General features: G+C 45.3%; 47 protein-coding genes, 1 long non-coding RNA gene, 2 other non-coding genes and 2 pseudogenes across 62 annotated transcripts in view; 31 read left to right on the top strand and 21 right to left on the bottom strand.

The window, feature by feature from the left end:
• LOC112885997 (glutamate-rich WD repeat-containing protein 1-like) overlaps positions 1–2,872 on the top strand; it is a 4,124-nt gene extending 1,252 nt beyond the window's left edge. The window contains exons 5-13 of the mRNA XM_025951728.1: positions 110–283; positions 415–513; positions 691–865; positions 1,031–1,134; positions 1,219–1,358; positions 1,445–1,517; positions 1,979–2,091; positions 2,197–2,314; positions 2,467–2,872. Coding sequence (XP_025807513.1) covers positions 110–283; positions 415–513; positions 691–865; positions 1,031–1,134; positions 1,219–1,358; positions 1,445–1,517; positions 1,979–2,091; positions 2,197–2,314; positions 2,467–2,622 — 1,152 coding nt within the window. The 3' untranslated portion in view covers positions 2,623–2,872. The remainder of the gene's footprint in view (positions 1–109; positions 284–414; positions 514–690; positions 866–1,030; positions 1,135–1,218; positions 1,359–1,444; positions 1,518–1,978; positions 2,092–2,196; positions 2,315–2,466) is intronic.
• A 549-nt stretch (positions 2,873–3,421) lies between these two features.
• LOC112886002 (neo-calmodulin-like) lies at positions 3,422–4,968 on the top strand. 2 transcript variants are annotated; one of them, XM_025951734.1, is made up of 4 exons: positions 3,422–3,722; positions 3,807–4,182; positions 4,370–4,489; positions 4,682–4,968. In XM_025951734.1, exons 1-4 carry the CDS (start codon positions 3,638–3,640, stop codon positions 4,761–4,763), a joined length of 663 nt encoding a protein of 220 aa, XP_025807519.1. In that variant the 5' UTR covers positions 3,422–3,637; the 3' UTR covers positions 4,764–4,968. The 2 variants fall into 2 exon arrangements, with proteins under 2 accessions (XP_025807519.1, XP_025807520.1); XM_025951735.1 differs by lacking the exon at positions 4,370–4,489 and having other exon boundaries at positions 4,682–4,878.
• LOC112886000 (CBL-interacting protein kinase 32-like) lies at positions 4,960–10,133 on the bottom strand. Its single transcript, XM_025951733.1, has 15 exons — positions 9,841–10,133; positions 8,657–8,893; positions 8,374–8,436; positions 8,160–8,231; positions 7,912–8,019; positions 7,755–7,835; positions 7,533–7,586; positions 7,302–7,427; positions 7,131–7,220; positions 6,533–6,655; positions 6,327–6,437; positions 5,918–6,031; positions 5,738–5,794; positions 5,571–5,645; positions 4,960–5,362 (listed from the first exon to the last, which is right to left on the bottom strand). The coding sequence occupies exons 2-15, from the start codon at positions 8,825–8,827 to the stop codon at positions 5,285–5,287; spliced, it is 1,323 nt and encodes a 440-aa protein (XP_025807518.1). The 5' UTR covers positions 8,828–8,893; positions 9,841–10,133; the 3' UTR covers positions 4,960–5,284.
• Positions 10,134–13,666: 3,533 nt separating this feature from the next.
• Positions 13,667–17,810, top strand: LOC112885993 (probable rhamnogalacturonate lyase B). The gene is made up of 12 exons (XM_025951722.1): positions 13,667–13,846; positions 14,101–14,222; positions 14,350–14,409; positions 15,233–15,349; positions 15,472–15,591; positions 15,698–15,839; positions 15,940–16,116; positions 16,223–16,579; positions 16,678–16,973; positions 17,067–17,183; positions 17,283–17,406; positions 17,528–17,810. Exons 1-12 carry the CDS (start codon positions 13,667–13,669, stop codon positions 17,786–17,788), a joined length of 2,073 nt encoding a protein of 690 aa, XP_025807507.1. The 3' UTR covers positions 17,789–17,810.
• Positions 17,811–23,995: 6,185 nt separating this feature from the next.
• On the top strand, positions 23,996–27,104 carry LOC112884297 (rhamnogalacturonate lyase B-like). The gene is made up of 9 exons (XM_025949676.1): positions 23,996–24,130; positions 24,409–24,596; positions 24,667–24,783; positions 24,896–25,015; positions 25,128–25,446; positions 25,550–25,903; positions 26,010–26,305; positions 26,400–26,519; positions 26,646–27,104. The coding sequence occupies exons 1-9, from the start codon at positions 23,996–23,998 to the stop codon at positions 27,067–27,069; spliced, it is 2,073 nt and encodes a 690-aa protein (XP_025805461.1). The 3' UTR covers positions 27,070–27,104.
• Positions 27,105–30,593: 3,489 nt separating this feature from the next.
• Positions 30,594–35,184, top strand: LOC112885867. The gene is made up of 3 exons (XM_025951545.1): positions 30,594–30,665; positions 30,897–31,074; positions 32,387–35,184. The coding sequence occupies exons 2-3, from the start codon at positions 31,068–31,070 to the stop codon at positions 34,495–34,497; spliced, it is 2,118 nt and encodes a 705-aa protein (XP_025807330.1). The 5' UTR covers positions 30,594–30,665; positions 30,897–31,067; the 3' UTR covers positions 34,498–35,184.
• Positions 35,185–36,337: 1,153 nt separating this feature from the next.
• On the bottom strand, positions 36,338–39,343 carry LOC112884651 (phosphoglucan phosphatase LSF2, chloroplastic-like). Its single transcript, XM_025950113.1, has 5 exons — positions 39,073–39,343; positions 38,780–39,038; positions 37,565–37,770; positions 36,868–37,038; positions 36,338–36,795 (listed from the first exon to the last, which is right to left on the bottom strand). The coding sequence occupies exons 2-5, from the start codon at positions 39,033–39,035 to the stop codon at positions 36,589–36,591; spliced, it is 840 nt and encodes a 279-aa protein (XP_025805898.1). The 5' UTR covers positions 39,036–39,038; positions 39,073–39,343; the 3' UTR covers positions 36,338–36,588.
• LOC112884652 lies at positions 39,198–40,274 on the top strand. Its single transcript, XM_025950114.1, has 2 exons — positions 39,198–39,470; positions 40,023–40,274. The coding sequence occupies exons 1-2, from the start codon at positions 39,270–39,272 to the stop codon at positions 40,134–40,136; spliced, it is 315 nt and encodes a 104-aa protein (XP_025805899.1). The 5' UTR covers positions 39,198–39,269; the 3' UTR covers positions 40,137–40,274.
• On the bottom strand, positions 40,170–43,584 carry LOC112884649 (probable protein S-acyltransferase 1). 2 transcript variants are annotated; one of them, XM_025950110.1, is made up of 6 exons: positions 43,445–43,584; positions 43,050–43,241; positions 42,591–42,905; positions 41,769–42,002; positions 40,794–41,295; positions 40,170–40,399 (listed from the first exon to the last, which is right to left on the bottom strand). In XM_025950110.1, the coding sequence occupies exons 1-6, from the start codon at positions 43,532–43,534 to the stop codon at positions 40,338–40,340; spliced, it is 1,395 nt and encodes a 464-aa protein (XP_025805895.1). In that variant the 5' UTR covers positions 43,535–43,584; the 3' UTR covers positions 40,170–40,337. The 2 variants fall into 2 exon arrangements, with proteins under 2 accessions (XP_025805895.1, XP_025805894.1); XM_025950109.1 differs by lacking the exon at positions 40,170–40,399 and having other exon boundaries at positions 40,481–41,295.
• Positions 43,585–45,818: 2,234 nt separating this feature from the next.
• On the top strand, positions 45,819–50,869 carry LOC112884648 (glutamine--fructose-6-phosphate aminotransferase [isomerizing] 2-like). Its single transcript, XM_025950108.1, has 11 exons — positions 45,819–46,248; positions 46,769–46,941; positions 47,484–47,595; positions 47,926–48,065; positions 48,618–48,779; positions 48,995–49,316; positions 49,441–49,691; positions 49,785–49,899; positions 50,003–50,258; positions 50,328–50,496; positions 50,585–50,869. Exons 1-11 carry the CDS (start codon positions 45,999–46,001, stop codon positions 50,666–50,668), a joined length of 2,034 nt encoding a protein of 677 aa, XP_025805893.1. The 5' UTR covers positions 45,819–45,998; the 3' UTR covers positions 50,669–50,869.
• A 3,375-nt stretch (positions 50,870–54,244) lies between these two features.
• Positions 54,245–57,478, bottom strand: LOC112884650. Its single transcript, XM_025950111.1, has 6 exons — positions 57,093–57,478; positions 56,889–57,008; positions 55,265–56,430; positions 55,118–55,193; positions 54,782–55,038; positions 54,245–54,594 (listed from the first exon to the last, which is right to left on the bottom strand). The coding sequence occupies exons 3-6, from the start codon at positions 55,655–55,657 to the stop codon at positions 54,415–54,417; spliced, it is 906 nt and encodes a 301-aa protein (XP_025805896.1). The 5' UTR covers positions 55,658–56,430; positions 56,889–57,008; positions 57,093–57,478; the 3' UTR covers positions 54,245–54,414.
• Positions 57,479–58,454: 976 nt separating this feature from the next.
• Positions 58,455–60,474, bottom strand: LOC112887671 (protein ROOT PRIMORDIUM DEFECTIVE 1-like). The gene is made up of 3 exons (XM_025953915.1): positions 60,136–60,474; positions 59,973–60,042; positions 58,455–59,889 (listed from the first exon to the last, which is right to left on the bottom strand). The coding sequence occupies exons 1-3, from the start codon at positions 60,168–60,170 to the stop codon at positions 58,588–58,590; spliced, it is 1,407 nt and encodes a 468-aa protein (XP_025809700.1). The 5' UTR covers positions 60,171–60,474; the 3' UTR covers positions 58,455–58,587.
• A 24-nt stretch (positions 60,475–60,498) lies between these two features.
• LOC112887672 (aladin-like) lies at positions 60,499–64,969 on the top strand. 2 transcript variants are annotated; one of them, XM_025953916.1, is made up of 15 exons: positions 60,499–60,798; positions 60,900–60,955; positions 61,042–61,203; positions 61,425–61,539; positions 61,640–61,739; positions 61,857–62,039; positions 62,280–62,338; positions 62,433–62,520; positions 62,596–62,671; positions 63,439–63,538; positions 63,644–63,695; positions 64,109–64,246; positions 64,350–64,437; positions 64,532–64,592; positions 64,701–64,969. In XM_025953916.1, exons 1-14 carry the CDS (start codon positions 60,741–60,743, stop codon positions 64,583–64,585), a joined length of 1,329 nt encoding a protein of 442 aa, XP_025809701.1. In that variant the 5' UTR covers positions 60,499–60,740; the 3' UTR covers positions 64,586–64,592; positions 64,701–64,969. The 2 variants fall into 2 exon arrangements, with proteins under 2 accessions (XP_025809701.1, XP_025809702.1); XM_025953917.1 differs by having other exon boundaries at positions 60,515–60,809.
• A 1,430-nt stretch (positions 64,970–66,399) lies between these two features.
• Positions 66,400–71,201, bottom strand: LOC112886332 (protein sym-1-like). 3 transcript variants are annotated; one of them, XM_025952202.1, is made up of 9 exons: positions 71,121–71,201; positions 70,490–70,815; positions 70,300–70,387; positions 68,655–68,749; positions 68,480–68,552; positions 68,246–68,338; positions 68,067–68,153; positions 67,899–67,979; positions 66,400–66,740 (listed from the first exon to the last, which is right to left on the bottom strand). In XM_025952202.1, exons 2-8 carry the CDS (start codon positions 70,756–70,758, stop codon positions 67,899–67,901), a joined length of 786 nt encoding a protein of 261 aa, XP_025807987.1. In that variant the 5' UTR covers positions 70,759–70,815; positions 71,121–71,201; the 3' UTR covers positions 66,400–66,740. The 3 variants fall into 3 exon arrangements, with proteins under 3 accessions (XP_025807987.1, XP_025807985.1, XP_025807986.1); XM_025952200.1 differs by having other exon boundaries at positions 66,400–66,737; XM_025952201.1 differs by having other exon boundaries at positions 66,400–66,737; positions 70,490–70,781; positions 71,121–71,197.
• A 16,233-nt stretch (positions 71,202–87,434) lies between these two features.
• On the top strand, positions 87,435–88,826 carry LOC112884295 (protein ALP1-like). Its single transcript, XM_025949673.1, has 2 exons — positions 87,435–87,541; positions 87,764–88,826. Exons 1-2 carry the CDS (start codon positions 87,435–87,437, stop codon positions 88,824–88,826), a joined length of 1,170 nt encoding a protein of 389 aa, XP_025805458.1.
• A 2,545-nt stretch (positions 88,827–91,371) lies between these two features.
• Positions 91,372–95,775, bottom strand: LOC112885891 (glutathione S-transferase T3-like). Its single transcript, XM_025951585.1, has 3 exons — positions 95,425–95,775; positions 92,201–92,740; positions 91,372–92,069 (listed from the first exon to the last, which is right to left on the bottom strand). Exons 2-3 carry the CDS (start codon positions 92,639–92,641, stop codon positions 91,425–91,427), a joined length of 1,086 nt encoding a protein of 361 aa, XP_025807370.1. The 5' UTR covers positions 92,642–92,740; positions 95,425–95,775; the 3' UTR covers positions 91,372–91,424.
• Positions 95,433–96,124, top strand: LOC112885892 (annotated as a pseudogene).
• A 95-nt stretch (positions 96,125–96,219) lies between these two features.
• Positions 96,220–102,814, bottom strand: LOC112885890 (alpha-L-arabinofuranosidase 1-like). The gene is made up of 18 exons (XM_025951583.1): positions 102,611–102,814; positions 101,864–102,059; positions 101,699–101,753; positions 101,152–101,348; positions 100,674–100,795; positions 100,440–100,587; positions 99,737–99,806; positions 99,476–99,621; positions 99,347–99,392; positions 99,215–99,267; positions 98,566–98,710; positions 98,208–98,326; positions 98,013–98,084; positions 97,426–97,529; positions 97,179–97,235; positions 96,895–97,087; positions 96,672–96,815; positions 96,220–96,540 (listed from the first exon to the last, which is right to left on the bottom strand). The coding sequence occupies exons 1-18, from the start codon at positions 102,622–102,624 to the stop codon at positions 96,418–96,420; spliced, it is 2,004 nt and encodes a 667-aa protein (XP_025807368.1). The 5' UTR covers positions 102,625–102,814; the 3' UTR covers positions 96,220–96,417.
• A 1,118-nt stretch (positions 102,815–103,932) lies between these two features.
• On the top strand, positions 103,933–105,935 carry LOC112886495 (mitochondrial import inner membrane translocase subunit TIM8-like). Its single transcript, XM_025952404.1, has 2 exons — positions 103,933–104,110; positions 105,492–105,935. The coding sequence occupies exons 1-2, from the start codon at positions 104,063–104,065 to the stop codon at positions 105,675–105,677; spliced, it is 234 nt and encodes a 77-aa protein (XP_025808189.1). The 5' UTR covers positions 103,933–104,062; the 3' UTR covers positions 105,678–105,935.
• Positions 105,936–107,256: 1,321 nt separating this feature from the next.
• Positions 107,257–110,000, top strand: LOC112887291 (histone-lysine N-methyltransferase, H3 lysine-9 specific SUVH1-like). The gene is made up of 2 exons (XM_025953430.1): positions 107,257–109,309; positions 109,849–110,000. The coding sequence occupies exon 1, from the start codon at positions 107,257–107,259 to the stop codon at positions 109,258–109,260; it is 2,004 nt and encodes a 667-aa protein (XP_025809215.1). The 3' UTR covers positions 109,261–109,309; positions 109,849–110,000.
• A 245-nt stretch (positions 110,001–110,245) lies between these two features.
• TRNAV-CAC lies at positions 110,246–110,319 on the bottom strand. The gene has a single exon. It is a non-coding gene; the product is annotated as a tRNA-Val (tRNA).
• An 8,027-nt stretch (positions 110,320–118,346) lies between these two features.
• LOC112884291 (putative wall-associated receptor kinase-like 16) lies at positions 118,347–120,972 on the top strand. Its single transcript, XM_025949670.1, has 3 exons — positions 118,347–119,019; positions 119,496–119,639; positions 119,801–120,972. Exons 1-3 carry the CDS (start codon positions 118,347–118,349, stop codon positions 120,970–120,972), a joined length of 1,989 nt encoding a protein of 662 aa, XP_025805455.1.
• A 1,170-nt stretch (positions 120,973–122,142) lies between these two features.
• On the bottom strand, positions 122,143–122,715 carry LOC112884290 (calmodulin-binding protein 25-like). Its single transcript, XM_025949669.1, has one exon. The coding sequence runs from the start codon at positions 122,713–122,715 to the stop codon at positions 122,143–122,145; it is 573 nt and encodes a 190-aa protein (XP_025805454.1).
• A 1,710-nt stretch (positions 122,716–124,425) lies between these two features.
• Positions 124,426–127,913, top strand: LOC112884050. Of its 2 annotated transcripts, none has more exons than XR_003227010.1 (6): positions 124,426–124,880; positions 125,235–125,441; positions 125,724–125,904; positions 126,441–126,595; positions 126,804–127,030; positions 127,384–127,525. XR_003227010.1 is itself a non-coding variant. In XM_025949363.1 (6 exons), the coding sequence occupies exons 1-6, from the start codon at positions 124,644–124,646 to the stop codon at positions 127,501–127,503; spliced, it is 1,131 nt and encodes a 376-aa protein (XP_025805148.1). In that variant the 5' UTR covers positions 124,426–124,643; the 3' UTR covers positions 127,504–127,913. The 2 variants fall into 2 exon arrangements, 1 of the variants encoding a protein (XP_025805148.1); XM_025949363.1 differs by having other exon boundaries at positions 126,800–127,030; positions 127,384–127,913.
• An 868-nt stretch (positions 127,914–128,781) lies between these two features.
• On the top strand, positions 128,782–132,637 carry LOC112884179. Its single transcript, XM_025949535.1, has 3 exons — positions 128,782–129,224; positions 129,742–131,405; positions 131,493–132,637. The coding sequence occupies exons 2-3, from the start codon at positions 129,782–129,784 to the stop codon at positions 132,326–132,328; spliced, it is 2,460 nt and encodes an 819-aa protein (XP_025805320.1). The 5' UTR covers positions 128,782–129,224; positions 129,742–129,781; the 3' UTR covers positions 132,329–132,637.
• A 2,288-nt stretch (positions 132,638–134,925) lies between these two features.
• On the top strand, positions 134,926–136,375 carry LOC112887749 (NDR1/HIN1-like protein 13). Its single transcript, XM_025954009.1, has one exon. It carries the CDS (start codon positions 135,186–135,188, stop codon positions 136,044–136,046), a length of 861 nt encoding a protein of 286 aa, XP_025809794.1. The 5' UTR covers positions 134,926–135,185; the 3' UTR covers positions 136,047–136,375.
• Positions 136,376–136,513: 138 nt separating this feature from the next.
• Positions 136,514–139,187, bottom strand: LOC112887748. The gene is made up of 6 exons (XM_025954008.1): positions 138,968–139,187; positions 138,059–138,255; positions 137,894–137,974; positions 137,339–137,572; positions 137,149–137,226; positions 136,514–137,069 (listed from the first exon to the last, which is right to left on the bottom strand). Exons 1-6 carry the CDS (start codon positions 139,080–139,082, stop codon positions 136,767–136,769), a joined length of 1,008 nt encoding a protein of 335 aa, XP_025809793.1. The 5' UTR covers positions 139,083–139,187; the 3' UTR covers positions 136,514–136,766.
• A 178-nt stretch (positions 139,188–139,365) lies between these two features.
• Positions 139,366–140,618, top strand: LOC112887750. The gene is made up of 3 exons (XM_025954012.1): positions 139,366–139,833; positions 139,974–140,124; positions 140,214–140,618. The coding sequence occupies exons 1-3, from the start codon at positions 139,432–139,434 to the stop codon at positions 140,459–140,461; spliced, it is 801 nt and encodes a 266-aa protein (XP_025809797.1). The 5' UTR covers positions 139,366–139,431; the 3' UTR covers positions 140,462–140,618.
• A 1,234-nt stretch (positions 140,619–141,852) lies between these two features.
• LOC112887746 (protein enabled homolog) lies at positions 141,853–149,185 on the top strand. Of its 2 annotated transcripts, none has more exons than XM_025954007.1 (8): positions 141,853–142,011; positions 142,112–142,360; positions 144,027–144,274; positions 145,054–145,227; positions 145,311–145,467; positions 145,578–145,717; positions 145,806–145,841; positions 148,060–149,185. In XM_025954007.1, exons 2-8 carry the CDS (start codon positions 142,201–142,203, stop codon positions 148,924–148,926), a joined length of 1,782 nt encoding a protein of 593 aa, XP_025809792.1. In that variant the 5' UTR covers positions 141,853–142,011; positions 142,112–142,200; the 3' UTR covers positions 148,927–149,185. The 2 variants fall into 2 exon arrangements, with proteins under 2 accessions (XP_025809792.1, XP_025809791.1); XM_025954006.1 differs by having other exon boundaries at positions 141,855–142,011; positions 142,154–142,360.
• Positions 149,186–153,963: 4,778 nt separating this feature from the next.
• Positions 153,964–154,036, top strand: TRNAA-UGC. The gene has a single exon. It is a non-coding gene; the product is annotated as a tRNA-Ala (tRNA).
• LOC112884191 lies at positions 154,018–157,316 on the top strand. Its single transcript, XM_025949554.1, has 6 exons — positions 154,018–154,695; positions 154,835–154,912; positions 155,341–155,730; positions 155,820–155,957; positions 156,073–156,306; positions 156,757–157,316. Exons 1-6 carry the CDS (start codon positions 154,225–154,227, stop codon positions 157,144–157,146), a joined length of 1,701 nt encoding a protein of 566 aa, XP_025805339.1. The 5' UTR covers positions 154,018–154,224; the 3' UTR covers positions 157,147–157,316.
• A 2,131-nt stretch (positions 157,317–159,447) lies between these two features.
• LOC112886281 (AP2-like ethylene-responsive transcription factor At1g16060) lies at positions 159,448–164,260 on the top strand. Its single transcript, XM_025952129.1, has 7 exons — positions 159,448–159,800; positions 160,397–160,482; positions 160,920–160,928; positions 161,058–161,146; positions 161,542–161,666; positions 162,167–162,243; positions 163,454–164,260. Exons 1-7 carry the CDS (start codon positions 159,535–159,537, stop codon positions 164,053–164,055), a joined length of 1,254 nt encoding a protein of 417 aa, XP_025807914.1. The 5' UTR covers positions 159,448–159,534; the 3' UTR covers positions 164,056–164,260.
• A 233-nt stretch (positions 164,261–164,493) lies between these two features.
• Positions 164,494–167,971, bottom strand: LOC112886664 (annotated as a pseudogene).
• A 158-nt stretch (positions 167,972–168,129) lies between these two features.
• On the top strand, positions 168,130–172,831 carry LOC112887393 (GDSL esterase/lipase At1g71250-like). 2 transcript variants are annotated; one of them, XM_025953552.1, is made up of 3 exons: positions 168,130–168,769; positions 168,872–169,136; positions 172,372–172,831. In XM_025953552.1, the coding sequence occupies exons 1-3, from the start codon at positions 168,197–168,199 to the stop codon at positions 172,644–172,646; spliced, it is 1,113 nt and encodes a 370-aa protein (XP_025809337.1). In that variant the 5' UTR covers positions 168,130–168,196; the 3' UTR covers positions 172,647–172,831. The 2 variants fall into 2 exon arrangements, with proteins under 2 accessions (XP_025809337.1, XP_025809336.1); XM_025953551.1 differs by having other exon boundaries at positions 172,369–172,831.
• A 14,180-nt stretch (positions 172,832–187,011) lies between these two features.
• Positions 187,012–190,594, top strand: LOC112886173 (protein DETOXIFICATION 21-like). The gene is made up of 8 exons (XM_025951984.1): positions 187,012–187,478; positions 188,199–188,740; positions 188,889–188,975; positions 189,168–189,224; positions 189,303–189,541; positions 189,631–189,749; positions 189,847–189,933; positions 190,052–190,594. The coding sequence occupies exons 1-8, from the start codon at positions 187,125–187,127 to the stop codon at positions 190,130–190,132; spliced, it is 1,566 nt and encodes a 521-aa protein (XP_025807769.1). The 5' UTR covers positions 187,012–187,124; the 3' UTR covers positions 190,133–190,594.
• Positions 187,581–191,045, bottom strand: LOC112886178. Its single transcript, XR_003227352.1, has 2 exons — positions 190,773–191,045; positions 187,581–188,076 (listed from the first exon to the last, which is right to left on the bottom strand). It is a non-coding gene; the product is annotated as an uncharacterized LOC112886178 (long non-coding RNA).
• A 3-nt stretch (positions 191,046–191,048) lies between these two features.
• On the top strand, positions 191,049–195,304 carry LOC112886174 (homoserine dehydrogenase-like). 2 transcript variants are annotated; one of them, XM_025951986.1, is made up of 12 exons: positions 191,049–191,379; positions 191,484–191,634; positions 191,711–191,788; positions 191,981–192,096; positions 192,216–192,269; positions 192,676–192,763; positions 192,848–192,940; positions 193,171–193,211; positions 193,679–193,732; positions 194,287–194,450; positions 194,622–194,691; positions 195,014–195,304. In XM_025951986.1, exons 1-12 carry the CDS (start codon positions 191,269–191,271, stop codon positions 195,146–195,148), a joined length of 1,155 nt encoding a protein of 384 aa, XP_025807771.1. In that variant the 5' UTR covers positions 191,049–191,268; the 3' UTR covers positions 195,149–195,304. The 2 variants fall into 2 exon arrangements, with proteins under 2 accessions (XP_025807771.1, XP_025807770.1); XM_025951985.1 differs by having other exon boundaries at positions 191,705–191,788.
• Positions 195,192–196,478, top strand: LOC112886175 (triphosphate tunel metalloenzyme 3-like). Its single transcript, XM_025951987.1, has one exon. It carries the CDS (start codon positions 195,216–195,218, stop codon positions 196,308–196,310), a length of 1,095 nt encoding a protein of 364 aa, XP_025807772.1. The 5' UTR covers positions 195,192–195,215; the 3' UTR covers positions 196,311–196,478.
• Positions 196,479–196,611: 133 nt separating this feature from the next.
• Positions 196,612–200,967, top strand: LOC112886170 (probable inactive serine/threonine-protein kinase bub1). Of its 3 annotated transcripts, XM_025951980.1 has the most exons (7): positions 196,612–196,935; positions 197,691–198,007; positions 198,098–198,242; positions 198,424–198,581; positions 199,063–199,147; positions 199,242–199,332; positions 199,575–200,967. In XM_025951980.1, the coding sequence occupies exons 2-7, from the start codon at positions 197,907–197,909 to the stop codon at positions 200,873–200,875; spliced, it is 1,881 nt and encodes a 626-aa protein (XP_025807765.1). In that variant the 5' UTR covers positions 196,612–196,935; positions 197,691–197,906; the 3' UTR covers positions 200,876–200,967. The 3 variants fall into 3 exon arrangements, with proteins under 3 accessions (XP_025807765.1, XP_025807766.1, XP_025807764.1); XM_025951981.1 differs by lacking the exon at positions 196,612–196,935 and having other exon boundaries at positions 196,980–198,007; positions 199,248–199,332; XM_025951979.1 differs by lacking the exon at positions 196,612–196,935 and having other exon boundaries at positions 196,981–198,007.
• A 1,165-nt stretch (positions 200,968–202,132) lies between these two features.
• LOC112886177 lies at positions 202,133–204,176 on the bottom strand. Its single transcript, XM_025951988.1, has one exon. It carries the CDS (start codon positions 202,773–202,775, stop codon positions 202,326–202,328), a length of 450 nt encoding a protein of 149 aa, XP_025807773.1. The 5' UTR covers positions 202,776–204,176; the 3' UTR covers positions 202,133–202,325.
• A 652-nt stretch (positions 204,177–204,828) lies between these two features.
• LOC112886172 (type I inositol polyphosphate 5-phosphatase 10-like) lies at positions 204,829–210,526 on the bottom strand. 2 transcript variants are annotated; one of them, XM_025951982.1, is made up of 11 exons: positions 210,332–210,526; positions 208,468–208,585; positions 208,306–208,384; positions 208,005–208,085; positions 207,778–207,850; positions 207,519–207,623; positions 206,362–207,010; positions 206,042–206,235; positions 205,850–205,958; positions 205,620–205,765; positions 204,829–205,494 (listed from the first exon to the last, which is right to left on the bottom strand). In XM_025951982.1, the coding sequence occupies exons 2-11, from the start codon at positions 208,495–208,497 to the stop codon at positions 205,290–205,292; spliced, it is 1,671 nt and encodes a 556-aa protein (XP_025807767.1). In that variant the 5' UTR covers positions 208,498–208,585; positions 210,332–210,526; the 3' UTR covers positions 204,829–205,289. The 2 variants fall into 2 exon arrangements, with proteins under 2 accessions (XP_025807767.1, XP_025807768.1); XM_025951983.1 differs by lacking the exons at positions 207,519–207,623; positions 207,778–207,850; positions 208,005–208,085; ... (1 more) ...; positions 208,468–208,585; positions 210,332–210,526 and adding exons at positions 207,134–207,408; positions 207,460–207,518.
• Positions 210,527–215,580: 5,054 nt separating this feature from the next.
• On the top strand, positions 215,581–217,356 carry LOC112886548 (transcription factor MYB30-like). The gene is made up of 2 exons (XM_025952483.1): positions 215,581–216,169; positions 216,257–217,356. The coding sequence occupies exons 1-2, from the start codon at positions 215,907–215,909 to the stop codon at positions 216,930–216,932; spliced, it is 939 nt and encodes a 312-aa protein (XP_025808268.1). The 5' UTR covers positions 215,581–215,906; the 3' UTR covers positions 216,933–217,356.
• Positions 217,357–222,401: 5,045 nt separating this feature from the next.
• Positions 222,402–226,116, bottom strand: LOC112886943 (cell division control protein 45 homolog). Its single transcript, XM_025952985.1, has 2 exons — positions 223,754–226,116; positions 222,402–222,512 (listed from the first exon to the last, which is right to left on the bottom strand). Exon 1 carries the CDS (start codon positions 225,899–225,901, stop codon positions 224,072–224,074), a length of 1,830 nt encoding a protein of 609 aa, XP_025808770.1. The 5' UTR covers positions 225,902–226,116; the 3' UTR covers positions 222,402–222,512; positions 223,754–224,071.
• A 5,744-nt stretch (positions 226,117–231,860) lies between these two features.
• LOC112886807 (mini zinc finger protein 1-like) lies at positions 231,861–232,627 on the bottom strand. Its single transcript, XM_025952804.1, has one exon. The coding sequence runs from the start codon at positions 232,509–232,511 to the stop codon at positions 232,239–232,241; it is 273 nt and encodes a 90-aa protein (XP_025808589.1). The 5' UTR covers positions 232,512–232,627; the 3' UTR covers positions 231,861–232,238.
• A 4,089-nt stretch (positions 232,628–236,716) lies between these two features.
• Positions 236,717–237,749, bottom strand: LOC112884511 (gibberellin-regulated protein 12-like). Its single transcript, XM_025949918.1, has 4 exons — positions 237,518–237,749; positions 237,307–237,378; positions 237,176–237,212; positions 236,717–237,078 (listed from the first exon to the last, which is right to left on the bottom strand). Exons 1-4 carry the CDS (start codon positions 237,593–237,595, stop codon positions 236,948–236,950), a joined length of 318 nt encoding a protein of 105 aa, XP_025805703.1. The 5' UTR covers positions 237,596–237,749; the 3' UTR covers positions 236,717–236,947.
• A 328-nt stretch (positions 237,750–238,077) lies between these two features.
• LOC112884508 (probable arabinosyltransferase ARAD1) lies at positions 238,078–240,798 on the top strand. The gene is made up of 2 exons (XM_025949916.1): positions 238,078–239,023; positions 239,882–240,798. The coding sequence occupies exons 1-2, from the start codon at positions 238,103–238,105 to the stop codon at positions 240,392–240,394; spliced, it is 1,434 nt and encodes a 477-aa protein (XP_025805701.1). The 5' UTR covers positions 238,078–238,102; the 3' UTR covers positions 240,395–240,798.
• Positions 240,799–242,418: 1,620 nt separating this feature from the next.
• On the top strand, positions 242,419–243,290 carry LOC112884510 (40S ribosomal protein S16). Its single transcript, XM_025949917.1, has one exon. The coding sequence runs from the start codon at positions 242,528–242,530 to the stop codon at positions 242,975–242,977; it is 450 nt and encodes a 149-aa protein (XP_025805702.1). The 5' UTR covers positions 242,419–242,527; the 3' UTR covers positions 242,978–243,290.
• A 1,489-nt stretch (positions 243,291–244,779) lies between these two features.
• LOC112884289 (disease resistance protein RGA2-like) lies at positions 244,780–250,089 on the top strand. The gene is made up of 6 exons (XM_025949668.1): positions 244,780–245,005; positions 245,162–245,246; positions 245,425–245,509; positions 245,739–249,336; positions 249,941–249,964; positions 250,084–250,089. Exons 4-6 carry the CDS (start codon positions 245,779–245,781, stop codon positions 250,087–250,089), a joined length of 3,588 nt encoding a protein of 1,195 aa, XP_025805453.1. The 5' UTR covers positions 244,780–245,005; positions 245,162–245,246; positions 245,425–245,509; positions 245,739–245,778.
• A 734-nt stretch (positions 250,090–250,823) lies between these two features.
• On the bottom strand, positions 250,824–252,642 carry LOC112886864. The gene is made up of 5 exons (XM_025952877.1): positions 252,192–252,642; positions 251,859–251,923; positions 251,682–251,742; positions 251,410–251,556; positions 250,824–251,296 (listed from the first exon to the last, which is right to left on the bottom strand). Exons 1-5 carry the CDS (start codon positions 252,454–252,456, stop codon positions 251,169–251,171), a joined length of 666 nt encoding a protein of 221 aa, XP_025808662.1. The 5' UTR covers positions 252,457–252,642; the 3' UTR covers positions 250,824–251,168.
• Positions 252,643–252,863: 221 nt separating this feature from the next.
• LOC112886863 lies at positions 252,864–256,252 on the top strand. The gene is made up of 9 exons (XM_025952876.1): positions 252,864–253,022; positions 253,138–253,244; positions 254,320–254,422; positions 254,536–254,595; positions 254,853–254,915; positions 255,009–255,209; positions 255,290–255,392; positions 255,472–255,686; positions 255,817–256,252. Exons 2-9 carry the CDS (start codon positions 253,138–253,140, stop codon positions 255,907–255,909), a joined length of 945 nt encoding a protein of 314 aa, XP_025808661.1. The 5' UTR covers positions 252,864–253,022; the 3' UTR covers positions 255,910–256,252.
• Positions 256,253–258,669: 2,417 nt separating this feature from the next.
• LOC112886425 (NAC domain-containing protein 45-like) lies at positions 258,670–260,447 on the bottom strand. The gene is made up of 3 exons (XM_025952327.1): positions 260,106–260,447; positions 259,644–259,954; positions 258,670–259,533 (listed from the first exon to the last, which is right to left on the bottom strand). Exons 1-3 carry the CDS (start codon positions 260,293–260,295, stop codon positions 258,865–258,867), a joined length of 1,170 nt encoding a protein of 389 aa, XP_025808112.1. The 5' UTR covers positions 260,296–260,447; the 3' UTR covers positions 258,670–258,864.
• A 3,458-nt stretch (positions 260,448–263,905) lies between these two features.
• Positions 263,906–265,667, bottom strand: LOC112887752 (NAC domain-containing protein 67-like). The gene is made up of 3 exons (XM_025954013.1): positions 265,321–265,667; positions 264,916–265,202; positions 263,906–264,822 (listed from the first exon to the last, which is right to left on the bottom strand). Exons 1-3 carry the CDS (start codon positions 265,490–265,492, stop codon positions 264,181–264,183), a joined length of 1,101 nt encoding a protein of 366 aa, XP_025809798.1. The 5' UTR covers positions 265,493–265,667; the 3' UTR covers positions 263,906–264,180.
• Positions 265,668–266,694: the final 1,027 nt, after the last annotated feature.

Raw genomic sequence — 266,694 nt, 5'->3', positions numbered from 1 at the left:
TGAATCTTGCTCTGGCATTCAGCTTAAAGGAATGGCTTGATTGTTTGGAATCAATAACCATTAAACTTTTAGTTTGTCTCTCTGAGTTTGGAGCTAAACTGTTCTTCAGGCTGAGAAGGCTTCATCGAATTATATTGGCATTTTCAAGCTTTCTAACATAAGTGGGAAGAAGCGGGAACCTATACCAGCTTCAACAGTTGATGGTGACACTGATGCGGATACTGACAGCAGCAGCGATGAAGAAGATGAAGAAATTAATGAGGATACCAAGCCCATTCTACATGTATGTTTTTTAATCGATATCATAACTCTACTTTGCCACAAAACTCAAGTTTTTTCAGTGTCCTACTGTCCTGCAATCTACGTTGATATACAGCTTGTGATGTGTTCTGTTGCTACATTTCAATGTATCAGCTAAAAAAGGTGGCTCATGCGGGTTGTGTAAATCGGATACGCTCAATGACTCAAAAACCACATCTATGTGCTACGTGGGGAGATACTGGTCATGTTCAGGTAATTTAGTTCTTACCTCACATTTGTTCTTTTAGTTATTTTGATTGCTGGCAACCTAGTCCTGTATATCAATTCTATATGCATCGTATGACCTTTTGAAAACAGGTCCTGAAACAGAATGCACCATATTGACTTATTTTTTATGCATTGCCAACTGTTATCCGGCTAAATATGCAGGTGTGGGACTTGAGCTCCTTCCTTAATTCCTTAGCAGAAGCAGAGTCAGGGGCACCTGCACCCAAAGAAGATGGCATAATCCACAAACACTTGCCTCTGAAAGTATTTAGTGGCCATAAAGATGAGGGATATGCAATTGATTGGAGTCCACTTGTTACTGGAAGACTTGTTTCTGGTGCGTACCTGATCTTGTGCATTTCACAATGTTTGCCATCTAAAATGTTTCCATAGTTGAGAACTCAATGCATTATCCCTCTATTCCATGTCCATGAACCATTGATACCATTTAATTTGATGTATAGATATTTTCATGGAATAATTTAATGCTTTTTCTATGCAGGCGACTGCAATAAATGCATTCACCTGTGGGAACCAACTCCAAACAACTGGAACGTAGATGCAAATCCATTTGTTGGACACACTGCAAGTGTTGAAGATCTACAGGCATGCCACTGAATGATGTATCATGTTATTAGTATGTTTCCTTGAATGTGATTGTCTCAACTATTATAACTAATATCCTTGCAGTGGAGTCCCACGGAAGCTGATGTATTTGCGTCTTGTTCTGTGGATGGTACGATAGCTATATGGGATATACGTACAGGGAAGAAACCTTGTATTTCTATAAAAGCTCATAAAGCCGATGTGAATGTTATCTCATGGAATAGGTATATCCAGCGGAAAACTCTTGAGTTTACTAGTACTACAACTTCTGCTTCATAATATTTACACACATTTTGACTTGCATTTTCAGGCTTGCTAGCTCCATGATAGCTTCAGGGTGTGATGATGGCAGTTTCTCGGTTCGTGATCTCAGATCAATTCAGGTATTCCTTCTTGATATATCACAATTTCTATGCTTGTGAGTTTCCGATGTAGCGAACTTGACATTTTCCTTAATTTCTGTTTCTATAATTTGCTTTTAAGTTGGGGTTCTGTTTGCCTCTATGCAATATGTGGAATGACAATTGCACATTAATGGGTTTTCTGAAGATATTAGGAAATGAGTACACCAACACACCATCTCAGCAATAAAAATATACAAGTTATGCTTTTGCTACTAGATTTTTGAAATAGATAGCCCACATTAGCTAGTGTTTCATTACTGCTAGTATGTAAACAGTGCACTGTGCACAAATCAGTCCAGCTCGCTACCGTGGTTGTACCCTTGTCGTATTGCCCAGTTTATCTAGACACATATTCATACTGATTATATTAATTCTAGTTTTGTACTTCTTTATTGTTGTTTGTGAATCTTTTTCCCTTATACTCTCTATCGTACTGGTAGGAGGACTCATTGGTAGCCCATTTTGAGTACCACAAGAAAGCAGTTACATCTATTGAGTGGAGTCCACATGAAGCGGCATCACTGGCTGTAACGTCTGAAGATCATCAACTCACGTAATACTCCCTCCTTCCCTTCTCATTCATGTCTTATATTCACTGGACTGTCAAAATGTTTTGCGCAGTATTTGCTGACACCTCTCATGCATTGTCTGGATATAGAATATGGGACCTTTCACTGGAAAGAGATGCAGAAGAGGAGGCTGAGTTCAGAGCGAAGATGAAGGAGCAGGCGAATGCACCTGAAGATTTACCCCCACAACTTCTCTTTGTTCATCAGGTAGTACTCTTAAATTGTTCTCTCATTTGATCATGATGGCTTTAGAAACTGACTGACTTGTGGCCTCATCTTTAGTGGCTGTATCATTTTTTTTTGCACAGTTCTATTGCTTGTAAAGAGTGATACATGACACTGGCTGTTTCTATGAGCAGGGCCAGAAAGACTTGAAAGAACTGCATTGGCACCCACAGATACCCTCGATGATTATATCTACAGCAATTGACGGCTTTAATGTGTTGATGCCCAGCAACATTGATACAACCATTCCTGGCAACACTGATGCAACCATGGCATCTGCTGAGTCATAGATGTTTTTGGTAGACCATGCAACTTATAATTCCAGGGTTATGTATCCAGTAGTGTGTATCCTTGTTTAGCTGCCAGCCATTTGTGTTGAGCAGAATGATAAATTTTGATTGGCTGACATTCTATGCTATATAGATAAGATTTAATACGCACAGTTTTTGCTAAGTAGTCTGTAATGTTGGCACAGCATATATCAGCCGATACTGTGGCGTTGAAGCAAAAAGTGCTTCCTTTTCACAGCTAGCAGAGCAACCTAAGGTGCTATTGGTGCTGAGGCTACAAAGACAATTTTTATAGATTGTCATCATGCATGATTTGTTAGATGTTATTCCACAGAAATGTTTGTGAAAGTAGGAATCTGAATTATTGCAGTATCTACAGGCTGTGGTTATGGCTCACTGGTAGGCAGAGTGGCAGGCTGGAAGGACCTTTGTAGAGCGCGGTCGGCGGTCTGATGCCGGCTTTGTTCGTTTTTGAAAATTTGGCAGCTGCCCATTTAGATATGCTCCATTGCTGCTGCGTATGTTCTCTCTCTTTGCAGAAAATTAAATATATCAGGTATGCACATATTCTTTCAATTAAATAATATACAAAACATAATGAAAAGGTTGAAAAAAATGTATGGTGAGATTTCAGGTAATTATTTTTCCAGGCAATGATTTGGAACTAAATATTTTAGAAGCCACTGAGAATCAAAGTAGTTTAACAAGATAAAATAAAAAAGTATTTCTGAGCAGGTATATAATTCGCCCAGACTCCTTATTTTGGCCAACGCAAGAGCAGAAGAACAGAGGACAAAAACAGGGCACGAACTAGATAGGGTACCATTCCGTGATTCAGAGACGATCGATCAGCAATCCATTGTTGAATCGATCATGTGGTACCCGTCCATCGTGGCTTGTGAATTTGTGATCGAGGGCACATAATGCGTCGTGCATCGGTCATGTGGTATCTCCAACGTCATTAAGAGACGATCGATCAGCAATCCATTGTTGAATCGATCGAGAGAAGAAGAGAATGGACGTGGTGGAGCAGCAGCTGTCCAAGCAGCAGATCGAGGAGTTCCGGGAGGCCTTCAGCCTGTTCGACAAAGATGGCGACGGTATGCATCTAGGGCCATTGCTGAATTGCATTTGCATTGTTCATCGATCAATTGCAATTGACAGTGGCAAATTGATCAACGCAGGGACGATCACGACCAAGGAGCTGGGCACGGTGATGGGTTCGCTGGGGCAGAGCCCGACGGAGGAGGAGCTGCAGGAGATGGTGAAGGAGGTGGACGCCGACGGCAGCGGCGCCATCGACTTCCAGGAGTTCCTGACCCTCCTGGCGCGCCAGATGCGCGAGTCCAGCGGCGCCGACGAGGAAGAGCTCCGCGAGGCCTTCCGCGTCTTCGACCAGGACCAGAACGGCTTCATCTCCCGCGACGAGCTCCGCCACGTCCTCCAGAACCTCGGCGAGCGCCTCTCCGACGAGGAGCTCGCCGAGATGCTCCGCGAGGCCGACGTCGACGGCGACGGCCAGATCAACTACACCGAGTTCGCAAAGGTCATGCTGGCCAAGTGAGTGACGATCCAAATTCAAAGATCTCTCTTTCTTTTCTTCTTCTTCTTTGCATCACTGACTTATACTTTCTTCCATTGCATTGCGTCCCTCGCATTCTTCTCGCCTAGATTAGCATAAAGATTCATCGTTTGATTGATCAATCGAACTAGGTATTGATAGGTGCCTGCTCAATTAATCGATTAGGCTCGAATTGGAGACAGCGGAACCGGCCATGCCGTCGCTCCTGAAAAACGGATACCGCGTCTGTCGCTGGGTTCTTGCATTTCGGATCTTGCAAGTCGGCCGCCAAGTTAAACGCCGACGGTACTCAGCAAATACACATACTGCACATACACTTACTTGCATTGCATTGGGCCTTGAAAGTTCAGCAGTGTAGTTTGCAAGTAGCAGCAGTACACTCATGGATCAAACTTCAGCTGAAAGAATTACTCATGCATGATTTGCATCTGAAGCCTGAACCTGACACTTATGTTGGGTTCTTGGGTCATTGTGCAGGCGAAGGCACCAGGAGATGGAAGGCCATGGGAGTGACTCAGATCACGCTAAGACCACCTGCCCCTCATGTACTATCCTCTGAAACTCACTCTGCCACCCTCATTTCTTGCTGACAGCTGAGTGAAATGTAACAAAATCCACTGTGTAAATGAAAAAAAATGAAATGGTGACTAACACGAGTTCCAATTAACTTGCCAGTTTTTTCTTGAAACAATGAAAACCTGCTTAAGCTCTTCTGTTCAGTACCAGAAAATGGGGCAACATAGCAAGGGCAAGGGTGCAAAAACCATACTTGGCTTCATTTCACAGATTTTGTGCATGGTGTTTCAACATGATTCATAGGCATACATGGATTTACAAAGCTCATATACTGACAAAATCTACTGAACGAGCTTCTCTCCAACTACAGTCTACAGCAAGCAATGCGACCTCTCAAAATGCAGCATTTACAAAAGTGGTGGAGGACCAGCACAATTTGCTGTGCCACACACCAGTACATATATAATTCGGAGAACAGATTTTCTGATCCAGGCTACCAAAATGGAATCTGCTTGAAAGAATGAGACACAAATTGTTTTCCATCCTTCCTCTCCTCAGGTTCTGCTAAGCAGCAGGTTGCATTTGCAGATCCTCGGATTTCCAGACAACGTCCTTTAAGGTCTTGGAAAGGTTCTTGTAGAACTGCAGAAAGTTACAGTTTACACACATAAGTACCATATATTGTTGAAGAGCAAAGCTAAGTTATGAATCTCTAACTTAGTGAATCCAAACTACTGGTGACTGAAGAAGCCTAAGTATAGGAATTAATCCACTTCTCCAACCAATGGCTCAGCTTGATGAATAGATATGTTTCTTTTACAAGCATGATCTTTGCGTGTATGATAGTTACTTTATGGAATTCCAGAGTGTCGCCTTTTGCTTTTCGGACTTCTACCATATGAAGAGACGGTGCGACTTGTAGTATCTGAACCAAAATGCATAATATATGTTAGGCAGACGAAGTTTACTTAAAAAAAGATTGCAGTTCAGGAATTTTTTTTTGTTTTCTCGCATTACCTCAGTAGCAACATTGAGGTTTCCTTTCCTCCCTGCTTTCACCTTTTCGAGCCTCAACTGGTTACACAATAAGACAGAATGCATAAAGATCTATCTAAAGTTTGTATACATTATTGAGAAGTTTAAAAACTTAAGGAAAATATTCAGATAATCAGTTATCATAGAGTTGTGGGAAGGAACCTTGTAATTTTTCTTCTGAACATCGAATCCTAGAGGTTTTGCAGCTTCCTCAATCTTGCGAACAATTTCCTTGGGTGGACATTTTGAGGTGAACCTTGTTTCTCTTTTGAATTCCTGCAAGTACAAATTATTACAAATATAAGTAGAAAGTATAGAAGAATGATGATCCTAAATTGAGAAAAAAAATGTAAAATTTCCAAAACCAATGTTCTAATCACAGTCATATAGAGTATTAGCTTGTAAAATGCATTATAATTGTGTAATTGATTTGACCTTTACTAGCTGTTAGAAAGGAAATGCATGTCAAGAGTCTTGAGGCAATGTCCTTGGAAAAATCATGATGATTTAAGCAACCACACACTGCATTTTCAATTACTACAGCGGAATCAGGAACATCCAGATCCAGTACCTGTTCTGCGTCGAATAAGTTTCCAAGATTTAGGCCTGCTGACATTGAAATCAGTTCAAATGCATTCAGAGCTACTGGCTCTTCTTCTTTCTTTTCTGTCACGTGGTGCTCCTGAACGATGGCAGATAACATTAGTAAAACTAGTTGGTAACTAAAATCCGTGACATTATGCATAAGACAGAAATAGAAATGCACCAATTACTTACTTCTGAATCGTTGAAGACAGCATCCACATCATCCAATGTGGTGTCATATTTTTCGTCAAATTCCGGGCGCTTGTAGCCCTTTTTGAACCACTCATCCTCTAATATTTCAGATATTGTTATTCTCTGCCATGGTTTACCAAAAGATGAGCCTAATGTTATGGAGCAAGAGAGAATTATGAAGCCCATTCATTTTGAAATCAGAGTTGGCACACACTCAAGTTGAAGATGAACCACAATCCAGTTTTTTCTTTCTTTTTGACTGGAAGTTGCAATTCTTTACACACACACAAAGGGTATCATTTTGAAATATGGTTATATGAATTGCCTATACCTTTTCCTAAATTAATTTTTTTCCTCAACTGCATCTCATAGTAGCCATGTGCGTACTAGTAAGTACATTTGTGTCAATCTGACTTACATGACAAACCCTGGATCGGTGGGAATATCATTTGGTTGATGTTTATCAATGATATCAGTGATCTATCATCCCACTAGGCGATATGTTTGTATGATGAGTATAGATTTGTTCTATTCCATTAACTTAAGATTATTTCACTAGTATTTTTCTTTTCAAGCAGCTTTTTGTGATCTGGCATACCGTCATTGGATTCGGATCAAGGATTCTTGTTAACAACCTCTTCGCAGGAAAAGACGTCCACGGTGGAAATGTAAATTCTGCATTTGATATCTGCAAGGAATATCAGGTAATGTAAAATAAGCTTGAATAAACAAGACCACTGCAGTAATCTAAAACCCTTGAAATGCTCACTTTCTTATACAACGTCATAAGATTAGAGTCCTCAAAAGGCAAATACCCTGCTAGCAGAACAAACAGGATAACTCCACATGACCACAAATCAGCCATTGCACCGTCATAGCCTTGATCTTCAAGGACCTACAATGAAGTTGGTAGAAATATTTATACCATTGCATTCCTAATGAATTGGTAATTGCCATGGCATCCATTATTGGTTCAGTCTGTGCAGTTTTTTGGCATTACCTCTGGTGCAACATAGTTCGGAGTTCCACAAGTTGTGTGCAGCAATCCATCATCCTGAACAAGATAGAAGAGAAAAGAAACAAGCTTAAAAACATGTTGAGGGACTCAATTTTCAAACATAAACGGGTATGATTAATTGCTGGTGCAAAAAGTGTCGATTTTACCCTCTCATACTCAAGTACTCATTGGTAACTTAGATGCATATAGGCGAGAAGCCATTACCTTGATCTGCTGAGATAGCGCGCTCAGCCCAAAGTCAGAGACCTTCAGGTTTCCATATGAATCGAGCAGTAAATTTTCAGGCTGCGAGTATCTTAGTTTAGATTCTGAAATAGATTTCTTGATTACAGAAAAAATCACACAAAGAAAATGAGCTCACTTTTAGATCCCGGTGGTACACACCCCTGCTATGACAATAATCAACTGCATTGATTAATTGTTGGAAGTACCTCCTTGCCTCATCTTCCCTCATTCGACCATGGTTAGCCTTTATGATAGGAACGCAAAAAGTTCAACGTTAATGAAATTTGTCAGTGATAAATTGAACTTTGTGGGCACAAACAGTAAAGTAAGACAGTGGGTATAGCAGAAACTGCATAAACTGGAATGGACGTGCATGTCACTTACAATTATGTCAAAGAGCTCGCCACCGGTAGCATATTCTAACACAATGTAGATCTTTGTTTTACTTCCCATCACCTAAAGATTAATGAAACATTGATTTTTCAAATATCAGCAATTGACTGCTCCCAGTGAAAAGAAAATAGGCGTGCTAAATGATTATGTTAGGAATTTATTAACTTGGCTCTTTTCTGATGTCTTGTAATATCAAGAAAGGTACCTCGTATATGCGAACAACATTAGGATGCTTGATCAACTTCATTGTCGAAATTTCCCGCTTAATCTGCATTCGACCATGTAGGTTTTTCATCAACAACAAATTACTTCCACAAGGAGCTATTATGCAACGCTGAACTAAGTTGCCAAGCTCATAGACCATTCAAAAATAATAAATACAATAAAAGGGGGCAGAATCTGATGGGAGAGGCCACAATCTTCGAGATGTGAAATATCACCAAACATTAAAAAATGCAGCGATAATTCAAAGTGGTATCGAAAGTGACCTGCTCAACCATCTTGTGCTTGAGGACCTTCTCCTTATCTAGGATCTTGATAGCTACCGGTTCGCCTGTCTCAGTGTTCTTTGCGAACCTGACCTTAGCAAATGTGCCTTCACCTATGGTCCGACCGAGCTCATACTTCCCCACACGTCTCTTCACCTTGGTTGTACTCATTCCCTGCCTTATAGCCCCTTAGAAATATCAGGAAGTTTCTACGCGAAGTCCAATGGTTTCACTGTCCTGTGTGGAAAATTTTATCCAGATTGTTACAGCTCAAGATGAAAATTGAAACAAATGACATGCTGATACTTGTCTTAACTGCAAAAATTTCTGAAACAAAAACCAACTAAGCGCCAGTCATTATACAGGTTCAGTTAGGACGTGTGATAGATTCACGTCTCATTTCTTATCTCCAATCAATCATCACTGATCTGTAAATTTTATGGCCATGGCCAAATGCAAATCCACGACTGGTGAACAGCCACTGGTTCAGTTTGTTTGTTATTCCCCACCACAAGCTAAGTCAAAAAAAAAAAAATGGTGAACGGCTCAATCAGTGGGGTTGGCAGAAAAGATCCTCTGAGATCCAAAAAATATTTTTTTCCCCTCTCTCGCCTAGAACAGGATTATTGAATTGGGAGTCAAAGAGAAGTTAGAGCATCCTTGGGATCTGGACAGAATAAATGTCAATCAGCCACGAGGGGACTGCAGAAAAGATAGGAATTGAATATTCAGTCATCCATTCAGAAAAGCATAACACAACATGTGAGGGGCTGCTCATGGGCATATTCCATCCAGCAATCGGGCAGGCCAAGAACATGAAACTTGCAGCCAGCGCTCTCATCTCAAACAGGGAAGAAAGTGATTTCCTTTAAGGTAGGGGAAAGAGATTTTTTTTATATAAAAAGAAAAACAGCAGGAACAATGGAGGTTGAAGAAGCTCGGCAAATAGCCCCCGATAAAAACTTGCATGCTAGAAATACAAGGTTGAAAGGAGTCCCCAGTTAAAAGAGGGGAAATCAAGATTGCTGGAACGAATGCATGAAGCAACTGTAGCCGGGACATTCGCTTCAGCAAACCACCAAACAAGCTGGACCGAAAAGGAGCAGATCACATCGCTGCATACTAGAAACAGGAAGAAAAGGGAAACAGGGAAGCGAAGAGGCAGGCAGAGGAGCTCTTCTTACACTCTCTCCGGTTGGATTGGATCAGGCGAAGAAATGCAGAGTAGATGCCCTTGCTGTGCCCTGCTGGAGTGCTGGTGCTGAAAAAGAACTGGGAAACGGCTGTTGGGGCGAGGAAGAGCTGCTATGCTTCTGAGAGGCCGCTGCTGAGCAGGGGAGGGAGCTTGGTGGCCGTGGTGATACCAACCAACCAAGCCGGCTGGCTATTATAGCGGCGGGCAGCAGAAGATAAAAGTTCGAGGTAGGGAAGAGGAAGACGGAAGGGAAGGAAGACATGTTGTGTTGTCTTGTTTTGTTTGGGATAATCCAATTCCAAGTTCCAACTGCATCCACATGGGACATCCTTTCCCTGGAGAAACTGAAGAGAGAGTTTCTTCCAAAAAAAAAAAACTGAAGAGAGAAATGGACAAGCTGCCAGCCAAGCCTCGCCTCGCCTCGGCGGCTGCTGTCAGTGGTGGGTCCCACAGCGGGGTGCGGGGACGAGAGGTACTGATTCCCACACCGGATGCCATGCCACCACGCCGCCGTACTGCCTGCCCGGCACTGTGCCGGCGCGCAGCATTTCCGATTGATGATTCGCTTCGCTCCGTCGATGGCGAGCTCATTGAATTCACTAGTGACCATGACGGTACGGATCCTCTGTGCGTGCCCACATGGTTGCTCTGGACATGCATGTTTGGCAAAACGCCAACCAACGGGGAATCACCAATGCCATCGGCCATCGGGGTTGCATACTGTGCGGTGCAAGCCGGTGAGACTCCTGCCAACGAAGCAATTGCGTGGGTTGTCGATGGAGATGGGTGTCTCGTGATGAACAGTGGTCAATGCAAATCCAACGTCCAACGCAGTTCAAAGTTCCATGGTTGAACTAGCTAGTGCACCAGTTCAAAGTTTATCCGTCTTATAGAAAAAATAGTAAAAAGATTATCTTAGTTGTTTGCAGATTTTGGGTTTTGAGACCAAATAAAAGCAGGCGTAGTGAAGACAAATTTTGAATCAGGTAGCGATAAATTAATATATAAGGGCTTGTTCGTTCATCAGTCTAGTCTCGTATGTAGGTACGTGAGCCTAATACAATTCGTGGAGTCCAATAATTGCATGCGCGCGCAGGAACGATTACGAGAATCACACCCTACTGGCCAGTAGCTAGCTGCTAGGAGTAACAATATAATTCTTTTATTGCTTTCAAGATGAGCAGTTCGTGTTGGTGGCTTGATGTCTACGTACGTTTGTTATTAGATTAGCTCTATATATATATATATATATATATATATATACTCCCCTCCTTCGTTTTGGCTTCTTTTTCTATACATCTAAGTACGTGTGGATGGACATGTATGCTTGTGTCATTATTTGCCTAGCTAGCTCGTTGATTGCGCTAACATAACGGTACGTACGGTCTTTAATTTGCTGCTAGCTATCAACGCATGCATGCAATCAGGCTAGCTGAACCGAACGAAATCAATTAAGAAAGGACGACGACCCATCCAACTACAGTAATAAGTATGCATGCATGCACAAGAAGATCGATGACCAACGCCAACGACCTGCAACTTGTCGATGATGGTCAGTAGGCCAGGTCCTCAACCTGCCCGAGATAGAGATAAGCTAGCTCGTGATGGTGACCCAACGTTACGTTTTTGTTTAATTTTTAGCTGACAGTTTTAATTTCGTCAGTGTAGTTGCATTGTCATTATTCGATCAACGTGTGTGGAATAATGCATGTCCAAGGGGCGATCGGACGGAGCAGGTAATTAATTAGTGATCGATCGAACTAGGAGCGACGGAGATTTTCGTCTTCGTCGTCGTTACGTCCATCGCTGATGATAGCTTTTCTTTTCTTTTCTGACAACAATGATGATTGATGATGCACGCAGGAAGCAGCGGCACCAGCCAAAAAAACGTCATGGCCGGAGCAGTGCGGGAGGGCTAATGGGCCTCCACGAGCTGTCCCGGTTAGTTTGGGCTCTAGTCGATACAGTCCTTGTTTTCTTTTCTAATTTTGGGCTGACATTGGCATTCCTGGCCAAATAGTGCACCTAGAAGCAAATGAATAGATAGAGTGGTTTGAATATTGTATTTTCACAAAATAATCATGAGGAAGAACAATTTTGGACATGATTGAGCAACTATGTAATTTTAGGTAGACAACATCACAAGAAAGAAAGGGACAATTCAAGTGGCAAATAATCAACCCGGTTAAAACGTAGCTAGGTTACCGGGGGGAATTCAATAAGCAAATAATCATAACGTAACTTCAAATGAAAAAATTCAAATCTGCAAAGTTGTAGATCTCGTCGAGGGCTACAATTTTCATATAAAAGTTATCTTCATTCGAGTTCGTATGAAAAAGATATAATTTTTCTAAGATCAGACCTTATCACGCAGGCGGGCTGGCGTGACAAGACTGTATGTCACGCCGGTGGGAGTGGCGTGACAAGGTTGACACGTGGAATATACGCTGACAGATCTGTGCGCTCCAACGTGGCATATCTTATCACGCCAAAGCATGTGGCGCGACAACCTATTTTAATCACGTCACGGGACCGGTGCGACTAAAAGCGTTAGATCTGCAAATATATGTTCTCACGTAGGTTATTTTTAAAATAAAATTTTAAAACACGTTAAAAATAAAAAAAAATCCATGTTAGTTGCATGCCTATGATATGGAGGAGAGCATACATACTAGCCACTAGCACATTGGTGGAGCAACACATCATCATCTGATGACAAGATATGTATGGCAAAAGAAAGGTAGAGTGCCCGGCGGCACTATCACGCACCCATATATAAAAGCTAAATTCGGTAGAGACAACGTTTGAACTAGTAAGTAAGTCAATACCGTCATTGACATGCCACGGTCTCCCCTTGTGCATGTCATCAAGCAACAAGAAGGAATGTGGATTTCTCATGGAATCTTGCACACACCAAAGTTTTAAACTATCACTAGTTGCTTTGACCACTATTTTTTTCAAATTATTTTTGGTTATTTATTTGGGTACCTATATGGTTAATTCAAATAAAAATTTTGATTTTTTTTCATATTTTTATGTCTCCATCCGATTGAGTCAATTATAAAGCTATGAAATTAAAAACAGAACTGGAGGGAAAGGTTCAGACTGCACCCTCGCTTTGATTTAAGAAGATGGAGACTCGAAAAAGCTACGAAATTTTCAACGATCTGTGTAGTCCGGATCAGATATTGGCCAGAGCACTCATCGATGGAATAGTCCGGCGGCGGCTCAACTTGTTTCAACGGCGAGGTCGTAACCGATCGAGTCCTCTATATATGTGCACCGCCGCCGCGGGGTTTATAAAACGCCGAAAGGTGTGTGGCTGTGTGCCAGGCGTGTGGCATCGATCTTTGGAGGAGTACGTTGTGGGCGTGCAATGCAAGTTGAGCCGCCGCGCGCGGGGCGCCTAACGAACCCGCCTCCGCCGCCGTACCTGCTGCTTCTTTCGTCACCGGCCGCCGTACCTGCTCTGCTCTGTCATCGTGCTCCTCAACTCCTCTCTCGCTCATTGGCTCATATATATATAGTCAGCTCAGGCAGGCGGCTCCGGTCCATCAACTCCTTGGAACAAGCTAGTAGCTTGCTAGGGGACCTGCTGCTGGCTGGCTATACTAGCTAGGGGGTGTTCCCGCCGTGCCCATCGTCTTGGTCCAAGTCTCGTCTGTTCAGGGCGCACTAAGCTAGCAGCAGCTAGTGCAAGCGTCTGCGTGCCGGCAGGGCCGCCGCCCTGCTGGCTGCTGCATGTACAAATACAAATCTAGAGATCAATCCTTCAATCCACGACGGATCGGGCGAGCGAGCGACGTCGAGGCCCCATGGCCGCTTCCGCGGCAGGTGCGACAAGGTCATTACTGGTGGTGGTCACCCTGCTTATCGCCGTCGCCGGAGCGCCCTCGTCGTCGTCGTCCCTGCTGCGCATCGCCGCCGCCGCTGCCACGCCGTTGAACGCCGCCGCAGCCCATGGCGGCGTTACGTTGCGCGTCGACCGCCGCCAGGTGCGTCCTAGGCCTGCAGGGCAGCGAATCACCGTATATATTTACTGTCCATATATACATATACACTGGGGTTTCTTTTTAATTAGTACTATTCCCATTTATTTGTGCAAGGGTTAGTAGTAATTAAGTAATTATTAATTACTGTCCATATATGACTTGTTTCACCTTATGAATTACCTCATCATCACTGGGCTAGTGTTTCTCGCATGTTTTCTTCTTCTTCCTCTCGATCACCATTGTTTGTGCACGTGCAGGTGCTTGTGGACAACGGCGTGGTGCAGGTGACGCTGTCCAAGCCCCAGGGCCACATCACCGGCGTCCGCTACAACGGCGAGCGCAACCTCCTGCACTACGCCGGCGAGGAGAACTCGGGAGGGTAAATTCCTATTGTATTGAAGTGTATGATTCATCTGTTGCATTCGAAAATGGCGGCAAAAAGCATGGGTTGACATGTCTAGCTCTGTAAATTAAACTAATAAAGAAATTATATATGTATGATGCAGGTACTGGGATGTGGTGTGGAACTATCCGGGCTCCGATCACCCAAGAGGGATGATCGACATGTGAGTACTGCTCGCTCGATCATCATCAACCCCCCACAATATAATCCTTTTCTTTACTAGCCCACCTCCTTGGTGTGTGTGTGTGTGTGTTCATCACCGGCATTAATTGTCTGAACAATTCAAGAGGATGTTGCATGATGCATGCTCTCTGAGTTAGCTTCGTTTGCAACAAAAAATAACAATAATACTGTTACTTAATCGGCGCCATTAGTTGTTGTATTGCTAGTTGCTACATTTACCATTGCAGCAAGAACATGAGTGTTAGTTGCATGTTGGAGGTCACCATTACATCTCACGACACATATCACAATCTTTTTCTGTCATTTGAAAGCTCTTTACCGGACACACCATACCTGCTCCTAGCTAGCAACAGCTTGGGTTTATGGAAACGCCGTCAGACATATATAGAAGATGATGAGGCGGCGATATCCTCGATCTAGCTAGGCATTGTGTGACGCTGCATTTCCTGACAGCAGCAAATCAGCAAGGTACCTATGAATGTGCACCGAAAGGATGAGGACTTGGCTGATTTGCTGTAAAGCGTCGCTCCATCTTAACTAGCCTGACTGAAAATCAACGATAGCTCGTCTTAAACGCCGTCAGGGATCATTGCCCAGCTGCAAGCAGAGGACCAATCAGGAAGCAATGATTTTCGAAAGTACTAATCTCCAAGGCAAAGGGCGCCTTGCGATGTATTCGAACTCACGGTCCTAGTACAGCTGACGAAAGTATTTGTGCATGTGCAGCAACTGTTTGGGCCCTTCATTTTCGATGCAACTAACTGTGCTTTTTCCGTTAGCAACTAACTGCATTTGATGTACAGGTTAGAGAGTACTGAGTTCAAGATCGTGTCCTCAAGCCAAGAGCAAGTGGAGCTTTCTTTCAGGAGTACATATAATCCATCACGTCAAGATAATGTTCGCCTCAACGTTGACAAGAGGTGACACATTCGTTATTCAGATTACACGAGCAACAGACTTGACTATTTTAATCTTTTTCCATCCTCTGAAATAGTACCAAAACTATCACTGAAATCTGCTCCAAAAAAAAATGTTTCTTCAGACTTGTGATGCTGAAAGGCAGCTCCGGGTTCTATTGCTACGCCATCTTTGAGCACACCGGCAACTGGCCCGCCATGAACATCTCAGAGGCTCGGCTCGCTTTCAAACTTAACACGGACAAGTGAGTACCCGTTTTTTCTTCAGACATTGATGATCAGGAATTTATTTGAACTTGCCACAGAATTCTCTTGACCAAGCTGATTTCTTGCCAACAAAAATCTTGTTAGGTTCAACTACATGGCGATTTCAGACAACATACAGAGATACATGCCCAGCGCGGCAGACAGAGACGAACCTCATGGTACTCCACTGGCCTACAAGGAGGCAGTCCTGCTCACTAACCCCAAGGAGCCACAGTTCAAGGGAGAGGTAATAAATTAACCAAGCATACATGACATACTACTAGAACAAGTAAAAATTTCACACAAAGACAGAGCCATGATCCTGCAAATCTCTGAATTTTGTTCAGGTGGATGACAAGTATGAGTACTCACTGGACAACAAGGACAATGTCGTCCACGGATGGATCAGTAGCTGCCACCCCAACCCCATGGGCTTCTGGGTGATCACTCCAAGCAACGAGTTCAAGAGCGGCAGCCCCATGAAGCGGGAGCTCACCTCCCACGTCGGACCCACCTCCCTCACCGTAAGAAAAACTTCCGCCATTCCCTTGAACCCCCAATCCAGTTTGAAATTTTCAATCAAGATAGATTCAGCGTGAGAACTTTGTAATCTCTGCGCTGGTATATCAGATGTTCCTGGGAACGCATTACATTGGGGACGACATCGTCCTCAGCATCGGCGACGGCGAGTACTGGAAGAAGGTGTTGGGGCCAGTCTTCATCTACCTCAACTCCAGCCCGAAGCGAGGCGACCTCCGTGCCCTCTGGGACGACGCCAAAGCGCAAGCGCAAAACGAAGTCAGCAAGTGGCCGTACAGCTTCCCCAAATCACCGGACTTCCCCAAGGCCGGGGAGAGAGGCTCGGTCACCGGCAGGCTATTGGTCAGAGACAGGTTCATGAGCAACGACGACATGCCAACCGGGAGATTGGCGTACGTCGGGCTCGCCGCGCCCGGGCAGCCCGGCTCCTGGGCGACGGAGTGCAAGGTACGTATGGTTGTCTGCTCTGTAACTGCAAGCAGCAAGATGATGGAACTGGTTCTGAATCCTGATTCTCTGATGCTGTGATGTGTGCTATTGCGCAGGGCTACCAGTTCTGGACGACGGCCGATTCCTGCGGCAGCTTCACCATCGGCAATGTCCGGGCGGGAGTGTACGATCTCTACGCATGGGTCCCGGGGGTTCTTGGAGACTACATGTACACTTCTCATGTCACCGTGACGCCAGGTTGCCCCATCAACCTCGGCGATCTCGTGTTCTTGCCCCCGAGGTCAGGCCCGACGCTGTGGGAGATCGGAGTCCCGGACCGGACCGCGGCGGAGTTCTTCGTCCCCGACGTCGACCCCAGATACGCCAACCGGCTGTTTCTGCACAAGGACAAGTAAGCTCTTGATCTTGATCGGTTACGGTTACGGAAGCATATAGCATGAGGCTTTGATCAGCAGGTCTGATCTGAGTATATCTGTTTGCACAGATACAGGCAGTACGGTCTGTGGGAAAGGTACGCCGAGCTGTACCCTGACTGCGATCCTGTCTTCACGGTCGGCCAGAGCAATCACTCCAAGGACTGGTTCTTTGCGCACGTCACGAGGTACTGATGCTGCAGAGCTCTGTCTGTTCCGTCTGTGCTGCTCGCCTCTCCGTTTCTGCATGCTTCAGAGTACTAGCTGCATCTTCTTCGGTTTTGCAGGAAGGTAGGCGATGGCTACGTGCCAACGACGCGTGAGATCCGGTTCAGCCTGGACCGCGTCGTGGCAGACGGCACCTACACGCTGCGCATCGCCCTTGCAGCTGCTCAGATGTCCAGACTGCAGGTACAAATCCTTGCAGCAGACTGAAGAATCGTGCACATAATGTAATACAGTTCTGAACTTCTGATCCGTGATGGTGAACGTACTGAACTCGGATGTGTTTGCGTTCTGGTTCTGAATTAAGGTGCACGTGAACGGCGCGAGGAGCGGCGGGGTGTTCACGACGCCGGAGTTCGGCGGCGGCAACGCGATCGCGCGGCACGGCATCCACGGCGTGCAGTGGAGCTTCGAGTTCCCGATCAGGGGGTACCTGCTGCAGGAAGGCGAGAACAGCATCAGCATCACGCAGACGAGGGCATTCGGCGAGTTCTTGGGGGTCATGTACGACTACGTCCGGCTGGAAGGGCCTCCCGGATCCTGGCGAGACCCCACGCGGCGGGCGTGATCAGATCAACATCGTCGAATTGGCTAGGAATTATTTGCTTATTTTGTATAGCAGTTGTAGGAGTAAACTGAAGTTTGTACTCACAGGATGGATTTTCTGAATCTTACTACTAATTAATTGGAGGCTCCTACTAATTAATTGAAGGCTCTTTTTTAAAGCCTCCACGTGAAGCCACCTAAGATTCTAAGTGGACAATCTAAAAAATAAAGAAACCCTAAAGATTCTCATAAAAATCAGAAATATCCGGCCATCATTCCGACAACTCTAACCATAATAACCATAATAGTTATTGGATTTGTTATCTTTCCTAATAAATTACTCACCTCTATCATTATCATTATGAAAATAGACTAAAGTAATTCCCTAAACATGTATCTAAATTACCCACTTCTACCATTATAAAAAAATCTAAAGCAACCCCCAATGTTCACGTAAATTACCCACCTATACCATTATAAAAATAATATAAATAAACCCCCTAAATTTGCATATAAATTATCCAATTATATCATTATTAAAAGTTAAAGTAACCCCAAAACTAAATCTAAATTATATAATTATAATAAAACTAGCACAGTACCCATGCGTTGCTAAGGGTAATATAAATTGGGCTCCGATTGCGATGCAATCGGCTCTCCCGTGCAATCGTGCAAGCAGCAGATCGGCGCCTCCCGTTTTGCATCGAACGATAGCTGTGTTTTGGCACTTAAACCCCTCCGCCAGGCGAAGCAACGTTTCAAAGAAGTCCCTGCCCCTCGTCTTCTCCAGTGTATTGGCGGCAAACCAAAACATCAGAAGCAGATTGTCGCCGCCACCATCGGACTTCGCCGGCGTCGGCCGCCGTCCCTGACTCCCTAGCCCTCCCTCGTGCCCTAAACGAAGTCCTCGCTACCGCTCCTCTTCCCCCACGCGAACGGAAGCGCGCCACTTCTCACCTCACTCCGCGCGCTCGCACAGCCCCGAACGCGGCGGCGCAACCACGGAACCCTAACCTACATGAGACCATCAACTTTTTACTCAATCAATCCATGTACAGACTGTGTTGTGACCGCGTGAGGTATTGATTGTCCGGGTTCGGATTGGAATTCTGATTGATTTGTCCATATTCGGATTAGGATTTTGAATGATTTGTCCGGGTTTGTAACACTCTAAGGTAATTTCCTTAAATTTTAATGAATTTATTTTGGCTCAAATGAAATTTCCGGGTTTTTCTTTAATTTTTGTGGCATTTAAAGCAATTTATAACACAAGAAAATAAAATTTATCATAGGATTAAATTGTTTGTGCATTCATGCTGCAGCATTGTTTTCTTTGTGTTGAATTTATAGGGTTTGAATTCAAACTTATTTGAATTCAAATAGATTGTTTGAATAGTTTAGGAGTGGGAAAAGAAAAGAAAAAGAAGAGGAAAGGAAAACAGCCCAACCCTCTTGGGCCGGCTCTCTCCCCGCGGCCCAGCTCCCCTCCCCCTCTCTCTTCTTCCCCTCGGGCTTTTCCCCCTCCCTCCTTTCCTCTCCCCGCGTGGGCCAAGCCGGCCCACTTTCCTTCCCACGCCCGAGCTCAGCGCACCCTCAGCCCAGCTCCCTCAGCGCCGGCCCTTCCCTCTCTGTCTGACTACCCGGGCCCGCGCGTCAGCGCCTTCCTCTTCTCTCTTCCCCTTTCTTCCCCGGCGCAACGGTCCCCGATATCCCCGGCGAGCTCCTTCCCCTGGGCCCGCACGTCGAGGCCTCGATCCCCGCCCTTAAGTGGCCCCGCAGACCCTCCCCGCACCCCCCTGCCTTACCCCGCCGCCACCCAAAACCCTAGCGCCGCCGTTCCCTCACTCCGCCGCGCCAACCCCTCGGCCTCACCGTGGTCCGGGCGCTCCGCCGTGCCTCAGACCGCCACGACCTCCGTGCCCGTTTTCCCTCGCCATCCCGAAGCTCCCCGAGCCTAGAAATTGGACCCGACGCCTTCGTATCGACGGGAATTCATCACGAAGCCGCCGCCGGTGAGCCGCTCCGCTGTTCCAGTTCGTCGCCGCCGGCGTTCGTGGGTCCCCCTTAACCCCTTGAGCACCTCCACAGGAGTCCCCGGAGCCGATCTACGCAAGCCAAGAACCCCGGCCATCTCGGCGTCACCTTCCTCCGCAAGAGCCCGACCTCTCCTCCGCCGGTCGTCGTCGTCCTCCTCCTTCCGCTGTAGCTCCGGCCTCCACAGCCCCTCGGTGAGTTTCGCCTCCTTCCCCTGGTCCTTTTGCACCAGAAGTTGTAGCCTTAAGCTACCCGTAGAGCCCGGAACGCGCGCACGCCGGCGTGTCCGCCACCCCAAGCCGCCTCTCGTCGCTGAGAGCCCTGGCCGTGCCCTAATTCACCACCACAAGTGCCCAGTTGGATTCGTCGTGCCAAGCCCTAGCTCCCAGGCCTGACCCCGTCCAAATCCGAGCCCGGACGGCCAAGATAGGCCAAGTCCGGCGTGTTTCCCCTGAGCGCCGCCGCGGGAGACCCATCGCCGGCGAGCAATCGCCGCCGGCCGAGCCCCAATCCCCACGGGCCGTCGGATCGATAGCCAGTGTTCCAGATTAGATCGGGGCCTCATTGAATCGTGACCTTTGGATCCAGATCTAGCGGATCAAAACCAACGATACCGGTTCGGGGTGAGATGGAGTCAGAGCCGTCCGATTTAGATCGGGTGGCCGTGGTGAGCGCGTACCGCTTCGCGATGAGGATTAGATCTGGGTCGTTAGTCTTTGATCCGAGCGTCCAGAATAGAAGATACCGGTTCGGCCTGCCCTTTTTGCTAAAGAGACCTCGGGTTTTCGGGAAATCAACCCGCAGTCCTAGTTAGTTGAGAAATAATTCCAGAATGACCCAGAATCTTGCACGGACCCCCCTGAGCTTCCTGGAATTAGTGCCCGCAGTCCAAGCCTCGGGTTTTCACATGCTAGCCCTGTATCTACCCTTTAATTACATTTAGGTTCCTGGTTTTTGTCCAGAACCCCCCTGTGGCTCAGTTTTTCTCGCAAATAGGTCCCTGGATCTTGTTTCAAGCGTAGATTTTGCGTCTTAGCTCCGTTTTAGGTGTTCTTTATGTCCACGCGATCGTTGTAACGCGTAGAATAGCTTTAGAATAGTTTTGTATGCTGTTTCTATGTAATGTTGTACTGTTTCTTATAGTTTGCTATTGTTTGTGCATGTGTGTATGTCGGGACCATGCTTGATGATCGTGAGTAGACGCGGAGCCTTTGGACCAGAACCAGGAGCCACCATCTTCTGAAGATTTTGAGCAGCAGCAGGAGAACTTTGAGGAAGGCAAGTATAACATGAACCTCCTATCATCTTTAAGTACAATGTCATACTGCATTTTAATTCTGTATGCCTATAAGGACTTTCCTAGCCACTTTATATCCTATATATATATCCTTTGGGTTGCATTTTGGTTAGTTGTGCTAGGTTGCTGCGCTATAACACACTTGGTCCTTTTAAATTAAATTTGATTAATGGTATATGCAACTTGATTCTGAGAGTGGCCCTCTGTGCTGTGTGCTTGAGTGGCTCACGTCTCCTTAAAAGATGTTTTTGATAGAAACATGGTTTAGGAGGCCAACACGGTGCTTAGTGCTTGGTTGGCCACTCTCCATAAGGACCGGTTCATAGAGCGACAACCTGGGACAACCGCGCAACCACAAGACTGGAATGGGACGGTCTTGACTTACTAATTAGGTCGTGTTGGTTCGGGAGTAACTTACCTGCGTGGGCAAGAGGGGTGGTAGGCTTCAATGGTCCCTGCTCCTCCGGCTTGGTCTGTGCTGTGTGTCTTGTACCCTTGGAGGTGGGCCCCATCGTCGCTGATCCAGAATCCTTAGCGGTTACACCTTACCAACGTGATCCTTTGTTACGGTCTCGTAGTGTGCTTGCTAGCCATCTCACCTAAGGAAGTGTGATGAATAACTAGCGTAGCTCACGACTTGTGGGTAAAGTTGTGCAACCTCTCGAGAGTGTAAAACTGATATATCAGCTCTGCTCACAGTCATGAGCGGGCCAGATCCTCCTTTTGATTAGTGGGGTTATCAACCTTTGATTAGGGAGATTCCCCGGGTGGTTTCGGTTTGAATGGTTCTTAGTAGTTCCTAATTAATACTGATTAATTTATTATGCAATTGGGTTTATGGTAATTCACCTACTTATAGTAATTAGCTTTAATAAAATATGCCAATATTAAAAGCTAATGCAGTTGAGTCAGCTAACCCTAGAGCCTCATACTCGTGTAATACTTGTTGAGTACGAGTTTGTACTCACACTTGCCTCTTCCTCTTTTCTGTTCTCGTTGGGACATCTTCGACTGCTGTTCAGTACCAGGCGACGTGGAGGACTACATCAGCGGACTCGACGATTTCTAGGCGTTGTCTCCCAGTTGACGTCCCTGTGGCGCCCTGCTCTTCATGTATTTATTTACGCTTCCGCATTGCCTGAACTGATCCTTGATTCAGTTGTAATAAAGATATTCATTTTATAGTTTATATGCTTTTTATTCGTGACATGTGTTGTGATATCTTGATAATCTGTTGTATATATGCGTGACTTGATCCTGACGCATATATGATTGCTCGATTTATGTTCTTATAAATCAGGTGTGACAGGGTTCCAATTAGGATTCCGATTGACGGACCAAGTAATCATTGCTTACTTTAGAAATAGTAGAGAAGATATATTAAAGTGCACCAACATAATATTCTAAATTATTATTTCTATCATTATTAATATACTATTTATGTTATTGTTTATATAAAAATACTGCCCATGATATGTGTTACCATGTATTCATGCATAATGGAAGGGATAAGAATACCAATTCACGAACAAATGGTTCAATTAAATATATATCAAACACACATGGAGGTGTGATGTAAAATAAAATATATTGCAACTAGATAATGATAAATATATATATTAGAGTATATGAGAATATGTAATAGATGAAAGAGGGCGTGAGATAGATAATTATAATTATTAGCTATAAACCTTATTCTTATATTAATTCTAATTAGTTCATGCGGGAGCACAAGTTGATAGGCTAGTGTATAACACTAATAGGGAAGCTCAAATACTAGAGTGAAATGGGCTACAATTTTTGGAATTTTTTTTCTCATGTCATTTTGTATTGGTTTCTACCACTTGGTCTCAGTGACCATTACATACATGTCCATTAGTCCTTGTGTATGTGTTGGCTTGTGCCACCTGGCCTCGCGATTATAACGTGTCCGAATGTCCACATGTCCATTAGTCCTTGCTGATCTGCACGTACGCATCTATCCTTGTATGAAAAAAGTTTTCCCAGACACATATACCTTTTATTTTATTTTTGTGGGGTGGGGGAGGGGCAAAACTTCACCAAATTCTTCTGAATTTTTTTTCAATGACCTCCTCATAGAACATTTTTAGAAAAAAAATCTTCAGAAAAGGTTTTTGAAAATCATGATTTTTTTTTCACGAACGTTTGAGGGGGAAAAACAGTTCTTTTACTTAAAACATCTACATGTGGTCTATGCATGGCACTAGTTATTAATTTTCTAGTATGATGACATCACATCATACTACAGTACTCTTTGATGATGGTTATATGCATGAGTCCTCTCCATTGATATGCATAGTTTAGATGCATGAAAGATCATGCACGAAAAAGTGATCATGTGTATAATGGTCGGTATATAAGCCATATATATGGCCAAATCCCAATCCAATGCAAGATCATGTGTCATTCTTGAAAAAGCTATTAATTAAGATGTACTACCAATTATAACTAAAAATCTACCAAAAAGTAGACACTGACAACTATGTAAACTAAGAATGGATACCCTAAAAATTCATGCTATGATTTTGGTATCTTTTCAAGATTGGCAAAAGTAAGAAACCTTTGCCGGAAGCTGCTGACTTACGACGACTTGCAAGTTGCAACTGATAAATAGTTGCTGCCGGATCGGATGTTGGAGCATCAATCGGTCGAGTCCGGCAGCAGGCAGACGCAACTCGATCTACCAAAGGTGTGACGGGTGTTCAGTCGTCTCTATATGCCCATGCTGCATACCTCAACGACTGACTTCAGGCCAACAACAAGAACAAGTTGAACCGCCGCCGGCCGATCGATCGATCCATCAGCTCGTGTACCTGCATATATATAAAATAGGCAAGAGCCTCAAGCTTGTAGCTACTGCTTTGCTGGGCATCGGCCATGACTGCCGCGCCTGCTGTTGCGATCATCCTGCTCGTCGCCGTTGGAGCATCCCTACTACTGCAGCTCGCCGCCGCAGCCCCGACGCCGGGCCACGCAGCCCAAGGTGTTACGTTAAGCGTCCACCAAGGCCAGGTGCGTAATAATATCATCTTTAAATTGTTTCCAGTACGTATCTGTTGATGTAATTTTTATGAACTAACCACCGACTACTATAATTATGTCGGTCAAAAGTTGCAAAGTTTGACCTACCCAAATCTAAGGTTTAGGGACATGATCAAGTTGTTGTCGTGCTCTGGTAGTGCTGGCAGATTCCTAGCTAGCATCTCGTGCTCTGATAGCCGCAGGTTCGATCCTGCACGCTGAACGTCGTAGTAAGCACATGACGATATGTGATGATGTGTTAGTTGCAGGTAGTTGTGGACAACGGCGTGGCGCAGGTGACGCTGTCCAAACCCCAGGGACACATCACCGGCGTCCGCTACAACGGCGAGCAAAATCTGCTCGACTACGGCACCCGCAACGACAACTCGGGAGGGTACTGGGACGTGGTCTGGAACTATCCCGGATCAGCTGCTCATCCAACTGGAATGATCGATATGTAGTAACCAAGAGCCTATAGCCTGAAGAAACTAACAAATTACACTAGCTGAATTATATTTGTACTGCAGGTTGGATGGAACAGAGTTCAGGGTGGTATCCTCAACCGACCAACAGGTGGAGCTCTCTTTCAGGAGTGCGTATGATCCATCAAGCCCAAACAGCGTTCGGCTAAACATCGACAAGAGGTGCGCAGCAGCTAGCGAGATCGAGCTAGTACTAACCTTTTTTTTTGCCCCTCCAGTAGTAGAAATAGCCACTGACGAATTTTGTGAAAAATTAAAACTGCTGCTGCTTCAGGCTTGTGATGCTGAAAGGCAGCTCTGGTTTCTACTGCTACGCCATCCTCGAGCACGCCAGCGGCTGGCCTGCTCTCAGCATCGCCGAGGCCCGGCTAGCCTTCAAGCTCAACACGGCAAAGTACATGATTCATCAACATCTACTCGATTATCGAGCTGACATTGTTAGGGAATTTTCTTCATCACTAAACTGATGACCAAGCTGATCGATCGAGTTTTTAACTTGTGGTTAGGTTCAACTACATGGCGATTTCTGACGACATACAGAGGCACATGCCCAGCGCCGCAGACAGAGATGCGCCTCGAGCTGCCCCACTGGCCTACAAGGAGGCCGTCCTGCTGGTCCACCCCATCGAGCCACAGTTCAAGGGAGAGGTGGATGACAAGTACGAGTACTCGCTGGACAACAAGGACAACGTTGTCCACGGGTGGATCAGCAGCAGCCACCCCAACCCCATGGGCTTCTGGGTCATCACCCCCAGCAACGAGTTCAAGAGCGGCGGCCCCATGAAGAGGGAGCTCACCTCCCACGTCGGACCCACCTCCCTCACCGTAAGAAAAACTTCTGCCATTCCCACTCGAAATTAATCAGAAGATATCAGCATGAACGATGATGAACCCAGACTAAAACTTTGTGATGAATTCCATCTGCCAGATGTTCCTTGGGACGCATTACATTGGGAACGACATAGTGCTCAACCTCGGCGACGGCGAGTACTGGAAGAAAGTGCTCGGTCCCGTCTTCATCTACCTCAACTCCAACCCCAAGAACGGCAACCTCCGGGCTCTCTGGGACGACGCCAAAGCGCAGGCGCAAGCCGAAGCCGGCAAATGGCCGTACAGCTTCCCTGGGTCACCGGACTTCGCCAAGGCCGGGGACAGAGGGTCGGTCGCCGGCAGGCTCTTGGTCAGAGACAGGTACGTGAGCAAGGCCGACATGCCTGCTGGAACGGCGTTCGTCGGGCTCGCCGCGCCCGGGCAGCCTGGCTCATGGGCGACAGAGTGCAAGGTACTGCAAGTTGGTAGAGATGATTGTGATGAACTTCTGAGTTCTGACACACACTGTCAGCAGACATCCTGATGTTCCCATGACGATGTATTATTACTATGCTCAGGGCTATCAGTTCTGGACAAGGGCCACAACCTCCGGCAGGTTCACCGTCGGCAATGTCCGGGCAGGGGTGTACAACCTCTACGCGTGGGTGCCCGGGTTCCTTGGAGACTTCATGCGCGCTTCTCCTGTCACTGTAACTTCAGGTGGTGACATTGACCTTGGCGATCTTGTGTTCGAGCCCCCGAGATCAGGCCCGACGCTGTGGGAGATCGGCGTTCCGGACCGGACTGCGGCGGAGTTCTTCGTCCCTGACGCCGACCCCAAATACGCCAACAAGCTATATCTGAACATGGACAAGTTATTAGCCCTTGATCATCATTTCATATTGATTCATGTGGATTCGATTGGTTCAGCTCCCATCTGATTGGCCTGGTTTGGTTGGATTGGACAGGTACAGGCAGTACGGTCTCTGGGAGAGGTACGCCGAGCTGTACCCTGGGGGAAAGGATCTTGTTTTCACAGTTGGTCAGAGCAACCACTCCAAGGACTGGTTCTTTGCGCATGTCACAAGGTAACTCTATATTATTCTGTACTTCATCATCTCTGCTTAATCATGTACTACTGATTAACAGATCGTCTAAAGCCTAAAGGAAGTGTACAAATTAAATAAACAGACATCTTTGAAAAAAAATTGCAGGCAGGTTGGCAACGGCAGTATACCAACGACGCGGCAGATACGGTTCGAGCTGGACCATGTCGTTGCAGACGGCACCTACACTCTACGCATCGCCCTTGCAGCCGCTCACATGTCCAGATTGCGGGTACAAGTGAACGGGGGCGGCGCGAGGCGAGGCCGAGGCGGCGTGTTCACGACGGCGGAGATCGGCGACGGCAACGCGATCGCGCGGCACGGCATCCACGGCGTGCAGCGGAGCTTCGAGTTCCCGATCAGGGGGCGCCTGCTGCAGGAAGGCGAGAACAGCATCAGCATCACGCAGACGAGAGCTCTAGAGGGCCTGTTCTTGGGAGTCATGTACGACTACATCAGACTGGAAGGGCCTGCCGATCCCCCACGGCCACGCCAGGTGCATGATGGTCGTCAGTTTGCCGGAATTCGGTAGGTTATTGGCTACACTCGAGAAACAACATATAGCCGGCGATAGTATTAGTAGTGGTGAAATCAAAGATTTCCAGTGCAGTAACAGAGTGAATTACTCTTCCTACATGAATGATGAATCCCTACTTCTATGCTAGCAGTGGGACAAAACCAAAATGTAGTTGAGTTAGGATAAACCTGCAGAAACTGGCCCAGTCAGATGAGATCAGTATACTCTTGGAAGTTCAAATGAATAAATTAGTCTGAATAATCGGATGCAAATTGTGTGTATGTGAGTATCTGTACGACTGTACTGTGTTTCTGAAAAACGTAAGCTTGATGCTGCAGTACCACAGAACGAAGAGAACTGCAGGTTATTATCATATCCAACCGGCACCGATCATTGAGCAGATTTTTGGCAGCCCCGTATTTTGGAAAAGAAATCTCTCGTACTTTTTCATTGAACAACCAGGCAGGAGAGCTGCTGATTATATTAAAAAAGATAAGTTTACACTGGGCACCACAATAAATAATAACAACACCACCATCGGCCAACACAACCGTACAACTCTGGAACTCAAACAACAATCAGTTGGATTGGACATCAACACGGTTGCGCAACTTAATTTAACTCCATACAAAACAAACCACCACACCGTGCCACCACTACCTAAGAAGAAGCCCACAAACAGCCCACCTCGCGAGCGCCGTCGTCCCCGATGATGTCCCATGCCATCCAGCCGCTGCCATGCAGAACTAGCCGCTGCAGTCCGCTGCAAGCCAAGTAGCCACCACGACTCCTCCATCATACCGCCGTCGTCTTCAGATCACGCACACACGATCATCAATCTCCCAACTCCGGCTTTACGTTGGCAGAAGTCAGCAGAGGAGCCCACCGTACCACACCGAAAGAGCCACCACCATGCAGGACCCCTCGCCGAAGTGCCGCTGCCGTACCATGCACACCAAATATCTGAAACACCGCGCCGGATCCTGGAACTCCGAGACAACTTCTCGTCCAGGTCGGATTAGGATATCGACCCAGACCTCAACTCAAACGCGGGGGGCCTCGCCACATCCACCGCCGCACACCACTCCTCGGACGCCACCTTAAAGCACGCGGGAGTCTTGCCACTCTAGCCGCTGGACTCTCCAAGGATCCGGGCTTGCTTCGCCGTCAAAGGTGATATAGTACCACCGAGCCACTCCAAAACCTCACTTCGTTGTGCCGCCGCTGGAATCTCCACAGCACCACCTGCACGGAAAAAAAGCCTCCAGAGACACGACCTGCACGGAAAGAAAACCTCCAGAGACACGACTCATCCCCCCTGTCTAGATCGGATTGGGATATCGACCCAGACCTCAACTCACTCTGCCCGGTCGGATTGGATCGTCAACCGAAGCCTTTGCACACCCTGCCCGGTCGGATTGGGTTCTTGATGCGAGCCGCACCAACACAAGCAACATTTTTTTATTTATATGAGGAAAGGAAGAGAAGAGGTAGCACACCCTGTCAATGGCTATCACCGCCATCCGAATTAGCCTGGCATCGCCTTCAAGAAGGTCACGTCACCGAAGGCGCCGTCGACGCCAGCCCAAGATGGGTTGAGTTTTCACCCGCAACATCCGGCACCGGGGCGGAGAGATGCAAAAGGATGCCTCCAACGAGGGAGCGGCGTTAGACGTCGCCATCCAAGCTTTCGGTGTGGTGCAGGTGACCAAAGTGGGCATTCCCGTCGTCACCTGGCACCGCCGTGCACAACACGGGCGTCACGCGCGCCGCCGCCGTGTGTGCCGTTGCTGCCGGGCCGCTGCTCCACCGCCACAGCCGCCGTCGCAGCAGCCGAGCCGAGCGCCTCCGTGCCGCATGCCGTCGCCGCCGCGGCTGCTGTGGCCGTGGGCGCCACCGCCGTGGCACCGACGCAGTGGCCAAGACGGGCGTAGAGGTGCCGCACGCCGCCGCCGTGGCCACCTTCGAATGAGGCCGCCGCAACCAGGCCATGGGCCCGCCTGCCGTCGCCGAGGCTGAAGGCGGCCAACGCCGGAAGCAGCCCGGAACGGCCGGTGGAGCGTGGGGCCGACCCACCAGTGCGCGGATCCGGCCTCCACAAGAGCAGATCTGGCCGACGGCCATGCTGAGGGCGCAAGGAGGAAGGAAGACTGGAGGGGATGAAAGAACGAAGAGAGAGATGGGGAATGAGGGAGGGAGAAGACGACGGCTCCGCCACCGCCCTCCTTGCTGCTCGCCAGACTTTCGACAGGTAGCTCCGGCGGCGGCGGAGGCAGAGAGCGGCGGTGGGGTGAGGGTAGGGCGGCGTGACGGGGGAGCCACCCCGGAAGACGACGCGGGCCTTTTGTTTCAGTATCGTTGGTACTGCATTAAAGAGCCTAAACTGGGCTGTCAAGCAGGCCCTCTTCTTAGGTGTGCTCTGTACATGGGCCTTCGTATAGGCTTAGCCCAGTTAGTAATGTCTGTTGTAAAGCTGAGAGAGAGAGAGAGAGATAAGGCCCAGTTAATTAGCGACCGATCCAGACACAGCAGGCCCGAATTAAAATAACAGCAGAAAGTACACAGTACACAGTACACAGATGCAAAGCCGCCAGCAAGCGGCAGTTTGCAAGAGCTAGGTAGCGTTGCCTCCAAGTGATCTTGATCGATGTGTCTCTATCTGTCCCTCCCAACATAATGCAAGGCTTCGTGCATGACTTGCAGGTAACATCCATAATGATGGGCATGCATCCATGATGGATCATGACACTCTCACAATGCAACCCAATGGTCCCGTGACAATACATGTCGATCTTCCAACCCAATGCTATCACCGCAGAGATCGATCACTAGCTTTTCGTTAGCATGCAACGCAACTGTCGCAACAATGGTAGCTAGCGTGCGTGCCCTCTCTCTTTTACCATTATCATGCTGTCTTCAAATGGAACGGCATGCTTGTCGCTACATCATCGATTCCATCGCCAGTCGCACTACTTTAGTCAGCTCGATCTACTGCCGCCGGCCCCGTGAAGGAGTTCCACTTCATCACCTGTAAGATAATTTCCTTTAGCATTTGATCAGGTCCGGTATCAGTCGTGTACCTTAGAGTGTACTGCCTCCGTAAAAAAAAAAATACAACTCTCGCTTTCCGAGTAGCCAAATAATCTAAAATTTAACAAAATTTATACTAAAGTTTTACCAACATTTATATCTCCAAATAGATTTAGTATAAAAATATATTATATGATTAATTTAAATATATTTAGTTTATAATATAAATATTAATACTATTTTATATAAATTTGGTTGAATTTGAAATAGTTTGATTTCTCGGAAAGAAAAAGTTACATTCTTTTTGAAAAACGGATGAACTACTAATAATTAATGAGCTCCACGACGGAGGTTGTCCCCATCACATCTCATGAGAACAGGCCTGATGCCTGCATCATTCATCTAGTAGTGTGCGCAAAAGCTAATCCCCAGGCCAATAATCCATGTCATCTTGGCTGCCAACAAACAGAGTCCACCAAATCGGAGACGAGAAAGAGCAAAAGCCCAAAACAGCACAGCGCAACTACAGCAGAGCATCGCACACCACTGACCCTGAACTGCACGGCTGCACGCACAAAAAGGTGAGCTCCCCTCCCAGTAAAAAAAAAGTCCACTGGGGCCTCGGCTTGGGGGCGGCAGCCGGCAGCCAGGTAGGAAAGGAACGGGCAATCATCAGTCGGTTCCGACTCAAGCTCCCTCTGCTCTGTTGTGCTGGGCTCGCCACCGGATTTCGGGGATCAGTAGAAACTGAAGAAGAATTCTGCTGATTTATTTCGCAATAAAAATTCCAGCTTTTCTGTCTCCTTCCATAGTTTCTTCTGGTGCCGGAGGGAGACGGATGTCTTTTCTCGGGGCGGCCGTCCAGCGACCACGGAGAGCGGAGGCAGTTGGGAGTAGTCGTCCTACCGGCCGAGCAGCTGCGCCAATCTAGCGCCCGCGCAGCCGCCGGCCCTGGGGGACGACGACGGCGACCCGGCCGCCTCATGGAAGGTAGGGGCGCTCTTTCTTGCTCCAGGACTCGGTTTCCTTTTGAGGACGGATAGCTTCTGTTCTAGATCTGCGCAGGGTTTCCTGAGGACTAGGATTCAGGTGGCTTTGTTTTGCCTATATTTTATTTTATATTTTTGCCCCCGATTCTTGGCTAGTTCTTCGTCGAAGCAGTAGAATACATGTACAAAATCTTGGTCTATTGTCTGTGTGGATTCTTATTTTTTGGTCGATCTTGTGCGGATATGTTGGTAAGCATTTGGGGCACAGAGGCAAGGGAGGCAAAGGTTCAATTTTTCCTCTGGAAGTGTGTGACTTCTGACCTTTAGGATGCCACTGTTGGATTTTAGCATTGAATCCCTTGTCCATGGATTTCATGGTCCCAGGAGAGTGCTTTCATGGATTTCCCCATATTGACTTCTAACACTAGCATTTGCTTCATATAGGACGAAATTAAACTCTTTTGCATAATTAGGATGGCTGTGATTTTTTTTTTGTTTCATGTTTTGTTGGTGGTCTGTGCTTTTAGATAGGATTGCCTTTTTTTTTTTAATGTAGGGCTGATTCGCTTTTAGCATTATGCCACTCAGCTAGATTTTAGGATTGCCTGTGCAATTAGTGAATGCAATTGGGATGATATTCTGCAATGCAGAAAGGAAAGCAGTCCAATCCCATGGGTTTGTTTCGAAATGGTATTACAGGAATTACCATGCACACATCTCTCAAGTGCAGTTGAATATGCCTCATTTTTGTTACCAGATAGAAATCAATGCACATTTTTGGTCATCTGTGTTTCTGAGTTTTGTGATGTTTAAGTGTACATGCCATATATAATTTTGTCAACTGCAATGCCCTTGTGACAGAATGTAAAAGAAGGTTTCAAAATGTAGGGATGCCAATTCTTCATTTAGATTTTAGAATCTCAATCTTTTGAGCTCTATAAAAGATCAGAAAAGGTGGTGGCTACTGTTTATTTTGAAACATAAACATCTAAGTTTCACTTGCATTGCTAGTCATGCAGTGGCTACTGTGCTAAAATTTGTCGCTCTGAAAACTACCAAGTTCCTCCTCTTCTTCTTTTTTTCAATATGTAGACTAAAGTTTTGATACGTGTTTGGACTGTTTTGCCAATTTCTTGTCATATGCCTCCTTTCATGCTACACTTGCTATCTTCACTACTCTAGTGTTTATCTGTTACTTCCGGTTTGTTTACTCACCTTGAATCCTAGAATTTCTCAAAGCTTTCATATTCAATTATATCCTTTGTTTACAAAAGTTACACTTAGCACCTAAGGAATTCAACATTATTTTGCAGACCAATCGCCTGACCATATATCAGTTGGTTCAGCACCAAAAAAGTCTAGTACTTCATCACGAGGTCGACAGCGTAACTTCTCATCATCGACATGCAAAGATTTTCTCCGGAAGTTTGTGGACAATGAACTTTTAACTTCAAGTCTAGAGGATTGGTTCTCTGGTCACAGTGAAGATTTCGATTTCAGGAAGCCAGCTTTTGATGTTCCTTTTGACCTTACTGAACTACAGAATTTCGATTATGCACTGGAGGGTGTTACGTTTCAGCAGCTAGTACGGATGCCAAATGCTCTATACGCATCAACATCAGATGTTTTTGAAGCTACTGCATATCTTGCCCTGGAGGATTTCCTTCATGCAGGCATTAAGGGGTTGTGGGAAACTTTCTGGGGTCCTGATGAAGCAATGCCTTTCTCAGTTGCCTGTATACACAGCACAAGCTCCAAGTTTTATCCTGCTGAGAAGGCTATTAGCAGCGGAAAGCTTGATGGTGTTTGTGCAACAGCTGTACTGCTGAAGAATTTGAAGCATTCACAAGGAAGATGGGATCATATCGTGGTTTTAGCTTTGTTGAGACCTGATATTGGAATGGTTTCCGCACAGGGGGACCAGGAACCATCTTCTGCTGGCTTAGGGGAGGCATTGTTCTTTGCTTTGCGCGTTCTACTGTCTCGAAGCCTCAGCAGATCCTCCACCGTTCTCCGCAATTCCGATTGTGTTTACTTGCTTCTTGTTGATTCACAGTTTGGAGGAGTGGTAAAGGTCCAAGGTGATCTGAACAAGCTGGATTTTGATCTGAATAATGTTTATGACTGTGCTGCTGAATGGATAAAGAAGCATGCTAAAATTTCAGTTTCTTCCATAGATCGGGTATGGAACAAACTTGGGAATGCTAACTGGGGAGATATTGGGACCCTTCAAGTTCTCAGTGCATTATTTCAGTCAATGGTCCAATTTTATGGAGAACCGAAGTATTCTCTTGATGAACTAGCAACAGAACATAGTTCGCGGCTACAAAGTCGAAGATCAGAAAGACATTTGGTCGACAGACAAGCTAATGGTAATGGTTTATTTCGATTCCAGCAGCGAAGTCATTCTCCTGAAATTGTTGAAGTTCAGGAGGAAGCAGCTGTTGATTTGAGACCACAGGAAACTTTGAAGCTTGAAATAGGATCTGTTGTACTGATGGATGATGCTTACAGCCAGAAAGGTTTTCAAATCAATGACATTCTAACAGACAGTGATCCTCCTATTTATACTTCTACTCCTGTAGAAGAGCCTACCAAAACCTATTTGTTATATGTTGGCTCCAGCCCTTCTCATTTGGAGCCAGCATGGGAGGATATGAATTCCTGGTACCAAGTACAAAGGCAGACCAAAGTACTGACATTGATGAAGCAAAGAGGCATTTCTAGTAGGTATATACCACAGATGGTATCTTCTGGACGGGTTGTGCATCCAGGCCCTTGTAACAAGCCTAACTCAAGTGGAAGTTGTGGTCATCCATGGTGCAGTACTCCGATCCTTGTCACCTCACCAGTTGGTGAGACCATTTCAAATCTGATACGGAACGGATTGTTCGGTGTTGAGGAGGCTCTGAGATGTTGCCATGACTGTTTATCTGCTCTTGCTGCTGCAGCATCTTCAGGAATCCGTCATGGTGATATCCGGACAGAGAATGTGATCCGTGTTAATAATGGTTCAAGGCATCCATATTTTGTGCTTATTGGATGGGGTCATGCTATCCTAGAAGATAGGGATCGGCCTGTAATGAATCTGTTCTTCTCATCTACATTTGCGCTCCAGGAAGGCAAGCTATGCGCAGCATCTGATGCAGAAAGTTTAATTTATCTTTTATATTTCTGTTGTGGTGGAGTTTGCCCAGAGCTTGACTCGGTTGAAAGTGCACTTCAGTGGAGGGAGACATCATGGTCGAGGAGAGTTATACAGCAGAGGTTGGGTGACGTCTCAGCAGTGTTAAAAGCGTTTGCGGATTATGTTGACAGCCTTTGTGGGACCCCATACCCAATGGACTATGATATATGGTTGAAAAGATTGCGAAGAACAATAAATGAAGATCATGGGAAGGAGGTCGATACATCATCAAGTTAATACCACAGCACATCTTGCAAATCCAAAAATGTGGAAGATCAAGAGTGATCAACCATTTCCTTTTGTTGTTGTTGTAGATAATTTATTTGTGAAAGGTCCATAGCTCACAGTATTGTCCTTCTTGCACCATTTCTTCGATAAAGGTATTTCCAAAATAGTAATCTGCTGCTGCTATCCTCAATCGGATCACTGTCACTGTTTACTGTTCCATGGTTTTGTCTTCAACCCTCCACACAAGAGTGCAGTATATAGATCCTTGAGGATATTAGCAACATGATGTATTTTATGAATGGTCATGGGTAAATTGGTGAGCTGTGCTCTGCTCTAGCTGGTTCCCCTCCGAGATTCTGGGCCCAGTATGTGGGTGAATTCTTTTTCTCATGGTTAGTGTTTAAATGGTTAAATCAGTAGGCAAACGTGGACCTCTAGTGTGTGGTATAGTCGATCAATTTTTGGCCCTTCCTTTTTGTAATTGCTCCAGGATAGACTTGTGATTAGAGGTGTCGTGGCATAGTATCATGTTGAAACTCTGACTACATTATTTGTTGGGTGCATCAAGGTCCTCTAAATGATGTTCTATTCAGTTGCTCAAACTCCTATCCTGCTACTTGTGTGCTAGACTGTCTGTTAGTGAGGGGGACTACCAATTTGCCCCATACATCAAGAAATGCTTTTCTGATTGTGATATGTTGTTTGCAAGGAGAAACACGTGATGACTGCTAATATGATTCTGTTGTAACGAATGTCTTGTTTCCCAGTAGTTTGTCCAGTTTCGTTCTCAGACAGCTTGTCCAGTTTTTGAGCTTGTTGCAAATTGCTTCAAGTAGCAGAACTGAAGTCCTTCAAAGAGATGCAAACAGACATGACTGGCTACTGCAACGCTACATCATGATTCATGATGAGCTATATGGATGTGACCGCATTTAGTCGTTATCTACAGTTGAGACCGTAAGATGAGACTGAATTCTGTGATACAGATAGCGTCTGCGTTTGTATTTTGTTTCGGAAAAAGAAATATGTCTATAGTTTGTTTCGAAAAAAGAAAGAGAAAAGTTCGGTTTACACCCTTGAACTATAATAATGATTTTCAACCTTAAACTACAAAATCGGATAAGAGTTGACATCCAACTATCAAAAATGGATAAATTTGACCCTAAGGTGGTTTCGAAGGTGGTTTTCCATTTTGTGAAAATTTAAATATTCAAAATTAAACTAAAAATTTTATAAGTAATTCATTTCAAATTCAAAAAATACAAAATAAGTATTAAAAATTTTCTAAAAATGTAAAACTATCTATTGACACTATACTTATCAGTTATTCGGATCTATTTTTTATGTTAATACTATTTAATTGCTTGTAGTTATGCCTATTATTTTTGAATAAATAAGATTCAAACAGAGCAATAATAGATAGGTTACAGTTTTAGAAAAATTTTGGTACTAGTTTCATATTTTTTATGATTTAAAATGAATTAGTTTTAATTTTTTAATTTAATTAGAATTTTTTTATTTTTTTTTTTAAAAATACAAAACCACCTTTGGAACCACCTTAAAGGCCAAATTTGCCCGGTCTCAAACAGTTTGATGGCTCCTCTTATCCGGTTTTGTAGTTTAAGGTTGAAAATCGGATTTTTGCTATAGTTCAAGAGTGTAAATCAGACTCTTCCAAAAAGAAATGCTGATTCTTGTTTAATGTCCACGCCTAAGTTGTAATCCACAGCGATCATAACAGTGAATCAAACTATCACGTTCTTTCGTTTTACAATAAATCAGATAATTGGGGTCCTTTCTACAAAACACCATGCCCTCCCACCACAAAGGTGCCGTGGCTTGCAACAAATCTCGTGTGATGACTACCTATGAGCGCCTCTTTATTTCTTTATATTACCAACAGTCAACTGATGAATAAGACCATGCATATGATTTATTTTGATAGTAGCTGCATCACACCTCTCATCATATGCGTACACTATTTTCCTACCCTGAGAAGGGGGGATCAGTGTAGGAAAGTTACATAGATTGTAATGCAGCATGTGTGAACAACTGAACACACACCTGAAAGAGGCTATAGTTAAGGTTTCCTTTTTCAACTCATGCTTCACGAAGAGCACGTATCCGGTCATGAATTATCTTCTTCTCCCAGTCCGCAATGCCCTCGAAAGCGTTCTCTGGTAGATTCTCAAAAGGCTCTTTCCATGGATCATCCTTCTTAGCTAGATCATAGGTGGCAGCACGAATAGCTCTCTTATTGGGTCCACAGGGCCTTATGGAGGTCAGCTTTTTGTAGGCTGTGTTAAGCTGCATGTGACAGATAAATGAGCACCTAATTTTCTACCGCCGTATGTATACGAGGAGATGAAACAAACTTACATCCATATCCTCGAACCAAAACATGTAAGCAATTGCAACTGCTGGAGCCCTCCCAAGTCCAGCAGTGCAATGGACATAAACCCGCCCTTTGCGCTGTGATATAGCCCATTCTAATGCGGAAACTGCCTTTGGCAATTGTGACCTCAAGGAATCTGGGTCAAAGTCAACTGCCTGCAAACCAAGCAATTGTAAGCGTGCGCAAGAGGGCAAATGATACGAGGGTGTGTTTGTTTTCTACCCTTTAAATTTTAGACCCATCACATCAAAGAGAATCTTGTCATTTAGAAGTATTAAATAAAGTTTAATTATAAAACTTTTTGCACAGATGGATGCTAATTCACGAGACAAATTTAATGAGCCTAATTAATCCATAATTTGCCACAGTGATGCTACAGTAATTATCAGCTAATCATGGACTAATATACCTCATTAGATTCATCTCGCGAATTAGCCCTGGGGTCTGCAATTAGTTTTGTAATTAGACTTTATTTAATACTTCTAAATGATAAGATTCTCTTTGATGTGACCCCTCTAAACTTTAGACCCCCAGAAAACGAACACACTCTGAATGTATGCCACACTTCACATATAGAAAGAACACTAAAAGACACCGATTTAGTTTTCTTTACAATATTAGGAATTCAAAAGAAAATTAAACAGATAAAATGGTATAGGCTCAATGGTTAAATAAGCTCACCGGTCTTCTGATATGCTGAATGCCAAGTTCTTTGCACCTGCTGAGAATAGCTGGGAAATCAATACCCCAGTATTCGATATCCTTGTCCTGCTGCAAACAAAGAATGTAGGCAACATTCTCTTCATTTTTCAAATGATCGATATCTCCAGGAGTTTGAGGTTGTGACCCCACAATCAGGCTATCACTGATGACAGCATAATTCATACCTAAGTTCCATGTGTAAGAATTAATTTTCCATGAAAAAGCACATTTCTTCTTCTTTTTAGATGAAATTGCACGTCTTTGGTCATAGTAAATTATTGTGTCTAGAACAGCGACTTACTAAAATATCTAAATCTAGAGAACAAAAACTTATTGACTCAATGGCAAAAGAGGAATCAGATGATTATGCAAAGTAGTTATCTTGCTACCATTTTCAGTAGTATGCATGTCACAAAATATTTTTGGCAAAATAACAAGTAATTGTTCAAAAGGAGGCATTTCTTTAATGGCCTGACATAGATCTGAGTTATTCTGAACTACCACAAAATAATGAGTTAGTAGTTTTTAAGAAATCGCCATGAAACTGATACACAGGCTATGGCGTTTTGCCAAACAAAAAAAAATACTGCAATTCCCCGTTAGAGTGTCTCACTAACAGTAATGCAGTGTTGCTCTGTTATTACTTCCTTCAAGTCATAGAAGCAATAATTTGCTAATTAAGATGTTTCTTAAATGTCAATTTCCTGGCTTCTTTATGCATCCTCTTGTCATGAAAGGGCAAATCCAAATCAATTCAATTTGCAATGACTAGCACACTTATCACAGGAATATAGATGGACCATATGGCCATACCCCCAAAATGCTACTAACTGCCAAGGTACCAACAACTCAGGATAACCAAGCAGCAATTGCCCAAACGCCCTGTGAGCGAAGCAATACAACATTCTCTCTTGAGATGATCACCAATTGTAATCTCTAAGAGAAAGATTATACTATAAAATAAATTTGGCTGAGAAAAGCAAACCCAGCGCAATTTCACCTAGTGCGGCATCAATCGGGTGGCATCGCTGACATGACATCAGACTAGTATCATTACCATCCATCCAAACTATGAGCACAGAATGGTATAAATCGTTTTGGATAAGAAATCAACAGCCGACATTTCATTTCAAACATCAGTTGCTATTAGAGCGAGCAGGGGCCATCGCAAGAGGAGTGATAATGGGACCATACCAAGATCGTGGTGGTACTCGTAGGGGTTGCGCATCATCCGCTTCATGGCGGTGTTGTAATCCTCCATCTTCCTGCCCCCTCCAGCTCCGGCCGTGGAGGAGGAGCGGCAAAGGAAAAGGCCCATACGCCTCCGGTGGGTGTTGCTGCCACCGGGAGCGCATCCAATGGCGGCCATGGTTGCCCTCCTGCTCCTGGTGGTGATGCTGCCGGTGGCCAGACTGCACGAGGAGGCGGGGAGACGGGCGGTGTTCGCCATGGCCGCCGTGATCGCAGGATCTCAGAAGTCTGGAGGCTGGAGCGAAATGAATGGGACGGAGGAAAGAGGGGAATGTGCGGGCCTGATTGCTAATTGGCCCACCAGCGCCACCAGGACTCCAGGTGGGAGCCCTTCACGGCGTCACCCCCGTTTTGGAGTGAGCGAACCAGGCCATCAGACTGTCAGAGACACCAACGCTCGCCCCGCCCCCTCCTGTCCTGCCCAAGCTGACCGATGGCGGCCGCGGCGCCGGTGTACCGGCGGGTGCTCAAGGCGGTGCAGAAGCACGTCGGCGGGGGCGCCTCCAAGCAGCACTTCCGGGACTTCGTCGCCGCCGAGTTCCGCGCCCCCGCTGGCACGGAGGCCGACGCCAGGGCGAGGCTGCGGCTCGCCGGGGACTACGCCTACCTTCTCACCAGCGTCCATCACCACAAGGTAGGGGATAAAAGCGCGTTGTTTTCGATTTCGTTGGTGCTTCTGGAAAAACAAAATGTGATATGGACCCTGTTCTTCGGGGGAGATCAATCGTATGTTCGATGATATGCCAAAGAAGAGTCCTTTCGCTCTCTGCACTTAATTTGAATGTCATTCTTCCCATGTGCTATGGGTCTCTTATAGAGAATGGGTTGCTACTCTACGAGAGCTCATTATTGTAGGAAATTTGGATAAGAGTTTTCAGAGATCATTTGCTATCCACTGATTGGCTGATTGCTAGTTGTTTTCTGGCTCAATCCCCAATCACTGCTTTTTAATAATTAGTGGTGTATTTTGGTTCATACTCATGCAACAGAAAAGATAACAGATTGCACTGTGTATCTGTTCATTTTAGTCACAATTTGGACGCATGGCTGTTTTATTTCTGGTTTCCATGATTGGATACCTCTTTTTACTTCACACCAAGCAAGTTCTTCATATCGAGTCAATGTTTGTATGATACCGTAGGCTTATCATGTACCCCATTAACTCTAGCTCATTGTTCATTGTCAGGACCTGCTATTCTCATACAACATTGCTGTGGACCGATCTGATGAAATGAAGAAGATTTTGAACAAATCTGCTGCCAGTGTAGGCCTTCAGCTTCCAGATGTCTACCAGCCTTGAAGGCTTCTGTTGTGCACGTATGAGTGACCCATGACACTGTCTTTAGTCATGAGATGTTGCTTTGAGTTGCATATTAGTTGTCTTCAGCTTGTCAAATGTACTCTTTTCCAATAAGGAGCGCCTGCTTTGGATTGTTAATGATGTCTTGTTCCATGCCGTATGAGAGAGATCATTGCTTTACTTCTGCAACTGACTAAGCATCTAGATTGTGTTACTTCTTTGGTTCTTCCTTTCCAATGTCTCCTCCATTTTATCAGTCTGACCTGGAATTACAAAGGCATGAAACCCAGTCAGTGCACCTACTCTTTTCTTTTTGGTACGCCCACTTTTCTCATCCAAGGTCAACATGCTTGTAAATAATGAAATTGATTTTTTATTTTGAACAATACATGGGAGATACAAAAATTAATTCACCTTAGTACTCTCTTGTTGAAAACATGTTTTGAGCTATAGATAAGAATAGTACTACATTTTCCATTTTTTATTTATCATGTATGTTATAAAGAATCATGTCAACCACAAATCACAATGGCCGTATATAGTTATCTACAAACAAGTTTCCAGATATACACAGCTAAAGTAAGCTGTTTGATCATATCTTCTGGAGATTGGTCAGTTCTGTTTGAACTATCACTTTCTTTATAGCATCACCCTCACCTGGTGGCTCTGTGTTAGCTTCTGCAGATGCTTGGGTGGAAGTTATATTCGGACTATCAATTTCATTAAGATCATCCTCGCTTGTTTCATCGTTGCATGCTGCGGTAGCTGTTGCAGATGTTCCAGCACCTTCATTTCCCTGTGCCCAAGCTGAAGGAAAATGCACTGTTTTTTCACCCCCAATCCTGTTCTTGTCCTCTGAGCTATCTTCAAAGGAACCATAGTCTATGTTCTGAAGTACTGTTGGGATCTGCACGCCCCCAAGAAGTACTTCTTTGTTTTCCCTGTCTAGATCAATCTTCTCCCTTGGGCTTGTCACATCCAGCCCAATGTATGGAGTGTAGAATCCAGCTTCAAGTGCACCCTCACCTACCCACGACCGGAAATTGGTCATTGGAGGAGGTATCTTGGTAAAGAACACTTCCGCAAAGTTTGCTGCAATTCTCTTTCGGTAGGGATTGTCTTTCTTGTCGTAATGGTATCTGAAGTTCTCATATGTTGTCTGTAAGATACACAGTTAGTGTCGCTAAAACTGTGGGATTTAACAAGTGCTAATATGATTACTATAGGCATTGCAATTGTTGGAAACTTTACGCTATTTTTCAGATCAATAATGATACTTCAATTTGGACAATATATTGTTCACAACCTTCATCTGTATGTTTCTACATTGTAATACATGTTATGTCAAAACCCATAATTGTTTCTTTCTGTATGTAGCTTGTAGTGTACAGTCTTTGCATTTTAATGAAATTTTTAGTAGCAATCTCCCATTCAAAAAGAAAAGAGAAACAAATTAAAATAGCAGAGCAAGAAATTGATTAATTTCCTGACTGAGCCACTAGTTCAAGATATCGAAACCATCTCAGTGTATCATATAGTCCTGTTAAATGCATTACTTGAAGTTTGGTATAAGAGAATCAGGATTTGTAACGATATTCTAAAAAATATATGCAGCAAAAGGAAGTAAACCACCTGATTAGTGCCGATCAGATATAGATGGAATATGGTGAGGCCACCGACAAACCAAACAACAATGGAAGTATATATGATTAGCGCAAAAGAGTATGCTTCCTTGCGCAAGGCCATCCACATGGAGCCACCATTGTCTTCCATTTGGCTGTAGACACTCAGCCATGCAAAAATAAAGGCGAATATGCACAGGAAAGTTGATGTCGCTATGAAAAGGAAGAAGTAGCGGTAATTCCTCTGCAAGGAACATGAAAACAAATGGTGATTATTCTAGACCAAGGAAACTATTTAAGAATGCAAATATTGATGCAACTTACTTAGGCAGTGTTTATTTGTATGATATCGTATTTCAAAAACACCACTTAGGATTATGTTTGACTAATCAGTTTTTAGTGCTAACTATGCTCTGTCCTTGATATTAAAAGTCAGCTACTGAGACATATGTTAGGTGTGGTTCTTTACTTCTTTTGAAATTTTGGAAGTTCACTTCCTAGTTAGGTCTAATCTGATGAACAAACCTAGCTGGAGTTAACAGCTTTCCCTGTTGATTTTGTGATAATCTGGCACTAACTGTTTGGTCTAACACAACTAAGTGGATCTTTTTTTGGTTAATAGTATTATAGTACAACTAGAGCTGTATGCAACTATGCATAAGTACAGATTGCTTGTTGATCACTGCAGATTCAGGAACAGCTTAAAATGAGATAAATACAAGGTGCTGTAATGAAGACTAGGCTAGGTTTGGGCCCTTGCAGTCTCTTACTACAGCAAAATTCATTCCACGGCTTACAACAGTCTCTTAATAATAACGAGTTTCTTACTTACAAGTCCAATGCACTGACCAACCCATGGGCAGTGGTGGTCAAACTTGTGGACACAGTTGTTGCAGATGGAGCAGTGTGAGGATCGTGGCGGGCGGTACCGCAGGCAGGTCTTGCAAAACTTCACCTTCACCATGAAGCCATTCACAACGACGTCCTTGGTCCGGCGAAACCTCATCCGTGGGGTTCTCCCATCGCTCCAGTCCATGGATGGTGTGTTAGAGCCAAGCAGTAATTCATCAGCTTCAGGTGGTGCTCTTGTGTTCCTTGGTACTATTCCTGGGTCTCTTGCAGATGTCATGAAGAGGAAGACCAGGTCCTGCATGAGGCCAAGGTGACCTGGATTATTTCTGCTTTAAGCTCTTGTGGAAATTGGTATGTTTAATACTTTAATCTTGAAGAACTGTTGATCACAGATTCAGATGTCAAGTAGTAGCAACTTGTTGGCAGCATGAATACTGACCACAATCGTGGTGATGATGACTATCAACACCGCTGCTTGATGCATATGCTGTTGGCCAGTACTACTAGAGTGGTGGAATTTGGCTTTCATCTGGTAGCAGAAGATGATGCTTGGGCTGATGATGAGGAACGTCGTGAGCAGCAGGGATGCGGCATCTGGTCCGAATATCAGCCGGCCACCACACAGGAATATCTGCAGATTGAGGAAGCTGGTTCGTCAGTAAATTCTGCTCCATTGGTGGCAACGTTTGAAGAACTCTCAAATCATCTGAAGTTTGTAGGGCAGGCATCCATCTGAAGTTGTACAGTTGCCTCATGGGCGCAGGCTTTGCCTCTGAAGAACAAACTACTGGAAAAGGAGAGAAGAGGAGGAGGAGGAGGAGAATCGAGCCGTACGTTGTTCCCCTTCCAGGCTTGGTAGAGCCTCCTGGGCTTGGCCTCCAGCTGCTGCTGCTGCGGTGGTTCATCTTCGGGCTCTGGCTTCATGATAATGCCCTCTGCTCGCTACTGCTGCGTGAAGTTCGGATTCTCTCACGAGTCATGACATGGTGACGAGAAGGAAATGTGTGTCTGCTTTGCTTTCAACGGATGGCCGGAGCAGAAGCATTGTTGTTGCCGTAGGAAGGAGTACGGATCATTGGCACGTTTGCTCACACGCTGTACTGCAGGCCAATAACTGGATTACACTTTTTAATTTAAGGAGTCCCCCAAGGACGAGACAAGGGATGCCCTGTGCTGTGAGCATACAAGCATAGGAGTTAGGCTGCTTGATTTTGTCCTGTCCCGTCCAGCTCTCTTGTGTTTGGTAAGGTAAGTGTAACTTGGTTGACAAACGAAATGGGACGGGCAGGGCGGCGATGCCAGTCTTGTCCCCGTTGGAAATGGAAGCTGCTTTGCCAATTCACACAGCCTTATCCTCCGGCAAGAGCACGCCGGCCAAAAGGTAAGAACTGAGGCAGGGCTCCGTCTGCTCTCTCTCGAGTGGCAGTTGGTAACTGTAAACTAAATGTACACTTGTTTGATTCGCTGGAATTATCCTGGAATCGTATAGTACAATGTTAATTGTGCTTCCTTGTGTAACAGCAATGATCATGCACATACGTTGTGCCATTGGTTCTTGCTTGTCGTGTCATTCTGTTGTCACTAGCTGTTGCATCACAGCTATAGCTGTAGTATGTTGTTGCTGCATGTTGACTGGATATATAATTAATTGTAGGCATGACGAATCATCCTGGAATCGCATGAGGATGCTGGGTTAGCGGCAAGGGTTTTGGCTGCTTGTGCTGTTTGGTGTTTTGGGATGCAGTTTTAATTATTTTTGTGGTCAATGATGATGGGCGTATCGGTGTGTGTGTGGTGAGAAACCAGTCCAGCTAGCAGTAGAGGTCATCCATCCATCCATCCGACGGAGGATAAATTATGAATGAAAAATTGAGAGTGGAAATCATCGAAAAGGATAATAGAGATAGGGTATTCCAAATTACCAGCGCTACTTAGGCCGGTCTAAGTGGAGATTTCATGAGAAGTTTTATGAGCATTAAATATTATATCGTATCAGCAAATTTACTGATATAATAGGGTCATTGCAAGAGAATTACAAGAAGTGAGAAAGGAAATTTTTTAATGTAAATGGAGTTTTATTCCTATTACAGTTATTCGGCTCGATTATCAAGTCCACGGTCTTAATAAAAGTGCAATGAAACCATACACTGGGACTTGCCTTATCGAGTCCACTAGGCTCCGTATCTTCCGCTTTTGTATTGTATGAAAAAAAGATAAATAATACATTGTAACTTGGGTGTCGTTAAGAGATATGGAATACTCTTAGTCTCTGAGAGAGGTGAGTCGCTGTCGTGGCTGGATCACATCGCTATTGCTGGATTTCCGGCGACGCATCACCCCTCGGCTACGATTGCGACCGGTATAATTACGCACGTTGGTTCGTTCACAGAATCGCAAAGAGAGGACACGAGAAAACGACCGCACAAGTGTGAAAGGGTGATAGCTTTGCCAACGTGCTCGGACCAATCGAATCGCTCAACTCCAACCTGGTTACGGTGACAACCAACGGAGTGCTCTTGACGCTCTGGCAGATCAAAGGGAAGACAGTACCAATCAATCTTGGAGTTTCAAGATAAATAAACCTTTAGTCTTTAAAGTAGGGATATGATAGCCGAAAGCAGCTGCAAAGTCAGTGTAAAATTTTGTAACATTTTCTATCTTTATGGGTCTCAAAGGAGTGTATGCGACTGAAAGTAGCTGCAAGATATATATTTGGATTGGTTCCAAATTAAAGGAGTATATGAGACTGAAATAATGCAGTAAATTTCGTCACAAAAATGCAGAACTAAGACTTGGTTTGGTTACTACGAGATTTATTATAAATCCCATCATATCGAATATTTGGATGCTAATTACAATTATAAGTATTAAACATAGATTAATGACAAAACAAATTCTATAATCTCTAGGCTTTTTTACGAGATGAATCTATTAAACCTAATTAGTCCATAATTAGCCCATGTGATGCTATAGTAAACATGTGCTAATTATGAATTAAGTAGATTTAATATATTCGTTTCGCGAATAAGCGCTAGACTTATATATTTGATTTTATAATTAATTTATATTTAATTTTTATAATTGGTATTGAAATATTCAATATCATAGTTGTTAGCACTCGAATCCGAACAGCCCAAAACCGGAAAAAATGGTGCCCATTGCAAACGTGGCGCGAGTCGTAGCACGAGTCCACCCCGTCGGCCATCGAAACGACGCGGCGGCTTCTTCTTCTCTTCTTCCTCGATCTTCCGCTCTCATCTTCTCCGGCCGGCGGACGGCAACTACATAACCGCTTCTCTTCTCGTACGGCCTGGCCTGTACACAAGAAATTCACTACTAGCCCAACGATTCTTTATCCCTCCCAGAGTGCCTAGAACCCCCGGCCAGGATGTGCGGGATCTTCGCCTACCTCAACTACAATGTGTCGCGGGAGCGCCGCTACATCCTCGAGGTCCTCTTCAACGGCCTCCGCCGCCTCGAGTACCGCGGCTACGACTCCTCCGGGATCGCGCTCGACGCGGACCGCACAGCGCCCTCCTCCTCTGCTTCTCCTTCTGATGCGCCGTACACCGGCGCGCCGCCGCTTGTCTTCCGCGAGGAGGGCAAGATCGAGAACCTCGTGCGATCCGTCTACTCCGGTCAGTTCTCTTTTGATCTTTGCTTTTGTCCTTTTCAACCTTCGGTTCCTGAATGCTTCCTGGCGCAAAGCAGATTTTTGGCTGCTTCACGCGGTAAAAGCTTCGATTTTGACCGGGTTTCAGGTCACAATTCCAGGGAAATTTCGTTACTTGGTATTGTAAGTTTGGATAATTCTGCTTTGCTTGTTTCGGATTTTGACATTGGAATAGCGTACTCCCAAAAATTTAGGATCTCTTTTCTCCATATCTCGAACTTCACATGGCCTTATATAACAAAAAAGGAAAGTTGGACCCATTCGGATCAAGCTTGTTTCTTAGTTTATGCCACCTTTCAAATTTCAATATGTTATGCAATTCGGCACTTCAACACCCCTTTATTTTCGATTTCCATGCAACTCCATGCTACCCAAAGTTACCATTGCAGTTTTGGTGCTCCTGTAATTCGTGCTATAGGATAGGAGTTGGCGAGTAGCACAGAAGCTAAATCTTACTCCAGATTTCGTGTTTATATATTTCGCAGAGGTTGATGAGAAGGATGTGAACCTGGATGCTGCATTCAGCGTGCATGCCGGGATTGCCCACACCAGATGGGCCACACATGGTGTGCCTGCCCCGAGGAACAGCCACCCTCAATCTTCCGGTGCCGGTGATGAGTTCTTGGTCGTCCACAATGGCATCATCACGAACTATGAGGTCTGCTTACTTTGTCGATGTGTTATTACGTAATACAATTCTTGTGTATTGTTTGTTTTCTTCTATATAATCTTTACAGTTGTGAGTGCACATGGATCATTGAAACCACATGCCTGTACCTACTTGCACTCCATGTGAAAGTCTATGCTTTGAGCCCCTCCACATGGGATGTCTCATTATCTTCCTTCCTATTTTTTTAAAGAGGGAATCTGCCCATTAGTTTAAAAACTCATAAAATTACTGGTACTAGGAAAAGTTACTGCGGTACATTATTTACTATATAACAAATGGAATATCTAGTTCTGAAGAGTATTTCACCCATTTTTTTTGTCTAATTATGTAAATGATGATTCACAATTCTCAATATTAGATTTCAATGTTGATTTTGTATTTATTGGACATCTATGACAAGCCTCAACCATTTGAAACTTGAATGTATATTAGTATTTTCATCCTCCTTGTACCGTAGTACACTAATGTGGCACTGTATGATAACATGGTAAATTACAACTATAACCTGATTTTTTGACATATTTGTGCAGGTCCTGAAAGAGACACTAACTAGGCATGGTTTCACCTTTGAGTCTGATACAGATACAGAAGTCATACCTAAACTAGCAAAATTTGTTTTTGATAAATCTCATGATGAAGAAGGTAATGCGTTTTTATCTTGAAATTGCAATATTGCTGTCATAACCATAAAGCAGAAAAGATAACCTTCTGATATTTATCTGGGCCATTGAGCCTGTAGTTTCTCTTAAATTATTTCCTTGGAGCATTGCACTATGGCTAAACATATGCTATTTGTGCTTAACACTTTCTAGTAGAATGTAGATACTTCTTAGGCACGACTCTAAACTTGGCAGAAGAGTTCCTTCAGCATGGAAGAATACTTACTATTGCATTACAAAATATATAATTGCCGACTGAACCCATCTGACTTATCTTTATAGCAATTCTTTACATTGTTTATCATTTCCTCAGGTGATGTGACATTTAGCCAAGTTGTTATGGAAGTTATGAGGCAGCTGGAAGGAGCTTATGCACTTATCTTTAAAAGTCCACACTATCCAAACGAATTGATTGCATGCAAACGAGGCAGCACACTGATACTTGGTGTTAATGTAAGCGAAATAACATCCTTATACCCTTGGGTTATTGAGTAGGTTTAATATGAGGAAAATAAACTAATCTTCTTTTTTCTTTTGCTTTGTGTGTTCTTATCTTCATTTTATGTTACAATAAGGCACTAAAGTTAAGCTGTTCTTGTCGTCATCTGCTTCAAAAATATGTGAAAGGGGAAAACAGCATAATAGTAAGCATAAAGCATTAAATAAGATGTTAATTCCATTATTTCCATGGAATAGTATCCTATAACTGAGTTCATTATCTAACCTTCTCTCATCTAGAAAATTATTAGCAAGCTCCACCATCACATAGTCAACATAGTAATGAACTTGTTAATTGCCACATTTCTACACTGTTCAACCTTAAGAACCATGCATTTATGTAGTTCAAGATTGATTCTATTAACGGACAACCTTTTCAGTAATACGACACTGTACTGTACATTTTGTTACTGCACTTGTATATATCTTATAATAGTATTAATGAATTTGAATTCTTTCCTATATAATATAATATACAAATCATGACCACTGTCTCTTGTCTTCCAGGAATTGAGTGGTCAACAAAATGGGAAACAATTTCATGATGTCAAAACCTTGACAACAAATGGAAAGCCCAAAGAATTATTTTTCTCCAGTGATCTGTGTGCTATTGTAGAGCATACGAAGAACTACTTAGCTCTTGAAGATAATGAAATTGTGCATATTAAGGTATTGTTTAAGGGCTTGTTTGTTAGTTTACATGCATTTTCTGGTCTTTAAGTTGCCAGTAATTTTTGTTTATGAAGGTTTCTCTATTTTAATTTGAGATTTTCTAGACCTTGATAATCATCAATGCAATCCTTGATTCCCTGCCACCATGATGTTATATCCAAGAAATATAATTCCCTACCTTCTACTATTCCTGATTGGTTTAAGCATTGCAGGATGGCAGTGTGTCTATCCTCAAGTTTGACCCTCACAAAGAGAAGCCAGCATTTGTGCAACGAGCATTGTCTGTTCTTGAGATGGAAGTTGAGCAAATAAAGAAAGGAAGTTATGATCACTTCATGCAAAAAGAAATCCATGAACAACCACATTCGTTAACAACAACAATGAGGGGCAGGCTAAAGGATGGTGGGGTTCTTTTAGGTGGACTGAAGGAGCATCTCAAAACAATTAGGCGTTGTAGAAGGGTGGTTTTTATTGGATGTGGTACAAGTTACAATGCTGCCTTATCTGCAAGACCTTTTGTGGAAGAACTGACCGGTAAGTCCAATCAATTACCCAAGCTGTATTGCCTTTATGATGAAAATTTTGGAATTCATCAATGCAATTAGAATTTAGATTCCTGTAGTTTAAGTCCTTTTTCCTTGCTTTATTTGGATCATAGGTATTCCTGTGACTATGGAGGTTGCAAGTGACTTGCTGGACAGACAAGGTCCCATCTATAGGGAAGACACTGCAGTTTTTGTTAGTCAGTCAGGGGAGACAGCAGATACCCTCCTTGCTCTTGATTATGCACTAGAAAACGGTGCCCTTTGTGTTGGCATAACAAATACTGTTGGAAGCACACTGTCGAGAAAAACACACTGTGGAGTTCATATCAATGCTGGTTGTGAGATTGGTGTTGCCAGTACCAAGGTTGGTCTATTTAAATTTTCTTTCTGTAATGAGTATCCTCATTTTTCCATCTCATATTGTATATCCTAACAAACATATCTGCCAATCTTGCAGGCATATACAAGTCAGATAGTAGCCATGGCGATGATGGCTTTGGCTATTGGATCTGATCAAATATCCACTCAAGCTAGAAGGAATGCTATCATCAGTGGACTTACCAGTCTTCCAAGTATGTTGCGTTGGATACAAAAGTTTATTATGCTGCCAAGCAAAATACGCCTTTTTTTTTACTGATGCTCCTGAGTCCTGAATGCATGTACTGTACGATGCAGACTGTGTCAGTGAAGTTCTCAAACTTGATGCTGAGATGAAGGAGCTTGCCTCTTCCTTGATCGATTCAGAGTCCCTCCTCGTGTTCGGAAGAGGTTATAACTATGCCACTGCATTAGAGGGCGCCCTCAAAGTTAAGGAGGTCGCGCTGATGCACAGCGAAGGCATGCTTGCTGGTGAGATGAAGCATGGGCCACTGGCACTGGTGGATGAAAACCTTCCCATCATTGTCATTGCGACACGTGATGCATGCTTCAGGTAATCAAGTGCTTTGGTTTTATTATTAGTTACAGGTCTTTGCTTAACAAGTTTTCCCCCCTGTTGCAGCAAGCAACAATCGGTCATCCAGCAGCTACTTTCACGCAAGGGGCGCCTGATAGTGATGTGCTCAAAGAGAGACGCGTCTGCCGTATGCCCTACTGGGTCCTGCAGGGTTATTGAAGTTCCAGGAGTTGCAGATTGTCTCCAACCTGTGATTAACATAATTCCACTACAGGTTTTTCTAAGCTTGTTTTCTTATTTTTCGTGTTTGCCTTTTCACTACAATTGTGTTGACTGGACTGTTGTCGTTGTTTTTGGTTCAGTTGCTTGCATACCATCTGACTGTTCTCCGTGGATTCGATGTGGACCAACCAAGGAATCTGGCGAAGAGCGTGACCACACAGTAGGTAGGGGTAGAGGAGATGGGTGGCGTGTATCCATCCCTATGTTGTATCGAGCAGGGTTTTAGGTTAGCGCCATTTTGCTTACTGTAATTATTTATTATTATTCTTGGGGTGGGTAAGTATTACAGAATGTTAAACAAGTGACTGAAATGCATGGTGCAAATGGTAGTATTTGAGAAAGAAATGTGCAGGAGTTTGTGTGCCGATCGGTTTGGGACGTGTCTTTCTTTTTTTTTCTTTTTCTGAGAGAGAAGAAAGGAGATGAAACCGAGACCGAGATGATGTTGTATTTGTGAGTCCGGCTGGGACACCAGACGATACGATCGACGTTGCCTCCTATATAAATGCTATCCCTGTGCTTGTCGATTAGCTGATCAATTCCGTCCGATCGGCACCAGGGATTCAAAGCTCTCCGCAGCGGAAGGTACCAAGCTACTCCACCTTCTTGTCGCGACACACCTCCTTACTTCGTTATGCATGCATCGAGACAAAGAAAACATGATAGTTCCGACTAGATTTGAGCATGTAGAGCCCGCTTGGTATGCATGCGAAAATATCTGTCCATATCCTAGTAATTTTAATTTCCCTAAACAACTTATGAATATATAAATACAAATACTCACCGTGAAAATATCTTTCCATATCTTAGTAATTTTGTTTCCTCAGTTGTGTGCTTGTTTTTATGGTTTTGTTTCTGGGTCAAATTTCCATCTTGCTCAGCTTGTAATCACTTCTTTATGATATGTAAGTCTTATGTTAGTGCTTTTATGGTGACTGTCCACCTACCTCAGCTCACTTGATGCTGACCTCTGTATACAAACTTGTTTAGGGAATTAAAAATTTTAGTAGAAAGAAGTTAAACCCTATTGGCATGTGTAGCCTTTTTGCTGTGTTATGTCCACTGGTAGAAATCAAGGACCACCAAGTTATAAATCACTATAAGGTCATATTACAGGAATGCTGGATAGAAAAAGCCTGCTGTGTGTATCATTATTTTATTTTACTTACAGCTGGTTAAAAGTATAGCTTCATGACATATTGTCATTTTATTTATTGCATATAACAATTACTTACAACTTTACAAGGAAGTGAGGTTTGTTCTGTGCAGTGTGCTATTCTTTTGCACAAAAACTACAATTGCAAGCTGAACTCATGTTGCTCTGCCAATGTTTTTGCATTGAGAACGTAGTAAAATTTTGAGTTGCGATGATTCACGTTGCCTTTTTGCTTCCATGATTCACTTTCACATACTATTATCTACTCATATCCTATGATGCTGACTAACTAGCATTCTTATTTTATCAGCAGCCATCAAATATGGGCAGCTTGGACATGTATGCGGAAACAAAGATCTTGTGAGTGGTTCTCGGGAAGGATGATCAAGCTTTGTTTGTTGCTACCTGAGTGTGTTGTTCAGCCTGCTACTGAAACCGCCCCTGTTTGATCTGAAGAGCCGATCCAAATGCTGGCGCAGAGGGGTCCGACCCCTCGTCCTCACGTAGCAAGAGGGGTCCGACCCCTCATCCTCACGTAGCCAATATTGGCTACGTGACGACAATATCCTAATTCAGTAATGCTGATCCAAATGACCACTAGAGGAACTTATGTTTGGCTTTCGTGCCAAAATAACCAGACCTAATTCTGTATGGAGTTGGACTAATGTTATTTACAGTCCAGGGCATTATGCTTGCCAAGGTGGTATCTTTTGAGATGTGTTTCTCTTTTGAGAGCCAAGTTTATGTCCTTTGCTGTGGTGAAAAACTGCAGGTAGTAGCTAGACCAATTCATTCATGCCATCAAGACTACAACTTATTTGTGCTTAAAGATTTCTTTTGCCGTTAGACTGAAATCAGTTGAAAACCGGAAATGTTTGACAAGTTGGGAACTATATATAGCCTGCAGCATTACCTGGCAAAATGATCTGGCTCTGGAAAGAATAATAATAAAAAACAAAAAAAAAACGGTATGGCAGTAACCCGCCGTTGACTTCTGTTAGGTAGGCGAGATCGAGAATGTTTGCAAGCGAGACCATAGCAGGACATGGTACGCTCTTTTATTTGCAGGAGGCGGCTCTGCTTAGGTGTGCCAGGAGTCCCAGTCTTATTTGTGCAGGTAGGAAAATGCTCTCTCCGATCTCCAAATCTCTTACTACGATTCATGGGCCAAAAGATTCATGGACCAAAAGATGGCTAGTGAAACAGGCCACGTCGTCTGCTTTTCCAGGCCGTCGGATCGACCGGCTGGATGGTTCAGATCGTGCAAATCTCGGATTTTTGCAAAATAGTACTTCTATTTACTGAAAATCAACCCGCAGTTATGTGTAGTTCATATCTATTTTTTACAAACCCCTCGAGCTTTACTTAAATCAATCCGCAGTCCGAGGGCCCCTCTTAGTACTGTTTGCAAAAACCCCCTCAGATTGTTTTTAATCAACCCGCAGTCCATCTTTTGGAAATGAACCCGCAAACCACCTATTCCTTCGTTAATTTACAAAATAGACCATATTTACTCATGAAATGAATCCACAGTCCATTTTTCTTCACTGCTTCACAAAAGTAATCTCATTTTTGCATAAGATCAACCAATGCTCCACCGCATGGCACTTATTTTTTGAAAAGGAACCTTCATATTTTATAGAACCAACCCACATCAATCTGAGACTCTATTTAATTCTTGAGTTTTAAAAAAATCATTAGAAGGTACAACGGCACTAAAATTCAAAAAAGTAATTTTACGCTACAACAGTTGGTAAATCAAAATATTTAATTTGTATTAGCGTAACTGATCCTCATGAACTGAAACAGATTTATACGAAGAACTAGAAAATGACCAAGATTTTTCCCTCTGGCTGTGGAGTCAGTCTTGTCCGGTTAAACACAACTGGACTACTTTATTTGGTATATTTGTCTGAGGTACTTGAGAGAGGATAATAAGAATATTTGATTATCATTTATCCAAATTTCCTAAAGCTGAATATTTTTTCCATACTGAATCAGGCACACTTCTTCCTTTGGTGGATCATTGAATAAAAAGTTCAAAAGAAGAACTGGAAAATGTGGAAGTGAGGTTTTCAGCCTACAACCAATCAAGTATATATGCAGAGGAACTTATGCAGAAGAATAATTGTACAGATACATCACCGTCAACAGGAAATTTCATCCCTAAAGCAGCAGGTTATCAAATTTCTTCCATTTCATTATAGCAGGATGCTATACTGTCTGCCTCCAAATTTGGATCGAGCTTATCATTAGTAATTTAAGATTTGTGTGTCATCTTGAGGATGTCCTCTCCCAACAGTGTTTCTTCAATATTTCTGCCTTATAAGGTGTTTTCAATGCATAGATTAATGCCATTTCTTTCATACTGAACAGGAGTTAATGTGTGAAGGCATGCTGATTTTCAGACATTAGTGTGTTCAAGTTGTCATATAACTACTGTTATTTCTAGGAGAATAATTAGAAGTAAACATGCATTCTTGTAGAGTGAGCTTTTCAATCTGCACATATTGAAAACTTGAATTATACGTACCTAAACTATTGATAGGTAGAACAATTTGACTGAGGAAGATTCCACCACCCCAAATCCATTGTCTCCAAATAGTTTCCCATAACTGTTTTGGTACACAATCTCTCTGTGCTCCTTCATTTTTCTGCCTCCACATTCAGCTGATTTCTCATCCTTTGATGGCTCAATAGGTACAAGTCCAATCAACATAACAGAATGTGAACATGTTAATATGGTCTTTGTACTTATGATTGGTTCTTCAGGATTGTACTTGTATGCTTGCCTTGGGTCCAAGGTGAAGTAGTTTCTTGATATATGGAAGGGTCCAACCATAACTCTTCCCTCCTCCAAAAGCCTACAGATTTTGTCCAAATCCTTGCTAGTGTATTCTTCGAATGATGATATATTCGAAATGCGACCGGTACCTATTTATGCAAGAACATGTTAGACACTAAGCAAGTTATTGATTTTGAGCTGACAACATGCTTTCATATGCTAAATTTTGTTTGTGTGCCGGTTTACTTTAGAAGCTTGTAAAGGAGCCATTTTTTCATAAATTACGAGCAAAAAGTGTAGCATGCGACATATGAAAGGAGATTAATAGGGTCTTACCATTTCTTTGCTGCATTTTCCTTTTCCTAGGACCCCCGTTTTCTTCAAGGCTTTCAATGCATTTTCTACTCTAGATATTCCCATCTGGCCATCAGATGTCTCTGACCCAAGTTCATTTCCAGTGAGTGCTTTGTACTGCCTCTCCATATCTTCTACACAAAATTTGATGGTAAATTTTCTCGGTGGTTCATCAATCGCTGCTTCCAATCTGTAATGGGTCTCTGTAGCAGCTAAGCAAGCATGTAGCGCACACTTTTCTGAACCAAGGGAAGAGATCAGCAAATTAACTTCGAGTTGTTAAAAGAGACAGGAAATTAGATTGTGTAACACATTTACCTGTGTTTCCCTGGTTTCTCATAGGAGCCAACAAGTGCTCTGGGATTCCAACCCAAATGAAGGGTGTGGATGATTTCTGGTAAAAACATATTTCCAAGAATTAATTCCTATACAGAAATACAACACTTGTTAGTGATCATAAGTTACCTGCACATTAGTATCGGCAATGAAATTCGTTCTTTTGAGCTGGTATTGCTGTGTCAATCGGTGCATTTTGGTGTTCATAGAAGATAACTCTGTGTATACAGATTGTAGCTGAGGCATCATATGACAGGCTAATACAATGTTTTTAATTCCAAAACTACATATTTTTGTTAGCAGATCACTTGATATTCTAGAAGCATCATCAGCAACAACCAAATCAACCACATGTCCATTTTTCTTATTCTGGAGGGAGAGAATGGTAGAGCAACTCAAGGGAGTGCAGATAACAATATTACTTGTGTCTAACAGATACTTCTTGATTTCTTCTCGTGTTTCAAATGCCTTCAACTTCAATGAGGATTTTATGAACTCCACTGTTTCAAGGCAGAGAGACATTTTTTTTCTCTCAGCCTACTAGCTGCAGCAGCTCCATCATGATAATAAGCTGATTCCTTGTGAGGAGGGGAAACACTGAAAACAAATTCCAGGGTATCGCTGTCAATGTTTTGATCTGTCAACCCCATTTGCATATCTGATAGTTGCTGCAGTAACCTGGTTATGTCATCAAGGTTGATGCCACTGAATGTCCATTCTGGAAGTCTTCTGATGAAATAGAAACATTGTCGCAAGTCCTTAATTGCTGAAGAGGCTTTCTTCTTGAAGAAACTTGGGAATGTAAGACTCTGACTACCTTTGCTGCTCACATGATGCTCATATAGGATCTTGCACTTCGTGATAGATTTTATCAGTTCTGTTGCCAACGGTCTCCAGAATAGGTACACATTACTGTACAAAATTGATTGTACATCAACATCCAACTGTAAAGTTCTCTTGTTCATACTAACTTCTTCAGCAAGAATGCACATCCTTCCAAAACTCACTAGTCCTGGACTGTTAGTTGTCAACTGGTCCACTGTATCAACTAACTGTGCAGCATCTCAAGTGGTAGGCACAACAACAATTGATTTGCTATCTTTATGAAGCTGCAGCAACATATAGCCAACCACTGTTGTCTTTCCACTTCCAGATGGACCCAATATTACATCATAGTGTCTTTCCTTGCTATTGACACCATGTATGATGGATTTAAGAGCACTAATCTGTTCCTGGTTTAGATTGTACTCTTCAAACTTAAAATCATGAATAGATTTTGTGGAACCTTCTTTTGCCTGCAACCAGACAGGGCAAAGCAAATATTTGTTACTACATCTGTGGACTGTGGTGGGCGTAGGGTTAAGCAAGGGCCGATTTCATAGGTGTAAAAGTTCGAAGTAAAGATATTAATGGCGGGATTAAAAAAAAGTAACATGGAAGCATCATCTTTCTGCAATGCATCTACAATCTGCATTGGAGGAGAAAAAAAACATGCGGGTGCTACAATGTAACCCAAAATCTCCCCCATATAAGAGTAAAAGATGCATGTGCAGCACAAAACCAAGATAAAATCTTTCTGCCCTCCCATCTACAATCTGCATTTGGAAGAGGAAATCACATGTGGGTGCTACAATGTAACCAAATGCTCCCTCCAGCAGTAAAAGATACATTGCAGATTTGCAGCACGATACCAAAGGTAGCATCTTTCTCTCATACCATATACGATCTGCATTGGGAAGGCTATAGTCAGTACCTTGAAGATTTCCTTCAGGTCCTCTTTGCCAGGCGGGGGTCCTGATTCCATCGCTTCCATCAATTCTCTAGTTGTATAGTTGTTGAACCGGAGTTAAATAATGAGTCAAATAATGAGTACCTGGATCCAGACAAAACTCCAAACATGTAAGAATAATTCCGAAAGAGAGAGCGCGGCTCACTTCAAAAACTTCTTTTTATTTACCAATGTCGCTAGAAATCGGAGCGAGAATTTCTTCTGGAAAGGTAATTCTTCGACTGGATGGAAATTCGTGTTGGTAGATTCGGACTCGCTCCTTACTTAAGAGTGCTTTACCCGTGACCTTTCTTGTTGCTCGCCGCCCTCCGATCGCGAGAAATACAAACTTGACACGAGAAATTGAAACGTGAGCAGAAGTTAGGGGCGGGTAGGGGAAATGGAGAAAAGGAGATCTGTGGATCATCTGGAGTCCTCTTTCCCGCTAGTATGGAGCAGTTATGATCAGGAATCTGTGAGGAGGGAGATCTTGGATCAAGCGATGCAAAACCCCATCTCTAAAGCCCAAACCCCAGGAGCAGCAGGGACAGAGAGAGCTCTCGGCTCTGCTTTCCCCAGTGAGTTACGCACGCCTCGTGGGACGGGTAAACGGGGGCGCGAGTTGCTTGGACGATCTATTATTATCTTAGTATGTTATAAATGAAGTCCTCAGGTTCGCCAATTGGGTTCAGAATAATAATAATAAAAAAGAATACAATATACTTATATACACCGTGTTATAAATGAAGTCATCATAGGACGGTTGCATCCCATGCATGGTTGGTTAACACACTAATAAAGAGGATCAAAGTAAAAGAACTGCTCAAACTATTTAGTAATATATAATTATCACCTTTCCAAGCTAATTCTCGTCATATCTTTAAACTAAAGGGTTTTTGGAGGATCTAAAAGGCTTAGAGGCCATAGTAGGTGCTGATAGGTGCCATTCAAATTTGAGTAGCAAGAGAGAGGCAGAGGTAAGAGTTAGCAAGTTATCATACCCTATGTATATAACCTTGGAGCATCGCTCTTGTGTGTTAGCATGCATGCATGTCTTTTATAGTAATAAACTCTGGAATTCTGGACCGTCTAAAGATCTGTTGACCCTACCTAAGCAGAGTGACCTTGTTTCCCTATTGTCTCCGGGCAATTTTGACACAGCTTCCCTGTAACTTGGGAGCCGAGGGAAACACAAGCACATATATATGACATACATCCACAAAATACAGAGATGAGCCGTATATAGATATAAAAAGACCACTATATCACACATCCGCAGAGACCCATCCAGATTAAACCACATAGCTTGTTACATATCACAAATGGTGCCACGAAGGACACCATAGAATTCACTAATAACCATTACATAGCCCATTACAAGGGACGGCACAAGTCCAAATCCTGACAAGAACATCAGGTCTACAGCAAGTACATTCCAGAGCCATGGCAGACATGTGAAGCATCAACACAGTCCTGAACTGTGGTGATGCTTCACATGTCTGCCACGAATTTGAACAGATCCATTCCAGAGCAAGATCAAATGATGATACTGTGAGAACGGTGCCTGTTGATACCATCTGCGTCTAGTAACCAAGAGGCCCAAACTACACCTACATGTTGAAGTCTGCTTAATTGCTTATTCACTCTTTTCTTGTGAGTCACAGAAATGTTGGTACCGGAGCTCTTACATAGACCGTAATACACTTCTTTCTGTAGAGTCACTATCAGTGTCAAGTTCAAGTATGGTATTTGCAGTATCCACCTGGCACATGTTGTTCTGCAACTCATGGCAGCTTCCCTGATCATACTCCTCAGCAAGCCAAGCTGCACTTTCTAGTTCACCAATGTTACGACATCCAGACAAAATCAGATCTAGCATTTTCCTTCGCACATCGTATACAGGATTGGGCTCAACCAGGCAGCCTTTACTGTAACTCTCCCTCAGAATGACTGTCTGGGCACTTCCCTTGGTCGAGATGTAGAAAATTCCCGGGTACTTAAGAAGAAGCTCCCGCAAGTTCACTTCCGTAGCAAAAACTCGTCTAAAGTGCGACAGTCTCTCAAGTGGTATCATCTTTTCTACTGTAAGGCTCAACAGTTCATGAAGAATACCAACAATACGTTTCTCAATCCGCTCCACATTGTGGATTGGATGCAAATCATTCTTCTCATAAGGCTTGGTATAGGGAAGCCTCTGCCAGTTCTTCAGTTTTTCCCTAAAGCCTTTCTCAATCTTAAATCCAGTAGGGAAGTTGATTGGAAAAGTGTATTTTGTCTCCGATTCAGCTAGCCATTTTTCAGTGTACTCTTTCTTCCTCCATTCTTCAATCTTAGCTACAGCTAATTCATCATCCCTAGAGACAAGTGACAGAGTATCAGGGGTTTCAAGATATAAATCATGTGGATACTTTGGTAGCATGGAAGACCTGTAATCATCAGGCAGCCCAAGTTCCTTTCTTACTAGCCATAATGCGTGCATATTCAGAGTTCCATTTGTAGAGAGCATGAGAAGTTTCTTCAGCCGCTGAACTATGTTGGTCTCATTCTCCCTGATCACTGCCTCTTCCTCTGCAATCAAGTCAGTCATCTTTTGTGTGATCTTGCAGCAATGGTTTCTCTTCACAGGGTGCATGTAAATCTGGAAAATGTGGGGATATTTCTTGAGGAAAGCGCCAATCTCAATGTTCAACCCGACCTCATGTCTCCACTTTGAAAGAAGTTGGAGAGAAGCATATTCATTCCTCTGCTGAGATATCAACTCACGTACAGCCAAGGCCAGCTTCAAGTTTCTCAGTTGAACCATTAGCTTGTCCAGCCTATGATCCCTTGTTCTGCCCTCCAGACGGGTTCTTGCTGAATCTACTGGCTTCTTCCATCTCCGCTGCACACCACACATAAAGGGACCATACTGAAATGTCCCACTCCCAGACAATATTCTCAGACCACGGGCATGCATGTTTCCTGGACCGAATATGATTGATGCCATCTGTTTGTATGTTAGAAATCCAATCCTTAGAATATACGAAGCTGCATCAAGAGCCACAAGTGCATCTGTAGGGCAATGACAACCTGCCAAAAGCTCAACACGTCTTCAGTTTTGCAAAGCATGTGATTGGCATGAGCGCACAGAGGAGGATTTCTGTATATGATTTCATCACAAACACAAGTAAGAAAGTGAGAACAAACCATGACACCATGTAGCATAGGAAACACAAGAAACCTAAAATTTTACCTTGCTAGGCACTTCATCGAACACGACATGTGCATACCCCGAGCCTGATGGACGAAGCCAGCTCAAGGCTGCGGCAAGCCTCAGTGACCTGATGGGGGACGAGAGGGCGCCGGCAGGGCTTCAAGATGGCTGTTGGAAAGAGCTAGGACGAAGCAGCGTGGGAGGATTCGGCCGGCGGGAAGTGGGCGGCCGGTGGCGTTGGGCTCTCGGAGTCGGAGGCGAGCAATGCAGGGAGCTCCTCTGTATCCGAGCGTTGCGTGCCTCTTGGGCCGTTGGATTCCGTAATCAGCAGCCATCGGGCCCGTCCGTTGCTGTTTCGGTCGGGGTTCCCTCCCCTCTCTGTCCCTCCCTCCCGCACCAGGGTTTAAGCAAGAGAGCAGCCAGCAGAGTCTCCTCGCCTCGCCGCCGACCAGCAGCCACCCAACGCCGCCCTCTCTCTCACCGGTTGCTTCCGCCGCCACCGTCTGCGCCGCTCCGCTTCTAGCCCCGACGTTGCCTCCTCTGCTGTGTCAAGCTCGAGCCCCATTCCGGGCTGGGATTGGGATTTGGGAACCCCGACTTCCCAACCCTAGTGAGGCGCGAGGGAACGAACAATCGGATCGACGATGCCGAGCTTCCCTCCGCCCGGCGCCGTCACCGTCTGCGAGATCAACCGCGACCTCGGTACCATCCTCGTATAATCGATTCCTACCCCCTTGACGACCTCTGAATCACTTGGTATCGGCGATTTGTGCTCATCCTGACCTGCCTTCTTCGCCGCGCAGTTGCGGCGGAGGCACTGTCCGACGACCGCGCCAAGGACGCATACGGCGATGTCCTCGTCAGTTTGCCCCGCTAAATGATTTCGCCTCTTTTATCTACGAGAAGCGAATTTGCTTATCTGAATTTGGGATTTGGCATTTGCAGGGAATGGTCTTCAGTCCTATCCCTTTCCAGCCAGACACTCTTCCCCCCATCCTCGAGCCCCCTGCTGCAGAGCAACCAGAGTCTACTGAGAACGTGCCCACAGCTAGTGTGACTTCCACCATATCCGAGTTCTTCAAACGGATGATCTTCCCTCCATTAAATGTGAGTTGGATTACTGCATCTGAAATACTTCCTCCAGCATACATTCTAATTTTTTTTGTCATTACCAAGTTATCTCAAAATTAAAGCCTCAAGTTTTTATCCTTGTGAAAAGTACCCTGTATTTGCCTCCTGATTGCTGAATTAGCTAGGTCCTTCCATGTGTTCTTTTTAGAAGAAAATCATTATACTCATGCTCATGAACAGTCATTCTGTTTTACCAGCCAAATCTGCTACAAGAATTTGACATCCAGAAAATAAGTTGGAATCCGCACAAGCATTGTCTAGCATTTGTGTCTGGGAAGAACCAGGTTATTGTACATGACTTTGAGGATTCAGGTGGGATCTGCCTACCTTGTTATGTTGTATTAATTTTATGAATTGAACTATATCCATCAACTTAGTTGCAGCCCATAATAATGACCGGCCCTTTTAACAGATGCTAAAGAGCCGTTCATTTTGACAAGTGACCAGCACACCAATGTTAAGGCTGTTGAGTGGAGACCAAATAGTGGCAAGATGATTGCAGTCGCCTGCAAGTGTGTATTACTACTGCCTGATCCTATAGCTCTTCAATCTGGCTCCTCACTCTTTTCATGTCTTAATAATTGCTGGCATATGTTACTTTTTGATTGAGGTGATCATTTTCTTTTTAGGGGAGGGATATGCCTCTGGTCAGCATCATATCTTGGCGATGTTCCATTCATGAAAGCTGGGGTCACCCCTTATTCCTTTAGTGCCTTCCCTAGAGGTTATGGTGGTCGGTGGATACTGGTGGATGTTCTTCGTGACTCTTCTGCTGAGCAAGTTACCGCGCTTTGTTGGAAGCCTGATGGAAGATATCCTTCATATAAATTTTCATAAGCATCTGGCAAAGGCTCTCGTTTGTTTTCATATATCTTGTTTTAGGACTACAATAACTTCAATGTCAGTGTGGGCTAACTGCATAAAATTAAATTTTTGCCAAATTCCTTATATCTACTATCCATTGTGGATACAGAAAAGTTTAAAATAGGAGTAGTTGTTGTTTGTGGGAAGAACCAACAGCTGTATATATTGTTTCCTTGACAAGTCTCCACATACTTGGCATCTGCCTCCTGTAATAGTCCATCTTTCACGATTTGGGATGTGTCTCAAGGTAGGCATAACTATCTTTTTCTAAATTCTGATGACCAATCCCATTTGATACAGAAATGTCTACTTATATCTGGAGACATTTTCTTTTGCTACAGGGTTGGGTACTCCTATACGGCGTGGATTAAGTAATATATCACTACTGCGGTGGTCACCTAGTGGAGATTATCTTCTAGCTGCTAAATTGTATGGTCAATTTTCATTTTTACATTTCTAGTTACTAATATTTCCAAAGATTTACAAAATTCATTATTATATTAGTGATGGAACTTTTCACTTCTGGGAGACAAACACATGGACTTCAGAACCTTGGTCTTCATCTAATGGATATGTGTCTGTACGTAACATCCTCAGTCCTAAATAGCTTTTTTTTTTAACATTTTCTACATTGGAGCACAATACTCAATTTAGTGCATTTTATAGATTTCTTCTTACTTTCGAGGTTATATGGGATCTGCTGGAAACAGATCATTTCCTTCATAGCTTTATTCATGAATCTGTTAGTTATCATATAAGTTATCTTGAACGTTGATATGTTTAGCATCTAACTGATGCATATGGAACATACCAATTTTCTCATTGCATATTGGATTTCAATACAAATACTTTAAGTTATGACAACGTTGTATTTTAGTTTTTATTAATTCTGAATGATTTGTAGTCCCAACAGCTGAAAATAGTTTGATTTTTAAAGAACAAATGATATGAGACTTACTTATTTGGTGGATAAATTCTTTTGGAAACAAATATAGATGCTTGTTTGGCAGTTAATAGTGACTAACTCTAATTTTGTAACTTGAATATTGTGAATATTGCATAAAGTTTAGTTTGATTTGATTGTATCTATGCTATAGCAACACATAAATATTAACATAGATGCTTGACCCGCATTTGACTCTAGTTTGGTTATTTGAATATTGTAAATATTGCATAAAGCTTAGCTTGATTTGATTGATATCTAAGCTATAGCAATACATAATCCTGCTTTATGGCAAATCTACTTGGCAGCAACACATGATGTGTCCAGTGTACCCTTACACATTGGATGGTATCTGTTCCACAACTGTTTACATGTTTGCTTATTTCTACTTTGGTTCCTGACAGGGAGCGAATTGGGACCCAGAAGGTCGTGTTGCATTGGTATCCTTTTCTAACTCTACTACACTTGGCTCAATTCACTTCTCATCTAAGCCACCATGTTTAGGTATATACAGATATCCCTGCAAATTTTTCTTTTTTGCTAAAACTATGCTGCTGTACTATTTGTGTGATGAATCCTTATAATTTGTCCTGTGTTCCTTTTCTTTAGATGCTCATCTTCTACCAGTTGAACTTCCAGAAATTTCCTCCCTGATTGTCAGGTACGAACATAGATATTAGAATAAGCTCTTGATCTTATGTGCACCTCATGCTACACAATTTTGCCATCTTGCATCCTCATTTAAGATTATGATATTTCAACTGCCTCATTTGCTATTAATTGGTAATTCATTTCCCATGTATGCAGTGAATCGACTCATCTAGCTCAGAAGCCGGTCTTAGTGTATCTAGCATAGGTTGTAGGATCACAAGGAAAGACAAGCACTTGTTAACTAACAGAAGCATGCAAACCATTTATTTCCGTAAATTATCTTCAAAATCTGCCTTTTACTACCACTGCCTGCACATTTTTTGTTCAGTAGTATACTTTGTATTTAGGAAGTTCACCCATTATATAGCCTAGACTAGAATCTTACTTTGATTCACATACTTATGCTTTAATTGCTTCATCAAGCCGAGGCATAGAAAAATTATCATGGGATGCTTCAGGGGAGCGTCTGGCATTGTCGTTCAAAGATGGAAATGAAATGTACCGTGGTCTTGTTGCTGTATATGACGTGAGGAGATCTCCACTTGTCTCAGTATCTCTAGTGTAAGAGCAAATTTTCTTTATACTGCATCATGTTAATCATGAACTTGTATTTCCATGTTATACCTTAACCATTCTTTGTTGATATTCCTTTGTGCACATCCAGTGGGTTCATTAGAGGACCTGGAGAAGGAGTGAAACCACTTGCTTTTGCTTTTCATAATAAATTTAAGCAAGGACCCTTGCTTTCTGTGGTAAGATATCTGTGAATCCTTCATATATGGTTAGACAACAATGGCTTGTGCTTCCAACTTGTTTTGCTCACATATGGTTCCACTGCACATGCAGTGCTGGAGCAGTGGCTGGTGCTGTACATATCCACTGATACTCCGTTCTCATTAACTCCAATGTAAGTTTCTTCAGAAGGCTTGATCTTTCAGTTACCTATGATGATGACTTGATATTTGTGTTGCCTACTGTTTTGATAATTTCACGTTTGTTTTCTTTTGCTGCCTAGCGTGGCGTCTCGCCAGTTCAGGACTGATTGTTTCAACTACTGCTGTCAACCTGGAATATCGAACGTTTCACATAGAGGTTGGAAAACAATTTTCGAAGTACTGTTGATGTCTTGTATAGATGTATTGCAAAGCCCTGCTTTTGTTAAGCAGGTGCAATTTCTATGCGCCTAGGAGAAATGCAAAGCATGAATTGCATCCCATATATGTAATGTAACATTGTAGCTTGAGAAAGGATGTCTGTCTATTAGCGGATTCGTCTCCAGATGTATTTGACCTGTATGTACATTTGCGCTGTCAATTTACTTTGGTGTAGAGGCATGCAAGAGCTGACGACATGTGTGGACGGAAGTTTTGGTCTAGAGTTCCTGCGCATTGGACAAGCTCGCTCACGTCGGGCGTCGTGGACGTGAGAAGCGGTCATGCCATAGCCGTCTAGCTATGGATTGGAGGAAAGGATGTTCATGCGAGCTAGTACTAGCAGCGAGCTGCCAAATCCTAGAAGGAAGCGTGAGCTGTGAGGTTGCCTGACATGATGATTAAACTAAGCCCGCCATCCTTTGCTAGCGTACTCAAGTAGAGGCCACGATGGTTTGCATAGACATCTGATGGCAGCGGAACCTCTATCACAGCTATGTTCTGGCTACCCAGGTCAAATTCAAGGATGTGAAGCTGACTGCTAAATAGAATCCAGTAAACCGAATTCCCAACCAGGACATTACGAGAGCAAACAACAAACCAAGATTCAGACTGGACCGCTGCGGAGACGACAGCACCCCATAAACGCAGACATGTGCACTGCGGCTGCCGTTCCACGCCAAAGCCACCTTGAAGGGGCCCTTGTCGCCGGAGGCACAGATTACCGCCCCGGGTACCTGTCCCAGTTAGGATCCGAGACGTGCGGAGTGCCTAGGAGGTGGTGCTCGCCTGCGACGGGGTTCCACACCAGGACCTGGCGGAGGCCGTAGCCGCAGCGAGTGCTACTGGTGAGGAGCACGCGCCCGTTCATTGGCGCAGCCAGCTGCGCCTTCGCAGCGCACGGGCACGGAGAAGCGCTCGGCAGCGCGGGGAGGCGGAGGAGGATCTCGGCGAGGAGGTCGTCGACGTCGATCGGGGACGGCCGGGTGTGGCTTGGGAAGGGCGGAGAGGATGTGGTCAGACACCGAGGCTGGCTAATCTCGAGTGGACTTGGCTCGGGAGGGCTCGGGCCGCAGGATTGTTCCAGTCGAGTCCATCTTACTATTTCTTGAGTTCATCAACAAACAATCTCTCTTAATTTCTTTCTTTTCTGAGAGTGGCTTTGTCAAATTATACTACGTTGTAATTTGGCACCACCAATGTAACAATGAACCAAGCGAGCACCAAAGGGATTGATTATAGTGGATCCGGAAATTGACAATAGTATAGTATAGTACAGTACAGTGGATCCAAAGCCAACGGCTACGCAAGCAAATTCAATCATGCAGAGCAAAGACATGAAACCTTTGGGCTAAAGCTAGAGATCATGGCTTACTTCCTAGACCATGGCACTGATTGACATCGCTGCATAGAGCAGATAGAGCATCTTGCCAACTAGGCACACATATAGGTACTGATGGGTACTCCACTAAACAGAAACCAAACTAGCACATAAACAGTCCGCAACCTTCCCTTGCAACATGCTTCAACAAAAGACACCAAGATCAATCAACTAGTGAAGAATTGGGAACAAGCTCTTCCAAGGCTTGCCGTCCACGTTTGCCACCAGCTCCTTCTTTCCATTTCTTTCCTGTTATCAGAGTCACCACCTAATCTCAAGACACTGTCTCTTGCAGTCGCTAATCCTGACTCTAAAGTAGTGATTCTCTTCACAAGAGAGTTGTTCTCATCATCAAGTAAGAAGGCATCCATCTCCATAAAATTCACCTTGTCATCAACTCATCATCAATCAAAGTTTCTTTGAATGAATGCAACGCGGCCAAAAGGACAGGGGAAACTTCTTCTGTGCCCATAGGACCATCATCTTCAGAAATGCCTCCTGTCACTCCAGTTTCCGAATCCTGCTGTGACATAAAGGGGATTCATATAAGTAATCATCTAAAATTTTGCGTAGGAAAATTTCAGCAGGGCAATAGAACCTAATAGACAGACCGATTTATTTAGCTTGTACAGAAGCAATGAAACCGAAATAAGAACAGTTGCATAACCACTGTCACCTCGGTTAGCATTATAAAGTAAGTGGACAAAGAACCAGCCTCAAATAACAGCAATATAGCCCTTTACATCCTTACGGTATCATACAATATGAGATGGAACTGGACAGCCACAGACGCTTCTGTCTAGATTCTAAGGTTAGCCACAAGATGCTAAAAAACCAAAAACATCTTTAGCATCGATCAACATCATGTTGAACTGCGAAAGACATAGGAAGCTATCATGGTCTGACTGCAAAAAACAATGACTTCAGAACAAGTCCACAAGGTTGCTTTCGGGTGGCAGAAAAGTTAAGCCCATGAACAATAACCATTGGAAAAGGGGATTAGTATGCGAACCCTATCCCCCTATTTGATTTGAAAGGCACAAAAAATAAGAAAAATCTTTTTGCTACAAAGTCGCAGTTCAAATACATCTTAGTGGAGTCCAGGATGGAAGGACAGTAAATTCCTCAACCTATAAAACACTTTGGTGGATGCTGGTCCACTATATCATCTACTTCGATGATGCATAGTATGATGTAAGGCACATCAGATTCAATATGTCTGAGAGAAAACACCTGACACACTCAATTTTGATGAACTGGCACATAGGTCATATCTGGGTTTGAGAAAGTCACACGCAACACATATGCCTCATCATAAAAAAAAATCAAATATCATAGACCATAAGTTCCTAACAGTATGGCATCATTAGTGCAAATTGAAGTACAGGAGATTTCAATTATTCTTTACTCCCTGAACAGAAACATCAAATTGAGATGCAGCACCTACCATAAAGTAACCAGGAAAGAGAAATATGTGCATGCACGATCACAGATATACTGTTCTAGGAAAATTGCTTGCATGAATGCCATCAGCAGGAAATGATGAATAACCACATTCAAGCGCCAATAGGGAAAGACATGTCATACCAATTTTATGTTTACTAACTACTTCTTTGTTATAAACAACAGTAAGTCAATCTAAGAGCCTAAAGCCAGGGTAAGATAGACCAGCTAATAGTACCTATTTCGCAATAACCTCCTTGTGAGCCTTAAATGACAAAATCACATTCCATGCAAGGGCTACAAAATTAGCAGCAAGCACCTGAAAAAAAAATGGCAGTAAGTTGGTGAGGGCAAGACACAAAGCATGCTAATATGACAACTTGTGAACATGAGTATCTTCAAAGACCTGAAACTTCTGAGGAACAAAGTAAAAATTCAGAAACTGAAACGGTATCCATAATTGCCAATTTGCCAACACTGATGATAACCACTCCTGTAGATGTCAGAAATTAAAATTAGATAGCCAGAAAAGTGTATGCGCACGTCGTGCCAAGGGGTGAAAGAGTATGGTATGTTTCGGCTCACCTGCTTAAGCTTTGGCACTACAAGAGAAGGCTTTCCCTCCAAGGTGACTAGTAAGCTCATAAAAATGCCGATGAAAATGGGAGAGAAAATGAACTGAGAAGGAGAAGATTAAGACAACATCAAAAGCAAATACAATAATTGTAGAAACAAAGAAACTGAAGGACACGCAAGAAAATGTCATGACTACAGTATATTTCCTCAGGGTTGCAAGGGAGAGAGGAAAAGAATGCAAACCTGATCAAGTATAAGGCGAGCAATGGCACCTGATGCTCCGCTGATTGTCACTAATTTACTCAAATAAAGGTACCTGCATATGAAGACTAACTATCAAACAAAGAGCAGTGCCGGAGAATGCTGGCTACACTATGTACCGATAAAGTGATAATTACTTCAGCTCAGAAAAGATTACCAGACATGTAAAGTTGGCCCCACAAGGGCAAGCCCCAAAAATGTGAACACAAATGTTCTCCTTAAATCAAGCTCTGGAACTCGATCAATCACAAGCTGGAATAGAAAGAAAAGTGGATTTAGAACTACACATTTAAGTGTTTGAGCAGCAAACAACAGCGACTGCCATAAATATAGGATAAAAACACTTCAATGAGAGGCAAGCTTTCAACCTTAACAATTTCATAAAATGAAATCAGCATGTTTTCCAATCATTGCTGCGATACGCTTCTTGCTGCAGTCTCCTATAGTGTCAAACTGTCAATGGATTGGATTTCTTAGGTTGATTTCGTTTTCTTGCTTGTTAGTTGTTCGATTAAACTCTATATTTCAATTTTGACCTGCATACATTTATAGTTGATTTCACAAAGTTGGTAACAATACCATTTTTGTCATACAGTAGAATAGGAGTCTGTATTACTTTGCTTGTCTGAGAATTTTGGTTCTTTTTTTGAAAGACAGAATTTTGGTCTTTCAAGTTCCATAAGTACCTACCCCAGCAAAGGCCAGTGGAAATTATATATTACTGTTGTAAACAAAAATAACTCCACATAATCTAAAGAACGTCATGGTTGGCAACAAAATTTCAGTGGGATTATATTTCGGACACCAAGATTCATGGAGGATCCATACAACTGATTTGCACTGGGAAAAAAATCTGAACACAATTAGGTTTGTAGATAGTGCTTTGATTATATGAAATCATAAAACTTGACAGTTTTGTGGTCTACAAAACAAACAGAAACATAGACGTACTAGGCTGCCTGAAAGTCACTACGAAATCCATGCTGCATTGCATCAGACTGAAGCCAAATGCTGCAAATGTACCTGGCAGATGAGGTCCCCGGCCAGAGTTAGCACAGCAGAAGTGACCGCCTTAGTTGCAATCGGATTCTTATATAAACTTGTGCTAAAATCTTGAAAATAAGGATTCACTGTTAGTAGCTTTTTGGCAAAACAAACCCACCAGCCAAAAACCTTGCATACTAGGAGTCGGCTAAGTATATACCACTAGTCGGGTAAGTCTTGCTGAGTATTAGTTGCTCAGGGTTTGTTGCCCAAATTATTTTAGGTCTTACTGATGTAGATTTCTGTCCTTGTTGTGCTAAGTTCATTCACCTTGATGTGGATGGTTTTGAAGCCGTCGAACCAGATGCATAGTCGTTTGATGATCTCGGGTCGCACACGCGGAGGCTGAGTGTGCAATCCATCGTTCACGCCTTAATTACCGTAGTTGTCGGGTTTCCTTTATATCAGACTTTTATTCCAATTTCAGTTGGACTTGTGAATTATTTATGTATTCAAACTTGGCTTGTAAAACTAAATGTACCGTACTCGGTATTGTATTTGTAAGAACTCTGGCATATTTGTACTATCTGTGCTCACCTTCGAGTGAGAGTTCTGATGTTTGTTTCGATCGATGAAATCAGAGGTTAAATCGGGATGCTACCCGACAGACTGTCGAATTACAACGTTTTAAGCGCGCGTTGACCGAATTAAATATTCAAATGATGGTTGGCGCACTTAAGCCAGTTTAATTTGGATGGTTCTGCCACAGAAGTCCATGCTGCATTGCATCAGACTGAAGCCAAATGCTGCAAATGTACCTGGCAGATGAGGTCCCCGGCCAGAGTTAGCACAGCAGAAGTGACTGCCTTAGTTGCAATCGGATTCTTATCAAGAGACATCAAATACCTGTAGCATTGCAAAAATACAGTTTGAAGATGTAGCATTGCATAAATACCTGTAGCAGCTGCAGGCAGAGCATAAGACATACTGAGCGCAGAATCGAATTACCATGCCAAGTAGAACCGCCAATCCTTCGCGCTGGTAGCGCTTCCTCCACTGGTTCCTGCAGCCGGAGCGGAATTGTTGCAACAGGAGGCGGCATGGAGCTGCTGGAGATGCCTGGCCCTGCGCGGGTGGGTGGCGGCTTGGGCGGAGAGGGTGGCGGGTCGGGGAGGAGGAAGAGCGAGGCGGCGGGAGTGGAGATGAGGCGAGGTGGGCCTCGTGGACACAGGCCGGGGTGCGAGGAGGAGCGCAAGGGCGGACACCATGGCCATCATGGCAGGATGGCACCTGCAGCTGCCTGCTATGGAGGACGGGGTTTTAACCAGGCGGGCCTAGGATTTGGGAGGCGGGTATTCAAAACTCTAAATGGTGTACAAAATTTCTTTGACAGCTCAAAGTACACATTAATAGCACATAATTGAGTACCGATAATATAAATGGTTCATAACTTGAAATTGTTCAACATATAGATAATAGATGTACTAAATGATCAAAATATCAAAATACGGTTACAAGCAATCGAGTTTCAGAAATATTTTCCTCATTATGACACTACATCGGCATTGTTGTGAATTGTCCATTAATTTTGTAAATTACAATTACAGTTTTTACAAAATACGGACGAATTATCACTAACCTTTCAAGGTTAAGGGCTCGGTTGCCCTTGCCGGCTTGGCCCCGCCCCCCAGGTGCTTGCGTCTGGTTGCTGCCTTGCTGGAGCCGTCCCCTGTGCGCCTGCGCGGGCAGCGCTCCCTGGTCCTGGTCGCCGGCTCGCCGCCCTCGCCGCCGGCCGCATGTCGTGGTGCCGCCTGCCGCCGCTGCTCGTGGAGCGCTCCTGCCGCCGCCGCACCAGGGAAGAGATGGAGATGGCACGGCAGCCGTGGGCTTGGTGAAATGGATGACGCGTGAAGGGAGTGATGGGCTCGTCGTGCAAAGGCCCGCAGGTGCACAGGCCGGCCCATGCTTTAGGGCCCATCTACTACACCATCTTGTTACGTTTCTTTTATGTGTATGGAGAATTAATTGCACCTTGCCCATTATTGCAGAAACTAGCGCAAATACTACTCTCTCACACTCTCTCTCTCTCCTTAACTCTCATGCCACATAAGCAAAAAGATCCAATTTATCTAAGTATTCCATGTTGTACCTATAACAATGTGTCTAAACATAATTTTCTAATTTTGGGTACATATTAAGGTCAAACTATTATAGTATCACCACGCCGCGCATCGGCCTGGGTCAAAGCGCAAAGGACGCGCTTAATAGCTCTCCGATAATGCAAAAGACGTTAGTTTCTGCTCCGGCGCGTGTCCATCGATCCATCTATCTAGCTCTCATCGTCATCGTCATGTTACTGCTTTCTCCGTTTCAAATTGTAGATCGTTTTAGCAAATTAAAATATATATAGATTTTTTTATATATCTGTATGCCGCGGCTCACCAAATCAGGATGCCAGGGCCGGAGATTGCTTTGACGGTGTTTCCCTCCGTCCCTCTCCTCTCTTAATTATGAGAAACTCCATGGGACAGCTCGCCGTGGCTCTTCTTCCCCGTCGCCGGCCGGCCTCGGCATCCTGATTTGGTGAGCCGCGGCATGGCTGATGAGAGCTGTTTACAAGACCTTCAAGCCTATACGATGCGCCAGCTCGCTTTCCTCTAGTCGATCCGACCCGCTTGTTTCCGATCCGACGGCACGCACGACCCTAGGGGTGGACGGTAAATGAAATACCGTCCACCCACGGTCGGCGAACGTGCCACACCGTCCACCCCCCTGCCGCCCGTCAGCGCCTCACGAGCCACGAGCCACGGCTCACGGTGAACTAACACTGGGCTGCTTCGTGGGCTTTCAAGCCCATGCGACACACCACTTGCCTTCCTCCGCTCATTGCTGATCGGACGGCTACCATAACCTCAGCATCGATCAACGGTGTATGGTAGCCGTGGCGGGCGAAGCCGGCGCGTGCTGAATCGCTGCACGCAGAGACAGCTTCCCCAAAGCGAGCTCTGGTGCCCACCGACCTCACCGAAATCGTCGGGCATCAATGCCGTTCCCTTTCCCTGGCATCTGGATCAAACTGCAGAGGCACCTTACCATATTCCACGGAACGAGATTCTAGACCCACTTGCAGTTGTACAGAAAGAAGCAGAACAGAAACAGTTGCGCTACGCAACAGCTTGCATCTTGCAGAGTTGCAGTGAGAGTGGAGCACACACATGACGCAACTTCCATGGAGTGGGATGATAGATGGTCATAGAACATCACCGAGAAATTTGCTTGAAAGTCTAGTGGTGCGACTATCTGTTACCGAATTACTGTGAAACTGTTACCGACATCTACTCAAAGGAAAACCAAGGACGTTAGCTCCACAGCATGCATGTTTCATCTCTCAACTAATTTCTACCACACCAATCGCATGATTCCAGCTCGGTACATAATTGCTGGTGAGACAGACGGATCAGAGCTGAGTTCGTCAGGCGTCGATCCATGCACAGGCCGGACGTGGATCAGCCGAAGCCAACATCAGAGGCTGAAAGCTTTGTCCCGGAAAACAACGGAGAGCGCGCAGCGGCTGGGCTGGCATGCAGGCTGACAGCTGAGAACAGTGAACTGTAATAACGATGCATCTTTGGAGCATGAAGCACCTCATAGGTCGTGCGGCAGTTTGTCGAAGCTGGCCGGGGGAAGAATGAAGAGCCCTGGAAAGCCGTCCGCAGGAGTGGTTTCAGATTTCAGGAGGGGAGAGGAGGAACCCCGTTGAAGGAAGCAGTTTCAATTCGATCGTGGGAAGGGCGTGAGGCCTCCGGTCGCGCAGCCGCGGCCGTCGTGGTCAAGGCCGCCGACAGTGAGGAAGCCGCCGGCGCCGGCGACCACCTGGGCCCTGTCCCTTGTCCTTTGATTTTTTTAAAAAAAGTTAAAAAAATTAAATTCGAAAAAGGGTACTGACTTAGAAAATTTTTAAAAAGGGTACCTCCCACCCGACCAACAGGCGGGAGGCGTGGGGCCGGACACCTCCCGCCCATCCATCGGGCGGGAGGTGCCAAATCTTTTTCTAGACCCCTCCCGAGGGCCTCTTCACGAATAAGAAACTTTTTTTATTCGCCAAGAGACCCCTAATATGGCCATGGGGGCATCCCGCCCGCCCAACGGGCGGGAGATGCGGAGCCCCTACAGTGCAGAGGGGCATCCCGCCCGTTGGGCAGGCGGGAGGTTCCCCTTCCCCTGTATAAGCCCCCACCTGCCCCCTGAATTCTCATTTTATTCAGCAAAAACCAGGAAAAAAAGAAAGGGAGGAGAGGAAGAGAGGAGAGGAAGCGGCGAAGCCCTGTTCACACGTCGGTTTGGAGGTATATTCTCGTTCTAGTCGTATAATTACTTGAAAATAACTATAATCTAGGAAATATTTGTTAAGTTAGTTATATTTTGAATAGTTTTTAGTATTTTCAATTGTTTTTAGTATAATTTATATTCTGAATAATTTATAATCTGGAAAATATAATCTAGGAATCGCTGAAACTTAGGGTCGTTGTGTATTAATATGTAGTATAACTAGTTTATTAATAATTGACAGATATGTCTTCCGAGAAGGGTACTTTTAGTATATATTACGGAGAAGTAAATGTGATTTATGGGCCGAATGGGGTACATTTAAGTGAATTCAATAGTGCGGTTAGAGGAATTACCAGACCGCACGAGAGGACATTTGAATCCCTATGCAACTGGTTAATGAGCGGATTAAGGATTAATCAGGAGACATACACTGTGAGTGTTCAGTGCGTCATAAATCGTACCACTCACGCTTTAATCTGGGAGCTGATGCCACTTGCAAGCAACAATGACTGGTTAAGTTATCTGCAAAATGCAACTCATTGGCAATGGTCACTGGTACTCCTTGTCAGTGTGTACCAGAAGCCTTTGATAAACATCGAAACTGCTGTGGGGGATGAAGATGTTGATGAAGAAGTTGAGGAGCCAAATATTGAGACAGGTGGCACCGCAGCACCTTAATGCGTGGCTGATGAGGGGGGGAGAACATACCCCGTATTGTTGAACAGCTGCGAGACGAAGATCGTGAGTTGGATGAAGCAATGAATGCCGATTCGTCTGATGATGATGAGGATGTGCCTGAAGAATGGGTGAGCAGCGACTTCAGTCATCTTGTCATAGATGAGGGACCTAGCGTGCCTTGGGATTGCAGGAAGAACGAAGTTGTCCAGGGTGCGAGGTTCCAGTCAATTGATGAGGTGAAGAAAGCTGTTAAGTGTTGGTCTCTCTCTTATGCGAAAGTTCAAAACAGTCAAGTACAAGTCTTATAAGTACGATGTGGTATGTGTGAAGGAGAGCTGTTCGTGGCGGGTGCATGCCTATAAGGGCAAATGGAAAGATTATTGGGAATGCTCAATTGTCACTCAGCACACTTGTCATTTGCCGGGCGTGCAGAAGTCCCATCGCAACCTTACATCGCAATACATTGCAAACGAGATGTACGGGATGATAGTAGCCAACCTGTCATTTGAACCAAAGTCAATTATCAGGCATATTCAGGAGAAGTACAAGTATACCATCTTGTACGGGAAGGCCTGGAGTGCAAAACAGAAGGTGTTAGAGATGAGGTTTGGCACGTTCGAGGCTGCATATGATAATATTTCTCGATTGTTGGCCGTTATTTGTCAGAGAAATTCTGGAAGCTATTATGACCTGCAAAGTCTAGACAGATGACAAGGTCCGCCCATCATATTGCAGCAGGGCCTTTTTCAGCTTGGGTCCATGCATTAACGCATTCCAACACTGTGGGCCTATCCTGTGCATCGATGGGATCTTTCTCACAGCAAAGTATAGAGGGCAAATGCTGATAGCCATTGCAGCAGATGGAAACAATCAATTACTTCTGGTTGCTTTTACTTTTGTTGAAAGCGAGAACACAGGCAGTTGGTACTGGTTCTTGCAACGGGTTAAGCTTGCAGTCGTTCGGGACAGGGAAGATGTGTGCCTGCTACATGATCATCACGCCGGCATACTAAGGGCAATACTAGATTAGCAGAAGGGGTGTGTGGAGACCGGAGCCCCGTCCAAGTGGCGTGACATTCGCAGTAGGTGGTGCATGAGACACATAGGTGGTTAAGAGAGGGCGCCGTCAGACATGGCGTATTCGTAATGACATGGATGAGTTAGAGCTCCATACGAGGATACAGCGCTGCAGTGCATGTAACCAGAGTGGACACACATATAAACGTTATCCGAACAATGATGCTGGGCCTAGTTCTGCTGAAGCTGGCGCTACAGGTGATGCTACAGATGGAAGACCTCCGGTTGCATCAAGGAGTGGGAGACGTTGCCGATTGAGTGCTACTATGACATGAGGCATCGTTTAGTTGTAATTTTATTTGAACATTGTTTGCTCATATGTAATATTTGCCGCGTTGAGTTTGTATCAGATCTGGATGTGTATTTGTAATTTTAACAGACCATTATATGTATTTGTAATATTTGCCGTAGTGACTTTTAACAGATCATTATGTGTGTTTGTAATTGTAACTGTGACTTGGCATTTGTATACTCTCTGTTGTATTCGTTAAGTATATTTCTAATATATGTATCGTACTTAATTTTTCATGCAGATATGGCACAGACACCGGAGCTCATGACGCGAGCACCGACGTACGGCACAGGTCGTACCTGGCAGCGGTGGAGGAGCCTTATCCGCCCGAGATGAATGGGCTGTGGCATGAGGACAGACCCACGATGGGTTCTCTTTGAACCGATCGACGGGTAAACTCTTTAATTTACTGTTGTACATTTCTGTATATGCAAAGTACCGACACAGTTGTGTAATTTTGTAGATGAGCTGGGCACATCGGCAGGTCCGAAAAGCATACCCGCAGTTCGTGTCCGAATTTGATCGGTTGCGGCCACATGATGTCATCTGGACCCCGTACACAGCTGCGGCTGTCCAGACACTTGCGCCGTACGGGTTATCCTCCCTGTGCACGCGTGACGCGGTGTACTGGCTCACAAAGGCGAATCTAGTGTTCGATATTGTCGTGGAGCCGTACTGCATCGAGCGAGTGATGAGGCAGTTCGGGCGACGACAGCACTTCCCTGTCCTACCCCGAGCATTCCAGGCCGTGCCGCGCAGCGTACACGAGTAAGTTTGTGATAACTCATTTTCTATTAATTATATAACCGTTATCATGAAATAATATTGTCTTCCAAATATTTGCAACAGATATTCGCGCAAGGGATATCATGGCAACGGAGTCAACTGAGTTGTCAAGCTGCAGGAGTACGTACGAGTGTGGCTAGACGCTCCTGACGATGTGTGGGACGAGCCGCAGCCACACACAGAGGCGTCTTACGACGCATACCTCCGCTGGTACCTCACTCACACACGTCCGTACGTCACTCTTTTACGTATTGATGACGCGGAGCATCAGCACCCGCCGACCATCTCGGACACATATCCCTTGTACCGTGATCAGGCGCAGCGTGGCGCGGTACGTCTTTCGCAACTTCAATTATTAAATCTTTTTAAAAAAATCGATAACAATATTACTCTGCTTCCCATTAACTCATGCAGATCGATCTGATCCACTGCGCGGAGGTCGAAACTGCATCTCAGATCACGTTGTTTGACCGTGGAGTACGTGTACCGGAGGCACAGTACAAAGAGAACTTTCATCGGATTCATGACAACTTGACGCGAGCGTTACGTGCACTGACGTGTTACAGCAGAGACGACATGGGGGCCTCCAGCACATCTCATACGTCTGCCCACGTGTACACAGCTGGCCCATCGACCTCTGCAGCACCGCACACAGCGTCCAGCGGTACTGCCACCAGTTCGAGCTGTAAGTCCTTTATAATTGCTATTTTGATCAATTTTGATTTACACAACTAATTTCGTTTGTTTTTATAGTGATGCACTCGACAGCAATGGGGCCTCCTCCTGCAAGAATGGAGCCTCAGACGTTTGGCGCCTATGCTCCACGAACATCTCTCCCGCCGGGTTCGATGCCAGCTGCTCTGTATTCTCAGGGCTTTACTCAGCATGCGTGGTTGATGGGTGCTCCTGCACACGGTGGTCTGTTCGGTGTGCTGGACAGACCTGGCGGCTGCGTCAGTTTGTCATAGCTGGAGGGCGGCGGCGCCGGGCCAAGCATCATTGGCCCCTCCCAGACGTATGACGCTCCACCTCTACAGACCCAGAATGACGCGTTCATGCCGGTGCTTCCTCCACCTCGTCCTCACCGTGCTCCAGATGCACTCACGTACTTGGAGGGGCACATACGCCGATGGCCTAGGACTAGGGGGAGGAACAAGAGAGCGCGAGGACCGAGACAGGCGGAGTAGATACTCCTGATTCGGTGGACTCTGTATATTTAAACTATTTTTTGTATCATACTACTTTATTTTTAATGGCTTGATGTATCGTACTACCGTAATATTTGGATTCTACGTTGCAAAATGTTATCACTTAACCATCTTCATACGAGTTTTAGATACCGTAGTCTTCTTCGTAAAATTGAACTAAAATTTTATATATATACAAAAGAGTATGGCGAATAAATCTTGTGTGGCAGAACCGCCTGAATTATTCCGATTCAAGTGCGCAGACCATCGCTGTACGGGCGACATGATCTCAACGCACTTCAAACGAAACAACTCATTGGTCTGTCGGGTCATCGCTCGATTCAACCACGATTACACAGGATCGATGTAGGTTTACCTCGCACAAAGGCGAGTCCAGCATTACAACAGCTCGCAACTTTTACACCACAGGATAATTAAACATTATTACACAGAGATTTTGTTTTTACCCTAACTAATACAAATTTATACAAGTATTGTTTGAAACTTTAGGTTTTTCAGACAGTACTTAGAGTTAGCAGCGGAAAAACAATGCGACTACATACATCGCAGCGGTTGGACCATACTTAGCCCCAAGCATGGCGTTACATCGAAGGGTCATTGCCGGTCGGGGACGGATCCCATTCCACGGACCAGCCAAACAGAACAGAACAGGTCCAAGGAGAACTAGCCACTGAGTCCTCGAATGGCATACCTGATAATAGCATTACTAGCAAGGCTGAGCATACTAATACTCAACAAGGCTTACCCGATCTTTGGGTATACTTAGCCCATAACTAGACCATGATAGGTTGAACGGCTCTAGTTTTCTTTTGTTGAAAAGCAACAGAGTATGTCCTTACTTTCATATTTTAGCTTTCAGATTCTAGTTTCTTTAGCCATTCTAGATAAGCACCTGTACAAGTCAAGTAAGGTAGATGTTAAGCATTCATCAAATTATTCCATTACTGTTTCTGTTCTTACTCTATGTGGCAGAAGTATCAAGTAGTCTCAATCTTCGCGAGAAACGGACGATTCCTGAATCGAATTTCATAACCTTGCAAGGGATCCTAACTCACATGCTCGGAAACTTTCCTTTCCAGGCAACCATTCCCCTCATATATATTCTGGGGCGTGGATCAGGGCCACCACAAGCGACTACAGTGCAGGACGTACGTCTACAGCGTGACTGTATGACCGTACTCCTATCTGCTATGCAGAACGTACTCCCACACGTCGGTGCGTGTGTGTAACAAAACCATAATTCGAGTGGTGGGGTAAGTCCACTTGCCGGGCCAATCAGGTACTAGGCTTACCGCGTACCATATTTATGGTATGTGGCTAGTACTTTTAAACACTTGACCACCACTACCACACACTACGGCCTTATCAAATTGATCAAAACAGACGGTACCATTCCAAGTCATGGTACTGCATATAATTCCGTCTGTGATCCTTATAGTGATTGCAAAATAGTAAACAATCAATTCCTATATCGCGCGAGTGACCGGAAATCACTAGACTTCCGCCGGTCTTATTAGCAGAGCATCTACTCATCCAGGACTTGGAAACATTACATAGGTGTCACACCCGATTTATAAGAACATAAACTGAGCAATCATATATGCGCCAGGATCAAGTCACGCATATATAAAACAGAATCATCAAGATATCACAACGTGTATCTCGAAATAAAAGCGTATAAATCGTAAATGAATATCTTTATTACAACTGAATCAAGAATCAATTCAAGGAATGCAGAAGCGTAAAATAAATACATGAAGAATAGGGCGCCACAGGGACGTCGGCTGGGAGACAACGCCTAGAAATCGTCGAGTCCGCTGCTGTAGTCCTCCATGTTGCCTGGTACTGAACAGCAGTCGAAGATATCCCAAAGAGAGCAGAAGAGTAGAGAAGGCAAGTGTGAGTACACAACTTGTACTCAACAAGTATAACACGAATTATGAGGCTCTAAGGTTAGCTGACTCAACTGCATTAGTTTTTAATCTTGGCAAATTTTTATTAGAGCTATTTACTACAAGTGGAAGAATTACCATGACCCAAGTTGCATAATAATTAATCAAAATTAACCACGAGTCTACTGAGAACCAAGCCAAACCACCAAAGGTAAACCCCACTAATCCGACGGAGGATCTGGGCCGCTCATAACCGTGAGCACGGCTAGTATACCAATTTTACACTCTCGAGAGGTTGCACAACTTTACCCACAAGTCGTGAGCTACACTAGTTGTTCATCACACTTCCTTAGGTGAGATGACTAGCAAGCGCACTACGAGACCGTTACAAAGGATCATGTTAGTAAGGTATAACCGCTAAGGTTTCTGGATCAGCAACGATGGGGCCCACCTCACGGGGGTACAAGACACACAGCACAGACCAAGTCGGAGGAGCAGGGACCATTGAAGCTTACCACCCCTCTTGCCCTGCAGGTAAGTTACTCCCAAACCAAAATGACCTAATTAGTAAGTCAAGACCGTCCCATTCTAATCTTGTGGTTGCGCGGTTGTCCCAGGTTGTCGCTCTATGAACCGGTCCTTATGGAGAGTGGCCAACCAAGCACTAAGCACCGTGCTAGCCCCCTAAACCATGTTTCTAACAAAAACACCTTTTATTGAGACGTGAGCCGCTCAAGCACACAGCATAGAGGGCCACTCTCATAATTAAGTTGCATATACCATTAATCAAATTTAATTAAAAGGACCATAATGTGTGAGAGGGCAGCACCTAGCACAACTAACCAAAATGCAACCCAAGGTATTTATATAAAGGATAAAAGTGGCTAGGAAATCCTTATAGGCGTACAATATTAAAATGCAGTATGAAATTATATTTAAAAGTGATAGGATGCTCATGTTATACTTGCCTTCCTCAAAGTTCTCCTGCTGCTGCTCAAAAGGGCTCTGAAGAAGGTGGCTCCTGGTACTCCTCCGATGGCTCAACGTCTACTCACGATCGCAACGCCAAAACATGGTCCACACAGGCACATACATGCAAAAAATGGTAAAAGATAAGAAACAGTACAACAATACAGCAAAAAAATACAAAACTGATCTAAAACTATTCTACGCGTTACAACGATCGCGTGAGCACAAAAACCATCTAAAACGGAGCTAAGACGCGAAACCTAGGGCTAAAACAAGGTCAAGGGGCTTAACTGTAAGGAAACAGAAGCTTCTAGGGGCTTCTGCTGAAAAACCGAGGGCCTAAACCTAATTAAACTATAGGCTCAGGGTCTAACGCACGAAAACACAGGGGCGGGACTGCGGACCCAAAAACCAGAAAGCTCAGGGGCTCCGGCACTAAAAACAGGACCTAAAAGGAATTTCTTTTGAACGGCGCCGGACTGCGGGTTGATTTCGGGAAAACATAGGGGTTCTTTAACAAAAACGCCAGGCCAAACCGATACCTTCCAATCTGAGCCATCGGATCTAGATCTAATGGCTCGGACCTAATCTGATCTGGATCTAATCGTAGGCGTTCACTTCGGATCGGACGGTTCATGATGGATCGGCTGCGGGGCGGCGGCGTTGGTCGCCGGAGACCAATTCCCGCGGCGGCGCGCGGCTCGGCTCACCAGACTTCGCCCTAAACGTCGCTCCGGGGGTCAAATCGACCGAGCTTTGGGTCGGGCATGATCAGCGCGTCATGCGTGATCCACCCGGGGCTAAGGCGGGGCTCGGGGATGCTCTGGGCTGCACGCACGGCGGCGGAGGCGGTCCTGCACGGCGGCGCACGTCGGCGTGTGCTGTTCTGGCCTAGGGACAAGCTAAGATTTACAACATCTAGCGCCAAAAGGATCAAGGGGGATGTGCTGATGCTCACCGAGGGCTTGAATCGACCGGAGCGATAGCGCAGGGTGATCGGCGGCGAGGTCCGAACGGTGGGGACGGGTGGCGTTCGTGGGGAGGGTCGGTGCAGGCCTGCCCCAAGCTTCTGATCCCCTCGGATCGGCTCGTGGTGTTCCTGCGGAGGTGCTACGGGGGTTAAGACAATCGGGGAAACACCGGCGGCAAGGAATTGAGGCGGCAGAACTTCTCACCGGCGGCGGTCCTCGGTGCGATTCCGGCCGTCGCACGGGCCGGGGTCACGGGTGAAGGCCTCGGGAAGCTTCCTGGCGCCGAGGTTGAGTTGATGCGGGGCTTGGTAAGGACGGAGATGCAGCGGGGCGACTGGGCCACGGCGGGGCAGAGAGCTCGGTGTGGCGGAGCAAGGCGGTGACGGCGCTGGAGCTCAGTGGCGGCTGCAGGTCTTAGGGTTAGGGTTCCAGGGGTGGGGGAAACCCTTTTGTAGGGCGGCGGGGCAGCCTCGGCGTGAGGGCCCAGGAAGGGGGCTTGCCGGGGATCTCGACGGCCGGTGCGCGTTGGGGAGAAGGGAAGAAGAGGGAAGACGGGGGAGCTGACGGGTGGGGCCAAAGAGCCAGAAAGAGAGAGGAGGAGGCACGGCTCGGGCTGGCCGATGGAAAGCGGGGAGCGGCCGATGGAAGCGAGCTGGGCGGCCGATGCGGGGCGGGGGGCGGCCGATGGACCGAGCGAGGGGGATCGGGCCGCAGGGGAAAGGAGGTCGGGTGCAAGGGGGAGAAAGAGAAGTGGGCCGGGGACTGGCTGTTGGGCCGCGGGAAGAAGAGAGAGAAGGGCCGAGCGGGAGAAGAAGCAGGCCCACGAGGGAGGAGGGGGAGAAGGACAGGCCGAACTTCGGTTGGGCTGGCTTCTCTTCTCGTTTTCCTTTCCCTTTTCTATTTCTTTTTCAAACAACTCAATTCTATTTGATTTCAAATGAGATTTGAATTCAAACTTAACCATTCAAACAAACAAAAGAGATGCACCAGCATGAATGCACAAACATGTAGACCCTAAAATAAATTTTAATTACTTGTGGTATCAAATTAGTTTAAATGTAGGATAAATCAAGAAAAACCTTAGAAATTTTATTTAAGCCAAATTAAATTTATTAAAATTTAGGAAATTTACATTAGGGTGTTACAATAGGTTCCTAAGTTTCATGCAACTAGGGTTTCATAACAACTCCTAACACTCAATGCACAAGATAGATATATAGTAACATAAGCGTATAATTTAAAATACTGGGTTATGCACTGGGGCTTGCCTTCTTGGGTGGGGCTGGAGTCAGGGATGTCAATAACTTCCGAACTTTGGTTCGGGGCTTCAGTTAAGTCCTCGGCGACGTCCACCTGGTCTTTAGACAAACCCTACTCGGTTTCTGGGACCAGTTTATAGATTCCGTCGTCGAGTGTCGTTGACTCTACATGATATGCAGTAATTTGAATTAGGTGATTATTGATTTAAGAACTTTACTTCACGATAAAGTTGCAATCCAACAATTCACTGTCAAAGCATCGCAAGACAAGAATTTGAATTCCAAGAATTCAAATCTACTTCTTATAAATTAAACCTATGATAGCAAGTTTTATTTTTAGTTTGAAATTTATAGAGGTTCTAGCCTTGAATTTTGACAAGTGTGTTTACCTCTATCAGACGAGCTTTCCATAAATTTTTCATAAATTTTTGAAAACAGAAACTAAGTCATTTGAATTTAATTCAAATTTCAAGTTTAAATCAAAACCTAAGGCAAAACAGTGCTATAAAATTATTCAAATACTAATATGCCTTACTCAACATTAGATCAACATATGGTAAAAAGATCTAAGCAGGAAAGCATTAGCATCATGCTTGAATAAATTGATTTCATTTTAAACTTGATTTGCACAAAATTTAAATGAGTTCAAGTTATGGTGTAGTATTGAAGGTGAAATTTGCACACAAGTTCACTTACACCTTAAACAGGTTGCATACCAAAAATCACATGAAATAAAGCTAGCATGCAAAAGTTATACACAAGATACCCTTTTGCTAAACTTTAAAATAACTCTAAAAGAATTTAGTTTAAAACTAAACTCTAGTAACAAAAGTTGTAGATCTAGACTCCTAGAGTACAATAAAACTAGTTTGACAATTTTTGGATTTTTGTACAAATTCCTATAGATTTTCAAATTTGACAGCTTTGAATTGGGGAAGGATACTGATATTTCACAGAAAAGACCCTAGAAAGATTTAAGAGGTTGCAATTGGGTCCTTGGCCGGGTTTTATAGAGAAGCCGATCGACGACGATCAAATTCTGGCGAGGGGGCTCACCGGCGGCAAGGGAAAAGTGGGGAAAAGGTTCAGGAGCTCACGGCGATTACGGGGGTGGCCGGAATCGAGGAAGAAAGGGGCTGAGGCGGTGGGTCGACGGTGAACCGAGCCGGTGCAGTGGGGCTACGAGGACGGCGGCGGCGTTCCGACGGTTGAAGTGTGGGAAGGCGACGAAGAAGTGGCTAGGAAGCTTCTTCGGGTAGATGTAGTGGTGGTGGTGAGCTCGGTGAGGGCTGAGAGGTGGCGGAGCGTCGGAACGGCGGCGAGCAAAAGCGGCGGCGGTGGAAGAGCTCACCGGCGCCATTGTCCGGGCAGCGTGGGTGCGAGGGAATGGAATTGAGCTGGTCAGGAAGCTTCAGTGGGAGGTGGGGGTGCTGGCGGAGCACTGGGTTGAGCGTGTGGGGCGACAGAGGCATCTGACGATGGCGGGCAGGAGCAACGGCGGAGTGGTGGCGACGGTGGTCAAGTGGAGAAGAAGTCGAGGAGGTGAAATGCAGCCGCGCAAGCGTGTAATTGAAGTCGTGGAAGACTCCTGGATGTGCTGCGAGAACAAGGAGGCACTGGCGAGCTGGAGCAGCGGCTGGCAGTCCGGCGACGTGCGTGGCGGCCTCGGGTGCCGGCGGCGCGACGTGAAGGGGCGGGAAGAGGCCAGCGGGGGTTGCACGGGCGGCGGGCGGGCGAGCTGAGCGCCATGTGGTGCGGGAAGGGCGGCGCGGGGGCAGCTGGCGGCTCGGGGAAGCGGCCGGCGGGCGGCGGGTGAGCACAGACGCGAAACAGAGGAGGAGGGGCTGGAGTTAGATGATGTGGACCTAGTTGGAATTTTTTAAAAGTGCAAGGACTCCACTGTAAAGTAAAATTATCTTTCAAACCATAGTTCAAATGCAAATATGCCCAAAAGCAAAAGTATAGAGTTTAAAGAGATCTACAACTTTGCTTTAAGGGTCAGCTTCAAAAGAGTTAGGTTTTTGAAATTATTTTGAAATCCGATAAACTATCAATTTTCGCATAAAACCTATTTAAAAATCACATTCCAATTGAAACCTTATGGTAGTTCCACTTCTTACAGTGGTTTAAAAGTAAATTCTTGCCTTTGCAAAACTATCCTTCATATATTTTGAAATTACCCTACCCTCAAACACATTTAGCAAAAGAACCCTAATTTTTCCATAATTACAAAAACACCCTTTAGCCTGTATTTAGGTTTGAAAAGCTTTTATCAAAGCAACACACACTTCATTCTAACAAGCACAACATATACTAAAATTTAATATGCCCATCTCCTAAGTACCTGAATGTCACATTTTGTATTTCAAAAAGTATGAATTTTAAATAGTTTGTAAAAACATAAATTCGAACAAAAAATAAGAAAGAAATAAATCCGCATTGTAGGGCACCTCCCGCCCGTTGGGCGGGCGGGATGCCTTTGCCGCCGCGGGAGGGGCCTCTTCACGAATAAGAAAAATTTCTTATTCGCGAAGAGGCCCTCGGAAGGGGACTGAAAAAAAGATTGGGCACCTCCCGCCCGTTGGATGGGCGGGAGGTGTCCAGCCGCACGCCTCCCGTCCGTTGATCAGGCAGGAGGTACCCATTTTTGAAAATTTTTCAAATCAGCACCCTTTTTCAAATTTAATTTTTTTAACCCCTTTTTTAAAAAGAATTCTTGTCCTCTCCTAGTTCGCCAGCGCCGAGCCGTCCCGGTGGAGTCGGTCGCAGGAATTCTGGCCCGTGCGCGCGCGCGGGTTCAGCCCAGTGCATCACAAGTCACGGCCCACGCCGATCACTGGGCTGCTTTCAAGCCCACGCGACGCACCCGCTCGCCTTGCTCCGCTCGGATTCCGCCGCTCGTTTCCGATCCGACGGCTCTCGTAACCCAATGGCAATGGTCAGGGGCCAAGCCACCGTCCGCCCCCTCGCCGCGGTCACCGCCGCTCCCGCCGCCGTGCGCCGGCCATTGGAGCGCGGCGCATGTCAGAGGACGCAGTTGCTTCGCCGCGCGTAGTTTCGTGTGGGAGACGCGGCTGGAACGGCATCGCCTCGCCGCCCTCGCACGGACGGCGGTCCGCAGACACACCGCGCCGGGCGTCAGCCAGCCTGCGCCACGGCGGTGAAGCGCTCCGGACAACGAAGCAGGAGCCTCTGTTCCTCGGACGCGTCTCCTGCTCCGGCAGGTGGGCGTTCAGCGCGTAGCACGAACTGACCGACCGCGCTGAGTCGCCGCTGATCGAGGATGCAGCAAGACCGACTTCCAGGAAGTGAACAGAGACCGGCGTCGAGCAAGTTACAGACAGAGAGCCAGCTTCCCAAAAAAACAAGATTGGGGCAAGCGACCTCTGATGCTCAGTGCTATTCTCGCAGAGCCTAAATATAGTAGTAACAGTACAAGGGGTAAGCACTAAGCAGCGACATGGTTAAACCTTAGAGGGGACAGGGGAAAACAATTAATGGGTTTCATTTATGTAAAATCATATCTAGTACACACTATTTTCAAGATAGTTTGTCTCTTACATGTATTGCCTACAAAACAATGTATTGTATGAGCCATTTCATCAATCAACTCAACGCCTTATTGCTGATGTGGAAATTATGGAAAAATATATAAGCCATCCTATACATACATACATGCATTGTGAATAATCTTAATGCCACAGATATACATTTGCGAATTATTATTTTTAAACGAACAGGCAGGAGATCTGAGCAAGCTCGGACTGAGCAAACAATAAAAAAAATAATACCGGCCGATTAGATTGGGATATCAACATCTGCCTACCACGCCAAGCACAGATCCAACACGTGCTGGTCTCCCTTCATTGTACGGTGAGCAAGTGGTCAACACCTTGTGCCACCTGTTGTGGCTTTTTTTTCCTTTTGCAATTATTTAGTCTCTATTAAAATGTGTGCACAATAAATGATGACCAGTAGTACATTGCATCATTAATTCGAGTGACATAAAGTCAAACCAGTCTTTCTGTATAGGGCTATCTCCGGCGATATCCTCCAAATCCCATCCCCTTTCTTTTTCCTCCATATCAACTTCATTCTCTATACCAAACTTAACTCCAACGACATCCTCTATTTCCATCTTTTATACCCCACAATCTTACTTTTCTATCATTTCTTCCAACCTCCGTTTCCCCCGAGCGCAATGCCCCGCAGCGCCGCCCCGCCCGCGCCGCCCCGCAGCGCCGCCCCTCCCGCGCCGCCCCGCACGCCGCCCCTCCCGCGCCGCAGCGCAGCCCCGCCGCCCGCGCCGCCCCGCCGCCCCTCCCGCGCCCTGCCGCCCCGTGCGCGGGAGCCGCCTCGAGCGCCCAGCCAGCCACCTCCCTCGTCGTGCGCTGTTCGGGCGCCCATTGCTGCCGGCGCCCCTCCTCCCGCGCTGCTACAGCCGCCCATCGTCCCGCGTTTGTCGGCCTGGTGCCGCCCCTCCTCCCGCACTATGGACTTCGAGGACTGGTTACAGCAAACCGAGATGGAGCAAGATGAACATCAGCGACAAATGGAGATGGAGCTAGATGATCTGGAGGACTTCACCCTCCTGACGATGTCCATGGGGGGTCCCTAGGTGCCTCGCGAAAGGGTGCCTCGCCAAATCGTGCCTCGTGATCACCATGAAGGATATCGTCGGATATGGGCAGACTACTTCGCTCCCCAGCCGGTGTATGGCGACCGGCTGTTTCGACAACGGTGCGTCGCATGCATGTGTAGCATAATGTGTCTGCGGTTTCATGGCGAGTGAACTAATACTTCCTGTCTTTGACTCCGCAGCTTCCGTATGCGACGGCATGTGTTCCTTCGGCTTGTCGACGCGGTGCAGAGGGTGGATCCTTATTTCATCCAGCGTCCGGACTGCATAGGCCTTATGGGAATATCTGCCTTGCAGAAGTGCGTGGCCGCCATTCGCATCCTGGCTTACGGATTACCAGCCAATGCGGTCGACGAGTATGTGCGTATCGGTCCCTCGACAGCTCAAGAGGCCTTGAAGCATTTCTGTCGAGCAGTCATCGATGCATTTGGTGGATACTATCTGCGAGCGCCAACTGAAGAGGATGTCCACCGCCTCGTCGAGGAAGGTGAACAACAGGGATTCCCGGGAATGCTTGGCAGCATAGACTGCATGCATTGGACGTGGCGTAATTGCCCATCATCGTGGAAGGGCATGTTCACCGGCCGTGGGAAGTCACCTTCTATGATTCTAGAGGCTGTTGCGTCCAGGAACCTATGGATTTGGCATGCTTACTTTGGAATGCCAGGTAGCTGCAACGACATCAACGTTCTTCATAGATCGAGTCTCTTTGACCGCTTCATGCAGGGGACCTCGACGCCAGTGAACTTCACAGTCAATGGGCATTCATACAACTTGGGATATTACCTTGCAGATGGAATCTACCCAGACTGGCCCGCATTTGTTAAGACGGTCCGTCAGCCGATGGAGATGAAGACTCGCCTCTTCGCCGCAAAACAAGAGGGTGCTCGGAAGGATATTGAGAGAGCATTTGGTGTGCTTCAGGCCCGGTGGGCAGTGATTCGTGGGCCGGCCTATCCATGGTACAGGGACGATGTGCGGGATATGATGACCGCATGCATAATTATGCATAACATGATCATCGAGGACGAGGGTGACAGGGCAACGAACACCATCTTTGAAAATCCCAGGCAGCATGTCGACCTATCAACGGGGAACTTGGGGGACCGACATGCTTTTGTTCGAGCACATCACCGGCTACGAGATCGTGATGTCCATTTTCGCCTGCAGTCGGACCTAATTGTGCATAATTGGAACCTACATGGGTCGAGAGTTACCAGTGCGACGGATGTGCCACATGTGTGACCCCATGCACGGCACACCCAATTACATGAGCTAAGAAGGTATGCAGTTGCTTTTCCATCTTTTGTTGGGGCTATGATCGTAATGTGCTAGTATAGAAGTATGGTCTAGCTAGTAATAATTGGTAGTGACATCATGTATCTTGAGAGTTAATTAAGACATAATTTCAATCTGAACAGTTGACTGAGAAAGGGCAACCAAATGAAACAGCATTAGTAAGCAAACGAACAGTCAATTCAACTTATGCATGTAAAGTGATAATGGGCATGGATCTGTTTATAGAAAACAGCCACAAACCATTGTTTAAAGGATGTGCAATGCTCAAACTTCTCATGGCCATATCATAGCTATTCAGATAATTGGATCTGGATCATGCACATATTAGTTGAAATATATTTCAAACAAAAATACTGGTGACACATACTTTTTGTAAAAGTTTGAGAAACATGTTATGCATTAGTTCTGAATCGTTCTTTTGAAAGAAAGTAATTGTCCAGAAAATGTTACATTTTATCCTTGACATTATAGGTTCTGGTTGACCACGCCGACTTCCTCAAGGAACTCCAGTGAAGCCCAGACACCCAGGTGCCATGCTAGATGTAGTAATGCTTGTCCGTGATGTAATAAATGGTGGTTGGTGCTTGGGTTTGTTCCTGCCATGATGAACTGAAAATAAAATGCTGCAGAGTTGTGCTTTTGCTAGTGAGGATTGGGGTTGGCTATGTGGTTCTGCCTGTTACTAGTATGCAATTGCTACCTGTAGCAATCTGTCTATTACACTGGATCAGTTTGCATGGTTGAATGGTGTTGGTTCACTGATATGTGCTGTTGCCTGCTGCTGTTTTGTCGTGAATTTGCTTCTGTAGGTACCAGGATATGCTGTTGCTGATCTTGCACTTATTCGTAGTTAATAATACATCATGTCCTAACTGAATCTTCATTGGCAATTTATGCAACTTTGCATGAGCCATCTGATCATGTTAATATTTCAGTGTCACTCTGATCGTGTTAATTTTTCGATGTTGCCTGATTTCCTTGTGAATACCCATTTTATTGGAGGTGGTGAACCTATCTACATTACCAGCTTATCGATACTGAACAAGGTGATTTCAAAGCTCTGAATGGCAATTCATGAATTGGTTATTTGGCTACTCTTCTTATTGAAACCCAAGGGTGTAGGTGTTTCATGCACCCATTCAGATACCATGAGCAGGCTCAACACTGTAATTTAGTAGCTATGGGATTGCAAATGGTCTCTCTTTTCTGTTGCGTCTTACATTCACGCATGCATACAAAACAGATCTCTTTGCTGGATCTCAGTTTTCCTTTTTGCCTCAAAACATTGCTCTTAACCACCATCTGATCCCCAGACACATTGTCTCGATGCATTGTGGTAAATTTTATCCTTTCAAGATTATTCCCTGATGACACTCCCTATATGTGTCGTGCAATCCTTGTACCGACACATTTTACCTTGTATTTGTTCCCTGCATATGTTCCCCACTGATGGATGATGAATCATGTGCTCATTCACTGTAGCTCTGGTTGAACATGTTATTCAGTTTGGGATTTCTGGAAATTGCCTGACTAGTCCCTTTGGTTCTAGAAGACGGTGTGGCTATTCAATACCACTTTTTTCAACCGAACAATATGCGACGTCTTCAGATGACATCAACTGTGTCATTTGGCTGCTGTTCTGTTGAACGCTGCCCAAACAAGTTTCACTGATTTATGGCGATGCAGAATAAACTGAATCGATGAATCAGTTGATGAATTTGTTACCTAGGCCACAGTAAACACAGGGTCAGGGTGTTGTACGCAAATATTTGTGGGGAAAAAGAGCCTGTTCAAGGTTCACTTGCACTAGACCAACAGCAACAGTTTTCTGTTGCCAGACGTTCCAAAAATGCATACAGGAGAAACAAAACTAAGCTCCAGTGAGAAGTGAAAACCTATAGAGCTTCCGGTGATGTATCCTTTCTGTGATTCTCATTGTTATCTTATCTGTTAACTTCCTCTCAATATGTTACCCTTGATTAATAGCCACAAACCATGTGACAAAAAATGACATGTCCCAACTAGCACTGAATGTGTATTCCTGAAGACCATTTTTCTACTATGGTTTATGGTTTTTGCCAATTCTTGAAGAACGGGTGCATGAACAAGCATTGACACTCCTGTCTCTGTCTATCTGAACAAGCATGAACAATCAGAGAAACACTGTTGCTTGCTGGGACTTACAGGAGCTTCTCAACCTTCCACAAAAATAGAGTGCCAGCAGCAACAACCATCGCTTTGCTGATGAAGAGAGCACTCTTTTTCATCAAACTAAATGGAGTACAACACACAGTTCATTTAAACAATAATTCTCGCAGTTCATAGAACACTCAGCACTAAAAGTTCTCAAACATGTAACAATATCTCTCGCAGTTCATACAACACTCAGCACTAAAAGTTCTCAAACATGAAACGATAGTTCTAAGATCAGGAATACACGCAAAGTTCCGCAATCGTACACAAAGTTCTCAAATAATACAGACAACGCAGAGTTGGTAAGGCCGATACCAGTCAGGGAGGAGGCAACGAGTACTTTGCAAGGATCTACTCCTGCTGTTGCTTGTAGAACAGTCGTAGCGCTGGCGAGCACCTGTCGAGATCTATACTAAGAATACGTTCCTCTTCCGCGCGTTCTTCCTTGGCGGCCCGAGACCGCTCCATCTCCATCCGACTCTCCCTGTCATTCATCTCCATCTCCAGCCGCCTCTCCTCAAGCGCCAGACGACGTTCCTCCAGCTCCCTTTCCGTAGACATCTTCTTCTCCTGCAGCTCCCTGTCCGTAGTGATCTTCTTCTCCTGCAGCACAGCCATCGTGGTGTGGTGGCTGGCCATCTCAGCATGACTCTCCTTTATTAATGACAGCTTGTTGCCCCACATATCATTCATTTGTGAAATGTATTCCGACGAGGACGACGATGTGGCGGCCTTTTTCCTCGTTGCTTTAGTGGCATCCCTCCCAATCGGCCTCTTGCTCCCGCTGGAGGCCGGGGCATCAGACTCGGCTGGACCGCCCACTCCGTTGGCACCACCAGCTGCTGCATCGGAGGAGTCGTCGTCGAGCACAAGTACCTTGGAGTGAGCCCCAATGCACGCCTCCCACTTTGGCTCATCCTTCAATGACTTCCAGGAGTGCATCTGGGTGAAAGGCTTCTGCAATGCCGCAGCATACCGAGCCATTGCCTCCGTCGTCTGCAGATGCTCAGAATAGACAAAAATGAGGTGTATCAATTGTATAAATTGGATATCTGTATATAAGTAAAATCCAGGTCCATGTTGTCCATGAATGCAACAGTACAGAAGTTGAGAAGCATGTCAAGTACCTTGTCCGCGTTCGACATGCCGCTGGGATTCAAACGCAGAACGCTACTGTAAAACTCGGAAAACTTGGTGCAGCACTCTTTGATGTAGTCCCAACGAGTCGTGAGCGACTTCTGAGATCTCTCCGGGTAAACCCCTCGAGATGAGTTGTAGCCTTTCATGATCCGTAACCAAAACCCTTCTTTCCGCTGCCCGGTATTGACAACCGGGTCAGTACTTATGTTTAGCCACCACTTTGTCAGGTTTACGCCTTCTTCGGGATTGAAATTGGGAAGCTTGACCTTCGGACCACTTTTCCTAGCATCGGGGTCGCCCCCTCGGACCCTTGGACCTTCACTGACCTGCTGCATTGGGGGTCCTGCTGGAGCCGGCATGGTTGGTGGAGCAGGGTAAAAATAAGGAGGTACTGGTGGCGGCATTCCGTATGGATGGAAGGATCCCATCCAATGCTGCCGGCAGCATTGGCAGCAGCTTCAACCTCCTCTCTCTCGTCATTGTTGCTGCATCCTTGCATGGCATAATTTGTCACGCGGTCCATGACCCTACAAATCACAAAGCACAAAAAGTTGTGTGACTTACAATACAAAAGAGATATATATGAAATGTTCAGTTGAAATTGCCTATTTAAATACATTGTTCTGCTTATTCATTACAATATAATTGTATGACCCATAGCCATATTATTACATACTGAATTCTTGTTTTGCAAAAATTCACACCGCATACAACTGCTTACTCTTGTCCTCGTATTATTACCTAACAAAGGATCATATTATTGTCTAATGCAGTACCAAAAGATCCAAGAGAAGTGCTATGCTGCTAAAGGATGGCTATGACTTCAGGACTGATGACAAGGAAACAGAGACGATGGTCCAAGTAACTAGTCAAGAAGAATGTTGTTACTGTATGCACTCAGAATCTATTCTTTATATTCTCAAAAAAGAAGTAGAAAATAAAACACAAGGGTATGATGCGAAGCGTGAAGGGTAGCACATTTGAGATGATGCACTCTGAAATTAATGAAATAAAGAAGAGGGGGAAAAATATGCAAAGAAAAGGCAACAGGACAGCGGCTACGGCAATATCCAACACTGTCAGACTCTAATCTGCCTGTTGCTACAGGTGCATCAACTATCCATAATGCAGTATTATTGCTTATCTAAAAAAGTACCTATTGCGAACCATATTATTGTCTATCTAGAACAATATTATTGCATGATCCCTACCTATATTATTGCCTAAATCAGGTCCATGTTATTTGCCTGATGGCATGATCCTTTAAGCTGAATACATAAAAAAGACAGCAAAACTAAAAGATACAATAAGCTGAACACAAGTATTGTTAAAAGAGTGCCAAGATACAACTGCAAAATTGCTAATGCATAATAAATAATCAGCTTAACCATTACGTAAAAATGCTAGTAGATAATAGAAAAATTGCTTAACTGAAAGGGAAAGGAATGCTTGATAACTCAATCATCAGAAAACAATCAGGTAACCCCACAGTGTAAAACTTACTGCTCATCCTATTCAAAATAAATACTACTCCAACAAGCAAACGATCAGAAAACCTATGAGATAAATTGCTACTTGAACAACAAACAATCAGGTAACTTGCAGTCTAAAAATTCAACGCATTTTCGATTAGATGATGTGTGTATAACTGAAATTACAGCCATCACAAAGATCATGGCAGGAAGGATGTTGCTCAACCTTGGGTCAAATGCACAAAAGAACCTGCACATGATCACTCAGCAATGTCAGGAATGTCAAAACCAACAACAAATCGCTCATGCTTCAGAACCAAGATGTGCACATGCTTCAGCTAGCACCTCTCAAATGTTATACCAAACATCCCATGTCTACAGTTTGTGGACTGTAAGTTTAAGATCAATATCAGAAATTCCATAATAAAAAATAGTTCAGAACCAAGCCGTTCATCAAATATAGCTGTCACACAATCTCAACTACCAATATTTTCCCCAATAATGTCAGTTGAACTATTGCTAAAAAAATGACCAAAATGTATGTGGCAACTGGATCACTTGCATCACTGGTTTTGTATGAGCCCGCTCTAGCACAAAAACAACAAGCGCAAATTGATCATTAGAACCAACATTCCAATCATCCAACATGAAACAAATGGTAAAATAAAAACTGGTGAGGCTCTCCATGCCTAACCCCTAGCCCCAAATCCCCGAGCTGTAAGGGAGGTGCAAGAGGCAACCGTATTTCAGTATGAATCTTCTAGCAAATGCAGAACATGCTAGCACAAAGAGAAAGCTAACTTAAATTCCCATTACCATCAACACTATTACCATAGCAGCTACTTTAATCTACAAACCAAATTTGCCAATTCCAGCTTCACTAGCAAATCTTCTGTTCTATCACTAGAAACAACCCGCCATTGAATATCAGTTGTGCACAGCATAGATTATCCTTCTCCCATGGCCTAACCTCACCATCCAAGTTCAGAAAAGTACGAGAGGTATACCTTCCCCTCCGGCGCCGCTTCGAGGAAGACGGGATGTCGGGGGATCTGGAGATGAACCGCGGTCGAGGGCGTGCCGACCGTGGCCTCTTTCGTCTCCCTTCGCCGCTGCCCCCTCCCTTTGCAGATGACGGCCGAGAGTCACTCTCGCCTTCCCCTCGGCCGGCCCCGAAGGAGGAACTGCCGCAGTCCTCCAGATCCGCCGCGCGCCGGGACCCTGCTCGGCTGCTTCCTCCTGCGCCCGCGCGGAAGGGGATGGAGGACGCCGGCCGGGACTTCCTTCTCCCCGTGCGTAGGCCCCAGCCGCCCCCCGGCGGCCCTCGAGCGCAACGCCGCTGCCGACCGAGACGCGTCCGCCGCTCCTGCGCCTCCCACCGATCTGGCCCCGCCGCCCCTCTTCCAGATCTACTCGCCCGCGGCCCGCCGCACCCGCCAGGCCCTCCCCCACCGGCGACCCAACGGCGGCCGTCGCTTTCCCCTCCCCGGCAGTTTCCTCCCGCGGCCACGCGGAAGGGGTTGGTGGAGATGCGCTGGAGGGCGAGAGCGATGGAGGACGCCGGTCCTGCCTCCCTCTGTGCGGGACGCAGACCGCTTCCTCCATTTTACCGCACGCGTTGGAGAATATTGCCGGAGCGTTACGTTGCTACAGTAGCCTCGCCGCACCCTTTACAGCATATCGCTGGAGACAGCCTAAAATCCTTGCGCCACTCATCCTCATCTGACGACACAACATACCTTGCCAAGTAGAAAAGGAATCCGCCACGAAAATGGCCATGGCAGACGCCTCCTGCTTGAGCAGTGCGAGTGCCATCTTGCTCTACGCCGCTCTCTTCTTTGCCGGCGCTCACGCCGAGGCCGAGCCGACCGAGGTGGTAACCTCCGAATCCGAAGTCCCAAGCACACTCCCCCTCTGCAAGACGGTCGGCAGTGGCAGCACGGTCTTCGACGTCCAGTTCTGTCTGGAGGCGCTCGGCTCCGATTGGCCGGAGCGCCAACGCCGGCACGAACTACGGCACCTACTCCGTCATCGCCGCCGACCTCCTCACGGCCAACGCCACCAGCACGGCGACCAAGATCGACGGCCTGCTCCGGGAGCGCGGCGGCAAAGACGAGGAGGCCACGACGACGCGCTGCCTCCGGTCGTGCCGAGCGCTGTACGGAGGCGTGGTGCGAAGGCAGCCCGGCTGCGCGGCCGCCGTCAGGGGCAGGAGGGGCGGCGAGGCCACGAGTTGCCTGGAGACAGCTGCGAGCGCGGCGGAGGAGTGTGAGGAGGGGTTCGGGAAGAGCAAGGTAGCGTCGCCGATGACGATGGAGAACGACGACGCCTTCAAACTTGCCAAGCTCGCCGTCGCGCTGCTCAGCTGGGCTCGTTAGTTACTGAAGCAGCTTCTTGATGTGTCTACTGTCTAGTAGGGCGAACATGCTTCATTTTCTTTTCTGAAGAATGCGAACAAGGATGTGGCTCTCGTTTCAAATAAATAAAATGATGAGTAAAACATGCAAGCAAAGAAAACACATGGAGAAAGCAGCAAATCAGTCAACACCAAACCAACCTGATGTGATTTTTATTTAGTACTGTATCTCTGCATCGTGTTACACTATACAAAGCTTTATCAAGATGCTAACAGCAGCAACTCCCTGGTTGCTGCTATTTGCGTATCACACCATGCGTAGGGTATTTCCTCGTGTATCTGTCACCAGCCTTGTATGGGGGGTTACCAAGCCACTTCACATCTCCGCAACAAGCTTGGACGGCGCCAGCGCGAGATCGAACGTACTGAAGGAGTGAGGAGCCAGCGTGACCTGCATCTGCTCTGCGGCATTGCTCAGCTCGCTCTTCACCGGCGCAACCTGCACAATAGTTACAAACAGGCTTTGGATTCAGATGGGCCATAGGACAGCCGAAAACAGAGCGCAAACATGCATCGAGACAAATGGTCATTTTCAGACAAATGCAAGCGAAAGCAAGGGGCCAAAATTACCTTGTTTGGGTTACTGAAAGAATTTTCATCCATAACATTCCAGGATGTGAGAACAGTGGTGGTTGATCCCAGAGCATTAACACTAGCCTGAAGTCCAGTTGTGGAGATTGTGAGGCTAACAGCATCTGACCCAAAGTTTACAACCTGGACAAAAGCTTCTTGAGATCACGTGTTTGTAATCCTTCAGGTACAGGCTAAGATGGATGTGATAAATTTTACTTGCCTTTACTCTTAGGAAGCTATTCTCTGAATCTTGCCACGTAATTGCAGATGCTGCCAGAGAACCAGAGTAGCTGGAACTGATTGTGATTGGATGAAGCATAGCACCACTGGACTCACGGAAAAGTGTCTGCATCCAGTAGCTAGGAGTTCCATAATGTTGCCACGAGTTGAAGACAATAGCATCTGGGTTCCACCTGACAGTTTTATTCAAGCACAATTTACTCAATTTTAAATCAAAAATTAAAACAGAAGAAACAAAGAAAGCATCAACCCATAAATACTAACGTTCTGTCGTTGTCATTTACGAATAGTGGAGCGTAACTTGCCATCTGAACAATGTCACTGCAAAGAAACAACAAGAGGTCAAATAACTCACAGTAAAAACTTTCTTAGTAGTAAAACTAGAGCAGATGGAAGTCCATCAGGTTATGGTGGCCAAAGTGAAGAGACGTCATCTAAAATTTATCCATGAAAACTCAGGTCTGGTCATCATGGAACCAACAACCGACAATTTCAGTAATAGAGAGAGCACCTGTTCTTCTCCAGCCCAGTAAGGAAAGCAGCTTCCGCCAATGAAGCAAGAAGACTTCCTCTACCTGCGTCACTTCTCCAAACGGCGTACTCACTCACAAAAGCCTGCATTTGAATCGTATTCAGAAAGATGTTTGCTGTCTGAACAGGAGATAGTGATGCCAATAGGCACGAATGATGGTGTAAGAAAGGAAGAAAGTCAATGAATTGAGAGTCTTGAACATGAAAATAACATCACACACGGCAGTACTCGCGACTATGGCTCCACATATATATATATTTCTCGTAGTCCATTAGAATAACAATGGCCCCTAAGAATTTGTGACCTTATTCTTCCTCCTATCTCAAGAATTTGCGACCTTATTCTTCCTCCTATCTTTTTTTTGGGCTAGGATTTGCCTACGGAGTTGTAAGTTGTAACATTTCCAGGGCAGTGATTATATAAGAAACGCAGGACCCTTTTTAATTTTATACTATCCTAAGAACACCCCAAGAGAAATGTGTCAGGATGTCCTGAATCAGTGTAAATGATAGGTCATGAAAGAGAGTTATTTCTCAAGAATTTTCCTTGCGAAAGTTGAGACTTACCTTCGGTCCACTACGAGATGTTCTGTCAAACGTGCTCTTCATGTTAAACAAAGTCTTAGAATCGGTATATACCTAGCAAAAGAAGGATTTTTGAGATTTAAGAGGCGGCAAATTGACAACAAATTGTTAAACAGAACCACAAGAATCAAGACACGGAAAAACTGGGACAAATAGACTTGGCAACAAGAACTTTACATGGAAGTCGTATAAATCAGTAGGATGATCAAGTGGTTTAGATGAACCATCACAGTTTGAAATCATTTGAATATCTGGATATGCCTGCCTTATAGCATTGTAGAACTTGATGTAATTACCTGTTACAGAAATTGAGAATATCACGCCATGCAACTAAAAGTATGTTTCATTTATACTTATGTTTCATTTATACAAACAGATTGTAGGTGAAGTTATTTCCCTTGTCGACTACCACTAAGAATTTTGTTCTGCTTAATTTTCTTTTCCTAGTAAAGGGATATCGTGTAGCCCTTGTGCACAAGACCTTCTTGACTTGAACTCTACTAAGGATGCAATAAAGATGTAATTGAAAATTTACCGCGGTAAAATTTCTTCCCACAGTCTTCATTTCCAATTGCAACATATTTCACTGGGAATGGTTCAGGGTGTCCCATCGCAGCCCTAACAGAGCCCCATGTCGAATCTGCACTCCCCCTAGCAAATTCTAGACTGTCCAATACATCCTGTAGAAAAACAAACAGTTCCACAGCAATTAACCTACAATCAAGAATACAAAAACTACCTAAGTCTAGGAGATATAAGGTATCTTATTGAGTTAGCCACCATTCATATAAAGGAAGAAGCTAGTTCATGGACAATCTTTGTAATACGAGTGTACAACTCAAGTCAAGCATCATCTCTGCATATGAACTGCCTGAGTAGAAAGGAAAGGACTAAACCCATCACAATATCTTTTTCATCACTCAAGATTAAGAGAATAACTTCAGTATTATTCAAAACTGATCACATGTTATTATTCTCGTAATCTGAGTAATAAATTTTTCATCTTGAGATATGTTTCCTTGCTCACAAAAAAAATGAAATGCTATTATTCTGATATACAATGGTGATTTGCACCCATTGCTGAGAAAGTACAGTGCATTAAAGAAGTTGAAGACTCTTATATTTCTATAACAAAAAATGTTTAGTCTGCTAGAGAAATAACTATGGAGCTCATAGAAACATACCTTTACAAATGGAGCAATAGCAGCAGTATCAACTTCATCATTGTGGCTAACTCCTGAGTTTTATGGGTGGACTTTCAATCAGTTCAGAAGGCCAACAGTGATCAATGATTTAACAAGTCTGAAAACAATTACCATTGTTGAATACCCAGATTGGGGCAGCACCCAGGTCCTCCGCAAGCTTTGATGTACATTTCAAAGTTAATTGTTAAGAGGGACAATGATAGGAAAGGACAGGTGAATTGAAGCAGTGTGAACTTGTACCTGAAGAAATTCATAATATCCGAGTCCATCATCAGTCCAGTAATGCCAAACATCCCCAAAGTGTCCAGGCCTCTCTTCCCATGGACCAATAGATTCTCTCCACCTGAATGCATTTCTTAACCAATCACCTTCTACAAAGCAGCCTCCTGCAATAGTTGTATGGAATCTAGTCAATTACCAGCATGTATGAACATATATCAATCTATCATATATGTCCAAAAATCAAGAACCTGATTTCCAATCAGAAACGGTGGCGCATACCAGGAAATCTCAAGAATCGCGGTTTCAAATCCAAAAGCATGGATATAAGTTCTGTGCGAAAACCATGTCCCTGTGTGTAACGAGAAGCATTGTTGATAAATACTCATATAAACTTTTGCATGGTAATTATGACCTTATGCCGATACAGATCAATTTCATTTTCAAGATTTGACAAGATTAATAAATCTGGAGATATTGAGTACATGAAAAAAGACGAACCGACATATAAATTCAGCCAAACAGGGTATCCATTAGAAATATTTATTTGGTGATTTCATTCATCAAGCAAACCAAAGCAGTGAACTGGGTGCTACAGTACACTACTCTTCTCTTGAGATAAAGGGTTATAAGTGGTCAGTAGTATGGTTTGCAGGATGATGAAGTGCAGATCATAATAAAAATGTTGCAGCCAAGTGGGTGTCACAGAGTACACTGGCACATCATTGAGGTACCCAGCCCAATAGTCAATGGAAATGGGACATAATTATTGGATAACTGAAGGGGGGAGTCACAACCCCCTGACCTTTTTTTGGTTTAAAGGGGCAATGTTTTGTTGCTAGTCGGAAGTGAACGAGTGGTGCTTCATACTGAGAGGTTCACTACTAATCTATATTTATTATTCATATTTTATAAGGTTTTTTCTTGGCTTTAGTTGTGTCTTTCACTATAAGATCTAGAATAATACATTAATACTATAATATACCTTGTATGTGTCTTCAGGCATGAGTGAGACCTGATCAAACCAAACAACTCCTTTCTTGTTAGTTGTTATCTGAAGCCTTGAGGTTCTATTGGTTCCTTTAGCAACCAACTTCTGCTCCAGTTTTGTCCAATTTGATGTACCAGAAACTCTGCAACAAAGCAATCCTTTCAGCTATTGTGAACAACCAAATACTTTCCTTGATCCCGTCCCAATATTGAGAGAAAAGATACTAACGTTATAGTAGTTGAAGCCAGGTTTTGCAACCCATCAGAGCTTGTTAGTGAAACTGTCAAGTCCATTGTTTCTGGTGACTTAACGTACATAACAAGATTGTACGCCTTTCCATCTTCTATGTTCTGTAAGTTTAAATGATAGCATTATAGAAAGGAAAATAGTTGGAAAGGTTGGAAAAACAGAACATGTACTGAATATCATCCTAAGATCAGAACATGAAAGGTAACACTAGTAAACAGTATAAAGAAAATGCCTGGAGCTCTGATGGTCGTAATTCCTAACACTAATCCTTCAGCTATTGCTATCGTTACTGCAATTCGGAATTGGCGAAGTATGGAAAAAAATCACATAGCATAACTACATAAAGCTACAACAGTATCATACAAATTATTGATATCAACTAAATAGTCCTGATGAAACTATCCATTTCTCATACTGATATGATCATATGAACATGCAATATAATGTAAAGTCATACCATGCCCCAGAACCCTGGGTTGTAAATACCGACACCAGCAGTAGGACAGTCATCACAGAGGGCCTCCATCCTCAGAGCAACATTGTTTCGACTGAAACATGATGTACGATCAGTCGCCACAAATACGGAAGAGTCATCTCCAATAATGGACCATGGGTCGATATTTGAGGGAGTATGTGGGCCTCCAGCTTCAAAACCTGAAGCATAAATCCAGAAGCTGTTTATGCTAAACCATGCACTTGAACATCAACAGTTGACAGCAGCTCTGGCAAAAATGAGTTATTATGTTTTTCCAGCTCATGATCAAAATAAATTTGGTATTATTGCTTTAGAGAATGAATCATAGTATGCTCAGCAAATCATAGTTTGAAAAAAAAATGTTCAGGGAGAATGGATTTGAGTTAAACAATGTGCCAAATTATCACCTTAAAGCTATTAAATGGGAACTATTATTTTGCATCTCATTCACAGCAAAATAAGCAGGTCCAGTCTCTTGAAAGAAAGTTCATTCCAAAAGGCACAGTACAATCAAGAATAACCGGAGTACCTCTGTTACTAACAAGCTCTGCCCAAATTCCACCAGCTCCTGCATGATTGATCTCCTACAGTATAGCCAAATCATTCATGGGGTATATTTGGATTGTTCAGATCATATGTGGCAAAACATGAGAAGCCCAACAAACTGGCATGTATGAATAAATTACTGTCTCACCTCAAAAAATATCCCAAATAGTGTTTCAGGGATCTTTCGGGCTGACTGCGGTGAGGCGTCAACCTTGAGAGTTGCTGCCTGTGTGGCCACTAGTTCTGATGCTAGGCATCTGCAGCCCAGGCAGAATAGAAGCAAGAGGCAGAAGATTGTAGTAGAGGATGCTTCCTTGAAACCCATAGGCTTCCACTTGTAAGAACTAATGCAATGAGTGTGTCTATTAGACAAACAGAGAAGAAAGTCACTTGAGCTAGACTGAAACTGAATCTACAACAAAATAGCATCTCCATTTTAGAGAGAACAGAAGCATCAATAGAACAATCAAAAGGCAAACACATAGTAATGGTACATATAGAAAAGAACAGATGAACATCTAAAACAATGTATATGTAAGCTAGAGTAGTTTATATTCTTCTGTACACTGGAAATCTAAAACTGAAAAGCTGTGATAAAGAATAGGGCTAAATCATTATAAATGGGCAAAGACCAAAGAAGGGCCACGAAATTATCTATCACTTCGTTCATCAGACAAAAGCACATAGAGATTCGCCTTCAACTAACGCCGGACGCTCCTGTCTTTAAAGGTAAAAAAACGCACACGCAGAGATTAACCAGTTCTTCCCTCTTGGGCATTCCATCAAACAACTTCCCCACACAATCTAGAGCTCAAATTGGAACCAAAAGAACAGGAAACTAAATATCACAGAGCAAGTAGGTGAGAAAAGATGGTGTCTTTAGCGAGGCGCTCACCATGCATCCACCATCCAACACCTCCTCAGGAAGAAGAGGCGAGCTCCCGGTCCCGGATGCGAGTACAGGGCAGGGGCCCCGGAGGGGCGTGCGCTTAAGTAGAGGAAGACGAAGCCGTGGCTTTGAAGGGAAGTGTGCCTACGGACTACGGAAGCCACGCAAGGAGTGTGGTGGAGCCCTCCGCGGTCTAGACGCCCATCCTGTGCCGGAGACGGCGGACGTCAGGGGGCGCGCCGCGGCCAGTTGCTTGCCGGAGCGCGGCTCGTTCGGCGGCGGTTGGCTGCGCGCGGCTGCCGTCATGTGGGCCCGATGAGCGGCACTATCGCCTTATCCGCCTCATTTGGATTTTTATTCTTTTTCTTAATTAACAATCATTTCTGCCGGCGTACTAATCATGGAGCGAGCGAAGGCCCTTGATCTGGCTGTGGCAGTACGTGTGTGCTTCCACCCTAACCACTCACACTGTCACAAGCTACAAATTAGCCGGTTCATGATTTTTTCATGTGTTTCATGTCTTCTAGTTTCCACCCGCTCTGCTCCAAATAAATCTAAAAATACGAAAACAACTAATAATGTGCAGGCAAAATTCTACGGCCTAGCAAATCAATGCTTTGACGTGGCGCGCGTCATCACACTTGATGAAGCACTCAACAGCTAGCAAGCAAAGAGTGTCGCCTTGTTTAACTCCGGCCGTATCTTGCAATGAAGTTCAAACTGATGAGACTGTAAATATATAAGAGATGCATGGAGCAATTAAGAAAAGACACTAGTCACTCCTCACGTCCTTGCTACCATCCATCCATCATCACCATGTCAGTAAGGATGATGATTGATGAGGTCACATATATAAGTTGGCTACCACTAGCACTCTAGCAGTCTACTACGGAAATATTCCAGATCGCGCGCACGACCTGAAGCCAATCCGTTAAATAACACGTAACATTTTTTGATTATTATTCCGTATTAAAAAAAATGTCCCTTAAAAAACCATCCAAATATATTTGAATGTGATCTTATTTTGAAGATTTCGTTGCTGGTGCAGTCATATTTTAATTTAGGTATACAGTTTTAAAAATATATTTGGTTTCTTTTTTAAACCACGTGCCCAACCTATTATTATCCAAACATGTGACTACCATGATCCCTGGACAGAGGGCCGGGCACTCGCAGCTGCTTGTCTGGTTGGGCTGGCCACTACTGATGTATATAAATTGGCCCGGCCCAAACTGTTACTAGGCCGTACAGCGGAACTAATTTAGGTGAGTGGGCCGATCCAGCGCGTCAAATGCAGGCCCAACTACCAACATCTCCTCTAGCAGCCTCCCTCCGCTCCTCGCCGTCACTCTTCTCCAGTTCTCCGTTCCCGTTCTTGAAGAAAAATCGAGCAGCAGACGCGGCGAGGGCATCCCAGCACCACCGCCATCGAGCTCCAGAGAGGAAGGCCAGCCAGCCATGGATGCTTCGGTCCTCAACAACCCGCGGCTCAAGGCTCTCATAGAGGTATTCCACTCCAACCTAGACGTAAAGAACATCCGATTCCCCCCCTCCGGGTGGACGCTATTGCTCGATATACACCTAGGGCCTAGGCAGGCACCTATGATGCAAAGCTTAGTAAATCTTGGCTTGAATGTACTGGTTCTTCTTGCTGTGTGAACTATCAACCCCCCACGTGGATTTCGTATTTACCCCTTTTCCGTTGTTTAGACTTATTGTCTTATCATTATTATTCGTCGGTGTGCGCTGCTATAGTTCCTGGATAATAATAGAGCTAAGAGAATCTTTAATATGCTGAGAGCGATAGTGCCCCTGGATTCGGGGTTTAGAGGTGTGGCAGGGGTTCGTATCGAGATGTAACTGCTCTCAGATCCATTCTATAACTGGAGGTAGTACCAGATTTTTCTCCGTGCATAAACCATGCATAGCACTGACTGTATACTGATTTACTGAACTGTCTCTCTGCTAATTCTGGCTAAGCCTGAATTGACTCACACAGTTTTTCCTAAAAAAAATAGAAAATGTTTCCATCTGACCTAAACTAACTGGACTTCCTAACTGATTTTCTTGTAACCTGTACTTAACCACCATGTTAGTTCAGAAATGGAGGTAAAAGTGATTTTATGGATCCATATAATAATAAAAAAGAGTCTGGCCTCATGGTAACACAGAAACAGTTTAGTTTATAAGCTAGTTGCTTGAATTTAAACACTCTTGAATTCCCAAGTCTATGTGTGATTTATACAAGGAGCTGGCATGTTGCGTTCCTGTGAATTTAACTGAACCTAATGTCTGTACAGGATCTAAATATTGTTACTGCACACCGTTTCTATGAATGAGATTAACTACTTTTGGACAGCATCTATGATGGTTCTGTAGTGAAATTTGTGAGCTGTGAGGTTGTGAGTAGCATAAAAATTAGCATGTTTATACTTACAGATGTGTTGTGGTAATTTGCAAGGTCCTTTGTCTCGTATAACGTGCATGAGGAGTTATTAAAATATAAAAAGCACAAAAGTCTGCGTTTTGTAGTTAAGTAGTCGAACCTGAGGGGGGAAATGATGGTTAGTGATGTCAAGTTTCAAATTTGAAAAGAATAATTACAAGAGGCAATGATGCTTTCCTTCTAGTATGCTTCACAGAAACATGGCATTTTTTGTATTACCTTTGGTACTCAAGGAACTGATTTCTGTCTCAGTTTGATTTCATATCTGCATACTGGAGAGTTAACTAGTATCACCCTGGACCCTTCGAATCTTTAGTAGCATTTACAATTAGCATACGCGCGTCCAGTATCTCTTTGGAAAAAAGAGCCTGCGCAACTGAACTAGCACAATAATGGTTGCTCTGGCAGAAATAAAATTACTAAAAATTTCATGTGTTGCAGGAGGAGAGAACGAAGGCCTTGACAAATGAGCTCGTGGCAAAGTTGACTCATATTTGCTGGGACAAATGCGTAACTGGGAGCATCGGGAGCAGCTTCAGCAGGAGTGAGGCCTCGTGCTTGTCTAACTGCGCGAAACGCTTCGCAGAAGTGAAGATGATGACCATGCAACGCTTCACCGAGCGGTAGCTCAAGTCACATAGGCGTTTCTCTACAGCTAAAAATGTTGTACCCTCCGGACTGTCCAAATGGAGTACCTGTGTTATGCTGTAGCACGAGTTCTGCTATCTTTTTGCTAGCATACTTTGTTGGTGAGATTGATAGGAAGGCACCCAATGTACAATGTTCTTTTAGTACTTCTCTATGTTTTAACCTGGAGTGAAGCAGAGGCTAAAAAATGCTCCTACATGCGTTCTAAGGTGATGTGATGTTGGATTGAAATGATCATGAGCTGTTGTGCAACAAGGCCTACAAATTTACCATTCTATCCTGGCTACGTCAACTACACCGCTGATTCATCAGTTTAGTTGGCAACTACGGCGGTGTTTGGCACGGCTTCACTGCTGTTTCAGTTGTACCAAACGGCTCCGATTCCGGCTCCAGCTCCTCCAAAGAAAAGGAGTTGTACCAAACAGCTCCGATTCTGGCTCCAGCTCCTTCCGGCTCCAGCTCCAGCTTCTTCAAAGAAACCTCCTAAGGAGCTCCAGCTCCAGCTTCTCCGAACAAACCTCCTAAGGGAGCCATGCTAAATACCCCCTACAATTTTACACTCTTTTTAGTTGTTTCCAGCCAACTCCAGAGGTACGTATCTCAAGGTTTAACCAAGTCCAACGGTGGAGAGTGGATGTGGATTCACTGTTCTGCTTGGTGAGAGCCAGAGATTAATGAGCGGTGACACGACTGCCTGCTGTCCCGTGTTCGTATACGTGTATATATCTTCAGAGAAGCGACCTGAACGAGGAGCAACTCCACCACTGTGCCAGCACCCGGCGCCTTTTTCTTCCTACCTTTGTGAGCTCTGAAGAGTCCGTGCACTGTTTGCTCCAACGACATCCCCAAGGTTCCAGCTCTCATCTCATATTTCCTAGCTAATCTGCTACTCTGAAAGTTTTAGTTTCAACACCCAACTCTTGATTTTGCTAGTGTTCTTTAGGTGCGTGTAAGTGGTTGCCTAGAATAACCTAAGATTAGATTTGACTCTGAAAGAAATGGCCCTCTTTTTTCTGGTTGCTTGGGTTGGGCGATCTCCTCAATGTTGCAGAAATATATCATATTTCCCCCCATGTTTCTTTATTCGTACCTGCATTTTATTTTATTAATGTCTAAGGGTGGAAGAAGTAGCTCGCTGAAGCATTTGTGCTTTATGTGAATCCATCCACTTGAATCTGTAAGCATACTAGATACATATATCTAATGTGACTTCTCTGCGCTCAGCAACACATGTAGTGATCAATGGATATGCATTTTCTTAGATTTATTATTGTTGGACTTGAGAAGATATTATGCTCCTGTTATTTTCTTTTAGAAGTTGTTATTTGTCGTTGTTTGCTCGTCATCTCTGTTATCTCTTATATTTTATTTTGTGTCTATCATTTCTGTTTCTTATTTCTTATACATCCATCTCACTTGTTTAGTATACAATTTTGCATACATTTTGCACACGGTAATCACAGTTTGTTGGTTATTTTTACCACTGCTACCATCACAAATACAGACTGTTCGGTGACCTTTATTGACCATTGTTCAGTGCAACTACCAGGAGTTCACCATGAAGAACCTGCAAGATGAATCAGAAAATGATGATCAAGGGCAACCATTGGACATGAAGCCTTTGCGGTCATTAGCGCCAATGTTCCCGACTCCTCTGGGATATGATGTGACAACCCAGTCAACTGATCCAATGCTAGTTTTTGTCACGCCATTCAGGCCGCGCGCCTCGCCAGAACAATCTGCAGCATCATTTGGTCAACCGTTACCAAAGTCACCAATTCCTCTGAAGGCTACTCCAATCTCAGCAGCATTTCCCATTCCGCGACCTGAATATGAATCATCGGATGAAGACTGCAAGCTCTTTTCTGATCATAAAAAACCAACATCAACGTCACGGAAGACAACCAAGAGGACTCAGCAGGTTGGGTACTCCGATGCAGCTAACATCAAGCGCAGGTCAACAAAGAGAAGCCTCAACATAGAGCTCGCCTCCTGTCCATCCTCGTCAAGTGACCCAAATGAATCAGTTGAAGAAATCATGATGATGTTTGATTCACTTCGGCGCCGTATACTGCAACTAGATGAAAAGGAGGACGCAGGCAGGAGGGCTGACTTGAAAGCTGGTACTCTCATGATGCAGAATGGCCTGAGGATCAATAACCTGAAGACCATAGGACCTGTACCTGGTGTTGAAATTGGAGACATTTTCTTCTTCAGGATTGAAATGTGCATTGTAGGTTTACATGCACCTGCAATGGCTGGCATTGATTACATTTCCGCTAAGCATGTTGGAAACAATGATACTCTGGCTGTCAGCATCATCTCATCTGGTGGTTATGAGAATGATGACAATGACATGGACATTTTGGTGTACACAGGCCAGGGAGGCAATAGTCGGCACAAGGAGAAGCATGACCAGAAGCTTGAAAGAGGTAACCTCGCTCTCATGAACAGCATGAAAAGGAAAAACCTGATCAGGGTTGTGCGCAGTGCACAAGACCCTTTCTTTAGCTCGGGCAAAATTTACATCTATGATGGACTTTATCGGGTCGAAGATTCCTGGATGGACAAAGCAAAGAATGGCTTTAGTGTGTTCAAGTACAAGCTGAGAAGAGAGCTAGGACAGCCTGATGGAATTGCAGTTTGGAAGATGACTGAGAAGTGGAAAGCAAATCCTGCGACAAGAGACAAGGCTATACTACTGGATTTATCATCAAAAGTGGAGAACATACCTGTATGCCTTGTTAATGATGTTGATGATGAGAAAGGGCCAAGCTACTTCAACTATGTAACTGGAGTGGAGTATTTGAGGCCAGTTAGCAAGACAAAACCATTACAGAGCTGCAAGTGTCCTAGTGTGTGCTTGCCTGGTGATCCTAATTGTTCATGTTCACAACTGAACGGTGGTGATCTTCCTTACACCTCCTCTGGATTGCTTGTGAAGCATATTCCAATGCTTTATGAGTGCTCTTCCAGATGCCAGTGTTCTCAAAATTGTCGAAACAGGATCACACAGAAGGGTGTTTATCTGAACTTTGAGGTCTTTTGGACTGGCGATTGTGGATGGGGTGTCAGGTCTTGGGATCCCATTCGTGCTGGTACATTCATCTGTGAGTATGCTGGTAAAGTCATTGATGAAACAAATCTGAACATGGATGGCGAGGAAGATGAATATACCTTTTGCGCATCATGGCCTATTGATAAGGTTTTAAGATGGAACCTGGGAGCAGAATTGCTTGAAGACGCAAGTGCTAATGTCACAACTGAGAGACTAAAAAGATTACCTATTGTCATAAGTGCAAAAAGTTCAGGCAATGTGGCTCGCTTTCTGAACCATAGCTGTTCTCCAAATCTCATTTGGCAGCCTGTACAGTACGACCATGGCGACAACAGTTACCCACATATCATGTTTTTTGCAATGAAACATATTCCTCCCATGACTGAATTGACCTACGATTACGGAACAAGAGGAGCTCCTCCTGGAATTAAGGGAAAGTTTCCAAATGCTCCCAAACTCAAGCCGTGCCTCTGTGGCTCTACCAATTGCCGAGGTTCTTTCTGATAAAACTGAAAGACATGCTGGGAATGCACGAACTAATGTACTAAAGCAGGTAAACAAATCTTGTCATTTCTGATTGCTGTCCAACAAATTATTCTTACAAGTTACAACGTAAATTAGTATTGATCCATTCTGCTGAACTCTTTACTATTCTGTATATTTTTTTATGATGATTATTTCCTGTTTAGTGAATGTATCAATCACCACTATTAATATAATCATTCTGAACTTGAATACATCTTGCTCCGATGCTCAGTGGTTACTGGTTAGTAGATTACAGTCTTGTTTACATATTGAACAAAGTCTTATATGAGTAGCTGTTATTCTTTTATTTCTGCCCCCAGAAAAAGCACAAGAGAAGAAAACTTTTTATCAGGAGTGCAGGTCATTCCACACATAATGATAAGGCAGTTGACCACCCTATGTTTTGCTAAAATCTGGAAAAAAAATCGCTGACAACTAGAGTTAAAAATGCATTTCATTGCTCATGCATTTGTCAATGTGTGAAATTGTGGTAAAATTGAACAGTAAATTTTGGCAAGCTCAATATGGCCATGGTTGCCTAATGATGCTTCTGTCTTGTCTTTTCAGGTTGCACTGTTCCTTTGCACTGCTGCTGGCAACGGGGGATTGGTAGTAGGTTGAAATGCGCCAGGAGTCAGTGAGGCGCTTAGCTTTTGTGGCAGTGGGTATTTTGTGTAATGCATGTCTGGAATGCTCTAGTTTAGGAAAATTGTGTTGCCTCAGACTCTGGAATGCCAGTATGCGGTGGCATGTACATCTTGCGCTACCAACTGTTCTGTAATATAAGAAAAATGGTCTCTAGATGGCTCACAAGCATGATAATGTTTGTGATAAAATGTGAGCAAAGCTGCATAGTTGCCAGAGTAATGTCGTTACGTTTCTGCTATATCTTCCAGCATGGATAGACGGGGAAAACACACACAAAAATACAGTGGGAACTGAAGAAACCAAAAAAAAAGAATCATGTCTGAGCCCAGGTTCGAACTGGGGACCTTTAGTGTGTGAGACTAACGTGATAACCAACTACACCACCCAGACAGTCTGGCTGAAGGCCTGTAGAATACTCTTTTATCGTGGAACATGTAGGGACAGACAGACCTGAAAATGGGAATAACATGAGCATGATATCAATAGTTTTATGTGACCCAAACCATCATCTACATCAGAACAAGATGCAATAAAAAGGTTAGCTAATCCATCCTCATAACAATTAAAGGTGAGCCGGAGATCGGTCTTCTCTACCAAATCAAATTCTTAGGTAATTGGGGATTTATTGGCAAAATAAAAAATAAAATAAAATAAAACAATATGTGGAACTACAACTCTACAAACTGGTCAGAAGCTATTGAATATTCACCAGAAATCTCCACAGGAACACACCCCACACCTGAAATTCTGAAGTGATGGAACCGGGTCTGATCCCTCGTGATGATCTCTCTTCCATACACCTGCGAGATCATCATGATCCTGACGGGAGTGGAAGCGATTTGCGCAACGGCAATTGCAAACCTCTCACTCTGGTAGGACAGGACATTCTCTTTCAAAAAGGACAGGACATCAGCCTTGTCCTCATCCTTGGTATCAAACAGCATGGCTTCGGTACTCGGGTGATGACCGAGTTAATTCACTCCATCTGGCTTCAGTCTCTTCAACCATGGTGTATATATACCTCCATGTGTATTGCAGTTGTCACCCCATCATCCATCAACAACTCATGGAGATCGCTGTCTGTGTCCAGAACGCTCGAGCCAAGGCTCTTGTTGATGCCCCTGGACTTCATCTCCTTCCTCATCTTCTTCGCATCCTCTTGCCGCGTTCCAGCTTGCCATGAATCCCAGAGGCCTGGATAACTGACCTGTACGTTGCAGCATTAGGTGCGACATCATATCCATGCTCTGCATCATCAAGCCGACCTGCCCGGCTCAGCATATCAGCCATGCCGGCAGGTCGTGCTGGGGATCCTGTCGGACACCGGGCGGCACGCGGCGATCCTTCCGCACGGGGCGAAGACGTCGAGCAGCGCGGACCCTAGGACGCGGTCGCGGGCGGCGGGCTTCGGCGCCGAGGAATTTGAGCGAATATAATGGGTGGCGAGCGCGAGCGCGTCACCCGGGGCGCGCGGCGCGGAGAAGAGGCATGTAGGTGAACGCGTTGGGGCGGAGCGGGGAGAAGCCGGGCGTGAGGAGGAAGAGCACGGAACCGCGTCGATGTCCGATGTTCAGCAAGTTTGAAGCGTCCCCACGTCAGCGAAAACTTAAAAGTGATACTTTATCACTTTTATTACATCAGATGGTACATCACCGTACAACTCTACGCGGTAATGGGCAGTGAAGCGCCACTATCGCGAGGATTACAACTAAAACCCACACTACTACACTAGCTACGAAAACAGGGTCATCAGAGTCTCGTGCCATGCGGAACTCCAGCGGTGGCCCTAACCACAGGCAAGACTGGGTGCAGGACGAAACCCTACTCGACGTCTTCGGGGAGATAGTCTGGGTCTTCTGCTGTAAAAAGTAAGAATGGGGTGAGTACAAACGTACTCAGCAAGTCCAATCACACCCAGGGGGGCATAACAGAAATTAATGCACAGGACAGTCCAAGGATAAAGTTAGGGTTCATTTGCGGAAAACTCGGTTGTATGCAAATGTTAGTTTAAAAACATTTTTCAAAACCAGTTTTTAAGTACCAGGGAGCACATGATGTTGATCCACACGGAATCCAAGTTTTAAGCTGCTACCGGACTCCCCGTCCGCCGTAGCACACGGCACAACTGCCGGACACTCTCCAAACAACCCACACCAGTTCCACCATTCCCCAGAGAGAAACACTAGTTATGTGACCACACCATAACTTGCCCAATACCGTGGGCACGGCTATTCGAATAGATTTTAACTCTGCAGAGGTGTGCAACTTTACCCACAGGTGGGGTACCACAACACGATCACCTTAGTGTCGATGCAGATCCCAACAAAGCCATTACCCACCTTAGCTAGACCTGACTAGCCACCACGGGATCCATCAAGGGGTCATTCGACCTATCTTCGAGGTTTAACCGGGTCATAAGTCACACAAGGCTTATCCCTTCTCCTTGATCACCCGTTGCTCCCAGCTCTCTTGATGGCTATCAGACTAACTAGTGGGGTTTATGCTAAGCCGTTGCCCATACAACGGTCAAGTAGTGGTTTGCACGACAGGAAGCTAGGTGAGATGACACATCAACTCGGTCCTTAGGGGTGACAAGATGGCTATCTCCCTTCCTTGCTCAACCACGTAGGTACGAGCACACCAACGGCAATTCGCACGGAAATGCCATTCATCCCGTCTAACTCATCTTTCAAAACCACATTTTATCTCTTCCCACACACACACACATTTTTATTTATAAAACAGGTGGTCAAGGAATAGTCATCACAAATCAAGGGGTGGTTATCACAAAACAAGGGTGGCTATCCTACCATGTTTTCTCAAGCAAAACCATGCATTTTTATAAAACAGGCCAACGGGTTGTGTTCATAAAAACTAGAACAGAAACATGCATCAAAGGGCGGGATTGAACTTGCCATCTTCAAATCCTTGCGGGAGATCCTGATCGAAGCACTGTCCCTCGGGTTCGGGGTCGCCAAACTGGTCCTCGTTTGCTTGATCACAGTCGGGACCTTCTTCGTTCACTCCGTGTCCTACGACGCAAACAAACAGACACCCAATCAATCGAACGAACTAAAAGCCTTTATCGTTGAGCTCGAATCGGAAACAATTTAGTTATGGGGATAGGAGCAATATCTCTAGGTGGTTTCCTAATGACACGACCAAAACTATGCTAGAAAGGGTGTGGTAAAGTTTCAGGTCAATTCGGAGGTCGTTTGACGCATGAAATGACGAGGTGAAGAGGGGTTCAGGGGTTAAATAAGGGTCCAGGGGCTCATTTGAAAATAGTTATGAAATGGAAAAGGACTTAGTTATGATTTTTAGAAACATTTGGGGCATAGTAGAAAGGTGTAGGGGTTTATTTAGAATTGAATTTCTATAGTGAAGGGTCTATTTTGGATTATCGTAAAGAACTGGGATCCTTTTGCAAATAAAAGCAAAGAGTGGAAGGGTTCTTAAAAGAATAGGGGGAAAGGGGAGGGCCTAGGGGCAAGTTTGCCCTTTCTTCTTCCTCCCGTTGGCAGAGAACAGAGGAGGGGAGGGGGTCCTGCGCCTGGCCGATTACGGCGGTCCAGGGCTCGATGGTGGCCCGGGATGGGGGAAAAGGGAGGGGAGAAGGAGGGGGCTTGATTCCTGGCCTCACCTCGGGCCGGGGCGGCGTGAGGAGGCCGGACGACGGGAGCGGGCGGCAGCGGCTTTGGTGGCTCGGCGAGGCGGCGCTGGGGGCTTGGGGAGGGAGCTGGGAGTAGTGGTGGAGGCCGTGGGGGAGACGAGCTGCGCGGGGGCCTACTTATAGGCAGGTAAGGCGGTGGAAAGGAGGGGGCCGAACGGTGGCCGGCGGGCAGTGCGGGGCACCATTAATGGCGCTCCGGCTGCTTGCGGCCGTCGTGGAGCGGCGTGCGGGCGGCGAGCACGGGGTGAGGTGACGGCACGGGCAGGTGTGAGCGGGGCAGGCGGCTTTGTGCCGACGGCGGAGGACGCGGCGCTGCTGCTTGGCAGTGGCTTCGCGGTGGTGCACGTGGGAGGGGCCGGGCGCGGTGCGGGCACAGGAGCAACGGCGCGAGCGGCGAGGGCGGGGCGCCAGCGGCGGGCAGCACGGCGTGCAGCGTGGCCACGCGGTGCGCGCGCGGAGGAGGAAGGCAGCTGGTGCTTGGCGCGGCGGGGTGCGGGCCAGGGGCGTGCGAGCGTGCCGGAGCGCGCGCGCGTGCGCGACGCTGGTGGGGTCGGCCAGGAGCAGGCGTGCGCGTGCGCGAGGGAAGGGGGCGGCGTGGCTCGGAAGCCGGAGGCCGGGTGGTGCTCGGGAGCAGGGGAAGGAGGGAGGAGAAGGGAGGAGGGGGAAAGAGAGAAAAAAAGAGAGTGACGCGTGCCGGCGATATTCGCGGCGGCGACCGCGGCTGGTCGGCCATGCGCGCGTGACGTTCGCACGCTGCACGAGACGGGACAGTGGTCGGATTCGGTGTCGGCTCGGGGATTCGGGGAATTAGGGCTTCGGCGAAAGGATTCTAAAAAATATATTTTTAGCGTGTGATTTTTTGGTAAATTTTTGGGGTGTTACAAAGTTGAAGGCCTTTTTGCTTGATGACTACGTACTACTGGTGTGTGCCTGATGACTTGCGTGCACTGGTTTGTTGTATCCTTGAACGCTCGCCAGTTACTAGTTTAGAGAAGCTCCCTCTACGTAAGTTAGCTTCTGTATTTCTGAGATTCACCGCAACCTTTATTTCTGTGAAAGCAAGCAAGCAACTGCTCAGTTCATCATCCCATTCTGCCATGCATGCGCATTTACTTGGTGACCTGGATCAACTAATTGTCCTAATCATACTTTGATTCAGCATTTGATTCATACATGACCTGCTTTTTGTGACGGGATCCTGTATGTTTAGCTACCCCTTTGCTACTGCTATAGATGGGCTCATTTGGGTTTGGCCGCCGCTCATGGTCAGCAGGTCACCCCGCATCTCCCTCCTTAGTTCTTACGAGAGGACCTCCTCGTCGGAGGTCAATCAATTGGGTAATGCGCACATAAATGGGCCTCAAGGAAAGGGTCCAAATGAGCCCACTAGCTCCTGCAATTACGCTTTCTCTTGTTCCCGCTTTCTATGGAAGGGAAACGTAAACCGGCCGGCGTCTTAAACCTAGTGAGGAAACGCCTGGCTAAAACCCCATCTCTTGTTTCCCAGGCCCGTCTCCGCGAGCCTTCAATGGGGTAGGTTCAGATAAGCAGACTATTATAGACACCTACTCTACTTTGTAGTAACACCGATATCGTGTGAAATTACCTATTAATGTGTATGCATGCCGAAAATGAAATTGAAATGAAAACAAACAACCCAATTAAGAAGTTCAATCCATTGACTGCATAGGGGATGGCAGCAAGAAGTGTACGGAAGCAGTGATTGGGAAATGTGCTTCACAATTTCAGTTCTGTGTCATTGGTCAGGTTGAAAACTTGCCTTGATGGTGAAGTATTTTTGTCCTATATTTTTGGCTATTGCTGTTGCTTGCTACTTAAACACCTAAACTATAGTCCTAAATTTATTTTTTCTTTCTATTCCAGCTTGCGATGGATCAAGTTCCAAAGCTTGATTTGAGGAGAACATTCGTATTCACATTTTTGGGCCAACTTTACATGTATGGTAATCTCTTCTGAGCTGCAAAAGTAATTATCACTATGTAGTGTGTGTAGCATCATTTTCCACCACTATTGTCTGTTTGATAGTTAGTCGACATTTGCAGGTACTTGTATTTGAGTAAATTAGTGACAGTCAGCGGAGCGTCAGATGCCATTGCCTGCCTTATACTTGATCAGGTTTGCATTTTTTTTTTTGCATGTCCTGCGATTTCTTTGTTTCTACTATTATTTATTTTCTTTTGATGTTTTTAATCTCTTCTCATCCTGCTCAGTTCATTTTTTTTTCTCCCATTTTCATCGGAGTTTTATGAGCTTACGAGTCACCTTTGAGGGGAAACCCTCTCTTATAGTGCCAAAGCTGAAGCAGGTGAGGTGAACCTTTCCATACTCTTTGGTACGATATGCATGCACCCTGTTTCTTGCTATCTAGTTTTCATCTCTGACATCTACAAGAGTGGTTATCATCAGTGTTGGCAAATTGGCAATTATGGATACCTTTTCGGTTTTTGAATTTCTACTTTGTCCCTCGGAAGTTTCAGGTATTTTAAGATGCTCATGTCCACAAGGGGAAAACCATTTGTAATGGGGGAATCTCTCATATGGCCTGAGTTACTGAACATGCTACCAACAACAATGCGTGAGTTGCATGAATGGTACATGAGGGTCACTGCAGATGCAGACGTAATGTTCGCAGCTCGGTTAAACATAGTGATTTACATCAGGGGCTAGCTAACATATGGATCGAGTTTTAGAGTCTTTGTTTTCTATACCATCAAGACGCCGTGGACAAGTCCCTCATCTATGTAAATATTTTCTCTCATTTCTATATTATATTTCTATATTATAGCTCAACTACTTATGTGCTTTCTCATCCCCTCCCTTTTTTGTATCGTGTAGAATGAAGGTAAAATAATGCCAAAGAAGGGGGTACTATCACATCGGCTTCATGGATCCGGATGTTACAAAAGAGAATAGTGTAAACAGATGGCCAAATCGGATCGAGAACAATGTATTCGAAGCCTTGGATAGGCAGCATACTTGTGCATTCATTCTATTGCCGTACAACCTCAAGTGAGTACTTCGACTTTTTATTCATCCCTTCAATTTGATAATAAGTATATCCAACATTTAATCTATATATATGTATCAACAGCTTTCACTGGATCTTACTCAGTATCGAGATTGATCGAGCCCGAGTTGTGGTGTTCGACGGAAAGAGGACGCCAGTAACACAATATCAAAACTTCATAGACATTATCCAGAAGGTATGGGCTCGCTTCATCAAAAAGCACATAGGAGTTGCAGACACGTCGTGCGATCTTTACATCAATACAAACTTTCTAGTATGAATACAATTTGCAATTCGCACATCTAGTGTCATTTCTTTAAACACCATGAATATTTCATAACCCATCTACATATAGTGTATGAGATAAGCGGGAGGAAACAACTTATGTGGCTATTACGTATGTGAGTGGATCCACGACTTTACCGGCCCAAACAAAATGACGCAAAAAGATTTCGATATACGTCAATAACAATTTCTTGCATTTAATTACGTACATGTATGAACTTAAAATAATGATGTTTGTATGTGACAGTTTTGGAAAATGAAAGAAGGCACCATCGAACCGGAAAGTGTCAGGGCAATTCAAGAATCACTATGTGGATTCCTGATCGATGAGGTGATAAATCCCGCCGGCATAGGATAAGCGCAGGTCAATTGAATGAAAACAAGGAAGATGATGAACAAGAGTAATATTTAAAGTACTTGTAATGAAACTTGTGGCTATTTGTAATATTTGTAATATTTGATCCCAAATGTAATATTTGAAGTGTATATAAACTGTATATATATAATTAATATATATGCAGTCTTTGCTATACGAGATATGAATACGAATATAAATGCTAGCTATACGCAGAGGGATACGGATAGAATACGAATACAAATATGAATATGAATTAAAACTAAAAGGAAAAGAAAAGAAAAAAAGCAAACAATAAAACAAAAAAGAACTTAGTACCGGCAGCCGGTACTAAACTGCCGCCCCAACTGCTCTGCATGGCGAGTAGTTTAGTCCTGTTTGGTGTTACCAGCCGGTACTAAATACGGCATTTAATACCGGGCATTCGCATGCCACTTTAGTGCAATACTAACTGTGGGTTCCCGCCCGGTACTAAATACTCCCGGTACTAATACTCCGATACCTAGCAGTGAGGATCATGTATGGATTTGTAGGTTTCTCGGTGTGCATGATGTTGATCTATGTACTTCTGTTTTTTAGCATGAGTATGTCCGCTATTCTGCTATGATGGGTTAAATGAGCCACGAATGGGCAGGCCTGCCTCCTTTTAAGAGTTAAGGTCTTTCTGTCGTTCTCAGGAGAGACAGATTGTTGGGCATTGGCCTTGTGTTGGTTGGGTAACATTTCTTTACTAGATGAGCTGCGCTCGTGGTACTACCCGCCACTAGTTTGGATTTTGGAAAAGGAATGTTGGGTCCTTCGGCGGCACCTATGGCTATGGATGCCTGCCATCCTAACTGCATGGCATGGGTGACCCCGTCACTTCACTTAGGACGTGCGTTACACGCCGATCAACTGACGTGCCTAGCTAGTTCCTGGAACACTGCAATATATATATATATATATATATATATATATATATATATATATATATATATATATATATATATATATATATATGCGCATATGCATTGCCGGTCCAGCACCATCGATCACAAAGCCACTGCACCGCCGGAAAAGGAGCTGATCTGAGGGCCATGCGCCGCCGCTACCATCAATGTCGTTCAGGTATTGTGGCAGTGCGATCCCTGCTTGCAGCGGCTTCGGCGCTGCTCCTCTTGGTGGTGGCTGACGCAGCTGGTGGCGCCCATGGTGGCCAGCTGATCGGGCTGCCCAACTGCACCACCACCTGCGGCCGCGTGAGCGTGCCCTACCCCTTCGGCATCGAGCCCGGCTGCCAGCTGCCGGGGTTCAACCTCACCTGCAGCATCACCGGCTACAGCAAGCCGCGGCTGCTCTTCTGGCTCGCCGGTGACCACTACGTCATCACCAACATCTCGCTCGACAACTCCACCATGCGCTTCTGGCCGCGGCAGGAAATCAAGGTGCCGTCCCTGGTGCCGGAGCCGGAGGAGAAGGTGGTGCTCAACGAGACCACCGACCGCCCGGGCTGCCACCTCTTCTCCAAGCAGCTGGTCATGGACTGGGAGGTGGGGTCCAGAACGCTGCGCCCGCACGAGGCGCGCCCTGGGGACGCCACGTGCCCTCGGGATCTTAACAGCACGGCGTGCCACAGCAGCCACAGCACCTGCAGGGCCACCACCGGTCCATACAAGTTCAAGAGGAACGGCCTCAACCACACCACCGGCTACGTCTGCAAGTGCGACAAAGGTTACCAAGGCAACCCTTACCTCGCCCAAGGATGCCAAGGTAATTAAATGTGTGTGCCCATATTTTTGGCATCCTGATCACATGCGATGCTAATATAGCGGCATGGTTGTATTATTGTCTAAAAGCATATTACATTTCTAGTGTTTATTTTTAGCTTTTGGACATGCAAGATTTAACTGCATGTATGTGCATTTAATTACCTTTTTTCTTCTCTCTTTTTCGAGGTGCATAGGCATTTTAACTGTTTATTTTATTTTTCCAACTTTCTATGGTGCATGAGATGCACTTGATTAATTAACAGATTTAACTAAGGGTGACTAGATATTTTTCTGCGTGAGAAATCCAAGGAATGTACTTATTTTGGGAAAGATGTAGTATACAATGTATGTATACTTAAGGATTAAATTGCCCTTTACTACGCAACATGCACTAATATATGCTTGTGAGAAGGATGAAATTACTAACTTTTTTTGTGAGAAGGATGAAATTAATTTGTTTGTTTGTGCTTGATTTAGATGTCAACGAGTGCGAGCTTTCCGATACATGCTTTGGTAATTGCACAAATCTACCTGGCACATTTTTATGCCAGTGCCCCACGGGAACCGTCGGTGACCCATCTATTCGAAATGGCTGCATACCACCACATGATCTCGATACAGGTAACAATTACTTAACCCACACAAAACCAACCATATATAGGATTAACAAATTTTATTTCGTAAGTCTCTCAAAGATACACCTATGAAAAACAACATTTCTTCCAAATCCTTTCCAAAATCTTATATTCTAAATATATAACAATTTGGTGTGCGTCTCTCAGGGCTAATCATTGGGCTAATCATTGGCCTAGGAGCTGGGAGTGGCGAGATTATCCTGGTTCTATTTATAGGCGGCAGATTTATAATACGTATAATCCAGAGACGAAGAGAGAAAAGGATGAGACTATGGTTTTTCAAGCGAAACCGAGGGCAACTGCTACAGCAACTAGTATGCCAGAGAGCAGACATAGCAGAAAGAATGATCCTTCCTTTAGAAGAGCTAGAAAAAGCCACCAACAACTTTGATAAAGCTCGTGAGCTTGGTGGTGGAGGACATGGCACAGTGTACAAGGGAATTTTATCGAGTCTACATGTGGTGGCAATTAAGAAGTCAAAGATAGTCATACAAAGAGAAATCGATGAGTTCATCAACGAGGTTGCTATTCTTTCTCAAATAAACCATATAAATATTGTGAAGCTTCTTGGGTGTTGCCTTGAGACAGAAGTTCCTTTACTTGTTTATGAGTTTATTTCCAATGGTACTCTTCACAATCATCTTCATGTCGAAGCTTCGGTATCACTATCATGGAAAGATAGATTGAGGATTGCGGTTGAAATTGCCAAGGCTCTGTCATATCTTCATTCGCTTACTTCAACGCCAATAATACATAGAGATGTCAAGACTCCTAATATACTTCTTGATGATAACTTAACAGTAAAGTTATCGGACTTTGGAGCTTCAAGGTACGCTCCAATTGATCAGACCGGGTTGGATACTACAGTACAAGGAACATTTGGATACCTTGACCCTATGTACCATAGCACGGGGCATCTTACTGAGAAAAGTGACGTCTACAGTTTCGGTGTGATCCTGATAGAGATGCTTACCAGAAAGAAGCCCGTTTCATATAGATCCCCTCAAGGTCATAGTCTTGTATACCATTTCATGACTCTACTGTCTGAAGGCAACTTATCTCGCATATTGGATCCACAAGTGTCGAAGGAGGGAGATGGGGAAGTTGTTGACATTGCTTTGTTAGCGAAGATGTGTGTGAAGTTTGTAAGCAAGGACCGGCCGACGATGAGACAAGTGGAGATCATGCTCGAAAGTATTCATGCGGCAAAGGAGTATGCCTCGAGCGACAATATGACGGATGAATCGGAAGAGAGTTACGTTGGACCGAATGACTTGTCTGTTGGAGGGAAAAGCGTGGGTGCTGCAAGGCAGGATTGATTAAGAGGAAGAACTGATGTGCGAAATGAAGCAAGCAATCGGTGCTTCCTCCCCCTTGAGGCAGCTGCAGCCATCCAGGTAAGCTGCCATACATTGAGCTTATTACACCGATAGATTATTTGTTGCTTAATTTGCCTTCTCATGCAGTTGCATTGATACATGAACTATATATTAATTTGTAATTTCAGAAAAAGGAAAGGGCCAACTTGGCAATAATCAAGCAGGTGGTCGATGACACGAGCATGGCGAGATGATGGCGTATGTGGGCGGGTACCCATCGAAGAGTGATGAGACGGCGGGGTGGGCGGGCGGCAGGTTGGCCGCGAGGAAGCACGTGCCCGGACAAAAGCATCGTCTTCTACCTCGTCGCGCTCCGTGGGCGGTGGACTGGACTGTAGAGAGGTGGGTGGACCCGGAATTCTATTCTTATCCGACGAGCAGGCAGTGCCAAGGACGGGGCAGCGGTCAACGGAGCTGCTAGCTGAGATCGATCTCCATCCATTCCATTTCCATGGCGATAGATACTGGTCCTGCACTGCACATCGATGGCAATAGCAGGGCAGTCCTGCAGTTCATTTCGTTTGAAACTCGTGGTGCTCTGTCGCTGTCCAATTCCGTCACTTTGGCTGGCTTCATCTCAACGTATCGTGTGGTCTAAGCAGCCTGTTTAACGTGCTATATATTCATAACAACAATTCACGCTTTACTACTTTATTTTAGTACTGATCGAGCCACCTGACACAATCCTCCTAATAACCACAGAAAATGAGACATGCATGACGATCTCTTGCTGCTCGTTCATTCCAAGGAAAAGCAACAGCAAGTGAGGATGGAAATGGAAGCAGGCAACCAAACGAGAGCTGCTCATCCTCGTGTTTTCTTCTTCCCATTTTGAGGCAGAGAGAAAGGATTCGGAGAAGTGCCAAGCAGCACATACTAGCTGAGGAGAATCGATCACCAAATTAATGAGCAATTGCCAACTACACACTGATGATGCTTACTTCTGCAACAAGCTCATGTTAACAAGCGAGACTGATCAAAGAAATTGCATGCTTGTCGGTGGATGTCATCACCATGACATCATCGTCTCCGTTTCGCCTCTAGCTCACGCTGGCAGAAACACCACCGCGCGTTCAGGGAAGAGAGAGATGGATGGACGGTAACGACTAGCTAGAAGAGAGCATCCCAGGAATCCAAGGTCGGGAAGCCACCGCAGCTGCTGCTGTAGTTGCAAGCCACTCCAGCTGGTCCACCGGCCTCCGCCCGATCCACTGCTGGCGCGGCCACTCCGGGCGCGCCGAGCAGGAACGCCGACGTGTCGAGCGTGGGCAGCATCAGCGCGCCGGCCGGGCCGGCGGCACCAGCGCGGTAGGGCGCCGGGCGGCAGAGGGCTTCCGGAGGCACAGGCAGCAGGTCGTCGGCTCCGGTGACCTGGTGCACCATGCGGCGGAAGCTGGCGGGGTCGGCGGTGATGTAGGTGGTGGGCAGCTTCCGCGACGGGCGCGGGCGGCGCTTGGCCACGCGCCGGGTTGCAGTAGCGGCGGTGCGGAGGTGGTGGTGGTTCGGCGGCGCGGCGGTGGCGGGCGTCGTGGAGGGAGCGGAGGAGGCCGTGAATCCACGGAGGAGCTGGTGACGGTCGGCAAGGACGGGGAGCCATGGCGGCGGCGGCGAGGTGGAGGAGGAGGGTAGCGGCCCGTGACCGTGGGCGGAGTCCATGTGGACGGCGGCGGCGGTCATGAGCATCCTGGTGGGTGGTCGGGTCTGGTGGGTGCAGGATTTGGCGAGCGGAGGGGGATGAGATGACGAGCAGAGTAGCGCTGCGCCGCGGTTTATATGGGCGCAGGTGGTGGGTTGAAAGAGTCAAGGCACGGCAGCAGGGCCAGCCGCGTCAGCACAGCGCGCTGCTGGTCCCACGCGGACAGCGAGGGCATAGCTTGAGCTTCAGCTTCCGGTGGCGGATGTAATTGCTCCCTCTGACCTGTAATATAGTTATTTTTAGACAAATTAAGGATGGAGAGTAAAACTCTATATTACTCTTGTTTAGTTACGATGCACTAATTAAGAGAATAATTATAGCTTTCATATTTAGCTTGTATGCAGATATGCATGCCATAATTAATTTGCATATAAGAAAGAGTATTTTAGACCTCTCATAGAAAAAACAATCCAAAATTCATTTGGAAACTTAAAAGTAGCTATATTATGAGATAGAATTTGAATGCTAGAAGTAGGTATATATTTTGAGACTGAGCGAGTAGTAAATTTGAAATGGAATATACACTAGCTGAGTTGTTACCGATTTTTAAAACAGAGAATGTATACAAACATATAAAAGAAAAAAATATTTGAATCTCTTTATTTTGACCACCGGTAGTAGGTACCCAAAAGAAATTGAACCAGATGCTTGAAGTATCGACCATGCCGGCCACGCAGGAGAATGGATCGACTGTGTGCTGCCAAAGTATCGACCGATAGACTAATAATAATCGGCATCTGCCATGCCATACGCATACACACACACACACAGTCCACGCGCACGCGCACAAGCTCCATGCTCTTAATAATTAATTAGTTTGTCCTTTTCCGCATAGCACGTACGTACATGCTGACAAGTTTTTGCCAAATAAACCTATAATAATATCTTTCTGAGTTGACGCGAGGGAAATATAAGATCAAAGAGACGTACCACTTGTAGTTGAACGCATGCATTCTGACGGCCCAAAGAACGTACTAGCTAGCTAGCATACTATGTACCCTAGCCTTCGACTTGGGTCAAACTAACTGTCAAAGTACATACGCGCACACGTACCAGATAGCTAGCATAGCATAGTATGTATAACACCCGTTCGAATCCAAGTGCTAATAGCTGAAAATGCTAAATTTTATTTAGCACCAGCTCATCCAAACAGAAGTGCTAATAGGATGGGCTACGATTTAAAAATTTTAGCATATGTATGAGTGCTAATATATGCTAAAATTTAGCAGCTCCTCCAAATAGATCCTAAAAACGCAACTGCCGCTTTCACTGACTCTACAAAATCAGAGAATGCATGAAAGCACCATCATCAACTCGATCGTCAGGGCAAAGTAGCTAGTAACTATGCATGCATGCATGTCTCATCTATCGTGGTCAAACACGTCAGCTACTAGTATGAGTCCATTGATTGATCCCGCCCCATTTGCTTTGAGCTTTACGTATCCCTTTATTAATTACTTTGCAGTGTGTGTGTGAAAATGGTTTGTGTCTTGGTGAGGCGAGGGGCTCGAGTCAAAATGCCGTCGTCTCTCTAGACTCTAGGTGGGTCACCGACGCAAAAAAAAAAACATACGGAAATTTTTTGGCCCAACCCAACCTAGTAAGCAAACTCTCCGGCCCAAACTAGATAATGGGCCATGGGCCTTCTTCCTATATGAGATTGGAACCCAAATCGCCTCTCCCCACTAACGACGACACCTTTTTTTTTTCCTCTTTTTTCCAGAAACAAAAAAGCAGTCGCCGGAGAAGGAGCACGCCGCGCCGGCGAAGCATCTCCGGCTCCCCCTCATCCGACGACGACGGCCGGGCCAACGCCTGCCACCAATCCCTACTACAGAACCACGAGCCCCCGCCGCCCACCATGCCGTGCTCGCTTCTCCCCCCGAACCCCCACCCGCGGACATGATCCCCCGCGATGGAGGATCCGGGCCCGTCGTCCGCCGCCCCTGAGCCTCCCCCGCCCCCGCCGGAGGAGGGGGCCGGCTGGGTGCTCCTTCCGCCCAGCGAGGTCGAGGGCATCGACGATCCCAAGGTCATCCACTGGGAGGACCTGCAGCAGGAGCTCGCCCGCCTCTGGAGCCTCTCCGCCGCGCTCCAATCCGTCAGGGACCGCAAGGCGCAACTCGCCGCGCGACTCGAGTCCTCCATTGAGGTAATAATCACTGAGGTTGGGAGTCGATTGGTGTCCCTCCTTGCTCGATCCCTAGTGAAACTGTCGGATCCTGTAAGCTCTACTCAACCATTTGATTCTCCAATGGGCGGGTGCTCGGATCTGGTGCTTCCCTTTCAGCTCTGAATTATTCCTGGGAAAGGTTGAATTCGTCTCCATACCTTTGGTTGTGCTTGGAATGTCAAAAGGAGGGAAACCCACATTCCCAATTCTTCACTATGCAGCGTGTCCTGAAAGGCTGAAACTAATTGAATAGCACCCGTGGAGTAATTACCGTCTTTGATTTTGGAAACCAAGAATACAACAGATTTGTAACATCATTGTGCTTGTGGGCAGGCTAGACGGGCATTTCTCCAGCAGGATAATGAGTTGGCTGAAATGAGGCAGAGACTGCAAGAGCATACTCATCATCTGGGGGATTTGAAAGTGCGCACAAAGAAATCCTCAGATGATGTTGAGGGTAAAAGGGAACAGCTTTGTGTCAAAATTAGAACATTGTCCGTGGCAAACAAAACTCTTGGCACTGCACGCAATAAGCTTGAGGTATTCCATGTTTACATTTCTTTTCCCTCATGAGCTCTAAGAGCACTGCCAGTACCAATACCAAAATGCTACAGAAACATGATGTCTACTGTAGCAAGTAGTTTTCTTGAGATACTTTTGAGTGCAAACAAAATGTGATCGTGTAAGTAATAATCATTTTGATAAAATATTTGTCTAAACTTGTGTATTATGCATTTGCCCCTTACATGTGTTGTTTGTTGCATTTAACAAGGATGTTCTTTTCCACAAATCTTAACTGAATATTTTATTTGATGGTTATAGGAAGCTAATAAATTGCTGTCAGGCAAAAATGGTCATGGGCGCCTTAAAAATATGGAACAGAAGTTACGGAAAAGACAGCAATATATGGTAACTCAAGTTGCGCAGATATATCCTGTGAGGCCTTTCGATGAACAATCTCCAGATCACAAGCCTGGAATTACCACTAGCATCATCAAAACAAGTATGTCTTTTTCTGTGTTGCATCTTTCGTGGGTTTTCAGTTCTGTGTTCACACTATACAATTTTATGGATAACTTCTTTTTTTCCAAAAAAAAATTGTACCGTAATACTGGTGAATTGTACCGTATTACTGGTGTTCTGTGGCAGACCTTAACTGAAAATTAAGGGAGGGCCAGATGATAGCCAAATAATAACTGTAATTATGGGCTTATCAGCACATGATTTACAGTTGCTAACAAAGAAAGTCATGAAATGTTTATTGTAAAACACATGATCATTCAGTGTCGTACAAAGTGTAGCTTTGTGTCTGGCAGTGATTTCCTAGTTGCAAGAATTGATTCTTTTTTGTGGACAGTTATTATTCTATTTCACTGGGTTGCTTGTAAATTTTTGTAAGATATAGGAAGAGGTATACAGAACATGAAACCTTAATATGTTTGTCAGACTTAATGGATAGAGAACTGCTTCTCTGTCCTAAGACTCTTTATTCTAAAATTGTGTCTTTCAAAAACTTAAATGCTACAGAAAATTTTTCAGGCACTGCTGAATCAATGTTGCCAAATGGCTCTCAGAAAAGACCTCTGGCCATATTGGGTCTACAGTTATCGAAGCCTACTGCCAAAAAGACTGGCTACTTCAGTGACAAGACTGATTTTCAGAAATCTTCTACTGTTCTGGGATATGTTGCACATGTATGTATGTTTCAAATGGAAATCAAATTCACCATTTATTTGTTAATTTTAATTTCTTTGCTAGAGCATTTTGAACTATTATCAGTTTATAATTTCATTCTGTTCTAGAAAAGAGGTATTCAGATTGGGTGGACATGTTACTGAACATTGTTCTCCAGTTTGTACCATTTTATGGATCTCACTGTTTACTATTATGAATCATAGGCAGTCTCCCTCATTGCATCATATCTCAATGTTCCTCTTCGATATCCTTTGCGCTTTGGAGGTTCACGGTCATATGTTCTTGATCATGCGCCTTCAGTTGAGCCATCATCTATGACCTCAGTTGTGAGTTCTGTCCCGCCGAACACAAGCATGAGGACAATGCAATTCCCTCTGTTTTTTGATGGCCAGGAGACAACAAGATCATCATATGCAATATTCTTGTTGAACAAGGTTGGTTTCCTTGCTATTGGGGTATTTATTTAATGCAAAGTGTGCGGTTAACATCCATAGCTACTTTTAGCACTGTTGTTAATATAAGAATCTAGATGATGTTAACTGCACTGTGGAAGAATACATAACACATGTTTTCTCTTCTTGCCTTGTTCACTAAATCTGGAAATTTGTCCCCATGGAAATTTGTTCGCTAACTGTGTTCTTTTCTCTAGAGTTGCTCTATATTTTGAAGCCAAAATATTCATATGATTACTGCAACCACCTCGATGATTACTGCAGCTAACCGGGTTATCAGCACTTGGCATTGTTTCACTTTAGACATTAATAACCTCCGGCGTGCTTCCTGGCAGGATATCGAACAACTCCTGAACTACATTGGCGCAGAAAGTCTTGGGCCGAGACATGTATTAGCTAACTTGAAGCAGCTGACAACGATCATCCAGTCACAACAGTATATCTCTACTGATTAGTTTGACCCAGATACAGTTTTGGAGTTCTGGGCATGTAGTCCAGACGTGGTGGGTGCTATTTTTAACAGGCACCCTTTTTTCATCGCCTATTGACTCTCAAGAGCCAGTTTCTGTGCTGATATGTTCATTGTAAATGAGCAACTCATTAAAGTTGGTGTAAAACGTTGTCACTTCCAGGTGTACAGGATAGATATGGGTAAGAAACGAGATACTGTATTAGGAATGGAGGAAGCAGTGGTGCTTGTTCATGCCATAGCCATAGTTACTATTGTTTTAGCCTGTTCTGTTCTAGTAGTATTAACAAAATGCACCCCCTGGTTTACGTGTACACGTTTGACTGCTGCAAGATCGAGCAATATTTCTTGTATCTTGCACTGCATGTCAGTAAAATGATGAGCTGATTTGTTCAATTCTCTCTTCTTTCCTCCATGAGAAGCTTTGTGTGATCCAGTAGCCATGGTTCATCCGGAGAACAGCAACTTCAATCTGTCCTGTCCTTGTGTACATCTCGTTGTTCAAGTGAAAGGAGGTGAGAAAAAAAAAAGCAAATGCCTCGTGCCAGTTGTGTTCTCTGCTACTCGTGCAATCCAATTGGGTCCCGGATTGTTTCTGTTGCAGCAGTTTCGACGGAGAGGGTGGGTTCAGGCTTATACTCCACCAAGCATCCATTAAGCTGGAGGCACTCTTGGTGCTTTACCCCTGTGTGGCATTGTTTATCATCTATTCTAGCGCAGTCGTTTGATCTAGGGCCAGCAGAGCAGGCACTGATTCATTCATTGCTGCACGCTCCACCGTTACCCTACCCCACAAGAAAAGAAGGCGAGCACATGCTGCAGTACCATCTGGGAACTTGTTATCAGGAAAAAAAAGTTTTTTCGCTTTATATGTAGACTAGAAAATTAGCAAGGCGCGCACATTACCGTACTGTACCACCATGACGAAGCCCATCTCAGTAACACCTCCACGCAGACAGCAAAGAGTTTATGGTGTGAGCTCAAAATCAAACCGCAAGCTTGTAGCCCATCTCGGTCACACCTGAAAGAATGCCTCAGCTTGGCTCTGCTGAAGGTCAGAGGTCTGTCTTCATGCCATTTAATTTAATCAGTGCTAGTGTGCTACACAATGACAATGGCGAAACCTTCTCGTCTTTAGCTTGGGAGCTGTACGGTATGGTCCTCGCTCTTAAGTCTTAACTACCAGTACAATCCGCAGAGATGCACGAGCAGCCAGGTCAGACTGGTTGGATGGTCCTACTCTTATTTTTTTGAAGAAAGATGGTCCTACTCTTAAAGGGAGACTGTTCCAGTGTTCCGTTTGGAAGAAATGCGGAGAGGTGAGCACGACAGCTAATGGTACTATGATGGCCTTGCACTTTCCCTTTCGCTTTCCCCCGCAGCAGGCTCGCTCGCAGGACGGACATTGCCGTCGGGTCATGGTCGCCTTTCCGTGCCGGCCAAAGCATTCTTACCGGCGCAGCTGCTTCTTCCATCTCCCTCCAGGCAAGGAATCCCTAAGCTACACCAAAAGGGAGACACTGCGCTGTAGCTTCGTGCCTCCCTCCTCTGCTTGCCTTGCTTGCTTTATTCCCTCCCTCACTGCACTTTTCCCTGCCACTCCATCCCCCCATCCCCCTTGCTTTCCCCATCCACCCACCCCGTCAGGGCGTCAACTGTGTGAGGGATTCTTGGCTCTCGACGCTGTCCGTCGTCTCGTCGAAGCAGGTGAGTCTTGCGCGTTGAATTACGGTTCTTGCACCGTGCATACTGCTCTTTTCCTTGAGAGCCATTGTTGGATTCTTCGTCTGTGAAAGCCAGTAAGCCACATGCTTCATGTCTTCATACAGCATTATTTTGTTCCCCATAATCTTAATACAGTTTAGTTGATCTGCAAATTTTCTCAACTTTCACTTCTCTTATCATAGCATCTCGTTCTTAGTGCCATCATCATCTTGTTGAAGGTTCCTTTCCTCGTTCACGCATAATGTTAGACCCTTGAGATCAAGCATTTTTCACAATCTATTTTCAATGTTATTAGACAGCAGACCTGCAAAGATGAAATGATCTCCGGCTAGAAAGACCAGATAGCTGCCACTTCTCCTATTTCTCTTGATCTGTAACTCTAATGATGCTGACTTGACCATCTCCCATCATGTGGTTGATTTTCCTTCACAAGTTTAGATGCTACATTTTTTTTTCCAACTGCTACTATACTAATCTGCTTCCTCCTTTCTATTTCCAGGTTATATTTGTATCTCAGGGCTGAATTCAAGGAGACCAAAATGCCATTTGATACCAACAACCTTATGTTGCAAATCAAGAGAATAGTCTATCCTTATGTCAGATTTGGCTATCAATCTGCTTGTGACTATCCTGTAGTACTCAGCATTGGAGTTTTGTTGCTGTTCCTACACAAAGCTTGCCCCTCTCTGTTTATTTTCCTTCTGTCTTCGTCTCCAGTGTTCCTGTTAACTGCACTTCTCCTTGGAGCGCTATTGAGTTATGGGGAACCAAGTGCTCTGGTGATTGGAGAGGAAACATTGGAGAACCTGAAAAAATCGCCCCCCAAAGCCAAAGTCTCTGTTATTGAATCTTCAGTTGAGGAGGTTCAGAATGTTGCTGTCACCTGTGCGGCAAAGAGTTTTGAAAGTCCAGTTGTTTGCATTCAGGAAAGAACTTCCGACATCTTTGTGCATGATACTCATCGTGATGAGGAGAATGTGATATCTATGTCAGCCGATACTGTTCTTCCTGCAGAGACTTCTGAGCCTACCAAGAATGAAGTTATTGTGGAAAGAGAAGAAGAGCAGCATGTCAAGGAAATTTGTGAGAAGGTTGAGCACCAGCATTTTGAGAGCGCCAATACTGAAAGGTGTCACTATGAAGTGAACAATCAGTACCAGTTTGGTGAACTCATGAGCTCATGTTGGCAACCTGTTATGAGGCAGGAACCTTGTTCTGATTCTGAATCTGATCTTAGCGAGAGTTCTTCTGATGCATCAATAACCGACATTATTCCAATGCTTGATGAGTTAAACCCTCCTGTAAACTTCGGAACTGATCACCCTTCCTCAACCTTCAGAGACAACCTGAATTCCTCATCAGATGATGAAGAAGATGAATTAGAGGAGGATGGTGACCTTAGCTCAGATGAAGATAGGGCAGAAGAGAAGAAAGACGACGGAAATAACTGGAGGGACTTTATGGATTCGAACTCTTCAGATATGGAAAACAATGGGAACATGGAGAGCTTAATGGAGCGGCGAAAAGCAAAGAATATTCTGAAGTTTGAACTCAACAGGAAGTTAATGGACATGCAAGCCGCTGATGCAATTCAGAAAATGGAGGAGGCATCACGCTTCCGTGTTCAGGTTCCCTCCATTTCTACACCAAGGCCTTCAGAGGAAATGGTAGAGTTACCACAAATTCCTGATTCAGCACCATCTGTTATACTTCCCTGGAGAAAACCATTTGATGTTCCATTTGACCAAATTGTGGACCGTAACAGTCATTTGCAGGAAACATGGACTCCTCGCTTGTGCTTTCCATCAACACAGCGTAGGAAACATGAGAACTTGTATTTGAGGCAGTCTACTTATCTGCGACATCACAACAGCATAAAGCCGGAGAAGCCTGAAGTCAGTGAAAAAGATGCGGGTGACTATCACTCAGACAGCGATTCTGAGCCAGCATTGAACAATGGCAAGTTATTTGGCTCACTGGAACCACATGTTGGTGACGAAATTAAAATACTAAGTGCAGCGATTTCAGAAGTATGCGTGTTAGAAGTAAATCATGGAATTAAGGAAGGCACTGAAAGTACCGTGTCCATCAATGGCACAGATTCATTTTATATCCAAAAATATATATCCAGCACGTCAGAAGCGAATGGTTCGGTTTCTGCAGGTAATATGGGACATTCTCAGATTATTACAAATGCTATTCAAACAATGTATTTACAATATTTACTCAACCAGGGCTGATATGGTGCAGGTTGTGAGCAGCTGCTAATGTGTACTCTATCAGAAGAATATAATACCGAGAAACATACCATTGAAGCCAACTCCATCAGTGAAGTTAACTCATTGTTTAAGTGCCGCATGGAGGAAGTACTAGTGCAGTCCATTTCAGAGTCAGGTATTGATCAACCCTTGACAGTTAAACTTGAACACGATTTGAATGATACTTCATCCGCAGAATCTGTAATGCCTGTAATTGAAGCAAGATCAGTAGAAGACTTGAGTTCACTATTTGCACAGCTCAATGGAGAAGCATTAGAATGTGCTGCTTCTGACTCCAGTTATGATAATGAGCCGATACAAGAGAGATCAAGTGAACCATTGCCTGTGGAAAATGGGCATACTCCAGAACTACCAACCAAAGATGGCAATTCATGTTTGACTCTTGACAATCTGGTGGCTGAGAAGGTCGAATGTAAATCAAAGGAGCTGTTAACTGAAGATGGTGAGCTTCCTGTTTTAGAGGCAAGCTCAGTTGAAGAGATGAACTCACTGTTCAGGCAACTGCAAGATGAAGCGCGGGCACAGATGCCTCATAGCTCAGAGCTCATTTTTGGTGAACGTAATGGGAAGGCTGATTCTGGTGTGCCAGTTCCTGGTGCAAATTCTAATGAAGGTATCAGTTCTGCTTTTGTGCACTTAAGGAACGATGATGATAAAATTCCTGGAGATGGTGAAGTAATCCTGGATTCTGTGGAGCGAAACTCAGGACTGCATGCCATGGATACCAATATTCTGAATGGCGATGGGACATCTGTATCCGATAGTACCAAAGCAATTGAGGTCAAAGAATCACTTGAAAGGGCTTAACCTTCTGCTATTTTACTCAAGGGCAGCCAGCTGAAGAGACGTACGTGGGAGTAAATATTTGATCACAGCGTGCAGCTACATCATCTCCTCAGAAATATTTTTGGCCTTTGGAGAACAATTGATGAAGATGTCCATGTCCATAATATTCCCTCCCTCTCTTGGTTACTCCGTTCATACTGTTTTATTTTTCCTTTCTGACAAAATATGGTGATATTCGGAGCCGCAGTTTTCTAGTAGCATGAATCACTAGTTTATCTGTCAAAGTGCGAGATTTTGTAATGGAAATCTGTTTGTTTGTTTCATATATTCTACCGATGGATTAATTAGTTATGTAAATCCAAGAGTTACTGTTACCACACCGGTAGGAGGACCTTTACGGCGCACAATACATCATGAAATCGTCAACGACAAGAAAGTTCTGGCTTTCTGGAAGCCTGGCACTCGAGATTTGACTGCAGGATGACGAATCTGCAGCAAAGATGTTAAGATGGGATAAAACCATAACCAAAACAAGAATTCTGAGTGCTTTGTTTTTTCTTGAACCCACACAAGATATTTTGCATAAAATAAGGAGGAAGAGAGGGTGAAAATCTATTCAAATAGAGTATCTATTAATCTCAAGTTTCAGTAACTGACCACTGTCGTCCGTAGCAAATAGATCAGCAAAAGCATCACACTTGGCTTCTAACCGGGCTTCGACCTCCCTAGTCAAAGTTCTCTGATAATCAGCCATGTCCTGCAATCCATACCAAAGCAGATGCTCTCAAAGCTCAGATGACCTTTTTTAACTCTTTGACAGGAAAAGGATAAAAGTAAAACTCATCATAATTAATAAGTAATGACAAAATATGTTCACATTTTGCAAGGTGCATATTGGAATCACATTCACCAAATCAAACAAGTCACCGCAGACATGGCTGGCTGCTCTTGTTGCACTTGGTAGAGATAATCGGCTGAATTCTGATGTGTCGCAACGGGTTTCTGATCTTCTGATTTCTGAACACCGTCGAATTCTACGCACGGCTGTAGGCTGCCTCAGAATTGCAACATTCTTTCAATTCGTTTCACATGCGGAATCTGACCTGAAGCTGGCATACCTGTCCAATCCTCTACATTCAGACTGAATACACAACTGAATATCTGGAAGGACTCGAAGTCTGGTGCCCTTTTGATAGGGAAGGTTTCATCCTTGGCTATGAATAGCTAGCTTTGTCCCTAAGCACGATGATTGATGCATGTCTCCGTTTGGACGTGCTTGCAGGTGGTATGTAGTGCAAAGATTTTATTGCTCTTTTTATTTAAACATTGTTACACACAGATTTCCGTATGATGGATGGATGGATGGAGCTCCAAAACTAAAAGGAGCGCACATGACATGCGAATTCGATACCCTTTTCTTTTGTGTCGGTGAAGTTTGCGACCAGTTCGTTCAATTCGTACAAACACGACAAGGTACATGAGCTGCTACGGCTGCTGGTGGTTTCTTTGATCGCGTTTGGTCAATTCAATTATATTGGCCTACTTTTCTTTTCTTTTGTGCTGGTGAAGTTTGTGACCGTTTCGTGCGGTACAAAACTTTAACATACAGCTCATAGATTATTAGCATCGATCCTGCACGGTTTAGCTAGGATGACACACAAGAGAACATCATGTCAAAACACAGCAGACTAACCTTCGATTATATATTGGAGCTGTACTGTATGGGCGAATTTCCTAAAAACTTGAACCTCGCATAGCCTTTTGTTCTACACAAATGAGTACAGTTATAATTTTGGGAGACTCCTGAGTTAATAAACTTGGCTCTAAAGTTAAAGTCCCGAATGAAAAGTACAGAGGTTTCAGGAAGAAAAGACAAAAGAAAAGGTACAGAGCCGGTCATGCTACAGAGAAGTTGCTTCCAAATGGACTCAACACAAGCATAGATGTGATGAAAGGGACATTGCCAACTTGATCACACTTGGATTCTTTCTTTTCCTTGATGAGCCCCACCAACTACTTCTGAAATAGTACCCTGATCGTCTTTGAATAGCACCCTAATAATCAGATGGTTTTGTATGATGTGTCGGCTGGAAAAGCTCCAGTATATCATAAGATGCTCTTTTCTCCCTCTGACTAGCTGGTTTTAGATGATTTTCTTTTACCCAGCAGGTCATGTTGCACCTTCTTTTTAAGAGTTTGAAGTTGAACAACAATATGGAATTCTTGCTAGATTGTTTATATGTGGATGTCACTTGCTGAATGGTGCTATCTTGTTAATTACAGACATCAATTCTGGATGCCCTGGTTTATCGAAGAATAAACTGATATAGCAGTAATACCGTGAAGGCTACAGGGCAGCAGTGTCTGCCATCTCATCTGGTGTGAATAGAAAAGATGCCTCCCAAATTGAAGGAAAGGTGCACGCGTCGACGACCAAAGAGGAAGGTGCAGAAAGTAGAGAGCAGGCATGTTTCACAATAGACAAATAAACAAAGCTCTAGCAGAATTGTTTTTTTCTCTGACTCTGCCTTCCTTCATCCTCGAGCCCCAAACTTTATTATCACGCAACAACTCCTGCATAAAAATAAAAATAAAATAATACCATGTCACCTGGTCTGGGCTCAAGGAGAAGCAGTGAAGTATGAAGAGCGTGAGATGACCGTTTCTTCTTCTTCATCCCACGCGCAAGCCGCAAGCTGCTCTCTTTTCATTTCTACGCGGCTTCGTCGCTCTCACGCACGCATACATAAACGCAGCCAACGTTCACTCCCGTGCTCTGTTCTCCATTTCGTCGCCTTGCCTGCTCAACAACTCTGCCTCCACCGGCTCAGTCAGCTCGCAACAACCCTGCAGCTTGCTTCACCATCACCCTCCCTCCATGGCCGACCGCGTCCACCCCGTGCCGGCGCCTCCGCCTCGACGACCCGATCAACCACCCGCCGACGCCGACGCCCCTGCCACCGGTACCGCCGGCGCGGCGGCCACGGAGACCACGCCGCTGCACCCGTCCTTCAACCGCCCGCCCTCGCCGCCGCCCGGCACCTACATCGTCCAGGTGCCCAAGGACCAGGTCCTCCGCGTCCCGCCCCCGGACCGCGCGCGCCGCTACAAGAAGCTCGCCGCGCGCCCGGCCCGGCGCCGCCTCCTCCGCCGCGCCTGCTGCTGCTCCTGCGCCGCGCTCCTCCTCCTGCTCCTCCTCGCCGCGGCCTTCGCCGGCGCCGCCTACCTCGTCTTCCGCCCCCGCGCGCCCACCTTCTCCGTCGCCTCCCTCTCCATCCGCGGCCTCGACGGCGCCCTCTCGTCGTCCGCGCTGTCCCCCGAGCTCGACGCCGCCGTGCGCGCGGACAACGGCGCGAACAGGAAGGTCGGCGTGGACTACCGCGGCGGCGGGAGCGTCACGGTCTCCTACGCCGGGCAGCGGCTCGCCGCGGGGCCGTGGCCCGCGTTCCGGCAGGCGCCGCGGAACGCGACGGTGTTCGCGGCGGCGATGAGGGGCCGGGGCGTGCGGCTGAGCGAGGAGCAGGCGAGGCGGCTCGCCGCGGAGCGGGCCGCGGGCGCCGTGCCGCTGGCGGTGGAGGCGAGGGTGCCCGTGCGGCTGCGCTTCGGGAAGGTGCTGCGGACGTGGACGGTGGACGTGAAGGTGCGGTGCGACGTGGCCGTGGACAGGCTGGACGGGGACGCGGCGGCGGTGAACAGGGGGTGCAGGGTCAGGGTCAGGCCGCTCTGGTGGTGGTGGTGATCGCCGGCGGCGGCGCTCGGGTCCACAACCACATGCATGGCGAGTGATGAAATGGTGCATTGAACACGGAGATTACTAGTAGCAGGTTGCCTGCGGAGCATTCTCTTCTAATTTCTAGAGAAAAAGGTGCAGATGTGTACAATATCTGGAGACTATGTGAGGGAAGGATGGCGTCAGTTATTCAGTACATATACAGAATGCTCAGCTCTATAGATAAGTTTTAAGTAAATTACTGGATCATTTTACCGTGGCATGGCTAATGACGAGGCCATTTGTCACCAATGCAAACAAGTCGTCATTTTTCTGGGGCGGCTGGTTGACTTTGTCAACTTCTCCATGCATTAGCAGGTACTGTAATTTAGCAGCACCGCCGGCTTGTCCTGATGTTTGATTTTCCTGTACTTGATCTGTTCGGATATGATATGTTCCCTTCCCAGCTATAGTCTACGTGGCATAGAGAAGCAACCTTTAATCCAAACGTAAAGATATTTTGCAACCGTCCTGCACTGCAGCTGTTCTTTCAATTGGGATTGCCAATCTAATCCTGTGTGCCTGTCACCAGAATACTAAGCTTAATTTAAGGTCCATCAGTGTCGTCTTTGTGTTTCTTCCAGCTAGCTAGTTGCATCAGCAAAGCAGAGTGCGTCAAGCAAGCAAGCCCTGGGAGGCAAGGGGTTCAGATGGGTCAGGCTCCTGCATATCATTCGTTAGACAGCATCATCACTTCTTCCTTCTTTTGGAAGTCCTGGTTGCCTGCGAAGCTCCTGCAGAAGACGCCTCTTGAGCAGCCTCAACCACCTCGGCTTTAGCGCTTCTAAGGGTCCTACTCCTAGGCACTGCCGTTGATGGGCCTGCGTTGTTATTTTCTTCCACCAGCTCGGCCTTCACTTGCTTGCGCCGCTTCCTTGATGAATGGTTAGCTGAAGGGGCTTCATCCTCACCAGGCTCATTCACACCATTGCCACCAGCTTCACCATCCTGGCAGGGCCATTCGGTACTGCAACCGGGACAAGCTCTTGAAGCCTGCATATGCAGATGAATTAGCAAGCCATATCTTAAAAATCAACAATGGTAACAGTGTCGACTAGAATTAGGTGGCTACCTTTCGTTGTGAAAATTTCTTCCTCAGACAGTACTCGTGAATTCTTACATTGCATTCCTCATTGGGACAACTTGATGCCTGTTGCAGAACAAAAACAATAGAAAAATAATCACAACTTTTGCAGGTCAGATGGTAAACTAAAAACAAGGCCAAGGCAACTGAAAATCATAAAATCATCACTTATGAGTACCTTTATACAAGCTTCGTTACAGACCACACATGATGGGATGTCGTTACCACGGAACCAGCTTCGGAGATCAAGAAACGATCTGGTGCCCAGACCAATCTTGCCTGTGGAGGTGTATGACAACCAACAGTCCCGTATCAATTCATCCAGAGTTTTCTCTTTCTGGGTCAGTGAGAAGTTCGTTATGGAACTAGGAAGACGAGATTGGCTATCCTGTGAACCGTCTACAATTATGACCTGGGAACAGAACAGTCAACAACTCATCACACCATATTGCAATCAAGATTAAGGCCTAACAATCAGTATATATTGTAGTGCTGCTATGCCATGCCATTTCAGTATTTCACAGAAAATACTAAAGGTACTACTGCTATCATTGATGACATGGCAACTGCAAAAAGTATATGAAACTATTATATGCTTAATTGCTTGTAAATTTGTAACCATTATGAGCTAAACCAAGCGCATGGCCATATACATGTTTATATAAGACAACCACGTGGTGAATAAATACATGAAAACCAACAAATCATGTTCCCAGAATACTGTACAACAAACCTGGTTGTCCAGCCGGACATTGAGAGCGTCAATACTGGTTATGCTCCCATCATTTCCAGCTTCCTGAACAATTGCTTCTAACTGCCACATGAATCATTAGTTACATCAATAATCAACAGCATATGTAATATCAGATTGAGCTATACAAAGCAAGCCAACACATACCAATCCCTTGTAGAATGCAATCTGAGGCACAGAATATTTTGTTCCAAGCTTTGATTCTTCGTCAGCAATGTTATTAACCACTCCGTAGTACACAATTCCATCATACTGGTTTATGCATGCTCGCAACTCAAACTGCAAATATGCGAGGTCCTTGTTGATCTTGAGAAGTGTATCATTGAACAGTTGTTGATGAGTTGCTGCAAGCCAGGATATGAAATAAGTGACTGGAGACTAGACAGTTGGCAGAATGAATTAGAAGCTTGCAACTCATAGGCTATATACTCTTCTATATCTGGTACTAGATGTATGATTCAGCCAAGTAACCAGCCAGGCATCAGTTGAACTGAAAATGATTACAATCCCACATGCGAAGGCTATTAGAGACAGCAAGCGGCGTGGTATAGGAATCGGTACCGGGGTCCCTGTCAGAGGCAGCAGCGAAGACTGCGTGGAAGTCGGGCTCGGCAAGGGGGCTGCGGGAGAGCAGCGCCTGCATCAGGGTGTGATGCGGCTGGCGCTAAGGCAAGGGTGCCATGCTCTGGCTGCTCCCCGCCGCTTGGAAGATAGCCTAGCACTAGCAGATGATTTCGAGAACTAAGAACCTAGAGAGTAACTTGAACCCCGCTGAATATATGCAGTGAAGGATGGGTTGGCCGTTGCGTACTCTGGAAGGAGAAGGGGGCGGAGTGGCTTGCACTGTAAGCTGCTGCTTGCCCCTGCACCCTGTTCAGCAGTAACAAAGGCCCCCATTTCCACGACTCTTTTACCCCACCCCAGGGCTCAGGCCACCCTTTCATCCACACATGGTGCTCCAGGGGGGCAGCCCCCTGGCCGCCTAACCGGGCATGGCGCAGGAGCATTTCGTCGAGCACTTGTCGGGCAATGACGCGTAAAGGGAAGATGGCTTACCGGGGTTCTTGCCGGAGAGGGCGGCGAAGACGGCGTGGAATTCGCGCTCGGAGAGGGGGCCGCGGGAGAGCAGCGCCTGCAGCAGGGTGTGGTGCCGCCACGACAGCGGCGCCATCGCGAGCTCCTGCTTGCTCCCGCTCTCGCTCGGGAACCGGGTGCTGCTAGGTTTCGCCCCGATTGGGGAACGAATTCCTCCGCCCGGGGATTGGGAGGATCAGACTAGAGGACGGAGGGAAATCGATTGATGTTTTGGGCTGGCAACTGCGGCTGCAACTGAATGGGCTGGGCTTCCTGGTCAGGTCTGGGCTCGCCTCGCCTCGGCTAGGTGTGTGCTCTTGGGCCGGCTTGGCTTGCTAGATATTTTGCCAGGCAGGCTCTCAGCCAATGATGGCCACACACGACGCGACGACTCGCAGCGGCGCGCGACCCACCCACCGAGCCAGCGATCCTTTGGCTTGCCTTCCATGGCGCTCGCGTCCACCACCATGCTGGCCGCGACGACTCTCCCGCGGCTCCTGCCCGGCTCTTCTTATCCCTACGCATCGCTCTACCTGCAGCCCCGTGGCAGCAGCTACTGCGGTAATGGTTGCGGGGCGCGCAACGCCGACCTCCGCTGCCGCCGCCGGCTCCTCACGGCGCGAGGCGAGCGCCCGCCTCCCGACGACGAGGACGAGCAAGATCAGCAGGATCCGTCGTCGGCACCTGCTGGGGGGTTCGACGCGGCGGTGGCGCTGTTCAACCGCGGCGAGTACCACGCGTGCCACGACGTGGTGGAGGAGCTCTGGTACGGCGCCGAGGATCCCGCGCGGACGCTCCTCCACGGCGTCCTCCAGTGCGCCGTCGGGTTCCACCACCTCTTCAACCAGGTCCTCGGTCCTACCCATCCATCGACCGATGAATTGTTGGATTTGGTGAACTGCATATGCATGCCAGCAATCGATCGATGGATTCTGAATTTGACGCCAACAATATATCCATTGCTCGATGGATCGGCCTGTTCGTGCAGAACCACCGCGGCGCGATGATGGAGCTCGGTGAGGGCCTCTGCAAGCTCCGCAAGCTCAACCTCGACGACGACGACCCCTTCTCCCGGTTCCGGGAAGAGGTCGCCGACGTGCTGCAGTTCCTCTACCGCACCCAAAAGGAGCTCGCCGCGTGTACGTGCAAACTTTCTTTCTCTCCGTTCTCGATCGAATGATAATCGATCAACACAGTCGAATCAGAATCCACTGTTCCATTGATTCAGGCACCGATTACCTTTGTTTAACCATGGATGGCTCGCCGAGCTCGTACCAGCTGCTCGGCAACTTCGCCGCCGGCCAGCAACTCTACCGGTTTGAAGCTGATGATACAGACAACGGCGCTTCTAGCATCATCTTTTCCGTATCTGACGATCGCACTGCACAGGAAGCTCATCATAGAGTGAAACTTCCGACATTACATGCCACGGAGCAAAATCTGACAGATCTTCAATGTGCCTACCAACATATATAGCTAGCTCATCAAGTTGCGTGTTTCAGCTGAGGTTCGGTCGAGTGCCGTGGCTGGACCATTTATCTACCAATGTATATATATGTAGCCTAGCACATCAATTTACGTTTTTCAATATGTGTTACCTATCTCACTGAGTTACGGTTTTGAACGAGATCTAGTTAAGTGGTTGAGCATTTACTTATAACAAAGTAGTTAATATAATAAGACCATTTCATTCAAAAGAATTATAAAACATTATTTTAATAAAAAATTGCTTTGGGGTCTTAAATTTGATCTAATTATAGTCAATCCAATAAAATATCTGCCCACATGTTACCTCAACAAGAAAAAAATAACTTATACCAATAAATTATTTTTAAAAATATAAAATACATTTAGCATTTCCTATCCTAAGTTTTACAATTACACGACACATGAATGTTTGGGTTTTTCTTTGCAGCTACAACTGCTCAGACCTATAACTGAACGCTTGGGCTGTACAGCTGCAGCCAGTCCAAGAATTTGAAGTGAACAGCCAAATAACATGCAATCTGGTGGCTTATTTCTAAACTCGCAACACAAGCATTTCTTCCCTAACGATCCATTTATCTTTGACTTTATAGATCCGATGGCAATTGTGGTAGAATATGCTTTTTTCTAAACTCATAGCATGTATGTTTCTTCAGTAGCAGTATTTTCTTCATAACTTTAACACTTATACGTCATTAAGCTAACACTAAGCAAGGATGCAGTCAGACAATATTTTTCTAATCTCAGCACACATATCTTTTTCTATAAGTTTTTCTTTGAATTTTGACATGATACTGACACAATAACAATCTCGCTATCGTGGGTCATGATATACGTATTTTTCTTTCATTACCATCCATTTGCTTTCTCAACGGCGGCGTCTGTGTCAGACCTGGTCCTATAGGACTGTGCATATCGTATAGACTTTCTAGATAGGGGATGAGGTATAGTCCACATCTTACACTTGTTGTAACTATTCGGGCACGAGTTGAACTAGTCGGAACAGAAGAAAACTACTTGAGTACTACTCGGCTGGAACTCATAAGCTAGTATCAGGTTAGGATTTTCCATGTAACCGTGTTCCCCAGATTATATAAGGGCGGACAGGGACCCCTGCAACCAGAACATGAGAGATAGCTCGTGGGTTATGCTCATCAGCATCTAAGACAATACAAACCACCACACAAGACGTAGGTATTACGCTCTCGGCGGTCCAAACCTATCTAAATTTTATGTTACATTCTACCGCATCAGGATATGCTCGGTACCGTAGCGTTGGAGGTTAAATACCGACACTGTATACCTCAGTTTTTTTACACCTACTATCCTAGTTGACGCACAAAATAAGCTGCATCAACATTCGCACAAAAAAGAAAGAAAGAAGAAAGAAAACCCCAGAAACACACGCCCAAGGGTAGGAGAAAGAAAGGGTGGAAAGCCACCGCAGCAAAACCAAACCCTCTCGGCTTCGCCCCCCTCCCCGCTCCCCTTCCCCTTCTCATCCGCGGCGGCACGCTCAAGCTCAGGGACTCGCTACCGAGGTATGCATCTCTAGCCCCCTAGAACTCCGAGCTCCAATCTCTCACCATAATCCCAAAATTTCTGATTTTCTGGGATTTTTTTCTGAATTTTTCGCGCAAGATTGGTTCGATCTTGCTTCACAAGGAGTACACATTTGTCTAGGTTTTTGGGGTTTCCGCGAGGGAGCTGAATTAGTTGGAGCCTTCGTGATGGCGGGCGCGAAGGCGAATGTAGACGCGGAAACGAGGGACGGCGGCGGCGGCGGCGGCGGCGCAGGTGGCGCGGGCGGCGGGGGAGTCGGTTCCTTCAGCGAGCAGAGGCTGGTCGAGAAGCTCAACAAGCTTAACAGCACAGCGGCGAGTATTCAGAGTATCCTTTTTTCCCTGGTTACTTTCCTGCACGCTCGCAAATTCCGAAGCCTAGGTGTTGCTGCCCGTTTCATATTCTTTTGATTAAGTAGCCCTAACTTGCAAATTGCAATGTCTATGAATAGAACTGCTCAGGGGATTTCATTGGGCATACTAAGTGTGCCTGTTCCGTGCAGTGCTTATTGTCTTGTTGTTAGTTTTCTGGTGCACATGGATAGAAGTTAAAAATACTCTTTGTGTATGAATTTATCGTATCTGTATGACAATGTGATTTATGGTTACTGTACTGTCAGACATTTTTCTTGATTTTAGTGTCTTTCTCAGGCAGTTTATTTGAGAAAAATAGTATTGTAAATGTAAATACATCATGGTAAAAGTTTTGGATATCTAATGAGCTTGATTTTTAGGTGTTTTTATCCTTGGATATAAAGGTGTAGAAATCAGGACTCCATGTATTTCACTAGGGGTGCAAATTGGTGACCCTTAGGTGCACCTCCAACCCTCTTTAGTTCAAATATTTGTACTACTTCTTCAAAATGGGATCTCATTTTGGAAAATTAGCACAAAAATTTGAACTAAAGAGGGTTGGAGGTGCACCTAATGGTCACTAATTTACACCCCTATGTTTCACTTCCATTAGCTAAAAGGTGACCTAGGCTACCATCATCTTGCTAATAGCACTATTACCATCATCTTACTGTCACTGCTACCCTTTTCTCTTTTACTTCATTGTCCCTTTTATTGCTGGCTCCTGTTTGGTTTCAGCTCTAGCCTACACCAACTTTCTGGTGACTAAAAGGCTTTGTTATCATTGTTGTTACTGCCAACGCCTGGTTACCATCTCTCTATAAATATGATTTTCATATCTTTCGAGGCCTTTCCCTTTGTGAAATGGAAATGATAACAGGAACTCCTAGGGCTCTACATTGCATATATTAATAATCACTGTCTCTTCAGGACATATGTTTCTGCTATCCTGTTCAGTTTGCCAATTAAGTGAGGAAAATAATTATATGACATATCCTTCAATAAGGAGCTAAATATTGGTGAGGTTGTTCTAAGTTTTTACTGCCAAACTAGCTTTCTCTGGTTGCTGTTATTTATGTACTAATATGATAGTAACTAGTAAGCCGTTTTTACTCTTGGTTCGCTGATTGAGCTTTATGGTATTCTGATCATAACCTTATGTTATCTATGCCATGTCCAAAATAAATTGTGGCAGCATATTATTGCACTGAAAATGTATTGTGAAAACTACTTCACCTTATATTATGGCTGTATATCTTCATTTTGAGCCAACTACCCAGTGAAATGAAGACACATCCTACACCCGTAACCCTCTATTGATTAAGCAAATTCTGTAAGGCATATGTTTGGAGTTTGAAGTAAAGTTGCAGTCTGCAGTATTAGCATGCTGCATGCCCTTCTTTATTGACCATAGAAAAAGAGAATCCTATGATTTCAATATTATTGTGCTGCTTCTTTGTGAGGAATTTCATGCCATATGTTGCATATGCCACTCCATATCTAAGCGAGGAACTGTGAGAGATACTGCATATGTTTTTATTTTGTCCTTTTTAATTAGAATTTTCCTTTTTTCCTATATAAGTTTGCATTTAGAGATTGTATTAGTAGTTCTTTTTTTGTATCCCTTAATTCTTATGCAGCACTTTCACAATGGTGCATTTTTCACCGCAAGAAGGCCAAAAGGGTTGTAGACACATGGGAAAGGCGGTTTAGTAGTGCAACAAAAGATAAGAAAGTATCATTCCTGTATCTATCGAATGATATCCTGCAAAATAGCAAACGCAAGGGAGGAGACTTTGTGAATGAGTTCTGGAGGGTTCTACCTAGATCACTGAAACATGTATATGAAAATGGGGGAGAAGATGGAAAGAAAGTGGTGGCAAGATTAGTAAGTTTCATCATTTTTCACTGTTACGTAATTAATTCTTCGCATTCCACCAGCTCCTTTTATTCTAGAGTTATCCGAGAGCATTGTCCAAGAATTCAGGAGGATCTAAATGTGTCAGTACCATTGGATTTACCGTCATTGGTTTAGTTGTTATAGAAAATTATTTGAGCCATATGCTATTGCTGCTCTATATTATTTAACTATCCTTATTACTCCCTTGGTACACTTATCTGGATTCCAGATAGCACTTTTGTTTGCTCTGGTGTATTTTGATGATGTGATCATAGTCACCTGCATCAGGGCATGGTGCATTATATTTTGGTTTATATAATCATGTATAGAGAAAATGTGAGCTAATGGTAATGCTACAGCTGCATCAGTTAGTAAAACAATTAGCCTTTTTGATACGCAGCTTTCCTGCGTGTTCGGGAAAAGCAGATAGCCTTCTTAGTTTCTAGCCTAATTTCTCTATTTCTAGGAGTGTTGGGTATAATGAGTACATTATTTCTCAAATGGGTGTCTTGCTTGGTATGTTGCTAGTCAGCTGCCAGAAACATCGATTCAGACTCTTACACTAGTATTATATGTATAAAATATTTGCATAGGGTTTGTGAGTCATAGTTTGCTTGGACCTTCATCAGTACTCTGTAAAGAAAGTTGCTATTCATAGCATGACTAGATTGATTATGGAATTACTTATGGTAAATTTAATCATTTACTTATCTTTTATTGCAAGTAAAAAAACTAAGTCTATCTTGCTATTTTTTTTGGAACTACAGATAGGAATTTGGGATGAACGTAAGGTTTTTGGGACCCGTATTGAAAGTCTGAAAGATGACATTCTTGGTGACAACCCTCCTATATTGGATAACAATGGGAATAGTTCAAATCCTAGCTCAAATCCCCCTTCAAATTCCAAAGTTTCACGGAAGGATTCTGGTACAATAGTAAAAGTAAGTTGCTTATTCTCCTGTGTGAATCTAACATATTGGATTGGATATTAGAGCACCTTCTTATTTGTTGGCTTTTACTGTAGAAACTTACTGTTGGTGGGATGCCTGAAAAGATTGTGACTGCATACCAATCGGTCCTTGATCAACATTTTGATGAAGACACAGCTTTAAACAAATGTAAGAGTACTGTTTGTGTTTTGGAGAGGATAAATAAAGATATAGACGATGCTAGCACCAATGGTAAGGATTTTTCTTGCTCATATTTAATGTTGTGAATATTTGCTGTTGAAGAAAGTTTGACAGCACTCTTATGTGCTCTGCTTTTTTTGTCCTGTATTTTTTTTCATAAGGTAATCAGCCAACATCGACATTGATTTCCGACCTTCAAGAACAAGAAATGACCCTAAAGCAGTGCATCGAACAACTCGAAAGTGTAGATACAGCGAGGATATCCCTGATCAATCAATTAAAACAAGCTCTCAGCGAACAGGTCTTGATGCTTTCATTATCTCTCCAATGTTCCATTTTAATTACATGCCTTGTGCTGTTCAGAACTTTATGTTTTTCCTATATGACAGGAGTCAAAGTCAGTGGTTCTTCGCAGTCAGTTGCAAGTAAGAGTTATTCTTTATCTTATTGCATGCTGTTGTCCTTTTCGTTTGTTGATATTTCCTTGCAAAATCATGTCCTAGGTCATTCTGTCCTATGATGCCTTTACTCTTAATACCCAATTAAATGGGGTTTATTAGGTCATAAATGCTGAGCATGTTCTAGATCTGCAAGTATTCTCATTATGATGCTTATATATCTTGTCCTGTCTATTCTTTTAATCTATTTTGGAGTTTCTGGACAATATTCTTTTATCTTGGTACTGGCTAAGATGCCCCATGATATGTTGCCATAAGTAGAATGTTTCATCTATCTTTGGCATCCTGTTGATGAATGCATCCACATGTTCAGGATGAATAGTGTGATAAAATAATTAGAAATAGAGGCAGGACATGCACAGATTCCTAGGGAGGCGCAAACATTATTAAACCAATTGAGGTTTGCTTGGTATGTGTTTGTTGCATGTATATGTCATCTATCATAATTCATAACGACTTGGTGCACCTTATGTTATAGACAGTATTTTGTGGTACTTTTTACATGCATTTGGGCTTGGACCATTCTGTGAATTCAGATGTTTTCTGTTTTGGTAGGTATGGGGAACCCGATTAACATCCATATCCATCAGAATCTTACCTATCCATCCATAGCCTTAATAGAGCGTCTATAAGTGGATATGTGCAGACCTACAAGTAGATAATATTATCCATTACCCCTGCATTGCAAGTGGACTCACCTGTGCAGTTGGTCTTGCCAGCTCCAAATTATCCCCCCAAGTTTCAGTTGAGCTATTAAAATTATGTTGTCCACACTAGGTTGAATTCCAATACTAAACTTTTGGTATTTAAGGCTTCATTCATTTTCTTCATGCCTATGGAATCTGCTTGTGCATTTAATTTCCCAATCTGTGCAAAGCAGATTCTTTATAGTATTAAATCACGCCCAACACATTTAATCGATCTCGTTAGAATTCTATGGTGTCAACGAGAGATGAGTATAGTGAAATTTTGCTCAATTTAATAGAGTGGGGAGTATTGAAGTTCTAATGATCTGTACAGGCATGGGTAGGGGAGGTAGGTATTATCCTCCTCATACCCTATATTCGAGTGAATTGGTAGATTGGTGGAAAGGATTCTACTGCAGAAGATAGCTATGGTGTGTTTGAGTGTGTTAGAAGACTTGGCCTTGTAATTCATTGGCGCGACTGGATAGCCGCGCCCCCAGCAGTGCTCAGCTACCAGACAGCCCCAGGGAGGCAGGGTTGAGAAGGCACTGGGAAAGGCAGATTGCTAATTCTTACTTGACTAATCTTTGGAGTCATTTACAGTACTGTTCCTGACTATGGTAATCTTTATCCAATGGCATCCCCATCGAGATTGATGGAAATTGTAGAAGATCAAATCACCACCCTGTCTAACTACTTACTGTATGTCTTCACATAGATCTTGAACACTCTTGCCTCTTTCTCCTTTTGTTTCATTTTTCAAGTCTGAGCCCTGAGGTTTCAAGAAACGCCACCCCCCCCCCAACCCACCTCCCTCCCTATTTTTTGTGGAGTGGACATATCAGAAAACGTGGTTTCAGTTTCACGTTAGCCAGCTCCCAATTCTAAATTCATGCAGGTCAGTTAAGAAAAAAAAAATCAAGACTTCATGAATTATTTGTTTGCTGAATGCACTTGGGATAGTGAGCAGTGAGCACATGTGTCAAGCCATCTAGTGTTCCTCTAGCGCAATTATGCGTCTTACCAACTCCTATTGCTACCTGGCTACCCCACAGGCTTAGTTAAATCCCACGGTTCACTTGAACTGCTTCCTGATTCATTTATATTTGTGAAAGAACCACATCTAGACTACTTCCCTAGCACCTTGATAGTCCCTGTGCATCACCTTCCATATAGGTCTGTGGTCTTGACATCCACCCAGTCTGGCTGTTGCATTCCTCTGTCTGATTGGGAATGAGCTGATAACAAAATGCCTGAGGTCTTATTTTGAAATAGAGATTTGTATCCCAAGGTTATGGAGTAATGCGCGTCTTGTTGCCTATCACTGCCTCAATTAACTTTCTTGCTGGAATTTATCTATGATGTCACAATTAACTTTCTTTAATATTGGTAATATCATTGTATATGATATTTGTATCTGTTCTGCAATTGTAATTAGGCTTTTTTTATGCATTATTAAAGTGATACCTTGCTAATCTTTGATCTCATTATCAAAACAGGTTGCTCGAGCAGAGGCTGAACGTGTCATTCAGCTTAGACAACAAATGGGTGGTGCCCTTGCCACTAGCGCGACACAATCTAGTCCTACTCCGCTCATGATTACTCCACCAGAGCAAACAGCTGGTATGGTGCAAGGTTCAGGAGTAAGGACAGCACCTCCACAGTCACAGCCACTGACTTCAGCAACCTCACTTCCCCCTACAGTCAGTACAGTGGGTGACGAGTCCAAGAGGTCAGCAGCAGCTATGGCAGATAAGCTTGCATCTTTGTCAGCACCTGTGCTGAGCTCCATTCTCTCATCTCTTGCCGCTGAGCAAGCTGCTTCCATAAATGGTGGATCGCCTTCTGGAGAATTCTCTGGAGGACCACCAGGCTTCCAGATTGAAAAGAGGCCTAGGCTTGAGAAGCAGGCCGGTGATATGGGTGCTCCCTTTTTTGGGCAGGCGCCACAGGTGCAACAACAGATTGGAGCAGTGCCTACTACTCTTGGAGGCACGCAACCACCAACGCCAGTTCCATTTCCACCACCTCCACCGCCATTGCCATCTCTATTGCCACCGCTTCTACAACAATTTGGTCAAAATACTGGAGGAATGATCGGAATGGGAGGACCTTTCGGGATGATGGCAGGCTCTATGCCACCTCCACCTCCTTTGTCCAACATTCTGCCGGCAGGTTTCCCGGGACCAAGTGGGCCACCTCCTCCACCTCCACTTCCACCCGCTCAGAGCCAGCCCCAGCAGCAGCAGCAGTCTACTCAGGCACCACAGCAATCACCGACATCAACTGGATTCTTTCTATCATCAGGCATGAGCTTCTTTCCTCCGGTGCAGGTGCAGCAATCTCCATCTGCCCAACGACAGTGATTTAACGGTGGCATAGCATTCATCGGGCTATAAAGGCAGCACCTTGTGCTAACTTTGTACATTAAAAAAATAATCTCTGAGTATCGAGCTTATATGTGACTGGTCCTGCAAGCGAAGCAGGACCAATGGTCACGGATTAGAAAGATTTGTAGAATAGGCATGCGGCTTTTGTGATGTATAACTTAGTTGTTCCTTTTGGTCCGAGGAGTTGTTTGACTCTTCATGGTCATATGTAGTAGTTAGACTTCGCCTTTTCCTTTGCATTGATCTTCTGAGGCAAAAGAAACCGACGTTGGCATTGATGCTTAAGAATTGCCCACTGTTAGAACAGGTTTAGGGCTGAAACATCTGTAGAACTTACTGGTCATAGTCCCATAGATATGACGTGAACTGCAAATATTTGCGATGACGTTGTTTTAATTTAACTATTATTATTATTATTATTGTTATTATTTTTAGATCATAACCTCCTTTTTGGGTGCATAATCATGGCTCTCTTATCACTTGCTCTCAGACGAGGGCTAGTTTGGAGCAAGGAACAGTGATTTAGATGAGTTGAAATGAACAGGACAGGATTTGGGGAAAAGAGTCGGTGCCTGTATGGTCAAGTTTGTTGGGGCAGAGATCCCGCGTGGGGTCATGTGTTGATGCAGTAAGCTATGTACGCATACCCATGACGGCCAAGCTTCCCTTATGTTGCTTCCAAAGATAAGGGCAACGCTGTTGAGTGCCTGAACATGGCAACAACGAAAGAAGAGGAGTATCATGCACAGATGGATATCAAGTTACCAACATAGAGTGCAGAGAAACAGACACATTTGTTTTCCCCAATTCCAACTTCTGGATGAATGCCAACAAAATGAGCCCTCCAATGAAAAAAACAACATTATGATGATGATTGTTTCTATTATAACACAAGACTTGTGATTCTATGCTTAATTATGATCCAGCACTATTCTTAACTGAAATTACTTTCTTTGCTCGTAGTAGTCCTACCAGGTTAGTTGTGTCTACTACAAGCTGACCAAGGAAAAGAAGAGAGAAAAAAAAAATGCAAGCTAGTTACAAGCCTACAAAAGAGGATCGTCAGAGGAGGAACTAACAAGCTGTCAGACCCAAAGGGCGCTTGTAGATTCCGGCCAATCGGCCGTGACCTTCACTAAGATGGATTGGCTAATTAATTAATTCTGCCTGGGGTTGAATTTGCTCCCCGGCGCCGACTTCGTGCTGGCGTTGAACTCCACGCGGGGCTTGGCGCCTCTGGCCGCCGCCGTTGCGGTCGTCTTCGCTGGTTGATGGGCGGTGCCCTTGACATGGAAGGTGTTGGTGGCCGTGTCCATGGCCGCCGTCGGTTGCAGTAGCAGCAACCTCCTGGCAGCCGCCCAACCTTGGCCGTCCGGAGGCAGGGTCGTCGTTGGCGATGCTGCGGCTGAAGTCGCACTGGCGAGGAGGAGGAGATGGAGCAAGATCACGGTGCTCATGGCCGCGCTGCAGCATACAGCCTGCTTCATCGACCGATCTGCAGATCGAGAGACTTGAGCTGCGACTAGCTTCACTTCACTCGTGAGCAGGAGTAGGAGAGTAGTAGAGAATGTAAGAATGTTGGTTAGTGTTTGGACTTGCTCTGTGTTATTAGTAACCGTGGCCAGACATAATATATTGTGGCCGGGCAGGTAACATGCTACTTCCAAGTCCACCACCACCAGACCGCTAGTGGGAACATGCAGAGAACATGGATGCTTCTCTATTGTTGGAGTGGAGCAAAAGGGCATCAGGCATATGGCCGACCTGTTGTGTACTGAACATGCATGCATGTCACCGTGAGATCTGGGAAGAAACATTGTGTGCTCTTTGGTTCTCTTGTTTGACTAGAACACACATTTCTTTGAGCTGGTCGGATCTCAAGCATGCGGACGCCTAAATGTTCGATAATTTAGACATCCGCGTACTATTTCCGTCCTGCACTCTCTCGCTCTCTCAAATCACACAGTATTGCCGTCAGGTTAGGTTATCTGGTCAAATGCTTAGTATGGTCAGCTCAGACGGAGTTCTCTGAATGCCGACCATCAGATCATGCAAAGTTCATCTTACTCTGACTAATATTTGTGCATATCCGGCGGCGGCGCGGTATAAACTGAAGGAGTTTGTAGCTATCACTCAATTCAGTTAGGATATCTGAGAATCTTGTTTGGTTGTGCGTACAGGTACAATAATACCGAAGCTTTAGATTCAGATCGGCAATGCGAGTGATGTACGGCCAGTAGGTCACAATCGAATCATACGCAGATAGCATCATGCTCGCTCCTTAATTTGTAACGCCAACAGCAGTTGTGTGTTCTGGGACTCCGGAGCAAATTTGGCCAACAGCATAGATATCAAATATTCCATTATAGTTAAGTTCGTAATGATAATAATTAAGTTCTACTTATAATGTCTGTCTCAGCTCTGAAGTTGGTTATTGCAACATGCATACTGGTCTGACGACAGTTCATGCATGTGAACTAATTAAACTAGTTGCACATATAGTGAAAATGCCAACAATTCGAGTAAACAATGCATTGCCAAATGCCAACTAACCAACTACAACTCTACAAGTGCGTCTCCACATGGAGGAGGTGCTGGCCAAGGACCATCTGTCTCTCTACTTCACAGATTTGACCCTGCCGAGCTCCTTGTTCCTTTTGCTCCTTGATCTGCAATCATTCAAACATTCGTTCTTGGCCCGTTTCCTCTTGGACCACAGTGGTATAGTAGATGGCATACTCAACTAGTCTACATTTCTATCTAATCGATGCTGCCACATGCTGTTCTTTAGCATATACTGGACGGCTGCAAATGAGATGACACTTTCTTATTTATAGGATCTTGACTAGAATAGTAGAATCAAATCCCTTAATCTAGACCGTATATGTGAAATCATACTCCTTCCATCCCATGTAAAATGCAATCCCGCGTTTAAAAAAATACCATAAAGAGTGCAATTCTAGAAATTGGATCTCAACCACCTGCCCGATTAAGTGTTCATATTTGATTTGCATGCCAAAACTATATGCGAACAAATGAGGGCATGTGAGTCTTTTCACGCCACCACTAATCTATCTAAAAAAATTAAAATTGTACTCTTCACGGGACGAAAGGAGTACGACATAACCGAGATTTTGACAGCCATGTGTGCAAATAATAAGAAAAAGGACGAAGATAAACAAAAACTGGGGACGTAGATAAATTTTGGTAGAGCACCAATCAATGCATCTACTATCTTTTAGCATTGCACGTTAATCTCCGGTTAGTTGGTTAAGAAAAACCCATATCTTCTTCCACGCAGCTGAAAACCCTGCCCAGGCTTTGCAGGTGTTTTGAAAGTTTGATAGGATGGCCCGGCTCGTCGTGGAGGGTCCAAGCCTGGATTGATGATTGAACCTGCTTCTCGTCCAATTGTCCTCGAGAACTAACGTACTCGAACCTAAGGATCGAGGAAAGAAACAGGTTTCAGCACAAGGCAAATCTGTTTGTTGGCTGTTGCCCGTCCTGCACGTCAACACCGTGCACGAGGCCATCTGATCTGATCGAGCCTGTCTCTCTCTTTCCTGATACGCGCGGTTTCCATAAATCAAGGAGGGTATAGTTTAATTTAGCTCGCGTACTTGAATAATCTTGATTATTGGTTAAATCAATCAATCAATGAATCTACTACGCCTGAACATCTGACGCTATCATCCATGCAGATCAACATGTAGAGGTTGATCTATGCAAAATAAAGCTACAGGATTCGACCCACCCCGAGCATCTCCAAAGAAATACGTAGTGTTTTTCTTTAATTTCTCTTCCATGCAAAAAACATATAAAATCTTTATATTATGAAAACCAATGGAAAGTTTGGGATGTAGCTCAACTGGTAGAGCGTTAATCTATGCATGATAAAGGTACGGGGTTCAACTCCTCGCATCTCCAACAAAAACTTAATTTTATTTTATTTATCTTCCATATATCTATAGAAAAGATATAACATGTTCATTCTGCAAAACCAATGGAAAGTTGGGGATGTAGCTCAACTGGTAGAGCGTTAATCTATGGATGATAAAGGTATGGGGTTCAACTCCTCGCATCTCCAAGAGTTCTTTTTTTCTAATTCCTCTTCTATGCATGATAAAGGTACAAGTTTTTTTCTTTAATTTGTTTTCCAAAGAAGGTGGTGAGAATTTGTGATTTCCACCTATTCTTAGGACGTGCAACCGTTTTGTAGTGAACCTTGTAAATCACTACTCCTGACTCATGTGCTGGTGTTTTTTCTAAAAGAAAAAGGTTCTACTATATGTCTTTTGTGAAACTACATCGGCGTAAGCAGATTAAGAGTAGATATTATTGATTGGATCTGCATCTTTGTCCTTCATGGATGTTGTCGGACAAATCGGTGTTAGGAAAGCAACAGTTTGGGTGTGATCCCAAATGTCTCATACTATAAAAAAATTCATTACGCGCTGTATGAGGAACAATTGAAAAACAAATTTAAAAAGGTCGTGATGAGCAGCGGACGTCAATGTCCTTAGTTTTCCATTTCTTCCATGATACTAACAGAGGCAAGAAAAAATCATTCGATCCTAAACTTAAACTATCATTTGGTCCTATTTTATCAGCAAGAAAACACTACGTACTCCGCAACAACAAGAACAAAATGTTATAAATCTCGGCAGGAACACGGCCACGATCCGAAGAAGAACCCTGACGAGGAATTCCAACGAGATCACACCAGACGGTCTAATCCTTTTCACGAAGTTCAGCACATGTACACACATCCAAGATGGGACATCTATCGGAGTGCATCCCAGCTTCCAAATTGAAGTAGTGGATTTTCCTTTTTGTTCCATTGTCGATGCATATGAGTTGTGGGTGCAAGTAATTAAGTTAGATTTAAAATGCGAAGATAACTAAAAGGTAGGGGATGTAGCTCAATTGGTAGAGCACCGTGCACAAAGCATGGCAAGACGACGGGTATTGGTGGAACGAACATTCAAGTAAATTATTGGAATGAGGGGCAAAGGGGATGTAGCTCAAATGGTAGAGCGCTCGCTTTGCATGCGAGAGGCACGGGGTTCGATCCCCCGCATCTCCATTTATTTTTATTTTTATCCGTCTCTCTCCTCCCCGGTGGCCGCCCCCACCGTTCATCCTCAGGTGAATGCCACCCACCCCGCCATTACCAGCAGCTTCCCGCCGCTCCACTCCATCCTGCGTTTCCCAACACCCTCGCCGTTTCGTTTCCTCCGCCCGTCGCACCAATCCAGTCAACCACCGTACCCGATGGCGTCGTCGGCGTTCAAGTCCACCACGCGCCGCGACCTCCACGCCTCCTCCTCCTCCACTTCCCGCTCCGACCCGCCCCCGTGCCCACGCCGCTCCCGCTCCCGCAGCGTCAGCGCCGCGCCCCGCGCCCGCGGCCACGACAGCCTCCAGCTCCAGGAGGACTACGCCAACACCCGCACCAACCCGCTCTTCGACTCCGCGGCCTCTCCCTCCGCCTCCCCATCTCCGCCGCCGGGGACTACTACTAGCGCCGGCGGCGGGGATGTGCCCAGGCGGGGCAGAGGGCGTGAGCCGCTCAAGGATGGGGGACGCGGCGGCTGTGGGAGAGCGCGGTCTGTGTCCGTCGCGCCGCAGCGGCGGCACGCTGTCTCTGTGCCGTCGGCGGACGGTGCTGGTGCTGTCGGTGCGAGGAGGGCTTCGCGGCCGCGGTCGGTAGCCGACGACGCACGCCCGTACAGGGGCTCTGAGGTCAGTCTCTGCTTCACATTTCACCCCAAAATTTTATCTCCAGAAAAGCTCCCCGCTTTTTCATGACTACGGTTTGCAAAATTTTCTTTGTAGCCAACATGAACATGCTAGTGACTAAAAGCGTGTTTATTGCACACAGGGTTCTCGACAGATGGATGAAACTACCCATTCAGAAGCTAGCACTGCTGTTTCCTCACCAGGTCAACATCTTGAACATGTAAGAACTAGCGAATCACTCGTGTGAAGCTATTGTCTGCCGCAATTCCTGCGTAGCTACGAACTTGGGAAAAGATTACTTGTGAACATTGATCTTTTCTAACTGGAAGGAGTGGCACATATGCAGCTTTCCTTTTTTTAGGGTTATTACAATGGATATTCCAACATGATGCCCACTTGTTTCTCTGAGTTCGCACCATATTCTCTTTCAATAGAATATTGCCATGTTAAAAATGTGTTTTCTAGAAATATTTTGCTAGTCCCGCTTTCTGTTTGTAAAGGAAAAAAAGTTTTGCCTTTATTTCCCGCTTTTGCTTTGAATTTGACTGTGCCGTTTCTCTCCACTATATTCTGTCTGGACCTTTCATTCATATTTTATTCTCTTGTGCTAAGTTGTTCATGATGCTACAATATTTCATTGATCGATAGGTGATTTGGCAGCAGAACAATTCAAATGTCCCAGTGGATCCAGTTCTGGAAATTCCTCCTGAGTTCGATCCAGATTCTGCTGAGTTTATCTCCGACATAAGTGATTATGCAACAGAATTCCGAAAGAAAGATGTTGTGGAAATCCCTCTCGAGTTTGATACAGATGCCTCCGAGCTGGTTTCTGATACGAGGAACAGTGCAGCAAAACAGCACTGGGAGCAAATGGAAATTCCTCTCGAGTTTGATACAGATGCTTCAGAGCTGGTTCCAGACATATGGCACCATGAAGTAAACCAGCAACTGGGTCAATTGGAAGCTTCTTTTGAGTTTGATCCTGACACCTCTGAGCTGGCTCCTGACATTACAGAATATACAATAAAACTCAAACAGGTCTGTTAACTGTTGTTTCAACTGTGTTGTGCCTTTAGTTAAATGTAGTCACTACTCATCAAGTATAACCTTTTACTGCTTGATTGCAGTCACATGAACGCGCTCGAAAGCTTCGGGCAGATTTGGCAGTTGAAGAGCAGCGGGAACAAGAACTGAGTAGAATGCTGAAGGACATAGTAACAACTCCACAATTTACTGAGACACATAAAAAACGGCCAAGAAGAAAGGTAATGCACCTGCTAATCCAAACACTAATACAATCCATTTATTCATGTAATATAGAGATTTGTGCTAATAATATGCAATCTTGATCTTACCTTTATATCTGCTTTGGGATTACAGAGTAGCATAGAAAGGCTGAAAGTTTCGAGGCATTTAGCTGAAGAGGCAATGAATTATTTCGAGGAATGTGTTTCAATTTCAACAATGGATAGCACTGATTTCTCATCACCTGAGGACCCTCAACCAAATTCAATTTTGAATGTCCAACCAAATAGAAATAGTAGATTTTTCCACAAAGGGAGATCAAGCTTTGAAGGGCCCCACACTCTAGCTGATCAACATGACCATCATGAGGTTAGTCAATTGATTTTTCTCATAGCTTGGAGTTTTGTTGTTCAAGTTGGCTTGTTGAGGTCCTTTTAATATGCTCTCATTTGTTGGAAGTGCACAGTAGTATGACCCTGTACTGAGACTCAAATTTGAATTATTCTTGGAATATATCGTGCGCCCTTATTTCGTGATATTATCTCCAGCGTATTAAGTGTTCTGAATCATGGGGAGCACCGAGCACCGCAAAAAATTCATTATTCTATTTTAGAAGATACAGATATCTGGGGATCATCCTGAAAATTCTACCCTTATATAATAGATTGTCATAAATCATAATATCATTGGTAATTGTTATCCTTCTCTAGTTTATTTCTGTCTGATGTATAGATTCAGATGATATCCCCACCTTGAATTTTTCATGGTATTTCAGTAAAATGGCATTTATGGTTTTTCTTTCTCTTCACCTTCTCCCAGGAATTGGACAAGCAAACTCAGTGCTCAATTAGCATAACCGGATCTGATGTCTCTGACAATGCTATATTTAGCCATACAAACGCCCATGGTTTGAAAGTTAGAAGCAACTCAAATGATGATCTTGATGGCTTGGACACTCCACGGAGCAGAAGTTCCTGTTTCTCTTTCACCCATGAGCCAGTTAAAAATGTTGAAAACTGTAATGTTCAGCAATACCTTGGGAATTTTGGAAGGGGGAACACTAAAGAGTTAAGAGAGACGAGGTCTAGTTGCTTTGCTGATGACTATGTCTCTCAGAGAGTTAATCTGGACTTACTTAAGGATATGTCGACCTTTCAAAATCGAATGGATTATGGAGGGCTTCTTATATGTAACATTAGAACATTCTGACGGTGAACAGAGTAAATAGTGCCCACCGGCTACATAAGTAAAGTAATTATCATGATGTAATTGTAAAGAGATTAGTATTGTGCAAGTATTTGTATTGTGGGTGTAACTGTTTCTTTTCTCTTTGGTATATGTGAACTTTTGGCGGTTCTGTAACAATCCTGCATCTGTTTTTTTGTGTGTTTACTTTGGGAAATATGTACACTATTTAGCACTATAGGAAGAACGATAAGAGAATTGTTTGAGAGTTGAGAATGGCATACCCACTTTTATATTCTAAAACCAAGTCGTTAGGGCTTGTTGTCAACATTGCAAGTCAAAATATGCTATTACCGAGGTTTTGTTTGTAGTGACCGGATACCATGGTGTCATAGTTTCTCCAGAGGGGACATATGCTATCGACGCACTCATCTCCCTCATGTTGGATTGTCAGTTTTTTTCTTTTTTTTTGGTACCACTGAGTGGCCCATGTCAGTTCTAGATTTTGTTCTCGTTTTGCCCATTCCCATAAAAACCGCATGCAGGTTTGACTTCTGTTATCTATACACTATTATATTCCTATTACTTCCATCTTAATTAATCAGCCGGGTTATTATATATATATAAGTATTGGTGAGGATATTCGTTTAGGACGTGGGCAGATATGATGCAGTTGCAGGTAACTTGCAAGCAAGCATTCATGCATCATGTTGCTGCATAACGGGTGAGAGATTAGATGGAAGGTTTGGAATTCCCCTGTCTTGGTTCAGGAATCTGGCAACCTAAAAACTTTTTACTTGGCCGACTCAAATGAAAGACGACAGCCAAAAAAGTAGATGAGAAACCAGCAGCTTAACTACTGAACCGACAAAAAGTTGGCGTAACAAGCAACACGGTTTTGAGGTTTTCAGACTTGCGCAGTTCAAAATAAATACTCAAACTGCTGCACAGATTGTTTTGTCTTTACTTATGGGTTTTTGGATTCCTTGGTTTTCAGTATTTCTGGTATATATGGTTGTGTTTCTGAATGTGAGCAAGCTTGATTCCTAATTGTTTCTGCTTTGAACTAATGAACTGTTGTTGTGCAGCAATTAGGACAAGTACGGCAGCAGGTCAAGGCATCGACGAAATTGAAGTCCTGACGGAACGGAGAGCTAGCTATTGGTTTTCGTTTTTCCCATATGCTGCTGGCAGTCACATGTTGCACATGATAAATGATGAGAGGCCGTGTACATGCATCAGTGACTGACTATCTGAATTAGTATTGTTAGTGCACGCTTTGTGCCATGTCAACTTTGGATAGCCCTCTCTTTGAGGCCTTGACAAATCACAGTTGCTTAGCACATACTCCTTCCGTTCTAAAATAGAGTTATTTTAACTTTTCTAGGTTCATTACTGTATGTCGAGTTGCATAGCAAATATTATAAATCTAGAAAAACTAAGACGACCTGCATTTTTGAACGAAGCCAGTAAATTCAATCCAGTTGCAAGCTTTGGATTGATTTATGTGTGGAGATACACTTTTATTTTTTGCATTATTCTCTTCAAAGAGTAGGAAAAATAAAGGTTGAGTTGGGTGAAAGGCGTGATGCACAATGAGATCTAGCTTACAGAATTTTGGAGAGATGTCTAGTAGTAGTAATATTCCCATTTTGGGTTGGGTGACGCAATTTTATTTTGTTTGGCAAGAAAAAATGAGTGGTGCTACATCCCGAGGATACATTGCAGCGTCTCATGAGTTGCCGTGCAAGTGCGGGAGCGAGGAGGGCACAACAACACGTTTGTGGTGGATGATTGTGCCTTGGCACGAAGCAATGCTGCAGCAGACCATGACCATGGCTCTGCTGTGCTTCGACAAGTGTCGCCGACGTTGCAGAGCAGGAGACGCGTAGAGAAGAGAGAGAGAGAGAGAGAGAGAGAGGGGAAACCAACGGCTTGGGAGAAGGCAGCTGCCTGCCTGCAGGTAGAGTAGAGGTAGGCATGCCATTTGGAGTTGGAGGCCTGCAAGGGGAGCGGCGGGCGCCCAACATGCTGTGTTAGTGTTACGCAACAATCGCAACGTGATTTTCGTCTCCTTGTGGCCCTGTCCGTTTCGTCTCCCTGCATGCCTTCTCCGTTCGAGGCTCCGTTCCGGGTGCGTGCGTAAACACACAAACTGCTCATTGTTCGATGGAGTGACTGATTTTCCAGGCTACGGTGATCTGTTTGTTACCTGCACTGCACACGCAGTAGTAACGGGGCGGGGCGGAGACGGGAGATCCATCCATCTTGACCAAAACCCCACCGCGGGCGCGGCCTCTTCTCCTGCGCCCGCGCTATAAAACCTCCCATCTCGCCGGCGAGCCCAGACACAAACACGCCACCCTCCACCATCATTCGTCTAGGACCGACGGGGGAGCCAGTAGATCGATCATGGAGAGAAGATCTCCTCAGCCATCTCCGCCCCCTGTTTCCTCCCCTCCGTCGTCGTCCTCGTCCTCCTCCTCCTCCATCTCCATCGAGGAAATTCCTACCCGCAAGAGGGCCAGGACCCAGGCCAAGGGCGCCGACAAGCCCAAGAGGCCCCGCAAAGAGGCGCCCCGCCAGACCCAGAGCAAGGAGGACCCCGCCGATCCTGCTCCCAATGCCGCCGCCGCCGCCAGCGGCAAGAGGAGCTCCGTCTACAGGGGAGTCACCAGGTACGCGTCTCGCCATCGGCATGCCGCTGTCCTACCCGTCCCATCTCCTGATTACGATCGCCATCGCTGCCCCCCTCGATCCCAATCGCAATTCTCCGCGGGGCCTGCATTGCTGCCAGGTCTGTCCAACCAAAGCAATTCAGATTTCACAAATAGTGGGAGGAGTATCTTTCTGATCCCCAGCCCTCAACTGCACAGAGTTGCTTCCTTCTGTTTGCAATTGCTTCCGACGCGAAATCTCCGCTTGCATGTTTCATCCATCGATTCTGGACCGCAAGCTGTCAGTTCCTGTTTGCACTGCTCATATTTACGGAGTTCTGAGCGCCAAGTTCTCTCTTTTTTTTAGTAAAAAAAAAACTGTCTCTTTCTCTCTGTTCTTGTTACATTTCCACGCTAGGAGAGGTCGTTTTCTGATAGCTAGGAAGTAGGAAGTTAGTTCATCTGCATTACTGCCAGCCGTCTTGTGGTGCTCGGTTTCTTTGATTTCTTTTCCCCCCTCTTCTCCTTGTTGTAAGGAGAGCGCTGTAAATTTCTTTTGTAAATTAATGCTGCTGCTTCTCACCCACATACGCGTCGCGTTGCATGCGTGTAAACAGGCACAGGTGGACTGGCAGGTTCGAGGCCCATCTCTGGGACAAGCACTGCCTCACCTCCCTCCAGAACAAGAAGAAAGGCAGGCAAGGTGTGTGTGTATTGCTTTGCTTGCTCCTAGTAACACACGCGCATGTACACCCACTTGAAACTTCGAAGGGACATGGAAATGATTTTCTAAATATTCTAGTCATATTCTTTTTCCTCTGAAAATTGGTTCCTTTTCATCTTATTTACTTTTCCGAAGGAAAACAAAAATTCTAATACGAGGATTGAGCAGTGATACCAATGGAAACCCAAACAATTAAGGTCCTTTGTCCTCTGCAAGGATCCTGATGCATCTGCCAGTAGTACAAAGCTTATTTCAAAAGTGCACCGAATTTCTTAAGGCTGAAATTCTGATCAGGCTTTGTTTACCTCCTTTTCTTTCTGTTATCTTTGGTGGGGGCCCTTCCCTGGTGATCTGCATGTGACTGTGATCTACTACCGCTTGCTGCTGTATTAATATTGGGTGCCCCTACTCAATAGTCTATTTGGGTAAGTCCCACAATTTACTAAATATATCTAAGCTGCCTTTGCCAGATTCATGTTACTTGTCGCCAGATCATGGTGTGATCTGCATCCTTGTCTTGCTATGAAAACCAATTAATTGTCCACGATCTGCAGGGGCCTATGATACTGAGGAGGCAGCTGCTCGTGCATATGACCTTGCAGCTCTCAAATACTGGGGTCCTGAAACAGTCCTGAATTTCCCAGTAAGTTCCTGCATGCTCCCAGAAAACAAATTGTCTCCAATCTGTCAAGAGTTCATATTGTTAGCAATCTCCTGCATGACCAAATAACCCAGAGACAGAGGGCGAACTGAAAATGGCTTCTTTTCTGCTCAATTATTTATGAACAAGACACCGTTTAGTAATTAATTTAGATGACGTCAAATCGAGCAATGAGCTCACACCCCCCGTCGTCTTGTTACAACTAGTAGGACACATGTCATTATGCAAACACAGACAAGACTAGCTTCATTAATGTGCGGTCGTAAGCAAGCAGAGGGGTAGTAACTGGCCGTCAAAGTTGGTTTGCATTTGGTACATGCATGTTAACTATATTAGATGAAATCAATCGACTAAGATTGGTGATTTGATTGATGCAGGCGGAGGATTACTCGGGCGAGATGTCTGAGATGGAGGGGGCGTCGCGGGAGGAGTACCTGGCCTCCCTCCGCCGCCGGAGCAGCGGCTTCTCCAGAGGGGTCTCCAAGTACAGAGGCGTCGCCAGGTACTATTTAATCACCAGCATTCAAATTAAACCCCCTCACTTATTATAGATTTCTGGTTCAACTAGCACATGCAGCAGCCGGCAATGTTCATCAAACACTCCTGCAAAACTGTGCAACCCAAGTACCAAAAATGGAACTGAGAATGGGGTCCAGTCCAGAGTGCAGGCTGACTCAAAGGCAGAAACCTTTCTGCTGTAGTGTTCTCTATTCCGCTGACACGGCATGTTGTGAGAAGAGGTCCACCTGTAACGTGACTGTCATGCATCACCTGGGCCTATGACACGTCATACGCCAGCCATGTCATGCATGCATGACTCATCAGCATTGTGCACCTAGAAATGCCAGCTCTGTACTGCTCTACTGCATGCATCACTTAGTTTTGGAACCAGTGCATCACTCATTATCTCTCCTCATTGTTCAGAGATGCATGTCTTGAGATTCATCCAGTTTATAAGTTAAAATAATGAAATTTCAATATTCTTATTGTTTTGATGATCAGGCATCACCACAACGGGAGGTGGGAGGCGCGGATTGGGCGAGTCTTTGGGAACAAGTACCTCTACTTAGGAACATTCGGTATGGGCTAGTGTACTATACTCCCCAATAATGTTTATAGTTGCATGCTCTTTGCATTTCTTTTAACAAGTTAGCTTATATTATGCCAGCATTTAAGGGCTACTCTTGTTTGTTGTAGACTTGCCCTACTTACTGCCATTGCCACCTAACTCTAACCAGTTTTTATGAAGGTTCGTCGACCTAACTTCTACACAATTGAATGGCTCGTATTTCTTAGTTTCCCTTCAATGCAGACTAGCCATCCCCTTGTATACTGTCCTATTCAGATATGAGTGATCCTAACTACTATGTCGCTTTTCTAAAAGAAAAATAAAAAAAACAGTGAATCTGATCATCTATCAAATCAGATCATACTAGGGAGCATAATACTGGTGCACTTTTCCTGGGGCAAAAAAAAAAGTCCTATTCTTGATTGTCAAGATCAAGACCATAAGACCAAGATACTCTCATGTAGCAATCCCCAGAAATTTGCTCCTTCAGAAGTCCAGCTTGCCTTAAAAATTAGTAGCATAAAACGGGCAAGCTGTTGGCTAATTAGTAGCCAAAACTACATGGCTTCCAAACTCATGTGACAGGCACGTGATGCGAGTAGTCACCACTCACCTGCCAGCCACTGCCAGTTGCAGTAATAATAAGATGGTGCCTAGGGATCTTCAATTCATCAGCACTGCCGGCCTTTTTTTTTCGCTTGCCTGTGTGACTCAGCACCAGCAGCCAGTGATCTCTTCACGTGCATCAAGCATGCCCTGTGTGTCTGTGTCAAAACTAGATCAAGATTCAAGATCCAGACCACAGATTTGCTTTCACCGCTATTACCATCATAAAAGGCCAGTGATAGAGGAAAACACAGAGGTTAACTACTTGCACTGAGATTGGACATGTCCAGTGACTGGCACATGTGAAAGGAAGCGGCCACCGTCCATTCAAATTAGTGAATAGCTATTGTCTGCAATTCAGTATCTCCTATTAGGACAACAGTGCCTGAATGATCATCTCCTGCATGTTGTATTCTCAAACCAACAAAAATATACATTCACCAGAATCTGTCACCAAATATTTGTCTTGCTTTCCAGATGCACTGTACTCTAAGAACAATGACACTTGAACAAATTCACATTGTCGAATTTCTCAAGATATTAGTCAATGCATCATGTCTAAACTTGCAAAAATGCACTCATTCGGACAAACTTACATCATTCTCTTCCTGCAGACACTCAAGAGGAGGCAGCCAAGGCCTATGATCTTGCAGCCATTGAATACCGAGGTGCCAATGCTGTAACCAACTTTGACATTAGCTGCTACCTGGACCACCCGCTGTTACTGGCGCAGCTCCAGCAGGAGCCACAAGTGGTGCCAGCACTCAACCAAGAACCTCAACCTGACCAGAGTGAAACTACAGTCCAAGAGTCTGATTCAAGTGAAGCGAAGACACCTGATGACGTTGCAGAGCCTGACGATAATGCAGAGCCTGATGCTAATGCACAGCCTGGTGACAATGCAGAGCCCCTCACAGTCGACGCTGTCATCGAAGAGAGCTTATGGAGCCCTTGCATGGATTACGAGCTGGATATCATGTCAAGATCTAACTTTGGCAGCTCAATCAACCTGAGCGAGTGGTTCACTGATGCGGACTTTGGCAGCGACATTGGGTGCCTGTTCGATGGGTGTTCTGCAGTTGATGAAGGCAGCAAGGATGGTGTAGGTCTGGCAGATTTCAGCTTTTTTGAAGAAGGTGATGGTAAGCAAAAGGATGTTATTTCAGATATGGAAGAGGGAATACATCCTTCAACAATGATCAGTGTGTGCAATTGATCCTGAGTCGGATCCGAGATATCCAAGGAGGTTTTCACTTTTCAGGCGTCCTTTCTTGGGTATACTTGATTTGTCCAATGCCATAATGCCACTACTGCAAAGAAGCTGAACTTCTTGTAGAGAGCCCCATAGCATTTAGCATGGCATTAGACAAATGTGTTAATGTTCTTTGATTCTTTGAATTTGCTCCAGGCTGCTTGACTAACCTTGAGCGATTGTCTCACATAGCCTAGATTCAACTAATCGCATCCTGCTGAATCTGAAATGTGGTTTAAATGGTAGTGTAGCATCACAGTTTTGCATGGCAGTGCTGCCAATACAACATATATTTGTGCGTTTCAACAGTTACAAGGCCGGAACCCTAATAGCTCCAGCTTAAGGAATTTCCATACCCCCCCCCCCCCCCCCCAACAAGGCAATCATATATGAGGTGACGTGGAGCATACACCAATATCACATATCGATGTCAAAACTTGTTGACATGTAAATTCTTTTCAAGGCATCATACATGAATACACAGTGTACATCTTCGTCGTCCAGTAAAAGAATGGAAAGCAAATTTAAACAACCTATTCACGACGTAAAAGTATCTCTTCCTGCTAAGTACAAACATGACTACCTTTTTAGCATTCTGAATGATGGCAAGTCTTGAACGCTTAAAATGCACCCCATAGTAAGCTCTTTCTCTAATTGAACTCGTGTAGACTTCAGAACCTCCTGTAAAATGGAAATAATCATCAACTCAAACAAGGTGATGAAATGGAAAATGATTAGCATGCATAGATTATTGTCTAAGTGAACAATGCTCACATTGAATTCCATATAACTAGCTCGCCTTGCAAGCCATTGAGCATCAAGCACCTGAAATGCTACACAAAAAAGGATACCGAAGGCTGCCTCGTCATATTCAAGTAGTTGAACGAAGTGGACACCAGCTTTTGTACTAATTTTTCCTACAAAGTGATATAGCGGATAAGATTTAGTTCTTCATTGATTGCCTGCTTACGGACCAAATTCCAAAGGCAGTGGAACCATGGCGGGAAAATGAATCCGAATGAATACTAAAAATATTTAGCAGACATTGCAATAAATCACCTGATTGTAAATCCAGCATTTGAACTAACATATAAGATATGTTTACACCACCTGCTGCAAAAGGATACTCCCACTCAGCTCTCTTACCCTCGGCCTTGTGCAGTAACCTATGAAAGGAATCCTGCATGTAAACTACAGAGGTTAAACACAACAGGGTCACCCACTAATGGCCGATTTATATAGTAAGTGTTCAGGATGGATAGAAACATACTGGATAATTTCTGGCAAAGTATATTAGGTTCTCCAAGGACATGAACCCACCTGCCCTGCAAGTTCAGCATACAACTCATATTGGTTCAAGTGGTGCCAACATAATGCATGATAATTTATCATGAAATTTCATAGGAACCTAAAATCTGTTGATGGGTCAGAGTTTTGCCAGCCCATGTCCTTCCACAGATCTGATTTTAGAGGAGGAAGTTGTCGGTGAGGATAAGCTAAACTCCAAAGCTCTTTCAGAGCATCCTGTAACAGAAAAAAGATATTACCTTTTCTGATCAACACTGCCTTGTCAGTCACGAATCAGCATATCAAATCTATTGTATTTATCCCCTTCCTCTAGGTAGAAAATTAGCATTCACTTGATAGGAGAAAAGGAAACCATAAAGGTAAACTATATAGAGAACGAGAACCTGGTGCTTGACAGAGGAGCAGTCATATGGCACATCTAACCTTTGTCTCAACAATTTCAATCTTTCTACCTGCAAAGTAAGTGAAACTGTTAAATATCAGAAAACAGTAACTTAACAAAGTTGAGCAATGTAAACACTACTTTAGCAACTGAGAAGGAAGTCAAGAATAATGTGCCTAAACTTGCTCTCTAAAAGAAATTAAGATTAAGGGAAGAAGGATTGCTTTGTTTTCCTTTAGACACATGCATGCCAGCATCCAAGGAGAAAGTCAATTAAGAAAAGAAATTAACAACAGGTGTGAAATGGATACACTCATACACCAACATTTGCAATAAGGTAAAGAAATAAGGACATGTTGATGCAGGGCAAGAAAAGGTTTTACTTTAAGCACAATCAACTCATCCAAGAGCTTAAGCTTTAAGCTGTTGGGGAAATATAACTAATATCAAATTTCTACTTATACTAATAACAAAATCTCCTGATAGCATACTGCTATACAAACTCATGCTATCAATAGAAGGATTCCCTTCCCTTTCTGTTGTACATCAGTTCAAATGAAAATAGGACTTTTGTAAGCACCACTGTACCTGTAATGGACTGAGATTAAGTGGAACTGTCTGTCCATTTTGTGAACTTTGGGGAGCAGAAGATCAACCAAAAAGCCTTGCAATCAAAGATCCAAATTCAGAAAGAGCATTTACTGCATAGAGAGGAACGGCTTTTTTCAGAACAGTACTTCAGAATGGCATGAGTGACAATTGTAAGTGCAGCGTATTAATCAGAAAAGAATGGCAAAAGTGAATTTAAACCCAAATGATAAATAGATGTTTTAGATATAATCAAATCTTAAAACTAGGAGATCTTGTATATAGAATGCATTATACATTTTCTTATCAATAAATGGATCGTCTGGTGCCCAAAGCATTAAGAAATAAAAATGTGAGCTAAGTGGATATTTTCAGAAATAGAATTACCAGAAGCACCCAAGTGATAACTCGTAAATACATGGACTAGGATGAAAGAATTTATCAAGTAGGACTGTAGGAGTGTAATCTTTTATATACATGTAAGGAGGACACTATAGCATTAACATCTAGCTCTTCTTGAATTACCTATCTTTCTTGCAGATTGAGCAATAAAAATCAACAGAAGATGCGCCCAGCGAAGGCACTCCTCTCTTGTCCCATCCCAGAAATCTGACCATGTAGCAGGCTCATATCTCTGCAAATAAAAAGAAACGGCATACTAAAAAAACATGAACTAAAAAGTTGGTCGATGACCCAATCACTGGAGGAGTTACTAACCTTGTTTTTTTCTTCATGAGGACCATTTCCTAGAAGAGGTTCTGTTACAGGATCTGATACTGTTGTCTCCATTCGTTTTTCACTTGTTTTATCAGATTCAGAACTGCAAGGCCTTCGTTTCATAGCTTTTGAGGCCATACCTAGCTGGCTGTATGAATCATGCCTGCACTGAGAGAAAATGGAGCAATATCAGAAAGTATACATCGAAAACAACTATAACCAATAAGAGCAATACCAACATAACGAATATTCTTTGGTCAGCAAGAATCCCAGGAATAGTTTAGAGGTTCAGCACAAATTGAACCATAGGGAGAGCTGACATAGAAAAGTTGACAGTTCAGTAAAGAACTATTTGACGAACCAAATTCGTAGTGAAATTTTTTTACCTAAAATTACATAGAGAAACAAATCAATACCAGCAAATTTAAGCCATGGTATTGAACGAATTGGAGCACCTAGCTGCAATCGAATTTACGCCCAATTACTGAAGACGCTGGAAGCAATTTAACTAACTCGCAGCTACTTGGTCCAACAAATGGCAGCCAGCCTCCTTGACATCAAAATTCGCAAATTTAGACCCTTCTTATCATCACAAAGGAAGTTACTGGGGATCGTCTCGTTGAAATCTAGGGAAAGGCCAGAATAGGTCGCCTCCACCGACCAAGTTTGCATGAAATTTCTCCAAGAAAAAAAAAAGTAACTAGCGGCATTGCATCTGATCGCGATTCGCTTACCTTGCTAATCGCCAGTGCTCGCCGCCCAACTGAAACCCGATTCCTCAGTCCCCGTGCTTTGGCTTCCTCCCCTTTCCTCCGCGAGGTCAGAGGAGAGGAGCGTCGGTGTCAGAGATTCAGAGATCCCCACCTGCACGGCACTGCTCTGCGATTTGCACACGACGGTAATTTCCATTCATTACAGGGGTGTCTAAGAAAATATGTCATGAGGCATGCTATACTACTAGGTGCCCCCCTGGAAAAACACGAAATCACACGTGACCCCTGCACTTTCCGCTCCGAGAAGACGAGGCGTGGGGCCCACCTGTCAGTTAGCAGCACGGTTTCAACCCCGCCGCGAACGCCACCAACCGGTTCGCGCCACAACGCCCCAGGCATGGCGCTCCTCCTCTTCCTCTTCGTCCTTCTCTGCTTCGCCGCCGCCGCGGCTGAGTCATCTCGTTCTCCGGCCACCTCGCTCTTCGTCCTCGGTGACTCCACCGTCAGCTGCTCAGCCAGCATTCTCCCCCTCAACCTCACCGCACCCTCCCTCCCCGCCGGCCCGTGCCTCTTCCCCTCCGCCCGCCGCCTCCTCCCCGACCACCTCGCCGCCAAGATGGGCCTCTCACCGCCGCCCCTCATCTCCACCCTCAACGGCACCGCGGCCGCCGCGGCCAGGGGCGTCAACTTCGGCGGCCAGTACGGCGACCGCGGGATGTTCCGCATGGGCGCCGTCGGGCAGCAGCTCCGCCTGGCCGCCGAGACGCTGCAGCTGCTGCAGCTCGAGGCGGGCACTCCGCAGGACGCCTCGGCCGCCGCGGCGGGCGCGGTGTTCGTCCTGTCCTTCGGCACCGATGCGTACGCGCGCCTGCTCGCGCGCGGGCCCGCCGAGGCCGACGCCGCCGCGCCCAAGCACGGCCGCCGCGGGCTCGGGCGCCTCCTCGCCGACCGCATCGCCCGCGCCGTCTCAGTACCGTGATGGATTCCTCCCCCCCAAAAAAAATAAAACCTTTTTCAGCTGAAAAAATATTCGGAGACGAGCATTTTTACGGTGCGCGCGCGGTGTGTACAGGAGCTGTACGAGGCGGACGTGAGGAGGGTGGCGGTGATGGGGGTGGCGCCGCTGGGGTGCGCGCCGCGCGTCATGTGGGAGGGGCCGCGCGGTCTGGGCGGCGGCCGCGGCTGCGTGGAGGAGGCGAACGAGCTGATCGAGGGGTACAACGCCAGGCTCGCGGCGAGGCTGGACGACCTGCGGCCGCAGCTGCCAGGCGCCGCCGTCGTGTTCTGCGACGTGTACAAGGGGATGATGGAGATCCTCTCGAATCCCCGCAGATACGGTAACGATGACATCTTTCCGCTTTCCTCTATTCTTTTTAGCACTTTATTTCAGTGAACAGTGGTCGAATTGATACTGAATTATTCGGGATCACTGAATTGCATACTCTGCATCATGACCATGCACAATTCTCGTTATGTTTTATCTGTGCAATTAGGCAAGCCCCAAACTTGTCAGTTACCAATCCTGAATCCAACTAGCACACATAAGGACGCATGTCTCAGTGCACCTGCAGCACTGCAAATGATGCATGTCCCTTCATTTCATACTTCAGAAGAACATCATCTGAGGGTAAATGACAAAAAGAAACGCATTGCATCATCCAAACCCATACTGCTTTCCAGCTCTCCCATGTTCAGGTCCTCCTTCAGCTCCCAGGCCTGGGTCTGTTCGTAGTACCTTGGAGTGTCCACTGTCCAGGTCCAAGGGCTCTTCATAATCCTGCATATCACTCAGTTCAGGTGTAGCTGAATTCTTCTGTACATGTGCTTTCCAACTTTGGTTCTTCAGCATATTTAATACACGCCTCCATACTTGATTCATACTATTATCTCTTCCACTGGAGACTGAAACCACGTTGAATTCCTCAGTTTCCAGTCTCCACACATTGCAGCACAACTGACAACGTTTAGAACTACTAGTAAGATTCTTACCACTAATTCGAAGTTTTCACTTCCTCGTATGAACTATTTGCACAGTAACAATTGTTAGTAGCAGATAACCAATTGGACAACTACACCTTCAATACAGATAGACGCTGCTAATCTTTCTGGATCTAGGAAGTTTTTCATTCGCAGCCTTGGGTTAACCCAGCCTGCCTGCTGATATAATAGCATGCTACCGCACCAAACGTGCTCACCTCTCTACCACCGAGAATCCACCACTGGTCTCTCTTGTCCAAGAATTGAGCTTTCTCACTGAAGAAGGACATGACGACATGAACATACCGTAAAATTCAGGTGTGCGATTGCTGAAGATGGATTGTGAACCAAAGGAGTTATTTCCATCGGCGAGGTATTTGTCGCCTCCAATCCAATTGACCGGAGAGCCCATCCGTTCCCATCCTAAGAGCGGATTTGCGACGGTTCCATCCATCAGAGCACGCGAATCGGGCGTCCATGCCGCCGGAGCCGGCGCCCGGCGAGACTCCTCTGGATCGGAAGAGAAAAAAAAGCTGGTCCTAGGGTTTGGGGTTGGGAGGTGGATGTGCTGGACCTTGCGCTCGCACTGAGTGGAAGCTGCCGCCGCCGCCGTCGACGCCGGCTGATCGTCGTGAAGAGAGAAGATACGAAATGGGCTGCCCCCTAAAGGAGGACTTATACGTAAATTGCAAGGGCTTTTTTGTAAAACGTCGGATCGCGATTATTAATCGCGATCCAAATCAGGGAGTTTTATAGAACATACCGATCCGAAATAGGGGGTTTTCTAGAAAATATCGGATCGTGATTATTAATCGCGATCTGATTCAGGGGGTTTCTGCAAAGATGCGTAATGGTGTTTTTGGGAAAATGCCGGGTAGCAGCAGCAGCAGCCGCCGCCTCCGGTAACCTACGCAACCGTCGGTCGGAATCGCGTCCTTTCAACTGGAGCCACCCTCGCCGCCTGCCCGCAAGGCCACCAGCCCACCATGGACATTGGACGAGGGCAAGAAGAAGAAAGTGGCTGATGACGAGAAGCCATGGAAGGTGAGCAGTCGGCCGGCCTGCGGCGTGCTGCTCTCATCACCCTAGGTCCTGGCCGCCCTCATCTGTTTCCCACCTCCATCGCCGGCCCTCACCACACGGCCGTGGCCGGTGACATTGTTTCCCCTAGCTATCTTCTTCCACATCCATCTGTCAGGCAAATCGATCAAAGGAAGATGCAAGAGGACCAGCTGCTGGCGCTCAGCATTTCTTTAGCCTTAGCCTGAGTCACAAGTAGTAATCATACAGATCTCCAATCACGCGAAATGACACCAAGTAGGAAATCGACAGAAATCAAGATCATATTAAAAAGGATGGCTCTCTGTCACCTGATCATGGCATGAATTGTAAACCACTCGGTCAAGAAGCTCCATCTCGGACCACTGTTGTGGAGGAAGCTAAGTAAAAAGCTAGCGGCGGTGCTCTGCTCGCGTGGCCATTTGATTTGTGAATGCATACAAGTTAGTTTAATTGGAAGTATCTCTGATCTTGTGAAAATGAGAGATATCTTTGACTGATCCCCCTTTTAATTTGGCCTTTGTCCAAGTATTGTGCTTCGTTATTGGAAAGAACAACATGACATAATGGTGGCCGTCCATTTCGTTAAATCATGGAAAAGAAAGGGCAGAACATGTCCTGAATCCAACTAGCACGCATAAGGAAGCATGTCTCAGTGCACCTGCAGTACTGCAAACGATGCATATCCCTTCATTTCATACTTCAAACCCATTGCATCATCCAAACCCACACTGCTTCCAGCTCTCCCATATTCAGGTCTTCCTTCAGCTTCTTCGTCTGTTCGCTACATCGGAGTTCCAGGTCCCAGGGTTCTTCATCATCCTGCACATCAGTTCAGGTGCAGTTCAATTGGTCTGTACTTGTGCATCAGCTTTCCACTAAATTCGTCGAGTTCGTCCAGCTTGCCTTTTGGGCATTATATTTTAGCCGGTTCTTCAACATATTCAATATGTACATGCCCTCCTAGTTAATTCATAAAATCCACTCCACTGCAAACTGAAACCATACTGAATTCCTTAGTTTCCGTAGTCTCCATATGGCAGCACAGCTGACAATGTTTAAAACAGTAAACTTCTTATCACCATTCCAAAGTTTTCACTTCCTTTTGTGAACTATTTACACATTTGAAAAGTGACAATTATTAGTGACTGATAACAAATCGAACAACTTCACCGATCGAAACAAACCCCTGGTAATCTTTTTGGTGTTCTTTCACCCAACCAGCCTGCTGAAGTAGCACAATTTTCATGCTACACTGGCAAACGTGCTCACATGTGTTACCACTGGATCTAGGGGTCCACCCTGTTGCTCTCAATAAACCAGTGTTTCTGTCTTATGAACATGGTTTGTCTTAATAAAGACCTAACAATCCAAAACCACATGTTTTGTCTTATGACTGATTCGCTCTTAATTTGGCCTTTGCCCTTAATTTGACTGAAAAGGACATGATCATCATATAATACTGGTGGTTGATTGCTGAAGAGATAAAATGCATGGAATTACTGATCATGCATGGCCGGCATTATATATCAGCAGGGTTGGAGGACACGAGGGAGGCATGCTGCGGTCTGGGCCCGTTCAAGGCGACGGTGGGTTGCCTGAGCAAGGAGATGGCGTGCGCCGCGCCGGAGCGGCACCTGTGGTGGGATCTCTACAGCCCCACCGAGGCTGTCGACGCCCTCGTCGCCAACTGGTCCTGGGGGTCGTTATCGTCATCGCCGCCGCCGGATTCGGCCTCCGGCTCCGGCTCCGGCGTGACGATGATGAGCATCTGCAGTCCCATGTCGCTGCAGCAGCTGGCGTATGGTTAGTATTGTCGAGCGTACATAAACGACAGACACGAGGGTCTACATATATGGACCGATTGATCGATGGACGACATCAAAAAGATGCTTTCTTGCTTTCTCATCAACCAAAAGAATAGGAGCAGGAGGCGGCATCATCTATCATGTTTCCCGGACGCGCGCGTTGGGTTGGGCCAGGCTGCCGTCCGTGTCCCGGCTGGCCGTGTCAGTATCGATCGAGAGAGAGAGAGAGAGACTGGGCAAGTTCATAACAAGCAACTCCGATCCGATTCTGAGTATACGTGTCACTTGTCATCGTTTTTTCGCGTGCTCCATCATCATCCGTGGTGGCTGCCTTTGATTTATTTTCTTGACGATGACATTTTTATTTTACAAAAGACAAATATATAATGGAACACATAGAGATGCAATAAAAAATAATATAAAGGACACAGTTGACGTGTGATGATGGTATGGGTGGAGGATCCATCGTTGATACCATGGGGATGCATCTAGAGAGGAGCTAGAAAAGCAGGCAAAGGGCATGTTCGTTTCCCACCCTCTAAACTTTAGACCCATCACATCAAAGAGAATCTTGCTATTTAGAAGTATTAAATAAAATCTGTTTATAAATTTTTTTGCACAGCTGTGTGCTAATTCGCGAGACAAATTTAATGAGCCTAATTAATCCATAATTTGCCACAGTGATGCTACAGTAATTATTCGCTAATCATGGACTAATATACCTCATTAGATTCGTCTCGCGAATTAGCACTAGGGTTCTGCAATTAGTTTTGTAATTAGACTTTATTTAATACTTATAAATGATAAAATTCTCTTTGATGTGACCTTTCTAAAGTACCCGGAAACGAACACACCCAAAGTGAAAGAAGAGGAGCTGGATAGGTGTTCCATCTGACACATGCATGCCTGTCTCGCGTCGAGAGAGACTGAGAGAAGAATCTCTTGGCGCCATAAGGCTTCAAAAAGAAGATACCATGCATCTCGATCTTGACGTATCATGCTAAGACCTGGCCTGGCCGCTGCTGTTTCCATCATCATCAACTACGCAACGCTACTAATTAAAAACCGATTTCTCTGTGGCATCCATCTTAAATTATACAGGCAGGCAACAAGGGAACAACTGCCTCTGATAATCTTAGCGTCGGGCCTCGGGACTGGAAACCGATCGACTCCGAGAACTACTTACTATATATTTTTATTTTTATTTTTAGAGAGGGTGATCTGTAGGGTTTTATCCGGCTGCCCACCAAGGAGTATACTCAAGGTGGTAGGTTTTAGGTTGGGATGCGCCGAGATCAGGAACTCGAAGGTGCAGATAACATAAGATTTAGACAGGTTCAGGCCGCAATATGCGTAATGCCCTACGTCCTGTATGATGGTTTGTATTGCCTTGGTGTTGATCTGGTGATCTTATGTTTTGAGGGGTTGCCTGTCTGCCCTTATATATCCGGGGGGACAGGGTTACATGAATCCTAGTCTGATACTAACATAGAAATCGTACTCAAGTACAACTCGAGTAGTTTCCTTCTGTATCAACTAGTTCTACTCCGCATGCGGGTAGAATACAACATAAATGAGGTACAGGACACGTCCTATCCCCTAGTCCAATACAGACTCCTTGATGTACACAGCCCCGTGGCCCCGGGTCTGACAAGCCCCCGAGCTCTTCGTAGCTGAGTACTGCAGACTCTTCGAGTACTTCCGAAGCTGTCTTCGACTTCTTTCGAAGCTCCATCTTGATACTTCTCTTCGAGTACTCTTCTAACTGCATCGAAGCTATGAGGTGCTCATACCCCGAATTTTTTCTTTTATATGGGGTGCGATGAACAATCGCACTCCATATGGAGTAGCCCCCGAGCCTTAGGTTGAATCAAAGAATCAAGCTGAGGGTCAAACTAGCCTTAAATCTTTCCTTCATATCCTTCAAGTACTGTCGAAAAATAAGTAGTCGATGCCACGTGTCTTACAGCCCCCGAGCCTTGAGTCCAAATCTTTTGGAAAAAAGGATCCCAAATGTCGTGGCAAAAAATAAAGTCTAAAAAGAGGCAATTAGCAAAAATTGGACTCGAAACCCGAAAAACCTCTTTTTTCGGGACAACTAACCCAGAAAAAATGGTGAATCGGGTAACGGTCACAAAAATCTGCCAAAAAAAACCGCCTGTATCCAATTAATCCTTTTGCGCGACGCTTCATCTTACACACAGTAAACCACTGCCTGACCGCTGGGTATTTAACCTCGCGGTCAGTTAGGGTTTTTCCTGTGCCTTCAGATCTGACGCCGCCATCAGAGAAAAACAAAATCCCAATTAGAGTCTGACCTGCCCTAGCCCTTCCGCCACCCAGCATAGTCGAAGATCTTCGAGCCCACCGCCGCAGCCCCCGAGCCCTTGTGAAAACAAATCGTGGCTGCAAGGATTCGAAATGGCCCCGAAGAAAAACAACCAGAAGGACCTGAAAGAGGCGCAAGCAGCAACTGGAGAATGGGCAATTAGTAAGTGTTCTCGCCATAATTTAGCAAATTTGGTATTGGGGGTCTGCTTCAGGAAAGGGATCTCATCAATTGGCGCCTTCCTCTTCGCGATCCATTTCCCATGGAAAATGTCGATGAAATCGTTTCTTTCTTCTCTTTTTCTGAACGGGGATTCGCCCTCCCCACTTGCTCCTTCTTCCGTGGTCTTCTCTACTTCTATGGGATTGAGCTGCAACACCTCAACCCCAATTCGATCTGCCATATCTCCATCTTCATTCATTTCTGTGAAGCTTTCCTTGGAATTGAACCACATTGGGCTCTTTTCCGCTATCTTTTCCGTGTGAAGCCCCAGCCCACCTCGAAAAATCCTTCTGCAATAGGGGGCGCTGGAATCCAGCTTAGGCAACACGCTAGTGACAAATACATATCATACAAATTTCCATCAAATGTCCCCGGGTGGAAACAACACTGGTTCTACATTGCGAACCATGCCCCCCAACTCCCTGTGCGGTCCGGCAGGCCTCCTGTTCAGCGTAGCGAATGGACATTGGAGCCAAATGAAGCCGAGATGGACCAAGTCAAAGAACTGCTCGAGTTGATTGCCGCGCACAAAGAGACAGGGGTAACCGGGGCATCAGTGATGCTATCATTTTTCAAGTGCCCGGTCCAACCCATTCAGCAGCGCCATACTTTAGGATTCGAGTACTTGGGAACTGAAGACCCATCCCGTATGTGCGCAGAAGAGCTTGGGGACGATGCTGCACTTATGCGCGTCAGGCGAATTCTAGTAGATGTGGATGCTGTCCCGTATGTTCCAGCAGGGTTTACAGCCCAGAATCGACTACCAGCAGTAAGTGTTCGACTTCTCGACTTCTTCCCTTGATCTGAAGAGTTAATACTAACTGATTGTCTTAAGACAGGATTCATCAGCATTGTATCGGAGTTACCCGCCACACCCCGATCTGCCCCGGCCTTACCATACGCTGCCCAGCGCCGCCAAAGCACAGAAAGAACAAATTGCTGGCAGCGAATCAGCCACGGGCAGCCAGGCGGCTGGGGAGAGAGTGCAAGCCGACGACTCCTCCGGATCATCCGTGGACTGGTCGGATGACGCACCTCTCGTTCCCCGGCGACGTCGGGATATGAGGAAACGCAAAGCCAGCGCCACTGACCTTGCCGGGTAAGTGTCTGTCGAACTATAAAAACTGTCGAGTTATTTTGCTGAACACTGATGACAACCCTGTCTTGCAGCCCGTCGTCTTCCTTGCCCGGCTCCCAGCGCCAAAAGGTAGCTGAAGTGCCCCCCACCAGAAAAGGTGCACCAGAAGCCGAGCCCATAGAGGTCGATAGGGCCGATCCGTCACCTTCTGTCGCAGACGATGTAACTATCGCCGTGGCAGGCACAAGGTCGGGGCAGCTCACGCCCTCGACTGAAACAGTGCCGCCGCCGGCAATAGGTGCCCCGGACATCGCCCTGCCAGAGCTGCCAGCCCCCTCATCCTGTACACCAACTCCTCCAGCCACAAGTACCGTGACAAAGAAGCCGTTGAAGCTGGTGTGGAGGAAACCAACAATGATCCGATCCCAGAGGTAAGTAATGCCTTGGACCTTGCCCTTAGCCATGTGTAAAAATCACAGTAAAAATGTTGTGCTGTTGTCTTGAGCAGATCAACAGCTGCAGTGACACCCGAACTCGAGTTGGCTCCACCAGCCTCCGAGCCGTCGCCTGGGCAACCCAACGCGCTGGAGCCAGCAGGGGGGGCAGATGTAATCATGCGTGACTCGCCACTACCCGAGCTCCAGCACACAGAACCCGAAGCCTCCGGTAATGAGCAAGTCGAGGTCACCACTACCGTACCCATCGGCGGTGCAGGTAAATGATCCCACTGCCTTCTGCCACAATCATTGCTATATTAATACTCGTCCTTTGCAGGGACCTCGCAGCCGTCAGCCTTGGAGGGTGCGGGTGCTTCTTGCGAGGCACCCGGGTTGCCGACCCCTGTAGGGGAAAACACCGTTATACTCCAAGAGATGCACCTCCCGGGGGATGATCTGAACCGCCTGCGCCAAATGATCAAGGCGATCGACTCATTTGTTCTGGTAAATCTCAACTAGACCGCTGGTAACTGTATGATTAAGTCGATATCCTCTGACGCCCAAAAACATGTAGGACATGAACCAAAAAACTTCAACGAAGCTGGAAGAGTCCACCAGGCGTATCGACGAGCTGTTGCAGGAGCGAGCCGGCTTCGAGCAGAATATCATCGAGCTCCAAGGCCGACTCAAGGAACAGCGGAAAACCCATCAAGATATGTTGAATTCAATTCTCGGAGTCATACCCGTAGTCGATAACTTCATGATCTGAAACCTGCTTATCATCGCAGAACTTAAGCAGCTGTTAAATTATAAAGAAGAATTGCTTACTGATTTGAAGAACATGCTATATCGCCGCGCAGATGAAGTCGAGGGTCTGCGGAAGGTGATGGCCGACACAGAGAAGCAACTCATCGACTGCCTCCAGCAGATCAAGACTTTGGGCGAGGAGAAAGAGCAGCGCCAAAAGGAACTCGATGATTTGAAGGTGGCAGCTCAAGAACTCGTAGAGATGGTGGATCCCCGGGAAGACGGTGCTGAAGATGGGCAACCACTACTTGATCGTCTTCGCGGGGCGCCACAAAAGATCCTCAATTTCGTCACCGAGGCTGCCACATCTTACGTGGGCCATGCCCTAGGCCTTGTAAAGTCCTTCTGGCCAAAGGCTCGGCTAGAAGTACTCGCGGAGGGTGCAGCTGCTGATTGTACTGATGAAAGCTTCCGCGAGTATTTGCTAGAGGTCCGGCCTGTAGCTGAAAAAATTGTTGGAAACATGGTCCAGGATTGAACCGTTAGTGCTTAAGACTTTTGTAATATAAGAAACCACTTTTGTTCCTTTGTAGCCGTATGTGCAGACGAAGAGCCCCATCTGCTTTGGAGCATAGGCGTGCTACCTCTGAGTGCATCGACTCAGAGAGTAGTCGATTTAGCCCTTCACGAGAGCTCATCGGGTGAGCTAAATAAGATCCTGCCAAAAAGGATCCACTCGGACCCGGAACGCGCAGTCTGTGGCGCGACGACTAGGATGCTCATGGCAAACAGTCGAAAACTACCCTTAGGTGTAACCACCGCAGGAGTAGCCAAACGAGTTAAATAGAACCCGAGCCAGACGGGCCTAACCAGTTTGAAAGAGCACGATTAGCATCGCGACGACCCCTGTGCCACTGGCAAGTAGTCGATTTTATATAAAATTTAAGCGTGGCCAACAGCCGCCACCATTATATTCAAGAATTTACATTTCGGGTTGTGTGGCACAAAGCCGCCAAATCGATCCAGAAAAGTAAAACTTGCCATTGACGCATACAGAAATTGGACACGAGTCTGCTTAGGGGTAGAACCATCGCAGGTGCTGGATGTTCCACGAGTTGGGTACATCCTGACCATCGGGGTGCCGAAGTTGATAAGATCCCGGTCTTGTAACCCTCTTGACAATGAACGGTCCTTCCCATCTTGAGTTAAGCTTGTGCAAACCCGACTCGTCCTGAACGCGACGAAGGACAAGGTCGCCAATGCTAAACGACCTTTCCTTAATGTTGCGATCATGATATCGCCGGATTCCCTGTAGATAACGGGCTGACTGGACGAGAGCAGAGCAGCGAGCCTCTTCGACAGAGTCCAACTCCAGCTGTCGTGCTTCGTCCGCCTCGCCTTCTTTATACATCTCAACCCTTGGGGATTTCCACATGATATCTGCTGGGAGAATCGCCTCGGAGCCGTAAACAAGAAAGAACGGGGTCTGCCCTGTGGCTTTTGAAGGTTGAGTCCTGAGCCCCCAGATTACGTGTGGCAACTCGTGAATCCACTTCCCGCCCTTTTTGCTGTTGGCGTCGTAAAGTCTCTTCTTGAGACCGTCGATAATCAAACCATTCGCCCTCTCGACTTGCCCATTTGCCCTTGGGTGAGCCACTGAAACATATTTGACCTCGATGGATGAGTTTTCACAGAATTCCCAGAATTGGTTGGTCGTGAAATTGGAACCCAAGTCAGTGATAATAGTGTTGGGGAAGCCGAAACGATGTAAGATGTCGGAGATGAAGTCGACCACCCTGTCTGGGGTAAGCTTGGCGATCGGCTTGAACTCGATCCACTTGGTGAACTTATCGATAGCCACCAGAACATGAGTAAAACCTCCTGGCGCCGTTGTGAAGGGCCCAATCATGTCGAGGCTCCAGCAAGCAAACGGCCAGGAAGGCGGTATAGTAATGAGGGTGTGGGCCGGGACATGAGTTTGCTTACCGAAGAACTGGCAGTTCTAACATCGACGTACCAGATCTTCGGCGTCGGACACGGCGGTAGGCCACCAGAAACCGGCTCTGTATGCTTTGCCAACCAGTGACCTTGAGGCGGCATGGTTACCACACACGCCCTCGTGTATTTCTCGCAATATGTCCAGACCGCCTTCTGTTGTGACGCACTTCATGAGTACTCCGGATCGTGCGCCGCGCCGATAAAGTTTGTCTTCGACTAGGACAAACCCCTTGCTCCGTCGCATGAGGCGGGCGGCGGCAGCGCTTTTGGGGTCTATCCCGGTCGGTAAGACGAGATCTCGGATGAAGTCGATGAAAGGTCCTCTCCAGTCCTCACCGACCAGCAGTACCTCCCGTTCTGGCTGTACGGAGCCAGTGGCGGTGGAAACCGGTGGTGAAGGGCTGATGGACGGGTGCGTCAGCTCCTGAACGAATACCCCTGTCGGGACTTGAGCTCGGGTTGATCCCAGCTTGGATAAGGCATCGGCAGCAACATTGTGTTCCCGCAGCACATGGTGAATTTCTAGGCCAGAAAATTTGTTTTCTAGCTTGCGTATTTCTTGTACATAGGCTTCCATGGTCTCCTTGTTGCAGTCCCATTCCTTGTTGACTTGCTGAACGACCAAGAGTGAATCGTCATATACAAGTAGTCGCTTGATCACTAGTGATATCGCCAAACGGAGCCCGTGAAGCAACGCTTCATACTCGGCTTCATTGTTGGATACCTCCCAGAGAATTTGGAGGACGTATTTGAGTTGTTCGCCTCTTGGGGAAACGAATAAAACTCCAGCGCTGCCGCCATCGAGCTTGAGAGAACCATCGAAGTACATGGTCCAATGCTCTGGCTTGTCAACTGAATTTGAGACTTGATTTTCCCTCCACTCAGCCATGAAGTCGACTAGAGCTTGGGACTTGATTGCAGTGCGTGGCTTGAAGTCGATCGACAAAGCCCCCAGTTCCACTGCCCATTTTGAAATACGACCCGTGGCATCTTGGTTGTGTAGGATATCCGCCAACGGGTAGTCTGTGATCACGACGATCTGGTACTCTTCAAAGTAGTGGCGTAATTTCCTCAAAGTAATCAATATGCCATAGAGAAGCTTTTGGACCGCCGGGTAGCGCACCTTAGACTCTGAGAGTACTTCACTGACAAAGTACACGGGCCGCTGCACGCCAAAAGCATGGCCTTCCTCGGAGCGCTCGACAACAATAGCACTGCTAATAACGTGGGTAGTTGCCGCAATGTAAAGTAAAAGGGTCTCACCCGGCAATGGTGCTGTGAGGATCGGGGGCGACTGTAGGTGTTGCTTGAGATCCTGCAGAGCCCGCTCGGCTTCCTCTGTCCAGTGAAACTTGTCCTGACGCTTTAAGAGTTTGAAAAAAGGTAATCCTCTCTCCCCGAGCCGGGAGATGAATCTGTTGAGAGCTGCCATACAACCTGTAAGGTTCTGTACATCTTTGATTGTGGCAGGTGCCTCCATATCAGTGATGGCGGTAATCTTTTCAGGGTTGGCCTCGATGCCCCGGTTACTGACTATGAACCCGAGCAGTTTTCCTGACGGAACACCAAAAACGCACTTGGTCGGATTAAGCTTCCATCGGTACTTCCTTAGGCTAGCGAAAGTTTCCTCCAGATCCGTGATGAGGCCCTCGGGACTTCGAGTTTTCACGACCACGTCGTCCACGTAGGCCTCCACGTTCCGGTGTAACTGATCAGCGAAGCACATCTGAATTGCCCGCTGATAGGTGGCGCCAGCGTTCTTCAACCCGAAAGACATCGTCTTGTAGGCATAAGTCCCAAACGGGATGATGAACGCGGTCTTGATCTGATCTTCTTCCTTGAGAGCGATCTGGTGGTAACCTGAGTAACAATCAAGGAAACATAACAATACGCAACCTGCGGTCGAGTCGACTACCTGATCGATGCGAGGGAGCCCGAAGTGATCCTTTGGGCAATGCTTGTTGAGATCGGTATAGTCGACACACATTCTCCATTCTTTGTTCTTTTCTAGTACAAGGACAGGGTTAGCCACCCACTCTGGGTGGATTACTTCTTTAATGAATCCAGCCGCGAGGAGTTTAGCTATTTCCCGTTTGATAGCCTCCCGTTTATCGGGGGCAAAACGACGAAGTCGTTGCTTCTTTGGTACAGCCTGTGGGTACACATTAAAACTATGCTCGATCAGCTCCTTGGGCACCCCTGGCATATCCGATGGCTTCCATGCGAATATGTCTCAGTTAGCCCGCAGGAAACTGACGAGCGCGAGTTCCTATTTGTCACCCAAGCCCGCGCCGATGATGGCTGTCTTAGATGAATCGCCTTCTTGGAGCTGGATCGTCTTGAGAGCCATCTCGCCCGTCGACTTGACGCCCGATTGACTCGCCTTCTTCGTCGGGATGTCCAGCTCAGCTTGAGAAAGTTGCTGTGTGGCCGCGAGTACTTCAGCGGAAGCATCTGGCACGCGAGAAGTTGATGCATACTGGATGGCCTCTTGGTTACAGTCATAGGACTTCTTCAAGTCGCCTCGGAGCGTGAGCACACCGTTACGTCCTGGCATCTTGAGAAGCAAGTAAACATAATGTGGCACCGCCATGAACTTGGCGAGCGCCGGCCTCCCCAGTATGGCGTGGTAGGAAGATTCGAAGCTGGCCACCTCGAACTTGATGAACTCGGTACGATAGTTCTCCCTCGTCCCGAAAGTGACTGGAAGAACAACTGTCCCAAGCGGATGCGCGGCATTGCCAGGAACAATACCATAAAAAGGAGCTTTGCTCGGAGTAAGCTTGTTGGTGAGGTCCAGACCCATCTTCTTTAGTGTACTGGCGAAGATAAGATTGAGTCCGCTCCCGCCATCGATAAGAACCCGAGTAAGCTTGACTTCTGCGACCACGGGATCCAGCACCAGTGGGAACTTCCCAGGCTCGGAAAAGCTAGTCCATTGATCATCACGAGAAAACGATATGGGGACCTCCGACCATCGGAGTGGTCGTGGTACAGCTGGTTCAACTGATAGGATCTCTCGTAGCAGCAACTTCTGTTCCCGCTTGGAGCAAAAATCTTCGTCACCGCCAAAGATAACATTGACGGTCTTGGAGGCATCCTGGAACTTAGGCGTCTCAGATTTGTCTTCCTGTTCCTCGTCTTCGGGCTCTTTGCCCGTCGACTTGTTCTTCTTGCCGTTCCCAGGAGAGCCGAAGGCGCGCTTGAGCTGAAAACAGTCGATCGCTGCGTGTTTGGAGTTGACACACCACGGGCACTTCTTCTGCAGGAGTTTTTCAAACTGCTCCTGCATGGTCAACTTCTTGCCCCGCGAAGGACGGTCCACAGCCGCGACGAGATCGTCTGGCTTGCGTTTTCGGGAAGAACTCGAAAAATCCCGCTGGCCTTTGTCAGCCCGGTTGTCGTTGTTGCGCTTCTGGTTGAGGTCGGTACGTCTTGGAAACCTCTCGCGCATCTTTTCTTCTTGTTCAGACCAGTCGTGCATCATGTCGCGTAAACCTGCAACCGTCTTTGGCCTGTTACGCCCAAAATCACGATATATACCTGGGTCAGTGAGGCCGTTGTAGAAGCAGTCGATAATGTCCTCTTCTGAGATGTTGGCGATGGTGGCCCGCACATCGAAGAAACGGTGGGTGTAAGATCGGAGGAGTTCATTGCGCTCTTGCTTGCACTGGGCGAGGTCGTGCCGGGTTCCTGCTCGAGATATGGCCCCCTGGAAGTTGTCGATGAAGACTTTCTTGAGGCCTTCCCAGGAGTCGATGGAATCGTTGGGGAGACTTTCCAGCCAAGTCAACGGTGCAGGCTCCAAAGCCATCGGAAAGTAGACGACCTTGGTAGTATTGGAGCCGCCAGCCACCTCAATGGCAGTAGAATAACAGCGGAGCCATTGTTGGGGGGCCTGCTTGCCGTCATACTTGGTAATGCCAATTGGCTTGAAACCCTCCGGGTACTTGTAGTTGTTGAATCTCGCAGTGAACGCGGGGAAACGATCACTGCAGTCAGCATCGTCTCGCTCGACTACCTCGCGCTCCCGTCGCCTCGAGTCGAGGACTGACCGGGCATCGCGCCCCTCATTGATCTTCTGGCGAAGATCAGGTTGGTGACGTGGAGGGTTGGGCTGCCTCGGGTTGTTTGCCGGAGGTGGCTGTCGCCTCCCACCGGTGATCTGGCTTCCACCCACGCCATCATTGTTGTTGCTGCGTTGGGGTCGCGGGCGATGACCCGTTGTTCGACTTGGGGCCTGGCTTCGGCTGTCTCCGACGTGCTCGTCCCTGACGAGCGATGCCGGAGCCTGCCGGTCCAACTGGACCCACGCCCGTTGGGCGTAGATGAGTGCTTGTCGGACGTTGGGGTCGTTGCTTCGCTCGAGTAATGCTGTTACCCGAGCGATGTTGGCCACAGGAGTCCTGAAGCCACGTTCATCTGCCGCGGCGAATTCGGCGTCGAGTTCGCGCTGTGCAGAACGTATGCGCTCGTTGGCGCGCCTTCTGCGAACCGCACGAGCTCTGTTCCTTGCACGTCGCGCGTCGCGCTCAGCGTCGTTCTCGTTCTCGGCTTCTGCGGTGTCTTCATCTTCTGATATGCCGTCAAGTGCGCCAATGGGGATGAGGGCGTCGTCGTCCCCTTCTTCCGCCATCAGGACTTGGCGAGTTGCGAGTTCTTCGGAAGGGGCTTCGACTAGCTCAGTCGAGCCCTCGGATATGGCAGCCAACGCCCTGCCCTCCTGAAAAGGCAAAGGCTCAAGATGGGCTACCAATCGGTCTTCATGTCCGAGTGAGTCGGACAAGTTCATCCCCCTCCAATGAACAATTCGTCCTTCGGAGGTGGTGGTAATCATCAGCCCGCAAGCGGCCAGGTGATCCTCGGCCTCCCGGCATGCGGTGGCCCCGGAACCTCCAGCCTGGAGCAAAGAGTCCAAGTCCTTTTCCAACGTGGAAAAAGGAACAGTAGAAACAGACGCTGCCTCGGTCTCCCTGGCAGAGTCAGAAAACGGCAACTCGTCGAGATTATCGACAAAGTCGTCGAGCCTTGCGGCGAGTGTCTTTAGCTTGAAGGTGTCGTCGACGGTGTGCCGACGGAAACCGCCTGCGCCGTTGGCAACGCAGACCCACGAGCCAAAAACAAAGGTCGTGCCCCCAGGGAGCACGGGACTGGGGAACTTGAAAATCGCCATCGAGTTCTCCAGCGGATCTCTGATGCGCGCCCCTACCTGGCGCGCCAGCTGTCGGCTTTTATCCGGCTGCCCACCAAGGGGTATACCCAAGGTGGTAGGTTTTAGGTTGGGATGCGCCGAGATCAGGAACTCGAAGGTGCAGACAACACAAGATTTAGACAGGTTCAGGCCGCAATATGCGTAATGCCCTACGTCCTGTATGATGGTTTGTATTGCCTTGGTGTTGATCTAGTGATCTTATATTTTGAGGGGGTCCCTGTCTGCCCTTATATATCCGGAGGGACAGGGTTACATGAATCCTAATCTGATACTAACATAGAAATCGTACTCAAGTACAACTCGAGTAGTTTCCTTCTGTATCAACTAGTTCTACTCCGCATGCGGGTAGAATACAACATAAATGAGGTACAGGACACGTCCTATCCCCTAGTCCAATACGGACTCCTTGATGTACACAGCCCCGTGGCCCCGGATCTGACATGATCCAAGTATGGAATCATCTCTAAAAATCTATACTTGCACAGGCGAGCACTTACCTACGTACCGTATCTATAAAAGTTAGCCTTCGTTGTACCTCCGCTAAAGTATGCCTCGAGTAATTTTTAAGATAACATCTGCTTCCTCCATTTTTTTAAAAAAAATGCAACTCTTGCTTTTCGAGGAGTGAAAATAATTTTAAATTTGATCAAATTTATATAAAAAAATACTAACATTTTATATTTTCAAATAAATTCAGTATCAAAATATAATACATAATTAATCTAATGGTACTTATCATATAGTATAAATATTATTACTATTTTGTATAAATTTGATAAAATTTGAAATTGTTTGACTCATCAGGAAGCGAGAGTTGGCTCCTCACTTTCATCATCTGATCTTTGTCTTCTCTCCCCTTCATCCATTCGACTATATATGCATGCGACGAGATCGGCGGGATGCACTTTAGCATCGAGAAGCAGATGGTGTTATATATCTGGGTCCCATCGTCGCTGCGTGTTATATATGGTTGTACGTCGGCTAGGTTTGGAGCCACTGCCGCGAGTGGTACATCAGCAGTTGGAATAATCTAGCGCAACACGGCGGGAGAAGAATCCACCTTAGTTCCATGCTGCAAGCAGGACATCGATTGTCGAGTGATGTTGATTGACAACGTCGTCATCCCTCGATCACTTTTTGTCGGGTATCATAACTCATAAGCGTATATCGCTGGTACACAACACGATATAGTTCCGATTGGAAAATACCTTTAGTTTCGGTTTCCCAACCGGAACAGCTAATCCGGAAGTAAAAGGCATGCAACGCTAAAAAAATAAATGGCATGCACAACCAACCCTGCTGGAATTAAATTTAAGATCTCCTACCTCGCGTATAGTTTTTTTTTACCACGCTACCTACACAATATATGTGAATTTAGATGGGATACTTTCCTTTTAAACTGACCCGCAAAGAACCCTTTAGTCCCGGTTGGTAACCCCAATTGGAACTAACTTTTAGTCCGGTTGGTGACTCCAACAGGGACTAAAGAGAGACTTTTAGTCCCAATTGATGGCTCCAACCGGGACTAAAGGTCCCCCGCCTCCCTAGCCGTTGGACCTTGGACTAATACTTTTATTAGTCTTGGCCCAACCCCGACCGGGACTTAAGGAGGTGGATGCATGTGTTGTTCTGTACTAGTGTATCCGTATCTAAAAATAGCGTTTCGAGAGGCGGTGGATGCGAAGATGGTTCATTATATTATTTCAGTAAACATTGAGCTAGCTAGTGCAGATGCCCCAACACATATATGAATATATCTTTTTACATGTCTCTAAAACGTTTTTTTTTAAAAAATTAATAGTGCAAGCAAATTAAAGCCACATACGAATGGATGATAGATATGGTAGGCCGGATGCATGGAGCTAGATGCGAGATGGATGATGAATCACTGCAAGCGATAGCGTCGTACGTGTGCGTACAGTGGCCGCATGGCAAATTGGCAGCCACGAACAAAACGCATTCATGGGCTAACGTATGCTAGCTGTTGCTGCCCACTTTTCATGTATCCGTATTTCTGCATGCACAGGACGATCGTCAACTTGCAACTTTATTTGACCTCCTACACAATATATACGTAGACAGACTGATTTATTGTTAGGGGCTTTCCCTACTATTATTTACAAGAAAAACACGTAGAGCTACCACAGACCATCGATACTGCTTGTGTGCAACAGCCGCCACGCATGCATCCATCTGTATACGTGGTTGCCCTGCTGGCCACAACCACAAGGTCCATCCAATTCATCCCACAATGCAATACATATTTGCCCTCCTTACCAACCCAGATGCAGGCAGCAGCAGCCCACACTACAAGGGGCAATCTCGTCCGCCCTCCCTCCCTTCTCAGCTACCATATATCTGCCTGCTCGCTGCAGCTGTGTCTATTGGCCAGATTATTCCTTCTTCCGCCAAAGCCAAAGGGATCTAGCATCTCATTGGCCACCGAGGATCGATCGACATGGAGAACAAGACCACTAGTAGCAGCAGGGGAGGAGAAGAGGAGGCGGCGAAGGTGCCCCTGCTCGAGCCGAGAGCGGCGGCCGACCACCATGGACGCAGCAGCAGCTTCAGCAAGGTGGAGCAGGAAGAAGTTGAGGACGACGACTCGTCGTCGTGCTTGTCGCTGGGCCGGCGTGCGTGGGAGGAGAACAAGAAGCTGTGGGTGGTGGCGGGGCCCTCCATCTTCACCCGCTTCTCCTCCTTCGGCGTCACCGTCATCAGCCAGGCCTTCATCGGACACATCGGCGCCACCGAGCTCGCAGCGTACGCGCTCGTCTCCACAGTACTCATGAGATTCAGCAACGGCATCCTGGTAATCTACTAATCTTCTTGCTTCTAATTACACTTTACAAATGTTACTAGCTAGCTACTAGGAACATTGCTTTACAAAACCAACACAGTGAGACTGATGTCAGACGCACACAAGAGAGGAGGAGTATTTTTATTTTTTACGTGCACCGTCGACCGTAGTAGTATTAGTCAAGGTTGAATAATCTAACAGTACTGTGGTCCACGCCCGACTCTTGAGAAAATTTAATACCTCCATCCATATTTTGGGTCCACAGTTAAATTCTATCCCAGTAAAAGTTCGCCACCAACTTCAGTGGACCTCTCTTGAGAAATTTTCTTCCACGTGCAGTGCAAAAGAGAGAGGCATTGAATTGAATGGGTTCGTGGTCAAGTTGGTTGCTCTGCTGTTCCTCTCCCCGCCAAGAGAATGCAATGCGCCAGCGTAGACGCCAACCAGGACCCATCGTCGGTTGTGAAGTCAGTGGTGTCCGTATATCGCGCGCGCTCCAAAGTCATGGTAGAAAAAAAATGCGTGGACGACTCCAATCCGTTAATTGCTAATCTTCCTTTTCTTCGCTGGCAGCCTGGCACGAACACCTCTGCTCTGCTGCGAAAGCAACCTGTAAAACCATCATCAGCTGGGAAAAGAAAACATAACCTCGATATGACAGCCAGCCAATGTAGTAACAATCTAGAAGCAAGCTTAAATTAACTATGCATTTCATGGTACCGTACACTGCAGCTGGGCATGGCGAGCGCGCTGGAGACGCTGTGCGGCCAGTCCTACGGCGCCAAGCAGTACCACATGCTGGGCATCTACCTCCAGCGCTCCTGGATCATCCTCTTCGCCTGCTCCGTCGTCCTGCTCCCCGTCTACCTCTTCACCGAGCCCATGCTCGTCGCCCTGGGCCAGGACCCCAAGATCTCCGCCGTCGCCGGCACCATCTCGCTCTGGTACATCCCCGTCATGTTCTCCTACGTCTGGTCCTTCACGCTCCAGATGTACCTCCAGGCGCAGAGCAAGAACATGATCATCACCTACCTCGCCATGCTCAACCTCGGCCTCCACCTCGCCCTCTCCTGGCTCATGACCGTCAAGTTCCAGCTCGGCCTGGCAGGGGTCATGGGCTCCATGGTCTTCGCCATGTGGATCCCCGTGTTTGGGCAGCTTGCCTTTGTCTTCTTCGGGGGTTGCCCTCTCACATGGACCGGGTTCTCATCTGCTGCCTTCACTGACCTCGGTGCCATCATCAAGCTCTCGCTATCTTCTGGTGTCATGCTCTGGTAAGCAGCATATCTATGCTTCAGTATGCATAAAATGCAGTTTCAGAAGTAGTAACAATGTACATGTCTCTTTTTAATTAATTTATCAAGATTTTGATACGACTGTAATACATACATACATACTCATCGATCAGCTTGGCATTTTCAGTTTGGAATTGTGGTACAACACCATATTGGTGCTCCTCACTGGATATATGAAGAATGCAGAGGTTGCACTTGACGCCCTTTCAATATGGTAATCTATGCTGCACTTAGTAGTTGTTGCTATTCACAATTCTTCCATAGACTTTGGTATCTTTCCACTCATAATTAGTGCTAACTAACAGAATAGTAGCTACATGTCATTGCACTGGCCATGATGTCCCTTCTGTGGTCACAAACAGCTAGCATTACTAAGCAGTGTGGTATCTATTTGCGACATGTGCAGCCTTAATATCAACGGTTGGGAGATGATGATTTCTATCGGCTTTTTGGCTGCAACAGGGTACGTACTTTATCTTAGCTTTTCATCCATTAATGTCTACTATTCCCACCATTTTGATGCTAATGCAACTACGTTCAGAGTGCGAGTGGCAAATGAGCTTGGAGCTGGAAGTGCAAGAAGGGCCAAGTTTGCGATCTACAATGTCGTCATCACTTCTTTCTTGATCGGATTTGTGTTATTTGTGCTCTTCCTTTTCTTCCGTGGAAGCCTTGCCTACATATTTACTGAGAGTCGAGCAGTGGCCAACGCTGTTGCTAACCTCTCGCCTCTGCTAGCCTTCTCCATATTGTTAAACAGTGTTCAACCAGTGCTATCAGGTATGCTTCTCAGTTCTACTGAATGACAGAGATTTGTGCAATGTACCTCATATTTTATTGACACTAAAATGTTACTTAATCATCTATAGGTGTCGCTGTTGGTGCTGGCTGGCAAAGTGTAGTTGCCTATGTTAACATTACATCATACTACTTGATTGGCATCCCTCTTGGAGCAATCCTAGGCTATGTGTTGGGACTTCATGTAAAGGTAAGATTATAAAATTTGGTTCAATTGTGTCTGGTACTCGGTGCATCTCTTAGCTGTAAGTTGTGTTCCTCACTCCACTTGGTCGTCTGCTGTGTAGGGCATTTGGATTGGCATGCTGCTTGGGACACTAGTCCAAACTATTGTGCTTCTCTTCATAACATTGAAGACGGACTGGGAAAAACAGGTTATCTTGACTCACTGTTTGCTTAGTGTTGTACTTAGCTATGCCATTTGCAATCTTCATTGACTGCTAGAAGCTGGTTACACAATATATTGAATAAATTCCTTTTCCCTATTTGCAGGTGGTGATTGCTCAAGAGAGATTGAAGAGATGGTACATGGAAGAGAACAGAAGACTGCTGGGCTCTAGGGGCAATCCCTGAACCAGCCCTCCAAAGTGGGCCTTTGTGAGTTCACAAAAAATATTTGATCAGCATCGGAGATCCTTTGGCAGACACATATCTTCTCAGTTCTCACCATCTTCTCAAGAACGAAAATGTGTTCACCTCAAGCCAAGCAACGAAATCCATTGTTGGCAGCAGCGAACGTCCAGTAGAAAAGCACTGTATCAATTGCCAACAGGTTGGCTTATATGCGTGAGCATGTGTTGGCTAGCCGTGAGATTGGCATGACTGTTGCTCTGCATCAATTTTGGGGTACGCTAATGTCCCATCAGAGCCGTGGTTGTGGTTTGGGGCATTTGTGCTGATTGTGTGTGTACATCTGCGTGTATAACTAGTTCTAGATGTGCACCAATTGGGTTCTTCTTGATCTACCTTGTTGACTGTACTACTGATTTCGGCAAGGCAAAATAAAATAGATTAGGCAAAATAAAATGGTTTATACTTGCTAGGGTTCTGCTTGCAATCTGCCGATCTCGCGCTGAAGTGTTGATTTCTGATAAAATACAATCGATTTTCAGCAAAGCTACACGACACTGTAATTCAACCCGAGGCAGATTGAGCAAGCAAAATCGAATGCGAGATCAGAGGACATATGGGAGGAGGGGAGTTGGGGACGAACCGAGCTGAACTCTGTAGGTGAATGGGCGATCCCATCCTGTCCTACAGGCTCTTGTGCGGTCAGCGGCCGAGCGTGGCCTACTCCCTTCCTCGATTTAACCCAGCTGCCGATCAAGGCTTGTCCGCCGGCGTCTAGGGCTCGTTGCCGCCGCCGCGGCCACAGCCGGGCAGTCTAGCGGCGATCCACCGGCTGGGGCCTGGGCTTCTCACTTCTCAGTCTCGGAAACTGACACCATGGCCCCACACTTCTAGTGGTGGCTGAATCAGCACGGCCCACACGCCAGGGAGACGAGCTCCTTTTGTGCGAGTACACGACGCGAGCACATCACCCCCTCCTCTCTCCGTCGGAGCGTCCCAGGCGACGGCGGCGTCGACGAAGGATTCCCGGCGGGCGGCGGCTCTTGGTGGACTCGACGGCCGTTGGAGGTTTGCCGGCGGAGGTTTCAGCAGGTCCTTGATAGACTCTGCTTTCCTCCGGACGAATCCAAGTTGGGCAAATGCCGACGCCGGTGAAGTCGGTGCTCCCCGTGGTGCTCCTCGGCTGCGGCGGCGTCGGCCGCTACCTCCTCCGCCACATCGTGTCCTGCCGTCCCCTCCACGCCAACCAAGTATCGCTCTTCTTCTCCCCCTGTCCACTTGTATGTCCGATCGATTCGGCGATCACTGATTGCCTGACGGTTTCTGTTGTTTAACTACCTGCTACCGCCGGCAGGGCGTGGCCATCCGGGTGTTGGGTGTCGCCGATAGCTCTTCCCTGCTCGTCGCCGACGACGTCCACTCAAGCGGCCTCGATGACGCGCTCCTCACCCACCTCTGTGCCGCCAAGGCCGCCGGCTCTCCCCTGTCATCCCTGCTCGGCCAAGGTAGATATTCCATCATGCGATTCTGCTCACTTTCCTTGACATGTAGAGTAATAGATGCTTGGATGTGCAATTTCAGGGAACTATCAGCTGTTCAGGAACCCTGAGGCTAGGAGTAAAGTCATTGACGCTGCTACCACGCTTGGAAGAACAACCGGTTCGTTATTCTGTGCTCTACTGCACATACGTCTTCTTCTTCCTCTAGTACATTTTGCTTCCTGCCTTTTATTTTCCAGTGAGTATAGCATCAAAAAGATTACATCTTTGCCGTTTCGTTTCTGATATATTTGAATCGTATTCTGGTTTTGAACTTACATTTCACATTTCATTATCACACACCTGTTCGCAGGTCTGGTACTAGTTGACTGTTCAGCAACCTATGACACTGCTAGTCTGATGAAGGATGCCGTGGATCATGGATGCTGCATTGTATTGGCAAACAAGAAACCTCTTACTGGTCCTTATGTAATGCTATTCGACTTCTTATTTTCTGCTAATAGTCTTTCTTGATGCTGAACTCACACTATTTCCTGTAATTCAACAAAGAGCAGTTATCTGAATAACAATATATTTGTTACCTGCAGGAGGATTTTCAAAAGTTGGTGTCCAACTTCCGTCAGATAAGATTTGAATCTACTGTATGCTCTTGCTTCTATCAGTGGCTTCATTTTCTTTTCTCTTTCCCATTTTGATGCCTGTACATACTACTGTTGTTTATATATGACCTGAGTTTTGCTGCAAAGGGTATATCTCAGAATCTTGCCTATAATATATCGAATGTTGTGGTATTATTATGTAAGTTAACTACATCATTGCAATTTCATTCTTTCAATCTTTACAGTGAATTAATTTGTATCCAACTGTTGTTTGAGTATTGTTGGCTCGAAATCAAAAGATAATGCACATATATACATGGTAACAGTCAGGGCATACATAAAACATATTACTATTTCTATTCAACATTTTCTCTCTCCTTTTTGTGTTTTCACATTCGCTAGGGACTATTGGTGAATGGTGATTTATATGTGCTATTGTTACTTTCAGGTTGGAGCAGGTTTGCCTGTGATAGCTTCTGTAACCCGTATTATTGCATCTGGAGATCCAGTTTCTCGTATAGTTGGCAGTCTAAGTGGTATGCAGCTATTAGTCTATTATGTTAAAAAAGACGCCCTGTTTCTAAAAAAATTAACAAGTTTTCCTTCGTATGGGTTTGTAGGTACACTCGGTTATGTGATGAGTGAGCTGGAGGATGGAAAGAGATTTAGTGAAGTTGTAAAAACAGCCAAGTCTCTTGGCTTTACAGAACCAGGTCTTGCAATATCTCACTGAAATATATTTTTATTCCATTACAATTTTCCTATGTGTCGATTTGTAGTTAGCTCTTTGTTTGTGAAGTGGTGCTGAAACAAAAATCTCTATAGTAACTAGTATGTAACTAAGATAAATTAATATAAATAATCTAAGCACAAGGAACACAGATTTTATATTATTATTTACCAGCTTAAAATGTGCATTTACTGATGGCTTTATTTTTACCAGATCCACGTGATGATCTTGGTGGAATGGATGTGGCTAGAAAGGTTAGTTGCCTCTCAATTTCCCATTTGATAAGTGGTGTTCTGTTTGTCACTTATTTCCTAAGTGAACTGTTATGTATTGCATGAACTGCTGCTGTGTTGAGTTTATTTGTGTCCTACTAAGATTTTATGTGGAAAATCTTATGAACATAACCATTTTCACAAAATGCTCATTCTGTTCCAGTAGTTTGTGTTATTCACTTGTTCATATTCTGTAAGCCAAGAAGGCCCCATAGGTAGCTCAGGAGCTCACGCACAGAACACACACATGAACAGTAGTATTCAGTATTTACATATTCGACTTTAATACCTTCGCAGCTTCAACTTCCACATAGCTATCTGCATATGGTTAAATCACAAAATAAAAACTTACTTTTTTTGTGAAAGGGGTAGCTGAGGTTTGGTTCAAATGTTTCAATTTATCTTTGTTAACAGGCAGTCAGGTCTAAGAACTTCATGTTTGCATGCAGGCGTTGATCCTGGCTAGGCTTTTGGGGCAACAAATCAGCATGGACAATATCAATGTATGCCTATTTATACTATTTCTCAAGATCCATAGCTTCAACTTTGATATCGTTTTTTTACAAACATGGTGCTTTTGGACACTGGGGGATATTTTCACTGTTATTGATTATAGTTGAAACTTATATTGGTGTAACTGTTACTTTGGCTTGGTACTGGTTTATGGTAGCATCGATATACTGGTCTGAATTTGTTCCAGCAAATCATAATTAGATATGCCAAGTCTGAAAGAGTATACTAAACAGTCACCAAACTTGTAAAGCTGTTTATATAGCTGATTGATTACACCGTTTGTTTCTTGTGGAGCTGTTTTATTCATTTATATAAATATATGGCATGAGCTTTTCTCTAGATTTGGTGCGATATGATCGCTAATAATTTGAATGTCTTTACACCAAAAATCATTTGATACTTACTATAGATTCCTTTCTTTTATACAAAACTACATAATTAATATAATGTTGTCAGTTAAGTGAAGCTGGGATTGTAATCAATCAGGCACTGTGTTTTTGACAATGTCTAAGTGAGCCAATTTTGTGTTTTTCTTCACTCTCAGGTTGAGAGTTTATATCCTAGCGAATTAGGACCTGATGCAGTATCCACAGAGGACTTCCTTGAAAGTGGTCTAGTACAGCTTGACAGGAGCATGGAAGAAAGAGTCAAAACAGCATCTTCTAGAGGAAATGTTCTCCGCTATGTCTGTGAGATTGGAAGCAAAGGGTATGCATCAAGCCTAGTGTTATAGTACTGTGCAATATCCACTGGCATCATAAATCAGGGTCCAATCTTGTTACCTATCACTTCTTTACTTATTTGGAGCTTCGTACCCAGCTTGTTTCTTGCTGGCTGGTTTTCAATCCTTCTGTGGTATATCTAACGCCCCGTTTGCAGGTGCCAAGTAGGCCTTAAAGAGCTCCCAAAAGATTCTGCGCTTGGTAGATTGAGGGGAAGTGACAATGTGGTATGCTGCCCTTCTTTCTCTTGCTTGCTCTATTTTTATTTGAGCATCTGCCACCATTGTCTGTCAATTCCTACTCGTAGAGAGACAGATCATTCTATGCCACGGTATTATATGGGGCACCGTTATATTTCCTTTATGATTTCTAAAGTCTGTATTGTGTTTGTTTCACTCTTTCCAGAGCAATATGTTTTCTTTTAGCACCATAAAAGAAGTTTGGTCTCCACAAGAAAAAAAAAGTCTTTTCTGTTCCCAAAGCATCAATGTCCCAGCTACGATTTGGTTTGATAATTCACAAGACCATTTTTGTGTGGTGATCCATCAGGTGGAGATATACAGCCGATGCTATGAGAGCTCACCTCTGGTGATCCAGGGCGCAGGAGCTGGCAACGACACCACTGCTGCAGGCGTTCTTGCTGATATAATGGACCTCCAGGACCTGTTCCAGAGGACAGCATGATTGGTGTCCACGGCATCTTGTTAGCACCAGAGCGTCTAATTGTTGCACGAGAAAATTGGCAAACTGAATGAGGCGTGCGACGTTGGAACAGCACTGGCGAGCTTTTTCGAGAAAGAAATGCTATTTCACTGAAAATAAGGTCACGTTCTTTTTTTCCTTTTGCTTGCCGAATTCCATGAAGACTTTGCAGTGGCTCCGAGCTGCGAGCCTGAGATCTACCTCCCCCTTCCTCACTCTATCCATCCCAATCCAATGCTGCGCCGCAACCCCACCCGCATCGAGCTCCGGTCATCCGACCGCGACGAGCTCGAAGACCACCTCCGCGCCGCCGCCGCTACCACCACCCCAGCACCCGCCACCCCCACCAGCTACACCACGCCGCCCCCGCACACCTCCTCCTCCTCCAACCCCCTCCTCCACCTCCTCCACCCGCCGCCCGGCGCCGCGCCTTCCAAGGCCCAGCGCATCGGCTTCTCCACCCCGACCCCCTCGAACCCCCCAAGGCCCTCCTCCTAGCTCCCCCCCAATCCCAATGGAGGTCGAGATCAAGCTCCGCCTCCCCGACGCCGCCGCCCACCGCCGCCTCTCCTCCTTCCTCGCGCCCCGCCTCCGCCGCACCCACGCCCAGCGCAACCTCTTCTTCGACGCCGCCGCGCGGCCCCTCGCCGCGGCCACCGCCGCGCTCCGCGTCCGCCTCTACGGCCCCGACGACCGCGCGCCCCTCCGCGCGGTGCTCGCGCTCAAGCGCCGCCCGCGCATCGACGCCGGCGTCAGCCGCGTCGAGGAGGTCGAGGAGCCGCTCGACCCCGCCCTCGCGCTCGCCTGCGCCGACGACCCCGCGCGCCTCGGCGGGGTCGACTCCCCGATCGTCCGCCTCGTCGCCGCCGAGTACGGCGTCGGAGGGGACGCCGCGCCCTTTGTCTGCCTCGGCGGGTTCCGGAACACGCGCGCCGTCTACGAGCTCGAGGACGACGGCCTCGTGCTGGAGCTCGATGAGACGCGGTTCGAATTCGGGACCAGCTACGAGCTTGAGTGCGAGACGGCCGAGCCTGACCGGGCCAAGGAGGTGCTGGAGCGCCTGCTCACGGTTGCCGGCGTGCCGTACGAGTACTCTCGGAGCAATAAGTTCGGCTGCTTCATGGCAGGGAAGCTGCTTCCTTGACTAGGCATCTATGTGTTCTGGGTAGTATTCTCTTCGCCCGATTAAACAACTTAGTCACAGTAACATTCTGTTTAAGGAAGGAAGGCTTCTCAATTTGTATCAACTTGATGTCAAAATCTTGAATTTGGTAAAAATTTCCCCTATCGGAGAAAGGGCTTCTCTCCTCAATTTGGTTCTGTGGCATACGTAATTAACCTATGACTCTATCCAATATCCAAATTCAAGCTGCCATTTTTTCTGTGATGTACATTCTGTCTACAAACTCTACCTGATGATGCATCATCATAATTCATAGGTGCCTGATGGCCTGCCATGTTCAACTTCATGATAAGAACTTTACTAATTGCTGCTGCCTTTGCGTGTTTCCTGGCTTATATTCGCTGGTGGTGTTGTGTTGCTTGCATTTGATGCCAGACCTGCAGTTGCTCCTGCTACTGCTGAGAAGCATCTTTAGCTCAAATCTGGATCGTTCATCTTGAGAGCAATGATTGTCTTTGTTTCTTCTTCCCTTTGCCTTCTCCTATGCAAAATACTTCCTCCTTAAAAAAAGGGCTTTGATGGGAGTGCCTGCTGATTATTAGCTGATGACTTCGATGATAATGCCTGCTGGTTAATAAGTATACATGTAAACATGTGTGTCAATTTGGGGCATTCTTATTGAGCACATTCAGTTCAGAATCCATTGTTTTTCAAGTGTCAGCTAGGACCTTTGAGATTGGGAGTTTGATTGCTTGCGCTTTAACTGAATGTGCAATGTTTAATGGCAATGGAACCTATCAGCTTTTTCTTATCCCTACTTGTGCATCCACTGCTTGTTGAAGTGTTGGCCATGAACATAATGCCAGCATAGGATTTTGATTTCCACCACTGCCTGTTGATTCCTACTACTAGAGAGACAAATTATACTAAGGTCCGTACTGTGTTTGTTTCACTCTTTTCCAGAATAAGGTTTCCTTCTAGCACCATATAAAGAAGTATGGTCCCTATAAGGACAATCTAACTCTGGAGAATACTTTTCTGTTTCCAAGCATCAATGTTCCAACTATCATTTGGTTTGAGAATTCACAAGAACATTTTGTGTGGTGATCGGGTGGAGATATACGACCGATGCTATGAGAGCCCCCTCTCTGCTGATCCAGGGCGCAGGAGGCCAGGAGCTGGCAATGACTGCGGGTGTTCTTGCTGATATAATCTACCTGCAAGACCTGTTGCAGAAGGCCATCTTGTTAGCAGCAGAGAGTTTGACGCTGTTGTAGATCCTATGAATTTTTTTTTTTGCTCATTCAGCTGCAGACTATGCGTGCGAATTGGAAAACTGAGACATGCGACGTTGGAAACGATTTTGAGACTTGACTTCTTTTAAGAGAAAGAATTCTGCAGACTATCCGCAGCAGCAGTGGTCTCGCCGTCGGCGGCGGCCGGTGTACGGGACGGATCTCGTTGGGCCTCGTGGGAACAGAGCCCGCCCCGTGAAGGTCTGGCAGGTGGGCCCTAACCCTCCCATGGCCGTTGCCCTTCTTCGGAGAGAGATAAAATTCGAAATGCTCTGTTGCTCTTGTCTTGTCGGCCGGCCGCCACTCGAATCGAATCGGAGGCATGGCCGCCGCACACGGAGAGCAGGAGAAGGAGCTCCTCTCGTCGGTGGTGGCCGACATCCGGAGCTACTCAGGATCCGACCCCCTCCGCCCATGGCTCCGGTACGCCACCGCTCCCTTCCCCGTTCTCCGTCTCTCTGCACCGGTTTCCTTGTCCATCGATCCATTGATCCGCGGCCCGTTGTTTGGTAGGGGGGTGCGGAAGATGGAGCGGGCGCTGCCGCCGGCGTCGCTGCGGGAGAAGCTGCCCAGGTTCCTCCAGAAGTGCGCCCAGGAGTTCCAGGACGACGTACGCTACCGCGACGATCCCCGCTACCTCCGCGTCTGGATCCAGCTGGTGAGCCAACCTCAGAGTGCTGCAACCACCCGTCTCGGTCCACTTCCTCTTCCCCTGTTACTGCCGACCCAATGCATCATAGTGGCTCTTGAGCAAGTGGCCCCCATCATATACCGAGCTCCTTTTGGCTTTGGAGGCCTTGTTGTAAGAAATCATCTTACTGGGTTTCTTCATTCTGTAGATGGACTATGTGGCGGATGCGAAGCCATTGCTCAAGAAGATGGAGAGGAATGGAATTGGCCTTAAGAGAGCTTCATTTTATATGGCTTATGCACTGTATTATGAGAAGCACAAGAGGTTCAGTGATGCAGAGAAGATGTACAATCTGGGGATCCAGAAGTAAGCAAGCTCTTACCCCGTACGCTTGTATTTCAGTCTTTTACCGATACAATCATCTGCTATTATAATTATTATTATTGTGTGAGCTCAACTTCCATTATCTATATCCGATATATTATGAGCTACAGAAAAGCAGAATCTTGCATGTACTTTCATCATCTGGAACTATGCATATCTCAGGTTCAAATACTGCAAATTAGTTACTAGTACTAGTAGTTAAAAAGGTTAATGTCTTTTTCATTATGGGTTCCTGAGGGGTTTGATTTAATTTACAGAGATCTCTGGATCTTATCATTTTCCTAGATGCATGTGGGGTAGGCTCATGACAATCTGAACATCTCCACTAAAACAGTATGCATGGTTATGCAACAATAAACAAGTGAGACAATTAGTAATTCCAAGTAGCTCCTCATGTTAAAATAGATCTCAGTACACTGTTCATTTCAGAATAAAGCTGGTTACTTACTGAATTGTTTAATAGCCTGGCAGAGCCTATCGGTGAGTTGCACAAAGCACATGAACAGTTTATTCTTCGAATGGAATCATACAAGAGGAGGAAAGATAAAGTATGGCTCTCATTTCATGTATTAATTCAATTTCAACTATGACCAATGTTCAATTTGTTCACCTCTTCTTCTTTTTTTAATTTATGTGGTTTAGCTGCAGGAAAGAATGCCTAGGAAAGCTGATTCAAGTGCTAAAATGCCTACGAAAGCTGGGCCTAGTGCCACATCGACGAAGCAAGTTGAAGGTAGGCCTGTGAAAAAAGGGTACACAAATCAGTTGCTGGTGTAAACGATGTTGTATTTGCTGCTTTTCTTTCTATTAAAAAGCTTATTGGTCAATCCTTCCCAAAATAAAAGAAACATACTTCTTGTGGATCCTTACCTCGAACTTTCCTTTTCATAACAGATTTTCTGATTTAATTGACATGCAAATATAATGGATGATTTGTTCCAGTGTTATCTTGCTTATTTATGGAATATCTTGCAGGTGAAAGCAGAAACAGTACACAACCGAAATCCAAAACAACTCAGAAGTCAGGGAGCAGCTCCACTACATTAGGTTGTCATCCTCCATTAGGGCCGGCTAAAGTTGGTATGCTATCCAGAGGCAACTCTGGAGCAAACTACAATTTGTCCCGTTGTAATAGCGATGATACTGTAGTTGTAAGGTTTGTAGGCTCTGCATTGGTTGGGAAGTCGGAAACTGAAGATGCCTGCCATCATGGCCTAGTAGAACCAACTATAAACACTAAGGAGGCTATGGATGCCATCAATAGCATGTTTTTGGAGCCAGTGGAACCTGAGACAACGCTCAAGAGACACTCAAATCGTGAAAAGACAAATTCTAATCAGCAAACAAGTGCATTTGATATCTTTGTTGATGAAGATGAGCCTAACCATAATAATCCAAAGATGGTCCACAGCAATAGCATGAAGCAAGAGCATCCAAAGTTTGGACAGCAAACAAGAGGTTTTGAGATCTTTATTGATGAAGATAGTCCTAATGGCAATGACCAAAATGCGGGGCACTACAAGAACTCTAAGAAGGAAAACATGAAGTCAAATCAGGAAACAAGTGGGTTTCAAATCTTTGTTGATGAAAATGAGGCTAACTGCAATGTACAGAATGCCATGTGCCACAAGAAGAATAGATGTCCTCCAAGACCATTGCATGATTCATCTAGGCATAAAGGCCAAAATGACTTTCAGAAGCCATTTGTTGGAGGATTTGCAATATTGCCAGATGATGAAGAAGAACAATGTGAGAAAAGTGATGATGGTGTCAAGTCAAACTCCAGAACCGTGCAGCCTGCCTGTGATAATAATACTTTGCTCTGTCCGGTTCAAGCTGATTCAGGAACACTGTATCATGAACGTCCTCATCCTGCGAGTTCTGGGCTTCAAGAGGACATGGTCATTCATAGGTTTGTTGGATCCACTACTGATGATGAGGCTAAGGTAGAAAATGCATGCCACCATGGATTAGTCGATCCAACTGTCAATCTAAAGGAGGCTATGGATGATATAAACAACATGTTTGGGAGACCACTAAACTTCAAGGGTGAGAGAACAATGAAAAAAGCCAACACACTGTCAGATAGAAAAGCAGCTCCAGTTTCCGGTTTCTCCATATTAGCTGATGATGACCTAAAAGAGAACACCTGCAAAGCCAATCAGAGCAATTCCTGCAAATTTGGGGATGAGAATGGTCTATTTGAGCCCACAATCACCACTCGTGATGTCATGGCGGAGATCAACGATATGTTTGGGATGCCACTAGACTTCTAAGACATTTGTTCAGAGTGAACTGAATAACTCAACTGACAGTCAGACAAATGCCTTCGCCTTTTTGCTCTTCCCTTGAGAAATATGCAGTGTATTGGTGTATTGCTGATATGAACTATGAACAGAGCTTGGAATCAATTGTCTTATTTGGTGCACATATGGTGAGCATTTTCTTAAACTAATGTCAAATGTTGTTCACAATGATCACTCTTTGAGTATGAAACAATGTGTCTAATTTTGCCAATAATTTTGTAACCTTAAATATGACCGGAGAGTTGCTACTTTGCTTTCGCTATTTACATTTTCCAGCGACTCATAACTCTGAAAATATTATTAGAGACTGCTCTTTGTTTTCTTTGTAATTTATTTGGCTTCTAACATGCTTTGAAGTTCTAAAAAGATGGAGGAAAGCTACAGTTCCCCCTTGTTTGAGGGGTGAGCAGTGAGCTTGTAAGTTGTCACCACAGCGTAATCATCAAATAAAATGGAAAACTAAGCAGTATATACTAAGGTAGAATTCCTTGTCAGTTTTGTTTTCTCAGGGAAAAATCCACACACAAAAATAAGTCTTGCATGTCTGTGCTAGCAATTAGTAACGTATATTGGAGCGTGAAGAATGGGCATTTGCTTATTCTGAACTTCACATGAATGTACTTGATGCCCTGAGTTTTGCTATATCACTTCTTACTTTATTGATAAAGGCTTCTCACTTTATCTCAAAGATCAGTGTTAACTTGATTCTGGTTACTGCTGATGTGATAGCTTACAAATGCATTGCTTCTCCTGGTGCAGGTGGAGATTACAGCAGATGTTAGGACTCTAATGTGATTCAGGGGGCGGACAACTGGTGAAGATATCTCGAGAGCAGGGCATAGATAGCATCAACCAAGAGATCCCTGTTGCGCTGTCATATAACGCCGATATAGTGACATTGCCACATTGGCTTAAATATTGGCTCAAGGCCCAATTTTTTCATGCTGAAAAAGACGAGACTTGTGTATTTGTTGGAAATTGTAGCAGGCATGGGTACGCATGCTGCTCTGATCATCTGATGCTTATAAAAAAAACCCACTTTCTGATATCCAAGTCCTGTTGTTGCACATGTACCTACATTAAGACCTACTCATGAACTCATGATAGTTTCAGGTCTGTATTTGGAGTACTATTTTTTATTGTTTCAAACATTCTAGCTTCTCTCTGGAAGTTGAGGCTGCGGTTCATGCACTGGAAGAACAAATCTTGCAATCGTAGAGAGAAACATGAGAGAAGATCATTGCCATTATTGATTCCCATCAGATTTAGCAGATACTACCGCGGTGTACAGCTTAAACAGGCAGCTGAATCGCGTCGACAAAGACTGAAGACGACGACGGCCTAACTGAAACTGAAACCGAGCTCAAAGTCTCTATCAGCGAGAAAATTGCCGGTAGCCCTTTTCCGCCATGATTTCAGTTCACGGCCGGGCGATGCTAAGCTGCGCGAGCCGCGCGGCGATGTCCCCTCCACCGGGCGCCGGCGCGTCCTCCTCCCTCGCCACGCGGAGCCCCGCCAGGGTGTCCGCGATGCCGTCGACCGCCGGGCTCCTCACCACCGGGGCGATGGCGCCGCAGACGGCCCCGCACGCGGCGTCGTCGAGGAAGCAGAGCGCGAACTCGTTCCCGGACTCGGGCTCCGCCCACGAGAGCGTCGCGCCGTCCAGCCTCTCGAAGGCGTCGCCCGGGAGGATCGGGTACACGAACACGATGCGCTGCGGCTGACCGTCGGGGTCCGCGGCGTACAGGACCAGGGACTGACCCTGCGGGCAGAGGAACCTCACGGCGGCGTAGGCGGCGCCGAGGTTGCGCCATTGGCCGCCGCCGCCGGGGAGGTGGAGGAACTGCACGGGGTAAGCGCCGCTCGCCATCGGGTCCGGCTCGGTCGTCGGTCGTCAGCAGACTCGATGGATCTGTTTGGCCAATAAAGGAAGGAGTTCACTGGAGCCAAGGAATAGGTAACCTGCCCACTGGTGAGTCTGGTCACGCCCGTTCGTTTCTAATCCTATTTTTACTGATTGTTCAAGGTTTTGGGCCTTTTGTGGTATCAAATTACCTCAATGTGAGTGTGAATTTTGTGGAATAGATCATCAAATACTGCAACCAGCAAATGCTAGAATTTCAAATCCCGCCTAGGGAAAGCCTTCTCGTGAAACTGGCACACCGGTGCCTCAATCGTTTTGTGGGAGAAAAAAAGAAAAAAGAGGGTAAAATGACATCTGAAAAGAACTATCATTGCTGATGTTATGCGTTGATAGTGAGATTCTATCCTTCGCTTCTCTTCTGAAAAGAACCTGGCATTTTCTCAATTATTAGAGTGGTACAATTAGTACCAACCAACAAAAGTTGGAGTGAATAGTCACTTCTATCAAATGATACAAAACCAAATATATTTTTCTTTAAGAAACAGAGCATCAACTACAGTTTGTTGGCCCAGGCATAGTTAATGTAGACAATTCTATCATCCTGTCCCCATGAAGATTGATCCAGAGGAATGGTCCAGAAAGTAAGGCACTTCAAATATACTGGCCATCAAATGCCTACGCCAATTAGGACTTCTAGCAGCAAGAAGCCTCACGCTCTCACTCATTCTGCATTACAGTGATAAGTATGAGATGAGCGTATGATGTTGCATTTTCCACATATGCTTCAGTTAATCTGTAAACATTTCAAACCATGGATCTCCATGTACATGAGTGGTGCAAAATTAAACATATACTCTACCAACTGTTAACATGCTGTGCCTTACTAACATGACCATGCTTTCCCGGAAGACTAATGTTACATCGGGTCAGTATCACCATACCTGTAGAAATGGTTGCCCACCTAACATGTCCTCTTTCCCTTAAAAAGGAAAAAAAGGGGTGCCTGCCGACTCTTAAGGATCACTAGTTCTCTATGCACGGACATATCTCTCTCTCACCCATGTACTGAAAACAATAACACAGGCAACCTGACTGGACGGATCTATATAGCGATAGAAGCACATAAATTAACAAATTGTCTGCAAAGTATGACTGTGTCATCCCATTAGAAAAACTTAAAGCGCACCCTCGCAATGGCCACCACACCCTCCATGTCTCAGTCTCAGAAGCTTGATCAGATGGCAGAAACAGGAAAGAGGGATGAAAGACACGGCAGCCACACTGAGACTGGCATTTGTGTTCATTCACTGCCTCCTGGAAACATGCAGATGCAGCCGCTCCGTTTTCTGCAGCATTGTGGTTCATGCAACCGTGCACTAGGCCATGAGGCAGATATCTACATTTACAAGTAGGTTTCTTTGCTCTGGCTTGGTAACTAGAGATTTGTTGAGTCATTTATGTTCTGTTTCACATTCCTAAATCTTCTGTTTTAATCAAATTAGCTTTTGTTCTGCACCTTGCTAGCTGTTAATTCTAATAATTTGAAATGTTCTATTTAGGTAAGGTCGTAAGGAGGTCTAATTGAGTTAATTTCATCAAAAACTTGTGTTCTTATATAGTAAGAAAGAGTTCTGTTTGTTCTTCTTTTACAAATGCTTGAATTCTTGTACCATTCTTTGTAAGGTATAGCTATTGTACCATGGATCCTTGCCTTACAAATCTTTCTCCCTTCCTTCTGTTGATGCTGCAGGGGGGAGAGTGCTTTCTGTAGTACTGAATGCCGAGAAAAAGGAATGATGATTGACCATGCTCGAAGGAACCCGTCTTGAAATTGCACATCCATATCCATCAGCAATTAAACGATTTGAAATCATGTTCGGAGAAAGTATGGCTGTGATACTCCGTAATGTAGTCGTTTATTCAACTATTTCTGGACTATATCGATCTTATGAAATGAAACTAGCACTTTTGTGTTTGATTTTTTTAGCCAACACCAACTTTGCAACATGAAAAATGATAAATCAAGAGGCATGTAGTGTTTGGGCATTACAGTAGCAGCAATTGGAACACTGAACACTTCAATTATCTGATGCCAAATGAGCGCCTTTCATGCTCCTATAGATTCACATCTTGATTGACATGTATGGAACAGAGTACAGAGATTCATATGACTGAACTGAAAGTTGTTAACACTATGCTAGTAGCCTCCTGAATCTTCCCACAAACTATTGTCCATGGATTCAAGGTTTTGTTTCAGTTCTGGAGTCATGGTCATGGGAACCCTTGGGCTCCCAACCTGAAGCAGAAGGGAACAATTTTTTGATTCTTGAGTGCAGACTCAGTTCTATGAATTATACTCATGACTTCATCAGCACTATCGTCAGCAATTGCCTCTCATGAATATCTCCTAATCTTAGTAGTGCACACAATGTTTCAAGTCAGTGCACCAGGTATTTGGAATGAGTATTACTGTGTCCCGTATATGATCTTGAGCAAAATGCTGCATTCCATGTACAGCTGCTATCCGCTACTTGGGGCAAATAGGAGTTCTTCCACGCCAACTTTCATGTTGGGACCTGATGCAAACTTGATGAGTTTGTTGTCAGGAACTGCAACCTCAACAATGAACACACTACAGACAGGACGATGGTCTGAAAATTTAGACTCCCCGCGGACGTAGGACAGCTGCACTATCCCTTCACCATACCAAAGAATCCGGTCACACCTGCAAAATGTTTTTGGTTGATCCAGCAATGAATTTTTTAGTGCACCCACAATGTTCAGAAACACTGTATGCTGAAACTGAAACAACTGCGGCCCTGTTCTGAAGTCACAAGATTATTGCCTTACCATGCTGGTGTTCTTCGATTCTTCTTCGACGTGACATCTTCACCAGCATAATTGTCGGAATTCCAACAGTACTTGTATGTGGGAGCAAAGAAGATCTTGCCCTCATTCCACCCTCTGAAGACTCCACTCTCTCTTTCAGTCTTGAGCTGGTCAGTTCAGAATACCCAATGAACACTTGCAGACAGAGTATATGCAGAATGCAGTACACTGCCATGAATTTGGTAGCTTACCTGATCCTTCTCGAAGAGAGTACCCCAGTCGTTGGCCTCGACGAGCTTCTTGGCCTCCGAGTAGCTCAGAGCGATCCGGTAATTCAGATCACCGAGCCAGATCACACGGCTGCGACCATTGCCACTTGTCAGTTCGCATTTCTGAATTCTGGCATCAAGTGAATGCACAGTGAGTAGTGTATGAGAAATTACTCGTGATCGAGGATTCTCTCGGGAATCCTGCGGCCTGATCTCTTGCAGAGCCGTCGGAACTGCGTGTTCTTTAGGATCTCGACCACGTCGGAGTTCCTCCTGAGCTCGTCGCCTTCCTTCTCCCCGGACGCCAGGTGGCTGCACACGAAGCACAGGCTCGTCTGGTGCAGCGACATGCTCACGGAGATGCAACCCTGCAACCAAACACATGATGGCAATTGAATGTTTGATCTTGACGGGGACGGACATGGCAATGGCGTTGGCGTGCCATTTCAGACAGTTGAGCTGCAATGGACTGAATCAGCCTGCTGAGAGCTGACCTTGTTGCCGAGGTAGCCCATGATGCCGCGGCCAACGCAGGAGAACCGGACATGGCCGACGTGCGGCACCAGCTCCCGCCTCACCCACACCGTCGCGAACAGCCCCACCATCTGCTTGCAGGCAACCAGGCAGTACCTCTCGCGCCGGCTCGCCGCCGCCGCCGCGGGGCTCTTCACGTCGGACACCGCGAAGCTGCTGGTTCTGACCTCGTCGTCGTCCTCATCCGACGTCGTCGTGTCGCTCTCGACGGCGTCGGTGTTCTTGCCGCAACCTATCAGGCACGACGCCCTGTACGACCTCCGACTCCGAGGCCGCTCCGACGGGCAGGTGCACGTCTTCAGCCGGCGGCCGCGGGTGATGGCGGCGCCGCGGATCTCTCTGTTGGAGGACTTGTGGAACCGCGACGGATCGAGCGGGCTGGAGCTGGGCGTTTGGAGAGCGGAGGCCGGGGATGCAGAGGTCGTCGTGTCTACGGACCGGCTGAACGAGAAGCTCGCTGCAACTTCAGAAATGGCGGAGGCATAGGCGTCAGAGGATGGTGAAGGCCGGTTCAGCGCCTGGTTGATGAGGGCGAGCCATCTCGACGCCGGCTCGTTGTCCTCGATCACCAGGACGTTGCCGGCGTTGAGGGGGACGACTTCTTGGAATCTGCATTGCAATTATGGCGGGAAAAATCCTATCAAGTTTTTCGACTTCAAAGTAACTTAGGTAAATGATATTTAGTCTCTGGATTAAAATTGCATTTTTTTTCCTTGTTGAATTAGGACTTACGGTAACTGGTTTTCCAGGATGAAATTAGTAAAATGAGTTGACAGCTGACAAAGTCGGTTGCTAGGTAACTGTCGATTGGATAGATGTGCCGGACAACCACAAGAAAGGAAAATTGTGATTGGTTTGCATGATAAGAAGCTCAAAAGCAAAACATTAAATGTGCTGAAATCTCTTGTGGTGCTGGAGATATGAAAATGACAACGATTTAACCTCAAAAGGAAACGTGTCAGAGGCTGTGATGTTTGAAGGTGGGCATTGTGTAAAGACACTAAAACCTCAAAAGGCTGTGATGTTTGAAGGTGGGCATTGTGTAAAGACACTAAAACCTCTATCTGATAAGACAATATCAATAATGCAATTTTGTGATGTTTAAATTTGTGCATACCCTAACACATAAATGTCTGAATAATCATCAGAAGGCAGGAAATCATTCAGATTGAGACCCCTGTCCGGAGTCTTTCCAGCTACGTTCCATGTGGCTGCAAATACCCTACGAAAATCAGAGCAAGAACGGAGTAAATATCTAAACTTGAGCTAATTAAAATATGCTATCTGTGACATGTAATTAAATAAAGCTTTGAACCTCATAAAAAAAGTGAGTAAGCTTTAAAAAAATCAAGGACTTTACTGGCGATTATGCTCACCTGAAAGCTTCTGTATGGGTACTACTAATTGTTGCAGGAGAACTGAAGCCGCTGAATTTTAGACTTCTACTTTCTATTTTGGAAAGATGAAGTTAGAAAAGGGGAAGGAAAACCAGGCTTAGAATTCAAGGTCAAAAGAATTATGATAATACATAGAAAAAATTAAACTAATTAATGACCGAGTGTAGAAGACTAGAGTAGTAGAGTGAGATGAAATGGGTAGATACCGGAAAGACTTTTGAAGAAGGATGAGGATGATGCTGATGGGGAGGCCACTGATGACCTCTCTGGGGACTCTTTCAAATCAACTGAAAAAAACATTAATGACGTTTTACTTTTATTACCAGGAGAAATCTAATATGCTTCCACTTGCCAACCAGAAGTTAGCAATCATGACCATCTTTAAGCTAATATGCATCAAGCTTTAATTTTCTAAGGTTCACAAGGAAATGGATATGTCTTATCGTCATGTAGAAAGGAAGCGGTTGCTTTGCCGTTAAAAAGGATGCTATGAACTCAAGAACCAACCTGTGGAGTTGGAGGACTCGATAATATGCCTTGACAAGGCATTCGCATCCTTTGCTCCTAGAACTCTTGGAAAGAGGAACTGAAAAAGAGAGGGTGGGTAAAGTCACTTGTACTTTTTTATGCAGATGATAAACTTGCCTGAAAGAACAGAGAATATATTACCTTCTTCTTTCTGTTGTGTTTCTGCTCCATTTCTGCACACAGTTTCTGCCTCCAGCATCAAATGAACAACTTATGAAACAGAGGAATCGTTAAGCAATGAGCAGAGGTAATAGAACGCCTGCAAGAGGATTTTTTAGGGAAAGTTAGGTAGGTACAACGGTAGAAGTTTTAATGATGCACGAAACTATGTAGAAGAGTCTAGTGATCCAGAAAGCAAATCAAAGGTAGCCACAGGGTTTCAAGACTTGTTTCTTTGGACAAAGAGTGATGCTGAAAGAATTTCAAAGCTAGAACATGAAAGTGAAAAGGCACCAACAGCTCATTTAGAAACGTTACTTGAATAGTAGTATGAACAAACTTGACATAAGAATCTCATCACATCACCAAACAGAAAACAAATTATTTTCTGCAAGAGACCTCTCAAAAATAGATGAATAAACTGAAAGTTCAAGCGAGAAGACAACAGAAGATCTAGAACAGAAAAACTTCTATACGAAAGGAAATATTTTGTCACAAAATACGGCATAAAAATGTTTGGAAATTCATAGAGACCACAAAACAAGGCTTTTCACCTGTTCATTTCAAGGATGAACAAATTACAATTTTTTACTAAGAAAATGTGGTATAGATGAGAATGAAGCACGTAGTCCATCCTCAAAAGGAAAAAATCTACATGATGGACATTCATCCAGAGTTAGGGCGGTGATCCCATCCTATGGAACAGTGGTAGTTGACCAAAACAGGTTTAAAAGAGAGAGGGGAAGTTCCAAATAGGGGATACAGCTGCTACTGTTGCCATGGACATGCCAATAAGATAATTGGAATTGAGAAACATTATTTAATAAGAAGCTGAAGAAAACAAAACAAACCACAGGGAAAACCTCATCAAAACAATGGACAAGACAATGGGACGAAGTCGCATTTGCTCGCACAGGAATAGGCATATGCAACTAACCTATATCCTAACTCTTCGATAGATTGAAATGGCCATTGCAGGGAGTGTGGAGATCTTGCAAACCTTAGGGAACCATGAAAAGTAATTGAACAGACAGTCGGAAAACAAAGACGCTTCAGAAAATGGGGAGTTTGACAAGCTGTCTTCCAGTAATGAAGGAAAAGTTGTCACGAACTGAATAAAGTAACCTACATATACACCAAGGCTGCCAACTGCCAAGAACTGCATGGTGCTGAATTAAGAATTCAAAGGAAGCATCTAAATAAGGACAGTGGTTCCTCTAGGAACCACCGGAAGCTAGAAAATAGCTGAAAGTTTTGAAACAGGAGGTTGGAATAGTTAGTACAGGAAACCTCCAAAACCGTATCAGATACAGACAGCGGGAAGAAACCAAAGCTGAGCAGCATACTTTGATTCATAAATGAAGTAGTAATGACCAATTTAACACGGAAACCGAGAATGGGGGAGACCAAGATCACATTATTGATCCACCAAGGTAGACGTTTTGGCTTTGGAAGCATCCGTTTAGGCTCCAAGGGAAAATGACAAAAACGGATGGTCCAAAATCCATTGGAAACTTAAGAGCATGGTAAGTTGGAAGCAGCAACAAACCTCACAACATAGAGCAGTGAAAAGCATGACAACCTTATTATGCGAAAGGTATTGAGTAAAGTTTTTTTTAAAAAAAAAAAGGTTGCCATTGGTATCATCAACTGATGATGGTGTAAAAGAAATACTCTGTTACTGCATTAGAAGCATCAGAACCGGAAGAAAACTAGGCTAAGGGGGAAGAGAGAAGCGAGTCCAATGATGAATCGAACTCCAGCAGATAATTAGAAAGGGAACGAAATCGAGACAAGAGAAAGGGGGGATTGAGATCAAAGAGAAGTTATCTGATGATATTCATACCGCGCGCAACGAAGCAGCCGGTAGCTAGCTAGGTAGATGGCCCCTGTTGATTGGATTCAGTTTTGTGGATCTCCTGCAACTTTAATGGCCATGGCGATGGACGGGGAGAGGCGTGCTACTGCCTGCCAAATGGAGAGGAGGCGCCTCTCCTGAATGCAAACTGGAGAAGAAGGAAACGGTTGTTTGAAAAGGAAACAAGTGGTTAAATAAAGAAAGAGAGCGATTTTGTTATATTTTATTTTGTGATGGTGGTTTGGAAACCGATGGCGATGTCGTCGTGGTTCGTGCCATTGCCCTGCTGCTGCTGCTGGGGTCGGACGGCCGGGGAGGTTGACGAGGAGCGAGGGTTGGGAATGAGGACGTGGGGCGCGATGGTTGGTGCGGTTGGTGCCTCGGTCAAACCCAAACCCAATGGAGGCCATGGTTTTTCTTGTCGCTGCTGCTGCTGAGTCCTGAGCTCCCTCCTCCTGTCGTCTCCTTGTCTCCTCCTGTGGCAGCTAGCTAGCTGCTTCGATCGTGCACGCACGCCAATACGGAGTGCATGCTCGTCTCGATCATCGGATCCCCGGCCGCTTCAATTCCAAACAGATTGAGGAATCTCCAAGGACCAAGGTGAATGGTGGTAGCTGCCTGAACCTGCATGTTGGTCAGGATCGATGGACCACTGCACGCCTCCTGACGTACTAGTTTAATTGGCTTTTGACTTCCTGCTTGTTGGTTTCGGATAACTGCCTTGCATGCATGCACTCCCGAATACAAAAGGAAAAAGAACAACATAGAAATGATTACAAACTATATACAAGATTTAACTTGTGATCCACTTTTGGTTCAGGACACATGCGGTAGCTCTGTAGTGCTGTACAACTGAAAAATGCTGGGGAGCAGGCCGACTATAGTCAATCTCTATTTGAGTTGCTGGACACTACAGCAGTGTCTCACTACTCAAAAACGGATGAAATTTTAATTATGACTAATTGAAGAATCATGCAGAGATATGAGTGGTCACTAATGCTAGGGCTTACTCCTACCTGGTCATCGAATTAGATACATGCATGGACTACTTACTCTTATTTGGGCCTCGCCTCAACTCCTGGGCTTCTTTCCCTCCATTTTCCGTTTCCCAGGCCCCATCCATGATTTCCTTTCAAAAAAAAAACTGTAGTGATATCTACAGGTGCAAGCAGGTCGCTTAATTCGTAGACCAGCAGCCTCGCTCTCCTGGTGTTGTGGTATGATCATATCCTTTACGTTCAGGATCGCCGGTGGTCCAAAGCTTTTATTTGCTCACACATGAGCAAGCTAAGTAGGCAACAATGCAGAAGAAAGATCAAGCTGCCGTGCTGGACCAATGGTTTTATTAGTAGAGAGACCTGTTGTTGACGACCTGCAGAAGGGACCATCTCCGTCGTCGTCGTCGTCCAGCAGGCAATCGATCCCCATTTCACCGGCACTAACTCAGAAGGACTCCACATGCGTCGGTGCCCGGCCGACCGTCCATGCGTCAGGACTTCGCATTACACCAACTTCGTACTTTGACCACTGATTACTGTCTAAAACATAAGCAAATTACAGCAGAGTTATATATAATGACATTTTCAAAGTTTAAACGTGTTGATGGTACATAACTACGTATCCTAAAACAGCATCTTACTATTACTAATTTGAGGCTCCTTTTGAATCCTCCACATGAAACCATTAGAATCCTAGTTGGACACTCTAAAAAATTAGAAAAATTCCAGAAATTCTCACAAAAATCATAAACATCTTGCCATCAATCCGATAATCTAATCATAGTAGCCATTGAATTTGTTATCTTTTTCATTAAATTACCCACCTCTGCCATTATGAAAATAGGCTAAAGTAAACCTCCTAAGCATGTATCTAAATTACCCGCCTCTACTATTATAAAAATAGACTAAAGTAAACCATTTAAACATGTATCTAGATTACCCACCTCTGCTATTGCTATTATAAAAATATAATCTAAAGTAATCCCCTAAACATGTATCTAAATTACCCACCTCTGCTATTATAAAAAATAATCTAAAGTAACCCTCTAATCTTCATCTTCATGTAAATTACCCACTTGTGCCATTATAAGAATAATGGAAATAACCCCCTAAATTTGCATATAAACCCATAAATCTGAATGTAAATTATATAATTATAACAAAATATTAAAATGCACCAATATACAATTTTAAATTACTATTTCTATTATTATTAATATATTATTTATGTTATTGTTTATATAAAAATACTACTCGTGATGTGTGTCATCATGTATTCATGTATGAGGAAAGAGATAAGAAGACCAATTTTCATGCTGTTCACATAGTTCAAACAAATGATTCAATTAAATACATATGGAGGTGTGATGCATAGTAGAAAAAATATTACTAAATAAACCTATTGCAATAAGATAATGATAAATATATATCTTTTAGAGTATTGTGTTAGAATATTTAATAGATGAAAGAGAATAGGAGATAGATAATTATAATTATTAACTATAAATTTTACTTATATTAATTCTAACTAGCAGAGCACGGTTGATAGGCTAATCTATTTACAGTTTGGAGCATCTAAAGCAATCACTTCTGGCGACTCTTGAAGTCCAAGTAAACAAGGAAAAACAGGCGTGCGCGCGTAGTTTTGAAATGTGAGCTAGGTCAAGTCGATGATGTGGGTCGACGATACGGCACAGTATTAAATGGAGGGTATGAGACTTCTTTTCCCTCATTTAGTAGTTTGTTCCCCTGCAGTAGTAGTGGTCCTAATTATGAAGGAGCACTATATATGTGACACGATGCACTATTAGCTATATATAGGACTATATTATATTGCCCATCACACACTGCTGCTATGCTATATGAACATGATATTATGAACAACGTATATAATGTAATATTCTCTATGCTCTAAAATGTTCATGTGTGGTGTTTAGTACATTATGGAGGCAACACTTTAGATAGGAATTTCTATATATAAAAATAAAAAACTCATGACATGATTCTAAAAAATACCCTTACAGTTTCAGTCTTAGGTACTATATAAAACTATTCCTTCCTTCAAAAATGTAAGTCATTTTAGTAGTTAAGTCAAAATTACCTGTCTTTGATCAAATTTATATATAATATACTAACAAGGCATATTACATGGTATTTTAACAAAACTAAGTTGATGTTTTAGATGGTGGTGTATTTTCTATAGACTTAGTTAAAATTAGATTATTAGTTTGATTTGGACAAAACTAAAACGAAATGAGCGGTTAAATTAAGTTGTGTTTTAAGTAGCAATTTTTCTATCTTCATCTATTCTCTACTGCGTGTGCTATCAAAATCGGACGTGAGCACAGTTATAGCTAGTTGACATGGATCGTAAAAAATAGTATACTCAATGCATTAACCTATATAAGGATTTCTTCGTGTGCAAGTGTAGTAGGAACAGAGGACCGTGCACCACACATGAGGGCTGCTAGCTAGCATAGATGGCCAAACGGGCGTGCCTCATGGGCGGCCCGAAGCACGGCCTGCTAAGGCACGACCAAGCACGGCTTGGCCCGGTCCGCATCGTGCCCGGGCTGGCACGGTCCGATAAGTTGTGCCGTGCTTGGACCGCATGTGAGGCACGTCGGGTGGCCCAAGCACGGCCGTTTAATTCGGCAGCCCGATCAGTTAGTATAAAAAATAAAATCCTAACCCTAGCTACTTCTAGCTACCCGTCCCCCGCCTCCTCTCCCTTGTCCCCCCCCCCTCCGGCCCCCGCTGCCACTTCCCTCCTGCTCATTGCCCGCCGGCGCACCCACGGCTCCACTCGACCGTCACCGCTCAGACCTCCCGCTCGGCCCTCTCCACTCGCCTGCTCAAGCTCCAGCCTCCCCGCTCGGTCTCTCCGCGCACCAGACGTCGCCGCAGCCTCCTGCCCGGCCTCTCCGCACGCCGGCCGCTGCCGCTAGCCTCTGCGCGGCCTCTCCGCCCCGCCGCCGGCCGCTCTGGCCTCTGTTCCACCCGATCCAAGTCCGAGCCGGCACGGGCACTATGAGCCCGGCGTGCCGAGCGGCCAGCCCAGCCCAATTTTGGAGGCTTAGGGTCGTGCCTAGGCCGCTGAGTCAGCACGGCGGGCAGCCCGGCCCGGCCCGGCCCGGCCCAAGTAACTGATCGTGCTAGATAGAGCCAGGCCATATCGGGCCTGGGCCGGGCCGAGCAGTGTTAGGGCCGGGTTGTGCTGGGCGTTCTATTTGGCCAACTGTACTAGCTAGTATACTAAGCAGGCACGTGGGATTATAATTTGGACAAAAGCGACTGGTTGGAAGGCTCAGTGGCTGTGACGACGTGGAACCCCAAACTCCCACAAGCTTGGTAGCACGAGGAGATTGATCAAAATGATCAATGCTACTGCAGCCTGCAGGGTCGTACACACACCAGGGCAGGGCATGGCGCGGCTACTGTAATCTGTTCTGCATACTATTGGATCCACAGGCTAGGGAGCATGTGCCTTGATGCTTCACACATGCTACTTATTTGTGGCTGCGAGTATTTAGTGGATGCAAAGTCTAGCATGCAACAGGAGCGGCCAGGTCATACCTGATGAGTTCTCAGCTAGCAATGCAAACTCATGGAGAGTGATGAGACTTGATCCGCACGAGGAAAAAAAACAAGAATAAGATCACGTGTGTACCGAAATCTGAACACTGTTGTGGGAGATAATAATTAAATTTGTAGGATCAGTTTTTCCATAAGTTTCAATGCATATGTGGACCTACATTGCAAGTTGCCGTGTTATGAGGGTGGACCTCGTAACTGCATCATCTGATAAATGTCATGTTTCTGAGATATAGATACAGACTAATTAACCAAAATCACAGAAACAAAAACTGGTCATGTGCTATCTTCGTCTGTGCAATCAATCCAAACTGTTTTACTCAAATTGGAGGTCAAAGTTAGAGAAATTTATCTACGCATATTTATGTCACGCATTTACAAGTAGAGGTGGCACATTTGAGAAACAGTGCAAAGTAACACGTTGAAAAATTTTGTCCAAATTTTAACAAGTTTGCAAGAACCTTCCTAGCTAGAACATACGAGTATGTAGCTGCCATCCAACTTCGTGCAGCCGCTAGCTATTTCCTACACGGCGGAATAAAATGCCTTGAGCGAGTATGCAAGCTAAAAGTCTGCTAGAAAGGCTAGCCTTAAATTTCACACAGTAGACAACAGTAGCAAACTGTTCCTCTAGGTAATCCTTGCTTTAAAGTTGAGGTGGGCCTGGGTCAATATCTATGATTCATGTGATGTCGTTGACAGAAAGGGAAAGCATGCATGCAGACATGCATATAGCTGAGTGAAAACAAATCATCAGCGAAGGTAGTTGTTGCTAGCTAGTAGGTTAGTTAGACGATAGCAAGTGAAAAGGAGCTCACTCACATTCACTTCTTGTCCTATATATAACCGGCCGGCACACGCTTCATGGTACCACCACTGCAACCACAACTACTACTCCGTCCACTGCAGGCAGCCACAGCAAGGCACCGGCCGCCGGAGAGAAGAGAAGCTCGCGGTAGTGGACGACGACGATGGGGAGGCCGCCGTGCTGCGACAAGGTGGGCATCAAGAAGGGGCCATGGACGCCGGAGGAGGACATCATCCTGGTCTCCTACATCCAGGAGCACGGCCCCGGCAACTGGCGCTCCGTGCCCATCAACACCGGCCTCATGCGCTGCAGCAAGAGCTGCCGCCTCCGTTGGACCAACTACCTCCGCCCCGGCATCCGCCGCGGCAACTTCACCCCCCACGAGGAAGGCATCATCGTCCACCTCCAGTCCCTGCTAGGAAACAGGTACACGCATACCTTGCTCATCAATCCGGCCATGGCGTCCATGGTGATTGACCACCGGTAGTCTCTGCACTATATGTATATATGCAGATGGGCAGCCATAGCTTCTTACCTTCCGCAGAGAACCGACAATGACATCAAGAACTACTGGAACACCCACCTCAAGAAGAAGCTCAAGAAGCACCAAGCCATCGGCGCCATCTTTGCGCCACCTCCACCCTCCGAACCTTCCATCATACCAACCACCGCCGGCGCCGGCCATGTCGATCTCCATCATGACATGATCGTTAATCCCCTCCCCAAGGACAACTCGCTACGCCCGGCCGCCTGCAGCAACACAGCTGAGGTCTCCCAGCTCATCGCCCGGCGCTCGCCGTTCGCCGCCACCGACGGTGACAGCTCCTCCTCATCGTACGCCTCCAGCATGGACAACATATCCAGGCTGCTCAACGGCTTCATGAAGAGCTCCCCGCCGCAGAACGACGCTGCCGACATCAAGCCCTCGGCCACCGACGTCAACCCTTTGCTGTCGTTCAACCAGTACCACATGGCCGGCGGTACCACGCTACCAGCCTTCAAGGACATGCTGCCGTCGCCACCGCCGCAGCATGAGCCGGCGTTGATGGAACACCGCGGCTACGACGAGCAGCAACACGAGGGGGCACTGTCTCCGATCGAGAAGTGGCTGTTCGAAGAGGCTGCCGAGCAGGTAGTCGACCTGATGGATCTGTCCGACGGCTGCTGCTCAGTTCCAATGATGTTCTAGATCAAAAAAAGAAGATATCAATATCATACACGTCAGTTAGATAGGTTAATTTGTTGCTGCAAGTTACTTTAGTTTTAGGAGAAAACTACATATATATGTTGATGCATGAGAGAGACAAAACAAGATACGTACATACTGGTCAAACTCCCTTGTAAACGCCACGCGGCCATCGTCCTGCCCATCTAGGTATACAATTGTACGTTACTTGTGGTAGAATTCAGATTTGACACTGCAAAAGTCAGAAGAATAAGAGATAGCAACAGGAATAAGTGTGACCAAATGACATGCAAGCATGCCAGCATGATGTAATTACGTGATTTTCTATTTTATATTTGTTATACATTCATATCTCGGTGCATCTAGTTCAGTCTATGGAGCATTTGACTTGTATTTCCATTAATAGAGAAGCAGAATTATTTCCTTGTGTCCAGATCAGAGAAAGTTTCTATATACTTGTGTCTAGCAAGCATGGCACGGACAACTTTGCCATGACTTCCTGCCGACTTCTTTTCTACAGTCAAACGAAAAAAAAAAGAGAAATAAAGTAACGAACGAATGCATGGAGTGTAGACTTAATTTGGCTATATAGAAGCTGAAGAGAGGTGAAGTAATTGCAAGTCTCAATCGGCAAGCAGATGGTCCCTGATCACATTTAGTGCACAAAGAAAACCAACTCCCGATTTTATGTTATTCCCCCACCCCCAAGGCCCCATTCATGTTGCACAAATCATTTCTTTTCCTTTCAAATGCTTTAATGCTTCCATGGAAAATTGAACAAGTGTTAAAGTATGTATGCAATAGGATTTCAATGGAAAATAATACAAATTTGCAAGCATGGTTCAAAATATTGGCATAGCTGGTGCCTAGCAAACCATCAGCATAATTGGAAATGCATTGCTAGTTAGTAACATATCGAATTAAATCCAAAGGTAGAACTAAAAATGCTGACGTCAGTATACAGGGGATGTTTAAAACATGCAGTGTGCAACAAACTTCATTATAGATATATAGGAGTACGACAAACGGCAGTGTGCAAACTTCACAAGTCAATGATAGATTTCTTTTTGTTCAAAACATGCAATTTTCAGATGGCATATTGATCGTTAGATGAGAGCAAAACCTCAGAGGAAGTGTAAGTAGCTAGATGACGTCTCAGGCTTTGATTGTTCTGCCTGTACAACGCCTAGCCTGTCGCCAGAATCACGATGTTGCACACCTGAGTACGGAACGCCTGACCCAGCTTGCTTGGTGCAGATATATGCATGTCTCGGATCAGGTAGAGCTGGACCAGAGATCATATCAGCATATAACGTTGAAACTTTGTCCTATACCAACCACAACTAGGAATGTTCAGTCCAGTCATAGTCTCTATAACTGATGTCATTAAGTTTTCAACCAAATGGAAGGAGGACAACCTTCTGTCGCGCCAAAAAAGGTGACTGGGAGCGGTGGCCATTTGCATCAAGCCAGGGGGGGGGGGGGGGGGAAGCAATGCTAGCGGCTAGCACACTCTGCAGCGATTGAAACTAAGAAATATGAAATACCAGCTGAACTTAAATCAAACTTCATCTGCATATGCTGTATCTGTGATTAAAGGCAAGGCAATGATAACTGCATGTTTAATTCATATATGCAAAAGCATCCAGTAACTACATACGTATCTGCAAAGCACAACACGCATCGATTAGAAGCATACATCTAATCCCGGTATAGCCATCACTATAAAGGAGGGACCAAGGCAGGACCATAGGGCTCACGTGTAATTGAACCACACAAATGGAAGAATGTGCCAGCACAACCAACCCGCAGGTAGGGATTAAGTATGAAAGGTCAATTCATGTTACCTCTGGATGAAGCTCCACTGCCTTTCAGGAAACTTCTTGCAGCATAGTAATACGGATAAGTTGTTAGTTTCGTCGAAAAGTTGTTTATATATCTGTTTCCATAACAGGCAAAATCAATCCTCGGTTGTGGAACCAAAGGATGTGAAAACCGTTGCAGTTGCAGCCTGAATATTGGTCCTAAAGAATTCTGAAGTCTCTTGTGCAAAGGTTTTACCTTAGAGCCCATAATAACCAGCTGGAAAAGGAGTCTTTATATGCGGAGGCTTCAACTGTTCTCTTCATGCGGACCTATACCACTTCTGCAAGCATGGGTCCTTGTTCTGATGCCTGCATTGGTCTTATGTCCAAGTGCACATTCCATATGACATTGTTGATTGACAGACATGAGTTGCCATCGCTATTATTTCTGCCGAAGGCAATAGACTCAAAGCTGGACCTCATTAACACCAGGTGGGCCCCAATACATGATACCCTGCCTCAGGAGCAAGAAATACAAGTCGTCTGAATGTGACACATTCTGTAGCATAAGGATAGTGTCATCATCAGTTCTTTAATTGCTCTTTAATAGACAGATGATGTACAAAAGAAAAGGAAAGATCTGACGACCTGAATAGTATCACCCATGAATATTTGAATTGAATAAGGATTTCAGTTAACACAAAAACACTTTCCAGTCCAGATTCATAGAATTGTGACAAGGTTTTTTATGTGAATCTGCAGTACACCTGATGAAAACAGGCCTAAGCTTTTTATCACCAGCCAAAACAATTTTAGTCAGTTAAGTGGCTTGATGTAATGATTATTTCAAAAACTACTATTTACTTAATGTATTATATAAAGAAATCGCACAGTTTCTCTTTTATTCCCATATTGTCAATTCAGGATTATGTTTATGCATAAAGTCACATATACATGTAAACCATTGTTGCAGTGTCACAGAAGATTGACTTGTTAACAAGAGAAGCATGTATTTTGACAAATAAAATAAAAGGGAAAAATAAGGAAGATAACACAGTCATATTTTAGCTTTTCCAGTATCTGCAAAACTATGTGTTCATGGAAGAGCAAAGTGAAAAACACACAAATAAATGTGCATTCTGGAACCTTAATATATCAAAGAATTGACAATAGCATTCCAGTTCCTGGGAACTATATGGTGAGCTATAAAGAGGGAATATTACAAAAGCACATGATCTTTAACAGCATAACTCGAGGTTGCTAAATAAAATAAAGAACTACTGCAGGAATCTGTGACTAAAAGTGAAACAGCTGCTGCAGAAAAACGATAGTATTATTTATCTTTTACTATAGAACACCTTGCACTTGCGCTATTTGTTCAAAAGATTGCCAAAAACAGGTTTAGACAAGTCTTTAACTTGTTCTTATCTTGGTTCACATGGAACTACATTTGTACAGCATAATCACAAAATTAGTAGCTACCTCCCAACTACTAACAAGACTCCACAACCACAAGGAGTCAAGGACCACCTCAGGCCTCAGCCAGCCAGTTCTTTTGTTTTTAAGACCTCCGCAGCCATTCCCTTCAACTAAGACTAACTAGTCCTGTTACGACCAGAGTCTTGTCATGAGAACATTAACAATACCAAGCTCTTGGTAGAACTTTTTTTTTTCAATTTCAGAAGAATAGTTTCTAGATATAGCTGAGTAGAAGGGACCCTAAACCCTAGTGACCAGGAGAATTGTAGACAATACGCAGGTTGATGTTATCAGAATTCAGAAAATAAATGAAAGCTACTAACCTATACTAGTGCCTATGCAAACAAATATTTCTTGCTTAAGAATTGTGTTTAGACATTTAGTACATAACACTTATATATAAACTAGAATTGTAGATATGTTAGAACTTTCTAATTATCCAGGCTACACTAGCGAACTTCACTGCCATAAATTGTTCACCGCATATCTTCCACCTGATAGCTGTCAAATACAGGATCATTCTGTTTGAGAATCAATATATGTGATTCATTGATGTATATTGAGGCAACAAAGCAGTATAGCTACATCATCATCATAGCCGTGCTTATTTGTCACCCTTCATAAGCATATATGACATCATCCCATAACCAATTATTAAATGCAGGCTTTCCCCACTAGAGCACAATTAATAGGCTTGATATGGTATTCAAGAGGTTATGAGACATGCCACATTGCCTGCTATGTTATCCAGATAATGTGTCAAGAATTAACCTCCAATGCAGATGGCAAACAGAGAGCTGATGAAGCCATTTGGCACAACTTAGTGTCATCTGTATATTCAAAGTAAAGATTGGTGGACAGCACTATCTGGTATCTGCAGACTGCAAGTTAGGAAAATAATATGAATTTGTCATCACAGGACCATCAATTGATTACAAATATTGAGATAAGAAAGGATATGATGGATGATTACCAATTAACAATGATCACAAGTCACAACGGTAACAAAAATTTGACAGAAAGTGCTAGTTAAATTTATTTTTGAGATCAAGATAAACTAGAGCAAATATTTATTTGGCTTAATGAATTGTGGACGATTCAAAATGCTCAATATTCACACCACTTTATCAAGCAAAATATTTTTATGTAAACTTCTCATGTACTTTCAAATTTGAGTGAAAGCTGTTTTAGGCTCTTGATGCTTTAACATATATTTATGTTCATGTAGAAAGCAAGGTATATAAGGACGTAGGAGTGCAGTATGGCACTAGCAAGTCATGACAATTTACAGTAGGCTTATGTGCCCCATCAACCAGAATTTTAAGGAAAGCATGGCACTTAATTATGCTGGTTTTAAGGAATTAGCATAGGACCTCACTAGTTTTCTGCAATTCGTACAGGGATAAAAGTACCATCAGATTAGACGATCAATTTACAATTTCCATGATTGAAAATGGCCAATTTAACCGAAAGAAGAACAGCAGTCAATAGGTTGTTGAACCACAATGAAAACCCCAGGGCGCTCTAGGCAACAAGTTCGATGTGGATTGTGTAAGAGAAAGGGGCCTATCTGACTGATGTAATCTAAACCGTACAGGCAAAGCTCTCAGTTGAAGATATGGTCCAAAATTATTCGCTGGTTGCGATCAAATTGATGCTATCCAATAGAAACAGCACATGACACGCTTTTCAACAAGAAAATTGACCAAAGGACGGCAGGACAGAGTAACAGAACACAATATATAGGTGGATGTGAAGTCATCATCAAAGATTCAATTGTCTATGAAGCTGACGTCTATGCACCAACATCTAGTTAAACAGTTTTCCAGCAACCGTCAACCTTGATCAACGTTGGATTGGACATCATCATTACACCTAAATACAGGAAAACATGAGATAGGCATTGGAAAATTGTGCTTGCTAGCTGTTAGGTTGGAAACCATTTGGGTAGTGTTTTATGAGAGGGAGGATTTTTTGAAAAAAGAATGTTGACTGAAGGGAAGATGAATTATTGAAGAAGATGAGTAAAAATGCAGAGAAATTCACTTTCCTTAGATGCCCAGTAAACTGCGATGTTTAGCTAGTGATGCATAATAATGATTAATGATAACCTACTGAAAGCGATCCTTATTGGTATTAACAAAAATCAAGCAGGTGTCCAGAAAGGAGGGTGACTTACAAAACAGACAACGACACAATGCAGGTGCAACGGATTGGTAACAACATGGTATGGTAGTGAAAGCCAGAGGCAGTTGCATAATCAGACATGCCTGTGTCCAACAGCATTGACAACCGCCATCTGAAACATGTGGACAAAATCAATTTTAGTCATTTCGATCTCCAGAAATTAGCAGGGAAAATGGAAAAATGGGCCGTCCTGCAGTCCCTGTTCACAGCCCAAACAGTTTCTAAGACCATTTGGACTTCAACATAGGTCAGAATTTATAAAGCCCACGGTTTATTATTACAACCCAGTCCAGAAAACCCTATCATTACTTCATAGTGCAGAAGCATACTTGCAGCAAAGAATGAAAGTCACTGCAAATAAACAAGGGGAAATTCCCTACAAGGCCCTCAAACAAATCACGCTACCTTCTATGGCCCTGCAAAATTGCAACTTCCTTATTTGACCCTGATTTCATTTTCCTTCCCTTCCATGGCCCTGCCGTTACATCTGCAGTTAATATCATGCTGTACATCTTCAATATCTGTTCTCCATGAGATCTCAATATCTGTTGTTTGTGCGCCAGGGGTACTATTATCTTTTCACAGTCACTTGACTGGAAGTTAACTGCAGATGTAACGGCAGGGCCATGGAAGGGAAGGAAAATGAAATTAGGGTCAAATAAGGAAGTTGCAATTTTGCAAGGCCATAGAAGAAAACGTGATTTGTTTGAGGGCCTTGCAGGGAATTTCCCCAATAAACAAAAGCTTTCAACTTACAAGCAAAACACTTCCAGTAAGAGGAAGAGGGAAACCCAAACTAAATTGAACATGTCATAAGGTTATGGTGCTACAGGCATCAATTCAAAGCACTCTACAAAAACCATAGTACTTTGTTACAAATCAGCACCTTCTTCACTGTATAAAACATATTAGTTCCTCAGGAGCACTTGTTCACAGCATTGAGGAAGTACAGATCGTGTTGCTAAGTTACCTGAACTATCAGGTCCAGGAGATGACACCGGATATATATTTGTACAAAGATCAACTGTGGAAATTTGTTGAAGCACTGAACATGGTACAGATTTACAGCCATCAACACTGAAAAAGTTTTAAAGTGACCACTTCCTTGCTTCAGCATTATTTGTAACAGACAAGAACATAGCTGCTCCTAAGATGGTTTTGTAGTTTGTGCAAATTAGAGCAGGCTCAGACACTATATAAAGGTAAGGAGCTTGTTATAAACTCAAAAGAATTTCAAGACACTTGGTGATACAGAACAGAATTGAATACAGCAAATGTCCACAAGCATGTTTGTGCAGATACAGATACAAACATCCATTATATCAGATAAAGTAAAACAGTAAACAAATGTACCTTTCCCCCTCTACGTTAGAATCAGGTTTGCATCTGATCTGTAGATCTATCATTTGCTAATGGGGGAGTTAAAACAGAAGAAAATCCTCTTCTCAGTTTCTGAAGTCATGATCAGTCAGCAGCTCAAACTTCGCAAAGCAGAATGCTTGTCAGGCTGCTTTCACTATGTTAGTGAAATGGCCGGTGGACTGGTATTTAGGAAAACTCATGGCATGTACAACCTGGCCTCAAGCACCTTTATTCAGAGAGAATCAAGCCTGAGCCTTGCATCTTGGAACATGGAAGAACCATCTGCATTTACAAGCTCATGCTATTTGATCATAGCTTCTCCGTTAGCCGAATCATGAAAGAACTGACAGCAACAACATCCAGAACAATCCATGATGACTCAAACATGTCATGGAAATAGTCTGCGCCAATCTCCTCTGCAGCTGTCCTGAACGCATTTCCAAACGCATTGCCCTGAACAGCCCCAAGCCTTGGCTTCCCACATACCCCGACAACCAGCACCTTCTCCGGCTCCTTTGCCAAGCAAGCACAGATTAGTGGCTTCATCCTCGCTCCCCTTTCCTTCAGTGCATCCATCAGAAAGAAGCAGAACTTGGTAAGGGCTTGAGGGTGGCAAAGCTTGTTAGTGTCGACAGGGTCATCAAGCTTCACCCACCGGAACTTCTTGGCGCTCCGTATAAACCCCGTCTTAGTAATTGCCGAGCTTCCCTGCCTCAATATTGCCCTCTGTATTTCAATTGCAGATTGCATCCCTTTCCGCAACTGATCAACATTGCTCAGTGACAATGCAGAGTAAGCAACCCAAAACTGCTCAGCGGCTGAAGACTCCTTCGAATCCTTGGACTCGGAATTTAGAGATTCGAGCAAAGCTGTGACACCATACACAACATCTGCAGCAGAAACTTTAGACCTGTAACCGTGCACTCTCAAGAAGCTCCGGTAGTAGAACTCAGTGAGCCCATACTCAGGCAGGAAGCGGTCAAACTCATCCCTCATCTTGCGCTTGACCTCCATGCTCATGTACTGGAAATTCTTTTGGCAGTCGGCAAGGGGGAATCCCATCCTCGCCAGCAGCAGCTTGAGCTTCTTGAGACCATTGTCACTCCACGTCTTGAGCTTGGTGGCGACATAGGAGGAGCAGAGCATGGAGTCGAACAAGCTCCACTCCCGCAGCAGCATGAGCCTGGGCTCGTCCTCATATGCGATGCGGGAGGTCTCCGGCGCCCGGATCTTGGTGCCGTCCTTGAGCGTGACGACGGAGCCGACGCCTGAGGGGTCGAGGTTGCCTGAGCCGTTGATGTGCTGCTCGAGCTCCATGACGGCGGCCTGGTAGCGCTCGTTGGTGATGCGGTCGTGGACGAACTGGTCCGTGAGGGCGACGCAGGCGAGCCAGAGGAGCTCGTTGGTGTTCTTTCGCAGCGCGTGGGCGAGGTCGTACATGAGGCACCCCGACGGCTTGCCGTGGAAGGTGCCGAGGCGGTAATACTCCCGGCGCAGCTTGGCGAAGAGCCTCACGGGATCTCCGCCTACCGCCTCCGCGTCGTCGGAGAGCCGCCGCCGCTTCCTCCTGCCGCCGCCGTCCTCGGCGTCGGAGTCGGACTCCGAGGCATCGGAGTCGTCGTCGTCGTCCTCGAGAGGGACGCGGAGGTGGTCGTCGGCGTCCCCCTCCGCTGCGAGGTCGGAGGCGTCGGCGAGTGAGGAGAGGTCGAAGTCGTAGGAGAGATCCGCGGTGTGCTCGTCGTCGGCGGTGAAGAGCACGACGACGCGGTCGTTGTGCGCGCAGAGGTTATGGAGGTGGACGGGGCGGTGGGAGTCGACGACGAATGCGGTTGCGGCGGGTGGCAGGACCCGTCGGAGGTCGCGGTGCGCGCCCCAGTTGACGAGGAGGCAGCAGAGCGGGGCGGCGGCGGAGAAGGAGGCGAGGAGGTCCCTGGCCCTGGCGGCGGAGGCGACGGGGTAGATGGAGAAGCGGATGGAGTCGGCGGAGAGGACGTGGGCGAGGACCCTGACGGCGCAGAGCGAGTCGGCGTCGGCGGCGGAGGGGAGGATCAGGAGCGGGGAGGAGGAGCCCGCGGCGGCGGCCGAGGCGGCGGCGCGGAGGCGCGCGTAGAAGGAGTCGACGCGGAGCTCGCGCACCATGGCCGGCGCTGCATCAATCGGGGGATCGAGGCGTGGGGAATTGTTGGAGGAACTCGGAAGGATTGGGAGATGGGGATCTGGAGTAGGAAAGGGAGGGGGCTTGGATGGATTTGTGAGGGCGCGCGGGCGATCGAATTTGGAATTTCGTTTTGGGAGGGAAGGCCCCGCCAGTTGACGGATTTTGGGGGATCCAGCGCATTCCAAAACACACAGAGTGTGACATGTGGGTCTATCTACTCGTGGGCTGCACATTGGCATCGGCGTGATGGGCTTGGCCCAGTTAATGTCAGACCAAAAAGCTTTTGGGCCAAAATAAATATTTGCGCTGGAAACACTTTGGCTGGGTAGATCCTATATATCTTCCGGAGGGTAGGAAGCCCACTCATCTTTCGGGGTTTGCAATTCGTGCAACCACTGTGAGCTATCGGATCCTCTTCTTCCTTCCTCTTCCATGCGTCTTTCTCCTTTAGGTCCCGTTTGGATCAAAGGAAAATCAAAGGATTTTTTAGGAATACAATCCATAGGAAAGGAAACACGCTGCTACGTTTGGAACGGAGGAAACCGGCGATCCGTTCCGCAGGAAAGGAAACTACGGGTGTGCATTTTACAGGAATCAAAAAATCCACTCCGAGTCAAAGGAAAGAAAGGCTCGCTCTTTCTCCGTCTCTGCCTCTCACGTTCTCTCTCCGTCTGGGTCTGCTTTTTCTCTTCCTCACGAAGCTCTCATCCCCAACCATGACTCTACAGAACTAGCTCATCTGCCTCAAGATTGGACCTCAAGATGACGAATCCACGACCAAGTAGCTCATCTGCTCAACGGAATCGCCCTCCTCTGCCTTTTCCCCTTCCATCAACACTAGATTGTGGTTCTCAATCTGAAGGGGATGAAGTAATTTCACAAGAAACAGGTAAAGATCTTAGCTCTCCCTGCCTTATCTCAGTGTAGGGAGGTAGGATGGCGGCGGTGAGTCGTGTTTCCAGGCGTCGAGGTGGAGCTGGAGAGGGCTGGCGGGGGTGCCGCTGTGATGGAGGGCGCTGTACGCGTCAGTGGCACGATACGAGAGTATCGCCACTTCTTGCCGCTTGACCGCCGGCGCTGCCCCGGCTCTGGGTCCTCGCTTGCTTCTTCACCCCAAGACCTTTGGCCCTGCCTTGGCCTAGAGCCGGGTCTGCACCCAACCCAATGCCGGCAAAAGCAGTGTACTCCGTAGCTACAATGAAAAATATTTGCGCATACTCTCTTTTTATTTGCACTGTATCTATCATAGTATCGCAACTTGTAGCGAACCTATCCAAAGGAATGGAAGCATGCACGTTAATTGTTTGCTTCTGCTATTTGTCCTTGAGAAACTAATTGTTGAAAATGACTTGTCCGTGCCTCTGCACTACTTGTGGCCTGGAATTTTTCATTTGTCTGAATCGAATTTTTCCTTTGTGAAAAAAAAGGTGTGGTTGACTGATAATCAGGAAAACTGAAGACTTGAGATGTTACAGGACCATAAACCTTGGTTTATTTATACTTTTACTTATTGTTCGAAGCCTTGCTCATTTACTAGACACCAAGTTGAGCAAACATTGTAACAGTGTGGATCCGAGATTATTTTTACACTCGTGTAAGACACGCGGTTAGTCATTGTCTGCTTAGCAAAATGCAATTGTACAATCCAACTTTCACAATTGCCCTCGTGCATACAGTAAATATAGCAGCCTGATGATGTCAAAGTTGTGACCTCATATAAAGCAAGATTAGGTGCTTTCTTTGTATTATTCTGAAACTAAGATTGTATTTCTGATTAGGTCCAAAAAGCAAATCTGGTAGAGCAAATTGGAATCATCAAATGATTGTTTATCTTATTGGGCTATTAAAAGATCATGATGTGCCCAGATTCCGAACAAACAATGCATGGAGCAAGGAGGCATGGAAGAGTATTACAGAGCAATTCAATAAAAAATTTTCAACCTTGTACTCTGTTTCTCAAGTAAAACAAAAGGAGCAGGATATGAAAAAAGAGTATCGAGTTGTAAAAGATTTGTCTGCAGAAAGTGGTTTTGGTTGGGATCCTGACAGGATGATGGTTACAGCGCCAGATGTGGTTTGGAAATCGCTAGAAGCACATAGAAATAAAGAAGCCCTTCTTCGCTGGCGAGACAAGTCATTTCCATATTATAACGATATGTTTGCTCTCTATGATGGTGAGTTGCAGCTGAACTTAAATCTTTACTAACTGCACGTATTCCTATACTTGTATATGTGTATAATAATTTTTTATATAATCTATGCAGGACGATATGCTGAAGGGAGAAGCTGTCGTGGAATGGATCATTATTCAAATAGGGAGAAACAACCTGTAGGAGTAGTAGGATCAGATTCATCATTGAATTTTATTTCTGAAGAAGGGGGAAGCAAGGATGAAACCAACTGGTTTGGTACTGATGCATTTAGTCAATTCTCAGACCAAGCAAATGACTCTGCATTTCTTGAGGCACTGGAAGGAGAAAAAGAACAATCTTTTGTTGATCAAACAGCATTTGATTCAGAACAAGTTCCAGAGCTACCATGCATAAATTCCAGACCATCTATTTCAACTCCACAAGTGCCAGACAAAAGGCGGGCAAAAAGGCCAAAACCTGACACTACTTCATCCAATGATTTCCATGAGAGATACTTAAGGCTCAAAAAAGAGGAGATTGATCGATTTACAGCTATTGAGGAAAAAAAATGGAGGATCCATACAGCATAAAAAATTATGTGTCAACACTTAAGGGGATGGCTGAAGAACTACTGATGGAAGAAATGATCAAGGCAGCAGACATTTTCAAAGACAATCCACCAGCCAGGGAAGTGTTTCTCTCATTTACTAGTGACCAGTTTCGACTAGGGTGGCTACGCAAACAACTTTTAGCTTCCATAAGACTAGCTTTTGTTACATGTGTGCAGGTACGCATGTTTATTTTGTGATCAATTGCTGTAGTACTAACTACTGCAACATTGGGTAGCCTGACTTTTGTATAGAGTACTAATATAGCAGTGCTCATAACATAACTGATAATTAGCAAGGTACAAATTAACCGACTCATGAGAGTGGACGAGTTTACAATTAATATAAGAACTTCTCTATCTTTGACTTGTTCATCTTGTAATATAATCTTCCCACATTCTCATAGCTATGTTATCTCGCATTGCATTTCCTGCTTGTCGCTCATTGTTAAATGTTGGCACATCACTGTTATATCGATCATCTCCTTGTGGTACAGACCTCATGTTTTGTTCATTGATATCTATAGAGGCATCCTGGGGCAATGACATATCTCCATTGTGTAGCCGTATAAAATTGTGAGTTACACAACAAGCTACAGCAATGTCAACCTGTGTACTAATGTCATATAATGTAGCAGCTTTGAGTATTGGATACCTCATTTTTAGTATACCAATAATTCTCTCTATATGATTTCGTAGCTGAGCATGTCGGAGGTTGAATAATTCCTTGTAGTTCTGTGGTTTTTGTGCTGCTCTTCCCTGTTCTTGTAAATGATATCTTGTTCCACGATACGGAGCAAGAAATTCTGGTGTGTTTGCATAACCTGCATCCACTAAATAAAATTTACCAGGTGGCACACTAAATTCATGGTTGAGTGCATCTTGGAGAACTCTTGCATCAGAGGCTGACCCCTCCCATCCAGCATGTACATGAACAAACCTTAGATCAAAGTCGCAAGCCACCATGACATTTTGTGAGAGACCTTGTTTTCTGTTTCTATATGGCTCTTCTTGACCAAATGGAATTGTCACAGAGATGTGAGTGCCATCTATAGCGTCAATACAGTTCTGCACATATCATTCTAGAATTAGTATCATGCTTAGTTCAAGTTCTTATTGCTATAGCAGTAAAAAGAAATACCTGAAAGTATGGAGAAAATTTGGGTTGTCTTAATATACGATGTGGGTGTAGAGAAGGTGGGCGTATATAGTTGCATGTCAATTGTGTAAGAGCATACAACACTGCCCGGAAGTGCCGGCTGATTATCTCTCCACTATGCTGAAATTGGTCTTGCAATGTCCGATTGCTAGCATTTTTTGACACTGCATATAAAAATATACCAAGCTGCTCTTCTACAGAGACATACCTTGAATCAGCAAGATTATTTTCACGCAATCTTTGGACTAATGCTTGGAATATCTCTCTCTCCATATGAAATCTGGTTCTACACACGATTTCATGACTAGTTAGAGTCTCATGTATAAATGTGGCTCCATTCCTACAAGAAGTGTGTATTGCTTGTTTTTGTGATGCTTCGGAAGAGGTATCTTCCTGTAATGTAGGCTGTAATGTGGGCAATATGCAGAAAATAATCTCATCATCATTTCTGGACCTACGATGGTAGTTTGAATCCATGAAAATGAATACTACTACTTGGTATGCTGCAAGTGGGTGAGTGTGTTTGAATGGCTCTTGCAATGTTGTATGTCATATGGGTGAATTATATAGCAAGAAGCTAGCTAGAGAGGTCCAACGGTCTTATGCCCAACGACTAGCATGTGTGCAACATGTCCAACGGCTAGTATGTGCTTGCAACGGCTAGTACCCTCTGTGGTTCAAATATTCAAACTTGTATGTTTCCTGCAATGCAAACAACAACAATTCTAGTTTCCTGTGTTTTGAATTCCTGTGGTTTTCTCATCTTCTTGATTCCTACATTTTGCCTATTCATACGTTTTTTCCTATTCCTGTATTTTTCATTCCTTTATTCCAAACGGGGCCTTATGCCGGAGCGGCGGAGCCGTCGCTGTGGGGGTCTTAGGGTTCAGGTTCGGGGGTGGGGCCTCTCATGTGTCCGCAGCCTTAGAAGGAGCTTGGAGCAGTCGGTTGGTCCGGCGGTGGTGGTGGGCGAGACGGATGGGCGGGGTCGGCGGCGGGAGCAACGAGCAACACAGTCGTGGCGGCGGCGGCGCGGACGGACCCATACGGCGGCGGTGGGAGCTAGGCGGGGCGGTAAGGCGGCTCGGCCGCGGGTGGAGGAAGGGGAAGGGAGGGCACAGCGGGGCAGCCGTGGCGACGGTGAGGCGCCCGTGGCTGCGATGGAGGCGGCACGATGGGGCAGGGCGGGGGCGATGTGGAACGGAGTAGAGGAAGAAGATGAGCAGTGGACCTTTGGTGGGCTGGAAGATAACTTGCTTATCTATCTTACGTTTGATGTATAGGCGGGGTGCAATAGACGACATTTTCTACGAGGTTTTTGTTTGGATAGCAGCAGGCTTCAAGATGGATGGATGGGGAACAAGTGGAGTTGCAGCGGGCAGATAAGAAGATTTGGGCAGCGGGCATCTACCGGCCACGGGCATGGACAGCACCGATCCACCGGGGTCCCAGCACAGCATACACTAGGAGAGGAGCAAGCAAGCTAGCTGGAGCTGGCAACTATAGAATGCATTGCATACGGCAAGCCGATCCATGGCAGCAGTGAACCAACTGAAAATGATCGATGCCAGGATACGTCGGCGATATAGTGTTGACATTATCTGACAGCAACCTGCATCAAGTGCCTCCGGCACAAGCACAGTACCTCACTTTTCCGATTCCACCGGATCGTTAGCCTGCTTCCACAGCAGGCAGGGCTAGATACCATGAAATTGACTGACAGATTAAATGGGCGACCATGGACCATCCAGAGAATAATCATGTGCCCCCCCCCCCGATATAAATTAATACCATTTCTCGATCTCGCAATTTTATAATCTCATCCATGAAGATGAGCGTGATGACGAACCATCTATACATATAGATATAGATATATAATTCGATTAAACAAAACAAAGTGGACTGATTCATGGAAAAGAAAAAAAAGGCATTAACTAGATCAATGGTGCTCCGACAATCCGCACCAACCATCGCAGTGGAGGGAGGGAAAACAAAGCAGGCCACAAGAACAAAAGCACCAAGCAAGTAATAATGCAGGATCATCGAGGAAAATTCAAGTTAATTTGTTTTAGACTACAGGGACACAGGTCCCAAGCAAGAAGCACATGATGCACTTCTATACGTACGGCAACAACAAGTAAAGCACTTTGACTATATACATGCGCATCAGTTACAGGCACCATATACCAACCATCAACACACATACATAAGTTTTACTGCAAATCCACGGCCAAAAGGGTCCCAAAAAAAGAAGAAGAAAACAAATATTGGTCCATATACGGTTGAATATAATGCACCTACCAATCATTCCAATGCCTTTGCCACCCATGATCGATCGATCGATCCCACCCTCACCTCACCATCTGCAGCTAGCTCACATGTATGTGCAAGCAAACAGGCCAGCAAGCACTGGTAATAATTCAGCCGGAGGTGGTGGTGGAGGAGCAGTCCAAGTCGGCCTCCACCTCGCGCCTGTGGAAGCTGCGGTGGCACCCGCAGGCGGCGCACATCAGCGCCGCCGCCGTGCCCTCCGCGCCCGACGCCATGAACTCCCGGCACCCGTCCACGGCGTACCCGCCGATGGCCGCCGCGTGGTTGCGCTGGCACTCCCGGTAGTGCACCACCTTATTCGTCTCCTTCCTCGACGCCGTCCCGTTCGCCACGGACCGCCGGCGATCTTGCTTAGGGCCCATATATAAGCAAGGTGGTGGTGGCCTTGATGTTTAATTTGGTGATGAACTGATGACGGATGGGGAAGATGTTCCCTGAGACTTGAGAAGGGAGGAGGAGGAAAGGGCTCTCTATTGCTATCACGCCTCTGCTTGGAGGATGGGACTTTTTATATGGGAGAAGGGGGGGCTACTAGCTAGCTAGGTGGACAAGATCAGATCACGGGTTCAGGACCAATCTTACAGCAATCGGCTTTCTTCGCGCGGCTTTATGTTTTGTAAAATACGGAAATGACAATGCGTCCACTCTTTTGTTTATTTGTCGTTTCCGGTATTGCTAATTGCTAATTTACACGAAATTTGCTTTTTTTTCCCTGAAAAAAAGTAGTCCAATACTACTCTTAAGCGTCACGTATCTGAGAATTGGTGTTTTTCGCTAACTTTCATTTACACGTAATTTACTTTCCAGTTGGATCATGAGTCACAAAGCACAATCGGATACTACTTTTACAAGCCATGCACTATGGCAATTTTTTACGTTGTCTTGGCATGGGCATTTGTTTTCCAGTAGTTACGCGTGCACTCTGTTTATTTTACTTTTCTAGATGGATCATGTGTCGCCTAGTAACCTGATACTGTTTTTCGAATCACATGACGGGGAAAAAGTTTAGCACAATCATTTGCTACTCTTTTACATTGGGTTCTATTCGTAGAAACAATTGGAAACTTGCACGGACATATTATTTCTGTGCCTGTTCATTTCCAATTCATCATGCAGGACTGCTGGTGAGTGAGTACGTTGGCACATTATGCGTGACCTAGTCTGGTCGTTATTTCTGTTGGCAGTGCTAAATTATTTGCACTAACAAAAAGCTATACATCCTATCTTGTGGTCTGAGCTACCAGAGAGCCTCTAAAGGTGGCCGTTTGGTGACCCGTATTATTATTTGTCAAAGACCAGCAGCATGGCCAACTAACCAACATTTTTAGTAGGTCCATTAGTGGACAAGATTAGATCTGAATTGACTTGACAAAACGTCTAGCAGGTCTCAGCTTGACTGAGACTCGTATAGCTGCTAACAACGTCCAGAAAGGTTTTCGTCTACTGACACCGACATCTCGATGAAGAAACATGAAAAGAAGGGGAAATTCCGCATCCAGTTTAGTTACAGCTTTGGGAGATTCAGCGACCTGTGTACGAACTAGGAAATTAGGCATGGAAAGAAGATTTTTTTGGATGTACATTGGAGGTTGGACAGAGAAGCACTCCTCTCCAATTGACTCTTCCTCCCGCGGCTTCTCCATTTGCTCCTTGCTTGTGCCACCTTCCCTCTGTTTTTTCTTTTTTGATTGACATCTGACCAATTGAACAATTGAACTGTTTAATTTATTGCTCATGTGCTCCAGTTCATCAGGTCACAATTGGTCAATGGTGTTGTGATGTGGTATATAGCTGTGTGATATGAACAGCTACCTTACTTGAATGCAGGTTCAATGCATTTCCTGGAGGTAGCTGCAGCATTGTGGGTAGGGCACACCATTACTTCAGAGTTCAGATTTTGTGCCAATTTGCCCATATTTGAATTTTGAACATGTGATATGCATGTCTGATTTGTTGAAACCTATGCTGAGGCAGATTCTTCCATACTGGGTAAATGGACATGAACGAAATGCAATGCGATGTAGGTTGGTGATAGTTACCGAGTAAGGCTGGATACATGAAAGACACCATGATATCTGCCTGTCAAGGTTGAGAAACTCTTCGGGGAATAGAAAAAAGGATTTATAGTAATGTGGTAAAATTGACTGGACCAATAGAGTAGACTCCCACCGCAGAGATAGAGATACAAAATGGCCGTTTTCAGTAGTCAAACTTTGTCTTCTTGATGGATCTGATGATCAAACAACTCATGTTCTGTTCTCTCAGAAAAAGAGAGACTCTAGCATATATTCAAGCATTGGTGCTGTACTCACAAAAAGATGGTATATATTCCTACTCGGCTTGGCAACTTTCCTTAGTGAAAAGGGAACATATTCCAGGTAGGAAATGCCATTGTTTGTCATCTCATAGTTAGAAAATGAAGGTTCAACTAAGTCGAATGTGAAAACTTTGAAACTGAATTTGTTAAGTTTCACCTGCTCAGTACAGCCTTAAGTCTAAGCATTACTTTTCCATTTTGCAATTGTAATATCAACAGCAAACCATGGTAAATGTTTCTCAGGATCCTATAGGCAACTCTGAAAATTCTTTTTTTTTGAGTAGACGTAACTGGAAAACAGAGGCGACTTAGATGGTTGTACCAGAAGTCCTTTAGTTTTCATGAAAATACAGTAATAGCTTTGATTACTCTGTTGATTGAAACCATTATATGCATAAAAATGGCCGAACTGCTGCGTTGTATAAAGTTGAATTGCTGAATGGGTTGCTATACGTTATAACTCATAATCACTGTTCCAAATCTTTCTTCTTAGCTTTATGTTTTAAAATAAGCATTGATGATTGTACTAATCTTCTTAGAATGTGCAGTACAGACGTACAGTACTTAAACAGTTAAGACCATAAGAACTTGGCGAGTTAATGGATTTCTGTCAACCTAACAAAATGAGGCTCAATCCTTTCTCTTAATTAGTTGCCTTAAATATCATCAAGTACTAACATAAAATGCTGCTTTTGTCCATCGCAAGCAACAAGAATGAACAAATGGTATATTATATTAGGAGTACCTTGGTACCCCACGAGCTGCACTGGATCAAAATCTTGAAAAAGTTATGCAAGAACATCTGGTTAGATTTATTTCCAATTTACAAGTACTGCTAGCCTTTATAATTATAGGGGCTCAATTTGTTTGACCACATGAATCTGCAGAGAAGGGGAGGGGGCCTACTTGCTGGTGGATAATGTGATATTAGGCTCCACCTATCAAATCAAATCATGCAACAAGATGCCAACATGGGACACAGTCACTGAAGCCTCATCGCCTCTGCCATTGCCCTCTGTCCTCTGGCCTGGCCAGCAGAATGTCTGTTTTCCTGGCCACTGCCATCGAAGATCAGATGTACAGTGTTTCTGTTTCCCTCAGTCACTGGAAGAATGAATCATTCAGTTTGGGCTACTTATCATGTTTAAAATCTCACCCTGGCTAGCATCAAACAAATGGGACACTATTTGAGATGGATGTGAAGGCAGGAAGGTCCCCTACCAATTGTTGGTGTGTGCTTCATGTGGGCGTGGGGAACAGTGGTTGATGCATTGGCTGGCACCCTTTTGCGACGGATGTGAATCTGCTTGTGAAGGAGTTGCGTGCAATTGAAGTCGTCTTCCTTTCGGCCAGCTTGGCTCCAAGCACCGCAAACTCGGTTGGATGGGAGCTTAGCAGCTGTTCTCTTCTTCTATCTATCAATGTTTGACAGATCCACCAAGAGTGCACGCTTGTCGCAGCAATCGGATGAACAGCTTTGCAACAGCGACTTGAGATGTGAAGAACAGGAAGACCAGCAGTGTGAATTTGTTTTGTGGGGAAAGCAAGAGCAAAATCGTCAGAATTCAGAACCTGTTCTCGAGAACCTAAGACACAAGAATTCAGAAACCTTGCTTCGCTTGTACTGGGTTCAAATATATTGGCGACTAGTTGAGAAACTGCAAGGCATCTAGTCGATGGATGGATCGATACAAGTAGGTGGGTGAGCGAGCGGAGGGGAAGGTGGCAACTGGAGCTAGCTAGGGCCAGCGTGTCTGCCATTCGTGGAGGGGATGGTGTCGTTTTTCCGGTTCGCGTCCAATCGGGCGTTGCAACCAGCGACACCAAGAAACAGATGGGCTGACTGAAAGGTACGTACAAGCCTCGAGTTGATTGGCTATGCAGGCCACTACAGGTACACCGAATCAGAAAGTCAGAAACCAGACGGATGGAATGGCATAATGGAGTGCCTGGGTCACCTTCCCCTTGGAGTTGGCGGACAAAAGGCATCCTCCATCTCTGCTAAATGGCTAGTGCCTGCTGGCCTGCCGCCTGCCTATGGCAGTATTCAGTAGTGGAGTGGAGTGCCATGGGCCATGGCATACCATTTGACAAGGCAGCTGTTACTCACGTAATCCTGTTTGATGGTAGTTGGTATAGCGATGATTTGACGGTGTACGTACAGGTTTTTGGGAGCTAGTCCTAGTGATGGGTCTTATAACTCTTTAGTGACAAGAAAACAACCCGTGTCTGGGAAGATTAAGCGAGTAAATCATCATTCAGTCTAGCATTCTGCACTGCTCATCACACATTCACACTGCTAGTGAAAGGATTGATTCAATTCGGAGAACAGAATGAATCCCAGCAGGCCCTGACCTACTATCCAAAGCCCACCAAGTAAGTTAATACTACGGGCGGCTGGGCCAAACAAAACAAAAAACAGGAGGGAGGTCAAGGGCACTTGGGCCCTCCTTCCTTGGTCTTCCAGTTGTTGTAGCAGGGTCAGGTTTCCTTGTTGCCGTAGGTTCCTGGAGGCACGCAGAGGCACTTGGCGCAGCACTTGTTGCAGAAGAAGAGGCACGGCTTCTTGTGGTGCGTCTTGGAACATCTCCGCCGGCACTCCCCGCCGCACTCTGCATGCACGCATTTCATTCATATCGTTTCAGCACTTCCAATCCATACATATTATTATGTGATTGAAGACTGAACTATCGACTACTCATGACTTACGAGAAGGCTTGAGTTTTCCCTTGCCATCGTTGTTGCCCTGCACATTGCCAACGTATCGACAAGACACGAGGCAGCAAATAGATTAGATTAGAGTACATTTTTCTTTGGAAGAATTGACGCTGATCGGTTACCTTGTGGTGATGGTTGTCGATGTCATCACCACTGTTCATGTCTTCAACAACGACACCATTATTGTCGATGATCTTCAGATCGATCGACGACAATGGACATGTAAATTATTATATACAAGTCGTGCCGAGAACGCATGGTAGCTAGACAGAACGAAGAAGAGAATCCTCCAAAGGATCGGATATCACCTAGTCAAGTAAGTCAAGTGCATACCTCGGCGGCGGAAGCGAGCGCGAGGAGGAAGAGGAAGCAGATTGGGAGCAACGCCGCCATTGGCTTGCCCTTGGCCATGTCTTAGAGCGCCTGATGCACGGACGACCGATTGAAACGACCCGAATCGAGGCAGTATATAATGCAAAGCTCAAACTCTTACTAATTGTGCGGACCAAGAAGATGGGGGAAGAAGAAGCAAGCAGAGGAAGAAGATGGTAAGAGATCGTCGCCGTTACGCAATTGCTAAAAATAGATAGATTCAGTTGCATCGCCGGCCAGATGGACTCTTTTTTTTTTCAGGAAGGCCGGATGGACTTGCATTGCAGTAATATCTCTGGTCTCTCTCTGTCTTTGCACATTTGCACTGCATCATGCATCGTCGGTATTGTTTAGTTCGATGCTTGGGCCATAGGCCTTTTTTGGCCCACAAGAATTGTGCCACGCACCAAACCAATTTCTGGCTCACGCTTCTGCTTCCCCCTTGTCTCTGTTGCAGCGACTCCACTCCTGAATCAGATCGATCCGCCATGCCCCTTCTTCCTCCTACTCCACCATCTCCAGTCCAGCGATGACCTGCACCCCTCCATGGCGCCCCACGGCCGCACCCTCCTCCTCCCGCTCGCCGCCGCCACCGTCCTCGTCGCCTCCACCATCTTCCTCTTCGCCGCCGCCGGCGCGCGCTGGCGCCCCGCCGACACCAGCCTCCCCGTCCCGCCCCGCGCCGTCTCCGCGGCGGCCGTCCCCGTGACCGCCAGCGCCTCCTCCAACACCACCGGCGCCCGCAAAGAGCTCTCCTTTCTTGACGAGAACGGCCGCCCCGACGACCCGGGCTCCGGCTCGGGCGCCGGTGCGGCGCGGTGCGACCTGCGCGCCGCCGCCTTCAGGGTCTTCATGTACGACCTGCCGCCGGAGTTCCACTTCGGCCTCCTCGGCTGGTCGCCGCCGTCCACTGGTTCCGTCTGGCCGGACCTCACCAACGACTTCGCTGCACCACCGCCGCGGTACCCCGGGGGGCTCAACCAGCAGCACAGCGTCGCGTACTGGCTCACGCTCGATCTCCTATCCTCGTCCTCGGCGCCCTGCGGCGCCGCCGTGCGGGTCGCCGACTCCCGCGACGCCGACCTCGTATTCGTCCCCTTCTTCGCGTCCCTCAGCTACAACCGCCACTCCAGGCCGGTGCCGCCGGAGAAGGTGTCCAGGGACAAGGCCCTGCAGGAGAAGCTCGTCAGGTACCTCGCCGCGCGGCCGGAGTGGAAGAGGTACGGTGGCGCTGACCATGTCATCGTCGCGCACCACCCCAACAGCTTGCTGCACGCCCGGGCGGCGCTGTCGCCGGCGATCTTCGTGCTGGCGGACTTCGGGAGGTACCAACCCAGGGTGGCCAGCTTGGAGAAGGATGTCATTGCGCCATACAAACACATGGCCAAGACGTTCGTCAATGACTCGGCTGGGTTTGATCACCGACCAACATTGCTCTACTTCAGGGGAGCCATTTACAGGAAGGAGGTAATTGTGCTTGCTGCTGAGTTTGGAACCTTATATTCTACATTTCGACTTGGTGTCAATCATAAAATACTAGTAGTTTGGTGATTAACTTCGTTGGTTATATGAGGTAATGATTATGAAGCTGTCAAGTATTGAACATTATACTAGTAGCCTAGAACAGTAACAAAAAACTTGTCTTTTGTGCTAAAGACTCCTTTTTTTCCTAGTAATTTTTTCAAACGTAAATCAGATTAGGAACTAGCAAGCTTTACAGTGAGAGTAGCTTAATTTGGAACTGGGTGAAATTAGCTGTACAGTGCGAGTAGCATAAATGGATATAGGTTCTGTTGCTTGTTTTTTTTCCAGAATCTTATATCTATCATCAACTCATCAAGGTGGTTAGACTTATGCATACAGGATCTTTCTTTGTTAATCTAGATCATCACCTTATTTGAACGCTTGAGCCTCTGGATGAAGTTTGGGTAATTTGATAATCTTCAGTGAGGTTTACACAAGGCTTTCTTGATCTTCCATCTTTGTCGGAAAGGCTCCTGGTTTATGTTTGTTTTCTCAAGCTATTTAAGTTCTAGATATTTAAAGATTAGCATATGCCCCCTGTTCCAATCCTTTGATTTTTCAACAAATGATATAGTACAGGAGTTTACCAGCCAATTGGTCTACATATGCCAAGTATGAAGTATCCATGGGAAAAAAAATTACTGTGCCAAAAAGACTGTGAACCAATTCTGATTACTGCTAGCTACTTGTGATATTCTTATTTAAGAACTGTCATGCTACCAGTTTTCAGCCTATTCTGTCTATGTTGTTTAGTGGCAATCGGTGACACATAAGCTAATATGTTGCATCATCCATACCCAGGGAGGGAGCATTCGACAGGAGCTATATTATATGCTCAAAGATGAAAAAGATGTTTACTTCTCCTTTGGAAGTGTCCAGGACCATGGGGCCAGCAAAGCCAGCCAAGGAATGCACTCATCAAAATTTTGCTTAAATATTGCCGGGGACACCCCTTCTTCCAATCGTCTGTTTGATGCGATAGTGAGTCACTGTGTCCCTGTTATCATCAGTGACGACATTGAGCTACCTTACGAGGACGCGTTGGATTATTCAAAGTTCTCCATCTTTGTACGATCATCTGATGCTGTTAAAAAGGGTTACCTGATGAGATTGATTAGTGGTGTGAGCAAGCAGCAATGGACAAGGATGTGGAATAGGCTCAAAGAGGTGGATAGATATTTTGAGTACCGGTATCCGTCCCAGAAGGATGATGCAGTCCAGATGATCTGGCAAGCACTGGCTAGAAGGGTGCCAGCAATTCAGCTGAAGATGCATAGATCTAGTAGATTTTCAAGATCCGACAGAGGAAAATAAACAGAAAGGCGGTGTGTCTGTCTTGTCTCCGTTGGCTAATCCAATTTATATCTAATCAACATGTCACTGACACAGGTTCACAGGTTTTCTCGGTCGCACATAACAGATAGATTGTAATATTCAGGTTATCCTTAGAAAAGACGTGTAACTTAGGATTTGTTGGTCCAGTTGAAGCGTATACTGGCAAGTCAAAAGCTTCTTGTTTTTTGTAACGTGTATTCAATGTAATCATGAAAGAGAGACATAGGATTTGTAACATTGTGGGATCAAACCACATTCTTCTGTCATGTACTCATGTAGCGGTTTTATTCTCTAGCTTATTCAGGCACTATTGGTATGTTGCGGCTGGTATGTGGTGGTGCCATAATTTCAATCTTTATAATGAAGAAATCCATGACAGAGGAGGTCTATGCGTTGAATTTCTTCTCAGCGTTTTATTTGTCTCTCTTTTTCTATGTGTTGAATTTCTCAATTTCTGAAAAACACTGTGAAATAGGGGTGTTAATAAGATTCAGAAATACTTGCAAACAAATAGATGGGATCACAATCAATGACAGAAAGTAGCACCCTTGGTTGGACCACGGGATGTGCGATACCAGGGTCCGTTTGGTAGAGCTCCGACCGATTCTGATTCTCTATGGGAGTTGATCTCTAAGAGAAGTGATTCTGTGGCCGAAAGTGATTCCTTTTGATTTTCTAGCGTAAACTTTTAAAATCAGGATGGAGAATTATTTCTCTCAAAATTAAGATGGAGAGAGAAAGCTATTTTTTAAGCTCGCACCTCTTAGTTCATTTCAGAGAATCACTCCACATAATCAGCAAAGAATCACTTCTCTCTGAAAAAATATTTGGCAGAGCTTCTGCAGGATTCAGCAAAGAAAGAATCAGCTCAATTCACACCGTAGAATAGAAAAACTATAACTAGGTTCATAAGAACTAATTTGGTTGAAGGAAGATATAGCTACAAAGGTGACCGTGTACTTCGACAGCGACTAGTACCACGGTATGATACGCCTTACACAGCCAGTACTATTGCCATTTTGCTGTGGGATATGTTGAACTTTCATTTCAATCTCGTCAAGAAATCTAGGATATAGAAGGTCAACCAAATCATTTACGTACATTTTATTTCTTTTCTGAAGTTCGATGGATTCACCTGGTCAGATATTATGTCAAGATACAGGGTCTTGAAGAGGCCACACATGTCTAGTTGTCTCCAACAACTCATTTCAGCGAGCGAATTGTTTGCAGTAACATTTTGATATAACACCTTTGGCATTGAGTCAAAAACACAGCAGGTAGAAATCTCACGGAGAAATATGGACACCTTGTCCATGGGTTCTAAAGTCTTGCAGGTCCATCACAATAGCAAATGCACAAATTCCATGCATCCAACTCAAACTTCAGCCTACGGCAGCAACATCATCATCTTTCTTCTTCACAGAAAAACCATCAATGCCTAAACATGTAGCCAGAATATTTCTGTTGAGCTACAGCATACTCAAAGACGGAATTTCAGCATATTAACACCCTGCTGCCTCCAGCCATGCATCAGAGAAACACCAAAACAGAAGTGCTAACATACTTAGCAACCCAAGAAATGGGACTGGATTCAGTTTAAGCGGACGGATAACCCTTCCAAGACTTCAGATCAACTGCAGTTATTATTAGATATCTATTCCTGTGCAAACTAGATGAATATAAGTACTATGTTCGTTAGATTGCAAACAAGACACTCCTGTTGATTAAGTAAACATATTTTTTGAGGAAATACCTGAGATCAAAGACTCATATTGTTATATTAATATGAGGAAGAAATTCTTTTTTTGATAGGATTAGGAAGAAATTCAACTTGAGACAATCAGTTTACCGTGATGGGTTGAAAGGCTCAGTATTATACGAAGCCCAACCTATCTCCGGCCCATAACAAGTTCCATTGGTTTTCTTTTTGGGCCCACATGTCACCCTCAGAGCCGCCACGATCACTCAAAACCCTAACGCTTCCAGGCTATATAAACGTTCTCTCCTCTGGCTCCCGTCTCTCCGCCGCCCCCTCCCCAAGCCGCCAAAGCCCTAGCCCCCCCGCCGCCTCACCCCGCCGCCGCTGCGATCCCTGCAGCCACCACCGCAACCATGGCTGCCGTGCTTACCCGCCCGGCTGCGGGCACCGTCCAGTGCTTCGGCCGCAAGAAGACGGCCGTGGCCGTGGCCTACACCAAGCCTGGGCGCGGGCTGATCAAGGTGAACGGCGTCCCCATCGAGCTGATCCGCCCGGAGATCCTCCGCCTCAAGGCCTTCGAGCCCATCATGCTCGCCGGGCGCTCCCGGTTCAAGGACATCGACATGAGGATCCGCGTCCGCGGCGGAGGGAAGACGTCGCAGATCTACGCCATACGCCAGGCCGTCGCCAAGGGTCTCGTCGCCTACTTCCAGAAGTACGTCGACGAGGCCGCCAAGAAGGAGGTCAAGGACATCTTCGGCCGCTACGACCGCACCCTCCTCGTCGCCGACCCCAGGCGCTGCGAGCCCAAGAAGTTCGGTGGTCGCGGTGCCCGCGCCAGGTTCCAGAAGTCCTACCGTTGAGCGATTGCTTGCCGCATCACAATCTGCCAGATCACTGTGGGTGTTCTTGGCTTCGTGTCCTATCAATGGAGCAACTTATCTGGTTCTATATCTAGCTGCTGCTTTACCTTCAAGTTTAGACTTTTAAGCCTAGTGTCGAACCTTTTTTGACATTGTGATATGAAATGTGAGAGAGATATTCAAGACTATTCTGTAGTCTCTTAAGTATGCTTTTGCTTGTTACCTGTGTCCAAGGATTCTGATATGGCATCCTTATATTTTGTGCTATGTAAGAGTAGTATTTCTATTTTACTGTGTATCTGTTTCATGCTTATGCTTACCCATCTTTTTAAGTTAAGCTCCCTTCTCTGCCTTTAATAACTCGGTTGAATGGATGCTACTGCTGTAGACAACTTGTGATGACATGACTCAACAATTTTAGTTCGTTCATTCAATGGTAAGTTTTTCTTGATAGGCTGAGTGATCCATCTCAACTAGGCAACACAAAGGAAATCTGTCTTCTAATTAGATAGAAGGGAGGTCCATCTCGCATTGATACTGTTCACCTATGCATTGTGATAGGTAGCTGCACATACTAGTTATTTACTAACTGATATTTGGTTATTGCCCTCCATTTGTTGTCGCTTTGGTGCTTATCACTCTTACTGACATGTGGTATTTTACCACATTTCAACAGGTCGTATTAGATTGAAAACTCTCAATTACCGACTTACAGTAATATTTTGATCCGCCAATTGTTGTTATTCTGTTGAGTTACATCTTCACATTCAGTTTAGTCATTTACTTGCATAGTGAAAGTTCCCTTTTGTTACTTTGGACTGGTTGTGACATTTGAGTGGGTTTTACTGTAGAATTTTCAGGCTGATTTGTTACTTTGTCAGGTTAAGTTGCGTGATGCTCCTTGCGGTCTTCCTCTTACTGTTTCCCCTTTATAGGTTCTGCGGTTGCTCACTTGAGAATGTATTGTTTGACTTGATATTCACTGCCCAATGACCTGTGGTTTGTATTCGATTTGTCCGTCGTGATGTACAAGTTGTGGCATCGGTGCCTGTCGGTTTGAGGCTTGTTGCTGCTTCATCCAGCTACAGCTTTGTACATAGAAATATGCTTTGAGAATCATTGTTGCTGGAAGAGTTTATCTGGATGCAGTTGTTCATATGTTGTGTTTTTTTTTTCATCTTTCTGTCGTGTCTCTTATGTTTGTGAGTGGATCGTCAGCTGGGTTGCTACTTCAGAGCTTGTCTTTGTTTTTTTTCCCCGTATTGGGGTGTTTGTATTTATGGAGCCCTTGCAAATAGACTTTGGATATCACTTCGCGCTCCCCTGTTATAATGTGCTGGGTATGTTGTCCACTCTTCGTTTCCGTGGTAGCGAAACAAATCGAACCGTGTGCCTGCATTCGGCTGGCTCCCCTTCCTCGGCGAAACTGTGGCTAGCGGATTAAAACAACGATCAATGCCAGACTCAAAGTTTCCATCTCAGCAGCCTTTCTTGACCATTCTATTGGCACTTGAGCAAAGACTCAGAGTCGGTCAACCACCCTTAGAGCAGGAACAATAGTTTAGCTCGCTGCCGACTACAAGAGTTTGCCATGTCATCTAAAGTTAATATTGTAGTCAACAAATATAATAGATTGGCTATTATGTTGGCTAAAAGAGTGTTGCGTAATTAATATTAGATCCACCTGCATACTCTCATTCTCTCACCTCAATCTGGGGTCTGGGAATTTGTGCTATAGCCGGTTATGAGCTGGCTACAATCCTACAGCCAGCTCCTTCTCTCTCTTCTCTCCTCCACCTCATCCGCGGGCGTGGCCATCTAGATCTAGGCTCAAAGCAACCCGTGCTCCCAAAGCATACTGCAATACAGCATACAACAACAAGAGGGGCCGCACTGGGAGCTGCCACAAGCAAAAGGCAGTACATCTGACCTCTAGGAACATCTGATTTGCATACCTTGTTTATTTAGGATGAAAGGATGGTAACATTTGGAGATGGCACAAGCAGCAGCAGCACATCCGAGCTCCAGGTATTTTAGGTTACCTCTCTCTAACCAAGATCCTATTCCTTGGATTCTTTACTCTTGCTAAGTTCGTCCATCTGTGCTCCGCTTTGTACACAATCTGCTCGCTTTCATTGGTGATTTCTTGGGCAATAACTTGGTCCTTGTCCCAAGCATGGTCAGGTACCCAAGGTCCAACACTAGGTCGTAAATCATCACAACTAAAAGTCTAAACGACGCGGTTTATTCTTCTGCGCTTCAAGCTATGGTATGTTAATCTTCTAATCATTAATCGCTCGCCTCCTTTCATATTTTTGTTTCTCTAGTTTGCTGTGTTTCTTGCAAAACAGACCGACTTAATGAAACCAGGGGCTACCAATCTACCATGGCGGTGCTCCCTGCTGATAGCCTCACAGATATATGTTGTTTCCTTTTGTCTCCTATAGGAACGGGAAGGCTGTAAGGGTTTGCCTGCGATAGCAAAGAAGCACTTCAGCAACATAAGCTAAAGGGCTACACTTGTTTCCGAAGGTCAGATATCTGATCAACCATTGTTTCATGCGCTTCTGTCAGGACTTTAGTGGCACTAGTAATACTGATAGCATGGATGGACGCATCAAAGTGCTACAGAACCCAATTAGTTGCAACCTGATAAACATCTGCTAGTACAGTTCTTTTTTTTTTGAGAAGAAGTGCATTTTATTTTGCAAACTTTTATGCTTTTAAAGCATGGGTGCTTATTTTGAAATTATGTCCACAGGAAATTTGAGTGAAAAAGACACTTAACAAAACGGCTCGGTATGGAAGCTGCTGTAGTATCTGGAATATTGAAGGTTGTCGGCAGCAAGCTAGCTCCACTGCTAATCAAGGAGTACAGCTTGATAGTTGGTGTTCAAAAGCATCTCGAGGAGCTAAACGATCAAGTTCAGGAGATCAACTGTTGGTTGGAAGCAGTAGGAGATGAAGTTGCACGAAATGGTCCAGCACTTAATTGGCTAACAAAATTGAAAGATATAGCTTATGGTGTTGATGATATTGTTGACGAGTTTCAGCTGGAGGCTGAGAGGCATGATGCCCACGGTGTTGGTGGTGTTGTGTCCAACTACTTGTACGCAAAACCAAAATCACTTATACTTCAATGCAAGGCAGCCAGCAAGCTCAAGGCAGTCAAAAAGAGATTTGATGGAATTGTGAAGCAAAGAACTGAATTCAGTACAATAGCAAACAGCTTACTAGCTAGTCATCCTGCTCGTGATATGAATCATAATACTGCGAACATGACATCATTGCCTACTGTGGATGTTGCATCAGTGCTCGGAAGAGACCAAGAGAAGCACCAAATAATATCTGAACTGGTAGAGACTAATGACCAACAAAGAATCAAGACTGTTTCCATCATCGGGCTTGGTGGCTCTGGAAAAACTACATTAGCTAAGCTGGTTTTTAATGATTGTAGCATTATAGAGAAGCATTTTGAAGTCAGACTATGGGTTCATGTGTCACAAGAATTTGATGTTGAAAAGCTCATCAAGAAACTGTTTGAAGCTTTTGCTGATAACAATCCCGGACAGCATGCACTGCCGTATATGAGCAAAACAATCTCAGACAAGTTGACTGGAAAGAGGTTTCTGCTTGTATTAGATGATGTTTGGAGTGAGTCCCAAATCCTGTGGGAACAATTCATGGTATATCTGAAGGTTGGCGCACATGGAAGCAGGATTTTAGTCACTACCCGTAGTAGAAAAGTTGCAGAAGTAGAGGGATCCGCATACCAATTTGACTTGCCATTTTTATCTCTAAATGACAGCTGGAAACTATTTCAACAAAGCTTAGTAATGCCCCCTGAAGGTTTGGGGATTGAATTTGTAGATGTCGGAAAAAATATTGTGAAAAAATGTGGTGGGGTTCCACTAGCAATTAAAGCTCTTGCAGGTGTCCTCCGTGGCAAGGAACTGATAGGAGAATGGCAGGCTATGAGAGACAGCAACTTGTTGCATTTTATGGGTGAAGAACGTGGTGTATCAGTATCTGCATGCTTGAGGTTGAGCTATTTCCATTTGTCATCTCATCTGAAACAGTGCTTCACAATATGTTCATTGTTTCCCAAAGGTCACAAGATTGATAAAGAGCAATTGATTGACCTATGGATTGCTCATGACATGATCACTCTTGAGTCTGGTGTTGATTATTTGGACTATATTGGCCACAAGTGCTTTAATTCTCTTGTGAAAATGTCTTTTCTACAAGACGTGAATGAATATTATGGGAGAGTGACATGCGGCATGCATGATTTGGTTCATGATCTTGCCCGGTCCATATTGGATGATGAGATTTCACTTGATGTGCCAAAGGATCCGATCTGTTCTACCAAGAGCTACAGATACTTTTCTTTAACTGAACAGGCTCAAAATCTACCACCCAAAAATCTTTTTCAAAAAGCACGTTCTATATATGTTGATAATTGTGATGATGCAATATTTGGGGCATTGAAGAACGCAAGACACTTGCGCAGTATCACCATGGGACCTATTCATATGGAAGCAATACCCATTGCGATATTGCAGGTAAAGAATCTAAAGTATCTTGTGATTTCAAGCCTGCGATGTGAAGCACTCCCAGAAGCTATTTCTGATATTTGGAGTTTACAAGCTCTTCACGTTACATTTAGTGATCTTCTCGAGTTGCCTAAATCCATCGGTAAGATGCAGGAGCTAAGGAAGCTGAACCTATTCTGTTGTAGGGAGCTAAAGTGTTTACCGGATTCTATTGGTGATTGTCAAATGATTTCAAGCATTGATCTTTCCTATTGCAAGAAACTCAGAGTGTTGCCTGAATCTATTGGCAGAATCGAAAAGCTAAGAGTTTTGAGACTAGGTAACACCAAAATTGAGAGGCTACCATCAAGTATCACAACACTGAGAAATCTGGAGTGTCTGGACCTTCACCAATGTTGCGAACTGGCAGAGTTGCATGAAGGCATCATCTACTTGGATAAGCTTCAAGTTTTGAAGCTTACATATTGTAAAGAATTGCGAGGCATGCCTGTTGGCATAGGACAGCTTAGTCGACTACAAAAGTTGGGTTTATTTGTTGTGGGTGAGGGCGAAAAGTTTGCAGCAATTTCTGAGCTTGGAAATGTAGGTTGGATCAGTGATGATCTAACGATAAGAGGTATTGAGCATGTGATGGAGCCGGATGATGCACACAAGGCATGCTTGAAACAGAAGGCAAACTTACGAAGGCTGGACCTACAGTGGAGCGCATGTGTCAGGGGTGAAGAGAGCACTAAATTGGAGCAGGCGGTACTTGATGGTCTGGAACCGCCACCAGGGATTAAAAAGCTGAAAATTAACAGGTATTCAGGTCGGGAATGTGCCCGGTGGATGCAGAATCAAGCTGGTGGCGGCGTACAGGGGCTTCCTTACTTACCATTTTTGAAGGTGATGAAGCTATATGATCTCCCAAACTTGAAGCATCTGGATGGGCTTGCGGAGCTGCCTTGTTTGGAGGAGCTTGAGCTAGAGTATATGCCTTCTCTTGAGAGCATAAGCGGAGGCCCATTTCCTTCGCTGGTGAGGTTAGCTATGAATGGACTTCCTAGTCTGGGAGAGGTGTGCATGGTAGCCGAGAAGAGCATGCCTGATGGAGAAGAGGGAGGAGGCTGCAGCAATTACACACCTCACTTGGGAGAAGTCCTCCGAGTGGGCAGTTGCGTATCGGATGTGGATATTCGTGGGTGTCATAAGTTGGAGGTCAAGCCGTACCTGCCTATGTCGCTACAGCGCTTGGTTTTGCACCGGACCAATGAACAACTGCTGCAGTCGCCATGCGAGTGCAACGGGTCCTCTTCGTTCTCCGGTTTTAGCCATCTGAAGAAGCTTCTGCTACGGGACATTACAGGATGTGGACGTGGGTGGGAGCTGCTGCAACACATGACGGCGCTCGAGTCTCTGGATGTGGCCTCATGCTCTGCTATTGACACGCTGCCCGAGTCGCTAGGGGGACTCCGGTCTCTGCAACTGCTGGCCATCGAGTCTTGCGAAAGCCTTTGCGGCCTTCCCCAATCAATGGGTCGCCTCACATCTCTTCAGTCTCTGGAAGTGAGCGGATGCTCTGCTATTCGCATGCTGCCCGGATCGCTAGGGGAACTCCAGTCCCTGCAAGAGTTGACCATCATGCAGTGCAAAAGCCTGAGCACCCTTCCCCAGTCAATGGGTCACCTCATATCCCTCCGCTCTCTAACCGTGAACTCATGCTCTTCTATTTCATCGCTCCCCAATTCGCTAGGGGAACTCCAGTCTCTGCAAGAGTTGACCATCCGGCGCTGCAAAACCCTGAGCAGCCTTCCACAATCAGTGGTTCGTCTCACATCCCTCCAGGTGCTCCATATAAATTGTTGCGATGCATTTCGTGAATTGCCCGAACGGCTGGGGGAGCTCCGCTCTCTGCGCAGATTCGATATTGGAGGGCTGCGGGGGTTGGCTTGCCTTCCCGAATCCATGTGCCGCCTCAGCTCCCTTGAAGACCTCTCGATCTGGGACTGCCCGGGCATCAAATCCTTGCCGGAGGGGATAAAAAGTCTCACCGCTCTGCGTATGTTGCGGATCGTTGATTGCCCTGATCTGAAGAGGTGGTGCGAGAGAGGAAAGGGGGAGGACTGTCACCTCATCTCCCCATTGATCTGAGGATTTTTAAAGCGACTGCCCACTAGCGCTTCATCAGGTGAGTTTGTCCTACTATTTTTACCTCTGGCGATGAGACCCATTTTTGTGCATCATATTAACCAGAGAACCTATTTCCTGATTCCCTTTTTTTAATTAGTTGCGAATTATTTCAACTCGAGTTAGGAGCTACGCTCATATATATAGTCTGCTCTGCTGTGGGCATCCAAATTCCAGCTCGAGTTATTGATCCTGTGGGCGTGCTTAATTTTAATTTGATGCTACTTTTCATGTGAAACAGAACTCTGAGCAGTTATCATGTTTAGTAGTTGCACTATTGCTGATGGACAAGTCAAACGGAAAAGATAAAAACTTTATTTTTCTTTGTTCACTGAACGATTTAACTCGCGCGCATCAGATAAAAACTTTATTTTCCTTTTGCAGGTCTGATGCGCGTGAGGTCCTTGATCAACCCAGCCAGTAAAGATCAAGCGATGTCTACTACGGGTGAAAATTGAAAGTAGATGAACTTGTGGCCGATGTAAGCAAATCTGCTCACTTCTTCTGGCGCTACAAACACCTTACCGAGAGCAATATCAACAAGTGATATTTCAGGTGAACAACCCAAAAGCTACGAAGCATCCTTGATTGATCTCAAACGAGCTGCTACAAAATTTCAGCTGCTGCCTGATGCCATGAAAGGATTTGCTTAACTGCAGCGCTGTTTTCTCAAGCGCGTTACTCTGCGTTATCAGATTCAACACATCTGCTAGATTCAGGGCAGAACAAACGTTGGTTTTCTTTTCGCTTATGGGGACTGCATTGTGGGTCTCATTCAACATGTCGATCTGATACAATGCAGTTAACTTCCGATGTTTCTCAGACTGTACTATTATGATTGCGTGCCTTCCCCGTCCCAGTTGGTGCTGCATTGCCTTTTGTCAAACTGATAACGCTGTGCAGCTTGTGTTTGTGCATTGTGCTACTAGACTAGTTTTCATCGGTAGGCACCGGCGAAATATGTTCCAAGCATATTAATTTCCTCGTTACTTTCCTGTCAATTTGTTATTTCCTTTGAATTTTTTCCTACACTGAATTGCACATTGCGTGCAGCTCCAAACGACTTAATTTTGTTCGCTACAAAATCTAGATCTGTCAGGTAAAACCGTAAAAGTAAATAAAGATAAATCGGAAGTGCAGTCATTCTCATTGCTTGTCGCCCTCCATCACCACTCCAGCTTTCCAAACAAACAAGAAACAATGTGTATATGTGGCTGCGAGGATGCAAGTGAATCGATTTTCTAATTTCTACCTGTTCTTAGATTCAGTAATACTACTCAGAACAAACAATGTGTTTCATTTATGATATCAAACTCTGACTATGGGGACAATTGGCGCCTTCGTTACTTCATAATTCCTGCTGAATTTCCTGGCGAAACCGTCATAATGATGCCACCATGACCGTGTAGCTTTTTATTCCGAACATTCTACTAGTAGCTAGTGGGGCACTCGGAAAGCCTCAGAGATTGCTAGCTTGTAGCATCTTCAACTGCAGCTGATACTACCTCGGTCTTGGTTTCTTGTTGGGCTGCATCCGTCTCGCTGGGCACCTCAACTATCATCGTCCTCACACGAAACATCGCCAAGTGGATGTCACCTGCAATAGATCGATGCAAATTTTTTTTGCAAATTCCACTGTTCAGAACCCAACAATAGCCTTATTTTTCTTCTCCAACTACTGAATCGGTGGAGTTATTGGTGGGTGCAAACCGAAGATGAGTAGGCTGCCGGGGTCAATGGGAATTGGGAAGCCAGGGTTGAGGCGGCGCTCGTTGATGTAGGTGCCGTTGGTGCTGTCCAGGTCCGTCACCAGCAGCCTCCCGTCTTTCTTCTCCAGCCGAGCGTGCGCGCCAGAAACTGCATTATTTTTGTGCGCGCAGAAAATGCAATATCAAATTGTCAAAGATTTATCTGATCCTGGTTGCTGTACCTGACAGATCATACATTCCATTCCATGCATGGTTTGCAAGAAGTGAAGTGACCTGTGGCAACGGGGAGGACGATGTCAGCCTTGTCAGCGACCCGACCAACGGTCACCGCATTCTGGACAATGTGGACACCACAATTCTTTCCGTCATCAAGGTGTTCAATAACATTTGGGCAGTTAGTTGTTCAATGTACAAAGAGGATGATGATGATGGTGAGCAAACAGCACATACGGAGGCTATCTCGAAGGCGCCGGGGCGTGCAACTTTGTAGCCGATGTGGCGCCAGTCGCCGTCGCCTGAAATTGACAATGCAAAGTGCATCTGAGTTTTGTTATGCAACAACATTTCCAAGTAATTCCCAGCGATGGGAATGGGCATGCAAATGCAGGCAATTGAGTACTGACAACGCTCTGGAAGAACAACAATCTGATAGAGCGGGTAAAAGGATACGAGAAGGATGTTCAGGACCGCAACTAGCGCTAAATTGCAGATGGACACGACATACTTTCAGAGCTACTACTAGAGAAATGCATGCAGGAATCGAAGATGTAGGCTGTAGCAAACCTGCAGGGTCAAGAACCCATCTTACTGAAGAACCGAGGGTTGATGGGCCATCAGCAAGGTTGGAGGAACACCTCAGGGTGCTGCTCTTCTTGCTGTTCAGCCATGGCACAGCCAGGCAAACCGGAGGCTGCTGCTTCGCACTGGGCACGGAGCAGCTGCTGCAAGAAGGCCGAAGCAATGAGGGGGAAGTCTTTAAGCTTGTGAGTGATCTCCTGGGACTGGAGAAGAGGACCAGGGAGGAGGTAGTAGCCGCTGCAGCTTCCATCAGATCGGGCGTTGATGCACAGCAGCGGAGGGAATGGAGGGGACGGCTCGCTCGAGAGGCCTCGGTTTTGTGTGCGAATCGGATTGTTCCTTGCCTTTTGCTTTCGGTTGAGTTCTCCGTGGATCATTGGAGATAAGAAGCTGAGGCTGCTGTTTGTCCTGGGCACAATCCTACACCTGGCCTCGTAGCCAATCGTTCCTCCTTGCCATCTGCAGATCTGCTGCTACTCACTGCGTCTTCATCTGTGTGTCACCATGTATAATTTTACAGCTACGACCTCGGCAACTTTTTTTTTATTGACAGAGTTCAGAGTTGTATGCTGTGACGCTGAGGCCCTACCTGTATCACGGCGCGAACACGGGTACACAAGACATCATCTGACATCTCGGCCCACATGTCAGTGTCCCCCCTGCCGTAAGCGTGGTAGCTGCTAACGACTTGCTGGCCCCCGTCACCTCCAGAATTAGCGATACCGATTCAGATCGCGGCCACGGCGACCCAGAGGAGAGGAACCCAACCGAGAAGCAGCACAAATTCCCAATCTGTGATCCCTGCTCCGCCCAAAGGTAAGATTTTTCAGAGATCTCTGCGCTCAATAGTCCGGATCGATTTTTTGTTTCGTCAATTTTCCTCAACTTTTTGGCCTCTATTTTGGTTATCGACCGGATTCGATTCGATCAGATGGCGGCGGCGTGGGCGGTGCTGGCGGTGTTGCTCGTCGCAGCGCAGGCGACCTCGGCGGCGCCGGTGGTGGCGCCAGCGTTCCTCTGGGCGCCCAAGAACTACGGGTGGGTAGCTGGTTGAGCTTATCTTTTCCGTCCCTAACTTGAGATCTCGTGCTAGATATGATGTTAATGCTGGGGATTCCGGTTGCTATGCTTCACTTAGAAAGTAGAAAGCAGTTGTGCATAGGTATGCAAACCATTGTCATGACACATATGTACTTTAATTTTCCCTTTTTAAGGAATAGTTTCTTTATTTGCTGATTGTTTCGTTATTGCCCTGTTAAATAAATAGAAGATGCTCCAACCAATGGGTTAATTAGCTCATGTGTTTACGGCCTTACTTTGCCTGTCTGCTTCTATGCCGTAGAATCATCTTATTGGGAGGAAACAACTGTTTAGTGCAGATTGATTTGTGCATGCTCACATTGTATTAGATGATTGTTTTAAAAAAAAAATTGGAAAAAAAAGCATGTTCGTCCAATGTATCAATGAAAAATCAAGAATGAGATTTTAGGCCTAGGGAAAACAAAAAATGAATGGCCCTCCTCAAAAGTGGAAAGATTAAGGGAAATTTTGTATTTTGATGTTGCACAGTGCACAGTGCACATTGTGGGATACCATCGCTCGGGTGTGAAAATACTGTATGCCCTAATTTTGGTACATGGACTATGAACTAGGGTTACTTCTGGGCTCTTAAGTTTTATTGGACCGCCTTTAGCCACTAAACGGCAATGGAACTTGAAGCCATGAGTTCAGTTAAACAAGAATGACTAGTTCTTAGCAATGCAGAATTTCTTTTACCAGAGAATTTTACAGATGTTAAGCACCGAACGTTTTCTACCTAGGTTACATGTCAGTCTGCCATACCTGGTTTCTGATGCTGATGGTGGATGCAATACTATTCATATACTCTGATGATGTTCCTAATCAGTCTTACTCAGTGACATGAGTTCAGTAGCTTGCTGATTAGATCCAGTAATACCTTGTTGTCTTGCCAGTTCCTTTAGTTGCTGACTTGAGCCAAACTTACGAGCTCATCTCAAATATTTCTTTTACCTTCAAATTATTAGTTTTAGCAAGAACATGTCAGTTCACTACTCTAGAATTTACTGGCATTCCGTCAACCTTTACCGTCCAGGTTCCGTTCCAATGATGCTAAGGAAGTAGTCCACTATCAGACAGTGTCACCAAAGGGTTTAGCTAAGTCTGTTCTTGAGGAAGGTGGCTGGTCAAACTTGATGGTAAGTATCCCCATTGGTGAAACTTAAGCTCTCACACGACTTCTTTTAATTTGTCAACTATTGAGTTGAAACAAAGTTTAATCAGGTCCCTGATGTCTTTATTCCGTTTATAGTGTTCAAAGGAGGATGCTCAGAAGAATGTTGATGTTGCCATTGTTTTTCTTGGCTCAAAGGTACTTATTTGATACTCATCTATTTTCTTTTACCACTTTTAAATTATCTGCTTATGCAACTATATATGAATTAAATAATCTTTTAAGCTAAATCGTTGCTTATACATAAATTCGAAAATTGAGTCAATATAAATAGTTTTTTTTAATTCCATGAAGCCATAAAGTTAGCAAATTCTCCAATGTATATGGTGAAGTTATTACTAAACCGCCACTGCTTCCAGTTTTCACTGACCATTGGCCTGTTCTTTTTTTCTTAGCTACAATCGTCAGACATATCTAAAGATAAGCAAGTTGATCCAGCTTTGGTAGATACATTGAAGGTAATCGTAGGCACTCATTGTTTTTCTCTCTTGGTTATTGTTTAACTCAAGCATCAAATTTGTAATGGTTTATAATCGCTATGCTTCTTTCAGCTCTCGTTCACAAGTTCAGAGTTTTCCATGGCATTCCCCTATGTCTCCACGTCAGATGATGAGAAATTGGAGAATTCATTGTTGTCTGGCTTTGCTGAGAATTGTAACAGCGCTTTTGAAAGAAATCGTGTCACCTACACAGACACATGTACGGTAACTGGTCAAGATCTGAAGAAACATCACAGCATCGATTCTATTCATGTAAGTTTTTATATATTTTTTTGGTTCTTCTATGCTATATTTGTTCTGTACATTGACAGCAATCAACCTGTACATTACAGGACTTAGTGACGTCACGGATGGGAAACAACCCAAGTGGACAGACCGATCTGGTTGTCTTCTGCAGTGGTGGTTTTGAGGATTTAGACCCTGCGAAATCAGAAGGTTAGGATATTACTACTAGCATTGCTCTTTTACTTTTAACTGTACAGCTGAAAGATAATTTAGTACTATGTCATTGCAGGAGAGTTGCTTTTTGAGCTGGTCGCCATGCTGAAGAAGTCTGGAGCTAAATATACCATTCTTTATGCTTCTGAACCATCTGGTTCCCTGGAGAACCCTTCCAGCCTGCCACTAGGCAGGTATCTTGCAGAGAAGACCAACACTACTAAACCTGGACGGGGCAAATGTGATGGAGAGTGCCTAGTCAAATCAACTCTTCTTGAAGGAACTTTTGTTGTAAGTCACTTGTATTCTGTTACTGGTTAACTCTATTCTTAAATGTGTGCTCTCCTGTAAAATGATTGTTTGTATATTAGTATACCTTGTATCCTTTCATCATTTTCTCACACTGGTCTACTATGTGCAGGGAATTGTGCTGCTTATCATCTTGATATCAGGACTCATGTGCATGATGGGAATTGACACTCCCTCGAGGTTTGAAGCTCCCCAGGAATCTTGATCTCACTTTGACGCAGTATATGGGAGCTCAATGAGGCACAAGGAGTATGAGCGACCGATGTTTGTTGGTCTGCACTTGTGGATATTGTTAGTTTCCTTTTTGGAAGTGCAATGTGTATTTTACTGAGCCAACTGTTATTTACATTGTGCTCAATTTTTGCTGTAATATTCTACGAGATCTAACTCAGCTATATATATGGCAAACAAATACATGTGCGAGGCTTGTGTTGTGTTGTACTGTACCAAACATAGCATTGCCTCCAGTGTTCTCTGTGAATAACCTGAAATTCAGGCAACCAATAAGATGCTACCGTGCATCAAATAAAATGGAATCTTGTTATTTATTTGGATCAGAAGTTACTGTGCTTAAACGTGTGTCGTGTATATATACATCTTGCGCCTCAACTGAAGCTGTGAATTGTGTCTGTTTGTGCTGTCAACATCTATGGTCTGAGACAGCAATGCGTTGTCAGTGCATTTGAAATGCACTGGGCCACTGGCTGATTGATAACCTCCTTGGTCCTTAGTCCCTGATGAAGATGTTTGCTTATTCTCTTGCTATAGTTACTGTTCAGGATAGTGCGTGAGCCCCACATTTCGTTTCTTGGTAATGGATCAACAGGTACTACTAGACCATTTCAGTGGATCAATTTGGATGATTAGGACACAAATAAAAGCCACTTTTGTAGCTTTCACCTGTGAAGGTTACTGTCAGGGCTAGCTTAGCGCGCAAGTGATCTCTTGACGCAATAGTAATCTGCTTCTGAAAATAAGTTCAAGCCGAGTCTTTCTCGCGGGTCAATTTGTCCTTTATGCTGTCATTGTTGTGGGGCTTTCTGTCTGTGTTCGCTTAGCATTGCAGCACCTGGAATATTTGTGGAAGCTGCATATATAAATGTCCGTTTCTTTTTCCTCGTTACTGGATGTAAATGCAACCGAACAACTGTCTTCTGTACTGTAGCAAATTGGAAGACCAGATACTACTTTTTTTTTTCAGGGGGTGATGGGTACCAAAAAAAGGTGTAAACGAAATATTTACAATTGCCAATAAAATACGTGGAACCAATGATTTAGCATTACATTAGCTGTAGCACATGGAGCACTGGGATGAAGCATGGAAAAGGTCTTTCCTTGCCCTTTCTGTTAGCATTTTTACTTGCTTTTTCCTTGCTGTTGTGCTACTTTTTCTTGCTCTTTTGTTTAACCAACATCGTCATAACTTACATCAGTTTTAAGCCTCTGCCGCCACTTGTTCAATACGTAACACACACAGTGGGTAGAAGTACTCAATCGTGTAGTAGCACACGCCAATAGATGAGATATGATGCATCGTCCCATGCTTCCTATCTATGACTGATTGATTGGTACCGGTCGGTTTGACATTGGTCTGATAATGACGTACGTGTAGAGAGAGAGAGAGAGAGAGAGAGAGATGAAAGCAAAATTGTTGAAGGCAACATGCATGCTCTAGATTTTCGCATGGTCGGTTCTGACAACGAAATTTTGGCCATACGCAGGGCGCCAGATAAGCGCATGTTAGGTTCTGAGGAACCATGCTGGATCGGAAGAGTAGCCTGCAAAACATGCATGACTTGTAAGAAGATCATGCCACGCAGTGCTACTTGGCATACTAGTTCGTGAAAATGGACAGGCGATCCTAGCTCATTAATCTTTTCCTCTCAGCTTACACATTTTTCAACCATACAGTACATATATATGCAAGCTGGATCGATGTCATGGGTTTTAATTTCAGTTAATATATATATATATACACTGCTTTATTTGTAGCCATCACGTACGTCCTAGGTAACAGCTCTGATATCGGTTTATATATGTCTCTCTCTAATTTATTCAGGCGTTACAAGTTCTGTGATGATATCGTCTATGATGAGTAATCATTGTGTAACCTTCACATGATTCCTCATGGCAACATTTGCATAATTGCATTTCTTCTGTGGAAACACATTTGTGTGTGTACAGCACATCTACCAAAAAGAATTGTTGCAATAATAATTGACTAACAAAAGATGAGGTTATGATGCAGCATATCTGGTGCAGCTGAACCCCTCAAGTCACATGAAGAGTAGTAGTAGTTCAGTGCAATTCCATGCTAAGATGCGCATGGATCATCCATGCTGTACGCTGTCAAGCACTGGTTAGTCGTAGCTGGCATATGTACGCGCTTTCTTGGTTTGCTTGCTCCTCCATTTCTGTAAAGCTAATGAAGATGCATGTATCATGCAGTTGATGCTGGATCGATGGAGCGTGGCATCACATCACCATGTGGACTGCATGCGCGCGCCGTCCAACTTAACCGACCTGGCTGCACGTGATTTCCTGATGAACTGCAACCAATGGCCATCTCTGACAAACTTGCTTATTAGCTTGCACCAAGCTGTACATCAACATCAGGGCCGCTCCCATCCTGACTTGTGCGCCAAGCAGACTACAAGGCTTCATATCTTTATTAGTTAGTGACAAACTGATCTGGCTTCCTTTCTTGCTAGAGCAATTAAAATTTGAGGCTTTCTACAATCCCTCAAGAAGTATCCCCAAAATTACAACCTGCATTTTCATACCATTATTTTGGTAACCTCAAGGACTATAAAAAAGGTCAATCGTGTATAGTATCAGGTTTCGAGAAAGAATTCATTAGTAGGACAGAAAAGATAATAATTTGAGTCCTTCCTCTATATTTTAATTTGGTCAAGTATAAAAAGTACATATATCTGGTAGCGACATCAAAATATAAACAAACAAGTTTGAAAACTATGTTTCATATGGGATAGAAGTATCGGCACCAACAAGGAACAAATTCTCACCAACTAACAAACATAAGCACTCACCTAAAGCAAACATCATGATTCATGATCTCTCTCAGTTTACGAGCAAATTAATGAATTAAGCAACCAACTAAACTGCCACAAAACTCCTATATATAACGATCACTAAACAACTAGTATCCATTTGGCGGAGCACCCAAGTTCTTAGTAGCCGCTGGTCCAATAGCAGCAGAAGTACTACTATCACCGTAGTTGTTGCCTAGCTTCTGCTGCGGCACACCTTGAGAATAATTATGCTGTAAAATTCCGGTCACCGACGACGAACTCGGCAAACCACCAGCGAAGTTTCCTCCAAGAGCTTTCGCCACCAATGCCTGGTGATGCAAGTTGTAGCTTCCCATTGCTTGATTATGGTCTGCGTTAAGCAGCATGTTCCACAAGGAGCTGTAACTGCTACTGCTGTTTGTTGAAGATGCTGAACTGGCCACGGCCACCTGCTGGTGCAGGTTGTAGCTTGCTGTTGCGTCGTTGAAGCCGTAGTTAGGAAGGTCGACGAAGCTACTCGTAGTCGTAGCCGTCGTAGCTCCCGCGGCGGAGGATAATGAGTAGTCAGCGTTGTGCGGCGGCGCGGCGGCGTTGATGGTCGTCGTCGTGCTTGGCAAGCTGGAGGCGGAGTTGAAGTACATGGGATTGATCATGGAGTCCAGAAACTCATCTCCTTCGCCGGTGCCATCCGAAACGACAGAGCTGACGTTGGGCGTTGCGACGGAGTACTCCTCCGCGGGCTTGTTGATACTGGCTTCTCCGTTCTTGTGGTGCACCTTGCACACGACCCATTCATCCTGAACATAACATTTTTTTAAAAAAAAACAATTAACTCACACGTTAAACTGATACAAAGTTGCATATTTTTTAACATGTACAAGCAAGTAATAATCTTCAAGTATTGTACCTTGGGATTGAAGCGTAGGTTAGAGTTGCTGTTCCTGGACTTCCCCTCGAGACGGAACTCGTGCATCACCCAGTTGGTCTTGGATCCCCTTGGAGCCCTACCCATGTAGAACACTAGCGTCTTCTTCATCCCCACCAGCTCACGGCCTGCACCTTCAGCAGCAGCAGCAGCTGGCTTGAAGATCTCCCTGTCCTTGCCGGTGGCCTTCCAGTAGCCCTCCTTGGTGGCGCGGTTGGTGCGCATGCCCGTCGGGTATTTCATGTCCTTGTGGCAGAAGAAGTACCACTCCTTCTCCCCCATCTTCGCCTTGCCTGTTGTTGTTATTTACCGATCAACATGCATGGGGAAAACATCCATTAATTACCTCAAATTAAGCTTAGCTTCCTGCATCAACATGTATTATGTGGTGGTGCAATTGAAGAACAAAAGGGGATCAGCTGAAAAGGTACACGATTGACTTACTTGGGAGATCCCATGGCTCGCACTTGTTGAGATCCACCTCACCGATGGCTCGCGGGTCGAAGCTAGGGTTCAGAAACTTCTGCAGGAGATAGCTTGTGATGACCTCCTCGTCTGTGGGATGGAACCTGAACCCGGGAGGCAGGAACAGGTCGCCTCCTTGCTCCGATTTGACAGTACAGCGCTCCACCATGATCGATCTCTTGTTGGAGACGCTAGCTGTGAACTGCAGCTTCGCTAGCTAGTAACGAACAGGAGAGAAACCAGGATCCTCTCAGAGGAAAAAGGCAGAGAGAAGCTAAGCTTGGGGAAGCTTGTGAACACAAGAAAGGTGGGGAATCAATAGAAAGGGGATAAAGAGAGGAGGAAGCCAAGTTTTATAGTGGCGTGTGAGGTGAGAGGTGAGACCTGATCTTCCTCTGGAAGAGCCCAGCCCAGCCTCCTCTTTGGCTTGCCTAGTAAGGAAGTCTTCAGTCTTCACTCGGTTTTGATTAGGACAGCATGAAAAGAGTAAATCAGTTAGCTAGGTCTAATTGATATTTATCTTTCCTATGTGGCCGCAGCAAATGCTATCGTGGCCATCTAATCACAACTAGGAGGTGCCGTCAGAAGCATATACGGTAATTTATTACAGCGGTGTGAGTGACAGCTAGGGAGACTACTAACTGTCGGGAGGCTTCTAAGGTAAGCCACTTGACTTTTTTAAAAAAAGGAAAAAAGAAAAATCATATAAATTTTACTGTAAAATAGTACGCGCATACTATACTGCACCATGCTAGCTGCATTTACTGATCAGTTCAACTGATTTGTAATGATAAATCTGTTGAATTCCTCACCTTGCCGTTGGTGGTTTATGGTTAGGGCTAGGGTTTTGGATTGAGTTCGGGATTTGGGGATTTTTATAGCTTATGGGGCAGAGCACAAACCATAAACCAGAGCACTATATGTCCAGGTCATGTAACCACACCTATATTTTAGAATTTGATCATTCCACATATATTCTTATCAGGTACCGGTACAAGATGTTGATTTTAAATTGATTACAGGTTTGTGCTCCTGGGGTTGGGTTTCTTGGCAATTGCCATCCTTTTTGACAAATTGAGCACGTCGCCATCAGCCCGCATTCACATGGACACGCATGCATGGGTGGATCCATTCTTTTGCCAATACGCCTTGTGAGTTTCTCTTTCTTTTCTTTGGTATACACAGCCCATGTTGATACTTTGTTTTTTTTTTCCGCTTTGGATCAACCACTGTGCATGCAGACATTGTTATATCATTTGTAGCTGAGAGGGTGTTTGGTTCCATGGACTAAACCTGTCACATCGAAATGAAGCTAGCTAGTTGACAGCGGCGGCTGAAAAATGTACGAGTCCTGAGGTTGGGTTTCTTGGCAATTGCCATATTTTTTGACAAATTGAGCACGTTAGTCCATATCACATCGAATGTTTAGTTACAGATTAGAATTATTAAATATAGACTAATTAAAAAACTAATTGCACAGATGGAGGCTAATTTACAAGATGAATCTACTAAGTCTAATTAATCCATAATTTGATAATATGGTGCTACAGTAAATATGTGCTAATGATAGATTAATTAGGTTTATTAGCCTCCATCTATGTAATTAGTTTTATAATTACCTTATGTTTAGTCCCTCTAATTATCCGAAGATTCGGTGTGATAAGGACTAAACTTTATAAGTACTTGGAACCAAGCACCCTTTAGGCAGCAAATGAAGCTAGGTAGTTGACAGCAGCTGCTGAAAAATATACGAGTGATTGAGTGGTCAGAGAGATCCCAGCTGAATTGCATGACGGCTAGCTGTTCACACCACCGTATGCTGATGGAACAGAACAATCGAGATTGCATTGGTCAGGTCGAACAACTACTTATCAGCCGTCCAGCATGGGATTCTGGAACCTGCTGACAGCGTCTCCGATCCATTTATATGCTGTGCTAGCCTCTAGCTAGGGCACGTGCATGCATGCTCCATCCAGCTCCAGCTGATCAGATGATCTGGCTCGCTGGCCAGCCGGCCGGTGGCGGCATTAGATTCGGCGGCCAGCCGCCGGAGTTCAAAGCCGATCTTGACCCATCCAGCTAGGCAAACGGATGATATGACAAGTGCACCCGTACGGTTTCTCCAAAGTTGGCACAGTTTTTGCTGACTTCACGTACGTGCCAAAAGAAAAGGTGAGACATCTCTATAGACAGACAAATTTTTTTTGAGCGGTATAGATAGACAAATTAGGGAGAGGGGAAGATCATGTTTTTGGTAAAAGAGGCCTACATACTGGGGGTGAAAAATATAAAACTGCTAATTAAGATGAAGCTGCTAATTAAGATGAAGAAGATTTGATCTACAGACCAGACCAGGTCAGATGATCAGGTCATATAAAGTCACGGATAGTTCGGAGGGAAAGCAAAATTTCGGCCCAAACAGCCTATTTGTGGCCTGGAACTGCGCGTCTTGGGCTTTATGGCCCATATGAGGTTTTGGCCCGGGTTACTCTACAAACTAACATTTTGTATGCGTGTGATTCACCAACAAGCATCATGATTACTACAAGCAACCAATTTTTTTTTGAGGGGTCAATCAACCAATTATTAACGCATGGCTAGTGGCTAGATAGCTCATTCTAGAAAAGGAATCAACCGCCTGTACGTGCATGTCATCTATACATCATGATTCATGGATAAGGCAAAGCACTAGGATCATCAGCTCTTATCTCATCGGTCATCAGCACTTTCTAGCTAGACTATCATCATCCTCTCCAAAGCACTAGGATTAAATTAAAGCATAATCAAAGCACCAATCGTACATGGTTACAGGCTCTTTAACATGTGACTTCATGCTGAAAAACAGCTAGTTTAATGTCTTCGTGATTGCTTCAAAGCATGGGTGTAATTAGAGGTAGACAAGCCAGCTCCAAAAGTTAGCTGTGGCATTTCTTGCATTATCTTCTTGTCATGGGGTACGTACGATGGTTTGAAAGAGCTAGGGCATAGACAAGCTAAGAAGCGCATAAACAAATGGCTGTCTCCAATGAGGAGACTTTCTCAACCAAATGGGGTAGGAATTAGGATTAATCAACTCAGATCACTAGGGCTTATATATCTAACTGCTGATGGAGCATGTCATATGATGTGGACCATCACCAACCGTGCATGCTTATATATAAATAACAACCAATGCAAGTGGGTATCGGATCAACGTGCGCCGCCGCCGTCGTTGTCTTTCCGGTGTCCGTGCTGCCGCCATTAAACTAGCAGTAGCTCCGGTGATGACGTTTTGCCATTGCATTGGTCCACCAACGCAGCATGCACGCGTGCTCATGGATATGCGTGCGTGTTTGTGCGTGGCCAAACATGTACTTCTTTTCTTATGAAAAAGCTTGTTTTTCAACGTTGAATTACGACAAAAGGATTGAATTGATCCATTTGTCTGGCCTCAAGTGTTCGTCTCTTGTTGGATCGACCTTGGTTGTTTCACTGACAGAGAAAATGAGTAACAATGTTGTGATGCGGAATGACTGAAGGCACCACGCGTATGGATCGGAGCAGTGTGACTAAGCTACACGTCAAGATAACCTGGCATGCATCAACGGCACAACGACAGGTAAGAAGGTCTACGCGTATTTTACTCTGAGATCCATCGACCATCGTAGCTACAACGGATGGGATCAGCAGGAAGCAGAAAAGGTATATTCCATTCCAATAGAACAGCAAGCAAGTGTCCGGATTCATGCATCTGTACATCGTCTAACCCTCTCCGAATGGATAAGGACACCAACAGCACATGCCAAATAGCTAGTACACATATAATAAGTAGTACAAGAAACCTGGTCATCTTTCATTGATCCGCACGTGACTTTCAGTACTACACCTCCCTAATTTACAACCTTTTAAGTTTTACATGAAAATGGAAACGAAATGCTCCAGAAATTTTGAATTGTTCCAGCTACAAGCAAGAACCACCGTACCCCTCAGCTCAGTTTGTTTGACCCAGTGAAATTAAGTTTCAGCTGTATGAATTCACACATCAAGATCTCGCTGCAATAGTAGTACACAGATGCTACTGCATCTCAAGGAACGGATAGCTCAGCAGGCTGCTGTGCTGAAAACCACTTGTGTCCACAAGCTGCTGGTTGCAGTAGCTGCTCGTCGTGCTGCCAAAATGGCTGTGGCCGCTGCTCCTTGAATCACTTGGCAGCTTCAGTTTTCTACTGAAGTTACTGCTGCCATCATCGAAGGAGGAATCAGCACCATCCATGGTCATCACTCGCTTCCTCTTCGGACCGTTGCAATTATTAGGCGCAACATAATCTGATGAACATGCGTCTACTTGTGGCAAGTTGAAGTGGCTGTTTCTGTTCACGTTGTTGTTATAGTGTGCTTGGTGTGTTTGTGTTGTTGTTGGGTAGATTAGCGGTGGCTCATCAGGTTCAGCTGGGGCATCGAGGAGCTGCGAGAGCGCCGAGTAGTCGATGGAGTTGAGGAGATCGGTGATTGAGTATGACTTGCTTATGGTCATCGTCGTCTGATGGAACTGATGATCATGATCATCATTGGCTTCAGACTTGGGCGAGGCTGCAATTGTGCCATTCATGTTGTTGTTGAGGGATTCTTCCTCCACAGTGGAGCCCTCCTGGTCCTGATCAGAGAACTGAAAGCTGTTGCTCTTCTTGTGGATCCTGCAGAGGACCCAGTCATCGAGCTGAAATCAACCACAATAAATTAAAAAAAAATCAGCAAACGTCATAGGTGTATTAAGTAAATCAGAAAAAGAATATTGTGAAATTGATCTCACCCTCATGGATGATCCTCTACGCTTGGTGGTCTTGTTAGCTCCAGTGAGGCGGTACTCGTGCATGATCCAGTCTGTCTTGACACCCTTGGGAGGTTTGCCGCTGTAGAACACAAGGGCCTTCTTGACTGCGATGTTCTCGCTCGTGGGAGTCAACAGGATGGCCTTGTCGGTGCCGGTGGCCTTCCAGTAGCCGGATCCGGCGGCACGGTTTGGCCGGGCGCCGTTGGGGTACTTGCGGTCCCTCGGGCTGAAGAAGTACCACTCGTTCTCTCCAAACAAAGCTTTGGCTGAGAAAACAAAAAGGAATATAGGTTCAGAAACTGAAGTTGATGAAGAAGAGAGAATCGTTTGAGACGACAGATTGTGTACTGCTGTCAGAATTTCAGATATAGTATAGTTAATTACCAGGAAGATCCCATGGGTTGCACTGGTAGATGTTGACCTCGGCGATGATGGGGACAGGGCATGGGAGGGAGGAAGCTTGGTTCATGAGGTAGTGGACGATGAGCTCCTCATCTGTGGGGTGGAACCGGAACCCGGCTGGAAGGTTAGGCAGTCTGCTAGTCGCGCTCGGCATGGCGATAAACTATGGTCTGCTGTCGGATTGCTCTCTGTAGCAACCTCTACACAAGACAGTTTTATACTGTTGACTACTGTATAGATCAGAGCCTCAAGAAGGGAGGAGGAGATGAGAGATACTACTACTAGTAGCTAGCCAACTAGGAGTAGTGCCTGCTTATTAGAAGGCAAGCATGAGTCTTGAAATTTTTGAGATGGAGGGACTGGGGCTCCGTTTTATAGGCGCCATGCCCTTGTCTTGTAGCTCGCGGGCGCGTGCGGTTGGTGGACAGTGGATTAGGATGACGTACGTACAAGGGCACAATGGACACATTGGCATGTGCCAAGCCTCGATAACTCAGCCTGCTACGGGACTGCACTCTTTTCACACCTAATTATTCAGCATCAAGGACTGTAATTACCGTAAACTAATGCGTTCTTCTTCAGAGTATGCGCGCGGCGTCAAACACACGAAACAATTGGTTTCGAGCGAATGGATCGAGTGCTCGCAGATGACTAATTTGCCCTTGGGCGCGTGGTTATCGGCGTGGCTCCACGCAAGGCACCCGTGTGCAAGGGGGGAAGAACGAGGATAACGAAAGCAAACAAAGATGAAGACGACGAGGACGAGGGCGTCTGCCGTGCCACGTGTCGACCTGCCGTTGCCGCCAATGATATGCGACGGTGTGGCGTACGCATTGCGGCGAGCTCGTGGCTTTTGACTGGTCATGCATCCTTTGCTTTCCTCATGAGGTTGATCCATAGGGTGGGGGCCCACCTCGTGGAGAAACCATACTGGTTTTGATGTAGTAGATTGAAATTGTGCCAGCTTGAATGGTTCCAATAGGGAAGAGTTGGCAAACGTGGTTGACTTTAAGATCCAAGACTGTATTTGGTTTTCATTTTTTATAATGATTTTTGGTTGAGCCTAAACTTCACAAAGAAATTATGTGAGTTCTCATGTCTGTATACTGAGCGATTTTCAGCAGAGTTTTGATGCATGGTGGGTAACTACCTCCGTTAACCACTTGCTTCTTAAAGATGGTAGATTTAGAGGGTTTACTATGAGTTTTTTTCGTAATGACACAGATGGGCTACATAACGACTATTGGTGTCAACAATGAGCCGGTGGGTATAAAAAACGATGTTTGATGCATTTTTTTTTGTGGTGGTTTTGGGTTGCAGGTATTTTATGATTTCCTCTTTTTTTGTGGGACATTT

Source organism: Panicum hallii, chromosome 3 (genome assembly GCF_002211085.1).
Source record: "Panicum hallii strain FIL2 chromosome 3, PHallii_v3.1, whole genome shotgun sequence".
Classification (NCBI taxonomy): Eukaryota; Viridiplantae; Streptophyta; class Magnoliopsida; order Poales; family Poaceae; genus Panicum; species Panicum hallii.
The sequence above is the reverse complement of the archived record's forward strand: the minus strand, read 5'-3'. Positions and strand labels throughout refer to the sequence as shown.

Excerpts from the sequence above, each read along its gene's own strand:
- LOC112886170 (XM_025951980.1), top strand. The coding sequence starts at position 197,907 with ATGGCCGCCGCACACGGAGAGCAGGAGAAGGAGCTCCTCTCGTCGGTG. Across the intron at positions 198,008-198,097 it reads CCCCTCCGCCCATGGCTCCG|GGGGGTGCGGAAGATGGAGC; the intron begins GTACGCCACCGC and ends GTTGTTTGGTAG. Across the intron at positions 198,582-199,062 it reads TACAATCTGGGGATCCAGAA|CCTGGCAGAGCCTATCGGTG; the intron begins GTAAGCAAGCTC and ends ATTGTTTAATAG.
- LOC112886863 (XM_025952876.1), top strand. The coding sequence starts at position 253,138 with ATGGCGGCGGCGTGGGCGGTGCTGGCGGTGTTGCTCGTCGCAGCGCAG. Across the intron at positions 254,596-254,852 it reads TTGTTTTTCTTGGCTCAAAG|CTACAATCGTCAGACATATC; the intron begins GTACTTATTTGA and ends TTTTTTTCTTAG. Across the intron at positions 254,916-255,008 it reads CTTTGGTAGATACATTGAAG|CTCTCGTTCACAAGTTCAGA; the intron begins GTAATCGTAGGC and ends TGCTTCTTTCAG.
- LOC112886177 (XM_025951988.1), bottom strand. The coding sequence starts at position 202,775 with ATGGCGAGCGGCGCTTACCCCGTGCAGTTCCTCCACCTCCCCGGCGGC.
- LOC112884050 (XM_025949363.1), top strand. The coding sequence starts at position 124,644 with ATGGAGGATCCGGGCCCGTCGTCCGCCGCCCCTGAGCCTCCCCCGCCC. Across the intron at positions 125,442-125,723 it reads CTGCACGCAATAAGCTTGAG|GAAGCTAATAAATTGCTGTC; the intron begins GTATTCCATGTT and ends TGATGGTTATAG. Across the intron at positions 125,905-126,440 it reads CACTAGCATCATCAAAACAA|GCACTGCTGAATCAATGTTG; the intron begins GTATGTCTTTTT and ends AAAATTTTTCAG.
- LOC112884508 (XM_025949916.1), top strand. The coding sequence starts at position 238,103 with ATGGCGCCCCACGGCCGCACCCTCCTCCTCCCGCTCGCCGCCGCCACC. Across the intron at positions 239,024-239,881 it reads GAGCCATTTACAGGAAGGAG|GGAGGGAGCATTCGACAGGA; the intron begins GTAATTGTGCTT and ends ATCCATACCCAG.
- LOC112886943 (XM_025952985.1), bottom strand. The coding sequence starts at position 225,901 with ATGGTGCGCGAGCTCCGCGTCGACTCCTTCTACGCGCGCCTCCGCGCC.
- LOC112886425 (XM_025952327.1), bottom strand. The coding sequence starts at position 260,295 with ATGGTGGAGCGCTGTACTGTCAAATCGGAGCAAGGAGGCGACCTGTTC. Across the intron at positions 259,955-260,105 it reads CGAGCCATGGGATCTCCCAA|GCAAGGCGAAGATGGGGGAG; the intron begins GTAAGTCAATCG and ends TAACAACAACAG. Across the intron at positions 259,534-259,643 it reads ACCTACGCTTCAATCCCAAG|GATGAATGGGTCGTGTGCAA; the intron begins GTACAATACTTG and ends TGTTATGTTCAG.
- LOC112886172 (XM_025951982.1), bottom strand. The coding sequence starts at position 208,497 with ATGGAGCAGAAACACAACAGAAAGAAGAAG. Across the intron at positions 207,011-207,518 it reads TCAGACATTTATGTGTTAGG|ATTCCAAGAAGTCGTCCCCC; the intron begins GTATGCACAAAT and ends ATTGCAATGCAG. Across the intron at positions 205,959-206,041 it reads GAGAGAATCCTCGATCACGA|CCGTGTGATCTGGCTCGGTG; the intron begins GTAATTTCTCAT and ends CAATGGTCGCAG.
- LOC112887671 (XM_025953915.1), bottom strand. The coding sequence starts at position 60,170 with ATGCACATGTCGTGTTCGATGAAGTGCCTAGCAAG. Across the intron at positions 60,043-60,135 it reads TCGATGAAGTGCCTAGCAAG|AAATCCTCCTCTGTGCGCTC; the intron begins GTAAAATTTTAG and ends AATCATATACAG. Across the intron at positions 59,890-59,972 it reads ACGTGTTGAGCTTTTGGCAG|ATGGCATCAATCATATTCGG; the intron begins GTTGTCATTGCC and ends ACATACAAACAG.
- LOC112884651 (XM_025950113.1), bottom strand. The coding sequence starts at position 39,035 with ATGGCGAACACCGCCCGTCTCCCCGCCTCCTCGTGCAGTCTGGCCACC. Across the intron at positions 37,039-37,564 it reads TTCAGCATATCAGAAGACCG|GCAGTTGACTTTGACCCAGA; the intron begins GTGAGCTTATTT and ends CTTGGTTTGCAG. Across the intron at positions 36,796-36,867 it reads TTTGGTTCGAGGATATGGAT|CTTAACACAGCCTACAAAAA; the intron begins GTAAGTTTGTTT and ends TGTCACATGCAG.
- LOC112886332 (XM_025952202.1), bottom strand. The coding sequence starts at position 70,758 with ATGATGGCCATGGTGTCCGCCCTTGCGCTCCTCCTCGCACCCCGGCCT. Across the intron at positions 68,750-70,299 it reads CCGGGGACCTCATCTGCCAG|CTTGTGATTGATCGAGTTCC; the intron begins GTACATTTGCAG and ends TTTCTATTCCAG. Across the intron at positions 68,154-68,245 it reads TAGTGCCAAAGCTTAAGCAG|GAGTGGTTATCATCAGTGTT; the intron begins GTGAGCCGAAAC and ends TGACATCTACAG.
- LOC112886002 (XM_025951734.1), top strand. The coding sequence starts at position 3,638 with ATGGACGTGGTGGAGCAGCAGCTGTCCAAGCAGCAGATCGAGGAGTTC. Across the intron at positions 3,723-3,806 it reads GTTCGACAAAGATGGCGACG|GGACGATCACGACCAAGGAG; the intron begins GTATGCATCTAG and ends TGATCAACGCAG. Across the intron at positions 4,183-4,369 it reads GCAAAGGTCATGCTGGCCAA|GCTCGAATTGGAGACAGCGG; the intron begins GTGAGTGACGAT and ends TTAATCGATTAG.
- LOC112884291 (XM_025949670.1), top strand. The coding sequence starts at position 118,347 with ATGCGCCGCCGCTACCATCAATGTCGTTCAGGTATTGTGGCAGTGCGA. Across the intron at positions 119,020-119,495 it reads CCTCGCCCAAGGATGCCAAG|ATGTCAACGAGTGCGAGCTT; the intron begins GTAATTAAATGT and ends TGCTTGATTTAG. Across the intron at positions 119,640-119,800 it reads ACCACATGATCTCGATACAG|GGCTAATCATTGGGCTAATC; the intron begins GTAACAATTACT and ends TGCGTCTCTCAG.
- LOC112885890 (XM_025951583.1), bottom strand. Across the intron at positions 101,349-101,698 it reads AGAGCTTGTTAGTAACAGAG|GTTTTGAAGCTGGAGGCCCA; the intron begins GTACTCCGGTTA and ends TTTATGCTTCAG. Across the intron at positions 100,588-100,673 it reads CTGGCTTCAACTACTATAAC|AGTTTCTGGTACATCAAATT; the intron begins GTTAGTATCTTT and ends GCTTTGTTGCAG.
- LOC112887672 (XM_025953916.1), top strand. The coding sequence starts at position 60,741 with ATGCCGAGCTTCCCTCCGCCCGGCGCCGTCACCGTCTGCGAGATCAAC. Across the intron at positions 63,539-63,643 it reads ATCTAAGCCACCATGTTTAG|ATGCTCATCTTCTACCAGTT; the intron begins GTATATACAGAT and ends CCTTTTCTTTAG. Across the intron at positions 64,438-64,531 it reads AAGGACCCTTGCTTTCTGTG|TGCTGGAGCAGTGGCTGGTG; the intron begins GTAAGATATCTG and ends CTGCACATGCAG.
- LOC112884650 (XM_025950111.1), bottom strand. The coding sequence starts at position 55,657 with ATGTCTCTCTGCCTTGAAACAGTGGAGTTCATAAAATCCTCATTGAAG. Across the intron at positions 55,039-55,117 it reads GAGAAACCAGGGAAACACAG|AAAAGTGTGCGCTACATGCT; the intron begins GTAAATGTGTTA and ends CCCTTGGTTCAG. Across the intron at positions 54,595-54,781 it reads GAAAATGCAGCAAAGAAATG|GTACCGGTCGCATTTCGAAT; the intron begins GTAAGACCCTAT and ends TTGCATAAATAG.
- LOC112886174 (XM_025951985.1), top strand. The coding sequence starts at position 191,269 with ATGCCGACGCCGGTGAAGTCGGTGCTCCCCGTGGTGCTCCTCGGCTGC. Across the intron at positions 192,764-192,847 it reads TATAGTTGGCAGTCTAAGTG|GTACACTCGGTTATGTGATG; the intron begins GTATGCAGCTAT and ends ATGGGTTTGTAG. Across the intron at positions 193,212-193,678 it reads GAATGGATGTGGCTAGAAAG|GCGTTGATCCTGGCTAGGCT; the intron begins GTTAGTTGCCTC and ends GTTTGCATGCAG.
- LOC112886281 (XM_025952129.1), top strand. The coding sequence starts at position 159,535 with ATGGAGAGAAGATCTCCTCAGCCATCTCCGCCCCCTGTTTCCTCCCCT. Across the intron at positions 161,147-161,541 it reads AAACAGTCCTGAATTTCCCA|GCGGAGGATTACTCGGGCGA; the intron begins GTAAGTTCCTGC and ends TGATTGATGCAG. Across the intron at positions 162,244-163,453 it reads CCTCTACTTAGGAACATTCG|ACACTCAAGAGGAGGCAGCC; the intron begins GTATGGGCTAGT and ends CTCTTCCTGCAG.
- LOC112884295 (XM_025949673.1), top strand. The coding sequence starts at position 87,435 with ATGGACTTCGAGGACTGGTTACAGCAAACCGAGATGGAGCAAGATGAA. Across the intron at positions 87,542-87,763 it reads GACTTCACCCTCCTGACGAT|CTTCCGTATGCGACGGCATG; the intron begins GTCCATGGGGGG and ends TTGACTCCGCAG.
- LOC112887750 (XM_025954012.1), top strand. The coding sequence starts at position 139,432 with ATGGCGCTCGCGTCCACCACCATGCTGGCCGCGACGACTCTCCCGCGG. Across the intron at positions 139,834-139,973 it reads TCCACCACCTCTTCAACCAG|AACCACCGCGGCGCGATGAT; the intron begins GTCCTCGGTCCT and ends CTGTTCGTGCAG. Across the intron at positions 140,125-140,213 it reads CCAAAAGGAGCTCGCCGCGT|GCACCGATTACCTTTGTTTA; the intron begins GTACGTGCAAAC and ends CCATTGATTCAG.
- LOC112887752 (XM_025954013.1), bottom strand. The coding sequence starts at position 265,492 with ATGCCGAGCGCGACTAGCAGACTGCCTAACCTTCCAGCCGGGTTCCGG. Across the intron at positions 265,203-265,320 it reads CAACCCATGGGATCTTCCTG|CCAAAGCTTTGTTTGGAGAG; the intron begins GTAATTAACTAT and ends TTGTTTTCTCAG. Across the intron at positions 264,823-264,915 it reads GTAGAGGATCATCCATGAGG|CTCGATGACTGGGTCCTCTG; the intron begins GTGAGATCAATT and ends GGTTGATTTCAG.
- LOC112884652 (XM_025950114.1), top strand. The coding sequence starts at position 39,270 with ATGGCGGCCGCGGCGCCGGTGTACCGGCGGGTGCTCAAGGCGGTGCAG. Across the intron at positions 39,471-40,022 it reads CCAGCGTCCATCACCACAAG|GACCTGCTATTCTCATACAA; the intron begins GTAGGGGATAAA and ends GTTCATTGTCAG.
- LOC112884290 (XM_025949669.1), bottom strand. The coding sequence starts at position 122,715 with ATGCTCATGACCGCCGCCGCCGTCCACATGGACTCCGCCCACGGTCAC.
- LOC112884179 (XM_025949535.1), top strand. The coding sequence starts at position 129,782 with ATGCCATTTGATACCAACAACCTTATGTTGCAAATCAAGAGAATAGTC. Across the intron at positions 131,406-131,492 it reads GAATGGTTCGGTTTCTGCAG|GTTGTGAGCAGCTGCTAATG; the intron begins GTAATATGGGAC and ends GATATGGTGCAG.
- LOC112886864 (XM_025952877.1), bottom strand. The coding sequence starts at position 252,456 with ATGGAAGCTGCAGCGGCTACTACCTCCTCCCTGGTCCTCTTCTCCAGT. Across the intron at positions 251,743-251,858 it reads GCGCCTTCGAGATAGCCTCC|AATGCGGTGACCGTTGGTCG; the intron begins GTATGTGCTGTT and ends CACATTGTCCAG. Across the intron at positions 251,557-251,681 it reads CGTCCTCCCCGTTGCCACAG|TTTCTGGCGCGCACGCTCGG; the intron begins GTCACTTCACTT and ends AAAATAATGCAG.
- LOC112887746 (XM_025954007.1), top strand. The coding sequence starts at position 142,201 with ATGGCGGGCGCGAAGGCGAATGTAGACGCGGAAACGAGGGACGGCGGC. Across the intron at positions 142,361-144,026 it reads CACAGCGGCGAGTATTCAGA|CACTTTCACAATGGTGCATT; the intron begins GTATCCTTTTTT and ends ATTCTTATGCAG. Across the intron at positions 145,228-145,310 it reads ATTCTGGTACAATAGTAAAA|AAACTTACTGTTGGTGGGAT; the intron begins GTAAGTTGCTTA and ends CTTTTACTGTAG.
- LOC112884191 (XM_025949554.1), top strand. The coding sequence starts at position 154,225 with ATGGCGTCGTCGGCGTTCAAGTCCACCACGCGCCGCGACCTCCACGCC. Across the intron at positions 154,696-154,834 it reads GCCCGTACAGGGGCTCTGAG|GGTTCTCGACAGATGGATGA; the intron begins GTCAGTCTCTGC and ends TATTGCACACAG. Across the intron at positions 156,307-156,756 it reads ATCAACATGACCATCATGAG|GAATTGGACAAGCAAACTCA; the intron begins GTTAGTCAATTG and ends ACCTTCTCCCAG.
- LOC112884648 (XM_025950108.1), top strand. The coding sequence starts at position 45,999 with ATGTGCGGGATCTTCGCCTACCTCAACTACAATGTGTCGCGGGAGCGC. Across the intron at positions 46,249-46,768 it reads CGTGCGATCCGTCTACTCCG|AGGTTGATGAGAAGGATGTG; the intron begins GTCAGTTCTCTT and ends TATATTTCGCAG. Across the intron at positions 50,497-50,584 it reads TTAACATAATTCCACTACAG|TTGCTTGCATACCATCTGAC; the intron begins GTTTTTCTAAGC and ends TTTTTGGTTCAG.
- LOC112887749 (XM_025954009.1), top strand. The coding sequence starts at position 135,186 with ATGGCCGACCGCGTCCACCCCGTGCCGGCGCCTCCGCCTCGACGACCC.
- LOC112886000 (XM_025951733.1), bottom strand. The coding sequence starts at position 8,827 with ATGAGTACAACCAAGGTGAAGAGACGTGTGGGGAAGTATGAGCTCGGT. Across the intron at positions 7,836-7,911 it reads TGTACCACCGGGATCTAAAA|CCTGAAAATTTACTGCTCGA; the intron begins GTGAGCTCATTT and ends AGATACTCGCAG. Across the intron at positions 5,646-5,737 it reads ACCTCAATGTTGCTACTGAG|ATACTACAAGTCGCACCGTC; the intron begins GTAATGCGAGAA and ends ATTTTGGTTCAG.
- LOC112887748 (XM_025954008.1), bottom strand. The coding sequence starts at position 139,082 with ATGGCGCCGCTGTCGTGGCGGCACCACACCCTGCTGCAGGCGCTGCTC. Across the intron at positions 138,256-138,967 it reads CCTCTCCGGCAAGAACCCCG|CAACTCATCAACAACTGTTC; the intron begins GTAAGCCATCTT and ends CCTGGCTTGCAG. Across the intron at positions 137,975-138,058 it reads TTGCATTCTACAAGGGATTG|TTAGAAGCAATTGTTCAGGA; the intron begins GTATGTGTTGGC and ends TTCATGTGGCAG.
- LOC112886807 (XM_025952804.1), bottom strand. The coding sequence starts at position 232,511 with ATGGGCCCTAAGCAAGATCGCCGGCGGTCCGTGGCGAACGGGACGGCG.
- LOC112886495 (XM_025952404.1), top strand. The coding sequence starts at position 104,063 with ATGGATGCTTCGGTCCTCAACAACCCGCGGCTCAAGGCTCTCATAGAG. Across the intron at positions 104,111-105,491 it reads GGCTCAAGGCTCTCATAGAG|GAGGAGAGAACGAAGGCCTT; the intron begins GTATTCCACTCC and ends CATGTGTTGCAG.
- LOC112886173 (XM_025951984.1), top strand. The coding sequence starts at position 187,125 with ATGGAGAACAAGACCACTAGTAGCAGCAGGGGAGGAGAAGAGGAGGCG. Across the intron at positions 187,479-188,198 it reads GATTCAGCAACGGCATCCTG|CTGGGCATGGCGAGCGCGCT; the intron begins GTAATCTACTAA and ends CGTACACTGCAG. Across the intron at positions 189,934-190,051 it reads AGACGGACTGGGAAAAACAG|GTGGTGATTGCTCAAGAGAG; the intron begins GTTATCTTGACT and ends CCCTATTTGCAG.
- LOC112884511 (XM_025949918.1), bottom strand. The coding sequence starts at position 237,595 with ATGGCCAAGGGCAAGCCAATGGCGGCGTTGCTCCCAATCTGCTTCCTC. Across the intron at positions 237,379-237,517 it reads CGCTCGCTTCCGCCGCCGAG|ATCATCGACAATAATGGTGT; the intron begins GTATGCACTTGA and ends ATCGATCTGAAG. Across the intron at positions 237,213-237,306 it reads TCGACAACCATCACCACAAG|GGCAACAACGATGGCAAGGG; the intron begins GTAACCGATCAG and ends GGCAATGTGCAG.
- LOC112885993 (XM_025951722.1), top strand. The coding sequence starts at position 13,667 with ATGGCCGCTTCCGCGGCAGGTGCGACAAGGTCATTACTGGTGGTGGTC. Across the intron at positions 15,592-15,697 it reads TTCAAACTTAACACGGACAA|GTTCAACTACATGGCGATTT; the intron begins GTGAGTACCCGT and ends AAATCTTGTTAG. Across the intron at positions 15,840-15,939 it reads AGCCACAGTTCAAGGGAGAG|GTGGATGACAAGTATGAGTA; the intron begins GTAATAAATTAA and ends AATTTTGTTCAG.
- LOC112884297 (XM_025949676.1), top strand. The coding sequence starts at position 23,996 with ATGACTGCCGCGCCTGCTGTTGCGATCATCCTGCTCGTCGCCGTTGGA. Across the intron at positions 24,597-24,666 it reads CCAACTGGAATGATCGATAT|GTTGGATGGAACAGAGTTCA; the intron begins GTAGTAACCAAG and ends TTTGTACTGCAG. Across the intron at positions 25,447-25,549 it reads TCGGACCCACCTCCCTCACC|ATGTTCCTTGGGACGCATTA; the intron begins GTAAGAAAAACT and ends TCCATCTGCCAG.
- LOC112886175 (XM_025951987.1), top strand. The coding sequence starts at position 195,216 with ATGAGGCGTGCGACGTTGGAACAGCACTGGCGAGCTTTTTCGAGAAAG.
- LOC112887393 (XM_025953551.1), top strand. The coding sequence starts at position 168,197 with ATGGCGCTCCTCCTCTTCCTCTTCGTCCTTCTCTGCTTCGCCGCCGCC. Across the intron at positions 168,770-168,871 it reads GCATCGCCCGCGCCGTCTCA|GAGCTGTACGAGGCGGACGT; the intron begins GTACCGTGATGG and ends CGGTGTGTACAG. Across the intron at positions 169,137-172,368 it reads CTCGAATCCCCGCAGATACG|CAGGGTTGGAGGACACGAGG; the intron begins GTAACGATGACA and ends ATTATATATCAG.
- LOC112886548 (XM_025952483.1), top strand. The coding sequence starts at position 215,907 with ATGGGGAGGCCGCCGTGCTGCGACAAGGTGGGCATCAAGAAGGGGCCA. Across the intron at positions 216,170-216,256 it reads CAGTCCCTGCTAGGAAACAG|ATGGGCAGCCATAGCTTCTT; the intron begins GTACACGCATAC and ends GTATATATGCAG.
- LOC112887291 (XM_025953430.1), top strand. The coding sequence starts at position 107,257 with ATGAAGAACCTGCAAGATGAATCAGAAAATGATGATCAAGGGCAACCA.
- LOC112885891 (XM_025951585.1), bottom strand. The coding sequence starts at position 92,641 with ATGGGATCCTTCCATCCATACGGAATGCCGCCACCAGTACCTCCTTAT. Across the intron at positions 92,070-92,200 it reads GCATGTCGAACGCGGACAAG|ACGACGGAGGCAATGGCTCG; the intron begins GTACTTGACATG and ends GAGCATCTGCAG.
- LOC112884649 (XM_025950109.1), bottom strand. The coding sequence starts at position 43,534 with ATGAAGCCAGAGCCCGAAGATGAACCACCGCAGCAGCAGCAGCTGGAG. Across the intron at positions 43,242-43,444 it reads AAGCCTGGAAGGGGAACAAC|ATATTCCTGTGTGGTGGCCG; the intron begins GTACGGCTCGAT and ends CTCAATCTGCAG. Across the intron at positions 42,906-43,049 it reads TCATCATCACCACGATTGTG|GACCTGGTCTTCCTCTTCAT; the intron begins GTCAGTATTCAT and ends GGCCTCATGCAG.
- LOC112884510 (XM_025949917.1), top strand. The coding sequence starts at position 242,528 with ATGGCTGCCGTGCTTACCCGCCCGGCTGCGGGCACCGTCCAGTGCTTC.
- LOC112884289 (XM_025949668.1), top strand. The coding sequence starts at position 245,779 with ATGGAAGCTGCTGTAGTATCTGGAATATTGAAGGTTGTCGGCAGCAAG. Across the intron at positions 249,337-249,940 it reads GCAGCCTTCCACAATCAGTG|AACTCTGAGCAGTTATCATG; the intron begins GTTCGTCTCACA and ends CATGTGAAACAG.